General features: G+C 38.4%; 6 protein-coding genes across 9 annotated transcripts; 4 read left to right on the top strand and 2 right to left on the bottom strand.

Annotated features, from left to right (window-relative positions):
- Nucleotides 1-22087: 22087 nt before the first annotated feature.
- LOC306858142 (melanopsin-A-like) lies at nt 22088-57127 on the top strand (the record flags this gene model as incomplete). Its single annotated transcript, XM_079398542.1, has 11 exons — nt 22088-22207; nt 31751-31893; nt 32106-32239; nt 44799-45002; nt 45151-45322; nt 48548-48712; nt 49626-49733; nt 51382-51568; nt 52492-52704; nt 54524-54589; nt 55763-57127. The coding sequence occupies 11 exons, from the start codon at nt 22088-22090 to the stop codon at nt 55946-55948; spliced, it is 1698 nt and encodes a 565-aa protein (XP_079254668.1). The 3' UTR covers nt 55949-57127.
- Nucleotides 57128-67120: 9993 nt separating this feature from the next.
- LOC306857837 (LIM domain-binding protein 3-like) lies at nt 67121-86742 on the top strand. Of its 4 annotated transcripts, none has more exons than XM_079398048.1 (10): nt 67121-67293; nt 67531-67751; nt 75572-75723; nt 78980-79055; nt 81655-81677; nt 82299-82499; nt 84208-84237; nt 84719-84885; nt 85062-85098; nt 86184-86742. In XM_079398048.1, the coding sequence occupies exons 2-10, from the start codon at nt 67656-67658 to the stop codon at nt 86278-86280; spliced, it is 879 nt and encodes a 292-aa protein (XP_079254174.1). In that variant the 5' UTR covers nt 67121-67293; nt 67531-67655; the 3' UTR covers nt 86281-86742. The 4 variants fall into 4 exon arrangements, with proteins under 4 accessions (XP_079254174.1, XP_079254177.1, XP_079254175.1 ...); XM_079398051.1 differs by lacking the exon at nt 81655-81677 and adding an exon at nt 79553-79855 and having other exon boundaries at nt 67237-67293; XM_079398049.1 differs by having other exon boundaries at nt 67237-67402.
- Nucleotides 86743-89094: 2352 nt separating this feature from the next.
- LOC306857831 (bone morphogenetic protein receptor type-1A-like) lies at nt 89095-134572 on the top strand. Its single transcript, XM_079398039.1, has 13 exons — nt 89095-89386; nt 103882-104010; nt 113524-113760; nt 127291-127462; nt 127567-127669; nt 127753-127852; nt 129473-129569; nt 129846-129975; nt 130568-130760; nt 130968-131265; nt 131392-131567; nt 131690-131820; nt 132418-134572. The coding sequence occupies exons 3-13, from the start codon at nt 113685-113687 to the stop codon at nt 132541-132543; spliced, it is 1602 nt and encodes a 533-aa protein (XP_079254165.1). The 5' UTR covers nt 89095-89386; nt 103882-104010; nt 113524-113684; the 3' UTR covers nt 132544-134572.
- Nucleotides 134074-142681, bottom strand: LOC306857823 (multimerin-2-like). Its single transcript, XM_079398015.1, has 8 exons — nt 142305-142681; nt 139678-139800; nt 139496-139602; nt 139269-139331; nt 138401-138490; nt 137223-137641; nt 135640-137131; nt 134074-135436 (listed from the first exon to the last, which is right to left on the bottom strand). The coding sequence occupies exons 1-8, from the start codon at nt 142568-142570 to the stop codon at nt 135018-135020; spliced, it is 2979 nt and encodes a 992-aa protein (XP_079254141.1). The 5' UTR covers nt 142571-142681; the 3' UTR covers nt 134074-135017.
- Nucleotides 142682-150904: 8223 nt separating this feature from the next.
- On the top strand, nt 150905-159092 carry LOC306857841 (uncharacterized protein). The gene is made up of 5 exons (XM_079398056.1): nt 150905-151336; nt 154357-154398; nt 154488-154612; nt 156693-156737; nt 157636-159092. Exons 1-5 carry the CDS (start codon nt 151216-151218, stop codon nt 157642-157644), a joined length of 342 nt encoding a protein of 113 aa, XP_079254182.1. The 5' UTR covers nt 150905-151215; the 3' UTR covers nt 157645-159092.
- Nucleotides 159093-178627: 19535 nt separating this feature from the next.
- On the bottom strand, nt 178628-200004 carry LOC306858043 (glutamate dehydrogenase, mitochondrial-like). The gene is made up of 13 exons (XM_079398403.1): nt 199222-200004; nt 195264-195344; nt 195040-195095; nt 194496-194559; nt 193412-193506; nt 189802-189981; nt 188449-188586; nt 188204-188341; nt 188036-188116; nt 187830-187953; nt 187022-187113; nt 179989-180051; nt 178628-179645 (listed from the first exon to the last, which is right to left on the bottom strand). The coding sequence occupies exons 1-13, from the start codon at nt 199616-199618 to the stop codon at nt 179526-179528; spliced, it is 1629 nt and encodes a 542-aa protein (XP_079254529.1). The 5' UTR covers nt 199619-200004; the 3' UTR covers nt 178628-179525.
- Nucleotides 200005-205478: the final 5474 nt, after the last annotated feature.

Here is a 205478-nt window from a genome sequence, read left to right as displayed (position 1 = left end):
CTGGGGGAAACAGAGACAGACAACACAGGGAGAGCAGAGACAGACAATACAGGGAGAGCATTCATGATCTCAGGGGGCATGGCAGGGCAGGACGAGGATTCATAGACTGCGTTTTTAGCCGTGACAGGACAAGGCGTGAGCTCACAGACGGCATCTTTAGCCGTGACAGGACAGGGCGAGAGCTCACAGATGGCCTCTTTAGCCGTGACAGGACAGGGCGAGAGCTCACAGATGGCCTCTTTAGCCGTGACAGGACAGGGCGAGAGCTCACAGACGGCCTCTTTAGCCGTGACAGGACAGGGCGTGAGCTCACAGACGGCCTCTTTGGCCGTGACAGAACAGGGCGTGAGCTCACAGACGGCCTCTTTGGCCGTGACAGGACAGACAGTGAGTTCAGGGGCGGCCTTCATGACCGTGACAGGGCAGACAGTGAGTTCAGAAACTGTCTCCATGGCCGTGACAGGGCAGACAGTGAGTTCAGGAACGGTCTCCATGGCCGTGACAGGGCAGACAGTGAGTTCAGGAACGGCCTCCATGGCCATGACAGGGCAGTCCGTAAGTTCAGGAACGGCCTCCATGGCCATGACAGGGCAGACCATGAGCTCAGGAACGGCCTCCGTGGCCGTGACAAGGCAGACCGTGAGTTCAGGAACAGCCTCCGTGGCCGTGACAGGGTAGACAGTGACGTCAGGAACGGCCTCCATGGCCGTGACAGGGCAGACCATGAGGTCAGGAACGGCCTCCATGGCCATGACAGGGCAGACCATGAGGTCAGGAACGGCTTCCGTGGCCGTGACAAGGCAGACAGTGAGTACAGGAACGGCCTCCGTGGCCGTGACAGGGCAAACAGTGAGTTCATGAGTGGGTGCCACCACCTCGGGAGGTTCAGCAGCGGAAGCTGCCACCTCTGGTGGTTCTGCAGTGGACGCCGCCTCCTCTGGAGGTTCTGGGGCAGACTCGTGGACAGGAGAGGCCTCAGGAGCACAGTGTGCAGCCCACACACTCAAAATGGCGACCGCCATAACGGGAAGCACTGAGGTCAGGGGAACAGTCTCTGTAACAGCCAGGGTTGAGGCCCTGGGAATGCCAGCTACTCGCACCGACATCAGTTGTGGGTCCATCATACTGGATATCAGAACTCGAAGGACTGACCTTGAATCCTTGGGTGTGACAGACTCTGGCTGGAGCACTGAGACGTGGTGTGACTCTGGCTTGACAGCGGAGACGTGGTGTGACTCTGGCTTGACAGCGGAGACGTGGTGTGACTCTGGCTTGACAGCGGAGACGTGGTGTGACTCTGGCTTGACAGCGGAGACGTGGTGTGACTCTGGCTTGACAGCGGAGACGTGGTGTGACTCTGGCTTGACAGCGGAGACGTGGTGTGACTCTGGCTTGACAGCGGAGACGTGGTGTGACTCTGGCTTGACAGCGGAGACGTGGTGTGACTCTGGCTTGAGAAAACGTAATAAGAGAGAAAACGTAATAAGAGAGAGTTCATTGATTAAAGTTCTCCGTCACTACGATGGATTTACGTTAACTGGAGCGAGTCTATGACCGTCAGTTGCAGGGTTCCTGTCTGTCCTTAATGTCTTATATTCACGCTTCATAATTTTAAGGTTGTAAATAGGATTACATTTCTCAAATAGTGTAGCAGCTAATGTCTTAATTTTAATTTGAAAAGCCGCGGTGTATTCAGCCTGCTGAGGGGGATGTGATCAAAGCCTGGAGTGGATTGAAAGCACGTTCTTCTCTACTCTAAGGGTTTTGGTAATCACTCCGCTTTGGATCCACTTCGGGTTTTCCATTCCCGCTCACGGAAAAACTGCTCCGTGTTGACGCCATTTTTAAAGTTATACTAGCATGTTTATTTTTTATATAATGAACGCCTGAACGCAACATTTATAATGCTATATGTAATGTTTTGTAAATTATTCTACACGTTTAATAAACAGAATTACACAATGTCCAAATGTATACCTGAAGTGTGTAACTTTCCCTTGAATTTTTCTGGCTGTACCGCTTAAGTTGTTGTAAGTTTTTGATTCTACTAAAGCATAAAAATACAATATGTTTGCAGATGTATTTAAGAAACGTACTAAGTTAACATACTTGTTGATTTGAAAAACAATGCTACAGTCATTGTCCATTGAAACTGTAATACTAAATTCAACCACTAGGCGTCCATCCGACTAAACTAAAATCTGCTGTTAAAATTAACATTGGTTAATACTTGGTTTGAAACTTTTGTTTTTTCCAATTTGTTGTGATACTTTCAATAAAAATTACAAAGTGTGATTATTTTTGTTGGTTTGTAGTTTTTCAGATTAAATTTCACAATCTTTATCTAATCATTTTGTTTGTTTTTATCCTTTGCAATTTTTCAGGTCCTTAATAAAAGGTGTTTTCTGTTCCTGCCAAGGTACTCACAATAGGTAAGATCTGCAACATCTACTAATGTAAATACTGTTTCTTGCGTGACCATTTAATTAGTTCTGAGTAGCTTGTTTCTGTTTGCATCCTGTTTACTTTTAATTATCAGTAGCAATTGATAATTTCAGTTTAACAGATTATATAAATGTTTTAAATTATTTTAAGTCATATGGTTTGCTATTTGTAAAACTCTTCTAAAATGTTTTTATTTTTTGCAAGTCAAGCTTCTTTTAACTGAAATCACTTTTTTGTTTTGTTTGTCTTTTTGGGTGGTGTGTGTGCTTAAATATTCAAATGACAGTATGAAAGAATTATAGAATACAGTAATATATGGTGTTTTTACAAAAATTTTAGTATAGATCAATAACAGGTTGTTTGTGGACATTATTTAAAGGTGGAAGCAGAATTTCTGAGGATTACCACTGTTCCCCTCGTCACAACGTTTTTTGCACAACTTGACCACCACGCTGATCAGCTCATCAGAGTGCTGAAGAAGATGGGTGGATCTAAAGGAAAGAAAATTAACCTCACCTTTGCTCCGACTGCACAGGTGTAGTTTACTACTTTGTAGAACACATTTAGGAATAAGTAAATGTTGTCTAGTGTGTTGCCATTTGTCAGAAACCAATAACATTGCAAATGCACCCTATATGAATATAACATTTCTTTGATTGTATTTCACAAAGCTTCTGAGATTAACAGCTAATTTTTTTTTCTCTTTAAACAAATTGCTATTTTGTATTTACACTACACACTATGGATAAATAACCAGAATTTTGAGGAAACTGATGTACTGACGTTCAAAATGACCATTCAAAGTTACAAGCAACAGAAATAACAGAACTTTTTTTCTATTTAGAATGAAACTGTTGAAAAGAAGAGGGAGTGTCTCCTCAGGGCACTTTGTATCTATCTAAAAGAAGATCCGAGCAGTCTCTTCAAAGACTATCTGGTAGGTAATACTAACAATTACTGCAGCAGTAACGGTATAGGGCTTTTAAGAATATCACAATATCCATTTAACATTGTGGGATATGACTTGTAGGAATGGCAATTTTGGTCGAGACCAAAATCATGTTTCTGATAATTTAATCTAAACATTTAAAAATTATAATCTTATAAAAGTAGAATTTATGGCAGCGCTGCTATATTAGATGGCATCAGATCATACAGGTGTACTTAAGTGGCCAGTGAGCGTACAAATTGTGAGGAATCAGTTTGGACCAAAAGTTAGTAATCAAGCACTATTTTAAAACATTTATGGAGAAAACTGCAATGCAATGAGCTCTTTGGAATTATGTAATTGACTGGTGATTTCATTGTTGTCCATTTTTATGTGTGGAAAGGATTCAGATGGCTGTGCTGCCCAGAGGGACCTTGAACAAGTTGTCTTTGGCATCTACAGCATTAATGCTGAGGGAGGTGATGCCACCACCACTCCAGTTGATGTTGGAATAGTGATTGAGGGTGTTGAAGTGCTTCACGACTTGGGAGACATCGCTTCTGCATGTGCACTCTTAATGGGTGTCATATATGCATTGAACCTCAGTTATCCTCAGGAACTGAAAACGTTCTTTAAGGGGCTTCAGAAAATCTTCCTCCAGCTGGATGCTACCAGACTCTCAACCAAGGTACAGATGCTTAAAAACAAACTGTATGAGTGAACAAACGTGTGGCGTTTAACATGAAGGCCTGCTTTGCACTTGAAACAATGTAATTGAAAAGCACTTAAGTTTATATACCTTTTTTTGTGTGTGACACGCACCACTGTTCTGGGTGACATGTTTTTTTGTCATAAAGCATGTACAGATGCTTAAAAACAAACTGTATGAGTGAACCAACATTAAGCACTTAAAAGTTTGTGGCGTTTAACATAAAGGCCTTGAAAACTTGCACTTGAAACCATTTAATTGAAAAACACTTGAAACTTTACACACCTTTTTTCTATTTTTTGTGTGTGACACGCACCACTGTTCTGGGTGACATGCATGTAAAGCGTGTCCAGAGTTGTTGTTGTTTTTTTTGTTTTTTAAAGGTAAAGATAACCAACTTTAAATGCTGCCACTCATGGGTATGTTTAACTTTTTTTTTTTTTTTTTTTTCTCTTTTGTAAAACAGAATTGATAAACAGTTGTGTTGTTGATAAACTCTTGTGTTGTGAATAAAGGAACTAATAAATGTTGAGTTGAGTTTACTGAAGTATTTTGTGTGGAACCTGTTGACAAACTAGAGTTAATTCAACCTAACTAGTAAAAATTAAAGTTAGCGAAAGCGTTTTATTTTGATTAAGCTTGAATTTAATGTTTTGTTGTAAAATCATTAGTTTACTTTGAATAAACAAATATGTAATATGCGAATTCTAAACAAATTTGGTTAGTCCATATAACATAACTGACTTTAGTTAGTTCAACTCAAATGTCTCTTGTTGAGCAAAAATTAATGATAATAGTTGGCTTGAGTCAAAAATATTATTTCTCCCTAAAACAACCCCATTAAGTTAGATAACCTTGAAATATTTGTTTTCAACTTTCATAATTATATTTTGTGGAACCTGTTGACAAGAAAAAATTAATTAAAGTCAAGGTTTCATTTTTTTGAGTGTAATTTACAATTACTTCTCCTAAAAAATAGACGATGCATAACCATACAACACATATATTAGGGTACAAATGAGGCTATATCAACAACATTCACCTTTCAATACAAAAAATATCAATTATAAACATGAGTTAAAATCAAGTTCTGTATTCAGACCCTTAGGAGAAAGAGTATTTAGTGTGTAACTATAATACGCTTGTCTTTTTAGTAAAATCTTATTGTCATCACCACCTCTCCTGGGTACTTCAACATGTTCAACTCTAATATACCTCAGTGTGGAAAGGTTATGTCTTTTTAGATTAAAATGTACTGCTACCGGGTTTTTTTTTAAATCATTAGTCCCTATACTGCTTCAATGTTTTGCAGTCCTTGTTTTTAAAACACATTGTGTCTTTCCTATATACGCTAACCCGCATGGACATTTTATCATATAAATAACATTTTTAGTAGTGCAAGTGATGACACCCTTAATTTTGAACTCCCTTCCTGAATGAGCATGAGAGAAAACATTAGTTTTTGTAGTAAAGTTACATTGGGCACAACGACCACAACTATAGTTACCCGAGGGGATAGATAAAAAGTGAGTGGGTCGTATCACGTATATTAGAAGATAATTTTTGCCTCAATGTGGTCATCTTGTTTTAATTGTGATATAGCTGCTCAAATGATTGACTTTGATTACCAACAGGTGCAATCAATTGGAACTCTGTTTGAATCTTAGTACTTATTGAGCTGTTGCTTTTGCTTGTATGTGTTAGCCTGACGAAGGTCTTTGGACTGAAATGTTGCTATTTAAAAAAAATTTGAATAAAGGGAATAACAGTGTGCAGATATTTTTTCTGATTTCAAATATGAAATTTAATTGTAAGCTTTGAGAACAGTTTTGGAGAACTTGATGTTTCCCCATTCAAAGAGATAAGAGCTGCACCCGAGAGGTGTTTCAAAGATGGCCGCCGAGTGACAAGACTTGCCTTAAATGGACTATGGCTATTACCAAACTCAGAAATTGGTAGTAAATTTCACAATTAATTACAAAGCAACCACAAGTGAAGTTACTGAAGTAGTATTTTCTTGTCAAACTTACTCCAGTAATATTTATTTAACTTCAATATGTTTTACAGTGTAGGCTAGTCCTTGATGTTGTCATTGAATTCTTTGTATTGCGCAGTGAGTGTTGGCTACATAAATGCTACTTGTAGCTATATTTACTTTAAATATTACTGTTATTTGTTACCATTGCTGTTAAAAGATGTTTCATGATTTCGAAACATAACTCATTTTGATCTTCACATTGATCAGAGTCTTATAAACTGGACGAAGCTGTCATAGTCTTTGCTGGCTTAAAGCATAACAGTTATATATGACTTGGTGACATTTTCCTGTGGGAATCTCCTATGAGTTTTTTTATACACAAAATGTCAAAAGCAATAGAGAATTACGGAGCTGTAGGGCTGTTTCTTTAGATGGGCATCTGTGTGTTGCCTGACCTCTTAATTTAAGCACTGGAATACAAAAAACAGACACTTAAATGGTTGAAGACTCACATTCAGTGCACTGTTATTAAGGTAATTAAGAATTACAGTTTATGGATGCAAAAGCTCTTTAAGAAGCTTGTCAACCGAAAACAATTGATATGAGTCTGAGTGCAGACTGTAAGGTCAGTTTTTGTGGTCTGTATTAGACTGAGCACAGCTTCTCTTAAATGGAGAGTCATTATTACTCACCCCTTATTTCATTCCAAACCTGTATGACTTTATTTCAGCCATAGAACACAAAAAGATCAATTATGTTTTCTCTTTGATGTGTTTTTACCATGCTATTACAATGAAAGGGCACTGGAGCTTTTAAGCTTCTAAAATACCACACAAGTGCCATTAAAAGTATCATTAAAAATGGTCCATATCTGTATAAATTCCCTTGTGTGAGGAATAAATTGGGATTTAAGACGTTATTCTCTGAAGGTCAACCCTTACTCTCTATGACATATCCGTGAGAAAAGCAGCGATGGTCATTTAATTAATGAATCTCTCTTTTAAGTCTATTTTTTTCAATGAATCGGTTTTCAAAACTGGTTTGAATGATTAATTTAATAACTCACTGACTCAATAACTGGGTCTCATTAGTTAACAGTTCATTGGTGGGGAAGGATATCAGGCAATCAGCCTATTATGTGACTTAAATTATTGACTCAAATTATAACTACATGTATGATTATTTTATAGTGTTTTGCATCCTTATGTATATATCCTTTATATATGTATATATGCATCCTTTTATATATATATATATATATATATATCATTGTCCTGCTGCAGAACCCAAGATCGCTTCAGCTTGAGGCCACGAACAGATGGCCGGACATTGTCCTTCAGGATTTTTTGGTAGACAGCTGAATTCATGGTTCCATTTAATCACAGAAAGTCTTCAAGGTCCTGAAGCAGCAAAACAGCCCCTGACCATCACACTACCGCCACCATATTTTACTGTTGGTATGAGGTTCGTTTTCTGAAATGCTGTGTTACTTTTACGCCAGATGTAATGCGACACACACCTTCCAAAAAGTTCAACTTTTGTGGGCCACACAGGGCCATGTGGGTTTGGATTTTGTTTTCCCTTCATAAAAAAACCCTTTATTTAAAAACTGCATGTTGTGTTTACTTGTGTTATCTTTGATTAATATTTAAATTTGTTTAATGATCTGAAATATTAAAGTGTGACAAACATGCAAAAAAATAAAAAATCAGGAAGGGGGCCAACACTTTTTCACACCACTGTATATATATATATATAGCGAGAGAGAGAGAGAGAGAGAGATGGAAATATAGTTTATAGTTATATACAGTAGATTTGGAAACTATATAAGGTGTATACATGACCACTGTATTTTCAATTGAGGGTGATCTATCCCTTTAATAACTTCCAGCATCAATGCTGGAAAGTCCAGAAAAAAAAAAAAAAAAACATTGTTTCTCATATTCAGTGAGTCTACATGTGATTGTTGACAATCTTATGACTTGCCGGTCTTCATCTTTGCTCTTTGGTGTCCTAGTTTCTCAAACCAGATATATCTCACAAAATATTCCTTTTGATGAAAAGCATAGATAATAGTGAAAGAAATTGAAGTGATTAGCCCCACCACTAGAGTCAAGGCAAGGCTTTACAGATGTCTGTAACTGAATGTTCCTGGTTGATTGTTCCAAGAATCAGAGGTCAGAGGACAGGGGTGAGAGTTACATCACCTGAAATCTTTACCATTATTGCTTCTTTCTCTTCCTTATTTTCTCTCCTAATTAAAATAAAAAATACATTAGCATTCCTTCCAGTGAAATGAGGATGTTTTACTTGTACTCGTACATGTACTCACCATGGAACTCCAGAATAATTTTCAAATGCAATGCATTCCAGCAAGCTTTTCTTGGATTTGTCCATGTATTGTGCAATGTGTCTCATGATATTGGAAAGCCAGTAAAATAGCAGAGTAAGAGGATAAGTCTTGTGGAAGCGGTGACAAGCACCTTACGCACAAAAGGCTTGAATAACAGTAGATTTTACACTAAATAACCCCCCCCCCCCCCCCCTTGAATAACAAAGCTGCTCTTTATTAGTCATTCTCTTGACCCATATTAATGTACTTCCTCTCAAAATACTCAAATTACTACTCATTAAAATGCATTAAATTGGTTCAGTTGGTAATGTACAACCCGAATTCTCGAAATGTTGGGACGTTTTTTTAAATTTGAAAACTTTCAAATCACATGAGCTAATATTTTAGTCACAATAGAACATAGAGAACATAACAAATGTTTAACTGTTAGCCTGCACCAGAGCGACCTCGCACTGAACGCTCTTTGTTTGCATGTGTCATTGTTTTCTAATAGAATAAATGAAACGGGACAAAGTTAATCTTGTCAAACTCTATATCATTCTGAGGGTCTAAGCCTCAAGCATCGACGACAGATCGCTGTTTTTCGATGGAAAGCTTATAAGGAATGAGTGGCACAAATTTGCTACATTTGTGTAAGCAGTACACATCCAAACACGCAGAGTAAAAAAGCCGTACGTACCTTTATCATTGTAATAACGAGCCACAAACGCGTCCACTGCTGAAATCCCAGTTTAGTTAGAGAGGTAAGGGTCCACAGAAAAACATCCCAGCGAGCACTTTTAGTCCAGCGAAACAATAACGTTGTAATAAGGATGAATATTCCTTTGTTTACGTTTCATTTCTTCAGAGAGTTATTGTTCGCGTCCGTTATGGAATAAATTACGCTCAAAAACAGCGTCTTGGTGGTAAAAAAACAAAACGATTTTGTAGAATACGGTCTTACAAACATAATGAGACCGTCTACGGAAAAAAAAGTCTCAGAAAAGCGGAATATAGATTATTTGAATTTGGCGCTCCCTCCTGCCGGCAGTGACGCTTCTGTGACGCACGCTGTCATCTGAGCGGGGCATAACTTAGCGATCTGCTTTATCCATAAAAAACTGTTTTTTTTTCTTCTACATTTTTTATATGTGTGTGTGTGTATTGTGTGGGGAATGTGGCCGTGTCTGCATGATTATAATCTGTATGGACGCACATCAGCGTGTTTATTAGCGACTCTATGACGGCTATCATTGTGATTCATTGATCAGCTATTATTGATTATATGGCCCATCTGTTTGATTATAATCTGAATGGAAGCACATCAGCGTGTGTTTACTGACTCTATGACCATGTCTGGCAATATCACTTCACGTCTGGCAGTGATATTTATCATTGTAATAACGAATAACGAAGAATACTTCAGTATACATACTATATACAAAGCATTTTTTTCTATTTTTTTTCCTTTTTTATTACTCAAATAATTATTTTTGTATTTTTTAGTGCTCAAATAAATCTGTCTATTATTTTATAATTGAAAAACTATGCAGGAACATGTATAATGACTAAAATAGCTTGTATAATTCTGCAATCCATTTGGTGGTTATTTTTCCTCAAACAGGGGGGTGGGGGGACTATAAATAGTTTCAGAAAAAATATTGCAGGAATCTCATTTTTCATGGTATCTTCTTCAAATTTGAAATATGAACTGATGAGACACATGGCTTTCGATCCATTACTTTTCTGGATTGCTCCAGGACTTATTTCATGTATTTGTATATGAAATAAAAAAACATTCAGTGTGGAAAAATATTTTTCAAGGCACGTCAGTGTCTATAACTTTTTATCTTTTTGAGCATTATCAACTCTGGATGATAGATAGTAAAGCCCAGAGTCTCTTCTTTCCAAAGATACCTAATTTGTTTGTGTAAGCACACTTTGTCACAAACTGTTACCATTTTAATTCAGGTAGGTTATTTTCACCTGCGAGGCCCTAAATGGGGTTGAAGGTTAAAGTGTTAAACGGAGAAATTTTACACTTTTATCCACTAAATGAGCTCATTTCAAATTTGATGCCTGCTACAGCTCTCAAAAAAGTTGGCACGGGGGCAACAAAGGGCTGAATAAGCAAGAAATTTTGAAAAGATTCAGCTGGGAGAACATCTAGCAACTAATTAAGTTAATTGACATCTGGAGCCGGTTGCACCAGTTAGACATAAAAAGCTGGGTGTAAGCCCTACGGTGGGCTTTGCAACGTCCAGCTTTTGTCAAGGTTCATGGGTCTGTGTGTTCATTCTATCTGTGTTGTCTCTGTTCTGATTGCTTGTCAGCGTTGCCCAGCAACCCCGGTGCTGATGAGCTAATCAGAGCGGCTGCACCTGATATTCATCTCGGCGCCTTTATCTGCCGCGCTGTTTGGTGTTGCTGTTGTCAGTTCGTTGTTGCTCATACCTTGTCCTGTTCTCATCTGTGTCTAGCGTTGTTTGCTGTTCCTGTTTCTCTTGCTGCCTTATGAGGACGTTATCTCTGGGATTGGAGTTCCAGTTGTCAGGCGCCCAGGATTTTTGCTCTTGTTGGATTATCTCACTTGTTGCTATCTACGATATCCCTGATCAGCTATTGTTGCACATTTATGCTTCTGATCACTGCCAGTTCTTCGTGAGCATCAATAAATCACCTTATTTCACTCTCAACTGGATTTTGAGTTTTTTCCCGTGTCAGATTTATGATAAATATTTACACCTGTTGCACCAACTAAAACTTTGATCAGGCACAACTACGCCCAGCATAGATGATGCACGTCCATGCTGACACATTCTCCTGCAGTTATAGATATAGCTGAGACGACGTTCACGCTGCAACAAGTGAAGCCACCACGCCATGATTTCACAGAGTAAACATTTTCAAGTCCGCGTTGTTATATCTGAAGTCTCCCTGCACGTTCCCATGACAGATTTCTTCAAACAAACATTAAAAATGAAGGCGGCAGGTTAAGTAAAACATAATGAATTTAATACAATGATTCTCTCTAGTTATTTTTTCTAGCTGACTATCGAGTTTATGTACAATGAATGTCTTTCCTGAGTGACATTATGTGTGTGTTTTACTAACGTCTTTCTATGGCTTAAAAAAACACATTTATAGTTTGTATTTTGTGATAATACTGACAGAATTTGACAGCTGATACTTTATTTCTGATTAAAAGTATCAAAGCATAAAACTTACTTCGATTATTGGATGGCACGCACGCTACAAATAATGAGTGGAATTAAAGATTTGAAATATTTCCAAGCATTTATACTGTCCTTCCAAGCAAGATGTCGAATGGTACAGTTTCTTTTAATAATCCCAGATCATATGTAATATTTCACTGCATAAATTACAAGCTGTACAGATAGAGTGTTATAGTCAACACCAAGCTTCGCGATTGATATCGCTTATCCTGCCCGAAAAGACCATAAACTTTACAGTTCATGTCTGCAGTAATAATTAACAGACATGCATCCTAAAAACTTGATTTTCACTTTACACCTACCTCTGACTAGGCGTAAGATTAGTGTCAGACGTAGCACTATGCCGAGATGGTGCAACGGGTATAAATTCTATGCACGACTTAAAGCGCATTTTACGTCCAGCCTATTCTTACAACCGGGTGTGCGTCCAGCTGGTGCAACCGGCCCCAGGTCTGTAACATGATTAGCTCTAAAAGGGATGTCTTAGGGTACTTTCAGACCTGTAGATCGTTTGCTTTGTTCCGAAACAGGGATTCATTTGTTACATTGTTGCATTTTCTTCTTGGTTCGGTTCGCTTTCACACGACAGCATTGCAAACCGTACCAAATGTGTTTATGCAAGTCCATTAATGGAGTTCTGATCCTAGACAGTGCGATATCACCCGGGTTTACAGCCCCTGTCATCTTGCCAGAGCACACTACGCCGTCTACACTGGTCCCGTTCTGTTCCGCGCTGGCAAAACGCCCCCAAGTATCCGTGCTGTCCAAGCGGCCCCAATTGTCTGCGCTGTCCGAGCGCCCCCAAGTGTCCGCGCTATCCGAGCGCCCCCAAGTGTCCGCGCTTCCAGAGCGCTCACAAGAGTTAGCGTCTCTTCGATGGTACCCAGAGGAAATTTCAGTTCTTCAGTTTTTGCTCGAGAGGAGTGCCGATCCTCGAGAATCCAGTTCTCAAGCCACGGCCAGGAGTGCCGATCCCCGAGAATCCGGTTCTCAAGCCACGGCCAGGAGTGCCGATCCCCGAGAATCCAGTTCTCAGCCCACGGCCAGGAGTGCCGATCCCGATCCCCGAGAATCCAGTTCTCAAGCCATGGCCAGGAGTACCGAACCCCAGTCCAGTCCCCCTTTAGTATCACTGGTCTCTGCCAGCTCCACTCCGCAAGAGCACCCTCCAGAGCCCGCTCCTCCAGAGCACTCCCCAGTACCCGCTCCTCCAGAGCGCCCTCAAGTGCCCGCTCCTCCAGAGCGCCCCGAAGGACCCGCTCCTTACATTGCAAATCCTCTATTCACACTCATTACTATCGTTTCACTGTTACTTGCTTAAATGGCGGATTTGTGTCTACCTCTGAGTGCAGGTGAGGACACGTTCGAGCTGCATTCGGTGCAGCTGGAGCTGGAGGCCGTGGAGAAACAGATCCGCGACCTGCTGGAGAAAAAGGCCCAGCTGAAGGAACGAAGAGCTGCGCTGGAAACATCCCGGGCTGACGCTCACAAGTCCGGGGTAAGTATACAGCACGCTGCTAACACTCCCACCACCTCTACTCCGTGTGTTTCTCTGCACAGACCCTGTGCACCCAGGACTCGATCTTCCCAGATGTCCTTCACTCCGGCGCCGGGACACCACGGACCCTGGGTGCTGCAGCAGCGGAAGACGCGAGCCAGGCCTCGGGTGACGACTTCTCCCCCCCCTGTCTTCGAGATCTCCACAAGGAACAAATTCGCCCCCCTCCGCGAGTCAGAACGAGATGTTGTGATAGTTGGAGACTCCATTGTCCGGCACGTCCGTGCTATGCTAGCTGAAGGTAAAGTACACGCTTCTAACATCCCCACCACCTCTACTCCGTGTGTTTCTTTGCACAGACCCTGTGCATCCAGAACGCGATCTTCCCAGATGTCCTTCATCTCCACCCGGAACCGCTTCGCCCCCCTCCGCGAGACGGAACGCGATGCTGTGGTCGTGGGAAGCTCCATCGTCCGGCACGTCCGTGCTACGTCAGCTGAAGGTAAAGTGCACACTCACTGTTTCCCCGGTGCACGTGTTCTCGATGTTTCTACGCAGATACCTGTGATCCTGAAGGGCAACGAGAACATCGGTGCTGTCGTGCTGCACGCGGGGGCCAACGACATCAAGCTGCGGCAGACGGAGACACTGAAGAGGGACTACAAGAGCCTGATCGAGACGGTACGCAGCACATCGCCCGCGGCCATGATCATCGTGTCAGGACCGCTTCCCACGTATCGACAAGGAAACGAAAGGTTCAGTAGACTTTTTGCTTTAAACGAATGGTTATCGTCATGGTGTAAAGAACAGAAACTGCTCTTTGTTGATAATTGGAATCTTTTCTGGGAGCGTCCTAGGCTTTTCCGTGCTGATGGCCTGCACCCCAGCAGAGTCGGAGCGGAACTCCTGTCGGACAACATCTCCAGGACGCTACTCTCCATCTGACTAGTAAGCCAATTCTCAAATAACTGCTATGACGACTTTTGTTCTACCCACTTAAAAAATAGAAGTAATTGCGTTGTCCAATCTATACAGACTGTGTCTGTTCCCCGAATAGCGAGATCAAAATATAAATTCAATGCAGGATCTAGAAAACATCTGATCGTGATTAAACCAGAAAAACGCAAAATAAATGAACAAAAACAATTTTTAAAACTTGGGCTCTTAAACATTAGATCACTCGCACCCAAAGCAGTTATTGTAAATGAAATGATCACAGATAATAATTTTGATGTACTCTGCCTGACTGAAACCTGGCTTAAACCAAATGAATATTTTGGTCTAAATGAGTCTACTCCACCAAGCTACTGTTATAAACATGAGCCCCGTCAGACTGGTCGTGGCGGCGGTGTTGCAACAATATATAGTGATATTCTCAATGTTACTCATAAAACAGGATACAGGAGGTTTAACTCATTCGAAATACTTCTGCTTAATGTCACACTGTTAGATATGCAAAATAAATCTCTCTTATCTCTTGCTCTGGCTACTGTGTATAGACCGCCAGGGCCATATACAGATTTCCTAAAAGAATTTGCAGATTTCCTCTCAGATCTACTAGTTAATGTTGATAAACTGCTAATTGTCGGAGATTTTAACATTCACGTTGATAATACAAATGATGCGTTAGGACTTGCGTTTACTGACCTAATAAACTCTTTTGGAGTCAAGCAAAACGTCACCGGGCCCACTCATCGTTTTAATCATACGCTAGATTTAATTATATCGCATGGACTTGATCTTACTGATATAGATATAGTACCTCAAAGTGACGATGTTACTGATTATTTCCTTGTATCGTGCATGCTGCCTATTACTGATATTAGTTATATGGCTCCGCGTTATCGTCTGGGCAGAACTATTGTTCCAGCCACCAAAGACAGATTCACAAATAACCTGCCTGATTTATCTCAACTGCTCTGTGTACCCATAAATACGCATGAACTAGACGAAATGACTAGCAACATGGGCACTATCTTCTCTAATACATTAGAAGCTGTTGCCCCCCTCAAATTGAAAAAGGTTAGAGAAAAACGTACTGCGCCATGGTACAACAGTTATACCCATTCTCTCAAGAAGGAAACTCGTATTCTTGAGCGCAAATGGAAAAAAACTATATTAGAAGTTTTTAGAATTGCGTGGAAAAACAGTATGTCCAGCTATAGACAGGCTCTAAAAGCTGCCAGGGTAGAGCATATCCGCAAACTCATAGATAATAACCAAAACAATCCAAGGTTATTATTTAGCACAGTGGCTAGATTAACAAATAAACAGACGCCACCAGATCTAAATATTCCCTCACAGTTTAATAGTAATGACTTTATGAATTTCTTTACTGATAAAATAGATAACATCAGAAATACAATAACAAATGTAGATTCTACTGCGTCTAGTATTTCAGCTTCATTCATCGCACCCAAAGAAAAACTGCCGTGCTTTACAACTATAGGACAGGAAGAGCTAAATAAACTTATCAGTGCATCTAAACCAACAACGTGTTTATTAGATCCTGTACCTACTAAACTACTGAAAGAGTTGTTACCTGTAGCAGAAAAACCGCTTCTCAATATTATTAACTCATCGTTATACTTGGGTCACGTCCCAAAACCATTCAAGGTGGCGGTTATTAAGCCTCTTATTAAGAAACCACAACTAGATTCTAATGAACTGGCAAATTACAGACCCATTTCAAATCTTCCGTTTATGTCAAAAATTTTAGAAAAAGTTGTGTCTACTCAATTATGCTCCTTTTTGCAAAAAAATGATCTCTATGAAGAATTTCAATCAGGTTTCAGGCCCAATCATAGTACAGAAACTGCACTTGTTAAAATTATGAATGACTTACTACTTGCTTCAGATCAAGGCTGCACCTCATTGCTAGTATTACTTGATCTTAGTGCTGCGTTTGACACTATAGACCATAATATACTCATAGATCGATTACAAAAATATATTGGTATTCAAGGACAGGCTTTAAGATGGTTTAGATCCTACCTGTCCGATCGCTACCACTTTGTTCATTTAAATGGGGAGTCATCTCAATTATCACCAGTAAAGTATGGAGTACCACAAGGATCTGTCCTAGGTCCTCTGCTATTTTCAATTTACATGTTGCCCCTTGGAAATATTATTAGAAAACACGGGATAAGTTTTCATTGCTATGCTGATGATACTCAATTATATATCTCAACAAGACCAGATGAAACTTCTCAACTATCTAAGCTAATAGATTGTGTAAAAAGTGTAAAAGATTGGATGACCAATAATTTCCTCCTACTAAATTCAGATAAGACAGAGATATTACTTATTGGACCAAAAAACCATACACAGAATCTCGTGGATTATAATTTGCAACTAGACGGATGTACTGTTACGTCCTCTAAAGTCAAAAATCTGGGTGTTATTTTAGACAGCAACCTGTCCTTTGAAAATCATATTTCCCATGTTACAAAAACAGCATTCTTCCATCTTAGAAACATTGCCAAGCTTCGAAGCATGCTACCTGTTTCTGATGCAGAAAAGCTAGTTCATGCATTCATGACCTCTAGACTGGACTATTGTAATGCACTGTTAGCTGGTTGTCCTGCATCTTCAATAAACAAGCTACAGATAGTCCAAAATGCAGCGGCTAGAGTTCTTACCAGATCAAGAAAATATGATCATATTACTCCAATTTTACAGTCTCTGCATTGGCTACCTATTAAGTTCCGTATCATTTACAAATTACTATTACTTGCCTATAAGGCCCTAAATGGTTTAGCACCTGCGTATCTAACTTGTCTTCTACCACGCTATAATCCAACCCGCTCTCTAAGGTCGCAAAACTCTGGACTTTTGGTAGTACCTAGGATAGCAAAGTCCACTAAAGGAGGTAGAGCTTTTTCACATTTGGCTCCCAAACTCTGGAATAGCCTTCCTGATAACATTCGGGGTTCAGACACACTCTCTCTGTTTAAATCTAGATTAAAGACACATCTCTTTAGCCAAGCATACACATAATGCATTTTATAATCTTGTACTGCAGTTATATCTGATCAAATGTACATTATTATTATTCTTTAGCTTGGGTTGAACAATTTATTTTTGCTTAGATGGAACAGCAGCTACGCTAATCATGTCTCTGCTTGTCTCTACGTTTCTGCCACGGGATTAACATCCCGTGGTAGCCAGGAATTACAGAACTTCAGTCTGGATGTAACCATTACATGATCTGAGATGACCGAACACCTGAGATGGAGGATCAGCGCCGGGAGATGACGTATGTGTCCCTGATCGTAGGCAGAGGCCAAACACCTGGATGAACGCCAGAGACAGATCCCCATTGAGGACCCCGCCACTTAGACAGCCATCGGAAAAGACCACTGGAACCAGCTGAGCCCATTCAATCTGACTTGCTGCAGTTTGGAACTGAACTGCTGGTTTGTTTGGCCAGAGGAGAATTGCCCCCCCGACTGAGCCTGGTTTCTCCCAAGGTTTTTTTCTCTATTCTGTCACCGATGGAGTTTTGGTTCCTTGCCGCTGTCGCCTCTGGCTTGCTTAGTTGGGGACGCTTCATTTCCAGCGATATCACCGACCTTATTGCAAAGACACTATTCAAACTTATTGACACTTTATTTTCCTTTTTTTTTATATATTGTGCAGTGCTTTGACACAATTTGCATTGTAAAAAGCGCTATATAAGTAAAGGTGACTTGACTTGACTCCTCCAGAGCGTCCCACAGTGCCCGCTTCTCCCGAGTGCCCTAAAGTGCCCGCTCCTCCAGAGCGCACCACAGAGCCCGCTCCTCTAGAGCACGTCACAGAGCCCGCTCTTCCTCAACAACTTCCAGAGGGAATCTTGAATTTTTTTTTTTTTTTTTTGGGGGGGGGGCATATAGTCACGTCCTGGGTGGCCAGGCCAAGGGCCAAGGCCACGGAAACCCCTGAATGGCCATCCAAGTCTCCAGTTCCGCCGTAGCCATCCAAGATTCCTGATCCACCATGGCCACCCAAGTCTCCAGTCCCGCCATGGCCGTCCGAGCCCCCAGACCCACTGTGGCTCCCTGAGTCTCCAGTCCCGCCATGGCCATCCGAGCCACCAGACCCACCATGGCTCCCTGAGTCTCCTGATCCGCCATGGCTCTCCAGGCATCCAGTCTCGCCATGGCTCCCCGAGTCTCCTGATCCGCCATGATCTCCAGAGTCCCTGGATCCGCCCTGGAGGTTTCCCCTGTGTCTCTACTCTGCGCCGTCCTCCAGGGCGCCCACCCCCCCTCCCCGATGGAATTATGACGGTGCAGGTCGCACCTACCAGGAGGGGGAGGTAATGTCACCGAACGACCAGGCTCCATCTTCACCCACACACTTCATGATCACCTTTACCTGCACTCTGATCACCTGCACCTGTCTCCTAGCCAATTACCTCATCTCCAACACACTACAAAACCACACACCTCAACACAGTCCTTGTCCGATCTCGTTAATGCAACGTTGTTTCAAAGTGGACTCCTACGTGTTATCCCAGCGATCTACCTGTTACTTACCTGCCTGTGTGTTTACCTCTTGTGTTGGTTCCAAATGTTGTCCATCCGTGTCCTGGATCCCAGTTCGTCCTCCCTGGAGCTGTACAACGCGGCGTTGAGGTGTGTGGTTCTCCCATTCATCCACGAGCCCCTGTCGGACAGCACCCCTGTTCTGTGAGAACCCCATCTCATCACTCTCCACCCCTGCATCTGTTTACCACCCTTTCACTCTACTGTCTCTGCCCATCAACTTTAAATAAACTTACCTGTTTTGTATCTTGAGTGTGGAGTCTGCAATCGTAACACCGTGGGCTTATTGCGGCTTTATAGCTGTTCTGGCAAACGCAAAACGAATGTAGCTGTCATTCCTCTCTAATATATCTATCTATACATATATATATATCGGTGAAAATATAATTATATATATATATATATATATATATATATATATATGTAGTTACAGCCAGCGCGAATCGAGGCTTCGTCAGGACAGCATTCTTGTAATGCGCGGAGAAGAGTAATTAATTACACAACATTTTAATATGAAGAGGTGCTCTTTGGTTTTCAACTGCAATAACAAATACTCTCACTAACAAATTCTCACTTGCATTCACAAAATAATTTGTTACATTTATATAGCGCTTTTCTGGGTACTCAAAGCGCTTGACTGCTAGACACAGAAGACACTGACTGCTGCTTTTTATATAACATAGTTCCCCTTTTGAATTATGATACTGCTTGGTTCGTTGGTCCGTTGGGTCGGATTGCTTTCTCACCACAACCGCTCCAGGGTTCGTTTGAAAGCATGCCGAGACCACCTCTTCAAGGAGGTCTCGGTACGCTTGTTTGGTCCGCTTTTGGTTCGCACCCGAGTGCAATTCCTGCTTTCTCACCTCCCCAAACGAACCGCACCAAGAGGGAAAACGAACTCTAGTGCGATTCAACTGAACTAAATGAGGCAGGTGTGAAAGCACCCTTAGAGAGGCAGAGTCTCTCAGAAGTAAAGATGGGCAGAGGCTCTCCAATCTGTGAAAGAGTGTGTAAAAAGATTGTGAAATACTTTAAAAACAACGTTCCTCACCGTCAAATTACAAAGGCTTTGAAAATCTCATCATCTACAGTGCATAACATCATCAAAAGATTCAGAGAAACTGGAGAAATCTCTCTGCGTAAGGGACAAGGTCGAAGACCTTTGCTGGATGCCTGTGGTCTTCGGGACCTCAGATGACACTGCATCACTCATCGGCTGAGGTAATGTAAATGATTCTGTCATTTACATTACTAAATGGGCCCAGGAATGCTTCCAGAAACCACTGTCAGTAAACACAATCCTCAGATGCCAACTAAAGCTCTATCATGCAAAAAGGAAGCCATATGCGAACATGGTCCAGAAGCGCTGTCGTGTCCTGTGGGCCAAGGCTCATTTAAAATGGACTGTTTCAAAGTGGAAAAGTGTTCCATGGTCAGACGAGTCCAAATGTGACATTCTTGTTGGTAATCACGGACGCTGCGTCCTCCGGGCTTAAGAGGAGGGAGACCTTCCAGCATGTCATCAGCGTTCAGTTCAAAAGCCAGCATCTCTGATGGTTTGGGGGAGCATACGTTATGGGAAACTTGCATGTTTTGGAAGGCACTATAAATGTTGAAAGGTATATAAAGGTTTTAGAGCAACATATGCTCTGCTCCAGATGACGTATATTTCAGCAGGACAATGCAAAACCACATACTGCAACTATTACAGCCGCATGGCTTCATAGCAGAAGAGTCCAGGTGCTGAATTGGCCTGCCTGTAGTCCAGATCTTTCACCTATAGAGAACATTTGGCGCATCATTAAACAAAAAGTATGTCAAAGACGACCACAAACTCTTCAGCAGCTGGAAACCTATATCAGGCAAGAATGGGACCAAATTCCAACACCAAAACTCCAGAAACTCTTAACCTCGATGCCCAGACATCTTCAAAGTGTTTTGAAAAGAAGAGGAGATGCTACACCATGGTACTCATGCCCCCGTCCCAACTATTTTGAGACCTGTAGCAGGCATCAAATTTGAAATGAGCTCATTTTGTGCATAAAATATATGTTTTTGAGAAATGTATAATTTCTCAGTTTAAACCTTTGTCATGTTATCTATGTTCTATTGTGAATACAATATTGGTTCATGTGATTTGAAAGTCTTTTAGTTTTCATTTTATTCAAATTTTTTTAAATGTCCCAACATTTCTAGAATTCGGGTTGTACATGCATAATGTGTAATATAATGGGTTACACTTTATTTGGAAACACTTTATTTTGCCCTTGTTAGACATGTTACGTGTACTTATTATTATAATAACAATAAATTATACAGAATTACATGCAAGTTACCATAAGACAAACACTAATCCTAACCATAAAGTAACTACATGTAGTTAATTAATATTACTCAGTACTTAAATTTATAATTACACTGTAACAAGGACACCTTATATAGTGTATATAAATATAGTGTAACCTTTTATTTGAAGGTGCCCTTGTTACAGTATAATTATACATTTAAGTACTGAGTAATATTAACTACTATTATTATACTATTATGTTACTATTATAATGTATATTATATTAACTACTATTATTATATTATGGTATATTATTTACTTACTTTATGGTTCGGGTGAGGATTAGGATTTGGCTTATAGTGTTACTTGCATTTAATTATGCAGTAAGTACATGTAACATATAATATAATTGTAGTAACAAAATATATTACAATTTGAAAACTTAATATATTCATGTACTTACATAATATAATATACTATAATATAAAAGTAGTAACGAAGTGTATTGCAATTTTATTTTGTACTGTAGAAAATTTGATTGAAAAGTGATTGTGTAAATGCTATAAGCAGTGGTTATTCATAACATTTTAATTGACAGCTCTGGGGTTCAAACACTTAATCAGCATTTTATAAGTGTGTCTATGCTGCTGACTGGCTACTAATTAAAGCTGCTTCAGAATCTGAACAGGATGTGCGGTTTGAGAAAGAGAGAGAGAGAGAGAGAGAGAGAGAGAGAGAGAGAGAGAGAGAGAGAGAGAGAGAAGGGAAGGACTGAAGACTGAGCATGTGCAGTTTCTTAATATGAACGTCCTTCTGGCACATATACACATATGGGGCAAACAGGCACTTCAGGCTTACACTTTGTGTGATTATGAAGGGTTTAGCACAGGGCTGTTGGGCTGCATGTGGGATGTTTGAGTTTGCTTAACTGAGCGTCCCTCCTCATGCATACTGGAACAGGCACATTCATCACACACACATGTTGAGCGCATTGACAGCTCAGCTCTAGGGCGCAGGCAGAGGAAGGCATCCAACACCTTCTTATATAGTAATGATGTTTCTCAGGTTTAAGCAAACTCTTTTTGCGTGCCAACTCTGAGCCCCTCTCCCTGCGCTGCGATGAACACTTCGCGCTTGCTCAGCATGGGGATCCCCACTCAAGCCCCTAACAGCTCCGCGGTGAGCGCGGACACTCTCGCCCCGTGGAATTACAGCGCGGTGAGTGCGCACAAGCTGATGGAGCTGCCGGCGCGGGCCACTACGGTAAGATTATGGCGATTGTTTAAAACAGCTACGTTATAACCATTAGAAGGAGAAAACGTCTGTCATAATGTATGTCGTACTTTAAGTCATGTGTATATTATTAACACGCAAAAAATATTGGAAAGCTAGCGCCAAAAACGTGTGCGTAATCGGAGGAGCGTTTGAGGGAAGTCAAAACGTTCCATCTAAACGTTTCAGGTGCAAGTGTGCCAGTTAGCGGGGATGGCTCCCTATAAAAGATAAGCAAATGTATGTAATTATTTTACATGTAAGTATGTTTAAAAGCGCTTTAGTATGTTTTAGTAACCACAAAAGTTGCAATCATAAGTTGCGTTCTTCTGAGGAGGTTGCCATAGTAACAGTATAGTGATAGAGCGATTACTTTATTATTTGTTAGCGGTACCTCGACAAAACATCAAATATTTTTTGTACATTTGTTTGTCAAAATTACAAATAAAAATATTGTTACCAGATCTAGTGTTTAAAATGTATGTTGGACAGTTAGTTAACTGTACCAGAGGCGCCAAATAATTAGGGTACGCGAGAGGGACATCACATTGCGTCTGGACAAACTGCTGACAAATATTCAGTTTCTGTCTCTCCACATGGATACGAAAGGATTTGCCTATCAAATGTATTAGCTAGTCAATCACGCCTCAATGTTAGCCTCTGGGAGTGTTCCATGTTCATGGTTTTCCAGGTTATTCACAATCATAAGTTTATCGAACCATTTAAATGTAACAAGTGCACGAGCCAAAGCATGTGATTGTGATGAAGACTATAATTCGTATTTTAAAAAGGATTAGGCTAAACAAAAAAAATGATTACCCTGTGAACCCCAATAATGAAACTGTAATAACGTTATTAAAATGCCTTTATTTCATTTACACACACTTTACGCCTTTACACTTCCTTGCTGTATATATTAATATATTTTTTATGGTAGCACATTTTCAACTGCTGCAATATCTGATATAAAGGTATTGCAGGTGCTTGATATTTAATGCATCAGTGGAGCATGGAGTCAAGTTGTAATAGCTAACATGTATCTATGTAGCCTATCTATTCTGTGCATTTATATCCAGAGCTGGAGTTATTGATTGACATCAGGTTTACTCTAAAAAAAGTATTTCTATATGATTAGCCTATATAAAATAAGGTTGTAACTGTATTCTTTTTTTTTTTTATGCAAAATGGTAGACAGTCTGGTTTTTACGAATAATTGAAGTGACGCATACTCGGAATTCGTACTCTGCATTTAACCCATCCAACGTGCACACACACAGCAGTGAACACACACACACCATGAACACACACCCGGAGCAGTGGGCAGCCATTTATGCTGCGGCGCCCGGGGAGCAGTTGGGGGTTCGGTGCCTTGCTCAAGGGCACCTCAGTCGTGGTATTGAGGGTGGAGAGAGCGCTGGACATTCACTCCCCACACCTACAATCCCTGCCGGCCCAAGACTCGAACCCGCAACTCGAACCCGCAACCTTTGGATTACGAGTCCGACTCTCTAACCATTAGGCCACGACTTCCCCATGAACTGGTCCTCATTTGTCATGCATGGTGATAAAATCCAGACATATTTGGATCAAGTCTCTAAACTAAAGTCTAGTATTGTGTCTTTGTGATAGTACACAGATGAATTGCTGCACACTGACTGCACACTAGAGTAGTTCAATATCACCCACACACTCCACCAGAGGTGTTACAACACTACAAGTGGAATTACTCAGCAAATGAGCACAATTTAGCAGACTAAGAATCAGCCACATATGTCAGTTTGGAAAGTAGGTAGTCCTGTGTTGCTGTGGGATCATTTAGCATGTGGGAATCTAGCAAATGGGATTAATTTCTTAGAGAAGTAAGCTATTCCTGGATATTTCCTGTTTTGCGATTAAAATGGGACATACAAGAAAATGAATTCAGTGGAAGAAAAGAAACAAAAAACAAACAAACAAACAAAACAAGCCAAACATGCATAATGTAGTGCATGAGAGCATTATTTGCATTGCATCATTTCATCCAATGACAATGATATGGAAATAGAATGAGAATGATGTGAGGTCATAAAACAGAGCTTTGTCCCATGTGAGAGTTTAAAACCAAAATTTGACTAAAGCATACAGTAATACTATCCAGAAAAATAAATAAATAATGAGAAATAAACAATTTGCTAATGTTTGCTGCACATAGTCCTTTTTCGTATCTAACTATATATTTATTTCCAAAAATCAATAGTGGTTTAGACAAATTTAAGAGTATGCATTTTGTCATATGATGAGTGTTATGGCATTCTTCAAACAGAGCAGGGCCTTGTTCCTCTGATAAATCATGCCTTTATTTGTTAATGTCATAGCTAGAATACAGAGATTTCATTCATATTCTGATGTAATGTGAATATAGAGCTTAACCTTTAGGCCTATAACTTCCATTGGTCTAATTTGTGCACCTCAACAGCAGTCATTCCATAGCACAAATCATTGCAAATTATTGGGCGCTTTGTATTAGTGCATAGAACTGATTTCCTATATGTATCTTGTGTCACTGTGTATTGTAACCCTTCACCTTTTGATTCCAAACAATAGATTGATTCTTTTTTTTTTTTTTTTTTAGAGTGGCATGGATAGCTTTAGAATTATAGAGTGAATCAATACGTGGGAGATAAAAAAGTAATGCAAATATGAGTCTGAAGCAGGAGCTTGAAAGAGAAGCTGAAAGGTCATGGTTGTACAGGGACTTCAGAGAATAGGATGTTTAAAACTATGCCTTAGACATTGCAATTGTCAGTGAGGCTCTCAATGTTTGGTTTGAACTAATATTGACTTATTTAAATAAATATTGAAAATATAATTAATTAATTAAACATTTTTTGTGATGACACTGCATGACAATTAGCCTTTTATACTTGGTTGCATAAATTCCCCATTCCAGAGGCCTGAGCTAAAATACTGAGAGCCCGTGGTCTCAAAAACAACAGGTGGAATCAAGACACTTTATTTATTTATTTTTTTAATTATACACTACAAAGATGGCATAGTGCTTCTTAAATGTCATTTAGCTGTCTTTGCACTGACTGTTTAATGCAGTGGTGGCATAAATGCATTTACACAGTAATTAAAACTATATACTTTGATAATAGGTGGGTCAGAGAAGTCATAATTTAGTCTGGATTTTATCTGGCGTTGTGTCTTTACACTTAATTATGAGCAGGGACAGACCAGCCTTAACTCAGGTGTTTAAAGAAGCCTTTTGTCATTTAAATGCAAGCCAGAACATTGGACACTGGCCCAACTTTCAAATCCAGTGAAAGTGATCCATGTGTTTGTCTTTTGCCAATAAATGCAAATTTACCTTGGACTTCTAAAATCTTCTAAAGACATGTATGCAGGTTTGAAACAGAGTTTCTGATTAATTCATAAGGCTGACATGACCCTGTGCTGCTTTGATGATCTTCTGGATCTTTAAAGGTCATAGGATTTCAGCCTAGCCTTGTATTCTGTTGGAAAGCACTACTACAAAATTATTTATTATAGTAGCATTTTAATGTTCTTTTTAGAATTAGACTTTCTCCTCCCAGAGTTATTTGACACACTGGCTTGATAGAAAAAACTTGAACAATTGCAATTGAGTTTTGGGATGAGTCCAAGGTTTATTGCAACCGACTTGTCCAGTGTGTGTTTGAATTGATTTCTGGTTTGTCAGAAGTAAAACAGAGAGCAAAGAGGTTTCTGTAATACAATGAGACATTCACAGAATGGAGACAACATAGACATTGGTCTGTTTCATATGTCTATCTCACAAGTGATGAATAAATCCCCAAAAAATGCAGGGAAACCTGAAAGGCCCTTTTTGTTTGTTTTTGTATTGTTTGTTATGTTTGAAGAATGTTTGTGAAATATATCAACAACCACTGAAAAAATAAAGCCAAATGTATTCGTTAACAACATTTTAAAGTACAGTGGTATTTTGATAATCAAGGACAAACACAAGAACACAATTTGAATGATGTTTCATTTCATTATGATTGTCAAGAATTTGTCAAGGTCAAATTTTATTATCACAGCAGCGGGAGCCCTGATTCCTTATTAATGAAAATGGTTTTGACATTAATGTTAAAGCACTAGATATCGTGTTTGGATGTTCACATATTTTTGTCATGTATCTTTTATACATCAGAGAGACTAACACAGTGAAAATAAGAGGGAGGTATTGATATTGAAAGAGTTGCACATCTGTCCATTGCAATAGATTGTTGCATTGGATCTCCATGCCAGGAATATCAGATCAAGTCTCCTTCTCAGATCTTAACAGAGTTATAACAGTTAGCAGAAGTCAAAAACTGTAATTTGTATGGCACTTGTATTATTTTGTATGGTAGCCTACTATTAACTAAAAGTTCTATCAGCCTGAGAGGTTGACAGAGGAAGAGCAGAAAGCATAAAAATGATGATAAAAGAATTAGTTTATTGTATAATCTTAGTTGTATGTGTTTCAATGCTCAGACTTCATCTGAACGTCATCCCTACTTCAAGACTTTGTCCTGTACTTTGTCTAACCAGTATAAATTCAACAAATGTTATACCAAACCAAAAGAAAATGGAAAATTACTGTTTTACAACATCTTGTGAAATTAAAACCATGACATAGAGACATTACTTTGTCTTTTGCTCTTGAACACCACACAATGATAATATCAAACAACAACAGAAAACATTACTAGAGCAAGAAAAATAAAATAAGTAATGTAACAAAAATGAATCAAAGATCTTATATGGAATGATTAAATGGTTATAACTAATAAAAATGGCTAAAATTGGCTTTTAAAAATCACTCCACTGTCGTAAAGACATGCGTCAGATGGTTAAATAATGATTCACAATGGTAAGAACTGCCAATGGGAAGCCAAGAAAAATGGGTCAGTGGTATCAGTTAAAGCATGCATAGATTTAAATCATCAGCATCTCAGAGCTGCACATTATCAAAGTGCTGTTTGAAATCTGTCTCGGTATCCAATGTTTTTCTCAAGTAATGTTGTAGAAATCAATCAAAAGGAATTTGTGCAGTTTGAAAACTTTAGCTTGAATTCAAGTTCACCTTCCCCCAAGAAAGTTCTTTCAGGAAATACACCCATGCTCTTTGAGGAAAGGTCTCAGGTTTGTTGGACAGACGGAGTAGATAATCTCCCCCAAAAAGACTCTTTTTTTAAAGCAGTGGATCAGCTGTCCTTTATCACAGTTTCCGCTTGAGAAGTTTGGGCCCATAGTCTCCAGAGACGTTGCTTACCGATCAGGAAACTGTCAGATGACAGATTTAGAATCGATTGTGTGTGCTTTGCTCCTATTCAGACTTTTCTTCCAGCCACGAGCTATGATAATAAGTGAAGCAGCACAGACAAACAAGTTCATTCAACACAATCTGTTGCTCTCAATCTTGCAGATTATTTTTTGTTATTTATGAAAGCTTTTAAATAATGCAAACATAGTACAATTATATGGTTTTTAATAAAAAAAATTTTTGATTAAGATCTTTGTTGTGCATTGGTGTTATTCTAAACAACTGCAGCCCAAAAATTAAGCACCATGACATTATTCTCTCTCTGCTATGATTAGCTAATGGTACAAATAAGCTCCTTGCAATATGGCGAATGTCATTTTCTCTCCTTTATCCATTTCTGTCTTTCTCTCTGTCTCTCCTTGTCTCTTTAAATTGCTCTCTGAATGTCTAAGTGAAAGTAACATTTTAAGAGCACTTCCCATATATTTGTGCCTCAGAATCATCCCTCCAAGTAGCAGAACATGCTCTCGTCCAAATCCCTCATCGATAGACCTAACAGACAAGCACTGTAACGGCACTGACATATGAGGATTAAACCAAATCTCAGTTCCGTCTCTCTAGATTACGCAAAATGACAATCAAGGCAATTTGTAACGGATACTGTGTCTTCCAGTGTCTACTTTCTGGATGTTTGCGCAAGAGTGTGTAGCATTTGGACCAATCAGACACACATTTATTCATTATATTTAATGAATAATCCAGCAAACCCTCTCATTCAACAAACAATCTGTGAGGCTCTATGGACCCTTCCCCCCGAAAGAGCACCCTAAAGGGCTCATTTAACAGGGTAACCATCTGATAAGACTGTTTTATTGCTCAAAAGTATGTGAGATGTGGCATGCCGTAAGAATGGACCCTTCTGAAACCCACGCAATGCCCATACAAACAAAACTTTCCTCCTTGTCACTCATAGACAAACCTTTCTACAGATAAACATACATCCCAGGATATTGTGTATATGATTTTAACTATCTTGTATAGTGTCTCTTGCATTGCATTTTGTTTTATGCATGCTTTATGAGTGAAGTACTAGTTAATGTAACCCCACCTATATTGTGTCTCCTACCAAATTAATGCTCATTTGATGACGCACACTTTGGTGTACACCACCTTCTCATAGAATGCCAAGTGTGTGTGTAATTTAATCAAAGCATATGAGACCTGGTCAATTGATTGTACTGTAAATTTGGCTTTATCAAGCTAATTCTATTAACTTATCCAAATATTATATTTAATTATAAAGAATTATGTTTAATTAATAATATTCCGCCTTAAGTTAACTTGCAGTGTTTTCCAGAAATAGTGGCATTTACCATTGTGCCTAAAAATTTCATGATTTGTTAAATTATTTTTGGGGGTAATTTCATTCGAATAAGATATGGACGACTGTTCAAAAGTTTGGGGGTGGTAAGATTTTTTTAGTGTTTTTATTTTTATTTTTAAGGAAGCCTCATAATATACCCACCAAGTCTGTATTTATTTGATCAGTATAATTAACACAGTAATTTAGTGAAAACATATTATATTTTAAAATAACTCTTTTCTATTTAATTGTATTTTAAAATGTAATTTATTCCTGTGATGGCAAAGCTGAATTTTCAGCAGCCATTACTCCAATCTTCATTGTCACATGATCCATCAGCAATCATAATATAAAATCTAATCTGATTTGGTGCTCAAGAAACACTTCTTATTATTATCTATGTTGAAAACAGCTGTGCCGCTTATTATTTTTGTGGAAACCAATGAAAAGTTCAAAAGAACTGCATTTAGTTGAAATCAATAATAGTATACATTTATTTAAAAGAAAATTATGAGTTCCTTTAACATGATAGAAAAAACGAAGTAACAGTGAGATTACTTTTTTAAATTTTCAGTCTCAGTATTGAGCTCCTGGAATAAAACCTGCTTAGCTCCAGGTAAGAATTATCACCTTGTAGAAGGGAAGAGCATCTGTGCCACAAACCATGATTTCTTCAGACCTCCCAGTGTGTAAAGAAAAAGCCTTGTAAATTTGAGGCACCAAAATGCATTTATGCTCACATGGCTTGCCTGCATACAGAGTGTCTGGATGGATAGACAGGCATAGTGACGTGCTGACTCATTATTCAGTTTAACAGTGTGAAATAATTGGAAGCAATTTTATTCTATTGATCATTTGGTAATAGGTTTATCAATGTATTGACAAACGGATGACAAACTTGGCAGAGAGTGTCTCATTCAGTGCAAAATAAATTAAATGTTAAACTTTGTTTTGGAGAACTGCAACCACATGTATAATAATGTGCTGCCTATATATACCTGTAAGACACAGAAGATCTCATGATGAAGGAGATCAATTTAGAATAAGTTTAGGATTGACCAAAAGTAAATACAGGGTTATGGCAGTGGAACCGAATAGCCTGTGTCTGCAGCTTCTTCTCCAACTTTATTGAAGCACAATGATTGTTACCTCCTTTTGTTCAGGGCTTTTGTTTGATGTATTTATCATGTAATTGAATCTTTTTGACAGAGTTGAAAAAATAACAGGCATTTGTGCTTTTGGTTTTCATAAACCACAGACATCAAGGGTCAACTGAATATATTTAAAACTTGAAATATATCTATCTGAGATAAATGGTGAATAAACAAGACTTTTTGAATCAAATTTAGTTAAGACCAACCAGCTCAAACATTCTTTTATCTGTTACTTAAAATAACATATAATAGCGCATTGGCTAAAAAGCAGAGGAAGCCCACCCACCCCACCTCGGAACTTGATTTCTGGGGGGCCCAAGCCAATGTGCTGTTCAGGGGGCTCAGAACAAGAGCCATCTGATTGTTATTTGTGTTCAAAAAGATCTGCATTGTTTGCGCTGATAGCCTAGCCCCCCCCCCCCCCCCCCCTTACTCCTTCACTTCCTGTCTACTCTACACTGTCCTATTGTAATAAAGGCAACAACAACAAAAAAAGATCTGCGTTATCTTACCAAAGATCATAAACCTGCTTTTGTTTACAGCTTAATTTTATTTACAGCTCTAGGAAATACAATGGCATTCATAGTTGTATCCCACATTAAATATCAATGATTCAAAATCTAATTTAAACCTGGATAAAACAGTAAGTTTTAGGATTTTTGTAAAGTGTCAGAACTATTTCTATTTCTAATCATATAAGTACTTTTTGTGACATTTATCATAAGTCTTTGTATAGATGACCAGATGCTCTTTGGATCATTCTCAAGTCATGCCTGTAGAGCATAATCCTCAGGTTTGATGCGAAATGTATTAAATTAGAAGTGTATGTTTTGCAGAAAACAATGTTTTTAAGCATTCCTTGTCCAGTAGTAGTGGAGGGTGTCTATCCTTTAATCAGATTCTTTAATGACCCAATAATTTATCATGAGCAAAGATGTCCACATACACACAATTCCATTAATCCGCCACTGATCTGCGGCAGATTATAAACTCATTAGTTCTGAAATGTTCTCTTCTCTCATTTTGTATTTCCGATTGTCATACTGAGCAGCCTTTCAATATTCACTATTAGTACCATCTTCACATCGTCTTCCTCAAAGGCTAGTCATAAACTAGAGTGTTTGATTTAAAAGAAATGTGAATGATTGCCACTCTGATTTGCTAGTCTGTATTACTCACCCATTGTATGCTGCTCTAACTATGAAAGCGACCTACAGAGTGTCAATTTTACTTGTTTTGCTCTATCTGGCTGTAGCCATTCAAGTCAATAGAGTGACTCAGGGATGGATAGAAGTATAAATGGATAAATTGATGCTAAAAGTGGCTGACTAAGATGTTGACACTGGTGAATCGAATGGCAGTGTTTGATGTACTAATTGCTTCTTAAGGACCGAGTCTGACACTAGGGCAAAAACCGAAAGCTGGCCCGTCTGCCATTCTAAAAGCTTTTATGTGTTTTCTGTTTCACACACCAATGTAACTGAATGAAACAGCACAATTCACTTCAAAAACAGTAAATATGTCTGCTTAATTCCTTCTCAGATGGCTATTAAGGTATCAAAGAGGTATGACAGAGGTTTCAGGAACTAGAAGATTTAGTCTCTTTGAAAATGAAGACATTTTTAACTTTATAAGTAATGGAAAGCTCAAGTATTCAGATTTAATGTCCTTTATGTATAAATGTAGCTCATTGCGCTCATCTGAAATCATCTCCTGGCGTTCACTTTTTTTCTTGTTGTGCACAGGTGGCAATGGTGCAGGATGTTCGACATACTTTCCCCACAGTGGATGTTCCAGACCACGCTCACTACACCATTGGCTCTGTCATTCTGGCAGTGGGCATCACCGGCATAGTGGGAAACTTCTTGGTCATGTATGCCTTCTGCAGGTGAGTCCAGATATATGTTGTTTGTGTGATAACCAATGCAATCCTAGTTAGATCTGCTCATCTAGAGTCATTGTTGCACTGCAAAGGCAGCACAGAATCTGCTAAGATATAAACCAGGGTTTCTCAAACTTGGGTTCAAGAACAACTGCCAGAAATGATTGAGCTTTTTTTTTAATTGTAGCATTTGTCATTTCTTTTGTGTATGTTTTCAGGAGTAGGAGCCTGAGAACACCTGCCAACATGTTCATCATTAATCTAGCTGTCACAGACTTTCTGATGTGTGTCACTCAGACGCCAATCTTCTTCACCACCAGTTTGCACAAGCGATGGATCTTTGGGGAAAAAGGTAATCCAGATGTCAGATAATCACGGGCGCTTGATCAAACCCCTGGTTCATTTCCAGGATTTCATAGTTACTTGCACAGATGCTAAGTCAACTCTACAGGGAGAGTTCATGAGACTGATTCCAGTGCAGATGAGAAGAAAGTTTAGTAGATAATAATAAATAATCTCAGTTGGAGAGGGATTATGCAGTGATGCGTAACTGTATATCCTGGTGAAGGAGAAGAAACACCTTAGTGTCCACAGAGGTCAAAGCGTATGTAGATATGAATCAGTGTTCAGTTAGCCTGAACATATTTCAATTACAATGCAAAGGGGCTTTTCAAAATCTGCAGGTGTATGTAATAAATGTGCAATTATAAACTCTGAAAAAAAAAGTTTTTGATTCATTAAGATGATTGTTTGATGAATCAGTGCTCTGAAAAAATAATTAGGGTTCTGCTTTATCAAGCCAGTGTGTTATTATTGAGGAAAAAAGTGGTAATTATATTTTTTATTGTCCTAGAATATATAAAAACAAACATTTTTGTAAAAGCCCGTGAATTAAAATAAACTGTTTTATCGACGCTTTTTGTACAACTAACAAGCTTAATTTGTTAGTGTGTTTTTTTTATTTGTTAATTGTATTATTGTATTATATTATTACCAAACATGCAAAATCAGACGTTTTCTTTCCTAATCAGACAAAATATAATCAGAGGTAAACTGAATGACGGTTTAACGCTATAGTCAGTGTTTCCAACCCATGTTTACAGTAACAGTAGCACATATTAATAAAAAAAGTACCTTTTTCTATTTTAGTAGAAACTTAATTTTTTGTTTAGTTTGTATTCCTAAAACCCAGAAGACAATTAGCATATTTGAGCCATTTTCTCTTTATGTGTTTGTACCGTCACCATGTCTAGAACAGCGGTGAAAGAAAGTCTAGATCTATTTCAGGTTGAGAAGTAATCATTTTGAGCTGTTTGCAAATAATATTTTGAAATATGTACACAAGCACTTTTATTTGTATGCCTAATATGTTAAAACACAAAAGTGTTTCTTGTCTCATCATGTAAATGACACCATATTTTCAATTGAAAACAGCCATATTTGAGAAAATGTGAGTAGTTTGCATCTCTGAATATACTGTCGTTCGTTTAACATCATAAAACAGTTGTCAAATATTAAATGTTTCCCTACGTCCATCTTATCTTACATCTGGGTAGAATAGCAGTTAGTGACTCTTGACTGAGCAGCTTCCTACAAAGTCAATATATTAGAGATGTAATCTCTCATTCAAGCTCTCTTAAACATATTATTGCGATTATTTTGTACTAGCCCTAAAAACCCCTCTTGAAAGAACAACAATTGCATGATTACATATTCATCATGCAGTAGCATGTGTGGGATTAATGTGATGGTCTAATGTTAGGCCTTCGAATAATGCCACAGATAAAACAGAAAATGTTGGGTCATCTGAGGATCCCTTGATCACTGATGGTCTTGTTTAGATTTCAAACCTTTTAAGCGCTTAAAGTGTGTTCTTTGAAGTGAAGCAGTTGCTGGATGGTTGATGAAGTGGAATGACTCAAACTCTCTTGAGGTCTCTCTTCAACCTGAGGAATGTGTGAGAGATCTGCTGCGCTTTCTCTGAATGATGTTCAATAACACCCTCACAGTGCTGTAGAGCAGCTTTATAAGATGGTGAAGAGAAATGTGACTGCGGCATCCACTCACTTCACCCATTCACAATCATTATACGAGTTTATGTTGTCTCAAATCATAGTTGATTAGAATTTAACAAGCTTTCTCTGCCTGGAATCATCTTGTAGACATCACCTTGTTAATAATAACTGTGAATCTCACAACCCCCAGCAGCCATACGTTGTTCATATTGTTTCGTTGTCAATATTTTATCCACCGTGTTATTGTAGTTTTATGAGTACACTGAAAAAAAAAATGGTATAACAATTTTCACTCAGATATTTCACAAACAATTACAAAGAACACACTGAAATAAATGTGAAATTTTGGGATTCAAAAACTGCAATAGTATTTTATATTTATTTTATATTTATTAGTATCAGTATATATCCAATTACATATATATATATATATATATATATATATATATATATATATATATATATATATATATATATATATATATATATATATATATATATATGTGTGTGTGTGTGTGTGTGTGTATATATATATATATGTGTGTGTGTGTGTGTTTGTGTGTGTGTGTTTTTGTGTGTATATATTTTTATGTGTGTGTGTGTGTATGTATGTTGTAACCACCCAGAGTTTGGTTATCATGTTTTCTGCTGTTTTCGTTGTTTTTGTATGTCATACTACTCCTGTGCTCTAGGGGAACTAGGTAGCCTGCTCCTCTGTATTTAGCCAGGTAAGAGGGGAGAAGTTAGTATGGTTTGGTGAAGGGAAGCATGGTTTGTCTCTCATGGTGCACCCAAGATGCACAGAGTCCAGACTGAGAAACTGTGGTTTTAAGCTCAGTCAAAAGGACTTTTTATATATATGCACATCAATTTGTCCACTTTATGGATATGATGCTGATGTGGTGCTTGGAACCGGTGGGCTCAGTTTCAGAGGACAGCGGTAACAAGGCTTTACCTCATCGTTTGGATTCTTTTGGATTAACTGTCCCTTTGGATTACTCTACTTACCGCACACTTCATCATTGCACTGGACAATTGACTCTGAGCTACAACTCATAGGGATTGCTCTACAAACTACATGGCAATGGTCATATAAGGTTTTCTTTTCACGGCAAGGCTGAACGTCAGTGCTAGTATTGTGTTTGTGTGTATTTGTTATTTTGCTTGCTATTTCGGTTTCTTTGGATGGGTTTTGTTTATATAAATATTTTTCCTGCTCTTTCAAATTTTTTGTTTGATTTATTTGTTTAAATACAAGTTTGGTCGGTGGGTCCCTCCCTCTAATTATCTTGTAGCTCGCCTCTCTAGGGTGTTCTTAGGGAGACCGTTACAGATTGGCGCCCGAACAGGGACCATCAGGCCCAAAAAAAAAAAAAAAAAAAAAAAAAAATCTTTAACTTGAGTTTTTTTTCACAGTTTTATTGTCACATAGAGCCCCGATGTCGTCATCTGCAATGGATGGGGATGAAGTCATACCTAGTGCAAGTTTCACTTCTGAGTCTTTTACTGCCAGAAGAGAACCAATGAGAGATTTGATAAACACCTTCAGCGATTTGTATATTGACTCTGATGAGGGAAGCGAAAGAGCTATGGATAATGTTCTTGAGGATGATTCTTCTTTCCCTCCTCCACTGCCACCACCGGAAGAAAATGGAGAAACTGAACACAATGCAAACTTTTCAGCTACAGCCCTGAATGATCGAGTCACAGCTTTGGAAAATCAGATGGCAAACATATGTCAGGTGGTGAGTGAGCAAGTTTCTTGTGACGAGTTTGTTAAGCAATGTAAAAAGATTGAAGATAGGATGTCATATCATGTTCAACGTGAGTGTGAAAGGGTTAAACAGCAGATGGAAATGATAGTCAAGGATCTGGGTCAATCTATGATAGATTGCTTGAAAAGAAGAGATCGGCAACTGGAGCAAAAGTTTCAAGTGTTGAGACTATCTTCATCTACCCCAGTAATCTCAAAAATTGATCCTCTAGTTCGTGATGATGCCACACTACCTAGTAACATGACATATAATTTACCGACCAACCATGTTCATAACCAGACCAACCAGTCTGCAATTCAGTATAACCCTCCAGTAAAACTTGACTTCCCTAGTTTCAGCAATACCCTTGAAGATGATCCAGTTTCATTCATTGAACGTTGTGAGGAATACCTTGATGTTCGCCCCCTCAGTGATGATGAAATTTTGGCCTCACTCTCAGCTGTACTGAAAGGAACTGCCAAAGATTGGTGGATGGCAGAGAGGAGAAGTGTGGCCAAATGGAAGCAATTCAAGGAGAGATTCCTACACTCGTTTTTAAGCGAAGACTACCGGGAGGTGGTAGCCAGGAAACTGTTGGAAAGAAAGCAAGGTGCTAAAGAGAGTTTCAGGGACTTTGCTTTTCAATATCGTGCTTTATGTCTACGATGGAAAAACGATATGTCTGAGAAGGAAGTGGTACAATCCATCTTGAGGAACTGCAATCCGCGACTCGCCAGCTTATTACGAGGAACTGTCAAGGACGTGGGAGAGTTAGTTAGGATTGGAACACAAATTGAAAGAGACTTTGATGAGTCTAGGAGGTATTGGAGTCAAGTCAATGGGGAGGAACAGAAAAGGAAAATGTCCACTGTTCAAGAACCTCAGCGCAAGTTACCACAGGCTGGCAGTCGAATTGTGCTACTTGATCAAAGCCCAGACCATCATGCCTACAAGAACATCTCCCTTCCCATAATCATCAGAGACAGTTATATCATTGCTATAGTTGACACTGGAAGCACATTCTCACTAATTCAACAATCGTTGTGGAAGCAGTTAAGTCCTCTGGAAGCATGTCAACCGAGTGGAGGTCAATCATTCCTGTTGGCTAATGGGCAGAGACAAAATTCCTTAGGCAAAGTGAGTTGGAGATGTGAGATTCAAGGACAGTCTGTGTATGTGACTTTCTTCATTATGCAAGATTCCGATCTAACTGTTCCAGTTCTTCTAGGAATCGACTTTCTGTTGGAGTCCAGGATGGTGTTGGATTTCCACAAAGCAGAGTACAGAATACCTGCAATACCAGAACCAAAAACATTTCCTTTTCAACAGTACGATATTCAACCCTCTGCCTATTTCTATCTTGCACTACCTGGGCCTACCTGTGATGACGAAACTCTCCAACAGATTCACAAGTTAGCTCAAGCAGCAGATGCAGATCTCACCACTCAGAAGGAGTTAAAGGATCTTATGGTACATTGGTCTACGGTGTGCACTCAGCAGATTGGTCGAACAAATTACATCCAGCACAGCATCATAACTGTCGACGAAATTCCCGTAAGAAAACGTGCTTACAAGGTCTCTATGGAGAAGCAGAAATTCATTGATTCACAAGTACAAGAACTTTTAGACAAAGGCATCATCCAACCGTCTATTTCACCATGGGCTTCGCCTGTGGTTATAGTTCAGAAGAAGGATGGAGGTTCCAGATTCTGTATAGATTATCGAGGCCTTAACTCCAAAACACATCTGGATGCCTACCCCATGCCTCAAATACAGGATATCCTAGAGAGTCTCCATGAATCCACCGTCTTCAGTACACTAGATTTAAAAAGTGGCTACTGGCAACTAGAAATGGATCAGGACAGCATTAAAAAAACGGCTTTTGTCACATCCGCAGGGTTATATGAATTTCTGTGTCTACCGTTCGGCCTGAAAAACGCTGCAGCATCCTTCCAGCGGTTGATGGAACAGGTACTACGTGGAGTGCGAGGAAAATGTTGCATGGTATACATTGATGATATCATTGTTTATTCAAAAACCATTCCAGAACATCTTCAGCATCTCCAACAAGTTTTTACTTGCCTCCATAAAGCGGGTCTCACCCTCAATCTGAAAAAATGCAACTTTATCCAGAAATCACTTTCATTCCTTGGACATATCATGACATCTGAAGGAATAAAAACTGACCCAGCCAAAATTTCAGCAGTTGAATCATTTCCCATACCCCAAACCATCAAAGACGTGCAAAGGTTCCTAGGTTTAGCAGGATGGTATCATCGTTTCATTCCCCAATTCTCTGAAAAAGCAGCCCCGTTACATGCCCTGAAACAGAAGAATGCTTCATGGGAATGGACGGAGCAATGTCAACAAGCTTTTAACACAATTAAACAAGATCTTGTACAAGCACCAGTTTTAATCACTCCTGACTTCTCTAAATCTTTCAGAGTACAAACCGATGCCAGTAATATTGGTGTGGGAGCTGTTCTCACCCAGGAAGTGGATGGAGAAGAACACGTCATTGCCTATGCGTCTCGTTTGCTGAGAGGAGCAGAGAAAGCTTATTCTGTTTCAGAAAAAGAGTGTCTGGCAGTAGTGTGGGCCGTCGAGAAATGGAGACAGTATCTGGAGGGACGGATGTTTGAAGTAATAACAGATCATGCAGCCTTGACCTGGGCATTTCAGCATCCGAAACCCTCCTCACGCCTCATACGATGGACCATAAGACTACAAGGTTTTCATTTCACGGTGAGATATAGGAAAGGCCAGTGTAATGTGGTACCAGACGTGCTATCAAGAAGTCTTAACACTCCTCAAGACACGTTACTCATCGCTACGGCAACCAAAAACATTTTACCACCATGTGACCTACCAGTCGACCTCTCACAAATTGCCACAGCTCAACAGCACGATGATGAGGTTCGAGACTTAGTCACTAAGGCAAGCAAAAAGACCCTTGATGTGGCCAGAGTTCACTATGTTCTTGAAAATGGCTTGCTATTTCGCAGTGTACCTGATGGTAAAAAAGGACAAAAACTTCAACTATTCATTCCCTCTGCCCTAAGACAACCATTCTTACAATATGCTCATGACAATCCACTGAGTGGTCATTTGGGAAAGCTCAAAACCTTATTTAGGCTCCTTGAGACAGTGTATTGGCCTAGCATCAGAGCAGATGTCTGGAAATGTTGTAAAGAGTGTCAAACCTGCCAAAAACACAAGCCATCTATGACCAAAACATCAGGTTTTCTACAAAGCACTCCTGTAGTTGAACCTGGATTCATGTTGGGAGTAGATCTCATGGGTCCCTTCCCGAAGAGCATTAAACAACATGAGTATCTTTTAGTTGTTGTTGATTATTTCACCAAATGGGTAGAGTTGTTTCCTTTGAGGACTGCCAAAGCACCTCATATTGCAAAGATTTTGATAGATGAAGTCTTTACCAGATGGGGAACTCCAGCTCATCTTGTATCAGATAGAGGTACACAGTTTACCTCTCATCTTATTGCCCTAGTATGTAAACAATGGGGGGTAGTTCAAAAATTAACCACCGCCTACCACCCTCAGACAAATCTAACGGAACGTGTCAACAGAAACTTGAAAACAATGATTGCGTCCTATGTGGGGGCTCAACACCGACAGTGGGATAAGTGGTTGGCTGAATTCAGGTATGCCATTAACTCTGCCTGGCATGAGAGCACGGGATTTACACCTGCAGAAGTAGCATTAGGACGTAAATTGAAAGGACCGATGGAAAGAGCCCTTCAACCGTTGCCTGACCCTGACAGCCCAGCCTACCCTATATTGGAAAGGCAGAAGGAACTCTTTAGTCTGGTGAGGGAGAATGTAAAGCGAGCTCAGACTAAACAGAAAAAATACTACGACCAACATCACAAACCTGCTCAATTCCAAGATGGAGACGTGGTATGGGTACGAACTCATCCCCTGTCCAGAGCAGATGACGGTTTTATGGCAAAACTGTCCCCTAGGTGGAAAGGTCCCGCCAAGATTGTAAAGAAATTGGGCCCAGTTAATTATCAAGTCTCTCTTGTGTCTAATCCAGATACTTTTGATACATATCATGTTCAACACCTGAAGCTTTGTCATGGGTATGTCAAATCTTCCACTGAGGGAGGAGGTATGTAACCACCCAGAGTTTGGTTATCATGTTTTCTGCTGTTTTCGTTGTTTTTGTATGTCATACTACTCCTGTGCTCTAGGGGAACTAGGTAGCCTGCTCCTCTGTATTTAGCCAGGTAAGAGGGGAGAAGTTAGTATGGTTTGGTGAAGGGAAGCATGGTTTGTCTCTCATGGTGCACCCAAGATGCACAGAGTCCAGACTGAGAAACTGTGGTTTTAAGCTCAGTCAAAAGGACTTTTTATATATATGCACATCAATTTGTCCACTTTATGGATATGATGCTGATGTGGTGCTTGGAACCGGTGGGCTCAGTTTCAGAGGACAGCGGTAACAAGGCTTTACCTCATCGTTTGGATTCTTTTGGATTAACTGTCCCTTTGGATTACTCTACTTACCGCACACTTCATCATTGCACTGGACAATTGACTCTGAGCTACAACTCATAGGGATTGCTCTACAAACTACATGGCAATGGTCATATAAGGTTTTCTTTTCACGGCAAGGCTGAACGTCAGTGCTAGTATTGTGTTTGTGTGTATTTGTTATTTTGCTTGCTATTTCGGTTTCTTTGGATGGGTTTTGTTTATATAAATATTTTTCCTGCTCTTTCAAATTTTTTGTTTGATTTATTTGTTTAAATACAAGTTTGGTCGGTGGGTCCCTCCCTCTAATTATCTTGTAGCTCGCCTCTCTAGGGTGTTCTTAGGGAGACCGTTACAATGTATGTACACACGTGGTCAGAATTGTTGGTACACTTGGTAAATATGAAAGAAGGCTGTGAAAATAAACCTGCATTATTAATCCTTTTGATGTTTATTTTATTTTTTTAAATCACAAAAATCTAACCTATCATTGAACTAAAACAAATTAAAATGGGGGAAAATCTCATTATGAAATAAATGTTTTTTCTCAAATACACATTGGACACAATTATTGGTACCCCTAGAAATTCTTATGAGTAAAATATCTCTGAAGTATATTCCCATTCATATTTACAATTTTGAGCACTCCAGGGTGATTATGAACATGAAATTATCCAGCCATGGCTTCCTGTTTCACAGAAATATAAATAGGAGAGAAAACAAAGGCCAAATACCCTTAATCATCCATCACAATGAGAAAAACCAAAGAATATATTTCTGATGTGCAGCAAAAGATAATTGAGCTTCACAAATTAGAGAAGTGGCTTTAAGAAAAGAGCTAGATCAGTGAAAATTCCCATTTCCACCATCAGGGCAATAATTAAGAATTTCCAATCAACAGAAAATATTACGAAACTGCCTGGAAGAGGACGAGTGTCTATATCGTCCTAATGCACGGTGAGAAGGAGAGTTTGAGTGGCCAAAGAATTAGGAGAAATGGAGAATTAGGTAACACTTTAGAAAAGGGAACACTTATTCACTATTAACTACGACTTTTCCCTCAAAAAATTCCTAATTTGCTGCTTATTAATAGTTAGTAAGGTAGTTGTTAAATTTTGGTTTTGGGTAGGATTAGGGATATAGAATAAGGTTAGGTAGAATAAGGCATTTATATGTGCTTAATTACTACTAATAAATGGCTAATATTCTAGTAATATGCATGCTAATAAGCAACTAGTTAAGAGACCCTAAAATAAAGTGTTACCGAGAATTATTCTTAAATTCTTATTCTCCAATGAAAGGTTGGATTTTTGTAAATGTTTTAAATAAAAGATCAAAAGGATTAACAATGATTTATTTTCACAGCCTTCTATGATCATATTTATCATGGGTGCCAACAATTCTGACCATGTGTATGTATATATTTATATATGTATGTTTATATATTTATGTATGTGTGTGTATGTATGTTTATATATATATATATATCTATGTATGTATGTGTGTGTGTGTGTGTGTGTGTGTGTGTGTCACAGTGCACACACGAGGAGGACACAGGAACACGCAGACGAGGACGTAACCTCAAATAATAGTCTTTAATGTAGACATCAGGACAAGACATGGCAGGACAAGGCAAGGCTTACAGACAGGAAACACTGGGGGTAACGAGTAGACCAGACGACATTACACTGAACAGACAGGACTATACATACACAGGATAATCATGGATAATTAGACAAACACAGCTGGACAAGCATTAACTAATAATCACATCAGACAAGGACAGGAAACAAACCAAATATGGAAACAAGAGGTGGGAACACATGACACACATGACAGAGGACTGAGTGTATATATACACTCACCTAAAGGATTATTAGGAACACCATACTAATACTGTGTTTGACCCCCTTTCGCCTTCAGAACTGCCTTAATTCTACGTGGCATTGATCCAACAAGGTGCTGAAAGCATTCTTTAGAAATGTTGGCCCATATTGATAGGATAGCATCTTGCAGTTGATGGAGATTTGTGGGATGCACATCCAGGGCACGAAGCTCCCGTTCCACCACATCCCAAAGATGCTCTATTGGGTTGAGATCTGGTGACTGTGGGGGCCATTTTAGTACAGTGAACTCATTGTCATGTTCAAGAAACCAATTTGAAATGATTCGAGCTTTGTGACATGGTGCATTATCCTGCTGGAAGTAGCCATCAGAGGATGGGTACATGGTGGTCATAAAGGGATGGACATGGTCAGAAACAATGCTCAGGTAGGCCGTGGCATTTAAACGATGCCCAATTGGCACTAAGCGGCCTAAAGTGTGCCAAGAAAACATCCCCCACACCATTACACCACCACCAGCAGCCTGCACAGTGGTAACAAGGCATGATGGATCCATGTTCTCATTCTGTTTACGCCAAATTCTGACTCTACCATCTGAATGTCTCAACAGAAATTGAGACTCATCAGACCAGGCAACATTTTTCCAGTCTTCAACCGTCCAATTTTGGTGAGCTCGTGCAAATTGTAACCTCTTTTTCCTATTTGTAGTGGAGATGAGTGGTACCCGGTGGAGTCTTCTGCTGTTGTAGCCCATCCGCCTCAAGGTTGTGCGTGTTGTGGCTTCACAAATGCTTTGCTGCATACCTCGGTTGTAACGAGTGGTTATTTCAGTCAAAGTTGCTCTATCAGCTTGAATCAGTCGGCCCATTCTCCTCTGACCTCTAGCATCAACAAGGCATTTTCGCCCACAGGACTGCCGCATACTGGATGTTTTTCCCTTTTCACACCATTCTTTGTAAACCCTAGAAATGGTTGTGCGTGAAAATCCCAGTAACTGAGCAGATTGTGCAATACTCAGACCGGCCCGTCTGGCACCAACAACCATGCCACGCTCAAAATTGCTTAAATCACCTTTCTTTCCCATTCTGACATTCAGTTTGGAGTTCAGGAGATTGTCTTGACCAGGACCACACCCCTAAATGCATTGAAGCAACTGCCATGTGATTGGTTGATTAGATAATTGCATTAATGAGAAATTGAACAGGTGTTCCTAATAATCCTTTAGGTGAGTGTATATATATATATATATATATATATATATATATATATATATATATATATATATATATATATGCGTGTGTGTGTGTGTGTACTGTATATATAATAATATTAATTCAATATGTATTGATTACATTAATTTAAGCATTTGCTAGGTTGCTGTGTGTACCAAGCAGTATAATGTACAGTGAGCCAGTGATTATTGCATAAATAAAACCCTTTGGTACAAGATCATCTGATAATCTGAACATAATACATAATATTCAAACAGTGGGGAAGAGTTCAATCATATTCTTGTTCTCTCTAGCCTTCTCATAGCAATCAAGCAAAGGTTTCCAGCAATTGTTCAATTGGTAGTCAATAATAAATAAATTAACTAATAAATAAATAAATAAATAATGGGGTTTTCAATGACAGGCTCTTGAACTTTTCCAAAGCAATTATAGATTCACAGGGTTACAGCCAGGGTTTTCCATTATTATTATAATTACACATCCACTGCCCGCATGTGTAGCTTGTATAAATTAGCTAGTATTCCTATGCTGATAAGGAAAACATGTTCTTTTTCCATCTAAAGCCATTTTCCAGTCTTATTCTTTTCATACAGAAGCTTGACTGAGGTGGTTGATTTATTAGGACTGTGTAGTATGATTTATTACTCATACAATGTAGAATAAACAATGTGAAGGACTTGCTTTATTAACGCAGTGCTGTATTATTTATTCAGTGCATTATGAAATGCATAAAAAGATTAGTTCACCTAAAAATCAAAATGTGCTGAAAAAGTACACACCCTTAGGCCATCTAAGATGTGGTTGAGTTTGTTTCTTCATCATAACAGATTTGGAGAAATTTAACATTACATCGCCTGTTCACCAGTGGGTCCTCTGCAGTGAATGGGTGCCGTCAGAATGAGAGTTGATAATGAACATCACAATAATCCACACCATTAGTCCACTGATCCTCTAGTCCATCAATTAACAACTTGTGAAGTTTTTAATGAATTTGAAGTTTCATTATGACATTTTTAACTTCAAACCTTTGCTTTAAGCTAAAATAGAAGTCATCTATCCATAATATTGCTTTTTTCCTGAGAAAAGGTTGTCTGGTCTAAATAAGGAGAGAAATATGCACAGATCAAGCACCATTTACAATCAAATACAGTCCAAAAGAGTTGTAAAACAAATATGTCAGTGGATTTTAATGTGAAAGGAAAAAAATGGATGGACTTTTTTTAATTGGAGGAAATGTTATTATGGATTTTGCACTGGTATTTTGGTTAGAAGCAACTTAATGCCTTAATGACGGATTTGTTTCTCATACAAACATGCAGTTTTTCAATTCACAAGACATTAATTGATGGACTGGAGTCATGTGGATAGCTTTAATGTTATATTGGTGGTTTGGACGCCATTCTGACGGCACCCATTCACTGCAGAGGATCTATTGGTGAACAAGTGATGTAATGCTACATTTCTCCAAATCTGTTCCAATGAAGAAACAAACTGAGGGTGAGTAAATTTTCTGGTGAACTATTCCTCCAACGTATTTCTTTTTACAGTATTTCTCTCTCTCCACAGGTTGTGAATTATATGCATTCTGTGGCGCTCTGTTTGGTATCTGCTCAATGATCACACTCATGATTATTGCAGTAGATCGATACTTTGTGATCACTCGTCCTTTGGCCTCTATTGGCGTTATGTCACGCAAACGAGCCCTGTTGATACTCTCTGCTGCTTGGGCATACTCTATGGGCTGGAGCCTGCCTCCGTTCTTTGGATGGAGTAAGTGCTTACAATCACTCACTTTAATAGAGGCATTTAATTGTGAAATTCAAGATTGAATAATGTGTATATCCTTCATTTGTTAGAAAGGAAATTGTACCTCCTCATTTTAGAAGCAGCAGCATGTAATTGTATTTTATTTTCTCAGGTGCGTATGTCCCTGAAGGTCTGCTGACATCCTGCTCGTGGGATTACATGACTTTTAGTCCTTCTGTACGAGCCTACACAATGCTGCTCTTTACTTTTGTTTTCTTCATCCCGCTTTTTGTTATCATTTATTGCTACTTCTTCATCTTCAGGGCCATCCGAGATACAAACAGGTACATGCTTTTACCATGTTTATGAGCGTATTTGACCATGTTTTTGGACTGGAAAGAGGAAAAATACTGTTTTTCTATAAAGAAGTGGAGTATTATTTATCAATAAGAGATGAATTTTAGTTCCCTTTCGATATTCCTCTCGTACTGTATGGGAAAAACTCATTTTTTCCTCTTCAACTGAAGCCTTTTCAATCACGCAGTGAAACTGTACGTCCATTGGTTCGTGCAGTGCTATAAAATCTAACCAATGGCCCGGCGGCGGCGCTGAGCGAGTCTATGGCTATGCAGCCCGCCATAGCCCACCAAAATGGGCGGGGTCTCTGGCTATATAAGACTGTTTCATTGCGAGAGTTTCAATCTTGCCTCTCTACGCTTGCGGATAGCTTTCTTTTCAGAAAGTGATTCCGCCCCTCACACCCTCCCGTCCTCTTCCTCCCAGGGACCTGTGCGGAAGAAACAGCGGGGTAGAGGATTCGAGCGGCCAGAGATGGGCAAGCTCACATCGGCTCAGTGCCCGCGTGCCTCACCGTCACCTCAGAGAGAAGATTCGCCGGTCCTCTTCACTCAACCTGATCAGCGTCCCTCTGCGGCGGCGAGCGACATGATCTCATTCAGTGGGAGTGACGACGAATTGAATGACAGCCTTTCTCTGGTGGCTTCGGACAATGAGGATTTATCAGGCTCAGTGACTGACCCTGCCCTCTTGCCGCAGTCCTCTTCACGCAGCGCCATTGGAGCTCGTCCGTGTGATGACAAAGGCTGTCAGTGAGCATCGGGCTCGAGTGGTCTCCGCCTGAGGAGCCGTCTCGCAGCAGGCTGGACAAGTGGTTTCTCCCGGGGCGCCAGCAAGACCCCTGCCAACGCTCGTCCCCCTTCTTTCTAAATCGGGCAGTCGATGTCCAGCCTGGTAGTGTTGGAACGCCACCTTTGGCTCACGTTGACGAAGATGAAAGAGGTGGATAAAATTCCCTTCCTCGACGCTCCAGTCTCATCGAACTGCCTGTTCAGCTGTGGAGGGCTTTGCGGAGACTCAGAAGTCAAGTCAATTTACGGAGGCTCAGAAGTCGTCTCAAGCAATGCGACACTTCCTCCCGAAATGCTCCAGTTCTTCTGCTGCTTCTAGTCGCCTCAAGTCTGCGCCGACTCAGCAGCCTGCCAAGCCAACGCCGGCCTCTCCCGGACCCCGACCTCCTAAGGATCGGCAGGATAGAGGGTGTTCCCGCTCGACAAGACGCTACCCCGGCCCAAGATTGCCTTGTATCATGCGCCTCAGAAGTCCTCCTGATCATTCAGGCAGAAAGAGGAACGGCCCGAGTCTCGCTACCGCCGGATCACCCCGCAAAGAGCCTCTAATGTGCCTCTTGTCACCCCGCTCAGTGCTGGGTACAGAGGGAAGTGTGTTATTGGTTCCCCACGTGCCCGCTCTAGCGCCCGGGCGTCCGACCACTGTGATAGCGGACGAAATAAAACATACATTTTCAAAAAGAGAGCAAATATCCTCTTCTGCCTACCATAAGCGTCCTGCAGCCAGTCTTTAGAGCCTATCCAACCTCTTGCCACGTGGGCCAAGGCCTGGAAGGCCATCCCCGTTGTGTCAGAGTGGGTAATGGCTACGATAAGATGAGGTTATTCACTCCAATTCACTCGAAGACCACCACGCTTCCGCGGTGTGGTCGCCACCACAGTGCACAGAGAGGACGCTCAAGTCCTGCGCGCAGAGGTGATGAATCTGCTGGTAAAGGGAGCCATAGAAATCGTTCCTCCAGCCCAGAGCGAGTCAGGCTTCTACAGCCGCTACTTCCTCTTCCCCAAAAAAAACGGTGGCCTGCGACCTATTCACTGATCACATTGAAACAGATCCACTCGCAAATATGCCCAGGGGACTGGTTCATGTCGCTGTATCTGAAAGACGCATACTTTCACATCCAGGTAGCCCCCCATCACAGATGATTCTTGAATATTAGCATTGGAAGGGGTGACATATCAATCAACCCTTCAACCCTGCTTGCCTGGAATTCGGGCCTAACAACTCCAAGGTCGTCCTGAAACCAAGGCTGGGTTATGTACCTAAGGTTCTCTCCACTCCGTTCACAGCTCAGGTCATAGCGCTTTCTGTGCTTTCCCCTTCGACGGATAACCAGGAATTGTCCCTGCTCTGCCCCTTCAGGGCCCTGAGGTTATACATCGAGCATTCTGCCTTATACAGGAGATCAGAACAGCTTTTTGTCAGCTTCGGTAAACGCGCTAAAGGTCGCCCTGTTACGAAGCAAAGAATTTCCAGGTGGTTAGTGGATGCTATCACCCTAGCATACTCCTCCTTGGGCTTGCAGTGCCCCATTGGAGTCAGAGCCCATTCCACCAGAGGCATTGACTCTTCCTGGGCATGGTCCAGCGGGGTGTCCATTTCGGAAATTTGTGAGGCGGCCGGCTGATCCTTGCTGTCCACATTTGTAAGGTTTTACAACCTGGACGTCCCTGCCTTGCAGGCCAAAGTCCTTTCTGCTTAATTCACCGCCTCCGGCTAGTTAAGCAGTCTTATGGGTTCACTTGACCAACATTGTTCAAGTCCCTCCTTCACTTGGACGGTCCATATTATATAGACACCAAGTATCAACTATACAGAACGACACCCAGGCCACGGATGACCCTGATGGCTCAGCCTGTGCTTGGTGCATTTTATTAACTCCCCTGGGTCTTACTCCCATGTGAGCCATGGTCTTGAGTTGTTTCCCGTCATAGCATGGCGTGATTGTACTGGTTCCCATACAAGCATCTTACAAACGCAGTATGAGTGGAATATCGAAAGGGAACGTGCTCCGTTACTATCGTAACCTCGGTTGCCTGAGATATGGGAACGAGTACTGCGTTCCTGGCCGTGCTATGAGCTGCACGCCTCAGTCGCTTCATTCGAAGAAATCTGAGTTGCTGAGCCATTGGTTCGATTTTGTAGCACTGCAGGAACCAATGGATGTGCAGTTTCACTGCGTGATTGAAAAGGCTTCAGTTGAAGAGGAAAAAAGGAGTTTTTCCCATACAAGCGTCTTACAGATGCAGTACTCGTTCCCATATCTCAGGGAACCGAGGTTACGACAGTAACCGAGTACGATTAGCGCTATGTTACAGTGATACAAAGACCTCGGCTTTGTAAACTGATGTATATGCTGTCTCTTCTTGTGTGTACTGTATCCATCTGTTTGTTTACACATCTGTGTGATGAAATAACAGAGCTGTCGGAAAAATCAATGGAGGAGGAGGACCCAGAGACTCTATCAAGAAGATGCATCGAATGAAAAATGAATGGAAGATGGCAAAGATAGCACTCATAGTGATCCTTTTGTATGTCATCTCCTGGTCTCCATACTCCTGTGTGGCTCTTACTGCTTTTGCTGGGTAAGAATCAGTATGTCTTGCACCCACAATCCATTGCTTTTATTACATCCTTCTTGATGATGATAGCTAATTAGTGTTGACGTCAGCTTATTTTTTGTTTGTTTTATTTATTGCTGTTTTTATTATTTATAGTTACCTGTGGCAACTAAAAGAGCTAAATATTTGACGGATAAAGTCATACTTCACTTGTCACTGTAACTATGCTCACACACACTGTTCACTGCATGTGCAAGAATAAAAAAGTTTGACTAGTTATTTGTTCAGACAGTACAAAGACTGTCTAGACACTCAAGGCAGAAATATATCATATTAAAAAGAGCAGAGATAGCTTTAAATTAATGATCCATTTATCTCAATCATCATGAGGTACAGTGTGAGAAGTAAATATTTTTCAAGGTAGTTATATAAGTAGCTAAGGAAAAGTTTTTGATAACTGTGGCACTAAATTCATAGAATGTAATGTAATTTAATGTTTTATAATATAAACATCAGAGAACAAGCAAATGTATTGTTAATTTATTCAAATATTACTTTAAAATTTCAGGGGAAACTTCAAATAAATATTTTAGATCACTGGCAAAAACATTTCTTATAATTTAATATACAATATATATGTAAAGACATGATTTCTTCCATCACTGTTTTCTTCCATCCACCCTCAAACAGAAAATGTGTCACAGACTGTGAATGAAATTTACAGAGCTGTTTTAATCAGACTCCCTTTGACAGGTTAATGATCACATACGCCACTTACCTGCTGCTTCATTTCCAAGGACTCAATGGTTTTACTCATTTCCCGCCTCTTTGTAATCTAATATGTCTGTGTGGAGCTGTGAGGCCATGTCATGATGGTTAGATGAAAGTAAAGTATTATAATGATGTGCAATGTTATGTCTTCTCACTCTTTCCACAGCTATGCTGACATGCTCACACCCTACATGAACTCTGTGCCTGCTGTGATTGCCAAAGCATCCGCCATCCACAACCCAATCATCTATGCCATCACTCACCCCAAATACAGGTATGATGATGCTCAGCGTAAACCAACAGTTGTCTACTCTGTTGCGTTTAAAGAGAATGATGAATATTCATGGCAATCAGTTGATGTACATTTGCAGTAATTTTGACAAATTATTACAATTATATGAGTTATACTGTGACTTCACAGTGAACAAGAGAAAGAAATAACTGATATGCAATTTGTATTGTGACAGAAAATTACCAAGTTTGCATCGATTTTATATCAAAACCTTGAATTTGCACTAGTGTTTAAAAGTTTAGGGTTGGTATAAAATTTTGGAATTGTTTTTGAAAGATGTCTCATGCAATTTTTCCTCCCAAAAATACAGAAATATTGTAATATTGTAAAATATTATTACAGTTTAAAATAACTGTTATTTTTTTAAATCGAATTCATACCTCTGATGGCAAAGTTGAATTTTCAACACTCCAGTCCTAAGTGTCAAATGATCCTTTAGAAATCATTCTAACATGCTGATTTCTTATTAATAATGTTGAATAATATATTTTTCTGGATGAATAGAACATTAATGAAAAGAGAATTTATGTGAAATAAAAATGTTTTGTAACATTTTAAATATCTTTCTTGACACTTTTGATCAATTTAATACATCCTTGCTGGACAAAGTATTCATTTCTTTTTAAAACAATCTTGCAGGCACCAAACTTTTGAACAGTAGTGTATTTATTTATTTGTATTTTATTGTAAGAAATTATGGTAACACTTAACTTAAAGCCCTAATGTGTAATGCATTATAAGGGTTATTAAAGGCTGTAATGCATTATAATTATTCATAATGTACGTTGAACTATATTATATCTTGTCGTAAATAATTATAACCAAGTTTAAAATGCATAGTGTAACCATGAATTGATAAGTGTTATAATGTATTAACTGTTGTTACAATTACTCGAGATTGTTCAATGCATTATAAGGTGCATTGCAAGGCATACTTAATGCATTAAAAGTACTTTTATAATGCATTATACATAAAAGCTTTAAGTAAAATGTTACTGAAATTTCTGTTAAAAATTTTAAAATCCTGGCACTAAAATTGAAATACCCTGGCTGCATACTGAAGCACAGCCGACTCAATAACCAGAAGCTCCGGTTTATTACACACCCTAGTTTCCAATACCAAGAGACCTGTCCAGCAAAATGAAACATTGTTCCACAAACATGCACGCTGCGTGCTTCAAGGCCAGGCAGACCCAAATCAATCAGCGGTTTTGTGTACAGAGCGCAGGCACAAATACCTTGAGATGACAGAGGTAGATTCTGACCTTTAAAAGTCATATTTACTGCAGATTGATCTGCTCTGGATGCATTAGGTCATGTGCTGCTCATAAAAGATCTGAAGATTAATGCCTCACGATGAAGCACCTAAATGATGAGGCCATCATGTACCCATTCTTATCGCCTGGAAATAATGGGATCCTTGTAAAGGATTGATTTGAGCTGTCAAGTTTGGTTTTGACAGGGCACAATGAGTACAAAATTCCCTTGCCCCATGAAAATTTAAGGCTTTTTTTAACAAAAAAGGGTATTCATATTTCATTGACAGTTATGAAAAGTTGATGTGAACTGCAGTTTGCAGTTTCCTCTTTCAATGTTTCTGTCCTTCTTTCACATACCACTTCTCTCTCAGGTCTGCCATTGCAAAGTATATACCATGTCTGGGAGTTCTGCTGTGTGTTCCTCGTAGAGACCGGTTCAGCAGCAGTAGCTTTATGTCCACACGACGCTCCACTTTGACAAGCCAGTCTTCAGAGACCAGCTGCAACCTGCACCGTGCCGGGAAGACACGCTTGTCCTCTGTGTCTGACAGCGAGTCGGTAAGAAAATATCTTAAGGCCAGAAACAAACTCTACACATGTTTGTGAACCCAAATTGTTTCTGAAAAATATGCCAGAACCAGTGTCAGAAATTGTTAGGGAGTGATAGGGAGTCTTTTTGTTTTTTTTTAACCTCTGATGGCGTACTGTATAATAAACATCATGTGGTCCATTCATTTGAATACTTCAACTGAATAAGATCAAATGGCCAACCTTGAACTTAATATACCAAGAACAGAATAGTATGCAATATATCAAATGTTAGGTAAAAGATACCTAACAGAGGAATTCAGTGTAGACACAGTTTTAATATCTGGGGCATTTTGGTCATTTTTTGTAGCATTTTTGTTGTTGTTGTTGTTGATTTCTCTCCCTGTGATTAATAATGTGATGAAAGTACTGTGCGCATTGCATTAGCTGCATGAGGACATCACCAAGAGAATTTGATTATATCAGACAATAACACTTTTGTATAGGGACCAATTCTCACTATTAACTAGTTGCTTATTAGCATACCTATTATTAACATATTGGCTGTTTATTAGTTCTTAAGATTAAAAGTTTATTGAGTCTAAAGTCATAGTTAATGGTATGTTAATTTGTAAGAATGTGACCTACAAATAAAGTGTGACCACCTCAGTAATGCAAATAAAGTACATTTAAAGGGATAGTTCATCCAAAAATGAAACTTCTGTCATCATTTCTGTCATCAAATGTATAAAGATTTGGAACATGACGATGAGTAAATGATGACAAAATTAAACTTTTTAGGTGAAACACGGCCAAGCATTTTCGTTTGCATTTGTGTAAAGTATGTTTCTGTCCTTCCTCATCCAAAAGGTAACAGAAACCTCACAATTATTCTTTTTGGATTTCTATTTAAGCTGTTTGATCAGCATTCAGTGTGTGTTGTTTATGGGCAGGGCTGGACGGACACAGAGGCAGATCTCTCCAGCACGAGTTCACGTCCTGCTAGTCGTCAGGTCTCATCTGACATCCGCAAAGATTTGTCAGACTTCAAGCACACCAGCTCTCTGAGGCTGAAGGTCAAGAGCAGAGACTCAGTTATCTTTGACAGAACCTCGGCCCAAAGTCTAGCTGAGCCAAACGTGAACCGGACCTGTACATACATCAGCGTAAGTGAGAGTCTTCAAGAAGTGTTATATCTCACCTCATTAATCAAAAGCTTCCCAGCTCACTCAGCGCTCCTTGATATATGAAATTAGGAAGATTCATTTCAGAGAGGAAACGACTCACGATTTAAAATTCATTTGGAAATTTCATTCCATCCTTCATATCTTGAAGACAGTTCACTGCCCTGGTTTCAGCCAGCCACAAATGACAAGTGTTCAAGAGCGGGCATGGTTATACTGTATGTGCTAATGATGCTCTTTCTGTGATTTCTTTTGACTGTGCATTCATTAAATTTGAGGAAGATTTGTGCTTCTTTCACCATTTTTCTGAGATCCACACGCAGCTCTTCTTGCTTTAACTCTCTAGATGAAGATGCATTTTTTTAATTTAGCCTGGTACTGGTACTGCTTAATAATGATAGATTTTCTATTTCACTTGAATGATACATCACAAGGGAAACTTAACATTATCGAAAGTTATTATCGAAAATTGTATTAAAAATACAAATGTCATGCACTGCTTATTCAATGGCATCACTACTGATTCTACAGCACAAAGCAGTACAACCAGAAACATTCAGTGCAACTAGTGTGCTCTATATCCCGAACAAATGTCTCTTAAGAAACGATTCCTTCAGTGTACTCTGATTCCTGAGTGAATGACTTTTATGAGCTGGTTCCTTTAGTGAATCAAACACTAACCAATATAGTCCAATTCCCAAATGAATGACTCTCATGAGTTATTTTTTTAATGAATCAAACACATGCAGCACAGCCAGTATGATCTTTTTTACAAAACGAATGACTCTTTCGAGCCAGTTCTTTTTAGTGAATCAAACACATCAACTCTTAAGAGCTGGTCATTTTTTTAATGATAAGACAACCAGTGCAGTTCTGCATTTTTGCCAATATTATTTCATAAAAATAAATAAAATGTTATCATGTTTAAAAAATATTTTTAATTTTTAGATTTTAATTATTTAATTGCATTTATATAGCTTATATAAAGAGGAAGAATTTTCATTTTTTATTTAATATTTTATTTTGTAATTTTAAACTATGATTGCATGGTTTGTTGCGTTTCATAATTTAGCATTTAGAATTGTTTTTTTGTTTTTTTTGTCCACAGCTTTATCAGAACAGACTTGTGATCCATTTTTGCTTCACTGGAGCGATTGTATAACATACAGAGCAATAGTCAGACAATCACTCTCTCATGTTAATGGACTGAGACAAATCCTGCTTTTATGCTTATCATTTACCAGTCAAAAGGATATATAATATCACATTGTTTCTATTTTCCAGTCAAAAACTTTTTTACGAGTTTTAAATGAACAGAAGTCAAATCAAATTGATTTGGCTCCCAAAGGCTCCTTTTGTTAATATAATGTTAATCAGGCCATGAGCCAGTAGAGCAAGTGACAGATGTAGATGGTTCTGTGTGGGTCAGTGCACGGGGCGTTTCTTTAAAGAGCAGAATTGAATGAGGGTCCATTTCATTGAGATTAAGCCTGCCTTAATTCTTGTGCTCTAATCTGCTGGTTTTAGAGAAATAATCCCCATAAACAGAAGCTCATCCCATGTCATCAAGATGAATGGCATTACTGCGTCCAATGGGTGGCACCTTTTGCTTTGCCCTTCCACCTCCATTTTTTATTGGTCACAGCCCATTTTAAACACTAGGAGGCTGGCAGTGTGCTAACTTAATCAGTGATTAAAGATCTGAACTTTAAGAATGAGAAAGAGAAAGTTGAACTATGGAACCATGTGAAAAAACTTTTAATCATACATTTCATTCCTATCTCCTCTTTCCCACTTTCAGACGGTGGGTGACAAAGATGAGATCTCAATGGCTGAGGTCAGCCTGTCCAGTTGTCTCTCGTCCTCTGTAAGTGCTCTTTTTGTACTGAATTAGTTTATAAATTATGTTTTTGAGTTACAATTATTAACATATGACGCCAGTCATTTCATGTACTAGGTAGTTATTAACATGGAAGTGTCTTTTTTCTGGAAATGGACGTAACAGAATGTCTGTGCATCACAAAACCAGATTTACGTGTGATTATGTATTTAAGAGAGGGAATTTATCTAAATGAATGACACTTTTTCAACAAGGGTCAAATATAGGAGGAGAAATAATAATACAACAGTCTTAGATATTTGTATCAGGACTAGAGCAGATTTCTCAGAGGATGCTGAAAAAAAACTGTATTTAATTTGTTCTGTAATCTTTTTTGAGGTTGTGTGAGAGAAAACACTGATGTGTTTGATTAATATGGGACTGACATTCCATTTGTGAAACACAATTTTACTAAACTCTTCAGGGAACACCAGTCCCTTCCAAACAGGTCCAATGGCGGTATATGTTCCTATTTATTAATCTTTTGTCTTATGATGGTGCTGTTTGGTTAAGCATACATAATAAGCATACAGGATTTCAGTACACTGAGTTAGTCACATTCTGAGGAAGAAAACAGCAATAGCTTGATCCTCAGAGAGAAGGGATACACAAATGCCAGACTTTAAATGAAACCAACCCACATGAGGTCAAATTAGGCATCCAAATTGTTTTGTGTTCAGACGCAGTATGGTGTTAATCAGAGAGGCCTAGCTACACTGACACAAAGTTACCCCAGTGTGTCATTATTATAGCTGTATCGACTGGAAGCTATGACAGGAAGCAAACCTGTCAGTGAATGTAAACACAAACTCTAGTCCAGAAAGTTCTCAGCAGATCAAGCATTTCAAAACATTCCTGTATTGCTGAGCAATCAACATGAGTATGGCGAGATTTGTTTCCAGTGCACTGTGGGAGTTTTCATTGATTCCTACAAGCAAGTCTAATACCTGCTTATGCGCTCCCAGCCTGATCTCATAGGTTCTCAGAGTGACTCTCTGACACTCATTAAGTATACATATTAATAAAACACACACAAACACACTTTTATTCAGCATGGATGCATTTAATTGATCAAAAGTGACAGCAATAACAAAAGATTTTACAGTTGTATCAGTTTCACTATTTTCAACTCACTAACTATCCTTTCTCTGTCACCTTAAGGCAAATATAGTCTCAGAGAGTGTTGATGAGAAAAGACCGTTGGCTCGGGTCCCTTCCATCATTGTGACGTCAGAGTCAAGTCCTGCCCTCCTCTCAGAAGGTTGCAGCGGCTGCCTATCCAGACAGCTCCCAGGTGCTTCGGTGGAGACAGCCTCTGTCAATGCGGAAGCTGCTGGAATTGACTGAATACGGGCTGCACTACCACCTATTTATACTTCAGGACACCATCTTAACAGACTCTTGGTCATCTGACATATCCCTTCCTCCTTTTTTGTCTCCTTTACACAGGGCTCCAAAATTAACCTGCATGCAGTTACAGCTGATACCTGAACTTTGGCTGTGTTATATTCGTTGTACTTTTGCCTGTTTTGAGGTGGAAAATGGGCAACCACAGGCTATACGGGGTAAACAGGGTCTTTATTTTTTACAAGAGGACACCCTTTAAGGCTTCTTTCAGTGGTGTGGAGATGATCCTCTCCTCTCAGGGAAGAATCTGATTTCTGTTGGAAAAGCAGCGATCAGCATCTCAGTTATGGATTGACACTGCTCAGAATATGTATTCAGATACATCCATCCCTGCTTCATCCATAAAAAGGTTGTGCTGTAGGCCATAGAAATAAACGGTTCCCTGCATCTGCACAAGATCAAAAACAACACAAGATGTGACTTGAAGATTCAAATGCCTAGTTTTTACATTTCGTCTATGAAATGTAGAGCCCTGTCTACAGGTGTAATCACTCTAGGACAGAAAAGTGGATATTTTAATGTTTTTTTAAAGGTAAAGAGTATAATATTTTATGTATTTATGTAAAAAATATTTTAAAAGTAATGGCTGATAAATGATAAATGGATGGTACGATCACTACTTAATTGAAATACATTAAAAATAAAACAATAAAAACCTAAAATCAGTCATTATGAATGATTAAAGTGAATTTAGGCATCATAGCATTATAACTAGTATAATGTACTGTCTAAAAATATATATTAATTTCCAGATTTGATAAGATTACATTTATCAATACTTTTAACAAACTGACATTACCTTTGCTGTTATCTACGGTTTACTTATCTAAATGTAAAAACAGGAAACATCTTTAATTTTTTTAGATAATTGATATGGTACAGACTATTGTACAGATTATTATGCAACTCTAATTAAATTAGATTTTTTTTTTAAATTAAACTCTTCAGCTTCGAGTTTTAGGTGTTCCCGCCAATATCATAATAAATCAAGCACTTTGAGAACCAATTACAACTTTCTTGCTGCTGATTGAATACATTTCTATTTTTTTTTTTCATCACTGTATGGCCAATACATATATTTGTACATATATTATTGAATGTTAATAAGAAAGTGTGCTCAACAAATGATCTTGACTGTATGATTTCTCATGCTTTTGTGCTGTGCCATGTTTCTCTATCCACATGTGAATATTCATGGTTGTGATTGTCTGCATGCGTTCTTAATATAAAATAGGCTCCTTTGATAGACATATTTGATTTTAAATGATCCTCACTTTCCATGCAGGCTACAGTAACCCATATTAATGTAAAAATTTTTTATTTTAAATTCTGGTCTTAGAGCCAGTGGCTCTAATGAACAGTACCTTTCAGATGCAGATATGCCTTTGTGCTGGATTTCAGAGATGCTTTATTGGGATTAATATGCCAGCATCTGGGAGTCCTTAGGGATTAGAGGGGAAAGCCTTTTAACAAGATTAGTTTTGGGAAAGTGCTCAGCCAGAACGCTCCATTGCTTTTAAAGGCTGCTGTGTTGTCAAAGTTACATACACATTCTCAGATAATTGTCTCTGAAGCAGTTCAAATGCACTGTCACTCTATCTATCTCTCCTGAGAGATACGTTTACCTTTTCATTTTGAGGTAAATGTGCTTCATAGATGATTTTATGATGTTCTATGGGGTGGTTTGCATATTTACTGACGTTGCCAGGGTGTTCACCTGATTAGCAACTCTTCATTTAGTGGTGACAACACATACTGTATATCCTGTCACTCACAGTTATCATGTAGGTCAATAGTGTGTCTGCTGACTTGCGTGTGATTTGTTGTCTGGACGCCGTCGGGTGACACAATCAAGTGTTATATGAATGATAAGTTATCTTATCAGCTAAAGCCACCAGGTCATACATATTATTTGTGATAACATTGTCATGTCTTCACTGCCCTTCCCTTTTCTGTTTTATTGACTCTAGTTCCGATTCTTGACCCCTTATTAATAGTTGGATTGTAAAGTTTATAAAGTTAATTGTTTTACAGTTTACCAATGCACCTGCAAATGGCAGATGAATTTAGAAAATTTTCAGACTTTAAATATTTCTCACTGCCCATAAAACTGTATTTGTATAATTTTTAATCAAAGCAACTGTATGCACTTTTTTATTTCTTTCCCACCCTGAACGTTTGTTACGAGAGTATGTCATTTGGTACAGATTCTGTGAAAAGGATGGGCCCAGCTTACAAAAATATGTTCTAAGAACATTTTATTATTCTCATTAAGTTAAGAAATTATTTATGGATGTTCTCTGAATGTTCAAAACGTCCAATTTATTTACATGTTTAAAAACGCTTTTTTCTTGGTTTTGCAAAACATTCTATTTTATAAGTTTGCAAACATTATGTGAGCGCTACTTTTAAATGTTCCCGAATGTTCTGTACAAGTAGCAACATTTAAAAAATATTACAGAAAAAAAAACATTCCATGAATGATATATAAATAATGTTTTTGTACTAATTTTTCGAGAACATTAAAGACCAGATGAAACTCTGAACAAACATTCTGATAACCTTACTTGAATGTTTGTTCATCAACTTAGTGAGAACCTTGTCAGAATGTTAGCCAAAATCCTGAAAATGTTCCCTCTTAGTTTGGGAGTGCCTTATGGCAGAAACAAATGCATGTGTACAACTATCTACTGTAATTACGTTAATATTTATATTAGACAGTGATTTCCACTCACTGAACTGTAGGGGGCTCCAAAGTCCCAAAACTACTTACCTGTGGCTTTATGATTCTAGCATTTTAATTTAAACCATTTGTGAAGAGTAAACCAAAGCCTAAGACACTCAGCAGCTTCCACTCAGCAAACCACAGCAATCAATTCATACAGTCCTCACCTCAGCAGCCTCTCTAACATGGATAGAGACTGAAAACATGTAGGCTTGCAGATGTTTTCTAGTCAAGTGTTCCAGATTAGATGGTAACGAGTTAGGCAGAGGTGCTTATGGCTGCTGAAAGCCCAGATTATTATCAAAAACTCCCTTTCTGAAGCCTTTTGTTTATATTCATCCATTTCATCCATTTCATCATGAAAAAAGAAAGTAAAAAAGCTATTTTCCCCATAAACTATAGGCTTCCCAATGGTCTGGAAAAAGCCTTGAGCAGCTTATATGTATGTAAGCAGTTGGTGGTGTAACAGAAGGACCAGGCTCCTCCCAGAGCCAGTTACCCCGATCCACTTCACCTGAGTTTTAATCACCTGCACCTGCACCTCATTATCACCAGCCACATATAAGATCAGTCACCAAAGTCACCAGTTGTCCGATCTCAGGATTACTCCATGGACCATCTCTGCTTCCTGACAAAGCTGAGTATAACTACCTGCGATTACTTACCTGTCCCTACTTACCTTCTGTCTTGTCCTATTCCAGTCCTCCTTCTCGTCTGTTCCGGTGGCTAGATCGGCTCCCCGCATATCTCTGCCGCTCTGCCGCGGCCAATCCCCAGGATCTGTCAAAACAGAAAGACTGATTACGATTGACATTCTTTTCTCATTAAACCTCACTAAGTGACACTCACCAAGTCCGAAGAATCCCCACGTTTGCAATTTACTGTTACACCCTGTAAATAAACACCTTGTCATTTCACTTACCATCTGTGTCAGACCCGTTCCATTACAGAAGATCGGACCAAGACGGCTACACCATGAGTGTAAACGACCCATTCCAGGAACTGGTCGACACCTTGAAACGGGTATTAGCCCGTCCGGCTTCACCATCACCACCGGCCTCTGTTACCACACCCGTCACTTCCGCCTCCACCACTTCTTCGGCAATAATGTACGCCAGTCCCATGGCCCGACCAGCGCCCTATTCAGGTGATCCAGAGGAGTGCAATGGCTTCCTTCTCCAATGTACACTAACTATTGACTTACATCCTCAGATGTTCCTGACCGATCAGGCGAAGATAGCGTTTGTGATCACGTCACTCACAGGACCCGCATTGAGATGGGCGGAGACTATTTTAAGCCAAGCTGGACCCGCCACGCACTCTTTTGCCCAGTTTCTCGCCCATTTTAAGGAGGTGTTTAGCAGCTCTCCTGGTGATTCTTCAGTTGGGGAACAGTTATATAAGCTTCGACAGGGTAATATGACTATTCATCAATACGCCCTGAAGTTTCGCACCCTCGCGGCCGCGAGTGGATGGAACGAGCCATCACTGATAACTGCTTTCCGGCAAGGCTTAAATACCTGCCTGAAGATTCACCTGGCAGCCTACGATGACACCTTTGGGCTAGAGAAGTTCATTCAACTTGCCATCCGCTGCTCCAACCGGATGCGGGCCTGTACATCGGAGACCACAACCGTTACCGCCATTGACACTCCTTCGAGCCACCAGCCAGAGGTTAGACCCTTATCTGAACCGATGCAGACTGACACTTTTCATTTATCGCCAACAGAACGACAGAGGCGAATTACCAACGATTTGTGCCTGTATTGTGGAAGTTCTGACCATAGAATTCAATCCTGCACCCTTCGTCCGCCCAGGCTTTGGGTGAGTGGTATGCAACCTCACATCCCCAAGATGAACCCCTTAACTACTTGTGCTAACATTGTCCTTGTAAATCACCTAATGCCAGTCACAGTCCTCTTGGACTCCGGATCGGCGGTGAACTTCATCTCGGGGAAACTCAGCCGGCAACTCCACCTCACACCCATTGCAACCGAAACCACTTACCAGATCCAGGCCATAACAGGTACTCCACTTACCCGTCGCCTTGTGAAATATTGTGTCGGTCCCCTAGTGCTGAGAATGGGGCAGCTCCATCAAGAGAGTATTCATTTACTAATTTTAGAGGAATCCACTGTAGACATTGTTTTGGGTCGACCCTGGCTGGTTAAGCACGATCCAGTGTTATCTTGGACCTCTGGAGATGTTCTGAAGTGGGGTACTAACTGTTTCCCGCAATGTTTCCCACATATGCCTAAACCTTCTCCACGTCCAGTTGTGGAATTATCTGTGCAGGCCACGTCCGTAGAGAGCCCCATGGAGAAACAATCTGTGGAGGTTCCACCGGACTACGAGGTGGCTTTCAAGGATGTGTTCTGTACCAAAAGGGCATCTCGGCTACCACCTCATCGGCCATGGGACTGCGCAATCGACCTCGTTCCGGGTGAACCAGTACCACGGGGAAAGATTTATCCCCTATCACTTCCCGAGCAGAAGGCGATGGAGGAGTATATTGAGGAGGCACTCAAACAGGGTTACATCGTCCCTTCCATCTCCCCTGCTGCTTCGAGTTTCTTCTTCGTGGCCAAGAAGGACGGAGGGCTCCGTCCATGTATAGACTATCGTAAACTAAATCTCATCACGGTTAAATATCGCTATCCCCTTCCTCTTGTCCCTGCAGCGTTGGAACAACTTCGCGGTGCCACCATATTCACCAAACTGGACCTCCGCAGCGCGTACAACCTCATCCGCATCAGAGAGGGGGACGAGTGGAAGACCGCCTTTGTAACCCCTACGGGGCACTATGAGTACCGGGTCATGCCCTATGGGCTTGTCAACGCCCCATCTGTCTTCCAGAGTTTCATGCATGAGGTGCTCCGGGAGTTCCTTCATCGTTTTGTAATCGTCTACATTGATGACATTTTGATCTACTCCCGGAGCCTGGCCGAACATCGCCACCACGTTGCGTAGGTCCTTCAACAGCTGCGGAAACACCAGCTCTACCTCAAGGCAGAAAAATGTCTATTTCACCAACCATCCGTCCACTTCCTTGGATATATATCATCAGTCACGGTGGCATCCGCATGGACAAGGGGAAGGTGGAAGCCATTACATCCTGGCCTCGACCCACCACGATCAAGGAATTGCAGCGCTTCCTGGGTTTCTCAAACTTTTACAGAAGATTCGTTGCCAACTATAGTTCTATTACAAGCCCCCTCACTGGCCTCCTACGAGGAGGTAAGAAGTCCCTTGCCTGGGATGTGAATGCCACCAATGCCTTCAACCGTCTCAAAGAAGCCTTCACTACCGCACCACTCCTCGTCCACCCCGATCCAGAACTGCCCTTAATCGTAGAGGTGGACGCATCAACAACTGGAGTAGGTGCGGTATTATCTCAGCAGCAGGGGAAGCCTCCCAAGCTCCATCCATGCGCCTTCTTCTCCAAAAAACTCAGCCCGGCGGAGAAGAACTACGACATCGGCAACAGGGAGCTTCTGGCCATCAAGCTTGCCCTGGAGGAGTGGAGACACTGGTTGGAGGGGGCAGCTCAACCATTTCTCATGCTTACCGATCACAAGAACCTCGAATATCTACGAGACGCCAAAAGATTAAATCCACGCCAAGCAAGATGGGCATTGTTTTTCACCCGTTTCAATTTCCAAATCTCCTATCGTCCAGGATCCCGTAACGCCAAGGCGGACGCTTTATCTCGTCTTCACACCAAGGAGGATTCTCTCGAGAAGCCCGAAGGTATCTTGCCCTCCAACATCATCGAGAGTCCCATTGCTTGGTCCTCTCCGCCAGTGGCCTCCGACACTCCTCCTGCCAATCCGCCGGGCTGCCCACCAGGTCGTCAGTATGTTCCCAGGACACAACGCACTTCCCTCATCCACTCCTCTCACACTTCACTTGGTACTGGTCACCCAGGGGCCAACGCTACTCTCTCGCTGCTAAGCGATCGCTTCTGGTGGCCGAACATGGCCAGGGATGTGAGAAGGTTCGTTCAGGGCTGCCCAGACTGCGCCATATCCAAAAGTTCCCGTCATCTCCCTTCAGGCAAGCTGGTGCCCTTACCCATTCCCAACCGCCCGTGGTCACACCTGGGAGTGGATTTCATCACTGATCTTCCACCCTCCGACCATAATACCTGCATCCTTGTCATCATCGACAGATTTTCCAAATTCACCCGTCTCGTTCCTCTACCTGGACTCCCCACTGCCATGCAAACAGCAGAACTTTTATTCAATCATGTATTCCGTTACTACGGCCTCCCTGAAGATATAGTCTCGGACAGAGGTCCACAATTCATCTCCCGTGTATGGAAGGCCTTCTTCGCTCTCCTAGGTGTAACCATCAGTTTGACTTCAGGTTATCACCCTCAATCAAATGGGCAGACTGAACGCAAAATCCAGGAAATTGGGCGCTTCCTGAGAACCTTCTGCCATCGCCGCCAGAATTCTTGGAACCAGTTCCTAGGCTGGGCCGAGTACGCCCAGAACTCACTCCGTCAATCTTCTACTGGACTCTCTCCCTTCCAGTGCGTACTCGGTTTCCAGCCTCCATTGTTTCCCTGGTCCGGAGAACCTTCCGATGTGCCTGCGGTCGACCACTGGTTCCGAGAAAGCGAGGGAGTCTGGGACTCAGCACATCACCACTTGCAACGGGCAGTACGCAGGCAGAAGATCGCCGCCGATGCTCGTCGTTCAGCAACACCCACCTATCTGCCTGGACAGAAGGTATGGCTCTCCACACGAGATATTCGACTACGCCTGCCCAGCCGTAAGCTGAGTCCCAGGTTCGTTGGCCCCTTCACCATTCTGGAACAGGTCACTTTCAAGCTTCAGCTCCCTGCACAATATAAAATTCACCCAACTTTTCACGTCTCATTACTCAAACCATATTACCCTTCTGTTTCCCCAGAGCCTGGTCCGACCGAGGAACCCCCTCTCCCACTCATCATTGATGATGGAGCCATCTACAAGGTCCGAGACATCCTAAATTCCCGGCGTCATGGTGGGAGACTAGAATACCTCGTGGACTGGGAGGGGTACGGTCCTGAGGAGCGCTCCTGGATCCCCAGAGATGATGTTCTCGATCCCAGCCTTCTGGAGGATTTCCACGCCTCCTATCCGGATCGTCCTGCACCTCGAGGCCGAGGCAGACCACCACGACGCCGAGGTCGGCCCCCAGGAGTGGGCCGTGGAGGGGGGGGGGGGGGGGGTACTGTAACAGAAGGAATAGGCTCCTCCCAGAGCCAGTTACCCCGATCCACTTCACCTGAGTTTTAATCACCTGCACCTGCACCTCATTATCACCAGCCACATATAAGCTCAGTCACCAAAGTCACCAGTTGTCCGATCTCAGGATTACTCCATGGACCATCTCTGCTTCCTGACAAAGCTGAGTATAACTACCTGCGATTACTTACCTGTCCCTACTTACCTTCTGTCTTGTCCTATTCCAGTCCTCCTCCTCGTCTGTTCCGGTGGCTAGATCGGCTCCCCGCATATCTCTGCCGCTCTGCCGCGGCCAATCCCCAGGATCTGTCAAAACAGAAAGACTGATTACGATTGACATTCTTTTCTCATTAAACCTCACTAAGTGACACTCACCAAGTCCGAAGAATCCCCACGTTTGCAATTTACTGTTACACCCTGTAAATAAACACCTTGTCATTTCACTTACCATCTGTGTCAGACCCGTTCCATTACAGGTGGAAAGTGGCTCTGCATTTATAAGATTCACTCTGTCTGACTTCTACAATGAGCTCTGAACAAGGTCACAAGGCCCCTGGAGATAGGATTAAAGAATAAACAACTCTATGCCATTGATTTTTTTTGCAATTTATAACAGTATATATAGCCTGGACTCTCTGTCCTAAATTAGAGATGATCTGAGTATCTCTGCTGACCTTATGTTGGGGTCGCTGCAAAACCATATTTAATAGTCCTAGCTTTGGTATTTTGTATTTATATTTCTTTGCATATTGTTTCTCCTAATCAGTAAATCTTGTGTGGTGCTTCTGAGTTTTCTTCACAGCTGTTCTTCATGTACGTGTTGGATGGCCAAAAGCATAAAAATCTTAGTCCATCTTGCAATGAGTGTGTGATTTCACTTTAATTTATTGGATGATGTATTTGAGTGATTTATATTGTTAATAAACATAAAATTCTAAGTATTATGATTTATACTTGCATGTAAAATCTATATTTATGCTTTTTGGTTTCGGGAGTTTGAAAATATGTAAAATGTGCAATCTAGTTCAAAATACATGGGTTTGTGTTCTTTTGATGTTCTGCATTAAAGAACAAGTCACATCTTTGACAATCCATTCAGTACATTGGCTACTTGGCAATCCAATTGTCAGATTGATGAAACTGACTGATATAGTAAAGCTTGTTAGACAGCTACACTTCTATCACTTCTGTGGTATTGTTGTATCTGTGACCCACTGTAACAAATGGTCAGGAGAGGAACCATCTGTGCAGGTGTTAGATGATAATAATCTTTGGATACAGTAAGCCCTGTGATAAAGATGTTGAGAATAAACTTTACTAGGTTTTAAAGGTTGTTTTTGACCAATTTCCAGAAAAAAAGGCATTAAAACTGGCACTCAGTTTTAGAACCAGACAAGACCAGATACTCGTTAATACTCAACAGTTTTGTCCTTTCACCTTTAGCATTTTAAATGCCTCTGTTACTTCAATAGGATTTAGTGAAAAGTGCACCAATTAAAATCTGCAATATGTTGATTGTTCGTTAAAAGGTTAATGCAGGAGTTGTCACACTCACAAGTGTGAATTTGAATAATGACACAGTGGGCTCAAAAATCAACCATGTCACAGTGGATGCATGCAGAGAGGAAAGTTAATTTATGGCTGAGAGTGGGATATACTTTTTTCTTAGAGCTGCATTGCTTGTAATAATATCTATTGTGTGTGTCATTATGTAAGAACGCTTTTTATACTTGTCACCCTAGAGAATAAGAGTGACAGGATTCAGTCAGAGTGACCTGGCTAAATTATACCTGTGATCCTTCACATGAATGGACAGAATGAAAGGTGGATGTCCTGTCATCCTGTGCCATTCATGTATTGACGGTGTCAGTTGTCCTCACTAAAAGTGTGTGCCTTTCAACCCACTAGATGACAACAACATGGAATCAGGACAAGAGTGTGTCTTTCATTTTCCTAAATCTAGACGGGACTGATTGGTTGTAGTGTACTTCATCATTTTGAATATGTTTATTCTCCTCTCTGAATCCAACAGAGGGCCCGTAGCGTAGTGCATTTTAGTACAATGTAAAGCCATTACGAATATAGAAACCTCGTAATCTATTTGTATGGATCAATGCCACTGAGGAATCAGCTTCACATCATGCTCGTTATCTAATTAGGTACTGTAGATGACGCAAATACACCATCTAGCTGTAAAAACCCCCCATCAAGTTAATACTTATATTTAGCTTATGTAAATGCTGTTTATTTCGTCAAAAAGTCATAAAAAAAAAGGATCACAATTTCCTCTGAAATATTGGACAACACAATGGTTTTTAACAATGACAATAATAAGATGTGTGACTTGAACACCAAATCAGCATATCAGAATAATTTCTGAAGGATCATGTGACACTGAAAACTGGAGTAATATCTGCTTTGCAATCGAAGAAATAAATTACATTTTAACATTAATTAAAAAAGAAAACAGATATTTTAAATTTACATTTATATTTTATCAAATAAAATGCATCTTTGGTGAGCATAAGAAACTTCTTTCAAAAGCATAAAAAAATTGCACTGACCCCCAACCTTTTGAATGATAATGTGTAAATTGTTTTACATTGTTGTAGATATTTTATAAGTGTCCAAAGCGTTCTCTGTCTGCTGCCTTTGACGCCACAGCTCAGAATAATCACTAGTTGAGACTGTGCATGGTGCCATTAGCCAGTCAGCACTGTCATTTTTCTATAGCTCTACAGTCATTAGTCACATGCCATTTACAGATTCCGTGATTGGTTCAAAAAACCTTGCAGCAGAACTGAGTGCCCTGTCCAAGATGGAAGAACATAAATCACAAAATTCTAGGAAGCCCTGTGGCAGCCGAGCAATTGCTACTGAACAGAACAGGAATGCTAACGGATAGCTTACACCAGATATTATGGAACTCCTTGTTACACACATTGTGAAATCAGAAAGACAAGGCCTTTTGAGGACAGTTATAATCAGTCAACCTCAATCAAACCTTACAGCCACCTATTTGGATTCACACCCTAAAAGAGCTGCAAAATGACATTACGTCAGACTTAGCACTTATCGCTCCTTGTTTATTAGTCATTTCCCACTAGCTCAATATCCATGGTGCCCTATGAGTGGACGCCCATAGGAGCAGAGTGGAAAAATGTGTTACCCTAAGAAGAGGCTATATTCGCCATGTGAATCATGGGGGCTTGGTATCCAGGGGTGTCCTTTACACACTATATAAGGGCCCCGGGGGCTTGAGTGTTATCGCTTTCTGCAGAAGGGATCTATTCTTAGGCTGTCTGTCCAGGCCATCCGAGCAGGCAAGAACTCTCCTCCTTCTGCTTTTAAAACTTTTTTTTGACTCATTTTGTCAGTGTAAACAGGGGCAGGATTATACTATTTGTTCTTTTTAAGTCTGATCATTCTGTGGTATGTTTTTAGTTGTGTTGATATGTGAACTCAGGTCCTGTATGATGGTTGTATAGTGACGGATGGCAAAAGTTAATACATATTGTTTCACTCTATTGCGTTTCCTGTCTGTTGTTGTTGTGTTTCAGAGGCTCCTCGGTGCCTGCCCCTATCCGGGTGTTTGGTCATCCAGACTGCAGGGAGAAGAAAATTAAAGGAAAAAGAGGACTTTACTGATTCGAGAAGCAGCTTTTCACTTTAAACACTCTTCAAAATGAGCAATTACACAGTAACCCTGTCTGGACCTGCACCATGGGGCTTCAGGCTGCAGGGAGGCAAAGACTTCAACATGCCCCTGACCATCTCCCGGGTGAGACATCAGCTCTGCCTTGTAGAAATAACAAACAATTCCAACATGCTTTATTTAAACAAATGCCTGCTTTGATTTTTTTTTTTTTTTAAGAAAGAAAGAAAAACCTCACTACAGAGATTGTTTTGACATTTTTTACCTCGCTTAACAATGAAATTCGATGAAAGCTTTGAGTCACACGGTATGCTAGCATTATGTAACATTGTGTTGCAGCTGTTTTATTGGTTATTGTCCAAGCCAAAGCAGAAATTCTCTAACCAGCTTTGGCTTGAGAGAGGTGTTGTGGTGCATTTACAGTGGAAAACTCTATGAATAGCAATAGATGATGCAAGCTTTAAAAATATGAATCTGTGAAAGGTGAGAAGCCTGGATGTAGCTACTTGTCTAGTTAAATCACATTTTACTGTTTAACCGTGCTAATTTGCCCAAAGTGAAAAAATTTACACGCTGGCTGTTCATTTATGACACTGATTCAATCTATTAAATGAAATGGAAAAAGGAGACTTTCAATTTTCTCATGTACAGCCCTTGAAGAAAAAAAAAGTATTTTAACGGCTCCAAACCTGTATGATTTTCTTCCTTTTGTGGAACACGAATGAAGATATTTAGAAAAATATGTCAGTGTTATTTTGGACCCCATTGACTTTCATTGTACCTGTTTTCCAAAATATCTGCTTTTGTGTTCTGCGAAAGAAAAAAGGTCATATAAGTTATATGAGGGTGAGTAAATGATGACAGAATTTTTATTTTGGGGTAAACTATCCTTTTAAGTGTAAAAGACATTAGCTTTTGGACATCTGTTATTTACGCTAAGCAGACGATGATGTCATGTTTCGTGGACAGACGCTCAAATTCTTGTTACTCATGGATGTTGATTCTCATTTCAGCTTTCGGTTTTCTTAGAATTCATTTCTTGATGGTAAGCAGTTTCCCATTTATCATCTCCTTTAACGTGATTGTTGTATATTCAGTTGTTAAATTTGTTTACCTCAAAAAAGAGGAGCAATGGCGCATTGTCTTACCTTGCCAAATACAAACCCGATTCCAAAAAAGTTGGGACACTGTACAAATTGTGAATAAAAACAATGCAATGATGTGGAAGTTTCAAATTTCAATATTTTATTCAGAATACAACATAGATGACATATCAAATGTTTAAACTGAGAAAATTTATAATTTTAAGGGAAAAATAAGTTTATTTTAAATTTCATGGCATCAACACATCTCAAAAAAGTTGGGACAAGGCCATGTGTTACCACTATGTGACATCCCCTCTTCTTTTTATAACAGTCTGCAAACGTCTGGGGACTGAGGAGACAAGTTGCTCAAGTTTAGGAATAGGAATGTTGTCCCATTCTTGTCTAATACAGGCTTCTAGTTGCTCAACTGTCTTTGTCGCATCTTCCTCTTTATGATGCGCCAAATGTTTTCTATGAGTGAAAGATCTGGACTGCAGGCTGGCCATTTCAGTACCCGGATCCTCCTCCTACGCAGCCATGATGTTGTAATTGATGCAGTATGTGGTCTGGCATTTGTCATGTTGGAAAATGCAAGGTCTTCCCTGAAAGAGACAACGTCTGGATGGGAGCATATGTTGTTCTAGAACTTGGATATACCTTTCAGCATTGATGGTACCTTTCCAGATGTGTAAGCTGCCCATGCCACACGCACTCATGCAACCCCATACCATCAGAGATGCAGGCTTCTGAACTGAGCGCTGATAACAACTTGGGTTGTCCTTGTCCTCTTTAGTCCGGATGACATGGTGTCCCAATTTTCCAAAAAGAACTTAAAATTTTGATTCGTCTGACCACAGAACAGTTTTCCACTTTGCCACAGTCCATTTTAAATAAGCCATGGCCCAGAGAAAACGCCTGCGCTTCTGGATCATGTTTAGATATGGCTTCTTTTTTGACCTATAGAGTTTTAGCCGGCAACGGCGAATGGCACGGCGGATTGTGTTCACCGACAATGTTTTCTGGAAGTATTCCTGAGCCCATGTTGTGATTTCCATTACAGTAGCATTCCTGTATGTGATGCAGTGCCGTCTAAGGACCCGAAGATCACGGGCATCCAGTATGATTTTCCGGCCTTGACCCTTACGCACAGAGATTGTTCCAGATTCTCTGAATCTTTGGATGATATTATGCACTGTAGATGATGATAACTTCAAACTCTTTGCAATTTTTCTCTGAGAAACTCCTTTCTGATATTGCTCCACTATTTTTCGCCGCAGCATTGGGGGAATTGGTGATCCTCTTGCCATCTTGACTTCTAAGAGACACTGCCACTCTGAGAGGCTCTTTTTATACCCAATCATGTTGCCAATTGACCTAATAAGTTGCAAATTGGTCCTCCAGCTGTTCCTTATATGTACATTTAACTTTTCCGGCCTCTTATTGCTACCTGTCCCAACTTTTTTGGAATGTGTAGCTCTCATGAAATCCAAAATGAGCCAATATTTGGCATGCCATTTCAAAATGTCTCACTTTCAACATTTAATATGTTATCTATATTCTATTGTGAATAAAATATAAGTTTATGAGATTTGTAAATTATTGCATTCCTTTTTTATTCGTAATTTGTAGTGTCCCAACTTTTTTGGAATTGGGTTTGTAGATCAATAAGGTGTGCTATTGACAAACGAGCACCATTTACGCCTGAGGGAATTGAATTGTTAATGCAATGCACCTTGTAACATAACGTACAGTCTTCTGTCTATACTCCAAGTGTGCTCATTCCATGGTGTCCAAAATCCTTATTGTGTTAGCGGATGGATTCAAGGAAGCTGTGTCCAAAGGCTCAGAGAGATTACATTTTCCTAACAAAGGGTGTGGTGATTTGCTCTCTATGACAAGAAATCGCTGCCGCTATATAATCAGTCTTATCTCCATTGTTTGGATTTCCATTACTTTTCTAATCAGCATTGCTGGTAGCACATGCTTTGATGTCGTAATCAGTGTCAAACCAGTCATCCGTCTGGTTTTTATAGTCTCTCCCGACCCAGCTGCCACTGAATATGGAGGTAGATTGAAATGTGGACAGTATATGTGTTCAGATCAGGTCTCAGATGACTGATACATTTGTAACAGCCAGAGGTGACGATTTATACATTTTACAATCAAATCTTCAAACACTGTAATAAAAGATCAGCCTCTATCCTAAAGCACCATAGACAATCTGTACCAAATCTTAATCCTGGTCCCAAGGCTGAAAGAGCTGCTGTCTTCCACAAAGAAGCCTATTAATTGCTTTTACTATTTTTGTAATACTTGCTGATTTTCTGTAGCGACTTGATGTTGTGACATTTTTTACATTCATTGAGGACAAAGAAGCAGTGGATGATCTAATTTACTACTTTGATTCAGTAAATTACTACATTCTGATATTTGCTCATACGTGAGGAAAATACCCCAGGATATGTGATATTAGTGTCTATAAAGTTACCACCAAACAGGTCATGCTAGACGGAAGAGTCATTTACAGTAGATATTGACAAATGGATTTAGACCTTAGATGCAACCTTTTGAAATATCAAATCACAGATATTCATTTCGTTTTTCATGCAAACTATTATCCATCTTTAATTAAGATGTCCTGGCCTCAATGTTACAGACATTGGAAAATGCCAACACTAATATGAAGACCATGTTAAGTGAGTGACAGAGCAATATGAGGTTGTTAATTCATGTGGGGGTTGGTAAGGAGCTGCCTTATTTCCTAATAAAACATTTTAGGCTGTTTTTTAATAATAATAAAAAAGAATAATAATAGAAAATGCATTAAAAATAATTCACTTACATCACTGTTGCTACTTTGCCTCCTTTGCAACTCTAATTAAAAAGCTCTTTGGTAGCTAATGATAGCAACTGACGACCACTCTTGGCCCAGGGGTGCAATGCCTGACTTATGGTCACTGATTTTAGCACTGAAGGACAGACCTGCAGAAATACATGCGGGTGCCATAAATATGAAGAGCACAGAAACAATAGACATATGAGGTCATTGTGAATTTATAAATTGTTTGGAAAGAGTCGCAGGAAGAAAGACTATCAATGAAGCTGTTAGTTAATTCCATTTAAAACACTTCCACAGTTGAAAATATATGGGAGACTGGTGCTACTGAGACATTTCTTTTTACTCCAGTGATTATTTCTTCATTGTTCAATTATTTCTAGTCTTTTTATTTTTAATGTTTTTAAGGTAAGTTATGATGTACAAAAAAGGTAAAATAAATAAAGGAAATAAATAAGTGATAACATAAGACAACAGAAATTGTAATCAGCAAATTGCAATATTTAAAACATGAACATAAAATGAGGAATCGCAATTGCAGCAACACGCTCACAGCAATAACTTTAATAAATTTTGATAAGACCGTACACGCAGTCAACCTGATAATGATGCATTTAAAATTGGAAGATTTTGTCAGTGGCTCTGTGAGCGCCGAACGGCTTTGTGGAGTGGCGTTGCCGATAGCAGAAAGCACTGGACCTAAATATCCTGTCAGAGATAATTTCCGTCATTATACATTGTTGCGCATGATATGGAAGTCCAGCTCTGCAAAGTGCCGATATTATATTCTGTAAAGCATTTCATAAAGTCCATGACAAAGACAGTCTGTGGGGTCATTTGTGATGTATTATATGAAGTAATTTAACCACAGATGAATCTGCTTAGTGATGTCCCCAAATCTATTTTTTTCTTCATTCTGTTGTATTTTAATGTCCACAGTGTGTCTCCATGTGTACTGCAAATTTATAGACCTCATAACAAGTCTGTTCAATCCTACTGCTTTTTAAGCTCTTCAAGGTCGTTAACTCTGACTGTTCAGTGCTGTAGGAGGTCACGCTGCATTAATCTGAGGTCAAGGCTTTTCTAACACAAAGGTGGGCAGCTTCAGGTCCTGTTATGCATATAGCCTGTGCCGGAGCATAGCAACAAAAAAAATCAAATGAATATACTGTCAACGGCATTCAGAGCCTTGCAAATACCCAAAGGTTCCACAGATAGTCCAGATCATCACCCCAAACTTTGCTTTTAGTCAGAAAAGTGCAGGAGGTAGCAAAAGACAATTAAAGCTGGCATTTACCAAGAACTGCCTCATAAATCACAATCCCAACAGCGCCAGGCCCCTGTTTCCTCACTAAGGTTCTACTGGCAGATTCTACTATCTCTCAACAATCTGAGATAAAACAGATGCTTTCATCTATAACATAAAGGCATGTTGGAACACCATGTCTGTGTTTGACATCAATGTTAAGATTTTTAGGAACTAATGGGAGAGGATGGAGCTCTTCAAGTAAAGACAGTTGCCATCTGGACTAGATTTAAATAAACAGTCACAATGTATCAAATGCTTTCATATGGATCTTAGCGGGTCATTGGATTTAGCATCTGTTGAAGTTAGATTGACAGTTTAACAGCTTAAATTAAATGAACAGCTGTATTTTTTATTCATGTTGTGCCTTTTATCCCTCTTGACATTTTATTCTACACTTGAATAGGATTTATATTACATTAATTTATAAATTAAACAAAAGTGTGTTTCGTTCAAGGTGGCAGAAGATGAGATACACAATTTCTCTTCTAATGTCATAGCTTTCTCTTAACTTCACTCGTTTTTCATACTTAAGATATTGCCTGCATTTAATTTACATTAAAAACAAGAGAAGCATTATAGCGGACAAAATGAACCTGTGCTTGAACAGTGATTCCTGCTGTGAGTACATCTCAATTCAGTAGACCAGGGGTGTAAAGCATTTCTTACTAAAGTAACTTTGATGGACAAACTGTGCAAAGCGAACTGTTCAGCCATGTTTTTTTTTTTTTTTTTATTATGCAAGCACCTAGGACACACCAGATGTAAAACTGAAACCTTTTTCCTCAAATGTCTTACCTAAAATTTATATTTTATTCATTCAGTAGCTGATTTTGTTGTTGTTTGTCACTTGCATGCAGCATGATCACCGACCATGTTTGAGTTTGTCAAGCAGCAGTCAAGCAGCAGTCTGTGAAATGTGAACAGGAGAAGGGCGATAATGATGTTTCTAATCTAGTTTGTAGGACCCTGACCAGTGATGCATGCAGTGGGACTTAATTACATAATAGCCAAGAAGAATTATGTCTCAACAGTAAAGTCAGGGAAATTCAAGCAGTGATTCACTAAACAAGTGTAAAAATTATGCTTCTATCTGAATGCCTAGCGACTATGAATCTTTTCCAGTGTATCTTATCCAGTGTATTTAAAGATATAGTAATATTTCTGATTTCCTTGCTGATTTGGTGTTTAGAGCAAAACTATGTCCCATACTAATTCCTAAACCATTGCTCATTATGGATTCCAGGTATGTTCAAGTAAATCATATGCTTTAGTGCTCTTAATGCACCTTCAGACCTTATAATTTGTTTGGCAGTTGGGAATTTACTAGGAGAACATTACGAGAAGGAGAGCTCTTTCAGAAGCATGTATATGTATGCGTGTTGAGTAATGGCAGCAGGTGGGACAGAAGGGTTGGTGGCAGTGCCCCAGAATAAAGGGTCAAATTAAGAGGCAGGGGGCGTCAACAACAACCTTTATTTTTAACATTTTAATGAGCTGCCTGAAAGTATAGCCACTGACTTGTTGCAAAGATGGGATTTCAATCTCCATTGCTTGGTTTCTGAGCTCAAATCAAAATGTTTTGCACTGCACTGCTTTTTAAACGTTTTTCTTTTTTGTTTACTACTGTTAGTCCCAGTTCTTATGGCTGATTGGCAGATCAGCACTTCGATAGTATTGATATACAGTAAACAATGCTGACTTTCTTATTTTATATCATTCTGCTTCTATGTCACCCCTGACAGACTGTCAGTCTGTGTATTAGTGTTAAGAATTTTTCGCAGGTTACATTGTTACACCTGTATATGACCACAAATGACTGTATTAGTGAGTCATTGAATCATTTATTCATCTGATTCATTCAGTAACTAAATATCCTGAGAAGATTTTTGAACCAACTATTCATCCGATTCATTCAAAACACTGATTTATTTAAGAATTATACATTATGAGTGAGTCGTTGAATCATTCACTCAACCGATTCATTCACAACACATATTTTTTTTCAGAAACGATAGTATGTTTTGATTCATATTTGATGGCCATTCAGAAACATTTTTATAAATCACTTATGTCCTACAGTCATTCTAATCACTTCTAATTGAATAATTGAAGACATTTGTTCAGATGTATGTCTGTAGATACAAAAGGACTAAGCTGCAAATGGATTCTCTGAGCCAATACTTTAAAATAATTCTCACTAAAGAAGAGAAAATCATTTATGTTTGGCATGGCTTATTCCTATATGGACTATATATATATATATATATATATATATATATATATTGCTGTCATTTTTACTCAAGGAAATCACTCAAGGAATGCTTCTTCTCATTGTTTAATGATTTTCACAGATTTTCAAGATCCCAAATGTAGTACCTTTAGTTGAATCTTTTGTGTGTGTGTGTGTGTGTGTGTGTGTGTGTGTGTGTGTGTAAAGAGGAGAGCATTGTTTGTGTTTGGCTGCTCAGAATCATCTAATGCACTTGACAGTGACAAGTTATCAATTAAATTTTACTGATGTATCATGCAAATGTGTGTACTGTTGCAAGCATAGTGTGTGAAAATGAATTCGATAGTAATTACCAATAAACAAACAAACAATACATAATCCGTTTCTATAGCCATGATGATTTTCCATTGGATTTTTTGTGTGTATAAAATTCAGTCTGTGCTGTCATTTGTAATTATTTAATGAATGTCTGCTATCTTTCCACAGATCACACCAAGCAGCAAGGCAGCAAGTGGAAACCTCAATCAGGGTGACATAATTACAGCGATCGATGGGGCCAGCACTGAGGGCATGACCCATCTGGAGGCCCAAAACAAGATAAAGGCAGCCACCACCAAACTCAACCTCACCATGCAGAGGTAAACCTTAACGCCACCAGAACCTTTTTATGTTTTTGATTACTTTTTACTTACTTTATTTCCTCCAAACTAAACTCATTGTTAGTCTTTTCGTCCGACAATTTCCCATTGTGTTCATTGGTGAATGGGTTTTCTTAGAGGGCATCAGCAATGCATCTCATTTACTTTGGCAGCAGACAAGTCTCGCAAGCAAACAAAGTTGTCTACAATTAAACAGCTCCATGAGTGATATAAGCAATCACACGGACACCCCAAAGCCTCTATTCGAAAAAGAAGATTAAGTCCTTTCATGTGGCCGCCTGCACTACAGCAAAAGGAGGAAATGTTACTCACAAAGATACCTCAGCTACCCTGTGACATTTCTTAATGCTGGCCCTAGTGTTCACTTTTATAAGCTACTCCTCCTCTGTCTCCGTCTTTCAGTCGTGAATGATTTTTTTAGAAGCTTAGTTGATTCTCCTTATTTATTGACAGCAACCACCTTTATTTGTTGGAAGAAGGTGAAAGACGTTCTCATATACATATGGCTATTAATATTATTATATATATTGGCTGCATTTCATTTGATTTGGTAGATATAACAGATTTATCAATGACCGACTGATATAATTTTACACCATCTTTCCATGCTCCTCTCCAATCAAAAACATCTCAGGAGGAGTGACAGGGTACACATGTATTTTCAGCTGTGTGCTTTCCCTGGATTTCACTTGATGGATTCTGAGAAATTTCTCATGCCTAGTGGCTTGTGAAGAGCCCCCCAGTGCTGCTGCTTATACAGCAACGCTGCTGCCGTTTTACAAGATACTCACTCAGTGAGTGCCTCTTGTTGTTTAAGATTTTATCGGCCACTCTAGAAAATTGAAACATGACATGATTTCAGTTTCTGTCCACAGGGAAAAGGGCAAATGATTAGTTTTTGGAGATTCATTATAGCCTTTGTGTCTCTGACTTAATGAGAAATGTGTCATTCAAACAATGTTTAAAATATTTTTTTTTATGTTTTTGAAATATGTTTATCTGTCTACAATGAAATACTATTACACTTTAAGATAATTGTTTTCTGTTTTAATGTATTTTAAAATGTAATCCAGTGATTGAAGTTGAATTCAGCAGCCGCTCAGTGTCACGTGATCCTTCAGAAACCATTCTAATATGCTGATTTGGTGCTCAAGAAATGTTTCTTATTATTATCAATGTTGAAAACAATTGTAGTAACCATGACTTTCTTAGTTAAATAGAAAGTTCAATAGAACTGTATTTATTTGAAATAGAAATCTTATGTAATTGTCTTTACTGTGGCTTTTGATTAGTTTAATGCATTCTTGCTGTTTAAATCTTACTGACCCCAGACTTTTGAACTATAGTGAATGTATATAATTTTTATTTTTAAATAAATTAAAGGTGCCATAGAATGGAAAACTGTATTTACCTTGGCATAGTTAAATAATAGTTCTGTACATGGAAAGGACATACCGTGAGCCTCAAACACCGTTGTTTCCTCCTTCTTATGTAAATCTCGTGAATAAAAAAGACCACTGAAAAACAGGCAAATCAGAACATAACACCGACTGTGACTAACAGTCGGGATCACTATGCCGCCAACATTTGCATATACCTGCCCATGTTCTAGGCCAGCCGCCAGCCGAACAATCAGAAGTTCTGCAGGTATTGTGAAGAAACAATCGAGGACAACAGCGAAAATAGCAGATCATGGAAATAAATGTTATGTTCCAGGCTGTGCAGGGGATGGGAAGTGCAGGGATGGGTTTGTATTCAGAAAGGCGTGGAAACCAGATAACGCGTTCTACTAAAATAACGCGAGCCACTAAAGGGACATGGTAGCTGCTTGCTAGCGGTAGCCTGTTACACTGCAGTACATAAGATTTCACTTACCACATAAACAGATTAAGGAGAGATAACTGAGGATGATGGCGAATAATTTACAGATCCTGAGCACCACTGACAAGCATCTGATCTTGTAAAATGTGTGGTAAGTACTGCATAGTATAAACAGAGTACGTGCGATCGTGTATCTTGAAAGTGAAACTATATCGCGATCGATCGTTCAAAAGCAGTTTCAATGCCCCGCGTATTAATAGCAGCTCCCTGATGTGCGCATTTTATATACAGTATAATTACCCGACGATATAACTGCGAGAGAAAGTATTAAAATATATATTTTCCTCCCTGTGTTTTCTTCTTGCTGTGAGAATTACCTACTGAAATGAGTGGCACTGTGAAACAGCCAATCAGAGCAGAGCTCATTATTATTCATGACCATTGCAAATAAGGCAATAATTGATAGTTGATAGTTTATAGGAACGCCCACCTGGCGGACAAAACGCAGCTTTGCTCCACTGACCGCCAGCCATTTTTACGCAGATTGCATCAAGTAATAATGTAGTAAAACGCAGATATCAAAAGGCAAGATTCAGTGGACACCTTATTGATGATGTTTCTTTTGTAGAGGCAAGAGGATGAAGCCAGAATATAAACGCAATGTGCAAAGTTTCACATTAAATGGCTTGCCATAGAATACCATTAGAAGGAAAAAACTGAACCGTTAAGCGGACTGCATTCATATTCTGACCTCATCTGCTTGCCTGTGTAAACTATGAATTTGATCTTTTAATATTACCGTTTTAAATATATTACCTGCACTTTAAGTGTTTTTACAACGTTTTGTCGTGCTGGTTATGATTGAAATATTACTGCGGGTTCTTAATATGGATTGTAAATGGCCAAAACTTGCCATTTCATTTCATTCTAGGGGGAAATCCTAGGGTTGTAAATGGACATGTAAAACCGTTTCTGGAGCTTTTTTTTCCCTTACCTAAGCCACATACCTTCTATGTTGATATCATAGAACAATTTAAAATGCTGTATCAATGCATTCTATGGCACCTTTAAAGACTTTTGTATATTATATATATATATATATATATATATATATCATGACATATATCCATACTGCATTTTTATTTAACCATTGGAAGTGGAAATGGGATTAATTCATTACAAGACATAATAGTTTTTACTGGAGTTTAATTATACATTTGTTTTATGTTCTGCTCCAGTCAGTTAAAAGTGCACTTACTCATAAAATGTATTTAAATCAGGTTTAAATCATAATGTTTACAACCACTAATTAATCATATTAATAATTAACGAAGGGAAAAGTTGACACATGTGAAACAAAAGCCTAATGTTTTTGCCTGATTGACATTTGCTTTGAATTCTGTACTGGTCCCAGGTCGAGACGTCTCGCTCCTGTACCCACAGCCACTCCAAGAATGGACTCACCCATGCCAGTTATCCCTCACCAGAAGGTAAAGTCATGTTTTGTCCTTCTGTTCCCTGTGCCAAGTATGCACGCTAAATAGACTGGTTTATGTCGTCTTTTGATATTTTATCAGATTGGTGTAAAATATAAATGGACTGTATGGAGGGGACAAACATCTTGAAGAAAACTAAATGATAATTTGTAGTAATAGGCCAGCCATTTCTTTATAATCATGGGAGTTTCCAAGCCAATATCATAGAGAGAGGAGGAATTGTGAAAACAAACATTCTCTGTAAAGCTGACACTTAACTCCCTCTACAGGCATTTGTTGGTCAAGCAACAATAAGCTCTTAATTTGAAATCCTCATAAGATTCCTGCTGGTCCAGTACCCATTTACATTGTTGTTGCCAGATGAATTCTGATCTTGAGTGCTTCTTCAAGCCTCATTTGCCTTTTTCCTAACCATATTTTTCTTCTATGCCTTGCCATTTTGAGTAATTATTCATTTGTTGATCTGATCTAATGGTTTATTTTACACTAAGGAAACCACGGACACTGAGGACGGAGAAGATGAAGAGAAACCTGTCAAAAAAATATGGCATCCTCCTGGCCAAAAAACCTTCCAAAAAATCTCTAATTCCAAACACTGAGGAGAAACCTCAGGAGAATCTCCAACCTGTAATTCATTCTCCTGCTAAAAGCCCTGTCCCTGCTTATTTACCATTCGGGCAAGGGCCAAAAACCACCCCAAACCAGCGGGGACAGTATAATTCTCCCATAGGCCTGTATTCAGCAGACACTTTAAGGGAAATGGTCATGCAACAAGACAGTCTAAATGGCCTGGGGTAGGTAATGTGATGCCTAACCCACAAATCTGTATCTTAATGAGCACATCCACCAAATCTGCTTTAACAAGCTAGTTCACTAATGGGCCATGGAGGCATTGGCTAGCCTCACCTGTATCCCAGTACCTTTGACAAAACTGTGGCAAAGAATACTCAGAACATTCTGTCATTACCTCTGCACATTCCACTCTCACATGCAATTGATCAGAATGTGCTAGGCAGAACTGGGACCAGTGGTCCGTAAGGCTCACCTGACCCCCGTCCTGCAACACGAGCAGGGCCTGGCCAAGTCGTATCTGTATCTATGAATGTAAGCTGCTTCCAAATGACTGCATTCTAAGGTTATTTTAGTCGTGTTAGAGCTACATCTCCTGCAATTAGATGAGGATTGCCAAACTTTTATAAGTTAGCTTATAAATAATGCCAACATGTTAACGATGGTGCTTTCACCTTTTTAATGTGTTGGCATCATTTATTAGCTTCATAAGAGGTCTTCCTAAATCATTGTCACAACAGTGTATCTTCTCTGTCCAAAAACATGTGAGGATAATCCCACAGGGTGCCAAGTTGAGCCGTAATTGAACATGGGTACAAATGTGCGCTCATTGGCTCTTTTAACCTGTTCAGAATGTCACAGCTCCTGTAACAGTATATCCCAAATGAAGTCCTACCGCAATGATGCCGTCACGTATTCCATCCTCTATTTGCAGCTCACAGGAACAGAATTCCCGCTAGGCAACATCTCGTGCACAACTGAGCAGGGCACGTGCATCCATTGACTGTTCATCTTGTATGAGTCTGATATGTACTTTCTAAACTTTGATTCTTGTTGTTAGGCAACTAGCAATATATATATCTTTGAACTGTGACTGGTTAAATGGTATTTTAGGATTATTTATATACTGTTATAGTATTTAATAATATTTTGATTTATTGCTTTTATGTTTTATATGCTATATATTTTCAGTTGTAGTGTAAGGTTTATTTAATTTGTTATGTGCTTTTGTAATTTTTAATTTTTTTATTTATTATTTATTTTACTAGCTTTTAGTTTTAGTAATTTTAGTTCTTAGTTCTTGATCTTATTTATGTTGGCTGCCAAGGCAATATTTCTATATTATTAATTTAAAAATATATATTCTATGTTATTTCTGCTTTATTTCTATGAACAAAAATTATTTTTCAAGTTTACAATACGATTGGATTGGTTATTTGGTTCAGTGAGAGTATGAGTGTTATGTAGCTCCAGTGTTCTCTGTGTGCCCCGCTGCAACCAAACTGTTCCAGTCAATCAATCTGTTCTAGGAACAAACCAGAATGTCATTCTTATGAGAAATGTGGCCAGTAATAACCATCATCTACATCATGGCACAACAGATTACAAGAATTCCTGAATATATTTAAGATATTATTTAAAGACTCTGATCATTTACTCACCCATAGGTTATTTCAAAGCTCTACTACTTTCTTTTGTTTGAAGAACACAAAAGAAGATATTTTGTTGAATGCTGAAAAACTGAGACAATTTTCACTGTTCCACAAAAGAATGAAAGTCGTATAGGTTAAATGAAATGAAAGTGAAAATAACAGGGTGAACTGTCCTTTAACAGTTAAAATATATTCATATTTAAGGTTCAAGTTCTTTAGACAAAGTGAAGCATTTGCATTCCATATTGTTGTTTTTTCCTGCTAATTTACATGGACATGGATTCATTATCATTCAGCACACTGCCAAATCAAGGCTAACACTCCCTCTTTTGTTTATCTTTTTTTCTGTCTATATTCCTCTGTCGTCTCAGGTCATTGCCAACACAGCTGCCAAGTCAGTAACAGTTTTAAATATAAAATCCCCAGAGTTGTGTGTGAATCTGTGTGCTCTGAAGCATGGCCACATGCAGTACTGTGGTTGTGGTTTGCATGCTTACATTTTCAATTCCCTAATGTTCAAAATATAATTTGAACAATTTGGCATTTTGGACATGATGAAATGTTAAATGCTTTTGAGTGAAGTTTTTCAACTAGATACATCTGCTGTTGGGTTTTGGTTATAGTTTTATTATTCAGTGCGTCTTTGCATGGTTTTTTTTTTCTTTCTTTTTTTCCGGTGTATCATAATGGGAACTATTGCATGCCATGTGCATTTTTACAATTAGGAAGCCCAGATGCATTTGTTATACGTTGTGTTTTCAGACATGGGATTTTATTAGAATGTAAAACTAATGGCTGGTGCAAACCATTTAACTTCAGATCTAAACTAGTAAGGTAAAACTCATTACTGTTTAATGATACAGATGCATTAGGTAAGTCAAGTCTAAATCAAACTGTTCTCACGATCAAATCATATCTATCTCTCTATTTTCACTGAAATTTCTGGCTCCTCATCATCACCCACCTGCCTCTACACTATTGCTCCCCTGACACTCCCATACCTGAACTCTGACAGCCAAGAGTATGTTCCCAGCTTCAACCCCATCGCACTGAAGGACTCAGCTTTGTCTACTCACAAGCCTATTGAGGTCAAGGGTCCTGGTGGGAAGGCTACTATCATCCATGCCCAGTACAACACTCCTATTAGTATGTACTCTCAGGATGCCATAATGGATGCCATAGCTGGTCAGGCCCAAGCCAGAGGAAACGAGATGAGGTAGGTCTTCCATTCCTGTCCAGCACTTTACTTTTTACTACACTGATGCTTAGGTGAGAGCTGAGGTAAGTGTAGCAGTGGCCCAAAAATGGGCATTTAAGCCTCACTACATGACTGTCATTGCATTTGAAACAGTATTATATTTCAATATTTAATGCAGTGAGATTTTTAAAGGGAAATTTCCCTCAAAACAGAAATTCTGTTATTATTTGTTTACTCCAACTCAGAATTCTAACTTTTTTTTACTCATAATTCTAAGTGTGCATCTTGCAGTTCAGACTTTTTTGTCAGAATTCTGAGTTCATATCTCACAATTCTAAAGGAAAAATAGAGAGACTTGAGACTCGCAAATATTTATTTATTTATTTTTATAAAAAAAAATTTGTGGCCGAAACAAGCCTCCATATGCCATAAGCCTCTTTCAACATAATGAAAGAGAACTTGGAAATCAGGAAAAAGTAGCAGCCTATAGTTTAAAGTTGTTCAGTAACTCACACACCACATCTTATGAAGTCATGCGGTAGTTTTGCACGAATAGCAATGTTCAATTCAGTAACAAATAATTATTTTTAGTTTCATCATTGTAGTGAATCGATTGATCCAGTAAAAAAGAGTGGCCTGGGATGCATTTCCCAAAAGCATTGTGAGTTTAAGTAGATTGTAGTGGTCACCGGTGCCAGTGGTTTCTACATTCTACTTAAACTTTGCTTTTGAGAAGCACAGCCCTAAGAGACATATTCATGAATTAGATTGATCCGATTCTTTCACCTCACTAACTCAACGATCTGGTTGCCACAGTTTATCGCCCCACTCAATCTTAATGTTATGAGAGAATAACAGAAGATGAGAGAATATATTTTTTTGAATGAACTATTCATTTAAATGAACCAATGTATGTAGTAATGTAAATGCACAGTGATGACACATTTTTGTTGGCTAACCCATTCGCATCAACCTAGTTCCAAAACAAAAATACAACAGGATTTTCCCATTGGCGATTGGTATATTGCAGAAAATAAGATCTGCGACCAGTAGAAGTTTATGATTCTTACACATTTTGTTCATCAAGATAATTCTCACAAATTAACACAAATGTTATGAATTTTTAACCTAAATACAGTCATCGGAAGTTAACTGCTAAACTGAACAGCTGAACAGCTTTCAGTCTTTATTTTTTTTTAAAAGACCAGTAAAAGCTTGGAAAAATCAACAGAGGGTATTACTGGTTTATTTTACGACATAGAATAAAATGTGAAAATATATTGAGCTTGTGTTAACCAGGCTTTATTTAAAAAAAAAAATAATTAATTGTGGATGATAGAATCTGGAAAACTAAAATGCTAAGAAAGCGTATTCCTGCAATTTATTATGAGATGTTAGGAAAAGAAAGGTATTTTCGCTCATTTTGCATCTTTTATTTGCAGTTTAATGTTTTTGATGACAATGCAATGCAGTGTTTATAACAGTAATATCTCATTATCAGTCATCTAGCCTTGGCTGATTTCAGGCTTCCACAAGGTCATGTGTAGTATCAACCTCATCTGTGCTTTTCCTCCCTCTTCTGCTTGCAATTATGTAACTCTATCTACAACAAATCACCCATACCTCATCACTCATCCTCGCTTCACCCCCACTACATTTCCCATCCTTCCATGTGACACGGCTCTGATTTGCTCCCTCCCATCCTGGTTCATCATGTGATTGACAGTGGTGATGACTCCGCTGGATCTCCCTTGGCGTAAGTAGCCACAGTTTATGTAGATCCATCACAGCCGCATTGACTCACCTCTCATGTTATATTCTCTGTTAAAGGCTGATTGCATAAACATTGAAGTGGATTTTTTTGGTCATTTTTCAATTACCATGTTATACTGTTGGAAATATGTAAGTAAATGGAGTTCTATAAAGAAAAATATGAATGTTCTGAGTATATCTGCCAGGGGAGAATTACATAACCTCTAACATTTTACTTTACATTATCCTAGGAAATCAGTTTTATCAAATCCTAACTCATTCTTTAATCACAGATCTCTCACTACAATGGAACTGTAGTAAAATGATGCACATCTTCACAAATATGTGAATTAATTCCGAAATAACTTCAACAAATATTGTCCTTTTATTATGATTTTTGTCAATTTAAATTGATGTTCCCAAATTCAGAGAACTCAGATGAACAACTGATCATCTTTTTCCCCTTTCTCTCTGTTGGGGAGTAGCTCACTTCCCATTAAAGACCCTCTTGTGGACAGTGCTTCTCCAGTCTATCAGGCTGTGATCAAACCTGACAATAAGGAGATGGAGATGTCAGAGTGGGCCCGTCGTGCTGCCAACCTGCAGTCTAAGACCTTCCGCATCCTTGCTCATATCACAGGAACGGAGTATTGTGAGTACAGCCTTTCTTTATCACACTCCTGTGTGAAATGGAAATTGGTTTGAATTTAAAAGACTGACATATTTTAGACACACTGACATAAGATGACTGTGATTGCGTGATAAACATTGGTTCGTACTTTATTTTTTGAGACTAGGCCTTTAACAATTGACTTTTATTTATCACAGTGCAAGATCCAGACGAGGAGGCTCTTAGAAAATCAAGGTAATCCAAGTTGTCTCAGTTTTTGCTGTCTTCACACTTTAGCATACTTTTAAAAAGAGAACTAATAAGGAAATTATATACTTTAAAAGAAAAGTGCAGACTGAATGTAATGTTTTTGGACACTTAACTGCATGATATTTACATTAAAATAAAAATAAATTATAGTTTAAATTTATATTAAATGCAATTAGATTAATTTTAGAGTCTTTTTGACCCACTAAAGTAGAACATCTTTACGTGTAATTTCATAATTACTTCTAATGGTTAAAGTAGACTTTTGAATGTACTAACAAACTAAAATATTCTTTAATTTATTTTCCATTGAAACTTGTATGTATTTAAATATATTTGTAATTTCATATTTGTAATGATGGAGTTGCAATACATTTAAAATATATTAACTTTAAATGTAATATTGAAGTTAAAAATTATATTTAAGTACTTTACGGCCCAGTTTCACAAACGGGGCTTAGCTTAAACCAGGACTAGGCCTTAGTTAAATTAAGATATTTAAGCAACTTTTACAAAAATGCCTTAGACAAAAACATTAAGGTGTGCATTTTGACATAGAACAATTACACTGACATATTTTAAGATATGTCAGAGCAAGATATTTTCAATTGAGACAGTTCAAACATGCATTTTAGTCTGGGACTAGCTTAAGCCTTCTCTGTGAAACCAGGGGTACATGTGCTTTAGTATGTTAGTCAACACATCAGTAAGTGAACTTCTTTAAAGCACAACAAAAGATTACTAAAGCATAACTTGTAAAACTTTTCATTTTATTACAAAGTGTACTTAAGAGTGTACTGAAGTGTGCTAAACAGTCATGAATGTACTCAGTAATGTACTCTCTTTAAATTGCTTGCCCTTAAAAGGCCTTTTATTTCATTTAAAATATATTGCATTCAAGTAGTAACATATTTTTAAGTAGTTGTAGTTGTAGTACACTAAAGTACACATTCAGTACAATTAAGTACACTTTTTTGACAAGACCAGGCCTTAAACATATAAGGTTCAAGCACAAAAAGGTCTGTTTATGCAGTTAAATCATTTATTAATTTATTTCTTTATATTCTCTACAGGGAGAAGTTTGAATCAGAGGTAAAAGGCCCACGATTTGCCAAACTGAAAAACTGGCACAACGGCCTGTCTGCACAGATCCTTAACATCCAGGGATAAATGTTACTGGAGAGAAGTTGAGGCAACAGTCAACAAGGAAACCTGAGGGCGATGTAAAGTGAGGGTGCAAAAGGCAGAGAGGAGTAGTGTAGTGGCTGGAATGCGAGTTAGAGTTCTAAACTAGCCTGTAAGTGAACACAAAGATCCTGTGTTTGATGTTCATATGTCTTTTTGTTTTATGTAACTTTCAGCCACTGAAACATAGTGCTCAGTTTGTCATTTTCTTTTTTCATTTTATGTTTCTCTTTTGGCTGCTCTGTTTATCCTAAATTATTTCTGAATAATGAATTGCCTGAATGATTTACTGATGTAAAGAACTAACCCTGAGAGAAGTGCTAAAATATATGTACCGCATCCACTGCAATACACTACAGCACATATTGAAATGCAAACCAAATGTACTATTGTTAATGTGAATAAAACATTATTACTTTTAACCAAATAAATAAAAGTGTCAGTGTGGCTTGTTCTTTACTCTTTTGTTCCAAACCACTATGAATTACTTTCTTCTATGGAACAGGAAAGAAATATGTTTAATGAAATTCTGGCTGCTGTTTTCCATACAATAAAAGTGAATGGGGACAGTGGCTGTTGAGCTCCAAGAAATACAAAAAGCGCCATTAAGGTCATTAGGCCTATTTCAATTCTTCTAAAGCCATACAGCTCACCAGTGATCAGTCACACAAGAAACAAAGACCTCTGATATTACTGCATTTAATTTCTTAATTTTTCTATTGGATCAACTATTTTGAATGTTATATATTAGTTATTTTATATAAATTCCTACAAATAGAAAAATGTAGCCACATTTGACTTTGAATGCTGAGAAGCCTGGGGTCAGTAATATTTCAGTAAAACATTTTTTAAAGAAATTAATACTTTAAAAAAGGATGCATTAAATTGATCAAAAATAAATACATTTAAAATGACCCCCCCCCCCCCCCCCCCCCCAAATAAATGCTCCTCTTTTGCAGGAAATATGCGGAAAACAAATAAATACATTATAAATTACCAGTTTCCACAATATAATTAGCAGCACAGCAGCACAGCCGTTTTCAACAGTGATGATCAGGGACGTGCACAGGGGGGGTTGCTCAGGTTGCCCTGGCAACTGCCCATATGCCCTTTTCGACTCACGTTGCCCTTCCGAGGAAAAAAACAACAACATCGTACAATGGATGCAGATTTTCACGTAGGCCTAAATTAATAATAATAATAATAAAAAAAAAAATCGAAAAGCCTCATTCACTTCTATTCGGGCACCGAAAGTGAAAGTCAGTAGGAGAAGGGCAAACTCTGTTTACGTGGCTGCTGCAGCGCTGCACGTGACAGGCACCTGAGCTGAGCCTGCATGAGCGGGCGCGAGATTGTCGCGGTTGTCGGGTGAGGCGTGTCGGGTGAGGCATATTGATGTATAACAAACGAATGTCATATTCCCCACACTATTCAAACTAATCAAAATATATGCTACTCTACCCGTGTCCACTGCAACGGTAGAACGATCCTTTTCAAAGCTGAAGCTGGTCAAATCAAGGCTCAGAAATCAGTGTGGTCAAGAGCGGCTGACTGACCTCCTCCTGCTGGCCATAGAGAAGGACATAGGAATCGACAAGAAAGAAGTTCTGAAGATTTTTGTTGAAATGGCCCCTAATAGGCGGCTTCTCTTTTGAAGCTTTGCATGTTTAGTGTGTAAATTTGGAGAAACCTATCAGTGACTTGATAGGATATTGATAGGGATATTGATGTAGGGATTTTCATGACTCAAGTCATGTTTTTCTGTGTTATTATTAGTAGTAGTTAAGGTGATTGAGTGCTGTATTTCAGTGTTTTACTTCTTTGTGTATATATATTTTAATAAAGACCCTGCTGTTATTCTCAGTCCTTCATATAGCCATTCATTTTTTTGTGTGTGTGTGGGGGGGGGGGGGGGGGGGGGGGGGGGTTGGGGGGCTTCAGGTCAGAGCAACTGCCCCTCAAAATTCCTGTGCACGTCCCTGGTGATGATAATAAGCAATGTTTTTTGAGCACCAAATCAGCATAATAGACAGATTTCTAGAGGACCACGTGACACTGAAGACTGGAGTAATGGCTGGTGAAAAGTCGGGTTATCATCACCAAAATAAATTACATTTTAATGTATATTAAAATTCAATATAAATGATCAAATAAATGCAGATTTACTGAAAAAAAGATTAATTGAATTTAGTAATTTTTTTAAGGTAAGTGGTTGCAAGTGGTTATTTTTGCTATATTTAAATAAACAAATTTAGTTGACTAACTTTCAACATTTTTTTATTTAAATGTAGCTAAAATAAATTGTTTGCAGCCACTTACCTTAAAAAAATTTGTATAATTATTTTCAGTGTTTCTTTAAAATCGCAAAAAAAAAAAACCTTTACCCCAAACTATTGAATACGGAAGTGTATTCTTTAAAATGTCATAGTTTCTATAAATTCATACCACGTGTAGATTCTGGCAATATTTCTATTCACCCAGCCAGTTTCTGCAACACCAACACTGACCTGTAGATGGTATTAAAATTCAGAGTGATAAGTCGTTCACTCTTTGCTCATCTATAGTTACACATACATTTATGTGCACGTTTACTAATACCCCATATAAAAACGGACACCTATTTTACGTGTATTTATATATTCATTAATCGGTTGTAGGGTAGTCTTCATTATTAATATAAAAATTCAACTACTACTATATTCTTCCTCATATTGACAGCAGATGGCATCCGCGGCTCTCAGTTTTGGTTGACCCCCTCCCATTCATCCATCCTCTCCCTCTCTAGCGCGTCTCTCCCTCTCATCGCGCGGGTCTGCGAGTAGAACGCTCGCGCTCGGCCGCGCTGCTGTGATTGCAGGACTGGGCTCATCGCGTTACGCGCACGAGAGGAATGTTCCCTTACACAGAGGCACAACTAGAAAGAAACGAACGAGAGAAACCGGAGGAAAACGTCCTCTAAAGCAGGAGAAAATCACCTAAAATCTCAACACGGAAAGTCTCTATAATTCACGCTTTGAAGTAGACATTCGTCACAAATCATAAATCCTAATTTGGAAGGATTTTGAGTTGTTTGAGCGGCTTCATCAAATTGGTAAGTGGGAATTCCGGATATTTGCTTGATGAATTTCTTTCCGGTAACTTAGTGGAGGGGGAAAGTTTGTTTCTCTTGTCATGGTTTCGTTTTGCAAAAATGGACGCTTTAGTACAATTAATGCAATATCCAACAAAGGTTTTTCTTATCTACAGTGTTTGTACATGCTTCTTTTCATGCTTGTCTGCTATTTTTATTTTCCAGCCCTTTTTGCCACGTTATATTATATTTTTCTACATCAGCCGTGTTTTCATTAGAGTAAATTACTCCATTTTGTTAATATTGTTTATTATATTTTTGTGTGGGGTCGCTTTGATAACATCTGTGTTTGGGTTTTGTTGTCAAGTCCCAACATGCATCGTGAAAAATCACGTTGACTATCTGCTTGTGTTGTGTAGCTTGGATTGGCCTTTCTATGTTAAAACAGTTTGTCCTTGATTATAGAAATGTTGTCTTTGCATTAACTTTGCTACATTTTATTGTAATTGGCAGATTACTCACTGTTTTCTTTGACTGAATGTTGAGTTATTTACATTCAGACTGTGAGTTTTTGTATGATCTCTTTTGCATGTATCATTACTACAAACTTAAAAATAAATAGATTTATGCAATATTTTACATTAAAGATTGACAGAGACATAAATATTATTTTTGTTAAAGTGTCCAATATCCCATTTCCCCCTTTCCAGAATTATGGGTTTAATTCTGCTTGTAGACACAATCAAATCTAAATGACCACAGCAATGATAATAATAATAATAATAAAAATTATAAAATAATGATTTTCATTATAATTGTACTATTGACAATGCCAGAAAGGCAGCAAATAATATTACTATTGCCATTATTGCTATTTATGCTATTTATTTCTGCAAAAATGTGGGGCTCTGTTTTTAATCAGTTACTTTACCTTTGAATGCTGTTGTAATTATGCCATTTAGCAATAGACCATTTATAAAAATAAAAAAAAACAATTTATTACCAAAGGATTTGGTAAGTCTGCTTGGATTGTTACCACAATTCAGTGAATTGATCTGACATTTAGCCTATGTCTTGTTTTTTTTTTTTTTTTTTTGCAAACACTTACAGGTTCTTCTGAGTTGTTTAGAATAAAGTATCTTTTTTTTTTGTCCTGACCCTCCACAACACCCAGAGAATGAACAGACCCATGATTAGTCCCTGGGGCAATTAAACATAGAGATAGAGATAAATCTCCTACGAGGAGCGAGGCAGTTCTATCCATATATCTTAATTTACCGTGGTATTGGTCTTTCAGCTTTATGGAGGGAGAAAAGTGCAGAAAGCTCCAAATGAAAAACAGAGAACTGTAGAGAGGCCTGTGCTTGCTCTTGGCTCTTATGAGGAGCCCTCTCTTTTTTTAGTGGCAGTGTTCGGAAACACAAATAGACCTAAAGCCTACAGTTTATTTTCCCTCTCTCAATGTCGTTGTGAATACGAATAGTTGTTCAAGTAAACACAGGGTACTTCCAGCTACTTAATATCCTGAAACTCCTTGATTTTGGAGATAGGCTTGTGAACAGATTTGAGATAGCATGTTGGCAAGTGTGAATAATGTTAATTGAAGGCAGACCATTTTCTAAATGGGGTCTTTTTATGCATGGCTGCAATGGGCTGTGGAAATTCCTGTTGCACGCATTGCTCTAACAACCACATGTAGTCTCATGTAGCATTGTGTGAAAACCATTGCGTGACACCTTTGAAACAATAGCTATTTCAACTCAGCGTTGTCTGGATAAAGATATGTTTATTAGAATTTATCAACTGAATTCATAGCAAGAGTTCAGTTTATAGGTTGAATCTTGTTTTCACCTTTTATTACTTTTACGTTTTGTGAAGTACAGTGCACTGCAAAAGAAAAAAATCATGCAAAATATTTTTTTTTTTAACAAGAAAATTTTTCTTTTCAGAAATGTATAATGAATTTATTTTAATATATAGTCTATCCTTTTTGTACATTTTTGAATATCTTGAAAATTGTTTTTCATATCCCATTGTTCTGGATTAAAAACATCTATAATTTTCTTTCTGCTCAAATATTTGCTCAAATATATATAGTAAATATATATATATATATATATATATATATATATATATATATATATATATATATATATATTATTTTATTTTTTCTCCAGTGTGTTAGGTAAGATAACTTTCTTTACTTGAGTAATTGCATACATTAACTGTATGTGATTATTCAGTGCATAGATTGTTTAAATACAGATGTATAATCAGGACTTGCCCTGAAGCATGTTTATAAGGTCAGCCCTGCTCTTGACACAGGAATTCACATTCACAGTCTGTGTCAGATAGATTTGTCCTGTGCCTGTTCTTTCTCATGAATCGTTGGCACCAGTTTGTTGTCATTTTTATCATGTTTTGTAATCTGCGGCCATTTTTGTTAGTACAAGATGTGGGCTCAACAACACTGATGACCCCAGCAGCACCCCTCCCACCTCACACAGCACATGAAACCTTCAGCAATCTAAATTGCTCCAGCAGCCACGGGCCTGAAAAAGGCCTGTGCTCTGCTTGCAACTAAAATAGAAGGCCAGGAGTGGGAGGGGAAGAGAGAACCAAATCTAATTTTCTCCCTAAGAGCCAGGCTTTCTTTATTTATATATCGTTATGGCTGTATTTAAGGAGAAATGGTGGCCTGCTTCCTCCATGCATGACTCGTTCTTTATTTTTCAGCCTGTGGGCCTTCGTCTGGCCTTAGAAGTGCCTCTCCTTGGAAGGGGGGAGGAGAGAAAAAGAGAATGAAAGGGAGGGAGAATGAAAAGGGGGGAGAGAGAGAAAAAGAATCAGGTTTCAGTCCCTGTGCACTCGAAGCTGAATAAGACAAGAAAGCAATATCACTTCGACTTTTAAGCAAAGCCACTTTTAGTTTTACATGCTCTCATTTGCTTAAAGGGATCGTTCATCCCCCAGAAATTAAATAAAAATTTGTTGTCGTTTGCTCATCCTCATGTCATTCCAAACCTTTATGACTTCTTCAGTTAAAAATAATGATGATAAATAGAAGAAAAGGAATTAATAAGGGTTTTGAAACTCATTATGAGGGTGAGTAATTAATGACACATTTTTGGCTGAACTAACCCTTTAAGAGTTTCATGCGTCATAGTGGGCTGTTCAGTTGTGTAATTCACCTTGGCTATAATAAGATGTAGTAGTAAAAAAACAGAGAAAGGCTAGTTTCATGGTCTTGAATAGCAGCTGAAATTGAGTCTGGGAAGATTTTATTGTTTTCTGCAGTAACAGTCAGCCTTTTTATGCATGAAAAGGTGGAACACAAGTCCCCGCTTCATGAATCGTTTCTCACTAAATATTATCTTCAAACCTTAATGAATGCCAAGCATGTAAATGCCCTCTATGCTGTTGGCAAATGAAGAATGATTCTTTTGAGAAGCTTAGAAATAGGACAAAAGTTGCTTCAGGTTGAAATAAACAACAACAAAAAAATCTTGTTTACTACTTAGAAGTGAAGCACATCTTTATGCACGCAGATTGAGCTTGTCATAATTTGGCATATGCCTTTTAGAGAATAATGGACTGAAAACACTTGTTGTATTTGGAAACCGCAACTAAATTGGCCCTTGTTAAGCCCTTACACCCTCATGTCGATGTAGAGCTTTGTGTAATACCTTTTTGCATGTCGCTCCCTTTATCTGTCTCTGTATAGGAAATGCCATGTCTTTCAGGAGCGTTTTGTTGAAGGGTGCAGTTGTGACCACACAGGACAATAGTGCAGAGTTGGTTGTGATTAGCTGAGCGTGAAAAGTATACATGCGTCCTTTATTTGCTGTGCCGAGACCTCCCAATCCTTAGCTCCACTATACACTGCTATTCCTACCAATCAGGTTGTGACTTATTGCTAGTGCCTGCCACTATGACCCCATGTTGGCCCTGTTATAGATCTTCCCATAATTGTAAGGTTTATTTAAAAGGCATTACATGCTCTTCTTCACATAGTGTTTTGATTAAGTATTGGATATTTTCCCTCTGCTTTGCATGGGTAGTTATATTTGACATTTTATTATGGAAAGATCTTTTCAAACCATGCCGTCTGCATTTTTGCAGCGTATTATGTCAGGTCTGAGATGTGTTTGGCATCTGCACAGAACCACACAACTATAAAGAGGGGCATTTCCAGAGTCTGACTCTCTCTGTCTGAACTTTGCTTGTGCTCATAGCACTGCTGAACCTGAACAAAACCCTTAATAAAAAGCATTCTTTAGTATTGAGCCCTCTAGCATGTCCAGCCAACACAGTCAAAAAAAGTAGGATTTCGTTTCTACATGTATAAAGGTGAAATGCATATAGAACCTCAGGGCTTGAAAATGAGGATGCCCCTGTGGGTAAGGGTTAGTGTGTGAGTGTTTTGGAACAGTTGAGGAACCATATGCTTTGCTGTAATACAGGGGTGTCAAACTCATTTTAGGTTGAGGGCCGGATCGAAGAAAATGTCCCCTTGTGCGGGCTGAATTACCTTTTGTTAAAACCTAGTTTGCTCACAATTACAAATAATATTAACCATACATACTAGGGTTGGGCCTAGGGGTGTGCGATATGACGATTTTTGATCGTGGACGATAAAAATGTCTCCACGATCTGCTTTTGAAGAAATATCGTAGTACCGCGCTACAGCGCACATTGTCAAATACAGTTCTGGCGCCTCCGTCTCTATATATTGTACAACACGACATACAGCAGTAGAGTTACTCTGAGAGGACACTGCACTTATTCGCGATCGCAAAAGTACATTATTTGCATAAGCCTTGCTGGTTAAATGTTTAATTTGCGCACTGGTCTGACGTGAAAAGCCTGTCTAACAGCGCCTGATTACTCAACTAAGTTATCTTTTGCGCTAATACTTTCAAAACACAAGGTTTACATACAGACTCAGTTGGTTATCTCTAAAATGAAAGTAAATAGTTAAGAGAGAAACGGGTGCGTGCCTGTATATTAGATGCGTGCAGGTCTTAAAGGGACAGGACACTAAACATGCTGTCGACTGTCATTAAAGGGATAGTTCACCCTAAAATTTAATTTCTGTCATTATTTACTCACTCACATGTTGTCCCAAACATCTATTAATTTCTTGTGCTGAACCCAAAATAAGATATTTTGAAGAATGAGGGTAACCAAACAGTTGCTGGTCCACATTGAATTTGATAGTAGGAAAGAAAAATCCTATGGAAGTCACTGTGGACCAGCAACTTTTTGGTTTTCCACCTTCTTCAAAATAGCATTTATGTTCAGCAGCATTTATATTTGTTCATTCAATTTTATTGAATGCTCCTGCTAAATACACCTATTGTACCTGAAAATAAAGCACTGTTTGTTTTATTTGTATATTATGTGTATATGCAATGTGTATCTTTTGTTCTTATTTTTTTTAATAAGAAAGATACAATAATGACAAAGATTTTTATCTTCGCCCACTTTGGCCTAAATATCTGCCATGCCTTTTTTTTCTTACCTTGAAAGGCTTTGTCTTTCTAGTTTGGCTGTAATGCTCAGACAACAAGTAAAACCAACATGACAAAGAATCGTGATAAAACCGTGAATCGTGAAATTTCTAAAAAAAAATCGTGATATATTTTTTCCATATCGTCCACCCCTAGTTGGGCCTATGGCTGACAAGCATCACGATGTTGAGCCGGCATTGTGAAATTGTGAGCAGAAGTTGTGAATGGTACCAAAATAGCTAACTGTTCCGTACCACTTTTTTGGTACCCTAAAGCTACCAAAAAAGTACCGAGCTAAACTTTGGTACCGAGCTAAACTCACCGCAGAAGTTGATTGGTTTACTAGAATAGCCACTTTTGTGTGATACAAGGGGATGCTTCTCCTTCACTCTTTCCGCTCTGCACACACACACACACACACAAAAATATATATAACAGTGTATTTTATACTATTATATTTTCACACAGACAATAACCATTTCTCAATATGCGTGCTTGTCTGTTCTTGTGGACTTATGAAACGTCATTGCCCAAAAACCCGAATAATTTTCAAAATATTACTGTTATTCTGTCATGAAATATAGTTTTAAGAGTTTTTCAGGCGAGAATGTAGTTGTTTAAAACTCAAATCTGCGGTTTATTTATAAAGAAATATCGCCTATTTGAAAATTTTCTATGTTGATTTCAAAGCTCCAGGCGATCACCGGGCGCTCCGTGCTCATGTATCTGCCTCGAGCAGCCTTACGCTCCGCTAGTCCTTCCGATATTTGCCGCTGGCTTTGATGTCTCTTTGGTGATTTAAACGAGAATCAATTCGTTTTGTGTATATTTAACAGGCATTCGTGGTCTCATGAATCTATTATTTGTTCCTGGTCATATCGTTTTGACAGAGCACAAATAACTTTATATTTATTTTGAACTTTACTGTTACAGCTCTGACTTTGTAGCAAACGTTTGACTGTGAATTGTTTGCTTTTGTCTTTATTTCCTCTTATATAAGACTCTTATACTTTGTACTTATACTTTTATAATGGTTATTATTGTTCATTAAAACTGACATAAAAGAGGAAGAGTTGTGCTTATTGTCGCGCTTTATTGTCGATCGCTACTTTTCCGGCATACACCACACCTATCAAGTAAAGGGTACTGTTGGCAGTGGAAACGCAAGCCTGATCAAGGTTACCCATACCGAATCGTACTGTACTGAACTGTACTGTACCGTACCGCTCAGTGGAAATGAGGCATATGTGTTGTGACATTTTATGTACTGTAATGTAACAGGCAACCGTTACCAATCGTTATTTGTTTTCTGTGCCTTTCTGAATATGGATTCACACTTCGGGCACACCCCCTTTACGTCAACATGAAACATTAGCATACTGCCCGCCCACTTGTTGTGATGCCAGTCTGTCTGAAATCCTGTGCTGATCAGCTGGCCCCCATCTTCACACAGATCTTCAACAGATCACAGATCCCCGTTCCAAAGAAACCCAAGATAACAGGACTTAACGACTACAGACCTGTGGCTCTAACATCTGTGGTCATGAAGTCATAACTTAAAAACTGGTTTTGGCTTATCTGAAGGACATCACTGGACCCTTACTGGACCCCCTGCAGTTTGCCTACAGAGCAAACAGGTCTGTGGATGACGCAGTCAACATGGGCCTGCATTACATCCTGCAAAACCTGGACAGACCAGAGACTTATGTGAGGATCCTGTTTATGGACTTCAGCTCGGCCTTTAACACTATCATTCCAAACCTCCTCCTGATCAAACTAACTCAGCTCTCCGTCCCCACCTCTGTCTGTCAGTGGATCACCAGCTTCCTGACAGACAGGCAGCAACTAGCGAGGCTGGGAAAATACACATCCACCACCCGTACGATCAGCACTGGAGCTCCTCAGGGCTGCGTTCTCTCCTCACTGCTCTTCTTCCTGTACACCAACGACTGCACATCTAAAGACCCCTCTGTCAAGCTCCTGAATTTTGTAAAAGATACCACACTGATCGGCCTCATTCAGGACAGTAACGAGTCTGCCTACATACAGGAGGTTAAAGAGCTGACTGTCTAGTGCAGTCTTAACAACCTGGAGCTCAACACGCTCAAAACAGTGATGAGATGATCGTGGACTTCAGGAGAAACTCCCCTGCTCTCCCCCCACTCACCATCATGAACAGCACCGTAACAACAGTGGAGTCATTCAGATTCCTGGCTGCACCATCTCTCAGGACCTGAAGTGGGACAATCACATTGAGTCCATTGTCAAAAAGGCCCAGCAGAGGTTGAACTTCCTTCGCCAGCTGAGCTGCTGAAACAGTTCTACTCTGCCATCATTGAATCCGTCCTCTGCACTTCAATAACTGTCTGGTTCAGCTCAGCTACCAAATCTGACCTCAGAAGACTACAGAGGGGAGTCCGGACTGCTGAGCGAATCATTGGTACAACTAGGGCTGGGTGATAAAACGATAACGATATGTATCGCGATAGACACGTGAACGATATCAATAAAAAATGTGTTCGATAAAACGTTCAATATTTTTTATTCTTCGTCGGAAGAAAACAAAGGTTGCGAAGCAAGTTTGGTTGCATTAACAAAGGCACTCGCTCTCTGGTAACCTAGCAACGTAGGGAGTGACACGCTAACAGCCAATCATGTAACAGTATCATGTTTGGTTGCGCCATATCGTTGTCTCGTGTCTAAGTGCGCACGCGCGGCTGAGAGTGCACGTCTGCAGCCAGACCTGGCTGGTCTGCTGGATTCCTCTTCATAAGCAGAAAATGAGTGCCGCAGCGAGCGAGGAAATTGTAAATAAAAGAGAAAGTCAGCTCTCCAGTATGGCAGTTTTTTGGATATTATAAGTCTGACCGTAGTCAGACCAAATATCGTCTGCAAATTATGCAAGACCGTCGTCCCTGCCAAGACTGGTAATACCGCGAACTTGATGTACCACCTTAAAAAAAAATCAATAATTATCGATATCGACCGATATGAAACACTGATATCGTGATACAGTTTTCAGCCATATCGCCCAGCCCTAGGTACAACCCTCCCCACTCTCCAAGAACTGTACTTATCCAGAGTGAGCAAAAGGGCTGGAAAATCACTCTGGACCCCTCACACCCAGCACACTCCCCCTTGAACGATTGCCGTCTGGTCGACGCTACAGGGCTCTGAGCACCAGAACGGCCAGGCAGAGAAACAGATTCTTCCCTCAGGCAATCCATTTCATGAACATTTGAACTCTTAACAATTAACACACACCACTATCATACTTTTTATTTGTATTTTTTTTATTTAACACACATACTTATTACGTTTCAAATTTGCACCTAACATACCTGTACATACAAAATTGTCTATTTTGTATATTTGTACATAATTTTTTTATTATCCGTGTCCTGTCCTGTCGCTGTCATTCTGTCGAACTGTGGAGCTTCTGTCACCAAAACAAATTCCTTCTATGTGCAAACATACCTGGCAATAAAGCTAATTCTGATTCTGAAAAACAGATACCAAGAAGCGAACAGCTGTTGGTTTACTGGCGCACAAATTAGAGCCGCTTTCCTGCGTTCGCTGAAGATGTGCTAGCGTATCTGTCCGTGCTCTGCACAAACGTAGACAGTGAATGGTTGTTCAGCTCAGCTTCTCACGTGTTGGATGAGAATCGAAACAGACTAACTTGTGAAGAGCATGCATGCACTTTTAAAAAGCCAGAAGTAAACGTCAGTTCTTTACAGGATGATTATTTTTATTTTACCTTAAAAATACATTGACTTAATTTGATTTAAAAAGCATCTGCTGTAGCATCTTTGTTTTACTCGTTGCACTGAACATTTGATTTAACATTTTGGAATAATTTATTTATATAGCCTACTTTGGTTTTATTTAGTTTCACTGTTAAAGACCTTTTTTCTTTACACCAAATTTAAAAATGAAAACGAATGCTGATTAAGCAACATCTTTGTTTGGACTTTTGATTGTGTTGTTTGGATTGCAGAACTATGCAGTTGTTGCCTTTAATTTCATATGGTTACAGTTAGGGCTGGGCAGTATAACGAGTTTGTACGATATATCGATATATTATTTATAAGCAATACGATATAAGGCAATACAGCTGTCAGAAGTGCATGAGCCTTCTGCTTTGAGATTCTCCGCTAAACTTCAGACTTCATAGAACGAGTGCCGCCGCGCGCATTGGCGCCAAACAGACACGCAATGTAATAGGAGCGCAATAATTCTGACTAAAATATAAATTTTTCTGAAATATTTGTAGTTAATAAACAAATGTGACATGTAGAATTTTAAACCTACAAGTAAGTGTGTTTGTATGACAGCACTAACTGTAAAGTGACTGTAATGGGGTAATCAAAACAGCCTTTTTACTCAATTAGTCTGCTTTTTTTATTATTTTCATTTTTAGTTTAGTAAATTCAACTTCTGCTTTAAAAGCATTATTTTTGTTTTTAGATTGCAATGTTAATACAATGTTAGAATGTAATGTGATTTTAACCCTTTTTAACATAATATTTGCATATGGTTACATTCACTTTATTCGTTTAATCCAAATACAAAAGCCTATAAATACCGAGATATATACAGTATACCGCAAATCAGCCAAAAAATACAGAGATATGAATTTTTGCTCATATCGCCCAGCCCTAATTACAGTTAATGCTTTCATTTAAGATCAGTTTTATGTAGTTTCAAACCAATTTAAAAACAAAAACTAAATGCTGATGTCAGTACCATCTATTGAATGTAGTTACTGTGCAGTTACTGCCGTTAATTCCGTGTGCTGAAGTGTGCTGAGTGTTAAAACATCCTTATTGTTGAGCTCTAGACCTTGATTAATAGCTGAAAAACTAATAGCTGACCTAAACCTGCAAATTAGAAATAAAACTTGAATTTTTATGTTTTTCATTCAGCTTCTTTGTTATGCAATATTGTTTTAAAATATGACTAAGTTTGATAAACAGATTGGAGGAGATAAGGCTCACTGAATACAGCACCATGAGCTATAGCCATATTGTGTTGTTTGTTTCTGGGCCTTAACCTAAATGAATGGAGAATGGCTAGTTTTAATTGAATGACTTCCTCCATAATAGGTTTCTGCTTTGTAGAGGAAATGAGTAAGAGTTCCTAAATGGTGAATATGAACAGATGTGTTACATGGTGGTCATCATCACTCAGCTATTGTAAGCCCAGGGTTAATTATTGCCTTTCTCCTTATACTTTGCCAGTCACAACTCTTAATTAACTGTTTTACTTTAGTGTTTCAGCCCAAAAGAAGACATCTGGTTGTTTTTGACTGATAAAAAAAAAAAAACACACTGAATATGGTATGAATATCTGACCAATTTAAACATTTTGTAGTCTTATTCTCATTGATTGTTGGTTTTAAATCATGCACGAAGCCTGTGGCTTTGATGGTATACAAGTTTGCTGTCGTCTGAAAAAGATCCCGACAGAAAGATTCATGACTGAATGCTCTCTCCAAGCTTTTAAAATATCGCAAACATTAAGGAAAATCGTAACCACAGTGTAAAAAGAATGAGTGGGTGCTTTGTAGCTCTTTGCAGGCACAGTTGAGCCCTCCCTCAAGGCATCTGTGTTCCCATCCTCAGTGCCTCAGTGAACCACGCTAACCTTCTCATTTCATGGGCTTTAATTTCAATTAGCTATGGCTGATCGTTCGCTTTGATCACATTAGTCTCCCCTTTGAGCCCCAATTGCTTTATATACACCCTCATGCTTTCCTGTTGGTTTTACTAAACCCTCTGGAATTAACAGCAGTGATGGCATCATCATATGTTTGATTTCCCCTTCCTACAGCTGTCCCACATCTTTCAGCACATAATTTCTCTCTCAGCACTCCAACAAAAAACAATGTCACAAATCATTAGACATGCTTCCAGGCAAGAGTTTTGAAGTGGAGATGTGAACAAAAAGTTCTTTCCTATAGCTAAATGGCTATTGAAAAGATCACCCAACAACATGTTGAAGAAAGTCGTGATGTATTGTCAAGTATGGTGACCCATACTCGAAATTGGTGCTCTGCGTTTAACCCATCCAAGTGCGCACACACAGCAGTGAGTAGTGAACAAATGCACACACACACACACACACACACACACACACACACACACACACACACACACACACACACACACACACCCGGAGCAGTGGGCAGCCATTTATTACAATCCCTGCCGGCCGGGGACTCGAACCCGCAACCTTTCGATTACGAGTCCAATTCTCTAACCATTAGGCCACGACTTCCCCACCAACATTCCTTGGGAAATAAGTTGTAATCCTCTTTCTCAGCGAGGGCAGTCAGGGTCAACTTCTCCTGGCACCTGTGTGGATCTAAATGTCTCCGGCTTGGTGACACTCTGGCATTATGGATCTCATTTGTGAACTATTCAAGTGTTACTTGAATGTGTGCAAATTAGTCAGTTTTGTCATGAACTTTCTTGACAACAATTTCTTGACTCCTCTTAATTAGTTTCTAATTTCCATTCAAGCTTCTGAGTTTTTGGTGTCATTGAGTTTGAAGCTCCCATATTATAGCAAATGATACTGTATCAAACCTTGGTCGAAAATATGTACTTTCAGTTTTCAAACAGAAGTCTAAACAGGGAAGTGTAAACAAGAAGGTAATCTTAGGCTGCAATGAGTGATTTTTAGTGAGCAGCCAGGCAGATTCCACTTTATTAGCAGTTTAAAGGTAACTTTCAAAACTTTCACTATCTATCTCTCTGCTTAAACCCTGCCACTCCACAAAAGCCTGCAAGCTTGCGTTTATTTTTGACTGCAACACCCACATCTCAATCCAATCAACAACTGATGCATAGAAACAAGTCCTTGCCCTACATTTTTCTTTGATAATCCATTACACTTGGATGTTTGTCATAATACAGAAGAAAAGATCTGTCACTACTTCAGTTTTATCATTACTTTAACTTCAACGTTCAAATAATCCTGAAGATGCAAAAACTTTCTTTTGCTAAGCTTTGATTTGGCAGCTGTTCAATTGTGACACACTGAAAGTGTCCTAAAGCAATGCATGACAAATCATAAAGAGTATTGTATTATTCATTTGGACTCTATGCAATCAGAAGTTACTGACTTATTTCTTTAACTTGATCCAACTTTTATAATGAGAATAATGAACAAGGGATCTCCTGTCTTTTAAATTTGTGATTCAACCAGATAATGATAATTCACTTTATGAGATCAGACGTTTTGATGCTTAATTTAGATGAGTGTACGAAAGTTAAATAAAATGACATCCATCAGTATTGGATCTGACCTTAGTAATGGGAAGTTTGTAGGGATGCTCCGATCAGGATTTTTGCAGCCGATACAGAGCACCGATTTCTTGTCATGGTGATCGGCCGATAAGATGCCGATTCTGATGCTTCAAGCTTTATATAACATGTAATAATGTTATATAAATAATCACAAAAATTATTCCTTATACAGTGAACATTTTATTACTCCTTTAAAATTGTATTTATGCATAGCATTATGTATATCAGGACACTTAATATAAGACAAAAATAAATGCAAACAAAATGTGTCTGATGCAACCCAAAGCAGAGATGGGCACTCGAGTTAGTGACTCGGACGCAAATCGAATTTTTATAGCCTTCAGACTTGACTTGACCTGAAATGACTCCAGACTTTACCCGACTCGAGGAAAAGGACTTGTGAATATTTTAAAAGCAACTCGAGTCTTTTATCCTTAAATAGTTTTATAAGTGCATCGGCACCCCAGCATCCATCCGGACCGCGAGCCGTAACAGCAGCACCATTTTAAGTGAGCAGCGCATCAAAACAGCGGAGCGGACCACATTACAAGCGCTCAGTGTCGTTTATGATAAATATCTTTCAGCGCTGTATTCTCGTATTTTTTATCTAAAGCTAAACACGCTTTATTCAAGCCCTTTCAGCTCCGTGCGCTTTCTCTCTCTCTCCGGACGCGCGCTGGCACCAAGTTCAAGAGTTGCTGCGGTTATTTTAACAACAAAAGAAACACGGTGAGAGGAAAAACTTGAGCAGAAAAGAAAGTTAAGTTTCAAAGTTTAAATTCCAACCTAGCATTTAAACTACTTAAAGAACAAACCGGAGTAGTTTGATCACGGTTATCCACGGGTCGGATAATAAAAAAATGCATTCTGATTATTTACAGTGGATAAAATAAATCACAAATGATGCAATATTAACTACATTAAAAAAAAAAAAAAATTTTTTCATTAGGCAGACGATTTCATTTGTGTGCGTGTTCGCCTGATCGTTGCAGTGACAGAAACGGTGACATTCCAGATAAAGTTTAACAAGAGTAAAGCCTCTGTTAATGCTATGGAGTAGGCTAATATGGCCAAAGAAGATATTTTGTTTTATAAATAAATGTTCATAGAGCAGCGCGATCAGCTCCGGTGCCCGTGGAGCCGTATAGCCTGCTCTCCGCAGACGCGCGCAGATCAGCTCTAAGGTCACTGTTAAAAAATGAACCACCCATTCATCATATCATCATGCAAAACATACACAACATAGAGCAAATTTTTCATTGTTTCTCGAAACGTCATAGCATTTCAACACCGGCGATGACTGCAGCATATGTCCCCACGCATCATATACGTCGTCACGTGTTGACGTCATCAAATTGCGATCGGTTTGTGAGATCGGCCAAATGTATGAGTACCGATCGAGTCATAAAGTGTGATTATCGGCCGATACAGATCGATCGGAGCATCCCTAGGAGTTTGTTAGTGATTTTGACTCTGCTAAAGACAGCAACCTTCCTCCTTTATCCAGAAGAGGCATGGCAGTTTGCATTTTATCTCCATAGTCAGAAGTTTTGGTAAAGCTCCTTTGATATAGTATAATTGTTGTTTGTGGGTGCTTTATGCTGTAGTGGCTTTCTAATGACAATTTTCTTTAGTTTTTCAACAGATGGTATAACTATCTCTTTCTCTGCTCCTCATTTCTTTTTAGGTACTACAAAGGTTTTTCACAGAAGTTTGTGGCATTGTTCTGTGATCAGTTCCAGACAGAAGGCTCTTAATGCTGATACCCATGAGTCCCCTTCATCATCATGTGCTGCCACACTTGCTACCCTGTGAGGTAAGAACCTGATGCTTCCTGTTGCAGGGTCTTCTTTATTTTATGACTCAATTTATTTCTTTTCCCCTATGGTTTTTGTCTTTTAAATCAGGGTCTGTCGTATTTCCCAGATGCTTTTGTGAAATTAAACTGCTGGTAAATGTTTGGAGCGCTCTATTCTCTGTTACCAGAGGGTCACCTCCTTTTCAAAGACTGACTCCGTAGCCAACTACATTAGTAAATGCTGCAATTTTTCTTTACTTCCTCCACCTTTGGCTGTATTTTCATAGGGAGAGAAGGAGCATACGGCAACCTTGATTACCGAAGCCCAGAGATTAACCCTTAACCCTGCGCCTGAGACAGACCTACACAATCAGCAAGTTTCCTGTCTCATAATTATTGGTGCTTGATTGGTCTGTCAGAGACCAGATACCCTGCAGCCCACCTCCACTGTTCCACTCCGCATTAATGACCCACGACATATGAGAACCGTGTTTACATGCAAAACTCCATACCGCCACATCAAGGGGCTCACCGTTGGGATTTTCTCAGGTACTTATGGGCTTTACTTTTGATTAGACTGTAGTGCGAGTTTAGATGTCGCTCAGAGGCATGGGTCAATCAGTGTGTGATGTATCGAGTCCTATAGACCTGGGATGTTTACATGGGGCTGGTGAGATGGATGGCTGGAGGGAGGAGCTGTTCCACTCAATTGCAGCCACATGTTTGCAAAGGATGTAGAGCTGAACGAGGCCGTGTGATCTGCCAGACTTTAAAAAGGGCCTTCGCCTGTGGGCAGCTCTAAGTTTTCCAGCACGTTCCTCCAGCCTCTCCGTTACTGTGGTTTCTAGGCAAACACACTACCCTGTTGCCGTACAATTTCGCATTCATAAACTGCACTCGGGCTGCCTGAGATTCCCATACAATTGCTCAGACAAATCCGTTCTTGTACTGACTTACACTAACACACAGACCACACACATATAACTAAGTTACACTGAGATGGGGCATGGAATATTTCATATGTACTGGCGTACATTTGCAAAAAGCAGATGAAGCATAACAGAAAGTGACATTGTCAACTAACTCAGGTTTTTATTACTTTGACCACCTGTTTTATGTGGTCTTTTCGTCTGTTTTTGACCTGTTTATATGTATCTAAATATCTTTTTTTGTAGGGTAGGTGTGCCTGTAGTGCAACTGTAGTTAGACAAAGCCGAGCTGCACTGCTAGTTTTTGGATGTTGAACTGGCATGAATTCAGTTGGACTAAATGGTTTACATTTTAAAAAGTCAAATTATTGTTTTGTTCCGACTAAAATTGAAGTTTTAAAGTGCATGTAAACGCACTGATTATTGGATCAGGGTTCAAAGTGTCCAGATGTCACTCTTTGACTGAAGAACAAAGGCTTTTACTGTTCTTCCTGGTGCTGTAATTAGGTAAAAAGTCAGTGTCAAGTTGTAAAATAACAGACATTTAGTAGTTCAAATGATTGGCCTATTTATGGAAAATTAAGAGAGGTTGATTGACCTAATAGCACATTTCATCCAAAAATTTAAATCCTGTCATCATTCACTCATCCTCATGTTGCTCCAAACATTTACGACTGTCTGTCTTCTCTGGGCACAAAAGAATATTCTGAAGATTCCTTACATTGAAAGTCAATGAAATTAGTGTTGTTTTAGATCCCCTTGACTTATATTGTATGACCAAAAACAGTTGAATCAGTTTTGCCACATGTTTGGAATGACTTGAGGTGAGTAAATGATGACAGAATTTTCATTTTGGGTCAATAATCCATTTAGAGGCATGGGGCTTTCTTAAAAATATGCCCTTTTAATTCTCATACTCTGGACTTGTTTACATGTCCTTGCCCTGATCCATCCAAGAACCCTTGGGCTGATGTTTCCATTTATACCAAACCCCCTCTACAGGGCAAGAAGATCTAAAGCTTGCCACAGATGATAAAACCTCTTTATCATCGCACAGCCATGGAATTTGTGAGCAGGTAGTGGAAAATACAACACCTCTTTCATTTCTTTTTTTTCTACCATGCCCTAATGCCTTAATGCGTTTTGAGAGACAGCAACTCAAACCTTGGCGCTTGAAAAACAACCATCACCCCACAGTGATAAGAAAACAGATCTCCAGCAGTGTCACAGTATGTCTCTCCAATCATGTGGATAAGAAAGAAAAAAAATGGCATCCATTTAAACACCTTGTGGCAGACTTCTTGATTTGTAAACTCATGCAGGAACAGACATTCTGGCAGCACAAGCTCTGCAGAGTATGAAAATGATCTGTTTGATACAGAGGAACCTCCTGCTGCAGCCATTAAGCGTCCTGCCTAGAGAATTGGAGACATCGGAGAGCCCTGCATGAAGTGCACTTTCATGCTTTGCTCATCAGGGCAACGTCCTTCAGCTCAAAACAATTTGCTCTTAGTGTTTTTTGGGGAAGGGGGCAATGTCACATTCAGTTGCCAGCTGGATGACATGTGTTTCTATACACAGAGGGACTAGCCACTTAGTAATATGGATTTTGTTCTCCGCATCCAAAAAGAAATTGGCTTGCACAGGTCCGCACTGTGGTCTGTGATCTGATAGACAGCATTTCACACTCAATAGATGGTAGATTTTTTTGAGGGAATATTATGTCAATTTGGTGTTTATTTAATAACAGCTCTGTGGTATGTCAGCCATTTTGGCTTTTAAAAATAAAATACAAATATTGCAATACCAAAAGAAAAGTGTACAAAACAAAAGTTGATTGTGGTTGTGCCAAGGAATTTATTGTTACACTATAAATTTATTGATACACTACTGTTCTCTCTCTCTTTCTCTCTCTCTCTCTCTCTCTCTCTCTCTCTCTCTCTCTCTCTCTCTCTCTCTCTCTCTCGTGCTTACCAAGGCTGCATTTATTAGATTAAAAAAAACAAACTATATATGATATTTTAAATATTGTTTTCTGTTTGGATACATTATAAAATGTATTTCTTATCACAGTTACTTCTCATCACAGTTGAAAACCATTCAGCTTGATGCTGCTTAATATTTTTGGGGAAACCATAGTATTAAGGTTAAAAAAGAATTGCATTTTGTTTGAATATAAATCTTTTGTAACATTATAAATGTCTTTGCTGTCACTTTTGATCAATTTTATGTGTCCTCGGTGCATAAAAGTATGAATTCTTTAAAAACCTTACTGACCCCCGTACCTTTGTATGGTAGTCTAATATATAATGCAAGACCGAGTGCATTTCTGTCCAATGTCCAGCAGAGCTGATCTGTGATTGTTGAACTGAGCATGGACCTTCTGTTGTGTTGTCCAGAACTGAACCTCCCAACCATATGTCTCAGTGACGTGAAGCCCTCTCTGGAGAGCGAGGCTACATTTGGTCGTGGAATGTGCTGGAGAGTGTGCATCTGCTTAAACAAAGCCTTATTTTCAGCTCAATGTTGTAATTACAGGCTAGAATGAATCTAGCCGTCTTGTGAACCCACAGCAGCCTCTGTACAAGTTTCCCAGGATCTGCTCAGGGCTTGTAAGTCCAAGCAGTGTTTACAGCAGTAAATCTAAGCCACCATTAATACAACATCTCTCAGACATTTTTACTTACTTTTAGAAAAGTGTGTCTCTTCTGAGTGAGACAATCTTATGTTTGTGAAACTAAATTGTGTTGTAATGGGCCGCTAGCGTTAGCAGAGTCCTCGCGGGTGTTGAAGACTAGATAGTGAGACTCGGTCAGTCTTAGCGCAGCTTGTAGTCTGCTACACCTCTAGACATTTGGATCGATGGGAATTGGACTTGCTGTCTTTTTCCCTATAAAGAGAAAAAGTGGTTGGTGATCCAGTTGCATTTGTGTACTGAAAAAGAAAACCCAGCGAATCAGTGCATTCACTATTTCAGTAAGTATAGCAGCAGGGTTATTGTATTTAAAAACTAAGATGAAAACTGTAAAATCTCAATTAATAGAAACTTAAAAGTAAGCAAAATTTAAAAACTTTAATCAATATAGTAATTTAATATAACATAGTATTGTGCAAAATCCAATCATGCTGCCCATTTGGATAAACAACACAGTGTGATCAAGGTTAAACAATCATAGTTCTATTCTAAGATTGAACTCTTTAAAAGTACCAAAAAAATTTATTCTACTGCTTTTGTGTGCAGGAAAATTTGCTAGTATCATATCACTTTGAAGAAAACACATGATGATATTGATTACTGTTTCAACGTGAGCTATTTATTTCTTTGCATACGCTACCAATTAAACGTTTCTTGTGTTCTTAAAGACCTTTTTGGGTGTTATGGAGTGTTATATTATATATATTGTGTATATAATATACAACTTACAATCTTATATTTAATTTTCAATATAATGTTAGGAAACCAATCTCTTTGACCTACCAAAATCTGCATTTTGCCTTTATAATGGTTCAGATAACCATTATAATAATATATATGGTGCAATTGAAAGCCATATGATGAATCAGAGTTTATCATAAGTGGTTTGTCCATAAAACATGGCCAGTACTCGTGTATAGACAGTTTATTACTGATAAACAAAATAAGAAGAAACAAAACTATTTATACAAAATGCAATCATATGATGTTACACAGGAATTTCCGAAATTTTCCATCTTCTGTTTTTCATAAAAAATTACTTCATAGTTTCTACTTCCAAAAATATAAGTGTGTTTTAGTTTTTCACTCTATATGGTAAGGTTACAAAGTTAACTAACAGAATTTTTTTTTTTTTTTTTGATTTGCTGTTATAAAATGTGAAACATACTAACAATAGAAATTTAGTAGGTGTGTGCAAACTTTTGTCTGATAGTGTATGTCAACCATTGACATGAATTTAGATAATTTTATTTCATCCAGACTCTCAATATTAAATGCAGGTAAATAGAGCACAGAAGAACCCAAGGTACATTACTACTGGCTTCCACGTGGGTGATTGGTAGAGCGGGATGACTAGGCAACACCATCGTCAGTGTGTTCTTGAATCCACGACTGTCTGGATGGAGCCCTGCGTCTGTTGCCACAAACCTCCACCCTCATTTCCTTCCTTTCAGCTTTCTGCACTTTCCACTCGATTTCTCTTTTGTAGATGTTCCCACAGAAAGATTCATTTTACCCTCCTGGTATCAAATCAGATACCATCAGTCTTACTAAATTCACATCTTATTTCCCAATAACCCCCTTTTATATTTCCATTAGAGTGTGTTGTGTGTCTCTTGAGGGTTGTTCAGACATCCGATAAGCCGCAGATACAAAAAAAAGATGGGCTGTAGATGTGAGAGAGAAAGCGACGGTGGGCTGTGAGAGGGCTGTGCTGGTAGCAGAGCGTGACTGAGATGTTGGAAGAGCTGCGGCCAGCAGGGAATGATAGATAGATGAGGGGGGAGAGGGGGGAGGAGGACAGGAGGGAAGAAGTGCAGCAGTAGGTTTGGAAGGGGAGCGCTCTGCAGGAACGTTTCAGTATTCTTATGGTAATCCAGCCTTGGATGAGCCTCAGAAGCAGCCAAGCAAACAATGAGAGTGGAGCCAGGAAGTCTGCTCTCCCTGCTGGCCGGCGTGACTTGAGAGGCAGGCGAGGCGCTGGGCTGCCTGCAAGGAGGGGCCCCCAGGAGGGGCCAGCGAAACGCATGCCAGCACACATATCCACATACCACATTCACTCAATCTACGAGTTAGAAAGCATGGTCGGTGCTGGTGAAAAGCATGTTTGTGTTTGTTTGAGTGCTTTGTGGTGAGCGGGACTTATAGAAATGATAGACACATTTCAGTACCTTCATCATTGTTAGCACAGATTTGGTGACGTCCTTTTGGAAGTTCTTTTAAGAGATTTTGATTACAAATACCATATTGGTTATCTGCAAATATTATAGTTTTTTCTAATCTGAATAAGTTGATATTGCATATTGAATTGTGCATGCTTATTTCATCTTTTTTTTTCAGTTCAGTTACTTATGGCATCATCTAACACTCATTTAATAGTTAACGTTAAATTGAGTTTAATCATGTTAATAAAGTTAGCTTAAAAAATACATAAGTAAATAAACTTTTTACCTTACTTTTTACAGATAAGCACTGTAATAATACAGCTGGCAATGGCAATCCATAGTTAATAACAGTTACATTAATTTAAATAATGATAATAAAGTTAAATAAAAAAATTAAAGTTAGTCTTTAAAATATAGCATAAGTTAGCAAATGAAGTTAATCTTAATAAAGTTGGATAAAAATAAAGTAAATTAGTCTTTAAAAATATAAATATATTTAGTTAATCTAAGATAATAAACCAGTTAAATGAATCTATAAAATTATTTAATAATTTAGTAACACAGCTAAATGTGTTCTTTAGCTAATCTCAAAATGAATATTAATTTAATATATTTTCACATAATGTTGTGATGCCTAAATTCACAGTATTTAAAACGATTGATTTGTAGTTTTTAGTGTTTTATTTTTTATTTGTTTATATGATTATAATATTTTAAAAATACATAAAACAATTATCTAAACAATTATTGGGTCAATTTTAATATTGGTGCATCCCTAATTCTGAATAGGTGTTCTTTGGTTTTGGTCTGTGGTTTTTTTCTTCATGTAAAGCTCTGGTTTTGTATGTGTTTCTTTAGTGTGTGCATCGATCAAGGCCACAGACTTAACGTGATATCTCGGGTGATATCCCTTTAGCTGTTCATCTCACCTGTCTTTCCAAAACCTGTCTGAAACGGGATGTTTGGTGTCTTGCGGTTATACTTTTCTTCTATGAAATGGACTCTAGACTGGACTATTGTAATGCACTGTTAGGTGGTTGTCCTGCATCTTCAATAAACAAGCTACAGATAGTCCAAAATGCAGCGGCTAGAGTTCTTACCAGGTCAAGAAAATATGATCATATTACCCCAATTTTACAGTCTCTGCACTGGCTACCTATTTATTGAGTTCCGTATCATTTACAAAATATTATTACTTGCCTATAAGGCCCTAAATGGTTTAGCTCCTGCGTACCTAACTTGTCTTCTACCACGCTACAATCCAACCTGCTCCCTAAGGTTGCAAAACTCTGGACTTTTGGTAGTACCTAGGATAGCAAAGTCCACTAAAGGAGGTAGAGCTTTTTCACATTTGGCTCCCAAACTCTGGAATAGCCTTCCTGATAACGTTCGGGGTTCAGACACACTCTCTCTGTTTAAATCTAGATTAAAGACACATCTCTTTAGCCAAGCATTCACATAATGCATCTTATAATCTTGTACTGCACTTATATCTGATCAAATGTACATTATTATTATTCTTTAGCTTGGGTTGAACAAATAATTTTTGCTTAGATGGAACAGCAGCTACGCTAATTATGTCTCTATTTGTTTCTCTGTTTCTGTCACTGGATTAACATCCCGTGACAGAAACCGATCAACATTAACACTAGGAATTACAGAAGCTTCAGTCTGGATCCAACCCTTAAATGATCTGAGATGACTGAACACCTGAGAAATGATAAAGCCAACCCCTCAGAGGATGCCAATGCTCAGACAACATACAGAATTACCAAATTTTGCAAAAAGTTAAATATATTAAGGTTCTGCAATATATAAATATATTGTGGAAACTTAATTTCCTGTAGAGCTGCTTTGCAACGATTTGTATCGTAAAAAGCGCTATACAAATAAACTTGAACTGAAAAAACAAAGATATTCAAAGGCGTTGTCAAAGCAGCATTATCTTTGGGGAAATGAGTGACACAGCTGGCTCTTTTCTTCCTTAGATTTCTGTCTCCAGAGTGACTTCCCCTTTCAAGCATCATATGATTGAAGACTGTGGGAATGCCTTCCCAGAAACCACATGCCAGGCCTCAGTGATTTACTAAAAGATGTGGTCATTCTATATGGTGGCTACAGTTGCTTTACCTTTACCCCCTGTCTTTCTGGTCTTTCATCCATTCAAAGGAAATTAATGAGGAGCTTTCCTCTGAAAGAATGCTCAGTGAGACTATAAATTATGCCATTTAGCACAGCTCTATGTCATCTTTGCCTTCTGATTTAATGGTGGTCCATCTGCTGCAGAGATTTGCTTTGTGCCAGTTTTTGAACTATGTTATGTTATTGATATTAAGCTGTGTGGCAATGCACATTCACATCTGTAGCAATTCTTAACAAGAGCAAATTGATTTTCCAAACCATGTCTTCATGATTTTTAGATAATTTATTTTGAATATTATTATTATTATTATTATTATTTTAATATTTAATATATATATGTTATATTTTATATTTTTTTGTCTGTTGTGACTGGTGGGATGATCTTGTTCACATTTATAAGTGTAAGTGTCAGGGACCTCATGATAAGATTGTTCTTTCTCTGTCAGCACACTTCCTGTCCTTAGGCCATGAAGCTTTCCACACTGACTAGTCACGGCATGCTTTTACCAGTCTTCCATCTTTAACTCTCCTAAGGCATATTCACACCAGCAGCAAAACCAACAATGAATTGTTCATTCTGGTTATTTACTGGCTTTAATACAAGATCCCTCCCATCTGACTGTATGGATGCTTTATACACTTATTATAAATGTATTATAAATTTAATCAAGCTTAGAAAAACTTGTTTTAATCAAACTTTGTTAATATTTAGCAGTGGTGTAATATTTAATATATAATAACTTTAATTGTAGTAATCAATCTTAATAATAATAATAAAAGTTAATTGCACTGCCTGTGAAAGTTGCACACTAGTTTATTTTCTTTACCAGGGATGGGATGAGTTGTTGAAACCTGTTGTAGGTCATATCTCTCCATCCCTTGCCCTGTGGTTCTGTGTGAAGTGGGACCCAGTCTGTCTTAAGGGGTCCCTGTGAGCCAGAGGAGCCCCGCCTTTTGTTTCCCCATTACCCAGGAGTCAGGGATGTGTGAAAAGTAGGGCGCAGGTCGGGGCTCTTTGTCCCCCTCGGCCAAATGAAAAGTGACAGACACCGGCCCCCTCTCTGTGCCTGTTAATTCAGGCCCCCAGTCCCGCAGAGCCTCTGGGAGCCACTAATTGCATCGAGACAAGCAGGAGCTACGAGAGAGCAGACACATTATGTTATTAACGCTGGACAGAACCCAACACCAGCCATTTTGAACGGGACACTGCTTAAAGGGATAGTTCAACCGCCAAAAATAAAACTTGTGTGACTTTCATTCTTTTGCAGAACAGAAAAATGGTTTTGGTGACCATTGAAATCCATTTTATGAAGGGAAAAAAAAATTGGAACAACATGAGGTTGAGTAAACAATCCAGAATCTAAATTTTTAGGTAGAATATCCCTTTAACCAGCCTTCCAGTCTCGAGAGCCACCATCCCACAGCTCTGCCCTGATACCGGCGGTCAGGGGTCAAGTCATGGCACTAAGATGGAAGTGCTAAGAAATTTAAATACCACTTAAGTTTTCTCTGTCAAGCTTGCTTTCTGGCACTCAGCAAGGAAACATGTTACGATGATGGTTCTGAAACATTAATAAGTGTTCCTCTCTCTTCATTACAGGGTCTTAAACAAGAGGAGGCTGTAAAGAGGCCTTGAATTCTTCATCACGCTCACATACTCTTCCTCTGTCTACTCACCTTCACAGCTCATTGGCCACTTCATTTGTCTTAAAAGAGTACAGCACAACCAAGGCAGCTATATAGTTTCGGATCTCAGCCAAAATGATAAAAAGTACTTCCATGGTCATCATCTTTGGTGTTTTGGGAGCTGCCTGCCTACTCTCGTCGTCGGCTGAGGGTAAGTTAGTTTCATTATAGTAAAGTGTTTACACTTGACCGTTGCTTCCTTCTCAGCAGACAAAGCAGACGCTTGGCAGTAGCCCACAAAGTGTCTGTTTTGAATCACAAACCCCTATAGCAAACAAAAATGTGTTTTTTGTTTGGTTTTGTTTGAGTGAGGGAAGAAGGCGAAAACGGGAGATGACTGGAAGGGTCATCTGTTTTGTTTAATCTGGATGCACAATAGAAATGAAGCAGCAATTTATAATACAAAGCAGACTGAGGCAGCAAGAGAATTGATTTTGCCATATTTGGATGTTACCCAGTGTTTGCAGAAGCCCGTTTTAATGGATGGTGGCCTTTAAAAACATAGCACGGTAATGGCCTCGCTTTTTATTTTCATCAGGCCCAGAAAGCTCAGAATCTGTCTCTTCACATTTGCAATGCATTAGCAAACAAACGCTATCTGCCAGGATATTCATCTGAATTACATTATTTAATTTTATTGATTTGATGGCCTTCTGATCTTCTCTCTTATGGGTCTGCAGTAATGGAGACTTTGCCTCCACTTCAGGTAAATTCAAACATGAGGAACTGCACACTTTTTTTTTTCTCTCAAATGACTCACTACATCAGAATGTAACAGACTCCATTAGAGACTGTTGTGTGGCATTCACGTCATCTTTAGGTATTCATACATTCACTCAGCAGTGATTGTCTTTGGGTAATACATGTCTTAGGACTGAGGTGTGAAGAGGCCGTTTGGGTCACATTTGGCTATGTACAGAAACAATGGTTTGTATTTATATGGATTGATTTGAAATTGTGTGTTCATATGTTAAGGAGAGGGATGGGGGAAGAGTGTGTCAATGAGCAAGATTGTAGATGTGTGTATTTCAGGTAAATGCTGTTTTTCCTCTAGGGTTTTACACTAGTATTTTAATGAAGGCAGGGTTAGGGTGAAGTAGGGGTGTGCGATATATATAGTCTGCGATAATATCGTAATTGTTGTTTTAACGATGTGCAATTTGACAATATGGAGTATTTAGCAAAAAACAAACATTACACCTACGGAGTGCACGCTTACATTAGCCTAAGTGGTGATGAAGCGGGTTAAACAGTGCACATGCGCATTTAGAGTGTGTTCTTTCACTGCATGATTAAGTCTATTAAAATGCATTAAGAATGATCGCACAATTCAAGATATGGGGGCAGACAATTTATATATTTACGTTTCATATAGTTAAAATCACACGAAGAGTACCATTTTTCTTCAAAAATAAGCATGATTACAAATGTGATATTGATTTTATACAACAGTTCAATAAACAATAAGTTAATATTAAGAGACTTGTGTTTTAGACACCATATTGCCTGTTTTTGCTCCATTTCGCCGACAGAAAATAATTCCAAACAGCTACAGCACTGTTTTGCGTTTCTGAGCAACATGACAGTGCTTCGTTCCTGTCAAAAAAATATGCATTTGTAACTGGTTAAAGCACTCCATGTCCCTCTGAGCTGCATTAAATAGTGTGTAAATATATCTAAATGCCACTTTAGATGCAACTTCTGCAAAGATTAATTTTGATGATGCTGGTTTCATTTGTTTGGTAACAGCCTAAATGTGTATTGTCTTAATTGACTGATTAAATGTAACAATTTGACTCAAAAGATGTACACTTTTAGAAAAAAATTGCTTTATTAAAGGTAAAAATCAATTTAAACTTAAATGAAAAGATTAATTAATCAATTAAATGAATGATTCAGTGATCAAATCAGTGACATACCGCCACCTGCTGGTGGTTTTAATTTAATTTTTAAGTATCTTTTCTGTTATTTAAATCATTTACCCCCCGGTTTCACAGACAAGGTTTAAGATTAGTCCCACACTAAAATGTAATTCTGAGTTGTTTCAACTGAAATAAACTTGCACTGATTGATCTTAAAACATATCAGTGCCTTTGTTTTGTCTCAAGATGCACACCAGTAATGTTCTTTTCTAAGGCATGTTAATAAAAAGTACTTAAATGTAACTGTGAAATTGAACTGTGGCCTAATCTTGGCTTAGTCTAAGCCCTGTCTGTGAAACTGGGCCTTAATATTTCTACATTCAAAATTGTATATTTAAAACATTAACCTCAATATGAATTTATGAATTTAATTGCACTTATGCAACCTCTGAGCCTCATTAAACATCTGAAAATACACCTACAAGCCACCTTTGTGTTCTTCTGTACCTCTGTAGTACAAATTTATTCCTTGAATACTGATTTCATTTGATTGGTATCTTATTCTACTTCTTATTCTACTTGTTTTTATTCTGTTGTTTTAATTAGAAATGATAAAAAGCGTATTCATATTTTTTTTTAATTTGACATAAAAGATAACATACTTTTAATAAAGTTAGACAAATGCCATTACAAAGGTAAAATCTAAATTCCCTGTAAATCCCTTTAAGGAGTCAAATATCATCTCGTAATGGGAAGGTTAATTTTTGATCAGAGTTTTATATTATTGATTTGACGCGCTCCTAAAACGAAAAGTAAGCGTAGAGCCCTGATTGTATATAAAATTGCGGGCATCAGGGATTACGCCTGGCATTGAAACTGCTTTTGAATGCACAATCATTTTTTAGTTTCACCTTCGAGATTCGCGATCGCATGTACTGTTTATACTATGGAGCGGCAGTACTTACCACACATTTTACAAGATCAGATGTTTGTCAGTGGTCCTGAGGATCTGCAAACCATTTGTCATCGTCCCGCAAAAACAGTCACTGATATTTAATGCTGTTGAATGTTTGTTTACACTTTATCAGAACTACCTCCTATCTACTGAATAGCAAGATGTTAAAACTTGTGTTTAAATAAAACTTATCAAAAAGGGTCTCACAATTTTATGTTATGTTACGTTATGTTAAGTTACATACTCACTTTTTACTATGACAGCGCCTGCCATCTTGTCTTTTTGGCTTGTTGTTTCTGATTGCACTTTAACCCCAAGGGGGAAATCCAGATTAAATCCCAGAAGGGAAAATCATAATAAAATGAAGTTAAAACTTGTTTTGAACAATTTCTTTGTCATCGGCAGATTGATTTTAAGTAGGGGGGAAAAAAATCGATTTAAATCGTAAATCTGATTTTTTGTTAAAAAATCAGGGATTTTTTTCTTAGGCCATATCGCCCAGCCCTAGCTGAAAGCATAACCAAAATATTAAAATAGCTAAAATATTCAATAAACAAACGTGTCGGGGATGCATAGAACTTCGGTGCAGTTCAGTTGAGAACCGTGCCGTGTTCTTTGGAGATTTTTGGGCACAGATTTCATGTAAGCCTAGCTATGAGTCAAAGTATACTTTGTTACGTAATATTTTGTTATACAGTCAACAAGTTTTCCAGGCTACAAAACATCACATGCCGTGGTCCACCCTTGTTGCTTAAAAACAGTAGATTCATTGTTTACGTTTGAGAGCTGCCCACTGATGTCATGAGGTCTTACTATCTGTTTCTGTTTAGTTCTTTGAAGTTTATTTGTCTAAGTGCCTCTCTATTTTAGGCAATGATATCTTGGAGTCAGTCATAAACGCTGTTTATTCTTGGCAACAGAAAAGCCTAGGGAGAGAGAGATTTCCTCCCATCAAGAACTAGAGACTCTATGGAGTCTGGTAGAAGAAAAAAAAAACAGATAGAAAAAATATTAAGAAGTTTATATTAGTATGTCAAAGCTCACAACCCCATTACCTCCTTTTAGAGTTAAGCTCAAAATTTTGTATACAAAAGGAAATGACCAAGGCAAATTAATATCTCTGGGGTGCAAATGCATTTTAGAAACTTTAGTTTTTGTTCACTGCACTGACACAATTTTAACTTTACAATTGTTTGGAGTGCTCACTGTCTGCTTGTTAGCCTAGTTTAGCCTCTTTAAATATATTCTTCCTTTTGCTGTTTCCCTCCCTGTAAAGGAACAAAAGAAGAAATGGGTGCTGGCAGCAATTTCTTCTCACTTGTAAAGTCAACCAGAGCCTTTAAAACAAAGGGTAACTACCCTCGGTCATTGCAAAGGTTCCTGTTAAATGATGAGGGAGACTGGAGTGCCAGAGAGACCAAGACAGGGTGAGAGCTGAACTGCAGATGAATGCTGTTGAGCGTGTTTTTTTTTTTTTTCTTCTTTATGGAAGCTGATCTGAGGGCAGGTCGACGTCTGAAACAGAATAATATCTCCTGACTGCATATGGCAGAAATGTCATGTCATTCAACACTTTTAACACAGGCTTTCAGTCATGGAGCTAATAAATTAACTTTATGGAATTTTCTGCCTTCAGAGGAGAAGGTGAGGTTGAGCACTTATAGGTTGAGCCTCATAAGAGAGGAAAACTGGCAGTAAGAGGATCTACTTACTCGACCGTGTGGAAACCCAAGCAGGCTGAAATATAACAATCACATTGAGGAATTTTTACTTTCTAGGTTTGAGATCCCTGCTTGAATTGTTTTATGTCTTTAGTTTGCTTCAGTTTTCCTATTCATGATATTTTAGCATGGACGTATTAAAGCTTCAGTAAATCTCAAAATGAATATGCTTTTTATACTGTATGTTAAAAGGTTGTGATATTTAAATGTAATTGTAGCATTTAAAACTATTTCTGTTTATTTTTCTTTATTTTATTTTATATTTTATTTATTAGCATCTAATACATTAATGTAATAAATCTTCAAATCTCCAAATGAATATCCCTTACTTTCAGGCTGTACAATGTATAAATTAAAAGTTGGTCTGTACACTTTGAAATGATATATGGACCAGTGTCTGTGAATATTAAGCAGCAAAAAGATTAAATGAATCCTGCATGTTTTGCGTGCAGGATTCATATCACAAATGGTGTGCCGAATTAATATCATAAGTGTGAATAAATGGCACAGATGCATGGTTTAGTTTACTACGCACATACTGAACCGCACATAAAAGTTTGGTTTAACTTGAAGAAACTGTGACAGAAATATATTACTTCACGTAATGATGGTACTACTACTAATAATATTATTATTAAAACATTATTTTTTTTAAGGAGTGTTCAATAGAAAAATTGTTTACCAGAATTTATTTACAAGAAAATGTAAATATACAACACAGTATTTCTAAAAAAAAAAAAAAACTTTTTTTTTTAATACAATTAATTAGACACGCTTTTGATTATTATAATTTAATGAAACCATTCAAATAGAATCCAGAAAATTAAACCGAAACGGAAATTGAAAAAAAAAGTCATACAGATTTCATAGGGCCTTAAAAATGCAATTTCTGTTAAATTTTTATTATTATTATTATTATATATTGCTGTTATATAGTGTACGTTTGAAGATTTCTATTTATTAGACCTGCTTTTTGATTAAGATTTTTTAATTTAACCATTAAACCAGAGTCTAGAAAAAAGAAAAAAAAAGCAATCCAGAAAAATTCAAATGGGAAAAAAATGTAATTTGGAAAAAAATTAAATGGAATTTGGGAAAAAAATAAAACGGATTTCATAGGGCCTTACATAACATGGTAAAATGATCTGTTTATTGGTAGTCACCAGCTTTTTATATCATTACCTCCATGTGAATGGATTATTATTGGTCTTGAAACAATGTTTTAAACAAATTGCGTGTTTCTTCAGTGATTCTGTCCCTCTGCCCTTATTTCCCATGCTGCACTGCTTTACCACGCTGGGTCGCCCGCCCGGGCCCTACTACAGGAAACTCGTTGAGTCTATTGTCGGTGCTTTGAGTTTCCCTGACACTTTAACTATTTCCTGTATTGTGCTGGCTAACTAAATATGCTAAATGCATGCTGTTCTCCGGAAATAATCATTACTGTCTGACAATGAAGGCCTATGTTGGTGTGCGTGACTGTTTCTTTCCTTGTTTTTGTAGACCACAGGTTCCAAAGCATTTGAATAGAGGACTCCGTTGAGCTTCTGTACTCTGACATGCATTTACTCTAGCGACCATGTGTTCAGCGGTGTGGCGCAGGAGCCTGTTAATGGCGGTCTGAACTCTCACTTTTACAGCTTGCTGTTAGGTACTTAGGTAGGGGTGTCTCCGAGCCCATTAGTGCTTTACTTTCATAAAGGCAGCCAACTTTATTGGTGTGTCAGGCAGGCCGTTGTTTTCAATATGTTCCCTTTTTCCTTCTCCCTCATTCCATTTTTAACAAGTAGTGCTGGATTATTACGTGTTGGGGGATTTTGCCCTGAAATGGAAGCCTGTGTGATTAATTATAATGATCGTTATTAAAAAGATGAAAGTAAATAAATAATAATGGCAGGTTCAGGTTAACTGCCACTTAAAGTTTAAGTCGTTCCTGCCAGCCCGCAACTTACATCCTGGCCTTTCCACGTTGTTTAGTTTTTTTTGTTGTAAACGTGTGCAGATTTGAATGAATAACTGGTATAAGAATTAAAATAATTAAATGTCTCTAATATTTCAACCTCTCACAGAAGGGCAAACCTCCTACGTGTCGTCCCTCAAGGATACATGATTCACATGTTATTTTGATGTATCTAATGGATACCCAGTGATGTATTTTGGCACAAGGACATCTTGGAGGATTTTTGTGTTTTTATTTACCCTCTCCTACGTTTCTGCTACAGACACTGAGAGACTGTCATGAGGACCAGCGTCTTGATTATAGGCTTGCAATCCAAACGCCCTCATAGAGACTTGGCTGGCTCATTGCATCATTTCCTGTTAAGTCTTGCTGCAGCACTGAGAAATAAAAGCTACAACACAGAGAACACATGGAGATCCACAAAGCGTACTACTTTTCAGTTTATTTCGAAATTTACATGCAGAGCAGCTTCTTTGCGGTCTTGCTGTCACTTTTGTTACAGAAACCAGAAGCAGCTAGCATAGCCTGTTCATGAAGGTGTGAAGACTGTGAAGCACTCATATTCTTTGCTTACCTCTTGACCAGCCTCCCATTACAGCTTCAATAACGTCTGAGCTGCCTACTCTACCCTCTGCTTTAATAGGGTCAAACCACAGATGTTTACACTGGATATCACAGCTAAAGCTTCAGCTACTGCCCCGTCTTACACTGACAGTGTTCAAGCAACACTATGGCATGAAATAGTGACCGTAAAAAGTGTATGGACACTGATACCACATTTAAAAAATGTTACTGCAAGATGCAGCAATATATCAAAACATGGATTTATAGAAATATAGCACAAGCACACTTTTCAGTCAAAACGTTCACAAAAGTTGGTTAGATTAAAAAAAAAAAAAAGATGATTTTGAAAATGAAGAAGAAAAGAGTTTTGTGGAACATGTTTATAGTTAGTATGATGATGAACTACAACGGTGTTTATTCTATGAGGACACATGTTTGAACTTGAAGGAAATTGACTTCAAACATCCATGAAAAATGACTTTAAGACCACGAAAGAAGCTATTCCACAGAAGAAAGTCATTCAGGTTTGGAATGACAGGAGAGTGAGTAAATGATGACAGAATTGTGAATTTTTTATTAAAGTGTCATTTTCTTTGCAGTTGCCACTTGATTTGATTATTTTGATGTTTAATTCAATGACATTCAGACATTTTAAAGTGTGACTTTTATGGTATGTTCACACCAAACGTGAATGTAATTATTCGCGCGAGTAGATCACATACAAAGTCAATGCAAAGATGCTAATAGAGGTGAATTGGCGGAGGGAGACGCGAATGACGCAAAATGCCGCGAATGCAAGATATGGCATGGCATGGCTACAGAGATGCTGCTATCAATAATAATAAAAAAGTCAGTGTATACAGTAGTAAAATGTAACACATTTTGTTACATGTAACACATTTTACTTCAATTTGCATCCGCCTCTGGATGGTGCTGTGAACCCAGACACATCGGCGTTTGGCTTTCCGGTGTATTTGGGACTTCCACAAAAGGTACAAAGCAGCGATCGTAGTCATCTCCACCATGGTTGATCACGCTATGGTTTTATTCGCATATTCGCTTATTATGCACATATTCGCTTCGCGTTTGGTGTGAACACACCATTACATGTCCAGATACGTTTCAGGGCCACTGTAGCAGTTTCCATGACCCTGTTTTTATGCGCGTTTTGAAGTATCGCATCAGAAATTATCAATGGAAATGCCAAATTTCGAGAAAAAATCAATTCACAAAAGTTTTTGCAATGCAAAAAAGGGAGATAGAAACACATTTACCGAATAAATTCCTCCATGCTCATCAAAAAAATTAATGTGACTTGGCGCATAACTTGACTAGCCAGCAGACCGATCTCGTTGCACAGCCTGTCTATCGTCAAAGTTTTTCTGTATAATTGCCTCACAGAACTGTCTTACATGAACGTGTTTCCAGACAGCAGTTATCCACCTCCGCTCTGAGGCACAAGTAATTTATTATATATGAAAATTAGTCAGTGGCTTCTCCTACTTTTTTTTTTTTTGTGATATTTAGTGCCAGTTTATCAGGAAATTATAATTTTGTACTCTTTGACTCGTTGAATGGAAAAGGTGCTTTATTCGCAAATGTTTTACGCAATATTCCAAGTTAAATTCGCAACTTTGGATGGAAACATAGCTTGTGAAGAACTACAAGCTTTACCCATCTACAGTGAGATTGCTGATTAGCTTCACCTGTTTCTTTGATTGGAGATGTAACTGTAGAGTGCTGTGTATATGTTCGGGTCGACTGTATGGAAAATGGAGCCGAAGTGTCTCTTTAAGAGGCTGGCGCTGGAGTCTGAGCCGAGCTGCCTACAGGCTGGGAGAATGCGGTCAGCAGAACTCATTACTGCCAGACCTCAGACTCCACGGTGACGGCGAGCCAGAATCAAGCACACATGTAGGAGTACGGCGATGCTCTGTAGATCAGTCTCTCCGAGCCAAGGAAAGACGCAGAGAGGGGGAAGGAGAGCAAATGTATTCAGTGGCTTCGTAATATCAATGAATCACTCGGTGCCTCAGAGGTACTTCAGAGATGTGCTCTGATTTAGTAACCCTTCTGGCTTGAAACCTGTTTTATGTGTTTCAGCTCAGATAACATTCCTGAGCCCTGTGGTTGTTTGTGTGCCGCTGTTGTGGTTGCGGGAATTTAGCTGGCACTTATCTGCGCATTGTAGCTGTTAGGACGTGTAGGGCTCAACACATCATAACAGATTAGCCTGCCTTTTACAGTCGCTCTTAAAAGCAAGCCGTGTTTCTGACTGCACCGTTCGCATTCCTTCAATTTTCTGGCCTCTCGCTGAGAGCAGGGCTTTCAGAGCGATACTGTTTTTCTTTCTTTCTTTTTCCTGTCTCTATTCCACCATGTTTATGTTACCGGTTTCCACCTCCATTATCACACTGGGCCCCGTGTGACAGCAACGGCGCCTGGACCAAACGAGGTGATCAAATATGTTACATCAAATGCTTTCGCCGTGTATTTTGCATTTTGCCCTAATGGAGGGGGCCGTGGGATGCCTTCGTGGCTTCAAATGAACATTTCTCAAGTGCAAATGCCAAACCGTGACACACAAACAGAAGATTTGTATCACTGGCTATTGCAGGAGCGTAGCATATGAATGGACTGACTCATACACAGAGAGACAAAGCATTACATGAAAAGAGAGGAGGGCTTGAGAGTGTTTGATCAGTCTCCAGAGCTCGTGCCACTTGACCCGGTCTTCAACCTCACATTTATACACTATAATCCTGTCTCTTGTGTTCCTAATCTGGTTTTTCACTTTCCCTCCTAATCCCACTTCTCACCATTTCACCTTCAGGCCATTCAACAGAATGTTTCATGACACGTTCTTTTGTAAGTGATGTTCCACAAATTGACGTGGTGTTGAGTAACATTTTATCATGTTTGACACATCTGTTCCAGGATCCCTCTCAATAAAACTGATTATAGCCACTGCATTGTCAAGCACACATTTATTCCTGGCCGTGCATCATGTTTTTCCACTCAGATCATTTCAAGTCCCTGGGTGAATAGAACGTGCTCAGGTCGTATTTCAGCCCACAGTCAAAATGCGGGAAATTACATAGTGCTAAAAGAAAATAAAGGTTTTTTTGTACAAATAAGTATATTTAATATATATTGACATTCATTTTTTATAGTGATAATGAAACATATTAAATATATTTAATATACTATAGTATATTTTCATACAATATGAGTATTTATGTCTTTGTCGTAGTGCCTGTAATTTCTGTTGGTTTAAATAAAACTAATTTTATTCCATGTTTTGTAATTTTTTTATTTTTACTGTGGTACTGTAAAAATATATAAAATATCTGAAATTGATTGGGAAATAAAAATATATTCATTTAAAGGATAACAGGCTGAATAATGCCATTTTAGATGTTTCGGCTTATTTAAATTACCTGCTTCTTCATTCATTGTACTGAATATGGAAGGGAAGTCGTGGCCTAATGGTTAGAGAGTCAGACTTGTAATCCAAAGGTTGTGGGTTTGAGTCTCGGGCCGGCAGGGATTGTAGGTGGGGGGAGTGAATGTCCAGCGCTCTCTCCACCCTCAATACCACGACTGAGGTGCCCTTGAGCAAGGCACCGAACCCCCAACTGCTCCCCGGGCGCTGCAGCATAAAATGGCTGCCCACTGCTCTGGGTGTGTGTTCACGGTGTGTGTGTGTGTGTGTGTTCACTGCTGTGTGTGTGCACGTTGGATGGGTTAAATGCAGAGCACGAATTCCGAGTATGGGTCACCATACTTGGCTGAATGTCACTTCACTTCAATATGAATGTAAATATGAAGCAATGTCTAATTAGAAAGAATATATTTTTATTAGATTCTCACTGAATTCTCCTGTAGTGTGGTTCTCCTGTAGATTTTTAACAAGCGGTTTATTCTCTTCCTCTGATATTATTGTGCCACGTCCTCTTCATTCCCCAGGCTGATATCAGCTCTCAGGGTTTAAAGCATCCTGGCTCCACGCTTCTGTTTTATCAGACTGTATATCAGTTTAGTGGTCTCCACCCCAGCTGATATGGCTGGAGGTGTTACTGTCGTGCAACTGTGCTGATAGCAGTTAAAATATGCCTACTGGATGGAGTTTGACATTTATATTTGTTTGGATTTGCCCATCTACTGTGGGAAATGAGGCACTGTGATTCAGAGGTGCTCTCTCGTCTCCATCTGAAATTTATATATTAATATTGAGAGAAAGGACTGAAGCAGCCTTAAGACGTGGGATGGGTCTGAAGCATGGCCCTAGTAATGAGATCCTAAGTGTGGAATGTGGTGTTTTACTAAACAGCAGCATGCCTGTTTTAGTGTGGGCTTATTTTGACTGGGTTTAGGCCTGCCTGGACCTGCAGGACGAGCAGCAGGGCTTTAAGAGGAAGCACCCACTGCAATACTAAACACATGAGTCTTTGTGCCTGGGGCAATATGCACCCTGTCTATCTGCGACAAATGCTCACGCACTCAGACGGATCAAGTTACACCAGAGAAATCTGCATGTCTCTCTTTCTTTGTCCCAGTTTCAAGCCTTATCGCCCTCTTTTACTCAGTCTCCTCACTCCCACCTATTTATCTAAGATCCTTATATTCCTTGCAGTATAATTTAGAACAGAATGAAGGCAATAAGAGGGGTTTTGTTTCCAAGTGACTAGGGCTGCACGATATTGGAAAAAACACACATTGCGTTTTTTTTTATTATTATTATTTATTTATTTGTTTAGATATATATTGCGATATGAAATTTATTTTTTTTAAACAAAATCACCAGATGACTTAAACAGCTCTATTTGGAAAAAAATTATCAATGATTGGGGTGATTTTGTAGGTGAATAAATCAGCATAGAAAATTTAATTTGTATAATTATTAGTGATCGACCGATACTGATTTTTTTATAATCGATACCGATACCAATTATTTGCATGTTTATGTGCCCGATAACCGGTATGCAGAACCGATATTTATTTACTGTTATAAAGTAAATAAATGACTGCGTGAAGTAAGTCCATACTTCACTTTGATTTTTCCTGCTTTCAGTCATCTTACCAAAAAATGTTTTGAGAATTAGCAGTTTTTCATGCAGGGCTCTAGACTCATTCTTCCCACTGATCTCACTTTTGCGACTAACTTTCTCAGTTGGTCGCACGAGCACATAATTTGGTTGCAATTAGTTTTGCCCAACATTAAACTGATGCTGTGTTCTATTTATGACTTACTGACTCGAAGTTCACATGATTTGCGACGGTTGCTTTGTCGCGTCCAGTGCAGAGAGCCTCTAGCTGTTGCAGCGTGGGGTGGTGCGACATGATACGAGCCTGTCGCGAAAATGATCAGTATAAATATAACAAAAGTAAACATCGCACATTCTGCTATGTGACTATCGCGGATGCGCACATCGCGATAACGATGCTGAAACGATGTATCGTGCAGCCCTACAAGTGTCTGTGAATTTTATAGGTTTGATATTAGGGTTGCACGATATTATCGGACCAATATCGGCATCGGCCGATAATGGCTTTAAATGTAAATGTCGGCATCAGCCTGATATGAAACATTATGCCGACTATATCTTGCCGATAAGAGGAATAAATCACATGTTCTCAGGGTGTGCAAGTGATTAGATCAGCAGTGTGGCTCATTCTTGAAGCAAAGTTTTGTCTGAATGAAGATTAGATTGGCTGACTGTTTTGTATCGCTGCATTTAATCTGTGAAAGCACATACAGAATGATACGTTCGGTGTGTGATATACAGTGATCGTACGTGCAGCGGCAGCAGTGACCGCCTCCCCCGGGTCCTAACGCCCGTTCGATAAGGAGTTTTAATCTGTAGGGGGCGCTGTTGGCCTACTTCTAATTAGATTAAAAGTAAAATAGCCTACACAAATAACATTTAGACTGTGTTTCTGATTATATACAGAATACATGGAAAAAAGGGGGGGGGAATGCAGCGATTGATATAGTTTATTTATAGTTATTTTCAAAGCTTCAATGTACTGTAAAAAAAAACTTCATTATTGTTTTGTTAATTCTAATAAATTATTGTTAAAAACTAACCAAAATTAAAAATATTTTGCTTATAATTTCTGCACAGGAAATATATTGGTATCGGCATTGTATCGGCCCAAAATTAGATGAAAAATCTCGGCATATCAGATATCGGCAAAAATCCAATATTGTGCTCCCTATTTGATATATATTAAAATAAAAATTTCTATAGCTTATAAAGTAAAAAAAAAAAAAAAAAAATATGTGCATAGATAGCCTATATAATGTGTATATGTTTTTCTTTCTTTTTATCTCCTTTCTTTCTCTCTCTCTCTCTCTCTCTCTAATGTTGTCTCAAACTTGTATGACTAGCTCATTTCTGTGAATCAAGACTAGAGCGTTCAAGCTTCAAAAAGGATTTAAGAACATTATAAAATTATAATAAAAAATAGTCCATAAGGTTCATACATTATATTTCAAGTACTAAGACTGCAATTTATGCATATGCATGTTAATTTTTGGTTTGATGATTCTGTCAGAGAAAGCTATATTTTTAGGCGGTCTAAAATCTGTTTTCCTGTATTTCAATTCTTCTAGGTGGGCAGAACCCAGACTACATGCTGCACGGCACTGGGGTCAAGCCCGGATCAGATCCAAGGAGACCCCAGTCAGGGGATGGGTCCACCGTGGCCCCAGAGGATGCTGCCCGCTTCCTTAGCTGCTACTGTTCAGGCCACTGCCCCGAAGATGCCACGAACAACACCTGCGAGTGAGTACACCATGTGCTTTTCCTGCTGTTCACAACAGCCACTTTCCACTTTCCTCACCTAAATGCACACACTGTGATTAAATGGTCTTTTTGTGTTTATGCAGGACGAACGGCCAGTGTTTTGCTATCATAGAGGAGGATGAACATGGCGAGGCTATCCTCACCTCCGGCTGCATGAAGTATGAGGGCTCCCACTTCCAGTGCAAGGTAATACATGGTCAGGGGAGTGAAGAATAAATGTTTAAGTGCTGAGGCATTATCATTGACTGAATGTGGTTATTGTTGTCCAGGACTCTCCTAATGCTCAGACCAGACGGACCATTGAGTGCTGTTCCACGGATTTCTGTAATAGAGACCTTCAGCCCACACTTCCACCTGCTATTCCAGGAAGTAAGTTGCACGTCACTTAAGAACAACCTAAACATAATAAATACTGTATATGTATTTGTGTTTATATATACACTTTTGTTCAAAAGTTTGGAGTCTGTAAGATTTTTGAAAGAAGTCTCTTTTGCTTTTTTTTTTGTTGTTGTTGTTATATTGTTATAATATTTTAAATGTAGTTTATTCTTGTAATGCAGGGGTGGGCAAACTTTTTGACTCGAGGGCCACATCATGTTTTCCACATTAAGTGAGGGGTTGCATAATATTTATGACAAATGCAGCTTTGCTTTTTTTTTTTCTTTTTTTTTTTAATTCTAAATTGGCACTCACTTACTACTGTACTGTATGTATACTTGTACATACATGGCAGTTCTTTTCTTGTACCATCTCTACCTGTTTTTATGAGCACTTTGACACACAGATAAGTTGCATGGGTGTACAAGTCGATGTATAAGACACATTTTATCATTTCATTCAGAAATAATGTAAAATAAATGAAACGTTTACAAACATTAGAAACATGTCTGTACCCCACCCTCCACAGAGAATCCTGTAAATTTAGCAGTGTTCAGAATAGAAAAAAAAACGAACATATAAGTAAAAAAACAAACACAAATTATTGTGGCGTTCACTATAAACATATATTATGCCAACCTTAAATAATTAATGCGAAACTGAAACTAGCGTCGTGGTTGTTGGAAAATGCACAATACAAACTCAAAACAAACTCACTTGCCTTTTCTCATTCATCACCAATCCTAATGTGCATGCTTTGCGCTTGACCTTGATTGCTTTAAATCGCCTTGGAAATTGCAGCACGTTTCAGATGAAAAAACAGTAGGCTACTATATCCATAAAAATGTGTGTAGAAAACAGAAGAAAGCATATCTTTGCAAGATAAAATTACAGATTATTTCCATGTTTTCCCCAAAAAATAACAGCACCCATGAGCAGGAGGATAACGGATAACGCTGGCATTTGTTCTGATACTGGAAAGTCTACAGAGCATTTTAAGCATTTTTAAAACGCTTCCAATACAAGGCCTTTTTCAAAACAAATTAACACTTTCACATTTTTAAAACAAGTAACTTATTTACAATTGTGCCATTTTTGTAGCGTATATAGCTATTTTGATTTTTTATTTTATATTCGATGTGCGGCTTGAATGCGGCGTCCATCAAAAATAGACTAGGTGCCTATCTTCAGTGAAGCCGTGCGGAGACCTGCTTCTGAAACGTGCAGCGGATTGACTGGAGGTGTAAATCAGGGGTTATATACTGCACTATAGGCTACAGCATCATCTATTGGATATTACTCAAATTAGCTATTTTGGAACAACTGCCTCACGGGCTGGATGAAAACGCCCGTAGCTTGCCCACCTCACATTGCCACCTTGCCACCTTGCAGATTCGTATCATTTTTAAAAATCCCTCACGGGCCGCCACTGGAGTGAGAGCGAGCCGCAGATGGCCCGCTGGCCGTAGTTTGGACACCCCTGTTGTAATGGCTAAACTGAATTTTCAGCAGCCATTACTTCAGTCTTCAGTGTCTAATATGCTGATTTGGTGCTCAAGAAACATTTCTTATTATCAGTTTTTAAAACTCTGTGATCTCATTGTAATCCAGAGCCTCCGTTATGGAACGCCCACTTGCTGGCCTTTCTGATCTCTGTGATGGTGTGTTGCTTCACTTTGGTGGCCATAACTGTGGTGTGTTACTACAGGTGAGACTTTTATTTCATAATGGCATGTTTATCCAGCTGAAATGAATGAAAGATGCACCTTAGTCTGTTAATTATTGACTAGCACACTGATAACACTGGCAGAGGCACACCTGTTTAAGATAGTCAAGTAAATTTAGCACTTTTTATGCTTGACCTTAAATGCATGGATATATACTGTAGCTCTCAGTAATAAGTAACTAATTCCTTTGTGGAAGGCTTCTGTGATGTAACATCATATTGAAGGTGATTATATGCTGTGTGTGGCTGTTTGATCAGGTATAAGCTGCAGACAGGACGGAGACGGTACCAGAGAGATCTGGAGCAGGACGAGGCCTTCATCCCTGCAGGAGAGTCTCTCAAAGATCTCATTAGTCAGTCCAGCTCTGGTTCAGGGCTCCCCCTGCTGGTGAGGCACCGTCTCTGAACATATTTTTCATAATAAGAACATGGTTTTAAAGGTCATTGAAAACCAGTACATATCAGAGAATTGTGGTTTCCAGTTATATAAAAAAAAGTCAGGGAAAGGTAATGAAAGTTTCTTTAGTAAGTATAAATGTTTGTAGTTGTGCGCAGATCTAAAATATTGTATTGGCCAGGGCCAGCCTGTTTCATAAAACAAGTTTACCAAATAAGCCAGACTTATTTCAGTTAGTCTGACTTGTTTTGAACCAAATCAACTGACAATATGTCAGACTAACTGAAATAAAACTGGCTTATTTGGTAAACTTGTTTTATGAAACAGGCCCCAGGAGTGTTTTTTGTTTTTGTTTTGTTTTTTATCTTGTCTTGTCTTCTTTTGGTTTGAAAATCATTATCCAATAATCACAAATTGCTGAAAATGGCACGAAACTGAAAACTTCATAAATTCATTAGTCAGAAGGTGTGGGAACCCTTGATAAATGGTTTTGCAACTTGTTTTGTTGGTTCGGAACAGTGAAATATTTTGAGTTATGATACTTGGTTGTCCATTTGTGTAATTGTCCAATGTCAATTCACAGGTCCAGCGCACCATTGCCAAACAAATTCAGATGGTACGTCAAATCGGGAAGGGGCGGTATGGAGAAGTGTGGCTTGGTCGCTGGAGAGGAGAAAAGGTTGCAGTGAAAGTGTTCTTTACCCGTGAAGAGGCTAGCTGGTTCAGAGAGACCGAGATATACCAAACGGTGCTCATGAGGCATGAAAATGTACTCGGTAGGTTCCATCACAAAGAAAAAGGCCAAAGACACTGAGTAGGGACACACATTATATTGTATGCATTTAAAATAATCATTATCGATGTACAGAGTCAAACACATGTATATTACATTTGAATTTTTGTATTTTTGTACCCTGATATAAAACATGTACAGATTGAATATTTTACTTACATTAACACTCATTTTTCCTATCATGCTCCAGGCTTTATAGCTGCAGATATTAAGGGCACGGGAGCATTCACTCAGCTTTTCCTCATCACAGACTACCACGAGAATGGTTCTCTCTATGACTATCTGAAATACACCACCCTGGACACACAGGCTCTGTTAAGGCTGGCCTATTCTGCCGCCTGCGGCCTGTGCCACCTCCACACAGAGATCTACGGCACGCAGGGCAAACCTGCCATCGCTCACAGAGACCTGAAGAGCAAAAACATCCTCATAAAGAAGAATGGCACCTGTTGCATCGCTGATCTGGGCCTGGCTGTGAAATATAACAGGTGAAGACACTCTTGCAACACACACTCAGACATGCATGCAAATACACCAGCAATATAAAAAAACATAATTGAAGTATACTTTATTTACAGCTAGTATGCAGTCATTTGCATTTGCTTTTATTTTAGTGATACCAATGAGGTGGATGTACCTCTGAGTACAAGGATGGGCACACGGCGGTACATGGCACCAGAGGTCCTGGATGAGACCCTAAATAAGAACCAATTCCAAGCGTACATAATGGCTGATATTTACAGCTATGGGCTCATTGTTTGGGAGATGGCACGCCGATGCGTGACAGGAGGTTAGTTTATGTGCGTTATGTCAAATGTGTACACATTTCAAAGCATGTTTATGTCTCTCGTTTCTAAATATGTGATGTTTTTTTTTTTTTATATATATAATGGCATTTTCTTTAATGTGCAGGTATTGTTGAGGAGTATCAGTTGCCATACTGGGATATGGTACCTTCAGAACCGTCTTATGAGGACATGAAGGAAGTGGTGTGTGTTAAAGGCATGCGACCAGTGGTGTCTAATCGCTGGAACAGTGACGAGGTAAGATCTAGCATTGCAGTTTAGTTTAACAGCGCTCAGTTAAATTTTTTTGAAAAACTCAAAAGACAGAAATAAACAGTGTTGCATGATCCTTCCGAAATCATTCAAATATGCTAATTTGGTGCTCATGAAACATTTCTTAATTCAGCATTCTTTGAATAGTAAGTTGAAACGAACAGCATTTATGTGAGAGAGAATTTTTTAACAATCTACAAATCTTCAAGTTTACTTACTTTACTTACTTTTGTCATTTAGCAGACGCTTTTGTCCAAAGCGACTTACAAATAAGAAAAAGTAACTAAAACTAAAAGTTACAACTCTATAAATACTATATACCCACATATTTAAGAAAATAAAGAAATTAAATCAAATTGACACATGCATATAACAACATTTCAATACTAAACATATAAATGAAAAAACTAAAATAAAAAGCGATTCTTCTATCCCTTGCCGGTCAAGTTAAAAGTCAATCTTTTCTACTTATAAAAACTTAATTTTTTCAACATGTATGAATACATTTGGCATAAAGTTGATCTCATTCCTAACAGATATGTACTAAATGCCACAAAACAATTGTGTTTTTTGCCCCCACAGTGCTTACGGGCCATGCTAAAGCTCATGTCTGAGTGCTGGGCACACAACCCAGCCTCTCGCCTCACAGCTCTTCGAGTCAAGAAAACACTCGGCAAAATGGTTGAATCACAAGATATCAAAATATGATCAGTTTTCCCTCCAACGCCAGTCTGAGATAAATCATGGAGATATTTATGGTCACTTTTATGAATTATTGCCTCAATTCCTAAACAGACCTGTGGGAGCGCTGCTGAGCGGAACATTTGCCTCTCTGTCTGGTTGTGTTTCCTCGCCCTGTTGCAGTAATGCTCTTAGTGTCATGTAGCACCCTCTGCTGGACAGTATGTGCCATAATGCATCCACGAGGAACTAAGGACAACTATTCTGCAAGCATCGGTACGCACATCATCCCCATCGCCACCATTTATTCCTTCCCTCTTTTATATATTGGGAGCGATTCGAAGAGCATATGGTGCTTTCTGTGAAAGCTGTGTAATACGATACGTCTGTATGGAGGAGTGGCATGGTGCCAGCAGTGATGGAGCTGTTTGGGAGAAGGCTTGATGACTGACCCCTCTGTTATTGACTGAGTGGAGAGGCGGACATATTTGGGGTGATATTCGGACTAAACACCCATCAATATGCTTGGGATATGCTCCAGTGTGGCTAGCGTTACAAATGCCAACTTTGCATTTGGATCATGTGCAGCTGTGGCCACTGAAACATCAAAAGAGAACGCACCCTATTTAATTCAGATGACCCATATTATGATATATATGTATAAAACAAAAAATGTCCCGTTATCTGGAATCTGTCCAAAAAAGAGTGTTAGCAATAAGGTTTTCTTGTTGAAAACTTCCCATTTTCTGAAGACTGGGAATGAAAGTTCAGGTGTAATGACAGGAGTAATGTGATCATTACTCCAGCTCTGGCTTGAAGAATTGAAGTACCACCGGTCAAATATTGCCAACACCGCCGCCATGTAAGATCTATTCATCTAGAAGATATGGTGACTGATCTCTCAGAATGGCAGATCTGATCTGGCTTATTGGAGGTGTGTCGGAGCAGATGTATGCCCACCGCTCCCAAATGACTCATAAACGTTGTTGTATTTTATCCAATAGCCTTCGAGTCAGCCTCACTATATCACATCAGATTCATCAGTGTCAGGTTGGATTGCTGTTTTCGATGCCTAATTTAAACAGTTTTGCCTTGAATCTAATGTTGTGATGCTTGGGAATCATATGACTCATAAATGTCTAATGTGATAGAATAATGCAAATGCATGTGCTATTTATTCATGTCATATAGTATAAATTACTGTGGTAAGATATTTTTACTTGCAGGACTATTAACACTGTTTTTGCAACTGACATTCTCAATGTTTTTACAGTGCAGCTCAACCTTTCAAATACTAAATTTATGACTTTAAGATGAAATTCTACATTTAATGACTTCCTATGAAAGTGTGGGTGTGAATTATCATTATTTGTCATTTCTATAATGTGTAAAATCAGACCCTTTGTATGCAAGTCAGGACAGGCAACTTTAGTTCAACTTTCATAAACATGAAAATACTTTTTCATAACTTGTTTTTTTTTCAGAAATAAGGTTGTGAATGCATTTTTTTTTTCAAGAGCGTAATCTCAAACTTAAATCACACAACAATGCATTATTAGCACTTGTGGAAAATACAGGTTTAATTTCAAAACTGTAAAAAATTGGTCATTCCTGCCTTAAAGATCAGGTTATATTATCAGCGTGCATTTAAATAGGATGTTATAGCAGTCTGAGAAATATAAATCATACAGGTACAAAATCCTTTGCTTTGCATTGACGATTCAGATATCCCATTGCTTGTGTGCCTTTTCTAAATGTTTGGGCTGCGGTTGTCCTCAAGCCTATTCAGTCCATTGCAACCATGCCAGTTACCGTGTAAATCATATTTGAACTAATTTAAGCTCATATGTCTAGAGAATGACTTCACAATGTTTTTGTCTTAATTTTTTAACATGTAAGGAAACATAAAATGGCCTGAATAATATGAACTTTAGTTTAATTGTGCACAACATCTGGTTTTAAGAGAGGTGCCTTATGTTTACCAAGAAAAGCTGTTCTGTACACAAACTTAGTCCAATGTATCAATTTTTAAGTAAATTACCTTATTTTAGTAAACAGTCATTGTTTTTTTTTTTCCTTCTTGATTGACATTTGCGTTGAATGTGATCAAACTGAATGCATGAATTGCTGGATGTCCATTTTTTTATGTACAGAGTTTCTGTATTATTGGTACCTTTTGTTTTTTCATATTACCTCACTTGTTTCCATAATGTATCCCTTGCCTTATTATTAGATCCTCCACATTTTAAAGATCAACAGATGGGCTGGTGGTATCTAAATAATTCTGTTAAATAACTGGCTCCCCCTTATTTCTTTAACTTACCATGTTTCTCAGTATTATTCCGGAATCAGTTACAAAACATAATATTTCAACAAGTAAAGATTTTTGCACCTTCAAGAAGAGGCTGCATGCATACTAAATACAGCATGTCTGGCAGTGACGCACAGTGCATCAGACTCAGACGTATCCTCCCATGCCTTTGTCACTCATCCAGTTCTCTTCACAGCATGTCCTTGTGCTCTGTAATGAAGAGCAATAGTCCAGACAGTGTGTTGTCCCCAAGCTGCGATTTTCGTAATGATCCATGTATCAATTCTAATGTAACTGTCTCCCCTTGCCGAAGCTCCAGCAGGGAGGCTCGGCTCACTGGACCCCTTTTCTCCTCTTGTTCCTGTCTGACGGAGGCCACTGGAACTCCGCTGTGCTTTAATACAGCCAATGAAAAGCCTCTCTCAAAGTCTAAGGTCACTAAAAAGAGATAGAATCCAGTCTCAGGGGCCTGGAACACCCCTGATGTAGGATTAAAAGAACCACCGTAGTTCTCAACCACGTTTTTCGATGTGAGCTCCCCATTTGGTCCTCTTCTGTAGTCCAGGGTTGTGATGAACACCACGGGGGAATGTGGTAACCAAGCATGTCCTGAAGAGATAAAATTATAGATTTTTAGGTAAAAAGTATCATTTTCAGTTAGACAAAAAATGCTTTGTCATGATGTAGTTTTAGTGTTGTCCACTGAGGGGCAGTGTTGTTGTATGTACACTATGCAGGTCATGCAGTATCAAATAACTTAATTCATGTTTAAGATGAATGGCAAATGAAATAACTGTAGTAAGATCTCTTACCTCTTTCACTGTATCTTTTGCTTCGCCCGCTGGAAGACTTTTCATCTTTCTTGATCTGATCTTCTTGCTTTAGACTCCCACTTCTTCTCTTTCCTTCTTTTTTTCTCACCAGTCTCCAAACTTCATCTAGATTCAGGCTTCTAGCCGAGCTGATCAGTTCTTCTGTATTACTGAACAGTTTTTGAAACATTCTCAAATGACCCTCCAGGTTCTCACGTAGGGATGTTATGTCTGCCTGCAGTTCTACAACAGAACCAATAGGGGGCGTAGTGAAGTTTCCACAGCGTTCTTCCAGCATGGTTATTCTACCTGCTAATTGCTCCACCTCTTTTCCCAGACTCCAGAAGTCACTGACTGAATAATCCACATCCTCCTCTCCAGTCGAAGGGTCTGGTAAAGAGGACTGATAACTTTCAGAGCCCCTCACCTGGTGATTTGTACCGGTCCCCTCTAAGTATGCCACTGGGTCATCGCTATTCATCTCATCTCCGTCAGGATGCTTTCTCTGAAGGGAGACCAGAATCCTATCATGTGTCTCAATCTTTTGCTGCATCACATCCATTCTCTGTAAAAGATCTGGGATACTGAGCTCTTTCTTTTGGTTATGTGACCAACGTGTGAATTCCAGGACCTCCTCTCCGAGTAGCACTTCCAGGACTTCAGAGTGGCGTATGGCATCATTCATGAGGGAAGAGAAGGTGGCTGATAGGCCTAGAATTTTATTCGACTTGTCCTTGTCCCGCTGCCTCAGGCCTCGGATCTCCTGCTGGCTGTCCAGGAGTGAAGCCTGTAGTTGGGACATGCTGTCTAGAAGACGCCTGCTTCTGCCCTGCTCAAAGGCCAATGATTCCTTTATGTTCAGCAGGCCCTGATGAAGATCCTCCATTTCGGTGAAATGATTCCTTTCTAGATCTGTCTCCTCAAGTGCAAGTTGGTTCTGTTTGGCTAACTGTGTCACATTAGCCACCTCCAGCTCCAACCTTGCTAGTGAACTGCCAATCAACTTACAGCTACAGGCCTGCTCTGCAACTGCTGAATCATTTTTTTGTAGTTGTTGATAGATGTTGTCCAGGTCAAGTTCAATTTCTCTCAACTGACCCTCGTGTACACTTAGGTTAGCTGTAAGCTCGCCAACGCTGTTGAGCACCCTGATACGAGTAGCCTCCACCTCCAGACCAGTCTCTGCAAAGTGGATCTCAGTTTGTTGTTTGACCTTCTCTAGGCTCTGTCCCAGGTCCAGTAGGTCTTTTTGCAGAGCCCAGACTGCTCCATCAGAGTCCTTAGAAGTCTCAGACAAGCTGCTGAGCTTCACAGAGTTATTTTGTGCCTTCTCATCTAGACGAGTGATGGCCTCCCACACTCCTGACTCCTGTGTTGGCTGGCCTCCATTCGGATTGACAAACTCAGCACGTTCTCTCTGCAGTGCCCCTTCCAGCTTCTTCTGGCCAAGTCTCACCTCCTCAACCAATTCAGTTATAGACTGGAGATTCACCTGTTGGTATAATAAAATGTTTATTAATTTATGCACTTTTTTATGTGTTTTTTTGAGTAATCATTTCAAGTAGTCCTAGTGAATGAATGACCTGTGCATCCTGACTGTGACTGATCTGATCATCCATCTCTTCCTTCAGTTTTGTTAGGTTGTGTTTCAGCAGTTCTTGCTGGACCTGAAAGGCCCTCTCAAACTGGTCTTTCTGTGCGTCCAATTGGGTTTTCATTTGACTGATCTGGAGATGGCTGTACTCTAGTCTCTGCTTGATAGGTCTACTATGACCTTCGCCTCTGGTCATGGGCCTGTGTTCTTCCTGTTCCATCCGCAACTGCTGAAAGTCCTGAGACAATGCTTCCACCTCACTGGAAAGATGCTTCAGTGTTTGATTGAAGCTTTCCAGCACTGGTTGAAGCTGACTCATCATAGTTGACATTAACTGATGCATCGACAGCAGAATTGATGAATCAAGGAAAGGCAAAGGCTGAGAGGTAGGGATCCCTTCTCTGGCACCTAGAATATTGATAACAAGCCACTTTAATGTAAAGACTTACCATTTTTATACTTATCAGATCTTAATAAGTGAAAACTACGGTGGCCCAGCAGTGCACAACACATCGAAATTAGCACAACACAGCGAAAACAAGCCACAACACAATGAAATTAGTCCTATGATTTGTGTTGTGGCGATTTTATTGTGTTGTGGAGATTTCGTTTTGTCGCACACTACTGGGCCACCATAGAAAACAGTGGATATATCAGAATAATGATTCCTCACACAGCTACAGAAATAGCTTTAAATCACTGAGTTCATGCAGACAATCTCCCTGCCAGAACCCTAGTCCCTTGAGGATATCACTGTGCCTGACGGGCAACTGCATGAGCTTTTATGGTGTTTTCATCAGGAATTACCCTTTCCTTACAGACTTATTACAGTTAATGCATTTTTGGTGGATGTTCTTTAATGGGCTGTATTTGTATTTAAATGCAATGAGATCAGCGGTTATAGATGATGATATTGGATGATATTGGATCATCTGTTCTATGACTCATCTTGAGCATGTGCTTCACTGATGACTTTTTGCCCTGTCTCCTTCCCTCTGTGGGTGATTACATCATGGTGGAGTTTGTTTGTAAGAAAGAGAGGATATCCTCCAGAAGACGTCATTGTTTAAGTAGTCAAGCCGTTCACTTTTGAATGGTGAAATCTCACATGCCTGCTGTAATATGTCAGTCTAAATGTTCTTCCTGCATGCTGATTTTGCCGCTTACCAACAGTACTCCGGTTTGGTGAATAACCATGAATAGGCGCTTCCTGTATGGGTTTTGCATCTTCCAATTGGTCGGTCCCCATTTTACCTCCTAAAGAAGAACAAACACATTTTTTTTGGAGGGAGAATGTGAGAAGGAAGTTAACCAGAACATTTTGAGTTTGAGGGTAAATACTGGGCCCACGCATATGCCCATTTGAGAGGGGTTATTTTAGACCTTAAAGATTTTCCAACATCTAATCTAGAAGATTACAGTGTTTAAAATACTTCACGAACGTTATATTTAATGACCCAATATATTATGAAACCAAATATTATTTTTACTAAGAATTGTTTTTTTTTTATGAAATGAGGCTTAAAATATTTGGCACACATGAGACTCTTGTAAACAAACACATCGATTTCAAAGTTTAAGTAAAATATTACATTGATTAATGTGATTTAAACTGCAAGAGTGATGAGTGGATTATAGGAGACCTTTTAAAGAGACACATAGACCTATTTTATGACTTCTGCACAGGAATCAAAGACATGAGGGCACAAATTATGGCTTCTGGGAAAATGTTCTGCTGTCGAAATATTCACCTGCCAGATATTTTGGATATGTGGAAAACATGACTTTAAGTTGTTGTTATTCTTATACGTGATTGTTGTTTTTGCGTGCTGGCATAGGGCACTGTTTCTCCAGCTATCCAGTGCCAGCTGTCTCTACCTTTCCTGTTGAAGGACACTCACTGAGCCAAAGGCCTGCTGGATATTTCCTCTGTTTGTCAGAAAGGTTTTTTTTTTTAAAAAAGCAACCTTGCAGAAAAAGGAAAGGTATGAAAGGTTAAAGGTAAAGCCAGCCTTGCCCAAAACAACAGACTTGCCTGAGCTGCCATTGTCATTCATCTCAGACTTTAAATCATGCGACTCATCCTCTGGAGGTTTGTCTGGAAAAAAGATAAAGAGGAAGCAACAGATGAGTCACTAAAACTGAATGGGCTACTCAACTGATGTTTTCCTTTGAAAATGGCCAAAGAGCAACATGCATACTCCCAACATCTTGTATTTATACATCTATGTAAAATGACATTGAAATTGCATGCAATGTTACCTTTTACCAAGCAGTTGTGTCCTCCATATCCTGGGCAACACATCCAGCGCATAGAAGAGAGTGCTATTTGCTTCTGCTTGTATACAGGCCGTGAGGACTGCCTATACCTAATGATCACCATCATCAACATCCAGAAAGCAAATCATAGTAGAAACTTGTGATCTGAGATTTATGTGACTCACATGATTATTTGACAGTCAGGAGCTCCATCAGAACAGGGGTTCACAGATTTCACAGTTTGAGTCTCCGTAGCGTAGAGTACGGCTGTGGTGACCATTCGGTGATTTACATACGCACACCAGTTTCTGGCAGGAGACAGAAGGTTTGGGAAGATAAAACATAGAATAAAAGAAAACGACAAGAGAAAAGTGAAAGTTGAGAGCAGAGATTACAAGCAATCACAGTTTGATGAAGATATATTCTCTTGAGCCCCTGTTTCTTCCTGTTGTACCCTTCCCAACATGCTCAGGGCTAGATGTAATCGCTGAGCAAGCGGTTTTATATGTCGTTCCATTGACAAGTTCATTATGTTTGTTTTTAGCTTTCTGTTGTATCAGAGAGAATCTGATGAGCCCACATTGATTACGATGTCTACACATCCTCAATCTTATTTTGGCAAGTCTGTGCTTTTCTGTGGAGTAGTATTTCATAAACACACAGTATATTTTGTGAAAAACGACCCAGTTAGAGAAGTTGTCAAACACTAAAAGGTATGTTTGTTGGCAACTCTTCTCATTGCTCAAAAGTTGTGTAATAGCATTGTAGTGGCCTCATTTCCCAACAGTGATGAATGCTATAATTGCTGATTATGTATAAACCGTGTGCTGTTCTCATTTTGAACATTATATAAGAGCTGACAGAAAAATACATAAACATAGGATTTTCCATGTCAGTTCTCTTTCTTTCTGCTGCATGTCTGTGTTTTTCATGCACAGTTTATTATGGCATATGCATCCATATTCCAAGTTTTTATTGTGTTTCTATGGGACATCTGGTGCATTTTTGAACTCTGTGACGTTTCTGTATTTTTCAGCATCCCATGTCAAAGGATCAGCATTTTAAGTTGGCTTGTCAAGGTAAAAACACTTACACATTCTTTTCTAGCTGTTTTCAAATGCAAGAACATGTCCTGTATTGAACGACCCCTTACTCGTGCTTTTTCTACTGACCTTCCTTTATGCATCCGCTGCAGAAACAAAGAGATTAGATAGCGGTGGGCTGTCCTGTTTCCTCTCATTGCCACCTTGAACCATGTAGTCCCTTTGTCCAGTAAAACATCAGCCCCTATTCAGACACTGATTCGGTCATAGTTTGGCTGAATGCTAGTCCTGTCTGCCGCTATATGGCTTTATCATTAATCTGTCTCCATGTACCCACATCTGAACATCCTTCATCAGTCTACCTTTCTTTCATCTTTACCCCTCTTTTATCTCTCCTGTATTTTCCTTTAAACACCTAAACACTTTTGATTAGCACTCCTTCTTTGTCTTTTCTGGACACAGCTGTTGCTCATATTTTTTTGTTCTGGTCCAGACTAAAAGGTAAATGCCCTTGAAAACTGCTGTAGGGGTACCTGTCCTCTGCCTCACTGTTATGCTGTACTGAGCATGCTCAGTCCGCTCTAATTCCTCTGTCGTTGAATCGGATCCTCAAGAAATCAGCAGTTCCCGCAGAGTTAGTGTGTGCGTTACCAACACTAAAATATCAGCTAATGCATTTAAGTTGAATAGGAGTGGACAGCTAATCATTTGCATCAAAAGCCCCCTATGTATACTGTATATTATATTTCACATTGAGTTGGAACTCAGTCACTCTATAATTCTTTCCCACCAATAATATCAGATTAGATCACTGAAGCTGTAACTTGTATTTTGATACAGATTATTGTAATCAAGACTCCCAGGCAAATTCATTTCAGAACAAAAGGAGAATGCAATGGACTTTAGCCAGGGTTAACGGCATATTTAATATTGAAACTAATGAAAACAAGACTGTGTGCGATGCATGCACAGTCTGTTCAGTGGGTTGTGATCTAGTGTTGTTTGCTTAGCCAAATAAATACAATTCTAGAACACACATAAGTCACACGACTAAACATTTGAAAAAGTTTAACATTGCTTGAAATTAACATTGCATGCATCTATATATGAATTACAAAAAAGAATTTGAATTATCTTATTAAAAAAAAAACATTTGATAATTCAGAATTTATTACACAAATTATTATTTTTATATGATTTTAATAACATGTTTTAAATGTATTTAGTTGGTTAGTTTTTATTTAATTTTTTTCATGAATAGGTTGGGCCAGACAGAGAAAGAAAAGCAGCCAACAAGTGGAAAAGCATCCCAGGATGCACCTCATTAAGCTGAAAAAAAATATTACATTTGTGATCTCAAGTAGACGCTTGGCTACTTTGATTTGTAAAATAAATAAATAGCGATTTTATTACATTTTGATTTATAACCGCTATTGTTCACCATCATTTCTATTTTTTAAATTCAAGTTGTTTCATAGTTTTGACTTAAGTATTATTCTACAATGCGGTAACTAGTAATAATAATAAAATTGGTGTTCCACATGTCTGACTAGTAGTGTAAAAGAAGAAAACAAGGGTTATGAAAATTAGAGGTGACCTAAGACCTCAAGTCAAACAAGACATATATGAACAAATTTACAAATACAACAAATATATTCTTCACACCTATTTTATCACTCATGTCAAATTAAATATTCTCACCTGAGTCACACAAAATTGTATATATAGTTATAAATACATGTGGTTTGAAATATGTCAGCTTGACTCACCCGCTCTGTGCAGATGGATGTACAGTCTCTCTTGAGGTTGATGCTGAGTCTTGAGGTTTTCCCTCTGAAGGCTTCGGGATGCCGTGATGTTCATGTGGCAAGGGTAGGTGAGCGGTCCCAAAGGTGCCAGAAATATGCTGTGCATTTCTTCTTCCATTCCCAACAGCCTCTTCTTCCTCCACGTCAGGGTCCCTGGCCCTCACCTCACTGTGGCAGCTCAGAGAGTTCAGCATGGCCAACAGCAGCAAAGGCAGAGTTTGGGCCATCTTGTTTTCCTGAGGTACTGAAAGTTTTCCCCCGGATGGCAGTTTTTTAAACTAGCCTTAAACAATCCTGGAAACTCCCCACCCCCTCTCCTTCTCTCTCTCTCTCTCTCTGTCCAAACCGGCCGGTATCCTCAGCAGCATGCCTCTCTCTCCACCCTCTCAGTTCCCACTCCCCCTCGCTCTCCCTGGACAGTATCAACACCCTCCAACAATAGGAGGAAATCTGCTGCTAGTTAACAACCTTAAATCCATGTATTGCACTACTTGCACAGTTACAGCTCCCTTTCACACTCAAGCTCACACATTGCAGTCTCATGCATGATGCTTGTTTGCAAGAAAATGGATTTTTAATTTTATACTTAGTTTGGAATTTCATGTTTATACTTTTATGTATTCGAATCCTTGACCTTGTCACTGTTAGCACCATGCTCTACCAGTCAATGTTAATTTCTTTTACTTATTTACTCTTTGGTTTATACACCAAACAATAAGGTTCAATTAATAAAATCAGTTATTGCTTTAGGTGTAATGAACTAACAGTGAACAAAACAATCTAGATTGTTTTTTTTGTTGTTAGTTAACAATATTAAAATGAACTAATAACCAACTAAAATTTTCACCCATTGAACTTCATTGTAAAGCACTACTTAAGGCTGTCACGCGTAGATGAGACAAAGGCCCATTCACACAAAGAATAATAATTCTATAACTATAGCATCCACACCAATGCATGATAACGTTCTGTTTATTATAAGGATTGACTGTAATTGTCATCTGCCACTTTAAATACACCAACTCTTTAAAGCATGATGGATTCTGATTGCTGCCAATGTTTTTATCGTTCATCAGCTGGAAAAAAGAAATCACTGCAATTTCAATGTTGTGTTCCTCTGTGCCGTTATTGTTATAGTGATGTGGACTCCATGCTATTTTTTTGTTATGGTTATCATGGCGTAAACCGGCCTTTACGTTCTCCAAAATCAAGGTTTTCACAGTGATGCCATGAAAGAATTATTTGGGTTTGCAAAAGAACATTTCAGTGAACAGTTCTTAAAAGAACCATTGTTTTCCTAGGGTTCAGAACATTTTAATCATCTAAGAACCTTTTTCCAATGTAATAAACCTTTTGTGCAATGGAAAGATTCCAGGGATATTATATAATATATATGCATTGGTCCATAGATGGAAATAAAGAAACGTTGTTTTTAAGAGTGTACATTTCATATTCTCTGGCTCAAAAATTGTGTTTGCAGAAGAAAGAAAAAAAATGAAATTGATGTCAGTGCAGCTATATATATGCTATGGTTCCAGTCCAGAGATTGTCTGCAGTGATAAATGACTAGAGTTTTTATAACACACAAGAGCCCTTGTTCTTAGCGCTGACCCCGTTCCGTAAACCATGCCTCCCAAACTCCATTTTCGGAGCAGACATCAGCTGCTCTTTCTCAGCCTGGAGTGAAAACATCCCACCTACCAAGAGGTCGCACTAGAATTAGACTGCTTGAGGTGGGGGTTTATACAGAGAGAATGAGTTACTGTCAAACTAAGAAGGCATTTTCTCTGTGGTGTGGTGGTCCTCAGAGTCTCTGGCTTCATGTCTGCGCTTGACTGCCTCAACAGTGTGCAGCTCAGCTGTGACAACAAACATGGGGTCTCCTGGGCCGGCCACTCCAAGCCCAGCAACCCACAACAACATTTAAATTCCAAAAATAAGTAGTGTAAAACTAGCCATCAAAAGCTTTGGCATATATGACCCTGGACCACAAAACAAGTCATAAGTAGCATGGGTATATTTGTAGCGATAGCCAACAATACATTGTACAGGTCAAAATTCAGATTTTTCTTTAATGCCAAAAATCATTAGGATATTAGGTAAAGATCATGTTCCATGAAGATATTTTGTAAATTTTCTACCATAAATATATCAAAACTTAATTTTTGATTAGTAATAAGACCTTTGTGCATCTTTGGAACACAAATTAAGATATTAAACGTAGTAAGGACATTAAATAAACAAAAATTAAACAAAATTAAACAAAAAAAATCATGTTAAAGAGGTGTGTGAACTTGCAAATACGATGTCAGACACTGTAATATGCTTTGGTCCGCTCCCTGATTACCGGGGGGATGAGATACATAGCAGACTGGCGTCACTCAATGGCTGGATGTCTAAGTGATGCCCGCAGAATAGCATAGACTTTATAGACAATTGGAAGAATTTTTGGGGCAGACCTGACCTATTGCAAAGAGATGGTGTTCATCCCTCCTGGGGTGGTGCCGCTCTTCTCTCTAGAAATATGGCACAGAGTCTTAGAGTTCGTACTTGTCTAACTGGGGCCCAGGTCAGGAAGCAGACAGACTGGCTAAACCGACTGTCTGCTAGCTGCCTCACGTCACAGAAGTCAGTTAATTATCAGCACATAGAGACTCCTTCACCTAGATATCACACTATAGAGACTTTGTCTGTTCCCCGAACTAGAAAATACAGAAAACATCCAAACCAAAGTAAGAGTAACAATTTAATTGATGTTCAACAAATAAAAAATGTTTACAATACAAAGAAACAATTGATAAAGCTTGGCTTACTGAATATCAGGTCCCTTTCTACAAAAGCACTTTTTGTAAATGATTTGAACAATTATAATAATCTAGATTTGCTCTGTTTGACAGAAACATGGCTAAAACCAGATGAATACATTACTTTAAATGAGTCCACACCCCAAGATTAGTGCTATAAAAATGAGCCACGTCCGAAAGGTAAAGGGGGAGGTGTTGCTACAATTTATAGCAATATTCTCAGTATTTCTCGGAGGGCAAGCTTTAAGTATAACTCGTTTGAAGTTATGGTGCTACGTATAACATTATCTAGAGAAAGATGTGTTAGTGATAAATCCCCTGCGATGTTTGTACTAGCTACTGTATACAGGCCACCAGGGCACCATACAGACTTTATTAAAGAATTTGCTGATTTTCTGTCTGAGGTAGTGCTGGCTGCAGATAAAGTCTTAATTGTTGGCGATTTTAATATCCATGTCGATAATGAAAAAGATGCATTAGGATCAGCATTCATAGACATTCTGAACTCTATTGGGGTTAGACAACACGTTTCCGGACCTACTCATTGTCGAAATCATACTCTAGATTTAATACTGTCACATGGAATTGATGTTAGTGGTGTTGAAATTCTGCAGCAAAGCGATGATATCTCAGATCATTATCTAGTCTTGTGTAAACTCCATATAGCTAAAACTGTAAATTCTACACCTTGTTACAAGTATGGTAGAACCATCACTTCTACCACAAAAGACTGCTTTGTAAGTAATCTTCCTGATTTATCTCAATTCCTCAGCATATGCAACAGCGCAGAAAAACTTGATGTAACAGAAATTATGTACTCTCTCTTTTCTAGCACTTTAGATACAGTTGCTCCTTTACGCTTAAGGAAGATCAAAGAAAACAGTCTGACTCCGTGGTATAATGAGCACATTCGCACCTTAAAGAGAGCAGCCTGGAAAATGGAGTGCAGCTGGAGGAAAACAAAACTAGAGGTATTTCGTATAGCCTAGCGGGAAAATACCCTATCCTACAGAAAAGCATTAAAAACTGCTAGATCTGATTACTCTTTGTCTCTTCTAGAAGAAAACAAACATAACTCCCGGTATTTATTCAATACAATCACTAAATTAACGAAAAATAAAGCATCAACAGGTGTTGGCATTTCCCAAAAGCACAACAGTAATGACTTTATGAACTACTTTACTTCCAAGATCGATTCTATCAGAGATAAAATTGTAACCATGCAGCCGTCAGCTACAATATCGCATCAGATAGTGCACTATAGATCCCCTGAGGAACAATTCACTCATTCTCTACTATAGGAAATTGTATAAATTTGTTAAATCATCTAAACCAACAACATGTATGTTAGACCCTATTCCATCTAAACTACTTAAAGAGCTGCTTCCAGAACTCATAGATCCTCTTTTGGCTATTATTAATTCATCACTGTCATTAGGATATGTCCCCAAAACTTTTAAATTGGCTGTTATTAAGCCTCTCATTAAAAAAATACAACTTGACCCCAAAGATTTAGTTAATTACAGACCTATCTCAAATCTTTCTTTTCTGTCAAAGATACTAGAAAAGGTAATTATATTCCTTCTTAGAGAAAAATAGTATTTGTGAGGAATTCCAGTCAGGATTTAGACCGTATCAGTACTGAGACTGCTCTCATTACAGTTACAAATGACCTGCTTCCATCATCTGATCGTGGTTGTATCTCTTTATTAGTTCTACTGGATCTCAGCGCTGCGTTTGACACTATCGACCACAACATTCTTTTAAATAGACTAGAACACTTTGTTGGCATTAGTGGAAGTGCCTTAGCATGGCTCAAATCGTACTTATCTGAACGCCATCAGTTCGTAGCAGTGAAGAGGTATCATATCGATCACAAGTGCAGTTCGGAGTACCTCAAGGCTCAGTACTAGGGCCGTTACTTTTCACGCTTTACATGTTACCCTTGAGAGATATTATCAGGAGACATGGTGTTAGGTTTCACTGTTATGCTGATGATACTCAGCTCTATATTTCTTTGCGGCCCAGTGAAACACACCAAATTACGAAACTAACGGAATGCAGTCGATATATAAAAAACTGTATGACGAGTAACTTCTTACTGCTAAATTCTGAAAAACACGTGTTAATTGTCAGACCTAAAAACCCCACATGCAATAACCTAGAACACTATCTAACACTTGACGGCTGCTCTGTCAATTCTTCTTCATCAGTTAGTAACCTAGGTGTGTTGTTTGATAGCAATCTTTCATTTGAAAGCCATGTTTCTAGCATCTGTAAAACTGCATTTTTACATCTCAAAAACATATCTAAATTGCGACCTATGCTCTCAACATCAAATGCAGAAATACTAATTCATGCGTTTATGACCTCAAGGTTAGACTATTGTAATGCTTTATTGGGTGGTTGTTCTGCACGCTTGATCAACAAATTACAGTTGGTCCAAAATGCAGCAGCTAGAGTCCCTACTAGAACCAGGAAGTACGACCATATTAGCCCGGTTCTGTCAACACTGCATTGGCTCCCCATCAAACATTGTATAGATTTTAAAATCTTGTTAATTACTTATAAAGTCCTGAATGGCTTAGCTCCTCGAGCGAGCTCTTATCACATTATAGTCCTCCACGTCCGCTGCATTCTCAAAACTCTGGCCATTTGATAATACCTAGAATATCAAAATTGACTGCGGGTGGCAGATCCTTTTCCTATTTAGCACCCAAACTCTGGAACAATCTACCTAATACTGTTCGGGAGGCAGACACACTCTGTGAGTTTAAATCTGATGAGCGCCAGAGACAGATCCCCAGTGAGGACCCCGCCACTTAGACAGCTATCGGGAAAGACCACTGGAACCAGGTGAGCCCTTACAATCTGACTTTGCTGCAGTTGGAATTGAACTGCTGGTTCGTTTGGCCAGAGGAGAACTGGCCCCCCGACTGAGCCTGGTTTCTCCCAAGGTTTTTTTCTCCATTCTGTCACCGATGGAGTTTTGCTTCCTTGCTGCTGTCGCCTCTGGCTTGCTTAGTTGGGGACACTTCATTTCCAGCGATATCGTCGACCTGATTGCAAAGACACTATTTAAACTGAACTGAGCTGGATGATGACATCACTGAATTCAATAATGAAATGCCTTTAACTGAAAATCTTTTTTTTTTTTTTATCTTTTCATTTTACATTATTGACATTATTTTCATTTTTTGATATTGTGCAGTTGCTTTGACACAATTTACATTGTTAAAAGCACTATATAAATAAAGGTGACATGACTTGAAATAAAGGTGACATTGTTAAAATAGTCCATGTAACAGCAGTGGTTCAACCATTATGTTATGAACCTACGAGAATACTTTTTTGTGCATAAAGAAAACAAAAATAACTTTATTCAACCATTTCTTCGCTTCCGTGTCAGTCTTTGAGGCACGTTCACGACAGTACCTCAACGCATTATACACATTATTTTTGTTTACTTCGTGGACAAAAAAGTATTCTCGTAGCGTCATAAAATCACAGTTGAACCACAGATGTCACATGGACTACTTTAACAATGTCCTTGCTACAAATTAAGCACAATATAAATCTACATTTTTTTCAGAGTCTGTCCTTTCATTTGCTTTAGTTGGAAGTGTGATCAGTGCCTGATGTCAAATCAATCCCAATGGGAAATCCCAGCATGAAGAAAAACACTGTGTATGTTTACCATAAAAACATGTTCTGACTGGCATGTGTATGTTTGCAGTAGAGGAACAGAGAACATCTGGTGTATTCACCTGCAAAGCACTGGCAGGGAGGTGAGATGCATTCGGATGTATTTCTGTGTGATATTTTTGTACCGTGTTTCTCTGTTGAATCTCTGATCCTTTGAGCTCTTCTGCAGTGCAATATCAGCTTATTCTCAGCTCTCTGTTATGTCATGCCGGCAGAAGAACTGTTTAGATATAGACTACACAGCTATCTACGGCCTGATGTATGCTTCTGTTCTCTGCATGTTTATGTTATGTTAAGTACTGACGATCATTTCCCAGTTAGTGAGATAGCAGCACCACTTGAAATCTGAATCCTTGCTTACCTACTTCTTTACTATGTGTTTTTCCGATCAGTTATAGTGGAATGCATTTTTGCACTCAGAGTGAATTAATACCTTAGTAATGATAACATTCATATGTGTGTTGCATGTCATTCCACATCCGTCTGGTATCTGCTGTAGAATGTCATGCATGGGCCAGAGTATGTCATTCATTCATAGCCTGTAAACTCTTTAATCCCGCATGGAAACAGCTGACCATGTGACGTACAGTGGAGTGGGAGAGTGGCCCTGTCTGATCTCATCAGAGATTACTGCTCTCAGGCCTCAGCGCTCCTTCTATTTCCTGTGTCAATCATCATCCTGTGATCCTTAACCAATCCACGGCCACCAGGTGGGTTGGTATATGTTATCCTCACCCAATCAGATTGCATCACTCCACAGAATTCTTGCTGAGTTGTGACTTTCAGCTGACAATTCAAAATATTTTTAGCATGGAAAGTAAGGAATGATTCAGCTGTTTTTGTTTGATTTTTTTATATATTTTTTTACTTTCCAATTTGCAGGTCTGCAGCAAATACAACATAATACACCCCACAACCTTGATATTAACTTTATATATGTCAACAGGAACATTCTATCCTCATAATAAAGCTAAATATAGGTCTATTATATTCAGATAACATGCTATATATCTATAAAATGTAATATATTTATTTATATAATAAAATATTAAAATACAAACATTACCTTGTGTTAACACTTTATATTAAAATGTTTAAATAAAAATGTTTTAATAAAAATAAATGTGTGTATACACGCGCACACATTTATGTATAATAAATAAAATATTAACATACAAATATATATAGATCACATTGTATTAACATACAGTATACTTAAATATTATATCAATGTTTCACAGCTATATATATATATATATATATATATATATATATATATATATATATATATATATATATATATATATATATATATATATATATATATGTGTGTATATATATGTATATATATATTAGTAATACATTATATGAATTTATGTAATAAAATTTATATATTAATTTACAATTTACATTGTTAATATTATAGCCTGGTAATAAAGGTAAATGTAAGCTGTATTGAATTAACATGCGTGTACATAATATATTTAAATGTGTGTGTGTAAAATTATAATATATATAATATATATACAGTATATATATTACATTTATATTATACACATATAATATACATATTACACAAATATATTTTTACGGTTATGTTAAAAAAAAGTCATATATTTATAATATATAATTTATGGTAAAAATATATTTGTAATAAATAACAAATATATTACAACTATCTATATATATATATATATATATATATATATATATATATATATATATATATATATATATATATATATATATATATATATATATACAAATTACACAAATATATTTTTAATGTTGATATGGTAATTTTCTTCGCTTACTGTGGTAATGGTAAAGTGTTTATTTTCATCAGATAAGAATGTTTGTACAAATAAATTATTCAAATGAATTCCCAAAAAATAAATAAACAACCAGGCTGTGAGGCAGGACGCATGTACCCAAGGTGAAAGAGGATGGCAATAATTGTAAGAAGCATCTGATCTTATTGCACTGCTGGCTAGAGCGTAATAAATATGTAATCAGTCTGTTCGACATTGCTGTGAGAGGCAGTGCGTGTCTGCTGTGTGTGTGTGGAGGGCTGTGGGTGGGGGCTGTAGCCGCAGCGCGACTTAAATGCACTGCAGCATCCAGCAGGTTCTGTTTCTCTGCATCCTGTTCTCTTGCGCCTGCTCGCTGCTCTCTCTCTCTCTCATTCCACTCCTCTCCGTCCAGAGTGTCCGTGCATCCATCTGTCCTGGCATAGAATCTCTCTGTATTCCTCTCTCCTGTCATCTGAAATTTTCAGCATATAGACAAACAACCTCAACCCTTGCTAATTTTGCCAGGCCCAGTCCGTCTGCAGAGCACCGTCGTCAAACTCAACGTCCAGGATGGATGTTCTAATGAAAGGATTCTCCATGGCCAAGGAAGGAATGGTGGCCGCTGCTGAGAAAACTAAAGCTGGAGTTGAAGAGGCAGCTCTCAGGACCAAAGAAGGGGTCATGTATGTGGGTAAGTGCAGATGTTGGCTACTAGTCTCTCTCTCTCTCTCTCTCTCTCTCTCTCTCTCTGTCTCTCTCTCTGTGGGTGTGTGTGTCCCACAGGGTAAAATATTAAAATAATGCTGCATTGACAGTGCTAATAATAGCTGTGTTCTATAAAGGTCTCTGCAATTATTCCCAATAGATCTAATGCAGATGTGATGGATGAGTATGCATTCCATTATCATGTGCGTGAGTGTGTGTGTGGAGGATAGGAGGGTCTTAGTGAGGTTGTGCTCTAGTCTGCTGAGGAGTTTTGAGAGTGTAGATGGAAGCAGCTGTGAATGTGAGATACACGACTGATTAAAAAAAAATGCTGCAAAATGGTGCAGGGAATGAAACCTGGGGTGTGGTGAAAGAGAGAGTTATGGGAGTGCAGACCTGAACTGGAAATAGTAAAAGCTCATAAAAACAATAAAATCAGTGTGCACTAATATTTCAGATGAATTTCATCAGTAAATAAATAAATGTTTTTTTTTCCCCCACACAATATACTATGATGCACTGTCTTGTACAATATTGCACAATTTAATTCAATAAAGTCCAACATGCTCACACCATTGATAATTTAACCACTAGTAATTTGTAACAAAAAACTGTACAGTTAATAATTTATTATTAATGCACAAAAATGCATTGTGCACTGCTTTTACGCAAAGATTACCTTTTTTACTCTTTTTGACACTTATTTCCTGCATGCATTCATGTGCATGTGAATACGTTATTTACCTTTTATGTACCTGTCCAATACAATATAATAATTCCAACTTCATCAACTAACAGTCTGCACACTATTTCGTCCTGCACGCACTATAAAGTGTTGTTTATGTGCATGTGAACGAGAGCGAATGTAAGGGGAGGGCATATAGAGCGGATCAGCTGAGCACTGCAGCATTTACTCCCTCCCTCTTTGCGCTCCCCATCTTCCATGCGTGTGTGTCGATGCAGCAGGATTTGCCTGGTTGCGAGTGGACTGTGATGACTAACCCTCACCATCCCCCTACACCACCATAGAAAGAGAGAGAGATGGGGAAATGAGGTGCAGTGCTCATGTGTTATGTCATAGGCGTGCAGCCACATAGTGTCTGCTTATGCTCATCAGCACAGAAATGAACAGATGGCGTAGAGAGAACATGACTGAAAATACAAACTGCAAACAATTCAACATGAAAGCATGACTATGTAGTATTCAATGCATTCTGGATTGACACGCAGAAAACACTTGAAACTTTCTCTCCTTGATGTTGTTTTCATCACCTATAACCTGACAAGTGGTAATCTCACCTAATCCAATCAGATCAACAATCAACCCAGCATGCATTTCAGTGTGATGTAATCTTTATAAGCACTTTTCCACCAAGGTCACCTGTGCTGAGGTCACAGACCTGGAAATCTGCTCTCATTCTAGTGCATGTATTGTGAGGGGGGCTTCAGAGTGCTCATATGGCATTATGTGCACTAGAGCGGGAAGTCATTACTCAGGTTGACTGTTACGAAGGCAGGTTACTTATTCTCCATTTGAGAGTGTCAAAGCTACTGCATGTGATACTATGAATGGCCTTTGACACAGAACTGTATGTTCTGAAGAAGCATTGTCGTCATCTTCAGTGGAGATCTCCTCAACTGAAAGTGATGGTGCAAACGCTTCATCTAACAAGCAGCTCGGATTCATCCAGCAAACTGATAAAGTCAGTTAGATAGACTTTGCTGTGATATAAAGAGATCTCCTTTAAGGCAGTTACAGAAAGAACGCAGGAGAGCAGATGTGCTCAGCCATGCAGAAACTATACTGAAATTTGAGCTTTCGCATAAAGAAACATGGAGAAAGAGAGTGAGAAAGAAAAGAGGTCTAAGAATAGAACTGGACAGACTAATGTACACGCATAAATTAAATACGTAGTAATACGGAAGCAGTTTGCATCTAAATATTACACGATCTATGTGATGGATTTTTAAATGCTTGATGACAGCAAGGCTCGGATGTGTGTGATAGAATGATATTGATGGTAGATGTAGCTAAGACTGACAGACAAACTCTTAGAAGTGTATAGTGTCATTGTCTGTTAATGAAGCTTTTGGGATCTTATCTGCTTTGAAGTGGAGCTGAATTTCTTTTTATTTGCACAGATCTGCATAGTCCCCTATCATATTTGAATAGAGATGTAAGCATCTTTAAATTATGAGATTAGATTGCTATCACGACCTAACTCCTGACATTTTAGTCACTGAGACACAGAAAAACAGTCTAATTGTGATGATTGCTGTTTATTCGGTAATTAGAATTTTGTATACACTACCATTTGGGGTCAGCATTTGTTTTTATTCAGAAAATACATTAAATTGTTTAAAAAAAAACTGACAGTAAAGACACTTTTTACATAGTTTAAAAAAAATAAAACAAATGCTGTTCTTTCAAACCATCCATTTATTAAAGAATCCAGGGAAAATAATGTATCATGGTTTAGACAAAATTATTATTTTCAACTTTTATAATACTACAAAATATTTCTTGAGCACAAAAACAGCATATTAGAATGATTTCTGAAGGATTGTGAGAGACTGGAGTAATGATTGCTTAATTAAGCTTTGCCACCACAGGAATAAATTGCATATTAAAATATATATGTTACATTTTAATAATATTGTAATATTTTAATAATATTTGTCTCAAAGTCTCAAGTATGTTGCATATTGTTGAAAATCTGTTGTGTACATTGTTAATGTTTATTCTGTTTCACATATTTTATATTCTGTTTTCACTTATTAAAAATATGGTAGAGTGACACCTATCTACTCTAGTATACAGTAAACTATCCAGCGCTCAAAAAAAAAGTGCTGTTCTGAAAACACTGTCAATTGTTATGACAATATCAATGTAAAAATTAGGCCTATATATTTCACGTTGACCCAGATTAGCCATATATCTTTGCCTCTAATTATATACAACTTAATGTGGTGTTTTTGTACCAATATTTATTTCTCATATTTCAGGTAACAAAACAAAGGAGGGAGTGGTGTCAGGCGTAAACACAGGTGAGAAATAAATAAGCATGCATCTTTAGATAGATTCATCAGAAACTGAGAAATGAGAAATCATTTATCTATAATATCTATCCTCACAGTTGCCCAGAGGACCACCGACCAGGCGAATATTGTCGGTGAGACAGCGGTAGGCAGCACTAATGAAGTTGGACAGAAGACAGTAGAGGGGCTGGAGAATGTGGCTGCATCAACTGGCCACAACCCGGTGAGATCTCCACCAGCACAAAAACAAACTAAATTCACATCTCTTAATTATCATATATAATATTTTGTGTGTATTGCATTTTAAAACACCTTTAAATTAGCCTTCTTAAGACTAGCCTAAGGGATCTATGTCTAATCTGAGATAACCACAAACTCTGCACTAAACTGTGTATTTACTGTATAAATACTGGTATTTCGTGTCTAACATATTCTGTTTTTCCCTGTTTACAATTGTGCTGTTGACAGGATGAGGCTTTATATGAGGTGCTTATTAAATGGGGTTGGGAATGGTTGATTTGGTTTGTAAAGAGAAATGCTAGTATATAGCCTGTGAATATGGCATATATACTCCACGCAGCATATGAGACTGAGCTTTAACTTGAATTAACTGACTGCTTTATCACTGATGAGGAGAATGTGCCCAACCTTCCATATAACAGCAGAGATCAGTTTATTCAATCCACCCTGGAGTCATTCTCTTAATTGTGCATAATGAGAAAGAATGGCTGCATTGATTACCTTATTGATTACCTGAATTCCCTTGTGTTCCCATCAAGTTAATGAGCTAATATTGTTAGTGTTTAAAATCTCTGCTTTCCCACATAACTGGGAAGGCAGCATCAGTGATATTTTAGTGTTATTGTTTATAGTATTTATGAATATTTTTAATTAGCTTTCATTTTTAGATTTTGTTTTAATTTTAGTCATTTTTGTGTGTTTCTGTCTTTTTTTTTTTTAATAGTTAGATTTAGATTTAGTCATTTAGCAGACGCTTTTATCCAAAGCGACTTATTTCCATTCAGATTTAATTTTATTTTCATTCGAGAAATGAAATACTTGAACCTAAACTTTTTTTAATTTCAGTGAGTAGCCAAGGCAATACTTCTAATTTTCTTTTGTTTTAAGTTCAAGCTTTTCATCTATATTTTTCAAGTAAATATTTTCTATTAACACATGTGGGTGACTTGAATGACAAGCAAATGACAGATCTGTCCTCATATTTACCAGTCTCTCATTCCCATTGCATCAACTAACAACCTGGATCTTTATCGTGATAATAACTCATCTTCTACCAGAGCATATATTCTGACAGGACAGATACAATAAAACAATGTGATTCATCAAGTAAATGACACTAAACAGTTACATTTTCACATCATCAGAAAGCTTATCAATGGTCGTGTGCCGTTGCATTCTGCTAATGGATGCATGTTTTTCCTGCACAATATTCTTAAAAAAAAATCAACAATACTAATCTTTCTGAATGATTTGACATTGTGCATGTAGGAATAATGGCTTATCTAGAACCAAAGTTTGGCCTTCTATGTATTAATATGCATAGGTCCCTAAACTGCTGTATAGGAGACATTGTTCCCCTTTCTGGAAATCACAGATCAGTTTGCATAGTTAAATGGCTAATAGTAACTCATTTTAATAGTGAATACAGATATTCAGAAAGCAATTATGCTTTAAAATCAACATTAATATAAAAAGACCCTATTTATGTGAAAGTTCCTGGTCTTTTTGTGTATGATTCATGGGTCCTCACTACTTCAAGTATATAAGGTTTTTGTCTTCAGAATTGCTCATGAAAATGTAGGGACAATATTACATGAAACAACTTTCCTTTTTGGCAAATGTTAGATCACAATACATTAGATTATGAAAGTAAAATAGGGTGCATACAGCAACTTGCTGAATTTGAGGGCTGTAAAGAAAGATTTGGTTGGGATGTAAAGAAGAAAGCGATTAGTTTAAGACTGTTGTGAGGCAAAAAGTCCTTTGAGGAGGACAGAGTGCCTGGTCCTGACAGAGACAGAAGATGTGCCTGCCGGCTGCATTCACCATGACCATCGTTTAAATCCCTCCCTGCATCTCTGCAGAGACAGCAGTCATAACACTGCTGAGAGGCCCATGGCTGTGCTGCATCCCCTGCATGTCTGAATGGATATTTAGTATGGCTGTTTAACATGACAAAAGCTGTTATTGCGCTCCATATGAAGATTCACTGCTGAATTCCAGATGGATCTAAAGCAGAAAGCAGCTGTCTCTTGGATGTTAACGATGTCTGTATTTCACAGGGTGACTTCTCTCATGGGGGCGTGGAAGGAGGAGACGGTGGAGAGGTGAGAAAAATGACTTTCCATGAAAACAGTGCACTTTGGTCTCAGTATTTATTTATTTATTTTTTAAGCATTAGGTTGATGCGTTTCATGATTCTGTAATAAAAAAAAAAACTTACTGTGTAGCACACCATAAAAGGTACACACAAAACTTATCTCCAAAAGCGTTCAAAAGTTTGAGGTATTTTATTTGATCAAAAACACTGTAAAAATTTAATGTTATTTAAAATTTGTTATTTAAAATAGGAATCTTTTGTAACATTACAAATGTTTTTACTGTCCCTTTTTATCAATTTAATGTATGCATACTGAATAAAAGTATTACTTTATTTTCTTATAATAATAATAAATTCCTACTGATCTCAAATTTTGAACAGTAGTATATTCATTATTAATTAAATACATAATTGTAATATTTATAATATTCTATACAATAGTAGGCCTATTATTATATAAAACAATTTATTGCTAGAAAATTACAAGTTATATGTCCCCCGGTGGGCAATTGATGTTGAAAAGACATCAAATTCACAGCAAAAAAAAAAAAACAGGTCAAATATGCAAATCAAACTGACATCAAAAACATGACGTTGATTTGATGTAAATTGAGCATCGTATGTTTATTGGCCTACATATGCATTAAACCAATTTCAGTGTGGGATTTTCAGCCAATTACCACTAGAAGTAATTCCTTTCCAAACTGAATTTAAAATGATGTTACAGCATCTTGATCAAGTCTTGACTAATATTTAGCGTCAAATTGATATTAAGGTGCCCGCTGGGCCATGTTTGCATGCTGAAAGTGTGCAAAGTGTCCAAAGCATCTGCGTCTGTGTAGATAAGAATCCCAGGATTAAACCATATATGAAATAACTTAATCTGTGTTCTTTCTGTTCATCAGGGTTATTAGTCCAGTGGCCTGAAGCTGAACCGGTCCCCTCTCTTCCCTCTGACTCTCCACCTCTGAGTTTTTCTCCAAAGCCTCACCCCTTCCAGACTCCAGATGTTACTGATATTTTTTTGTGACTGTATGGAAAACCAGAGTTGAAAAAGACTTTCCCTGAGCCCTGTAGTCGTTAGATGTGTGACGCTTCCCATCCTCTCCATCTGTGGTGTCGTCATGCTGTTCTCTAGTGTTACTGTCATTCCTCTTCCCATCCACACCTCATCTAAAACTCACACACACACACTCATACATACACAAAAAAATGAAGCGCAGATGCTGATATCAGAGGTTGAGGTGGTCTTTTAGGAGCATGGCTGGAAAAAAAGAACCTCGCATGACCAGTAATGTAAGAAAAGCAATACATCTCATTTCATCAGGGCATGTAGCAAAGTGCGTCTGGATCTTTGTGAGATCGTAGCCATGTTTCAATTTATTTAGTCTTGAAAATGCTGCAATGTACGCAATGACAAGTTGTGTGTACATTAAGAGATACATTACATTCCTTTAGTTCAGTATGTGTGCAGAATAGAGTTACTGTGTGCTTGACCAATAGACTTATCGTGTGATTTGTTAGAGTAAGAACAAATGTTTATTCACAAAATGTGAACACATACTGTATAAATACTGTAAAACAAAACAAAAAAAACGCTTATCCGTATTGATGTAGCTGTGCCAGACTTACATTTCTTCATTAGCTTATACACGAGATTTGGTTCCAGATGGGACAAGGAGTATTCCGATGTTATAGGAAGAGATCAAATCTTCAAATACATCCTGTTTTGTCATGATTTTGTTGCGATGCATGTGAAGTCGGTGTGCAATCATGAATTTGTGATGCCCACAATGTAAAAGCAATACCACAGCACCATTGCAAAGTTGGTCATTGGTCTGTTCTGTAGCACTGTGCTATGCTGATTCTAGGCACTGTGTTGCTAAGGGAAAGGGAATGCAAAGAAGTGTAGATCTAACTGTCTTCATCTTCATTTAGCCTTGCCATCATGGCCACCCAAACCCCATCCCTGTCCTGTCACTCAACGGTGTGTTCAGATCCACCCCAGGCTTGTGTCTGCTGTAGGTAACTAGGACAAAACTATCAACCATTGCAGTTTGTTCTTTCTTTGAAACCACACAAAAACTGAAGACTGCATGTTGCCTTATCAGCACTCCTGTATTCACTTACACACACACACACACACACACACACACACACACACAAACACATACACATACACACAAAGCTGATCAAAACACAAAAACACTCTTCTCAAGCTTTTTTTCTTTGAGCCTTTCTCTTTTTGCTCTCTCTGAAAAACACACAAGCAAATGTCCCACATACGTTTTATGTTGTCATCAAAGCAGGCAAGCTGATTTTATAAAATGTATAAGTGAAATAAAGAGTTTTGTTTAAATCTATACTGCTGTCAAGTTTGATTTTGTGAGCAGGATTGGAGGTGTCCTTTGCAAATGTATGCACTACAAAATACACTGAAAAAATGTGCAGAAACAGTTTTCACGGTTTCATTTATAGTGAAAAATAAATATACTAAAATGTATTTAAAATACATTTCATGCGAAGTATAGGCCTAATACAAATATATTTATGTTAATGTGCTTCATAAAAATACCCAGCAATTGTACTTTTGGTATGCTAAGCTAGTATACTTAAAATCTGCTTAATTGGAACAGCTAATTTTGTAGTCGATGCACTTAATTGTGCGGAAGAGGTGCTGAAGTCCAACTGAAGTATCTTAATGTGCTAAAGTGGAACTTTTGCAAGTATACTTTGAATGATATTGGTCTATAAATGCAAGATCATCAATAGTGACGTTAAAACACATTTTAGGCTTAATATTAAGAAATTTGCATTGTGCACAAATAGCCTACTCCAAATAAAGTTAAATTATCATTTTTATATCAGTAAGTCTCGAGCGATATGTCAGTAAATGTTATTAGATCTGAACTACAATTAGTATGAAATTGTTTAAATGTTACTTTTTTTAACTAAGGAAGTTTCACAATTTATTATTAAGAAACACTGAATTAAACATGACGTTTCGAAGTAGAATTGTAAAATGTACTAAAATATTTTATATAAAAAAAATAAAGTATTATGGAGCCCAAATAGTATACACTACAAATAGACTAGACATTATAAATCTCTTGTCATATATGTTTAAATACCCCTCAGAATCTGTAAAATATTATATTTTTTTTTAAATATAATTTAAATATTAAAAATATTATGCCAATAGTATTTTAATTTCTGTTTAAATACTGAAATAACATTTGAAAAATATATTTTTTGTAACATTTCAAAAAGTGAAACTTTCATATATTCTGGTCCGTGTACGTTTTGATAGTTTGTTTTTCAGTTTGAAATTAAATAGGCAGATTTTCGTTTTTTGGGTTCACGTCATAGACTGTAAAAAAAAAAATGGACGTAGTGTCCGTGACGTCACTCGTAGGTTTCTGAAGAGCGTTTTTGAAGCCTAAAGTGGGCGGAGCCGACCGCCGCCATCTTGGCAACGCGTCACCGCGCGTCACTCCCGGATGATCCAAAATGGGCAATGAGGCGGGACGTGGGCGGAACTGAGGTGCCTGGTTGCTGAAACCACGCCCGCCTACCTCGTCGACGTATTGGCGGTTGATTTTTGAACTTTTCCAGAGCTCACTGAGTTTGGTATTTTAAAAACAGTTTTAATCGGTTTTAATTCTTTAAGCCACAGAGTTTGTATTATAGCCTAACAGTTTTCTATTGGAGGAAAACGCTTAACCAGTAACGTTAATTACAGGCCTAACGTTACAGCCAATCACAGTCTGTCGGATTCTGGAGTGTAGTTAAGTTTTAAATAATATTATAAAGAATAAATAAATTAATAAATAAAATTACATTACATTATCACTCACCGGAAAAAAATGGAGCCTAGACTTGGACGGTCTGCTAGTACAATTAACCGCACAACAAGCCATTTTCTTAGATAATTTTAAGAAATAATAACGAAAAAAGCCATAGACTGTATAAAACAAAAGCAGAAACACGGAGATGCCAAGTTCAGCGGCTGAGGTAACGTGACGGCTAACAGACAGCAGATAGAGACAGCAACGTCAATCAACCTGTCACTCAAGTGGCCACGCCTTTAATTATGCAGAAGTTTAAGGCTTAAGATAATTTAAATGGATGAGTTATAAAAAAATTCACCCCCCTCACAGTTGTCACAAAGGGCAAAATTAGCTATATAGACCAAAATAAATTTTTGTACCAGGCTGTAAACATGTTTTTTTCTACTGTAAAGTTGGGCATTTTAACATGGAGAGTCAATGTGATTGACTCCCTTTTGGAGCCAGCCTCCAGCGGCTAGTCGATGAATTGCAGTTTTAATCACTTCTGTGTTGGTTTCACTAGTGGGAGCGGGAGGTTGCCGCAAGGTTCACGTCTAGAAAACGGATAAACGACGTCAAAATTAGTTTTCCTCTTGTGGGCGGTCATGACACGCCCCTTTCCGCCGATTGGCCAATCAAATCTGAGCCCGTGACGTCATCCCCCGTTCGTTCAGCAAAATAATAGTCCTCTCCTCTTTTTGTACCTTAAACAGTTTAACTCGGATTTTTATTTTTTACAAGAATGTCATTCAATCAAAGAAGACTTTCGTTTTTGGAGATCACAATGGGGCTTGGACATGTGGATGTCACATGGAACGTCAAGTTCAGCTGGAGTTTGCATTTTACTTCATGGCTTTAAGGGGAAAATTCTGTTTTCTGAATGTGATCCGAGTGGTCGGTATATTTGCCTGCTACTTGAAATCTCAGATATGATGTTTATTGTCACAAATCTTTATGGTCCTAATCAACAAAAAGAAAATGAAGATTTCCTTCATCGAATGGAAGAACGTATACTTTTATTGTTAAATAACAACCCCAACTCTTATCTGGTTTTCGGAGGAGATTTCAATGTGGTTATGGACAATAATTTTGATAGATGGCCCCCAAAATCTAATAATTCTAATTCCAACTTAAAGATGTTCATGCAAAGATTTTCTTTGGTTGATAACTGGAGAGAATCTCATCCATCTTTAAAGGTATTTACATGGAATAACAAATCTTTTTCCTACCAATCTCGCATTGACCTATTTCTTGCTTCTAAAGAGCTGCATAATATCTCAACTGATATTATACCTTCACCTTTGTCTGATCATAAATGTATTTCTATTTGCATCCCTCTTTCAACTACTGTTAACTCAGCTAGTACTCCCTCCTATTGGAAACTTAACTAAATTCTTGTCTATGATGAAGTTAAAAACAAAATTGATGAAATTATAACAAATTATTGGAACAAGGCTAAGGAAGATGATAACTACTGCAGCAATTGGGAGTTAGCTAAATATGAAGTCTGTAAATATTTTCGAAAATTCAGTAGTGAATTAGCTAAAAAGAGGAAGTCTTATGAAAGTAATGTTATTTGTAAAATTGCTAGTCTTCTAGGTAAAAATATGGAAAATATTACTGATCTTGAAAAAGCTGAACTTGCTGAACAGCAAAACCAATTAGATAAAATATATAAATATAAAGCTGAAGGAGCTTACGTCCGATCACGCAGAAAGTGGCTTGAGGAAGGTGAACAAAGCTCTGCTTATTTTTTTCGTTTAGAAAGACAACAAGCTAAAACTAGTAATATAAATAAACTCATGATTGATGGAGTATTAAATGAAGATCAAAAAGTAATTGGAAAATTCTGCTCTAAATTTTACACAGATTTATATACATCTAAATTTTGCCAACAAGATGCGACTAATCTCTTCGAGTCTCTTCAGAATGTACAGCAATTGAATATGGCAGATAAAGAATTATGTGATGCTCCTATTACCATGAATGAGATTGTAGATGCAATTAATTCATTAAAAAATGGAAAATCTCCTGGCACTGATGGGCTCACCTCAGAGTTTTATAAATTATTTAGCAAAAAAATAGCACCATTTCTATTAGAGGTTTTTAGACAAAGTGTAGAGAGAACATTTCTTCCTCCCACCCTATTTCAAGGAATAATAACCCTAATTCCAAAGCCAAATAAAGATCCCCTTTTCATTGATAATTGGCGCCCAATCACTCTACTAAATAATGACTACAAAATAATTGCTTTAGCTTTGGCCAAGAGATTAAAATGTGTCCTAAATTCCATTATTGATGAAACACAGTCAGGATTTCTTCCAAACAGACATATATCAAACAACATACGCTTAATTTTAGATCTATTGGACTACTCATATTTACTCTCAAAAGAAAGTTTTATTTTATTTTTAGACTACTATAAAGCATTTGACACATTAGAACATGAGTTTTTATTTCAAGCACTAAATAGAATTGGTTTTGGTGACTCCTTCTGTAATATGGTCAAAATGCTGTATATGAACAGTAGTAGCTCCATTAAATTGAGTAACGGTACCTCTCCCAGATTCTTCTTAAACCGTGGTGTTAGACAGGGATGTCCAGTATCTCCCTATCTTTTCTTAATTGCGACACAATTTCTTAGTTTACACATCAAAGCAAGCCATCTAAAAGGCATCAATATTGGCAATACAGAGATAATTATTAATCAATTAGCGGATGATACTGCTCTGTTCTTAGAAGACTCTCTGCAAATACCAGCAGCCTTACGTACTCTTCATCTCTTTTCTAAAGCCTCTGGCCTACATCTAAATCTTAATAAATGTGAACTACTTCTGATAAAAAACAGTATGTTCTCTTCAATTTGTGGCATTGCTGTTAAAAACTGTGTTACATATTTGGGTATACAAATAACAAAAGATAACTCTAGATGCTCTGCTGATCTGGACCCAATTATTATAAAAACAATGAAACGCCTGAACTGCTGGCTGCAGAGAGACCTTTCTTTGAAAGGCAGAGGTTTGCTTGTTAAAGCAGAAGGTTTGTCTCGCCTTACTTATGCTGCTCAGTCACTGTACATTGATAAGCACACGTGTAAAATTATTGATGGAATCTTAGTTAAATTATGGAAAAACAAACCCCATTATTTGAAAAAGTCAGTGATACTGAATTCTCAAAAAAACGGTGGCTTAAACTTCATTGATTTTAGTTTACTAAATAACACAATTAAAATAAATTGGCTTAATCGATTCCTTAAAAATCCCTCTTCTATTTGGAATATTTTCCCACAGCTTGTCTTCTCGAAAATTGGTGGTGCAGAGTTTGCTATAATGTGTAATTATGATATTTATAAACTCCCTGTCATATCTAACTTTCATCAACAAGTTCTTTTGGCATGGACTCTCATATACAAACACAATTTTTCTCCTCATCGGTGTTACATATGGAACAATAGGAGTATTTTATTTAAAAATAAATCTTTGTTTTATAATCATTGGTTTAGTAATGGCATATTTCATGTTAGACAGCTTTTTAATAACGAAGGTCTACTTTTTAGGTATGCAGAATTTCTTTCAGAATATAATATACCTGTAACTCCCAAAGAGTTTGCCACAGTTATGGATGCTATTCCATCTGGCATACTCATGCTTTTCAAAAATAACACTCTTTCGTTGGGTTCATTATCTTTCCTTGAACCTGTCAACACTCCTATTGGTGAGACATGTTTCACTGAAAAAAAAGGAAGAAATTATAAAGTGAGAGTTCTATTCCTTGAGAACATTATTTCTGCCCCTCCTGCAATCTCATATTGGAATGGTCTTTTTGATAATTTAGATTGGAAAAATATATGGTCCGTGCAACAAAGATTTCTCCTCACAAACAAAGTAAAAGAAATATCCTTTAAATTAATTCATAATATTTACCCAGTCAAAAATTTCTTAAAAAAAAAATTCAATTTTGATTTTGACACTAATTGCTCTTTCTGTCAGAATGACACTGAAACTATTCTTCATTTGTTTTGGTCGTGCAGTTACACTTTGCAACTTTGGAGAGATATTAGTTGGTTTATCTCAAGCAATATTTTGCAAAATTTCTCTATGAATCCCAAAACTGTTATTTTTGGCTTTTTTGAAGCGGATTCAAATGCCTGCTTTATAATAAATTTAACTATTTTCCTATGTAGATTTTATATTCACAAATGTAAGTTTTCAAAGTGTAAACCAATTTTTTTGGTATTCTTACAAGAGATAAAACATTATTTGTTTACAATTTCTTCCTCTCTTAACCCAAAAGCACTCAGAACATGTATGATTTGCAAGACATACAAACTTTTTTCCTTACTAAATGTTTAGATATCTTTTCTTTTAAGTAATGCCCTCTGTCTTTCTCTTTTGTCTTATTTTTGTTTCTTTTCTTTTATTTACATCACTATCTAACTGTTTTTTGTTTTGTGCGTTGATATTGTTGAAGTGTGTTCTTTCATTATTGTAATATTTTTGTTATTTGTAATAATTATTGTTGTGTTCTTAGTTTATTATTTTACATTGTAAACAATGTTCAAATAAAGCATTAAAAAAAAAAAAAAAATAGTCCTCTCCTCTGCTGCTGTACAGGACGGGTCCTAGATCGGGCTTTACTCTGTGTAATCTAACGCGATTCACAGAAATATTAATTTCAGAAATGTTAATCAGCACCCAGCCTGTTTTATTTAGCTGTGGGCGTAGTTAAATCTGTATGGTGAAGCAGCGCTACCCATAAACAGCGCAGAATGAATGAGAAGATAAAAAAATATATAAATATATATATAAATATAAATAATAATAGATTTAGGGGAGTCTCCCAGATATTTTTTTAGTAAAAAATGACAACTCTGATTTAGCTCGGGCAGTTAGGATACGATACATTTCGTTAATTAATTATTTACTGCCATTCATGTGAATGAAGTCTGTTTTTAGGCTGTCAAAATGTAAATGCCTCTAGCTAAACGCATCATATCATTTAGGGGCTGCTTGTTTTGTGCCGCTCCCGTGAAGCTAAGCGGAAAAAAAAGAGTCTGCAAAAGAAATCTTCTTATAACTGACTTTTTTTGACGGGTAATTTTCTCTTTTTCTGTCGTTCTACTATATTTAGCCACTCCATACCGGAGCTTTTGTATCTTACCTACAAACATTTGAAAAGTGCATTAATTTTTCATTATTAATTTTTAAACGTTTTATACATTTACATTTAATCATTTAGCAGATGCTTTTATCGAAAGTGGTTTGCGAGTCCTGTGACAAGTCTGTAATTATACCTGATTATTAATTATTAGTCTATATATTTACGATTATTGCAAAGTCATCAAAACTGGCTCGTGGCATCAGAACTACCCAAAATGTCGAAAATGAATCAAAATGATAGTGCAAGACATTCTTTGAAGTATGCAGTATGCGTGTAGTCAAAATCAAAATAATAAATCAGTAGTGAAATCTCCACCTGGTGGCGCAAAGGGACAGATGACATCATTGCTCAGACTGGAATTTTCACTAGTAGCCTAAATGAAGATTAAATAATCAAATAAATTGCTATTGAATTTGACAGTGATACCCTCCAGTGAGTTCATTTTATTTATTTATTTGATATTTCAATGTATGTGGAAGTCACATCAAATGTTAAGCAATTAAAAAGGCGAACAATGGCTTATCTCTCTTTGTTATATAGCCTAACATTGCACTGACTGAATATGTATATTTTTGTATGTTGATTAAAACTCAAAAGCCTGTTCTTATAATGATATATAGCCTGGATACCATGATCAAATAAATAGTCATTTAAATATATATAGCCTATATATTTGTTAGCAGCAGTATTTTATTATTATTACATGATTTGGACCTGGGCTCCAGTTTGAAAATCGCTGCTCTACATATAGGCTATAGCAACACATAACCCCCAGCCTCTTCAAGAAAGGGTGTGTGTGTGCGCGCGTGTGTGTGTGTGTGTGTGTGTGTGTGTGTGTGTGCGTGTGTGCATGTTTATGTGGTTTATGAGGACACAAATTTGTATAATGACATGGGTATGACAGAGGTATTACAATATGAAGGTGGTTTATGAGGACACTGCCTATGTCCCCGTAATTCAAAAGGCTTAAAAAACATACTAAATGGTGTTTTTTTGAAAATCTAAAAATGCACAAAGTCTCCTGTGAGGACTAAGTTTAGGTGTAGGGTTGGTGTAGGGCAATAGCACACACAGTTTGTTCAGTATAAAAACCATTACGCCTATGGAGAGTCCCCATAAACCACAAAAACCAACGTGTGTGTGTGTGTGTTTTCATTAAAGTAATAATGGGCCACAAACTGAGCATTCGTTTTAACGGGGGAAACGGTTTGTTTTAACGCGGATGTAGTCGTTTTGTTAATATAGGCTATTCATTGCAAACAGTGCAGCCGTTCACCGTGCCGTCGTGTCAGGGTGAGCACCGGGCCACTGTGGCATATTTTAGCTCATTATGATTTTTTTCGTCGATACTGGAACGCGCGTGAACTACAAAACCCAATAGGCCTATATAACGCTTTATCCGTTTTCCTCTGAGTTTTTTGGATAATAGGATTAAAATTGAATGAACTTCTGTTCTGTTGATTCTTACTTATTATGATTCCTAAGTATTTGACATTCACACTTCTTTAGATTTAAGATGCTTTAGAAGAAATAAAACAGGGTCCATCAGTCCAGAATTGACTTCTGGCTATATTGTCTGAGAGCTTTAACAAAGATGATGTAGTAGTTGATATTGCTTCTACTCCGATAACAGATCATAAAACTGGATCATACTGGAAACTCAACAATTCATTGCTACTGTATGATGAGGTAAAAAAAAAAGAGATCACTAAATTGATATGCAGATTTTGGGATAAAGCCAATAAGGACAATGCTTTTTGCTCAAATTGTGAACTTTGAAATTTGAGGTTGCTAAATATTTTAGGTCAGTTGGCAGCTGAATGGCCAAAGGCAAAAGAGCTGAAGAAACCAACATTATTGTTAAAATTGGTAAATAAATGTCCAGAAGTCAATTCTGGACTGATGGACCCTGTTTTATTGCTCCAGGTAAATGACTTATTATGTGGACATTTGTCTCTCCAAATATCTGTTAGATTGAATTTATCCATGAAATTTTTAAGATTATTGTTATTTACGTGAGGCCAACCTGGTGGCCATATATCAATTGTTCCATCCAGTATAATATTAAAATCTCCCCCACTAATAGAATGGCACTTGCATACTTGTTTAGCCAACTAATAAATATATTTTCTATGGATTCAAAAAGATTGTTATTATCCAGATTGTGATTATAGCCATATAAATTCACCCCAAATTAATGTTATCAACATATTTAATTTAATTTAATTACCTGGCAAATAAAATGCCCTTCAGGATCACATTCTGTATCTCCACTAAATCTGTTCTTTAAGGTAATCACTCCAGCCAAGTGTTCAGACCCATTAGCGAACCATACCGTATTACCCCACTGTGATGTCCAAAATTTCATATCTTCTTTAGCAGAGAGAGCTTCTTGTACAAAACAAAAATCTGCCCTCAACTGTTTTGCGAAAAGAAATAGAGCTTTCCTCTTAACGTTATTTTGTAACCCCCTAGCATTAAACGAAACTAAAGATAGATGTGACAAACTATTTAAAGAGTAATAAACAGCTAAAGAATCTTGTCAATTGGGTAAACGTGGAAATCAAAGTGGTATCAAGATCACCTTAAGCTGAAAAAATTTTAAATTAGGAAAATAGTCTTAAACTCTCCATGGAAGCTGACAAAACGTAACATCTTTCTTTAAACTTACGGGATAATATTAATATTAATAATAAAAAAATAGATCAAACAGCAAATAAAACATACTGTAAACATTTTAACGAACTGGTCATACCTCCCTAAACATCTGTGACTCAAACTTGTGCAAATTATGTATTCTCCGTAGTTTTAACGGAGTTTACAGCAGCATTCTGAAAACCTTGAGAAAATAATGAAAATAAGTCCTTTGTATGCTCCTCTCTCACCCTGTAACTTCAGTTCCTTCAATAAATCTATGACCTCCGAGAAAGTAGGCCTACACCAGGGCTGTCCAAACTCAGTCCTGGAGGGCCGGTGTCCTGCAGAGTTTAGCTCCAACCCTAATTAAACACACCTGAAGCAGCTAATCAAGCTCTTACTAGGCACACTAGAAGCTTCCATGCAGGTGTGTTGAGGCAAGTTGGAGCTAAACACTGCAGGACACCGGCCCTCCAGGACCGAGTTTGGACAGCCCTTGGCCTACACAGATTTTCCATCACTGCAGACTTTTTTGATCAGAGGCCACAACTTCTGTCTGCTGTCTCTGTCCTCCTTCGTAAGATCATCCTTGAACTGCATGCCTTGTTTCCGAAGAAACTCGCTGCTTTTAGATGCTTTCCAAACTGCATCTCTGAATCTCCAGGCAGTGAACCGAATGATTTTTGTGTGAGGCCTCGTCTCATTAGTGCATCTGGTACTCAGTCGGTGAGCGACATCTATAACCTCTGGTAGTTTTGCGGATTCCTGGGGTAGTACTTCTTGGCATGCATGGATAACCTCTTCTCGCACGTTCTTTTTGGATGTTTCTGGCAGTCCTTGGAGCAGCAGGTTCCAGCGCCTACCATACCGTTCTAAATCGGGATCTTATGCGGGATTCACTCTCGAAGTAGCAGCATATTGATAGCAATAGAAGGGACAAAATATGTGAAAATGTGCATTAAGAGAGCACCCCCACTTATTTCAGAAGCAGCCTTAGTGATTACTTCTGGAACCTGGTTGATATGCTTCTATAACTATATACAAAAACAACAAAATACAAATGTACTACATAAAATAATTTAATAAATGCATATTTACAATTTAAGCACTTAACTAAAATAAGTATTAATAAAATTAATATCTAGAGAAAGCTAACTATATTCAGCTTGCTCCCATTTAGTGAGAAAAGCCTACTCTTCACTTGAATTAGAAAAAAAAGCTTTTCTGGTCTTCAGTGATGCGAGGATAACGTTTGAGCATACACACAATATCTGAGTGAGACCCGAGCCAATTCATAAAAGAACAATGTAGATTTAAAAGCACACGTCCAGTTTTGTGCGAGTGAAGGAAATAAGCTTGCGAGTGGAGAGATTCGTGCTCGCGCATTACATGATCGCGTAACATTATGCGCTCTCGACATCTGTCATTTAGATCACGCTAAAATGCCTAAAATTAATAAAGAACAGAAGAAAGCGGCCCTAGGCAGCTTCCTACACATGCCAAGATACGCCAGATGCAGTTAGAAATTAACTAAAAACAAGCCTATTGCAAGACATCTGGTGGGGGGGGGGGCACCTGGGGTGGCCAGCCAAATTTCAGGGGGGGCCGGTGCCACCCCTGGCCACCACGTAGACACGCCCCTGCTAGCAGCAAGTAAATAATTTAAACAATAGAACTGCGACCAAGTATTTAAAAACACTTACGCAAGCTGTCGTCCGTCCGTCTCTCCTGGTGACAAATCGACTTTCGATTTTTTTTTTTTACTTTGGTGAATGTTGGCTTTTTCGCGAGTGGAGGCTTACTCAGAGTCACAGGGTATGGCAGAAATTCGTCTTCATCTTCTGCCATATGCTTGTCTTGAATCAAGCTGCTTTCGTAATCATGGTCGTTATTAGGCATGCGTGAATCAGGTTTTCCAGAGTCACTAGCTCTGTTTTTGTGCAGATTTAGGCATGTTTCAAGTATAAAGGTACCATAAAATTGATAAGGAATATCTTATAATGCATAAATGTGGCTGATAGTTACGCCAATTACTTTCTTATTATACTACGGGGCCGTTGAATGCTTGAATCTGATTGGCTGACGAACGTTCTGAGGTGTGCAATTATTTTCAGGGAAACGCACGGCGAACGTAGTTCCAGGCAGCTTTCTTGACCGCATTACAGTTCCATATCACTTCGCATCGTTGTCAGCGCTGCCCTGACGATTTTATCAGTTAGCCTAGTGTAGCAACTTAAAGGCTACACATGACATTTCTCACTAGCGAGGTAATAACAGCGCTGCATCTTAAAGCAGACTTACAGTTTAGAGACGGTGCTTCAGAACACTGTTGAGGGACACACAGAGGTAGCCTAATTCATACAAGCTCTCTCTCTCTCTCTGTTTCTCTTTCTCTGTGTCTCTGTCTCTCTCGCTCTCTTTCTAATAACTTAATTATTAACTGCATTAGTCTGCTATCAACGGCTCAAGCCTCCATTGCCAGCTTTAAAATGACGTTTTGGAACTAGCAAAAGAGTCGTTGGATGAGATGCGGAAGAAATAATCCTACTCACAATAGCGATTTAAGTAGAAAAACCGGACGAATCCCTTGAAATATATAATCTGATCGATGTCTTGAGGTGTGGCAACCGTAGTATAAGCGGAATAATTGACTCCGGACCGTTGAATTATTAGAAAAATAATGCACACCCGAGGTGGTGATGCGGCCACGACGCGAATAATAATTTATTATTCGCCATAATTGACGACGCGAACCGTCATCAATTATTCCTTACTTAAAACTTTGGTGCTGAGAGCACGAAACTTTTGACTATTCATGCCGCCATCTTGCCGGACCCTCTGTTTTCTACAAATAAAACCGGAAACTCGAGGATGTATGACGTCATTGGCAGGCGACGCAAGGGAGAATGAGGGCTGTGTCCAAATCCAAATAGTTCAATTAGGACATTTAAATAATTTTCATAAACATGCTTAGAAAAAAACATTACTGGTGTTCATCTTGAGACAAAACAAAGGCACTGATATATTTTAAGATCAGTCAGTGCAAGTTTCTTTCAGTTGAAACCGCTTACATTTTAGTCTAGGACTATAAAATTGTTTTTTTAAAACAAACCGGAGGGTATAGGTACTAATATGTACAAAAAATAACTATAAATACATTTTAAGGAAAGTGTTGTGCACATTAATCTAACTGCAAATTTTATCTAATTAAAACATTATTAAAAACTATAATATTTTGGATAAATTATTTTTTAATTCAGTCCAGAACACACTCCCTTCATATATGAAATGGTGTTTGAGTGTGAGGTGCGCTGTAAGAAAACAAGAAAAGCTCCACAGAAAAGCTGAAAAAGCATTGCTTGTTAAGTTTATTATTTTTAATATCATGGTCGTGACCCTGCACCCCAGAACCTCAATGACCTGAGGGCAGCCCTTTAAGAAGAGTGGGATGCTGTGCCTCCCCAGACAATAAGTCAGTTTGCAAAAGTTGAATATCCCTAACTTTTTGTGAGTAGTACATGTCTTTTTTTGCATTATACTCCAGTATTAAAGTATGCTATTCACAATAATTGCCAAGTGATTATTTGACATTTTGTACTATTATTATCTGTTTATTTACCTCATTAGGAATATCCACATACTGCAAGAAATGCAGTAATTGTGGTATGTTTTACCGATACCAGGACTGGATGCATGGGCTTCACAACTTTAATGATAAAGTGCTGCTAAGCATCTTTCTATGCATCTTCATAAGGAATTCTGTTCAGGTTTTGTTTCTGAAATTTAAAATACATTAGGCTCAAGATTGTTCAAGTTAATCTAGCACTGATATATGTTCTCATGACTGTTCTCACTCAGGATCATGTGTCAGTTGGAAGGGTGCGTTCCATATTGCAAAAGACAACACACGTGCGTTACCCAAAGGAGACAGAGTTTCTTCATGCATATTTACATTTTGAGGCACTAACTCACCATGATTATGCCTTTTCGTGTCTAAAATGTGGACATCATCCTCCAGTTGTTGTAATGGACTTACATAAAAAGGGAGTGTTCAACATGGCAGGTAAACAATCATAGTTTTTTTGTCACTTTCTATTTGCAGTTAATTTGTGTTAATTTAATTTTGTTTCTTTATCCAGTCAGTGACATAAGTGAGCCAACTGAAACCTTCAATGGAGAGGTTAATTCCGAGGAGTTCTGGGAGACTTTCAATGGAGAGGATTGCAACTGGCTTGTTGAGGAGTAAGTTGCAAAAAGACAATTAGGCTATCATGTGCAATAATGTAAACAACTTCCTTGTCTCTTGTACATATACTAGTTGAGTTCATTGCATCAGTGGTTCCCAACCACGTTCCTGGAGGCCCACCAACACTGCTCATTTTGCATCTCTCCATTGTCTGACACAAACATTTCTGATCTTGTTTAGATGTATTTCCACATCTAAACAAAATGCCTTGTTTCAAGAGTTTGTTTCACTACTTTATTTTCTGTATGATTTTAGTTGGAGACACAAATCCTTACACTTTGAAACCCAATTATGAGAACTGGGCCCCATGGATCGGCAGACACACACGCAGGTCACCATCTGTGATAAACACAGAGTGGAAGAAAGTGCAGACCACAAATACACTAGACAACATCGCTGAAATAGACATGACAGAAGAGAGACTCAGTGATGAATTAATGAAGCTAAAGGTATGCACCAGCTCAGTATAAATCTCTATAGCCTCTTATAATTTGCAGTTGATTAAAAATGGTGATGGTTGACCAGCAATGAAACAATCACTATGCAGGTCTAAATCAGTTGTTACATTCTAGTCTTAGTTAGAACTAACACACAAAGAGCTAGTTTCATATTGTAATGTAATATCAAACATACGTGTGCTTTACCAGGTTGCAGACATTCGAAAACGCTGCAAGGCCTGTGGAGTTGGCACTGAAGGATCAAAGACTGATCTTCTATCCAGACTGAGAGAAGAAATGCAAAAAAGTTTGGTGAGCATCAGGTATATGGTGGGCTCTGTGAGTTCAAATGTACATGTTCTGAAAGTTAATGAATTTCATTCACTAAACAAACTATACTCCTCTTTGTCAGGTGGATGGGCAGCCATTTTATGCCCTTGTAGTCTGTCCTTTTGCTGGAGAAATTCCCACCAAGGTGTTTGTTTGTTTCTTTCTTTCTTTCTTTCTTTCATTTTCCTTGTTATTAGTCCTTTTCTAAAAAATAATGACAAGGATGGCAAAATGCCTTTACAGTTAGTGTGACTTTTAGTTGTCATAACTTCATGCAATGAAACTTGATATACTGTATTATTAATGTGTTTTTATGTCATAAATTTATCAAGATCGGTCATGGAAATCCAGCAAAGAAAGAGAAGACGGACTGACAAGCCACACAAAACTGGTATGATCTATTTTGTTTGAGGTGCTCTATTATTTATAGTAAATGTTGACTGTCATTTACTGATGTTCTTCATTTGTCCCTTCATAGTGGGATGAAAAAAACGGGAAAAAAAAAAAACCGTTGACCAACCCCTGAACATACAGGAGGCATGTATTTGTTATTACTCAATTTATAAAATGCAAGGGAATCATTATAACCAAGAAGTTCAGATTATGTTTTGTTCATGTATAGCTTCCTCCGCTGGTCCTTCGTGAAATCTTACTAGAGGTTGTGCTTCAAGATGGTGATGTTGCAATTGGCTCCCTTGCCCTCACCTGCAGGTGCTTCAACAGCATTGTGAGCATGGAAAGTTTCCGCCGAGAGGCTCACTTTTGGTGGTTGGACAGTAAGTTTTATTAGTGTCACTGTTTGGTTAATCACAGCTCTCTCTCTGTTTTTTCTCAGTTATGTATGGTTGAATATTAAGACAATGATGAGGTCAGCTGACAACCTTTTTTTTTTTTTTTCAGGTGTCGTGAACTGATTTCAGAAACCTGTACAGGGTTCCATACAGTCTATCCAGATGTCTCCATTGTGAGACTACATACAAAGACTGTGGTGAAGGCTACAGAGGAAGAGGGCAAAGAGGTGTGATGCAGGGGTTCTTTGGCTCTGATGACTTCCAAGGATACTGCGCAAGCGACTGTTTCTATGAGGCTGGAGGAAGCATCTAATGTTTCATGCAATGTGTTCCTCATGTTTGAACTTGCCACATTTATTGCTTATTTTATTTTATTGGATTCTCTCTTTTTTACTATTACATTAAGTAGAGAATGCTGCATTTATCAATATAGTTTTTCATCATATTGGTTACAGTATCTATACGGTCAATAAAGTGATGCTAATGTTTAAAGTTTTCAGAGTCATTATTCTAAGTTAACACATTTTACCTTAATTTAAAGGTCAATACGTTTTACTTTATATATCATTTAATGTAAGCTACAAATATCAGTCATGACATATAAATATCATATTTTGAAAAATACAGATGAGAAAGACCAATACAATCATTTTCACCATTGCTTTACAATAGGATTTGGTAACTTTATTGGAAATTGCTATTAATTTTCCTTGTTAATCACCGTTACAACTTGATTTATGTTGTGTTGTTCTCACACACACACACACACACACACACAAAACGAAAATAAAACAGTAATGTAATTATAAATAGTTGAGTAATAAAGTAATTTAAATTTTTTTTTAAAAGTAATACTTTTAGCTTTTAAGGTTTACATTTAGAGAAAAATTGCATGCAGGTAGGAGAGAATATTATAAAATATAATACACACTCACAGGCTATTATATACAAGATCTGTATCTTATAACATAAGAACGGGAAATTTGGTTTATGAAAGAATTCCATATTAAAGATCTCTCAGTAGTTTAATGTAACACTTTTTTTTTTTTTAAAGAAAATAGGTACTGTAGCCTGTATTTTATACACATATTTTATTTTGACATAAATGCTGTCGCGATATCGACATAATAGTAAAAATCAAGAAAAAGCGATAAATAATAATAACGCATTTCCGCTTCTGAAAAGGCTTCCGTACGGGTTTGATTGGATGGTTGGAAAATGCCTAGACCGGTTTGAAAACGCCCAATAATTGGGAAACACCTTCTTCTTGTTCCGCAGAGACCTATATTTGACGCAAGGACACGGTCTGTGTCACTAGTTAAAATTGCTTATTTCTCTCGATTTAAACATTCTTCGAAACATTTGGGATAATGTAAGAACACAAGTCAGCAAAATATATACAGTTCTAGTGGTTTTTGGATATTTTAATAAAAAAAACTTACATATTGTGGCTTTAAATTACCATCCCTACAGTAATAAATTGCGGGTTTTGCTTGTTCTTTTAAACTACAATAATGGGGAAGAGTGCTGACTTGGCAATGGTCCAGAAGACAATCATTCATGGGTCACGGAAGAGTGGGGGCCTCCCGGACCTGGGTCCGGGTTATTTTTGAGGTCTGGTACAAATATTACATGGGCTACAAAAAAACATTGACTCATGTGTATGCACGTTTATACATTAAAAGATCACAATTTCAATTCAAACACACGCGATCTTATTCCTAAATGATGATTCCGCTATGTCAATTAAAACTTCACATCAAAAAATCACATCACATTGGAATATTTAAACCTTCTTTCGCGCAGCCGTTCATCCAGATAGAACAGCACTCATCATATGCTTTATGTTTGAAACAGCTTCACAGTCTACTTACACAGTAGGCTACATATCTGTGTTGCAAACATTAAATAATAACGAAAGTATTGGGATGAAAGTTTTTAATCCGTTTTTAACCCCCCTTCTTTTGGTTCGTTCCACGATCCATGCAATCATTGACGCCCTCCACAAAGAGGGTAAGTCACAGAGGGTCATTACTGAAAGGTGTGGCTGTTTACAGAGTGCTGTATCAAAGCATATTAAATGCAAAGTTGACTGGAAGGAAGAAATTGGGTAGGAAAAGGTGCACAAGCAACAGGGATGACCATGTGACCTTAGACTATTGGACCCCACTTCACAATGTTCTGTTCCTTTGCACCTGATTTTCAACAAATCCACAAACACATTATTTAGCATCAAAATGCATAAGATATAAAAACTTTAGGAAAATGAACACAAATAATTTCACATACTGTACATCTCAAAAACCGAACCAGTGTAAAAATGCCTACAGCTTGATTCGACTCATTTTGTCACATAAATTCTTTGGCTGCTTCCTTCATGAGTCACGCAAGCCTGTACTCACCCAAACAACAATTCAACAACAGTGAAAACTTGTATTTCTAGTAGTATTGTGTGTGATGCCATGCCCTGTTAACAGTACAAACACTGCTTATTGAGGGGGTTCTTCTTACAATATCTTGTTTTAGCAATTAAATGAATTTATAACTTTCTTCAGCTCTGAATACATATTTTATGCGTGAGAAGAGAAATACGTGAAGTGGCATGAATAATGGCATAATGAATAATGGATGAGGTTGAGTGGGTGTTCCTCATCCATTGCTTCCGGGGGGGGGGGGGGGGGGGGGGGGGGTGTCTGCTAAACACCACAGCCTATAAGTATGCACATCTCTGATGCACAAACAGTTCCTGACTGACATCAGACACGAAAACATGAACGTCTTCAAGGGAGCAGTGGATGGGAATGTGGACAAGATTATCGATCAGGCTGGTAAGTTCAATTTGTTTGCTCAATGCATATGCACTGTTGAAGGTCACAGTATGGCATTTAAAAATTAAACACCTTAAATTGATGCCTGAAAACTAATGTAACCATGCAATTAAATTAATTGCAAGTGCTAGTAATTTTTGTCATTTACTTTACTTAAAACATACAGACAAGATTATTAACTTTTCTGAATGTTACATCAGCTGGGGTAGCCAAAGAGAAAGTTGGAGCAATGATCGGAGGAGACAAGAAAAAGGCAGGAGATGCAAAAGGCCAGAAAGAGGGTGGAGGTAATATTTTAGTTTCCTTTGATAGGAGACTTTATATTTAATACTTCCACTGTCATATTCATCCAGTTTGAAACTCTCTGATCAGTACATTCTGTCTGTAGGCGCTGGCGATATGCTGAGTGGTGTACTCGGCAAAGCTGCTACAGACGCTGCAGGAAATGCAGCCGCTGATCAGGCTTTGGACTTTGGGAAGAACCTGTTCAAGTGAGCCTGAATACTTTGAACATGAACTGGATTCTAACTGGACCTTGCAGTTTTAAAACTTTATATGGCAGCACTGAATGTTTCTCCAGAGGCTATATGTTTTATGTAATCTTGAAACAGGCAATGCCTATATTTCTGTTTTCTGCACCATTTGAGATTTGTAAATAAAAAAATAAATAGAATGCATAATTTCAGAATGAATTTCTATGCTATTTCTGTTATAATTATAAGTTAACCAAAACCAACGATAAACCATGAAATAAAATTGATGCTTAACATGATGGAAATAAAGAACTAAAGGGTTGTTGCTCAGTGAGAGATTGAGTTAGTTTACAAGGCAAAGTTGTTGTTTTCAATGTTTGAAATTATTTCTGTAATATTGACAAACATGATATCATGTTTTAAGATAAGACAAACCAGCTAAAAACACACAAAAATAAATAATTTTTAAAAATCACAGAAATAAAATCTGTTATTAATACTTTCTGGTGTTTGTGTTGTTGTTATCCGACTAAAACGATTTCCTTCAGGAACTGATTTTAGCTAGTTGAAAGGACATTAAAAAAATAAAAACCTTATAAATGGACTAGTGCATTCTAGTCATGTCATGATCATGAGTTTAAACATGAACTGCAACTCAAAGTTCACAAATAGGATATTGCATTTTTTGGAAATGTATTAAATTGTTTTCATTTTCAGTAGTTGCATGTATAAAATAGTAGTAGTGCACCTTCCTGTATTGAAAAGAAGCACCAAAAAAACCCCACATCTGATTGCAATAATTTTGTAGAAGTAGAGTTAAAGACAAGAGAAATCATTTTAAAAAATAAGTTGTTTTTTTTTAATTGTACCAACTAAAACGATTGATTCCAAGAAAACAGTTTTATTTAAAGTTTTGATTTGAAAAAATGTCAACAAAAAAGAAAAAGAAAAAAGAAAACATGGAAAAAACGTCAATAGTCACACCAGTCAAAGTAGTTAAATTTTTTAAAATTCACTCAATTTTTAAATGACCAATAATTTAATTTGCTTCCAGGATAATGACATGACAGGAACGGGAAAATGATTCACATAACGGAGAATTTATTTAACCAAGTGATACACGTGGTATTTTGGTGACACTGAGAAAAATAAATACAACACAATAAATGATAACTGGTTTTATTCCCAACAAAAAGGCAATATAAATTTTCAAAACAGTTCCAGATATGGGTGCAGATAAGCTTGGCGAGCAACTTCCAGCTCTCATTTAAGCGCGAGTGCCCCGGGTCCTCTAGGTTTAACAACTAACAGATCTCTAAAAGTTATGAGGTGTGAACTGCCTGAGATACAAAAACATCTGTACCTAAACGTACTGCACCATTGTCAGCTAGAACTTAATTACATTTCTAGGTCAAAACATTGAGATGAGGCAAATCATGGCTGGGTTTGCCTTTGTCATGCACTACATGAACTATGGTGACAGAAAATAATTCCTCTGAGTAAAAAACTCCTGCTCACAGGTGCAAGGCATCTTTCACACTCTTAATTACTGTAGCAATAACCATGTTTAAATGGTTTGCAAGAACAAACAATAAGAAAAAAGTAAATAAAACCTACCAGGACATAAATGCACCAAGTTGAACTAATATTTCATGGCGAGAGGAAGTCAGGGCCAACATGACAAATCAACAGACATTTAAAACAGTGCGCTACAGTTGCATTTGAAGGGGACCATGTTAGTTTACCACAGATCAATACAAAAATCAGGGACGAAATAAACAAGTTTACAACAAGACACACTTGAGAAACCTGATTATTGGCGCCAGTTTGTTTTGAGACCACATCACATACAGCAAAGCAGTGAAAACTGCAGCCTCAGAACAGATTAAACCACTGTATAGTTCTCAAACTCATGAGGACGGAGCTTCTGGGATATGACAGCATGAGGGAGTTTTAATAGAGGAAGCAGGGGTTAGGCTGATGTAAACTCTGCTATGTTAAAAAGGTTATGAAGGGGAATCAAGAGGTCAATGGACATTTTGTCTTCTTTTTGTTTGGGTCATTTATGTAAAGGTCAGGCCAGCCTCATTGTACACCTTGAAGACCTTCTCGATGGCGTTGACGTAAGCTGCCGTCCTCAAATCCAAGCCAAGGTTGTACTTGTTTGCTGTGCGCATAATTTGCTGCAAAGGGAAAATATGAATTTATGAATACAGGTTTGACTACATTAAAACTATTTTACAAAGCATGGAGGGTTAAAAAAAGCGTTAATAAACAATAATGACATCTGTGGAATGGGCGAGGTGGTAAACTAAAATCTGCCTGAAGCGAGGGCTGAACGTTGTAGACGAGTTAAAATGATCTTTCAGCTGTTTTATGACAACACAACGCTGTTATAATGCAGCTGAGGTGGAGTCAAGGGCATTTCCTGCTCTACCTGGTGTTGTTTTACAGATGGTATGACAATCCTATATGGTTGTCAGCTTTAGTATGCAAATCTTTTCAGTGATATTAAAAGGAACTTACCCTGGCAGACCTCTCCATGGTGTAGGCAAGACCAGAGTGCACAATGTCCTTCTCTGAGGCACCCTGTATGACAAACACATCACATCAAATCATAAACATGACATGAGGGTTAAAAAACTGCTGATCTTGGAGAGAACTCCAAAGCTTTGTTCACAGAGCACAAAAAGTGTAATTTATCATCAAATTAAATCTTTAGGACTGACAGCATCATTCTGTCATTCTGTAAACAATGAAATCTAATCAATATCTAGTACATCAACATCAGTTACCGTAGTGATTAAAGGAATAATTCACCCAAAAAATACTCATTTACTCACCCTCATGTCATTCCAAACGTGTATAAGTTTCTTTCTTATGTTGAACACAAAAGAAGATACTTTGAAGAATTTTGAAGACAGAAACAGTTGTTGGTCCCCATTGACTTCCACAGTAGGGAAAGACATACCATGGAAGTCAATGGGGACCATCACATATTTGATTACCAGCATTCTTCAAAATATCTATTTTCAACGAAAGAAACTCATACAAGTTTGGAACGACATGAGGGTGAGTAAATGACAAAATTAAATTTTTTGGGGTGAACTATACCTTTAAGCTTAGCTTAATGGTTGAAAACGTACTCCGTTACTTTCGTAACCTCGGTTCCCTGAGATACAGAACGAGTACTACTTGATAAAGACGCATATGGGAAAAAATCTTTTTTTTCTCCTGAACTGAAGCCTTATTCAATCACGCAGTGAAACTACACTAACTATTGGTTCATGCAGTGTGTAAAAAACGAACCAATGGGTCAGCAGCGGAGCTGCACGAGCCTATGGCGACGAAGCCCGCCAGAATGGGTGGAGCCATCTGGCTATACAAGCGGCCGTTTGGCCATAGGATCCTCATATTACTTCGACTGAAGCGACGACTGAGTCGTGCAGCTACCTAGCACGGCAAAATACGCAGTACTCGTTCCGCATCTCAGGGAACCAAGGTTACGAAAGTAACCGAGTACGTTCCCTGTCGATACTCTACTCATACTGCGTCTTGATAAAGACGCATATGGGAACTCAATTCAATCACGCCGTTATATGATAGAGGAACGACTGCATAAGATACAGTAAGGTCCATAAATATTGGGACATCGACACAATTCTAACATTTTTGGCTCTATACACCACCACAATGGATTTCAAATGAAACGAACAAGATGTGCTTTAACTGCAGACTGTCAACTTTAATTTGAGGGTATTTACATCCAAATCAGGTGAACGGTGTAGGAATTACAACAGTTTGCATATGTGCCTCCCACTTGTTAAGGGACCAAAAGTAATGGGACAGAATAATAATCATAAATCAAACTTTCACTTTTTAATACTTGGTTCCAAATCCTTTGCAGTCAATTACAGCCTGAAGTCCGGAATGCATAGACATCACCAGAAGGTGATGCTCTGCCAGGCCTCTACTGCAACTGTCTTCAGTTCCTGCTTGTTCTTGGGGCATTTTCCCTTCAGTTTTGTCTTCAGCAAGTGAAATGCATGCTCAATCGGATTCAGGTCAGGTGACTGACTTGGCCATTGCATAACAGTCCACTTCTTTCCCTTCAAAAACTCTTTGGTTGCTTTTGCAGTATGCTTTGGGTCATTGTCCATCTGCACTGTGGAGCGCCGTCCAGTGAGTTCTGAAGCATTTGGCTGAATATGAGCAGATAATATTGCCCAAAATGCTTCAGAATTCATCCTGCTGCTTTTGTCAGCAGTCACATCATCAAAAAATACAAGAGAACCAGTTCCACTGGCAGCCATACATGCCCACGCCATGACACTACCACCACCATGCCTCACTGATGAGGTGGTATGCTTAGGATCATGAGCAGTTCCTTTCCTTCTCCATACTCTTCTCTTCCCATCACTCTGGTACAAATTGATATTGGTTCCAGAACTGTGAAGGCTTTTTTAGATGTCGTTTGGCAAACTCTAATCTGGCCTTCCTGTTTTTGAGGCTCACCAATGGTTTACATCTTGTGATGAACCCTTTCTATTCACTCTGGTGAAGTCTTCTCTTGATTGTTGACTTTGACACACATACACCTACCTCCTGAAGAGTGTTCTTGATCTGGCCAACTGTTGTGAAGGGTGTTTTCTTCACCAGGGAAAGAATTCTTCGGTCATCCACCACAGTTGTTTTCCGTGGTCTTCCGGGTCTTTTGGTGTTGCTGAGCTCACCGGTGCGTTCCTTCTTTTTAAGAATGTTCCAAACAGTTGTTTTGGCCACGCCTAATGTTTTTGCTATCTCTCTGATGGGTTTGTTTTGTTTTTTCAGCCTAATGATGGCTTGCGTCACTGATAGTGACAGCTCTTTGGATCTCATCTTGACAGTTGACAGCAACAGATTCCAAATGCAAATAGCACACTTGAAATGAACTCTGGACCTTTTATCTGCTCATTGTAATTGGGATAATGAGGGAATAACACACCTAGCCATGGAACAGCTGAGAAGCCAATTGTCCCATTACTTTTGGTCCCTTAACAAGTGGGAGGCACATATGCAAACTGTTGTAATTCCTACACCGTTCACCTGATTTGGATGTAAATACCCTCAAATTAAAGTTGACAGTCTGCAGTTAAAACACATCTTGTTCGTTTCATTTGAAATCCATTGTGGTGGTGTATAGAGCCAAAAATTTTAGAATTGTGTCGATGTCCCAATATTTATGGACCTGACTGTACCTCCTTAAGCATTCAATTGCCCATAGGGAAGCACAATAGTATACTCCAGGGCTAAAACGGGTTAAACTCATAGGTTACGCCCGGCCTGGGTGATCGTTCCATATGACTCTTACATATTCGGTACTTCCAGGACCGAAAGTATGCAAGCAACCAACCAGAGAGCTTGAGCGCGTCGCGGTCAAGGACTCACCGTCAGAATTGTTCCCATAAAGTAGTATATGTGCGCCCATCTAAGCAGAGAGGACTCTGGCCTGTAAAGCCGGTGCGTCCAGGTTATAAAACCTAGCAAATGTGGATGTTGTGGAAATGCTCTAACAGAAGGCAGAGATTGAAGAATTTGGTGATTGCGGACAATGACATGCTGTCCGAGCGGATTAGCACGTGGCGTCCCTTTAGGTCTGGCAGGCTCAACATACTGCTAGCATTTCCAAGCAGTTGATGAGGAACCCTTTCTCCACTTTCGACCAATGGCTAAAAGTTGGTTTGCCTTCGCACAGCGCCCCCCAACCTGTGTTGGAGGCATCTGTCATGACATTTCTCCTGCAAACCATTACCATGGTCACGCCCTTTTCCATCCAGTGATGGTTCTTCCAGGGGGCTAAGGCTGTTACACAGGCCTGGCTCACCCTGATACGTTGGCGTCCGTGACACCATGCATGGGATGGAACCCGTGGTTTCAACCAGCACTGAAGAGTTCATTTGCAAAAACATAACTTCGTTTTTAACAATTCTCAAAAATCATGTTTTTTCATTGTGCTTTCCAATTAATCTCAATCAAACTGGGGTTTTTTTTTGGACTAGGTTAAAAAATAACTTAAAATAGATTAAAACATCTAAATCAAAAACATGATTTTTGAACATTTTAAATGATCTGTTTTTGAAAATAAACATACAGTTGGGCAAAAAAAGTATTTAGTCAGCCACCAATTGTGCAAGTTCTCCCACTTAAAAAGATGAGAGAGGCCTGTAATTTTCATCATAGGTACACTTCAACTATGAGAGACAGAATGGGGGGAAATAATCCAGGAAATCACATTGTAGGATTTTTAATGAATTAATTTGCAAATTATGGTGGAAAACAAGTATTTGGTCAATAACAAAAGTTAATCTCAATACTTTGTTATATACCCTTTGTTGACAATGACAGAGGTCAAACGTTTTCTGTAAGTCTTCACAAGGTTTTCACACACTGTTGCTGGTATTTTGGCCCATTCCTCCATGCAGATCTCCTCTAGAGCAGTGATGTTTTGGGGCTTTCAACTCCCTCCAAAGATTTTCTATGGGGTTGAGATCTGGAGACTGGCTAGGCCACTCCAGGACCTTGAAATGCTTCTTACGAAGCCACTCCTTCGTTGCCTGGGTGGTGTGTTTGGGATCATTGTCATGCTGAAAGGCCCAGCCACGTTTCATCTTCAATGCCATTGCTGATGGAAGGAGGTTTTCACTCAAAATCTCACGATACATTGCCCCATTCATTCTTTCCTTTACACGGATCAGTCGTCCTGGTCCCTTTGCAGAAAAACAGCCCCAAGGCATGATGTTTCCACCCCCATGCTTCACAGTAGGTATGGTGTTCTTTGGATGCAACTCAGCATTCTTTATCCTCCAAACACGACGAGTTGAGTTTTTACCAAAAAGTTCTATTTTGGTTTCATCTGACCATATGACATTCTCCCAATCCTCTTCTGGATCATCCAAATGCTCTCTAGCAAACTTCAGACGGGCCCGGACATGTACTGTCTTAAGCAGGGGGACACATTTGGCACTGCAGGATTTAAGTCCCTGGCGGCGTAGTGTGTTACTGATGGTAGCCTTTGTTACTTTGGTCCCAGCTCTCTGCAGGTCATTCACTAGGTCCCCCCGTGTGGTTCTGGGATTTTTGCTCACCGTTCTTGTGATCATTTTGACCCCACAGGGTGAGATCTTGCGTGGGGCCCCAGATCGAGGGAGATTATCAGTGGTCTTTTATGTCTTCCATTTTCTAATAATTGCTCCCACAGTTGATTTCTTCACACCAAGCTGCTTGCCTATTGCAGATTCAGTCTTCCCAGCCTGGTGCAGGTCTACAATTTTGTTTCTGGTGTCCTTCGACAGCTCTTTGGTCTTAGCCATAGTGGAGTTTGGTGGAGGTTGTGGACAGGTGTCTTTTATACTGATAACAAGTTCAAACAGGTGCCATTAATACAGGTAATGAGTGGAGGACAGAGGAGCCTCTTAAAGAAGAAGTTACAGGTCTGTGAGATCCAGAAATCTTGCTTGTTTGTAGGTGACCAAATACTTATTTTACCGAGGAATTTACCAATTAATTCATTAAAAATCCTACAATTTGATTTCCTGGATTCTTTCCCCCCCATTCTGTCTCTCATAGTTGAAGTGTACCTATGATGAAAATTACAGGCCTCTCTCATCTTTTTAAGTAGGAGAACTTGCACAATTGGTGGCTGACTAAATACTTTTTTGCCCAACTGTATGTATGCCCTCCAAAAGTATTGGAACAGTAAGGTCAATTCCTTTATTTTTGCTGTAGACTGAAAACATTTGGGTTTGACGTCAAAAGATGAATATGAGATGAGAGATTAACAGCTTTTATTTACAGGTATTTTCATCTGGATCTAAAGATCCAACTTAGAAGATATCACCTTTTGTTTGCACCCACCCATTTTTCATGTTACCAAAAGTATTGGAACATGTGACTAACAGGTGTTTTTGTTGCCCTGGTGTGTCCAATTAATTGATTATTCAAACAATAAATAGCACTGAATGTCTGCGCTCAGTTTCAGATCCATGCAGACTGTATTTATAGTTAGTTAGACGTGTAACCAACATGAAAACCAGAGAGGTGTCTATGGGTGAAAAACTAGAAATTGTGAAGCTGAGAGAAGATGAAAAATCAATCAAACCATTGCACAAACACTGGCAATAGCAAGTACAACCATTTGGAATCTCCTGAGGAAGAAAGAAACCACTGGTGTACTAAGTAACACACCTCGAACGGGTAGATCAAGGAAAAAATAAACATTGTGACAGCTGTAAAGAAAGACCCTAAAACAACTGTTAGTGACATCAGCAACAACCTCCAGAGGGCAGGAGTGAAGGTATCCCAATCTACTGTTCGCAGAAGACTTCATAAACAAAAGTACAGAGGCTACACCAGAAGATGCAAACCACTCATTAGCAAGAAGAATAGGAGACGAGCCTCAAAAATTCTGGGACAAGGTTTTATGGACTGATTTTATGGACCAAAGTGATGGAAAAGCTAAAGTTTGGAGAAAGAAAGGATCTGCTCATGATCCCAAACATACAAGCTCATCTGAAACACAGTGTACACAGGTGTACATTATAGTACACATTACACAAGTAATGTAATGGCTTGGGCTTTCATCGCTTCTTCTGGGACAGGCTCATTAATCTTCATTAATGATGTAACACATGATGGCAGCAGCAAAATTAACTCAGAAGTCTACAGAAATATTTTGTCTGACAATTTACAGAAAGATGCAACCAAACTGATTGGGAGATCCTTCATCATGCAGCAAGATAATGACCCAAAACAACAAAGGCATTCATCAGGGGCAAGAAGTGGAAGGTTTTAGACTGGCCAAGTCAATCTCCTCACTTAAACCCTGTAGAGTATGCATTTTACCTGCTAAAGAAGAGACTGAAGGGAGTAACCCCCCAAAACTGAAAGAGGCTGCGGTGAAAGCATCACAAAAGAAGAATGCAAAAGTTTGGTGATGTCAATGGGTCACAGGCTTGATGCAGTTATTGAAAGCAAAGGATTTGCAACTAAATATTAAGTCTTTTTCACTTTAATCCATGCTAATTCTATCCGTTCCAATACTTTTGCTCACATGAAAAATGGGTGGGTTCAAACAAAAGGTGCTATCTTCTAAGTTGTGTATCAGATCCAGATGAAAATACCTGTAAATAAAAGCTGAAATGTTAATCTCTCATCTCATATCCATTTTTTGATATCAATCCCAAATGTTGTCAGTCTCCAGCAAAAATAAAGGAATTTGCCTCACTGTTCCAATACTTTGAGGGCACTGTATATAAAATGCATTAAATAAATATATACATAAAACTGGGGGAAAAAAATGTAAGTGTTAAAAAACATCTGATTTCAGCAGTGTAGACAACAATTAAAATAAATAATAAATGCATTTGATAATATCTAAAAAATAATTCTATAAAATAAAAAAAGGAATAAACAGATCATTAGTAGAATGTAAAAAGATAAAAGAAAAAATATATATACATTAAATAAAAGGCACACACATAAACATACAAGGCAATAAAGGTAAAATATTATGGACACTTACAGCTACACGGGCCTGGAAATCAGCAGTGGGAACAATGGGGATGGGGCCACCCTGCTTTCCAAACTTCCTTTCAAGACTCTCTTGCACAGACACTAGACAAAAGAAAAAAAGACAGATTGATCAATTATTCAAATTCCTTCTGTTTAAGCAAAGGTTGTAAGAGTGATGCTTGAAAAAAATGCACATGCTGTTTCTGAGCAGAAATTGTCACTCATTTACAAAGCACATTTTTGAAAAATGTTTTAGATGTTTATAATCTTAAAGTTGAATTTTGTTCTGCACTGATTTGTGTTAAAAGGGACCACATATTGGTACCATTACTGTAATGTTATCAGTCAACTTAATTCTGTCAAACTGTCACATCTCTTCAAAAGCAGCTTTATCACTCTGGTTTCCATCCCATCTAATTACTGCAAATGACATTAACAGATCATTTCTTGAAGGGCCAGCAGGCTTTGACACTAAATTTGCATAACCAAGGAGACAAAGACAAAGAGAATCTGTGCCATGTGACCCAGTACATATAGCACACAAGAGCAGAGGTGATTCAAACTGCTATAGGAAGCTTTGCATCAGGTCTGCCCGCATGCCAAGAATAAGTGCTAAAAGGGAGGGAGTGATGAAAAGAAAGGGAATGAAGAAAAACGAGAACACATAAGGGTGTTACAGAGAACATTCTGAAGAGATAAAGATACCTGTTGGCAGACCATAGCTTTGAATAATGTAACTATGCAAGTCCATTGATTTCATGCTGCTACTCTGAGTGACTGAGGCTGATAGAGCGGTTGGAGGAAGTTTAAACACATACTCAGCAGATGGTAGTTGGAGTCCCTCTCATACTTGAAGGTCAGACGACCGTAGCTGACGTGGTTCAGGTTCTTCAGCCACTCAAAGTAGGAGACTGTGACACCTCCAGCGTTCAGGTACATGTCCTGCACATCAAGATATAAATCATTATTCCTATTTCTACTTTCCTGAAGCACAACAGAGTTTGAGAGAATGTTGTTCTCTTACTGGAATGACCATGATGTTCCTCTCTATGAAGATCTTGTCAGCATCTGGTGTAGTGGGACCATTAGCACCTTCAGCAATAATCTGAAGCAATAAAAAGGATATGTTCAACACTGGTGAAGAGCATTTAAGCATAATAATCACATCTGGACGATGCTGTTGGTGTCAGACCTTAGCTTTGATATTGTGAGCGTTCTTCCTGGTCAGCTGTTTCTCTCCAGCTGCAGGGATGAGGATATCACACTCAGCTTCCAGAATGTTACCCTCATATGGCTGCGAGTTGGGGAAGCCCACAATGGTACCATGTTGCTAAAGAGAAAGCACAAATATATTCAAAAAACAGTTTAGGTACAGAAAGAAGGGTGAATTCTCACCATGGAATCAGAAAAGCAATTGTAAAAGGACTCTTAACTGACCAGTTTGTAGTCCTCCAACTCTTTGGGGTCCATGCCTTTGGGGTTCCAGATGCTGCCATCGATTTCAGCAATTCCCACACACTTGGCACCATAACGGTGGAGGTAACGCATGGAATGCAGACCCACATTACCAAAACCCTGCATGATAGGATAAGAAACTAGAATAAGTTGTGGTAAAAACATAACCCGGTTTTGTTTTTTGTGGCAATGGCGCCCCCGTGTGGTTTGATTAAGCATAGACTAGCAATCAATGGTCATGATCTTTTTCATAATTATAACAGAAATACTGGAAATGGCTTATACTGGGAAGCCTATTCACCACAAAGGAATTTCTGGCAAGATGTCATGTGCATGTCGAAAGGGGAAATGAATATAGCTGCTCATATTACAAAAGGACAAATGGGAAGCAGTCATACCAACTCAGTTCAACAGAATTATCTAATGCACTCCTCTCCGGAGGCTTTGTTTGATACTAATGACTAGGCTATCTCTTCTCTGCACTGCTCTAAACCCATAACACGTGACAACATCTTCTCTTGTCTCTTCGCTACACATGGCAGTCAATCATTAGAAAGAAAATGTAATTTCTGAGGCAGTAATCCCAGAGCAACAGTTGATGAAAATCCCTTCCCTCTGTAGTCTGGGCTGCACTGACTGATTTTAAGAGTTTTGAGCGCACTGTGATTAAGACTGAAATTCATTAGAACCCAAAGACTGCAACAAACCAACTCTTAATCTTAATCCTAGAAAATAAACCTGCTGGTTCATGGTAACATCAACAGATTTCAGAGCTGTAAAGCAGAGCAGCTATTTGCGGTGGGATTCAAACAGCATGTGATTAAGGAAATGAGATGTACTAGATGCTGACATATTATTAACTCTTCCTTTTTGTGACAGCAAGAGTGACAGAATATTTACTCTAATCTAATACTCTAATCGTTTACTCACCTTCATTACGTTACGAACCGGGATGACTTTCTAATGTGCCACACAAAAGCATGCATTTTGTATAATATTGAGAATGCTTCTTTCCATAAAATGAAAACATGTTTTGATCAGTGGCAGTCATGTTCCAAAAACAACAAAGCAGTCCATATAACTTAATTACTAACACAATATTATAGCTCTTTTCTTTGTGCTCCTGGTCAAACATTCCTGGTAACAATAAGGTTTCACTGCATGAAAAAGAGCAGCATGAACATTCTGCTAAACATCTCTATTTGAGTTACTTCACTCTACCAGTGAAGCTTTATTATATTGAAAAACTAAGGGCCAATCATTCAAATACAGTAAGAAAACTAGTTAAAGTGAAGTTGAAACTGTCAGTCCAACTGTTCAAATTGTCGTTTATACCTGAATAATAAAGGTTTTATCAGCAAATCCAGGGGTCAGGCCCAGTTTGCTCATGTAGGAGGCTTCATTGATGAAATTCTCAATGCCATGGAAGACTCCACGACCAGTGGCTGAGATTCTGCCATGGATACCACCCTGGCTAATGGGTTTACCCGTCACACAGGCGTGGGCATTGATATCCTACAGAGAAAGAGAGACACACACACAAAAAAATGGGCCAATTAATGTATTATTCTTTCAGCTGTGGCAACACACATAAAAACTAAAATGCAACAGTTAATATAGTTAACTGCTGTAAAACTAAAGCTTTAAAAAATATTTGTTTCTTGACATTTAATAAACATTGACTGAAAATAAAAATGCATGATGTACTAAAACTATAAAAAAAAAAAGTTTGTTAATGAAACAAAAAAAAACAATGTTATGAATGTGTATCTTTAACTCTACATTAAAGAGGAAGGATTAATGAAACTGATTGCCATGGAAATCAGTTCCAGAATTTTTTTTAAATGAAACCTGTTCTGAATAAAAATCAGCGCTTGGTTCTCAACTCAACACTTCAGCCAACACTGGTTATCCGTTTCTTATCCAAAAACACAAACACCAGTCGGGGCTGTTCAGAGGGTAGGATGAGGACAACATGTGATACACTAACAACCAGAGCTCTTGGATTGGTGTGAAGGGGTCTTGTGCTGTCGTAAGGGTATGTGAGAGGGGTCACACTCCAAAGCGCAGCTTGCAAGCTTGCCCAAAGGGCAGCTATAGCCCTATTTATGTCACTGAATGAGGAAACGTCATCGAGACAGGAAACTTGTGCTCCACTCACAGATGACGCACAACAACCAGTGGCCAGGGTAGAGGTTACTGCAGGGGACAGACATCTCAATAACATACTATATGCATTACAGCAACCTTGTTAACCTCCAAACATGTGTACAGCCATACTAAACGTACACATACAGTATGCATCATAATCAAACATTTGCTGGGCTGAGAAGAGAAATCAAAGTATCTCATTACTGCTGGACATTTAGTTGATCTGCATGTTTGAAAAGTCTAAGCTTATGCAATATTTCCCTCAACTACCGCTGTGCACATGCAAATCTGCTGAGACTGCAGTATTAGCGAATAATACTTTATAAACTGTATCTCAGTTCACTGATGCCATCAATCATTTACTGTTCCCTTGTAGAACAGTGACAGAGTTTCCCTTGTGTCTGAAACACATCAGCTTTTGGCCAAGCAACGTTTTTAATTAGTCAGTGACAGTCGATAATAGACTTTTCATGCCCCCCCCCCCCCCCCCCCCCCCCCATATTTTTACATTTAGATCAACGTTATAGCTAACTAAAACAAAAACCATTAAAAATGTTTTTTTAACTCAAATACTGTACATTGATGACTAAATTCACTTTACTGGTAGCATTTAGAAAACGTTTAGTTTTTAGTGTTTTATTTCAAATTTATTTGAATAAAATTGTATAGAAATTTAATATATTCCATGTATTTGTTATCAGCCATTAAGGCTGGGTTTTGGCACAGATTTCACGATTCGATATTGCTTCACAAGCTTGCGATTCGATTAAATTTCAATTCAAATTCAATATCGATTATTTAACTTTTTTATTAATTATTTTGTATATATATATATATATCAGGTATAGTACATGGCAAATTTTCTCAAGGAAAAAAATCTCAACTAACAATGTAAAGTCTGTTAGTACTACATTATTATTATTATTATTATCATCATAACAACGAAGGTTAAAATTAACTCATCTGTATACAAACACTTAAATTACACTAATTTATTCAAACATAAATCTTGAAGCCCAGTAAAAATAATGAATATGTTATATATTTAGCAAAATGCTCCTCTCTAGAGTAAATTTTTCTAGCTGTGACAAGTTGTTGGTCACAGAATACATATTAAATACATCAACAGAAAAGTTAATGTTACATAAAATGCACTCGGAGGTCAAATTGTTTCCAGGGTGACATTGTGCTTGGATGTGACTGGACTCTTGCCTTCTCCACAGCCTGACTTGGCAAAAATCTATCATCCAAAGGATCCTTTCAGGATCAGTAAAGCTGGATATTGTTTAACACAGTCATTGAATTGTTTTTTTTGTGATGAGTTTGATTTTAGCTAGTAATTTGATGCTATAAAAACGGGGCGTGTCGTTATGGTTGATTGGGTCTGCGGGAGTTTGATTCCGCAGCTCCACCTCACGACACTACTGCGCAGACTCGGGCTCCAAACAAAGCTCTACCAAAGAGTTTAGAAGACCAAGAGGCGAAACTCTGATGCTGTGAAACTCTGATTTTGTACAGTCTTCCTTTAAGGGACATTAATAAGACAATACTGCAAAAACAGTTTACTGTCAAGATGTTATTCCTGTTATACATTTATTGTCCAACATTCTTTCTGTCATTAATTTAATTTCATATGTTGGTATTAATTCAGTGTTTATAATGTTAAGACTTATTTTTAACATATTTTCAACTAAAACTGGTTTCTAGAGAGCAAAAGGTTTTGTAAAAAAAAAAAAAAGAAAAAGGGAAGACTTTAAAATAAAGTCTGTAAAATAAACTGTTAAAAGCGATTTGATCACTAGTCTAGTGATTGTACGTTATTGTTGTCATCGTTCAGCTGTATTTCAGCTTTAATGTACGGTTTTTTTAAACAAAGCAGCTGATATTTAACAAGGAAAATGTACGAAAGAACATAGATACAAGTAAAGGGTTTGCAATAATTTAATCTCTTTACTTGGCAAACAGTAAGCAGACAGACAGACAGACGCCTAGTATTATCAGTCTGGTGAGTAAACAAAAAAAAGTACTAGTCCTAGCCATATCGGTCCAGAAAAATCGCAACTTTTCATTTTCCGTCAGTCTTAGTACACGATGTAACTACAGAAGAGTCAAGTTTTAAATAGGAAAAATATTTGATCATTTTTGAGCGAGATGCTAATGGTCTAATCAGATTCAATGATCTATGCTAAACTAAGCTAAAAGTGCTACCACCAGACCCGGAGATCGGCTGAATGGATTAAAAAATGGTCAAACTCAACTGTTTAACTCTAGGGGAGTTGTAAAATGAGCTTATTTCCAAAAAAAGTGGAGTGTTCCTTTAAGGAGTCTTCATACATAAATGGCCCAGCTTTGTTCTCTTTCTGTGCTAGTTGAGGCTGTCATCCAAAATCATATCACAAAAAGGAAAAACTCTAAAATATGTATATAACAAGACAGCAATCTGGTTCCTATTGTCTGTGCAAATAAAGCCATGACCTATCCATTTAATAGAGCACAAAGGTAAACATTTCTCAGTCTGTCATATAGATAGCATAATACTATCAGAGACAGACAAACAAAGGGTGTAAGGTTGATGATAAAGATAATGGTTAAAGAATTACTTCTTACTGAAGACTCTAACCTCTATTGTTTTTGTAACACTTATTGCTCAAATATCCTTTATGGTATATGCTTTTTAACATTTCGGTTTGGTTAAAAGAGGCTAGGCATGTTAATCTACAAGTGATAAAGGAAAAACCTCAATGGGAGTTTTATGGGCATGGTTAAAAATTTAATAAAGTAGATGGCTGCTTACAGTGTGGGCAATAGTGTTAGCATAGGTGTCAGCGATCCAGGACATTTCCCTCTCACCAGTGCTCATGTCAGGGGCAGGTACGTCAATGCCAGGTCCTGAGTGGAAAGAACAGGGAAGGGAGAGAAGACATATTTTTACAACTTGTCAGCTCAAATTGTCTAATGAAAGCAGACAGTGGTCATGTGACCAGGCACAGGGTCCACTCAGGTTTTGCATCGGTTATCATGAACTACACTAATTGTACTTTAATATGAATGCTTGATTGCACATCTCAGAGAAAAAGTCTTTTAAGAGGTAATGCAATAAATGATCTGAGTAGGCAGCTTGTGTTTTAATGGAGAGCTGGAGTTTCAGTGCCCACTCTGACGCTGTGAGGGCACACTGCTCTTCCCCCATACCACTGCCAGCTGCTTTGGCCAGGAAAACAGGGAAGGCATCCAGATAAACAGCTATGCAGACAGCCTTGCACCCTGAATACATTTCCAAAAACAGCTCCAAAGGGGGCAGGGAAGCACACAGTGGGACTTATTTTTGACAGCACCGAGGTCCTGAAGCTCTTCCGGGTTAAAAGAGCACGGAAGCAAAGTTAATAATTGCCTGAGGATTTCCTGATATCTCCAGAACTGTTGCAATGTAGTGATATTACAAAAGGCATCTTGTTTTTAAAAAAAGTCTCTTATCTGATTAAAAATGCAGTAAAACACATAAGATGCATGAAAGACATGAGAAAGCATGATCCTTCAGAAATCATTCAAATATGCTGATATGGTGCTCAAAAAAACATTTGTTTATCAATGTTGAAACAGTTGTGCTGCCTAATATTTTTGTGGAAACGATATATTTTTTCAGGATTCTTTGATGAATATAAAGTTAAAATGAACATTTTTGAAATATGTAATTTAATATGTAATTTCATAACTGTAGAGTCATGTGTCTCTCCTAAATAAAAGTTTAATTTACTTAAACCCCCAAAATTTTGGACAGTACAGTATATTGTGTTATATTTTCACGGAGGTCTTGATGCAGGGGTCATGTGTGGTATTTAAAACAGTGTGGTCAAAAAGCACAAATGAATCAAACTCACCAATGAATCCCTTTTTGGCCAGCTCAATGGTGAATCTTCTTGTGATTTTCTCCAACTCGTTATCCTGAACAGCACAAAAAAAATAGTTTTTTTTAAATAAACTTTTTTTTAAATTATATATATTTTTGGCCCCATATAGCTTATGACAACCATAAAAGTAAAAAAACAGAAGCTCCATGTATGTCTGGTTTTAAAAGACTGCTCTCCAAGCATGTCCATTTCCCTAAAGTCATTCCTCAGAGAAACTGTTTAAAGAGAGAAAGAAAGATCTCACCCCTTGGAGTAATAAGGTTCAGAAAGGCCCACAGACTCAACACATATTAAACAGAACAAACAAGGAAGATCTACTGCTGCTCATTGAAACTCATTAGACTCTTTATTCAGGACTTCATCCAATCAGGGAGCAATGCCCATTTTAAAGGGAAAGGTTTTGTTTCCGCTTCATTGAGCCCATGAAAAAGGCAAACAAACCCCACAGACATGATAAAGAGTTATTTCAGGAATCTGTGTGCTCAGAGTCTAGACATACATGTTGGGTACTTACAGAGTAATTCCTGGGGTTGATTTTCACTCCAGCTTTAGCTCCACCAAATGGCACGTCTAGAAGATAAATAATGTATAATCTATAAGGATAAAGGATTTTCTGAATCGAATATAACTCAGTGACTTATTAAAAACAATGTATTTGAGTGTAAGAGAGATCTAATGCACAATGCAGAAGAAGAATTCACTCCAACTTGATGTTGGGGAGAAAAACACAAAGCTTACCGACAACAGCACACTTGTACGTCATCAAGGAGGCCAACGCTTTAACTTCATCCACAGACACATCCATGCTGTACCGAATACCTGAAAAAGGACAAGCAAAAAGGCCCATGAAACTGGGTTTAATCAAAGCCATTACAAGGAGTCAACTGGTTACAAAAACCTCAAACTCAAAGGAGGATGTAAAACACCGAGAACACACACAATGGGCTTGCACAAACAGACACTCTGAAACTGTATAGACTTCTGGTCAGTTTTAGCTGTCTTCATGCTAAATTGAATGAGGATAAACAGGACAGAATAAAAGATGATGTCAGACTTAATGAATACTAAATGAAGACAAGAAAACAAACGGCTACATTGTAATACAATTTCTTTTTTTTAAGTGCAGTTTAGTAATAAACCAAGACCATTTTAAGAATTTTTTTGTGCCAGCTCATGTTCAAAGGACACAGGTCACCTTTTCCAGCTATGCAGCTAAAATTGCAGCTCAACTTGTGTGCTCTGGTCACGCTCCATTAGGACAGGTGCTACCATAACTCCCTTTTAGAGAAGCTGGTGCCTAATGTTGGCTTCCTAAAGCAAGCCACAGCACGGACGTGACCTCAAAGGCACAGAGACTAATAAAGCATACTGTATATGCTACACACACCTTGAGCACACAATGATTTTTTTTCAATGACAAACTGTGTGTCCTATTGTGCAACAATGAATATATAATTTATAATTATGGAAATAATTGCTTAGCAATGAATGAATCAAGTTTGCATGTAGATTTTAATTACATTTAACTCTGCAATCAAAAGGACGCATTTAATAACACAAAATAAAATGGGAAAAAAATATTTCAAAAGGAAAGCACACAGTGTTCTGTACAACCTGGTGAGGCAAAGGTTATCTGAATGTCATGTGTGTAGGGGGAGTCCTGTGTATTTGTAAGTATGTGTGTTTTGGGCCGGAGGCTGCAATGACTCTGTATTCAGTCAGCTCCTCTGCCAGGCTACATCATGAATCTTGATTGACGGTGTGAATGAGTGTGTCTGTGTCTGACACACACTGCCACACAGCCTGGCAGACATATCAATCCCTTTTACAATAAACATAAATAACAAACTGCCATCCTGCATTAGCAGTAGAAAATTAGACTGGGAATAATCAGTTATTTAATAAGTGTATTAATTCACAATGCTTCTGTAAATGCAAATGATGATGTCTGGCCCAAATGAGTGAAATTATGTGCTCTAATGTTCATAATAGAAGTGAGAAAGCTGCCAACATAACTAAAACACTGATCATGGTCTTTTTATTGCTGAAAAGGCCATAAGAAAATCAGCCCCTGTGGGTGTCTTTTTGTCTGCGTTTAAAAGCTCACACGCTGAACATATGTGCTTTTTCCGCTATAGCTGAAATGGTCTTCATTTTATACACACACAGAGGAGGGGAAAACGATGTGAGGGAGATGGTGGAGGCTCTTCAGTGGAGGAATGACTCAGCATAGATCACCTACAGTATCCAAAGGACAAAGAAAAAACACACACAGGAGGAAACCTATCCAGCATCTCCTTCGACTCCACCTAGCGAGCCAAATGTGCTTGAGCATAACCAGGATGTGCACTTCCTGCACAAGTCTGACTCATGCCATCTTTTTTTTTTTTCCATTACTCTCACATATACAGGATATACAGCAAAGCATTTCTGCTGATCCAGTGATTCTGACATTCACATGCACGACTTTCGCTAATAGATGATGAAATGCAGAGCGCTAGCTGACTGAATTGCTCTTGTACTTTGTAATGTGTACCTAATCTTGTCTATTACACATAGATAATGTCAATCATAGCACTTTTGTCAGTGATAGTCTTTGTGCCATGCAGAAAAAGGGTTCTGCATTGCATGAATGATTAAAGGGGCTGCATTTGATGTCGGACGTTTTGCCAACTTCTGACGTTTGCAAATTTTAACTACACGCCACTTGAATATGCAAAATGATTTACAAGCAGCAAGCTTTTCTGATTGGCTGGTCTTCTGATTCATCATGATTTACCCACTTTGCACCAAAAGCCAATATTTGAAGAGGTATTTTATGCATGACATTCAAAACGTATGCACACTTAACAGATTTGCTAACTGGTATTGGTTTGTAATGCGTTAAAAAAAAGGTTGTTGCACTGACATGCTTGTTAGCACTGGTCTTATCAGATTCACATTGATGGTGTTCATTAAAGTTATAATGAAATGGAAGTACATATTTTATTTTCCATATTGTGGTGTACATCTGAATGTAATGCACTATGGAAAAAGATGGTGGGGACTTGTTTTTTTTTTTTGCAAAACTGGTTGATTGGATTTTGAAATGTGGGCGTTGCATTTAAATATGGAGGCAGATGATCATGACCTTGGAGGGGTGGTAAGTAAAACAAGCATGAATTTTTCACAATAACATCAAAAACATACATTTAGAAAATAGACGGGGTGAACTATAAGCACTTTAAAGTAAAAAAGGCGATCAGTATCTTTCTCGTGGAAAAGTAAAATTACTGACTCACTACAAGACACAAGAGAGAATGACAACTTTTCAAACACACAAGATTTTTGTCAAACAGACCTACTCGTAATTTCATATTGTTGCATAGCTGCAATCACATTAATATCCTTTAAAGATATCCCGTCACATAGATGACGAGCCAGAGCGCCTGAGCTCCACCCCCATATCCACCCTTACAACTCTCTCTCACGACACGTCACCCCACAAATCACCCACAATGCAGTGCCATGATGACATCTCCCCCTCCCACCCTGCACGGCCTCAATCTCTTGATGACCACTGCTTCTTAACATCTGCTGGTAAGAATGAATGTGATCCTGTGGGCCTCCCATGATTTACAACAAGAGGATGTGCCTCGGTATAGGCGTAAACCCCTTTAATTGGAGTATATGCATGTTGTTCAATCACAGAAAGTAAATGCATCACATCTCTTTTGATACATTATAGACTGTGTGTCAAACACTTCCTTATCAGCTAGCACCCAGGCAAATGTTTATTAACCTAATTCGAATTAACCTTCTAAACCCCAACCGAATGACATGAATGATTCTTTGTGTACTGAAAACACAGTTGACTTGAGACAACTTGTTGCCCTTGTTTGGCATAAGGGTACAATCTGTTGCAAGTTAGTATAAACAGTTGAAATGAAATGTTCACATTAATGACTAATAAACATGTCAAGCAGGAAGCATATTTTGAGGTCCCTAAACCTCTTAATCGGGCTGTATGATTTTTGCCATTCTGTTTCATTTGAAATAGGAAGTTTGACATGTGAACCTGATTTCAAACCTGACATGTGAAATTGAATAATCTGTAATTATTGTGTAGTAAAATGTAATAGTAATAACAATATATTGTAAAAGTTTAAGAAATAACACAAGCAAGGGTGGTGTTATGCTGCGACTCTGCAAAACTGTTATAAAGTTGTGGAATGCTATATTTCATAAAAAAATAGAATTATGCATTTTTTGTTGTTTTGGATTATGCCAAGTTAAAAACTGAAGTTGTAACAGCAAAAGGTTCCGAATAAGTTTCATTTGATTATTATATAATATTTCACAATAGAAGTCAATTGGAATGAAACCATACAACAATAAATTGGGGGTGGGGAGTCCTAAATACCTGCCTACAACGTGTCTGGCTTCTCTCACCAGGTGATACATACACCTGTGCACGTGCAAGGTGATGCATTATTGACAGGGCAGCACTAGTCAAATCTGTACAAATACTACGTTTAAAAGACGTACAAAACATTATAAAATGAATAAAAGAGTACACCTTGATTTGCAAGTGAATGAATGCATGAATGCACTTACAATGCAAACCGAAACTGCTGTGAAACATCTTGTTGCACAAAAAACGTAAACTGATATATTATGCCTTCTTACTGCACGGTATAAAAACAATATCTCTTACCTCCTTTGCAGGGAGTTCTGTGCTGGCTGTGTTGTGCCCGGTAACCCTCGATAACCTCCCATTCTCCGTTGTCTCTCTTGATGGGGAAGGATACGCTCAGGACGTGGTTGCAGGGCTTGATGATCCTGAGGATCCCCCGCACACGGTGTCTCTTCTGCTCCGGGGTCTCCCGGGTCTTCAGGTCCTCCACCAGCTTGTTTTCCACAATAGCAGCGCCGCGATCGAAGAAGCCCTCCACCATCCTGAAGAAGTTCGGGTCATCTTCTTTGTCAGCGGCATCGCTGTAGTGACGCACCCGCAGCAGAGATGAGGAAGCCGGCAGAGCGGACTCGACGCATCCCGAGGCCAAAGCGTTTCCCGCTCCGCGAGTCAGCAGCTCCCCGAAATACCGGTACATGGCGACAAGGGGCTTTGAAAATTACGGCACAATGGAGAAAGACGAAATTAAAAGATGATGGGTATTCGACGAGGTGAAAATGGGAAACGTAAAAGGGGGTAAATGAACGAGACTACAGAAGCTCCCGAACCTGCCTCGTTCAGCGTCAAAGTGACAGTGCTCATGCCGTCTCGCGCTTTAAAAGGCAGCGGCGTGTTTGGAGGTGTCGCGCGAGCATACGCAAGGTCACCGAGTGTCAGGAGGGAGGAGGAAACGCGCCCGCTACTTTTGAATCTCGGATTCTTTCAGCTACATTCAATATTGACCTCTCCAGCGAAACAAGCGCGTCACCATCTTTACAATATTGTCTTCGAACTTCCGTTTGTGCGGTAGCTCTGTATATTTCTATGGCATCGCTGTCTAAGAGTAATTTAGCTGGTAAAGTGGATTTATGTATTGTAGAGTTAACGAACGTTATCGTGAGCATTGTAATGTTTAAAACAAATGTCAGTAGACCAGTAAGATCTTAAAACGAGCGGTTCGTTCATAAATTCGTGAGATCTCCGTGGAAATATTCAACCAGAAGACAAAAGACTACAAACAAACGCAGTGCTAAAAAAGGGGCTACATTAGAAACAGATTATTTATTTTTACTTATATCACTTAAAAAAAAAATTGTTTTCAGTGTTTTCAAAATGACGTTTTAGAAACATTAATAGTATCATGATGTAGATGTATCGTATCATGTCTCATGAATTGTTTTAGTGTATTGTTTTAAATAACTTAATCAATACATAATTTTTAATACTGTTGGTAGGCTCTCTACTGAAATATTATGATTTACATATAGGCCTATTTTTTTTTTGCCATTTTTACCTTTATTATCATAGGACAGTGTAGAGCTGACAGGAAGCTAAGTGGGAGAGAGACATGGGTGCGGGGTAGGGAAAAGGTCCTCCAGCCAGGATTCGAACTTGGGACTCCCTTTGCGCAACGGCGATATGTCAAGGGAAATATTATTATTTAACTGGATATCACTACTACTACTAAAATCACTTACAAAAATCCGTAGTGTACATACTCATCAAGTATAAACTAGCACACAAATTCTATCATACATTATTTTGTTATTTGTGTTAATTTTTTGTTTTGCTCCGTTTACGCAGTATAACAAAGCATTATAGTCCTCCCAGTTTCTCCCTCCCTTTTCCAGACTTTTAAAATCTGAATGGATTTTTAAAACACCAGGCATCATACACTTACCGACTTTGTAAATCGTGACAAAGGAAAACATCACTACACGACCGAGGATCATACACTACTAGACTTTAAAGTCATTCCGATCACACTCGGGCAGAAACGTGCGCCGAGAAACGGGTATATTACAGAAACGGGTATATTAGGGGAGATATATCTCTTCTAAAACAAAGTATACCACTATGCACATATAGCATCTTTAGCCATACAGTAGGCCTGCCTATAATGGGCAGCATGGGTTTTGCTGATGTTGAATACACAGCAGCCTAACCTTTACACTGAGCTCACATTACCCCAATGGACTCTGCACAGAAGATAAGATTAGGATTGATCCCCATGGAACATGGTACAAATTGGCCCCAAGTCTGGTTAAGAAAACAAGCAAACATTAACTACAAGCTTTAGAAAGATTATTTGTAGAAAACGTGTCATCCGACAAAAGCACAGACCTCACGTCATAGCTAGTGTTTGTGTGTAGCCAGTGTGTGAGAAATCAATACCAGAAACTTGCAAAGATAGCTGTACATCTTTTTGTCTTCCCATAACAGTTGTTATGCAACCGTTTCTCAGCTCTGCTAATGGATGTCTGAATCAGCTTTGTTCTATGCTGGCTTAAAATCAGCCTATATATATATATATATATATATATATATATATATTAGGTTGGACCCCCTTTTGCCTTCAGAACTGCCTTAATTCTTGGTCCATATTGACATGATAGCATCACGCAGTTGCTGCAGATTTGTCGTCTGCACATCCATGATGTGAATATCCCATTCCACCACATTCCAAAGGTGCTCTATTGGATTGAGATCTGGTGACTGTGGAGGCCATTTGAGTAAAGTGAACTCATTGTCATGTTCAAGAAACCAGTCTGAGGTGATTTGAGCTTTGTGACATGGTGCATTATCCTGCTGCAAGTAGCCATCAGAAGATGGGTACACTGTAGTCATAAAGGGATGGACATGGTCAGCAGCAATACTCAGGTAGGCTGTGGCGTTTAAACAATGCTCAGTTGGTACTAAGGGGCCCAAAGTGTGCCAAGAAAATATCCCCCACACCATTACACCACCACCACCAGCCTGAACCGTTGAGACAAGGCAGGATGGATCCATGCTTTCATGTTCTTTACGTCAAATTCTGACCCTACCATCTGAATGTCGCTGCAGAAATCGAGACTCATCAGACCAGGCAACGTTTTTACAATCTTCTAATGTCCAATTTTGGTGAGCCTGTGCGAATTGTAGCCTCACCGGATATTTTCTCTTTTTCGGACCATTCTCTGTAAACCCTAGAGATGGTTGTGCGTGAAAATCCCAGTAGATCAGCAGTTTTTTTTAAATACTCAGACCAGCACGTCTGGCACCAACAACCATTCCATGTTCAAAGTCACTTAAATCCCCTTTCTTCCCCATTCTGATGCTCGGTTTGAACTTCAGCAAGTCGTCTTCACCACAGATGCCTATATATATATATAGATATATATATATATATATATTATTATTTTTATTTTTTGTATATATTTTACTCTACTTTATAGTATAGAAATTTTGATAGTTTATAACATTTTAATGATCTCATGGTGCTAATTTGTAGTTAATTTTGCTTACAACCTACCAACAGATTGACCGAAGGGGTCAGTGTATCAGGTTTTATGCTACAACGATTGCCACAATGATAAAAGTTGAAGTCTCTCATTCATAGAGTCAAACAGGATAAGAGATGATAACATTGTCTTTCAGAGAGAGAAAGAGATGTTAGGCAATATTCAGTACTCTCATTCACAGCTAATATAGAGAATAGTGAAGAGTTGTAAAGATACGGTATACTACATGTTAAACTGTTTTGAGTTTCCAAAGCTCAGGTGGGACAGTGATGCTGATGTGGACAACACCTGATGCTTTTTTTCTATAAAAAAAAAAGAATATACATATATATATATATTATATGTATATATATATATATATATATATATATATATATATATATATGTGTGTGTGTGTGTGTTATAATATTGTTATTATTATTTTTATCCTTTGATTATTTAATTTTACTCGATTAGTTTAATACACTATAATATTACAATGCAAATTATTGATTATTGTAAAGGAAAAAGTATTAGGCTACTATTTAAGAGTAATATATACGATTTAATCAGTATGGTGATGATAGAAGAAGAACTGAGGCGGGAGATCAAGGAAATGATTTGTGTTATGCTGGTCTGGTCTGTTCTGTCTTACCCCCCTCACATGGTTCCCCTTCACACAAGACTGACATACAATCATTTAGCATGGTAGTGTTTCAAAGGGCAAGTACTTTGCCACTGTTGGCTCTCACACAGACAACACCCACTGCCTGATTGGATAAATTGGGAGGAGGGAGCATTGGGGGGTGGGGAGAGGTTGTAAATGAACTGTTTATGAGTTGTTCCAAGAATGGCTTTCCCTTTACATTGAAAAATGTGACCCCCCCCCCCCCCCCCCCAACAACATCCCATGACACCCCAAACCCATCCCCCAAGTATACAGCATTTGGAGTCTCCATCAGTTATTTACTCACAAATTTCTTTCTGCTCCTCGAATATGCTGGAATGTAAGAATATGTGACTAAATATTATTCAGAGTTGTGACGCAATGGTCTCTGTTGAATGAAGGTCATGAAGAGAGCTGAAAAAATTATTCATCAGTAGGCTGTCACTGACCATTCTCAGTTTAAATAAATGATGCTGTTTCAAAAGACCTGTCCTAGAAGGCATGAAGTTTGTGTGCACCACAAGACAGGGAGGTTGTCTTGGGCGGATCCTGACATTCTTGGACTGTTTGGAGTCATTGCCTTGTGATTGTAAAGTTTTCCAATAGCGACATCTCTTGGATAAAATGAGAACTTGGAATGCCATCTGAACTAATAATGTAAACGTGGTTAGGCATTAAAGGCGTTGTTAGATTTTGCAGTTGTTCTCAACGCAGGAAATGTTAAGTATTCTGTATTTTGGTCTTATTTATTTAGTAATATCTATTGGGACAAAGCATGAAAAATGCCATTTTATATCAATAAACAAATTAAAGATGTATCCTACAGAATGCTACGTAGGATTTATCCAGTTAAACCTGTTTTTGGAAGGATTTAAGTTTTCATTTCGTACTGGTGAATTTTGTAGCCTGTAAAAATAAACAATTATGCATTTGATTTACCATTTTATTTAACCAAAATTATTCTGGAAGAATTTAAAAACCCATATTAACAAAAACTGGGGTGTATGATAGAAAGTGTTTACAAATATGACATTTTGGAACGTAAAAACAACCATCTTTGAGGAAAAAAAAATCTTCCCCCGTTCCCCTTAATTTTTTGCCTTACAACCAATGTTTTTATTAATGTGACTGTGTAGTATATATTTTTTTGGTAATTATTCATGTGTGTAATACATATTTGAACATTTGTTAAAAACTACACAATTCAAGTTTTCCTGCGCTGGTCGAGGAAATATGTTTGACAACATTGGGCTGTTAAATGGCGTTTTGCTGTGTTTGCCACTAGAGGGAAGGCAAACGTCAAAAATGGAATCGTTGACACTAGCGGAAAAAAACCCAACTGAGCTAAATTGTCTTCAGATGAGATACTACTTTCATATAGGCCTACACTTTTCCTTCATTTAGTATACTCTCACATTTTGCCCCCACATTCCCTTTATTATTTTAGCCCACCTTTTCATCCAGCACACATCATATTATAGCCTACGCTGTAAAAAAAGAAAAAAAAAGAAAAGGTGAGCCAACTTAAAATTTTAAAGCAACCAGCTTCAACAGATTATTGAGTTCTCTCAACTTTTTTTTTTTTTTTTTTGTAAGAGATTCTCCACTTTTTGTTGCATAAACTGTCTGCTGCTCAAAAATCTGCTGAAGCTGGTTGCCTTAAAATTTTAAGTGGGATCAACTTTTTTTTTTTTTTTTTTTACAGTGTATAAATACGTATAATGATTATGATAAAATGCTTATTTTTTATATACATTTAAATATCCTGGTGCTTTGAACTGTGTTTACACTAGTATGCAGAGGTTTCATTATGTAACGCTTGCACCCACATCTAGACTGTGAATATGAAAAAGAGGTAATGTGTCGAACAAGTTCCCACGAGAAAGCTCCAGTCGTGTGCCTTGCTGCCGGAAATGGTGGTTATTGTGGTTTGAGTTTTTGCGTAAAGCTGATTGCATCTGCCTAGCGGACACAGTGACAATAAGGCCTACCTCAAGAGTCACTGGTCTGGAATCAGTGACAGTCGATGTCAGATCATGTCAAATGCAGTGTTTGCAGTGTAATGACGGTTTTACATCGTGCTGCTGTTCCTCTTTTACAAATCTCAGCTGAAATCTTACACTTCTTTGGTATTCAGGTAGCAGCTGCACAAGGGTCTCCTGGAGGTCAGGCGGCTGCGAAAGGGCACAAGTCGGGTGAAATGTGCCAGTGACATTATAGCTAGGGCTCTGATTATTTAACCCTTATTAAAAATAATAATAATAGTTCTCCTAGAACTGAAAATTTGCTAAAAAAAATAAAAAGTATTCAGCCTCAAGCCATCCAAGATGTAGATGAGTTTGTTTTAATTATTTGAACAGATTTAGATAAAT

Source organism: Barbus barbus (assembly GCF_936440315.1).
Source record: "Barbus barbus genome assembly, chromosome: 38".
NCBI classification, from domain to species: domain Eukaryota; kingdom Metazoa; phylum Chordata; class Actinopteri; order Cypriniformes; family Cyprinidae; genus Barbus; species Barbus barbus.
Note: the sequence above shows the minus strand (reverse complement) of the source record. Positions and strands in the feature narration are given on the sequence as shown.

Bases quoted from the DNA above. Each gene is read 5' to 3' on its own strand.
- LOC306857831 (XM_079398039.1), top strand. From the start codon at position 113,685: ATGATAAAAAGTACTTCCATGGTCATCATCTTTGGTGTTTTGGGAGCT. The intron at 130,761-130,967 runs GTAGGTTCCATC...ATCATGCTCCAG, and splicing joins GAGGCATGAAAATGTACTCG to GCTTTATAGCTGCAGATATT. The intron at 131,821-132,417 runs GTAAGATCTAGC...TTGCCCCCACAG, and splicing joins ATCGCTGGAACAGTGACGAG to TGCTTACGGGCCATGCTAAA.
- LOC306857841 (XM_079398056.1), top strand. From the start codon at position 151,216: ATGGATGTTCTAATGAAAGGATTCTCCATGGCCAAGGAAGGAATGGTG. The intron at 154,399-154,487 runs GTGAGAAATAAA...CTATCCTCACAG, and splicing joins GGTGTCAGGCGTAAACACAG to TTGCCCAGAGGACCACCGAC. The intron at 154,613-156,692 runs GTGAGATCTCCA...TGTATTTCACAG, and splicing joins CATCAACTGGCCACAACCCG to GGTGACTTCTCTCATGGGGG.
- LOC306858043 (XM_079398403.1), bottom strand. From the start codon at position 199,618: ATGTACCGGTATTTCGGGGAGCTGCTGACTCGCGGAGCGGGAAACGCT. The intron at 195,345-199,221 runs GTAAGAGATATT...GTCCTTTTTCAG, and splicing joins CAGAACTCCCTGCAAAGGAG to GTATTCGGTACAGCATGGAT. The intron at 179,646-179,988 runs GTAAGTTCCTTT...TTCCCTTTGCAG, and splicing joins CCATGGAGAGGTCTGCCAGG to CAAATTATGCGCACAGCAAA.
- LOC306857837 (XM_079398048.1), top strand. From the start codon at position 67,656: ATGAGCAATTACACAGTAACCCTGTCTGGACCTGCACCATGGGGCTTC. The intron at 75,724-78,979 runs GTAAACCTTAAC...TACTGGTCCCAG, and splicing joins CTCAACCTCACCATGCAGAG to GTCGAGACGTCTCGCTCCTG. The intron at 84,886-85,061 runs GTGAGTACAGCC...TATTTATCACAG, and splicing joins TATCACAGGAACGGAGTATT to TGCAAGATCCAGACGAGGAG.
- LOC306857823 (XM_079398015.1), bottom strand. From the start codon at position 142,570: ATGGCCCAAACTCTGCCTTTGCTGCTGTTGGCCATGCTGAACTCTCTG. The intron at 139,801-142,304 runs GTGAGTCAAGCT...GTCTCCTGCCAG, and splicing joins CATCCATCTGCACAGAGCGG to AAACTGGTGTGCGTATGTAA. The intron at 139,332-139,495 runs GTAACATTGCAT...TCTTTTTTCCAG, and splicing joins ACACAACTGCTTGGTAAAAG to ACAAACCTCCAGAGGATGAG.